Genomic DNA, 288,358 nt, shown 5'->3' with positions numbered 1-288,358 from the left:
TGTCAGCTGGGATAGGCTCCAGCCCCCCCGCGACCCTCAAGAGGATGAAGCGGTTAGAAGATGAATGAATGAATACAGTGTGAATAAAGATTATATGACATAAAAATAACTGCAGTCTTTGTTATTTGATAGCCGCTTACATTAAACAATTTTTATAGGGCAAGTAAAAACTGACTTCGGGCAAGTAGATCTCTGACCAACTTGCCCGACCGGGCAAGTGAAAAAAAACCTTAGCGTTGAACCCTGAACGGTATCACACTGCATTTTAAAATGTAATATGTCAGCACTTTGATGCCACATATTATATCAGCCTCTATTGTGCTGGGGTGAACAAAGAAATGTGAGCTGGATATCTCATAATCTGCTGCACAGATAACACTCAAGGTGAAAATGCATGCTTTTCTGACGCTTTCAAATTTCCCACAGATAATTCTACAAAACTTGCTTCTATGACATCTTGAGATTCCTCAAAAACGTTGATATGATGGGAATTTGCCAAATTAAACCTCCCAATAGGTAAATAAAAGGTGAAAAATGTCCCTACTTAACAGGTGTACATTAACAGTCATGATGAAGATGTCAGTCGGTTTACACCAACACAGTCCTGAGGATTGTTCTGATCAGGTAAATAAGTGACAACTGTGAGGGTGATGAAGGCTGAGTTGGGGATTTAATAAACAAACAACAAAAACAACAAGTTAGACTTTTTTTAAGACTTTTTCAGGCTGAGACACTGGCAAGAGGTTTTCCATGACAGTTCATATTTTTGAACTTAGTTTATAATTTAATTTTCTAATAATTAAAAAAAGAAAAAGAAAAATGTATTATTTCTCAAATGAAAAAAAAGAAAAATACAAACATTGCAGACATGTACTTAGAATGATGGTATTTTTGTACTAAATCACTGCAGTACTGATTCTTCCTCCAAATTATTATTATTATTATTATTATTATTATTATTATTGTTCATTGTTGTCACTTTTTTGTTGTTTTGTATTTTGGGGAAAGTTGTGAAATAGCACAGAGATTTCTACAGGATAACGCTTTTCATTATTACATAACAAAAGAGTAACAGTATAACTAACCTCAGTGGCTGGGTAAATTCTGCAGCACAGTGGTGTGCCCCCTCGTGGCCCAATTGTTGAAAAACTCACGCTAAAGTGCCCTCCTGGTTGGCAAAACACACTAAACTGCCCTCTTGGCTGGTTAAAACATGACAGAACCAGTTTGGATTATCTGGTGCTAATATGGTGTTAAAATGCACTAGAATACAGGAAATGGCATCTACTTAATTGAAAATGTTCTGGGGGAGGACCCCCACACCCCCCCAGGGATTTATTTCCTTCATACATCCATGTCTCTGTGTGTTCTTCACAGTCCAATGTTGAATCTACACAGTTCTTGTGGATGCTGATCCTAACTACAAACTAACTTGAGTAGTCTGTCTATTTAGTCTGTTTTAAGGCTATACAATGTGCCATTTGTATAACATATAAACATGTCTAAAGTGTCCTCGAAAACACGCGGAACTTAGTGCCCTTTTCAGTGGCGAGAACGCACTGTATGTGCCCTTTTTTTTCTTTTCACCCCTGCACTTCAAAAAGTCTGTGCACGCCACTGCTGCAGCATAAACAGGTTGGTGTAAGATACTTTAAAAAGGATTGCAGAAGGTTAAAGGCATTTTGTACAATGCATCTAGGATGCACCACCTTCACCCCAATACTCTTTTGCTGCTCATGAAACCTTAACTATCATAGCACTTGTGTGTGATGTTTTCAAAGAAAGTACTGTATATGTCTAAACGTGTTTGATGTATGTATGTATGTATGTATGTATGTATATCCAATGTTTAAAGTGTTTAAAGTTTAAAGTCATTTCCCTTTGGCAGCACTTCAGATCATCATTAAAATAAAATATATATAGAATAAGCAAAGTTTAAGGCGAATATAAAAAGGAGCTTATGTGGCATGACTCATTTTTAATTTCATTACATGATGCCAAAAAATCTCATCCACTTCTTTCACTTTCACTTTTAACAAAAAACTTGTTGTTGTCTTTGCCCCTTTTTTCAAACCTGCTGCTGCACAACTCAGGAATATCCTCAGTGTTTTTGCCAGACATTTCTGACCACTAACTGCCACACAAATGAACAGGAATTTCCACTGTATCATCCTGTGCCAGTTTGTGTCAGAGCAGAATATAAGTAGAGTCAGATCAGTAGAGTGCTCACTCATAAGATACTCTACAATCTACCAACACTTACTCTAAACTCTGCAGAAACGGCAAAGTGAGTTAAAAGACCTGACAAATATACATTTATATGTGTAGCCTAGTTTTTGGAGGGTTTTTGCATGAATTTCATGTAACTTTTGTTGGTTTGTTTTTCCTTTCAGACATCTGCGACCATGAAGTTGCTTCTCGCAGGAATTGCTCTGATTCTCATTGTGGAAACCAATGCTCAGTGGTACAACTTTCCTCGTGAAGCTGCTCAAGGTGAGAAACATGACCTTATTAACGTCTCCACAAGTTATACATCCAGGATTAGGTGTTTCACATGACAATAGCATGTTTTTCTTCCTGAATAATCTCACTCATTTTACCAACTCTTGTCGTCTATGTTGACATCATCAGGAGCTCATGATATGTGGCGAGCATACAGGGATATGAGGGAGGCCAACTTTAAAAACTCAGATAAATACTTCCATGCCAGAGGAAACTACGATGCTGCTCGGAGAGGAGCAGGGGGCAGATGGGCCGCTAAGGTTATCAGGTGAGTACCATTGTGCAGTAGCCGATCTCAGGGACAATTTTTCAACCCTTTAGTAATTTCTATTCATATGCTACCACTACCTCACATAATTTAAAGGCATTACATATGTTGTTATTTCTGTGAAAATGACAGCCAGATGTGCCTGTCTGCCTTTATGAGACTCAATCTCAAAACCTCCTAAGTAAAATATAGATACATACGATCTGTGTTCTTGCCTAAGACAATATCATCTGTTGAGACCTCGCTGGTTCAGAAAACCACAGTCTGGCTTTAAGTGAAACCGTTTTATATACCAAATTTAATAATTATTTATTTTATTTATCATGCCTCCCTAATCTTAAGGGTTTCTGGCCTTGGGCCTTTTACAGCACTTTAAGTTTTAAAAGTACTTGTTTTGTCGTTTGCTGACATTCACTGCCTGTTTTCCCTTTTCAGTGATGCCAGAGAGTTGATGCCGGGAGCATCGGGTCGTGGTGCTGAGGACTCTGCTGCTGATCAGAGGGCAAACCGGTGGGGACGGGACGGAAATGATCCCAACCATTTCAGGCCAAAAGGACTTCCTAAAAAATATTAGTATGAAAGTTGTCAACTGCCAACAATAAAATGAATGAAAGAAATCCCTAGTATTGTAGTTATAGGCATTACAGCTATAGTTTACACAATATTATGCATGATTTTACCCTGTAACTGTTCTGTTGTGTTTGTTCTTACTGTGCAAATAAAATCATCTGCTATCGCATTTGTTTTGTTGTTCAAATTAGTAATGATCGTCTATATATTTTAGCATACTTGACAACATTGCCAGATCATAAGTTGCTTTTTTCAGTGTCAAGTGAAAACCATTTCTCTGTCTGTGAAATAAAGTTGCCTTGCAAAGGGATTAAGTCTGGTTCTCATAGTTTCATTTATGGATTTGAAGTGTCAGGTCTCAGCCCTGCCCAAGTGTGATCACGCTCTCACTGCTTCATTCAGCTGTAATGTTAAGACATGGCCACAGTGTAGCAGTGATGTCCTCCACCTGTCATCTGAGGCTGAGGCGCTTTATCTTCTTAGTGATTCATACATTTGCTTTAATTTATATAACAATACATGCAAAATTTTCATCTCAGCATGGATGAGGTAATAAAGCACAGAGCTGATCAGTTTAGGTGATGAATGAGATTACAATTAACCTCCAAAATAAACAGAATAGGGTCCATGTCTTTTCACAAACAGGTTGCTGTTACTGTGAATAATCCACACACCTCACAGTGAACGGTATCACACTGCATTTTAAAATGTAATATGTCAGCACTTTGATGCCACATATTATATCAGCCTCTATTGTGCTGGGGTGAACAAAGAAATGTGAGCTGGATATCTCATAATCTGCTGCACAGATAACACTCAAGGTGAAAATGCATGCTTTTCTGAAGCTTTCATATTTCCCACAGATCATTTTATAAAACTTGCTTCTATGACATCTTGAGATTCCTCAAAAACGTAACACGACCCTACACACCCACACAGGTGATGTCAGTTATTCTGACTGATTAGATTTCAGCTCAGTGAGGAGCTATGATGGGAATTTGCCAAATTAAACCTCCCAATAGGTAAATAAAGGTGAAAAATATCCAGGTGTACATTAACAGTCATGATAAAGATGTCAGTCAAGCACAGTCAGTTTACACCAACACAGTCCTGAGGATTGTTCTGATCAGGTACATAAGTGACAACAGCTGTGGGGGTGATGTAAGGCTGAGTTGGCAATTTAATAAAACAAACAACAAAAATAACAGTAAGAATCACATTTTTAATCCATTTTACAAGTTAGATTTATTGTTTTTTCAGGCTGAGACACTGGCAAAAAGTCGTCAATGAAAGTTTACATTTTTGCTCTTGGTATATCAATTAATTTTCTAATGTTTTTTATTATTATTATTACTTTCTTTAATGAAAAATGACATATACAAACATTGCAGACATGTACTTAACATGATGGTACATAAACAAGAATATGAATTTAAATGAATAATTAAAAGCAATAATAAACTTTTGTTGATTTATAATTATTAGTATTAGATACTTTAAAAAGGATTGCAGAAGGTTAAAGGCATTTTGTACAATGCATCTACAATGTCTCCCTAATCTTAAGGGTTTCTGGCCTTGGGCCTTTCACAGCACTTTTGGTTTCAAAATGACTTGCTTTGCCATCTGCTGACATTCACTGTCTGTTTTCCCTTTTCAGTAATGGCAGAGAGTGAATAGGAAAGAATGGGTCATGGTGCTGAGGACTCTGCTGCTGATCAGAGGGCAAACCAGTGGGGACGGGACAGAAAGGATCCCAACCATTTCAGGCCAAAAGGACTTCCAGACAAATATTAGTATGAGAGCCAATGTCTATCACAATAAAACTAATGAAAGAAATTTCTATTGTTGGCATTACTGATTGAATAAAGCTACAGTTTGCAGAGTTTTACATCACACAAATTTACAATAGATGTTTTGTCATACGATTTTACCCTGTAACTGCTTTGTTGTGTATGTTGTCACCATACGAATGAAATCATCTGCTGTTGTTGGTGAGGAGGAGGTTCAGAAGGAGAGGTCTACTATCATGAGCATCGATGAGTATGTCACTGAAACTTTCCTTTAGCACACAAAGACACCTGAGTTTGAATCTGAGAGAAACAAATGCAAAATTAGAACTTGAGTCAAATTAAACAAATGTCCATCTTAATAAGGATAAATAATGCTCAGTTAAACTAATCATACACAGGACAAACTAAAGAGAAATTAATTGCTAACCAGCACTGTCACCCCATGTGGTGATAAAGACAGAATGAGTGAAATGGTGTTCAGGGTTTAAATAAGGGTGAACAGGTGAACTCAACCGGGTTAATGAGTGAACAAAGAGTGAAAGGAACCAATCAGTGCTAAAGAAAGGGGAGGAAAGGAAGTGAGGTAAAGGAAGTGAGGCAAGTGAGGAAAAGAAGTGTCAAAATAAAGAAAAATAGAAATATTTCTTACAACTATTCTATTTGTTTTTAGTTTTATTTAACATGTCTGCAATCAAAATGCCAACATTTTCAAATTATTATTCATGTTCTCGACAAGCATTTGTGGATTTAATATGTCAGGTTTCAGCCCTGTCCATCTTACTATATGACAAAAACTGGGTGTGGGTGTGTCTGTGTCTCTGTTCCACGTTTTTCTCCTGACTGTGAAATTTGGCACAGTGGTAGAGGGTCATGGGAGGATGCGAATGAAGCTATATTACATCAATTGGCCAAAGGGGGGCGCTATAGCAAACCGATTGAAATTGCAAACTTTGAATGGGCATATCTCATGCCCCGTATGTCGTAGAGACATGAAACTTTGCACAGAGATGCCTCTCCTCATGAGGAACACATTTGTCTAAGAACCCATAACTTCTGGTTATATAGATTTTCCGCCATTTTGAATTTTTTGAAAAACACTTAAAATCGATCTCTTCCTAGGAAGTTTGACTGATCTGCATGAAACTGGGTGAACATAATCTAGGGACCAATATCTAAAGTTCCCTCTTGGAAAAAGTTGAAAAACTTACAAAAACTGAGCTTCTATAAGGCAATGAATATTGCGGAGGACGTGGCTCATCACATAAAGGTGTATAACATCTCAAGGGTTTCACCGATCACCACGCAACTTTGTAGGCATATGACCACACATAATCTGAGGGGACCCCTCCATTATTGACCCCATCAAACAAAATGGGGGCGCTAGAGAGCTAATTTCTTATCTAGGCCTAACCGCCATATCGATTTTTACTAAACTTGGTAGATATGTAGAACAGGACGCCTCAAGGTGACTGGAGAAATTTAACTCTAATTGGCAACTGGGTGGCGCTATAATAACAGAAAAATGCTTAAAAATGGCTAAAATGCGACCAATCGCTGTGGCTCCCCCTGTGGCTGAATGTTGTTGTTTTTTTCTAATTTTTGATATGACTAAGTCATGGTATGTATGCTGTACATAATCATGGAAACTGTCAGTGTGTCATTCTGTCAGTCAGTCATTCTGTCTGTCCCACATTTTTCTACTTACTGACGTGGTCAATCTATGTGAAACCGCACATACGCATTAAGGATTGGCGTAGGTAGAAGGTGACAAAGCTACCAATGGGTATGGACTAGTTTATGATAGTTCTCATTGTGCAGGGGTGTCAGACATTTGGCCCAGGGGCCAGAACTGGCCCACCAAAGGGTCCAGTCAGGCCCACTGGATGACTTTATACAACTAGTTAATAATCAGTGTTGGGCAGTAACACCTTACTGGTAACATGTTACAGTAATAATATTACTTTTTCCAGTAACTAATTACTAATGAAATTTCAGTAATTTAATCAAAATTACCCCTAAACCAAACAGTTGTTACAGCTAATCACATAACTACTGACTGCTGCGCACACACGTCATAAAGCAGCAAGGTAGTTGGAAACTCTTACCTTAGTGGCCGTGGACGTTCCCATCACTTTGATTTTGTCAGGAGGAAAGATGACAAAAACACTGTTGCTGCAGGTAGTCGGACTAAAACTCTTTCCACTGCAAAAAACACGTCCTCAAACCCCCGGTCTGAAACACCTCGGCTATACAGTACAGCAAGGTGAAGCTCCAGGAAATACACCCCAACAACCAAAACTGGATTTTAGTTGTGGACAGCTGCAGCTACAAAGAAGTAGGCTAATGCTTGTAGCTGGATATGTGGTGGATGAAATGTTGCTCCACGAGTGACTGTCTGTCTTTTAGGCAGAGTCTTGGGAAAATACCGGTCACAGGTAACTGAAGACCCCCAGGTAAATAAAAGCTACCTTGTCTTAGCTACACTTAGCCTACCAGCAGTTACCCTGCCATTCACAGAGGAACACATCTGAATTTTGGGGAGATACGCAATTACAAATTTCCTGGGGTGTACCGGAAAAGTAGTATAACGTTGGCAGGGAGTAATAAGTAGGCTAAAGTAATATTATTACCTTTGAAAAGAGTAACAAGCTATGAGTAATAAATTACATTTTTAGAATAAAGAGCCCAACACTGCTAATAGTGACGCACTTGTGAATGCTAACAGGTGTCAGGTTTCAGGAGCAAGTTAAACAGTGAGTAGCTTCATGTAAAATGCTCCCTCAGAGATTTTACCACTTTGACCAGAATACTGTTCACTGAAAAAGCAGCACATTCTTATTGTGGTCATATTTTAAAGATATTGAACGTTGTGCAAAATATTGTCAACCAGCAGCTTCAGTACAAACCAGTCTGTGTTATACTAATATCTACAGTTGTGGTGTAACTGGTGTAACCCTATTGCTAAGACACTGACAAAACTTTTGATTTGTAAGGCAGGGGAAGAGTTAACCTGCTTCCTTAATAGTTTCCACTTTAATTTGGTGTGGTGATGCCAGCATGACTACACAGGAGTGGAAATGTTTGGAAAATGCACATGTTATGACAGTGAGTATTTGACTCACTGAATGTGGAAAAACTGAGACGTAGGCCTATTGGTAAAACTAGGTGTAATCATCCAAAGAAATCACAGGCTGTTTTTCATCTGTTTCGTAAATGGATTGGTGTTTTTAAAATGGACGCCAGTAACAGAAAAAATGGTGGTGTTTGCTATTTCTCGGATATTATGTAATGGTTTTACTGGTCCGGCCCACCTGCGACTGCGTGTAGCCCGTGGACCTCTGTCTTAGTGCTTCATTCAGCTGTAATGTTAAGACATGGCCACAGGGTGGCAGTGCTGTCCTCCACCTGACATCTGAGGCTGAGGTGCCGTGCACCCTTGTGATTTTATTTCTAAGTTAGCTTTAATTTATATGACAATGAAAGCAAAATTTCCATATCAGCATGCATAACATAATAAAGCCCTAGGCTGATCCATTGCGGCTGATGTTGCTGAAACAGAGATAATGAATGTGATCATAATTAGCAACTAAAATTAAACAAAACAGTGAAATGTCTTCAGAAATAGGGTTGCTGTTGTTTTAGTTAATTCACAAACCTCAGAGTGGACAGTTTTTACAGATAAAACAAACCCTGTGAAAACTTTTTGTGCTAAGAGACATTGCTATTAGGTCAGGGGTGTCAAACATGTGGCCCGTGGACCAGAATTGGCCTGCCAAAGGGTCCAATCCAGCCTGCTCAATGACTTTGCTAAGTGTAAAAATTGCAGAGAAGTCATTTATTCCACTTCTTCAGTTAAATGCACTGCTATTCCTATTTGTCCAAATAAACCAGTTCCTACTTCTTCACAAAGGTTAATGGGAAGCCAGTGTGCTTGGTGTGCTCAGAGCACCTTTAAGTGCTCAAGGAATCTAATTTTCAGCACCACTGTCAAACTCATTTTGGGGAAAAATACAACACCTTGCAAGGACAACTAAGAACAGAGAAGATAAATGAATTGTTGGCAGGTTTCAGGGTAACATGAGTCTAATTTGAGTTTTACCCGAGAGATCAGCATTGCAGCGGTGAGAGCTAGCTGCTTTATTGCTGACAAAATACCATCAGCATCAAAGCCAGACTCTGAGGGTGAGTTTGCTGAATAACAGACATTGTTGAAATTGCATTTATTCTTCTATCCTCCTTCAGCCTTCATCTCAGGCTGTTCATCATTTGGTTTGAAAATGGACTGTTCATTATTTGTGAATGCTTTCAGAATGTAAGCTACCTGAAACATTCCTTCTTTACAATAAAAGTTGAAGGCTTTGCTATACAGGTTATTATGCAATGGTTTTACTGGTCTGGCCCACTTGAGATCAAACTGTGCTGTATGTGGCCCCTGAACTAAAATGAGTTTGACACCCCTGTATTTGGTTAAAGTGCAGGGGTGTCAAACATATGGCCTGGAGGCAAGAATTGGCCCGCCAAAGGGTCCACTCTGGCCCACTACATGACTTTGCACACTTCGTATTAATACGCCTGTGAAGGCTAAGAGGTGTCAGGTTTAAACAGTGAGTAGATACTTCATGTCAAATACTGCCTTTAGAGGCTTTTCACCCCAACCCAAATACAGCTGTCAGTACTAAAGTATCAGTACCAGACTTCTATCTTAACACAATATGGGTGGAGCCCTGTTCAGTGCCTGATGTTGTGTTCACACTGGGCATGAATAAAACGGTTCTCGCGAGTGAATTACATGTAAAGTGAATGTAAAGATGTGATTAGATGCGAATTTCCACCAGGCGTTGCGATGAACATGGTGCAAATGATGCAAAATACGTTAATTAAACGGCGCAAATGAAGCGAGTAGCGGGATTTCGTGTCATATGCTTAATTACAAGAGTTAAAGAATCTGAACTTCAGCAACCGAGTATCACTGTTACAGTCAATCAGCATTGAGATCCTCCAGGGAAATATGACGTTGAGGATGTACTGGCGGTAGTTTATTCATCGATTCACCGATTTCATGCACCTATGAAGCAAGTCAACACAAAATATTCTAGCATTCAAACTCGCCCAAGTAGCATGGTGTTGGTGTGAACACAACGTTACACTGACAAAGACTGAGCAAAGCATTATTTCAGGCAGGACACGATGTCAAGCTCAGCTCACATCTCAGCTACATCAGCTGATCTCAAACAGCCAATCAACTGATGGAGCAGCTGATTGATGGAAGGGAGTCAGCTGATAGATCACATGATTCCTTTATATGCAATTATTGGCAAATCTCGTTCAGGGCGCCCTAAACTGCTCTGGCCTGCCTACTGTTGCTGCTTCCTCTGCAAGCCGCTTTGCAACCCGCCTCCACCCCAGCTCCTCCTTTTCATGCTGTGTCTGGCTTATCAGTGTCATTTCTGTTTGTCACTGATGCTGCTCTGTTCTGTCGGCGATTCTGTGGGCATCGATGCTGCTGCTCTCCCTGCCTTAGACTTTCCATGTAGGTGCATGGAAGGGCAGGGATGTTTGCTTTCTCTGCCTCAGGCTTTCCTCATTTGCACGTGGAAGGGCAGACAGGTGTGCTCTCTCTGCCTTAGGCTTTCCACGCAGGCACGCAGAAGGGTGGAGAGGTTTGCTCACTCTGCCTTATGCTTTCCATGTAGGCGCGTGGAAGAGGCTTTCTGCGTAGGCCCGAGGAAAAGCGGAGGGCCCCCAGAACAGAGCCACACTGCCAAATATAATACTGCAATTGCAAAAAACCTTTGACTAAGGTCTTGTTTACAGGACAACAATTTCAACCGAAAACGGTAAACTTTAGCTGCGTTTTGGCTGCTCGTTTACAAGACAGCAGCATTTTGGGTGCCTGAAAACTCAACGTTTTGAAAATGGAAATGAATTTTTTTTTTTGGAAACAGCACTGTCTCCATTGTCATGTAAACTTACAAAATGCAGTTCCTCTGAAAACGCAGACTTTCCACACATGCGCATTACGGTTCCAGCCACTAGGCATGCGCGAGACAGTTGACCATCACAACATCAAAAGCAGACTCCCGAGCTCTGTTTGTGCCGCCCACCCTGTTGAATTTATCAGCGCTTCTCCAGCAAAGTGTAGACTGTAGCAACTCCGCCTCATCATCCTCCCAGACAAATGTTTGTGTGGTTGCCATTTTCGTCACCTCTCTGTAGAAGGAAGCACATTTATGCAGGAGCTGTTGTTTCATTACAAAGTCACACCGCCAACTACTGGCCTGGCATGTATACTGCAGCGTTTTTGTGTGCACGGGATTGTTCTCAAAACATTGTCTTCTGAATGCAGAACTTTTTTCAAAATGAAAATGAGAAACGATTTTCGTGTAGGCCTAAATATGGTCTAAAGTGTTCCTCACTGAACTTCCGATTGTAAATGGTTTGCTTCTTTGATAGCTTCCAACTGAGTGGGAAATGATGAAAAAACTCACATGTAATGAGAGTGAGTAGTCGACTGACAGAATGTGGAAAAACTTACTGTTAAATTTGCTCATATTTTTCTGAGGATATCACAGGCTGTTCATCATTTGATTTGTAAATGGATGTTTTCAGAATGAACTTCTTTATGCTAAAAAGGGATAAATTTGAAGGGCTTGTTATTTATTGGATTATGTGATGGTTTTACTGGTCTGGCCCACCTGAGATCTAAGTGGGCTGCATGTGGCCCCTTAACTAAAATGAGTTTGACACCCCTGTGTGAGTTTATAATGTCAAGTGAGTGCAGCAAACAACAAAATGCACAACAGCACTGTTTTAATATCGACTTTGTTTTTTTATTTGTTAATACAGCCGATGGGACTCTGTCATATTTCCCATCACTGTAGTGGCCGAGTAACGGATTACTCTTTGTCTACTAACGGTCGAGCTCGTGCTGCACGGGTGGGGTAGCTGGCTCTCGTGCAGGCGGTGTATTCACCGACCAGACAACTGCAGTGGGCTCGTTTTATCTTATGCTCGTTCCGGGGCGCCGCTGTCAGGCACTGTGCACCGTACGCTTTCTGTCGGTGAGACACACACTGAGTGATGCGCGACCAGCCAGCACCATCCCTCACAAATCCCAAACGGAGGTGACTTGATCAGCATATGACATTCTCCAGGTAAGACGTTATTTAAATGAATAAACATCGATGCTCCGTCAGGGAGGCTGTAGTAGTAATCTTCCTCCAAGGCATCCAGGAGGAGCGGTGGAAGGATGCTGATCTGCCTCAGCCTGTGGATGTGTCCTCAGCATCAGTGTTAACAACAGGGCGGTGAGCTTTCACGGTTCCTTGTTTTAAAAGTCAGGCGTATAATTCAGGGAATATGTATATCTGGGGCGACTCAAGTTTAAATACTGGAGGTGTTTGCGCGTCTGTTCGCACCTAACGCTACAGTTATGGGTGATTCATCCATGCGCAGCCCAGTCTACGCCTAAAATTATCGATTGTAGTTATATTGCTATAGGCCTTTAGTGTCTCATGAGATGCGGAGGGTCATTAATTTTTAGATGTCCTTAATGGTCCAATTCCTTTCCTGCATCATTTTATTAAACGGCACCCCAGGCATGTGCAGGCTACTCTGACTTCTGTTTGTGGAAATGGCAAATCCAACCCTGATATCCGCTCATATTTCTTAATATACACCCAACTACTCCACACTTGTCTTACACTTCAAATGCTCCAGTTCCTCCCATCCTTGGTGCTCAAAGTTGAAAACAGTGTGAGGTAGAGTACACTGCTGCGTCTCCTCCTGCACTCCTGCATCTGATACAAGTTGTTTAAGAGCTAAATGTGAAATGCTTGTCTGTATTTTGGGTGTTTGGTGGAGGACTTGTATATCCTTAAGTGCCTGCTGTGTACCACTCTGTGCCAGTCCTGGCCACAGGGGAGGGCATTGCTGACAGGCGTAGTGTCTGGCTGTTCATTGTTCAGAGGGAGCAGGGGACAGGCTTGCAATGTCTGCTTTGCAATTTTATGTCCTTAGCTTTCTGTCCTCACCCAGGCGTGCAGAATGCATTTCAGCAGCCATCATCCACTTGTGTGATAACTTCGGGCTGTCTGATGTTTACAGGACAAGCCCTGTTGGTTTCTAACACAACAGCAATGTTGTCCCAGGAGTTGAAGGCACAGTGGAATATACCACACAGTACAAGCTGCATTAGGTGCAAGCCTTATAGGTTTTACTTTAAGACTTCCATTCAGTACTTGACTGTATTTCAAATGATTCAATGTGATAAACCTGAAAAAAAAGATTCTATTCCATTAAAATGAAATTGGAGGTGAACATTTGGATAGTAGGTTGCTGAGATTGTGGTGGAGAACCTCTGTGATTAAAAACATTAGAAATCACAAACCATGTAGCTAAGGAAAAAGACACAATTACTCACATCTTATCTTTCATAACTGATTTACTTATCAGAATATGTGTGTAATGACTAGATGCTTCGTGACAACAAGAGGAAAGCTGATAAAATGTGTAAAAAATGTCTGTTAAAGTGATGCAAACAAAGAAGTTAACAGTGGTATGGAATAAAAATGGAAAAAGGGGGTGTGAGGCGTAGAGAACAATGGCTGTGCTGCAGCTAAGGAAGAGGGTGATGACCACTGTTGTAAAGTAGAGTAATGCATGGCTATTAGAAAAAGTGAGGGGCCCCTGGAGAGCCATGGTAGAAACCTACAAGGTCTTGGAGGATGCATGCAGCATATTGACTCGTGATGTTGAAAGTGGGAACGCAAAGTTTTCATTTTCCATCTTTTTCCTCGAGATCTGAGCTCACCGGTTCCCCTGCTTTGTTTCCACATCTCTGTATAGCCTGGGATAGTTGTCTGTGTTGCACCTGCACTGAAGGACAAACAGCCTCCCTGCAGCCTGCTGGGATCGTATTCATGCTGCAGCCAGAGGATACTAAATTGGACTCTGGGGGAGGAGAGAGAATAGGGCAACAGCTTCCAGCCTTGCTGCACAAATTATGAAAGATAATAACTATTTGGAAATGTGTGATGAAGTTATTAGCCAACAAGACAATTAATCTAAAAGCAGTTGTTATGAGGCTCGGCTACATGAAAATATTCCTTTAGCTGCCCCAGCGTCATGGATGGCAGTGCCACAGGGAAATCGGTTATTATTATATAATATGTATAATATCTTCTTAAAAGCTTTGCTCTCTAAGCTATGGATTTCACATACCAAAGATTTACGTTCTCTGCTCTGTTCATAGCATTGATGTGGGTGGAGGTACAGTAACAGTCTATTGTGCCCTTTGGCAAAAACAAAATATTCCATGATAATAAAACCTATAGACAAGGCTACAGGGTGGGTGTTGATTTTTATGTTGCATAAAACTGTTGGAAATCCAAAAAGGCAATTGAAACGATGATTTATGATGAGGCTTTTGTGAGATAAGTGGTGCTGCAGCATTGTTACAGACAACTGTATTGCTGTAGAAAAGCTTTGTGCGAGCAATTTAGCCAGCAAATTCCTGTTGGAGCTTGAAGAGGACGGGCCGTGAACCATACTGCTGCTCTGTGTTAACTAGCAAACAGAGACATGCTGGGGAATTACAGATGAGGGGGATAGGCATAAATAACACCTTAGCGCTTGTTGTAGGTTAATCTGCTGGAAATTAATTTAGGTGAACATAATTTTTAACTGGAACTGACCACATGTTATGCTGTTTTGATTTCTGGGTACTGTAGAGATGCATCTGATGGATGTTTTTCTTATTTTTTACTGTATCAAGTATGAGCAAATTGCTGAAAAAAGCCTATCGTCATTTCTCAGAGCCCAAGACTATTGTTAAAATGCTTTTTAATCACACAAACACTCAAAAATCCAAAGATGTTTAATTACAATCATATAAGAAAGGAAAGAAACAGCAAATCCTCACATTTAAAATGCAGAAACCAGCCATCAGAATTGTTTTCCATCAATTTTCTGTCGCTGAACATCGACTCATTGCTTCAGCACTATTTTAGACTGTAGAGTCGGTATCTACAAACATAACTAACTGTCTCCATTAGGTGGAAATCAGTGCATCAATATTTAAATATATGATGTCATCAGGCAACATTTCTCACTTGGTCTCACGTGCCAGCAGACCCATATACGGTTGTTTTTATGTGAGCGTAGGGTGCATAGCAATAAATCAGAAAATACTCCTCTGTTCCAGTAAGACCACTATGGCTGCTGTCATATTGTCCCATGAGTTGCTCCATTATTCACCGTCTGTGGAGGATTTATCTCCAGATGACATCATCACTACAGTCAGCCTCTCTGCTGCTCAGCTTCACACGCTATGCAGCCTGAGCTGTGCAATATTAGAGAAATCTGATACGTATGAATCACATATATGATTTCTAACTGAGTGGTCATGTGTCTGACTCACTTTCATTTCATGTGCATTTCCTTCTCATACAAAGGTGTCATGTTCCCATACAGGATTCTCCCCCAGACATCTGATCACCCTGTCTTTGTTGGCTCAGATCTAGATCCAGATGCAGATAGAAAGAAATATTAATATTTTCTACTTTTATGATACACAGTTTTAGAGATTGTGCAGCCTTGGGAGCAGCGCAGCATGTGCTGTTTAAGTGCTTTGTCGCTTTATGTTGCAGTCAGCCATGTCAGGCTTAATTCAGAGGCAAAAACTTTGTTACGGCCAGCTGAAGTGGTCAATAGCGAGGAAGAATTAAAAGCTGACAGAAGCATTCCAGCTCTCCATGCGCTGATTGGAAAAATGCTGAACGTTTCTATCCCGACTGGTTGTGTTTCATAAAGTAATCTGAAATAGCACTGTAACCTAATAGATCGACAGAGTGTGTACTTTCGTTCCTCATCATCCCCCCTGCACTGCTTTGCTGGCTTTTCTATTTGCACTATAAGGACTTTAATGTTTTTGGTTTCCAGCTTGGCCAGGAGCTGTTTTGCTTTTACTTTTTCTTCAGGGTTCAGAGACTAATCATGGTTCACTGTTCGTCACGAGAAGGCATAGTTTCCTGGTTCGCACGTGGGCTTGATTACAGCATCAAAACTTAGTCAGAGCTGCAAGGATAACTGACTCACTATCACATTTCAGATGATGATGTTGCTCCTTAGAAATATCCACATTATGTATTCAGCATTCATCCACAAAGTTGACCTTTTATATTCAAATTTGTATCCAGTGATCATGGCACACAGGGATGGGTATCGTTTAAAGTCACGATACCAGTGCTGATACCAGTGCCTTTAGAGTGATACGAACCAGTAGAGCACTTCATTCAATACCCATGATGTGAATTGAATGGCGTGTTTGCTTTAGAGATTTTGCTGAATTTAGGTTGTGACATCTAGTGATTGAAGACATTGAAGCTGCTGGGTGTTAGCTTCGCACAGGGGGGTGGTTGTGAGAGTTCGCCCTGCTACACACACACAGTGACAGGGCTAACTGTTAGCATCACACTGCTTTTCATCTCTGGGTTTAATAACAGAGTCGAGCCATTTTGATGTTGTAGGTTCGTTGGGATTATTTAATGGCATGACGTTGGATGTTAGCTGCTGCTGCTGCAGCTGTGTAGCTCATGCTTACCGGGCAGATGTTGAGCTGACCATCACTGAGAGGTTAGCAACTCTGGAGATGGCTGTAAGAGAAAGTCCGCTGAGCCGGCAAGGAGAGGACGCTCCAGGATCAGACCCTTGGTGCAAAAAGGATCGAATGCAGGTATCGTTTGACTGGAGATGTCTTGATACTACTTGGTACCAAGTTATTTCAGTCGATACCTTCAAGGTATCAAGTACCGATACCCAGCTCTGATGCCACAATATATGAATGTGATGCTGGATTGAATCATATTTCTGTAAGCTTTAGCAATCTGACAAAGATACTGCTTTTTAAAGTTGTGTCTCTAAGTGACATCTAAAGGACTGCCATGTTATAACCACACAAAAGGCCAGACTCTACAATATTTACAGTCAGTTGTCTGTAAATAAAGCATGAAAATCCTAAAGGAGTTGGGTCAGCCCTTGTTGTCCAGCTTTTGACATTGTTCTAGTATCACACACATGAATATGACAGCCATATCAGTGCTACTCAAGTTGTTTTGACAGCGCTGTCTTATCCGATTTCAGTTTTTCCATGAAAGTGTGATCTGTGTTTCTGCCTCTGTCATGCTTTCTTCTGAAACCACACTAGACTGCTTTGATTCTGAGACAGAGCTATCGCCTATAGCTTTCATCCACTGGTTACTATTGATCTGAAGTGGCTTGATCGCTCTTTGAGAGGCTAAGCGTTATTCTTGCTGACCCTTGGTCCAGGGCATATTGTGCTACTATTGCGCTGCACTACCAGGGAAAGGAAACATGCAGGAATCAAGGTCACACTCTGTGTCAGGCATGGTGAAGGAGGCACCGTTTCAACGTTTGTCATTTCATTGTTTGTGACAGTTCTCAGAATGGGAGTCTTTGAACTGATGCTTCAACTGGTGTAAAGAGTGCAAAGTCACTTTTAACATACTTTCTTTTCAAAGAAAAAGGAAAAGATTATCTCCTCTGTGTGGGTGATGAAGCTGCAGGATAACTTCCACAGAAGCTGCCTTCGCTATGCCGTGTTATTTTTCTTTCGATATTCCCCTCTCATTGTCCGTAACGACTCTCCGCCCTGCTCCTCTGGTCCTGCTGTAAAATCTATTAAAGTTTGAGAAGTCAGTCCTAGAATTCATCAAACACTTGTCTTAACTCCCTCGACACTCTCCAACACATCAACGACCTGCACCTTCAAGTAATCAATATCGAAGCAGCGACGAGTTAAGGCATGAAGAGGTCTGGGAGAGATGTTGAGAGATGCAGACCAGCAGGATGTGTCGTTTACACTTTACCGAGTGTTCAAAAAGACACAATGCTGTGATGGCCAAGGTCACATTGCCTCTAGCTAGATGTCCTTAAAACACACAGGTAGTGACCTGGTGAGGCACACAGGGAATTAAGGCATATAAAATATGTTGATTAAGATAAATGCCACTAGCACACATCTTTTAAGTTGTACCTTTTATCCACTTTGCAGCCCCCCCATTTTACCTCTATTATAAACCAGCTACATAATATACTGTTTAAATGTTTGGAATTGCCTGCCACAAAAGCTTGATTGGCTGTAGTCAGATGGCTGAGAGGACCACTCCATGTTATGAAGGGTCTTCCTTGCTTTTAGGATGTAGAAAGACCTTTTTACAAATAAATGTTATTTTGCATGAAGAGTTTTGTACATGGAGCGCAAAACGCTGTACAATGGTTCAACCAGACTGACAGATGAAAGGGCAAAATGAGACAAAGGTACCTGTTAAACAAGAATATATATATGAGTAAGTAGAAGCTCAGCACAGTAATGCCTGTAAAGAGCTGGTAATAACAGGTGTGTTGCGTTGTGTGTTGCGTTAGCAAAGCAATTCTTTGAACTTAACAGCAGAAACAAGTTAGTCAAGGGAAAGCACTATTGAAACTAGATCACAGTGTAAACCTTTTCAATCTGACCACTAGTCTGTAGAGATTCCAAAGAAGAATGGGCTACTAAAATATTTAGAGCCCAACATGCGTGTTTGTGTGTGTATTAAAGAGAGAAGGAGAGCTGATGATGATCAGAGCCGTTAGTCATGCCTCGTTTCCACTTACGTATGTGACTGGTGTCTGTAGATCTGTAAATATACAGATGACACCTCTAATGTCTAACGCAAGGAAGTGCATTGCTTCACAGATGGATAGAAATCTGATAGAAACTACCTGTAGTCATGGGGGAAAGGGGAAATTTTTCAGTTTTTTGCCATCCAGTAGTTTCAAGTATGCACTTGGAAAATTACCATGACAACAACGGGCCAATATTGCAGGGCAACAAAAAAATTAAGATGTCAGCCTGTCAGGCACAAAGCATGTTTTGTGAAATAGTTAATTAAAAAGACATATGAATGGCTGAACGAGCCGTAATTTAGTCAATTTAGTCGCCTGTGTTGATTTTCAAGTAAGTTTGTATGATTAAAAAGAATTAGTTTTAACACATTGTGAATCTGAGTAATGTTATTCCACTAAAATATGATTATATGTACATTATATACATGCAGATTGTCATAACGACTTGTTCAGCTGTCCATACATCTTGCAGGCCAACATCTTTACTTATATGTTGCCATGCAATTTTGGTTCTGTTATTGTCCTGGTAATGTTCTAATTGAATATTCCAAACTACTGTTCGACGAAAAATTGACAAAATTAGCCTTTCCCCCATGGCTACAGGTCATTTCTATCAGGTTTCTATCCATCGGTAAAGGAATGCACTTCCTTGCGTTGGACACTAGAGGCATCATCTGTATATTTAGGGATCTACAGACACCAGTCACATGCATAAGCAGACACAAAGCGTCAGTCTCTCATGTGGATACAAAAAACCTCCAGTTTTCCTCTGGGTATAATACTAACAGTACGTTTACTGGATTAGTATTTCTAGTGCAGACTAGTGAGGGTAGTGACATTTAATCAACTAGTCGACTAATCACAACAATACTGCCCTGACATGCAACACTGACAGAATATTGACTGAATGGAAGATTTAATTATTTAATTCTTCTTCTTTTGGGGCCAAAACTACCATTTTTAAGATAGCTATTACTAAAGGAAAAAAGAAAAACATCAGTATAAAAGGTTATTCCAAACTTTTGAACAGTAGTGTATTTCATTATGTCAGCATGGAAATATGGAGTGGTACTTCACGGTATTACACGAAGAACGTGTTCCTTCATGCTATTCTCTACTTGAATTTATGAATAATGAGTCTGTGAATATTATAGTTTGAACTGCAGATCATTTTTTCCAAGTGCGGTGGTGTCCCCTAGAATCAATGAGGTGATGCGTACACATCATTTCACCTCTCTTTATGGCATTAGCATGTAAATGAGTCGAAATCAGTTTCACACTCTGTGACTAAATCAGGTCACATTGGGAGGAAAGCAAAATGGCTAAGAAAGAAAGAAAGAAAGAAAGTGAGAGAAAGAAAGAGCAAAAGAAGCCCTTCTCCCATAGTGCTTGGTGAAAGAGAAACCCATTCATAGCTGCATTAATCATGGGTAGCACCAAAGAATCGCTCTGAGGCGACACCCAGAGAGAGACGGAGAGAGAGAGAGAAGCATTGAAACAGCATTATTCGTTAACTGATTCTGTCTGAATCAGTCTGCTTTCCCTTCACACTTCTGTCCTCTGTGATCTGGCTCAGTATAATTTAAACATCTGACTGTAGTTAGGTTCAGCTTTGAACATTTGTAGGTAACTAAAGTTATAAATGACTACAGTTCAAATGTTAGGTTGATATCTGTGATGACATTTAGTTGGCTGTGAAAGTACCTACAGTTCCGTAACAAGATGAATAGCATCAGATATGAAATGTTAATTAAATATGCCACTGTCCTCTCTTTAGAGTGGAGTTTATTGTCTGATAACATCATCTGGTTTATTTCCTCAGACTGTAGAAAGCCCCTTCCAGACTAACTGTCTCTACAGGGCAGGACAGAGTAACACTCCTTGTAACAAGTAAACAAATCTGTACATGTAAAAATTGTGGAGTGCCCCTTTTCGAGCAAGAGCAAGAAAAGATAAAAGATTAAATAAAAGAATACTGAGCTTCATAGCTTACCGTATCTTGACTTTTTCATCAGTATGGATCGAGCCCCAAAATGGAGCCCAACCCTAATATTTATCTATGACTTTAGTGCTACAAGACAACAGGGCGCAGGAACATGAAAAATATAAACCATAAAGCTGCAAGCAGCAGTCCAGGGCACCAAGCCAGAATGTATCTACCAAAATAGATCTCATAGATACAGAGAGGACATGCCAGTACTGAGAGGGCAAGCTGCAGGAGGTGTACCAGGTGTTGCTGACATGAACATGACGCCCATAGATGCACACTTTTGCATTTATAGCAACATGTTATAGAGTCTGAAGTACAATCACAGGATCTTAATGTGTTTTTCACATCGGCCTCCTGTCACCCAACAGCCATTTCTGTGCTCACTTACGACCACAAAATTGCTCAGAACAGACCGAGCAGGCTTTAGTCCTTTTAGTGACACGTTTACCCTTGATCCTTACAGTTTAATTTTACAGTCATAGCCATTTTAATCAATGGTGCATGTTGTAGTTTGCCTGTAGAAGTGTTTTCAAAGCTGCACTGTATTTGTGCTGAATTCGATGTGTACTTTGTTAGAGTTCCCAGCATGTATTTTGCAAACTTGTAATGTCAGTGTTCATGAACATATTTGTATCCACTTCACAGGAAGCATAAGGTAGATGTCAACATTTGTCATGTTAGACAAGGTTCAGTCTTCCTCCAGAGTTTACCTTTTTATGTTGTAACATTTTGAGATTTATGCAAACAAAAGAGAAAGATGTAGGTATTTGATATGTATATGATCTCATTAGAAAACCTGGAGTTTCAGAGGAGCTAGCCTTTGCAAACGGTTGGTATGTTAGTTTATAAGGATATGTGTGTACTGTACGTGGGTTACTGCTAGTGTATTCATGCATGACCTTAATATACCCATTTCACCAGCCCTCCTGCTGCGTTGTGAGTCATAACAGGACCCCTCTCCCTCAGTATGCTGTCACTTATGTCATTACTTGAGCCTGAGATGCATTCACCAAGCCTGCTCATTAGCTACCGCATTTGTTTGAGGAGCAGCATGACATTAGCATTTAGATGTACAGAGAGCCTCACCTGCTGCTGTCATTGTTGGGATGCGCAGCCAAATTCACATCTGGTGAATTTCTCCTCTCAACAGTGAGGGATTGCTGCTATTCAAAGAAACAATGTTGTCTATAGGTCCAGAGGTAAATGTATTTCCATATACAATGCAGGGTGCTGTTGTTAATCAAGCATGGCGAATGTAAATCAGGCAGAAACTTGAATTGTTTCGGAGCAGCAGCCTCCGGGCAATTATTTCTATAGCCAGACATGTTTGTTGATTGACAGCACAGATGATTGTTTATCATTTGTGTGATAAAGCTGATGGAGAGCAAGCAGATGGTTGTTTTATTGACAGTGTGAGAGTTGCTCAGGGAGGAGCAGGAAGAGAGGGGAACACACAGATGGAAATATAAAAGGGTATCACGAAGAAAACAGCGGGGCTGCCCCCTGAAAGTTGAAGATTCAAATCATCAGTCAACTGAGATTCTTGAGCACTTTTTATTTTGATTGTCAGTCAGTGTGCAGTGTACCTCTGGGGCTCTTTCGGTCCCTGGATTTAGCTGCAGAGTGACTAACTTGGCTTGTTCATTATATTACCCTGTTCAAACTCTCAAAATCTGTATGGAGAAAAAAGAATGGATAGCTGAATATCTGTATTGAATAGCTAAATCTAATTTGACTGACATAATGCTCATTTGGGCACAGCCCTACAAAAACATTTAATTCAATAACGTTTTCTGTAAACCATAGGGGCTCATATATTTTGATGATTTTCAGCACACTTGATCCTCAGTGATTCTCAGTGAGATCAGCACCACTAGCAACCCAGTCACTTTAAAAAGTGTTGATTGATTTTAATGTTGATATAAAAAATATGGTATATGCTTGATGCTGCGTATGGCCCCAATCACACAGAAGGCGTTTGAGCAGCTGGTGGCGGCTTTTTGTAATTGTTTTAAATGAGAATGAAGCTTTTTGCACAGGTTTTTTGCATTGCGACACGCCTCGTGTTTCTGCGCTCTGGATGCCTGGCATTTTTGCTGGAGCGCTCTAGACTCCTCCAACTGAAAAAACTTCAACTCAAAGCGGAAAAGCGCCCTACGTCATCTCTTTTCCCCTTGTCCAATCGATTTGAGAGGCGGGCCTTCTGTGGTGGTCATGACAACAGGTTTACAGTTGGTAAACAATAGAGGAGAAACTGATGGTAGCCGTTGCTGGACACCCAGAGCTATACGGCCCGACGATAGACAGCAGGTTGTCAAACTGCCCCTGAGTCATCTTAAATATGCCTGGAAACAGCCATCATGGAGGCGAAGCTCCTGGACCAACTGGTGGTTCTCCCCGTGATCCACCCTCTTTATTAGGGTCTCATGTGCCCACACAGATCTCTGTTTCCCTGTGCCCAACAAACTATTTATGTGATGGGGTGGTTGCCTGGAAACCATAAAAAGGTGCAGCAAGAGTTTTTTTTCACTAGTGGCATGCAATTCTTTAAGAAAGGCAGTTTGGTGCACCTCGCATTTTGCAATCTGCAAAACACTTTCTGTGTGATCGAGGCCTAATAGTGCCTTAAACCTAAATCTTGATGAACGATACACATAGATTTTGACCCTGTAGATTACAGTTTCACAGCAAGGATCAGTAAAAATTTGTCGTAGATGCATTCAGCTACAGAAGATCTGTAGCAGTTGTCGACAGTGAAGGGAAAAAAACCCTGGGAGTTGAAGCTGAACATCAGAAGTTATTTGTTTGTTTGTGTTGCAATGCAAAGTTTCAGTTGTGCAGTTTTGATTATAGAAAACAAGTGACGCACACTCTGGCTCCATATGCATATCTTATATTTTGATGACGTTGCGGCCTTTGTGCCTTCTTCAACGTCAACAATTATATTGAGACACAGGTACACTGACCTGTTATACAGGCCACACCTTTGTCACACAGCTGCTAACGATTAGATGATCATGCTTAACCATTAGGCTGAGCAAGTCACACAGTCACATACACACAGTCACACAGCTGACAGTGGTTAGATCATCATGCCACACCATTAGGTAGAGCAAGACCCTCAGCAAATCATGACCTTTAAACCAAACAGTGTCAGAAGCTACAGCCGATCACAAGTCATCAAAACAAGTGACAACAGCCACTGCATGTCCTACCACATTTCAGTTTAACATACATTTTTCATACACATACATATTCAAAAATGTTAAAATGCAGAAGTATTAAGTGAATTACTAATAGAGAGATAGCAAAAGTTAAGTCATCAGCTCTAAATGAACATCATGAACAACTTGAACTATATATCCACTGATATATTTAACCCATGGAGACGGGGTTCTCAGACGGTGGACCAATAGTGTTCTCTCCTGGAAAGTAACACATCCAAATTACATGCTCTTGGTGGGAGGGTTATCTTCTAAATCCTAATATATCTCAGAGAGGAAACAGGGTGATTAAATTCAACAAAATGTGCTGCTACTGGATTATTCATGTTTTAACATCTAATTGTACTTCTATGTTAAGCAATACCAGTTTTCAGTGCTCAACTGGTCTTTCAACATACGACTTACCACAAGGGCAAGTATTCAAGTAAATAACGGATTTAGTGGACCATGTTGTAATTCATTTTATAGGGATCTCTTCACCTGTATGAGGATGTTTGAAACTATTACAATGCTAAGTATAATCACATTGCCGTCACATATAGGTGCTAAAATACCTTGAGCTGGTACTGATTGCGGGGAAGGCAAATATAAGTGAACGAGATGGTCTCTTTAATTTTTTTACCTCTTTAATATACCATGAGTGGTTGTACTTTGAATACACAGCTGAGTTCAGAATCAGATTCAAGTATATGCCAGTGTTTCATTATTCCTTTTATCTGTTCTGCACCGTTAGAATACTCAGTTGTAAATATACCATGGTTATTTGATTTCACTGTAGGTTTACGTTTTAAGAGATCCAACCTGGATCTATCTTTTATTTCAGTAGCAGCATGATGTAGGACAGATTTCCTGTATCCTCTTTGTTGAAATTTTTTTCATTCCCCTCATATTCTTGTCAAAATCATCAATTTTCTGGCAAATATGTTTTAATGCAAAAACTCCACACACAAGATTAGGTGTTACTGAATGAGTATGTTGCGTTTGTTTGAGTTCCAGTTCAGTTTCTTTAAGACAGATTCAAACATTGAACGACTCCACCTGAATGTGACGGTGGGTGGTTGTTGCAGGTTTCATTGCAACACTGACTTGTGCTTTTAAATTATTGTAGAGCAATGGCATTCAAGTTTCATTTGATCTAACTGCTATGACATCTGGGTGCGCCTCCATAACAAATGACTCTCCGAACCTCGGACAGCACATTAGCATAAACCTTCTGACCGGGGGAAAGATGGTAAGGTTGTGTGAGGATATAGCCAGTCAAGCAGAGACTGATGTGCAGCATCCATCTATGCTGCCATGCTGTTATGTGTTCTGGTGAAGGCTGATGAAAAAATGTAACACCCCAGAAACCTCAGTAACACATCAAAGACCAGACTCAGCAGGTACCTTTTTTATTGCACGGCCAAACCTTCCTCTTTGTTCTGTGGTGCTGTTATATAGGCCATCTTTCTATTGCCATTACTCACCTCATGGGTTACAGTATCAGCAGGAAGGATCCTATAACACTTCAGCACTGTCAAAAAGCAGACATTGAGGATGTGCCTTCTATTTGTGGGTCCATTTTGTTGTTTGTTGGTTGGCTATAAGGATACAACGTCAAACATGGATGATGTAACAATATGTGATATTTCAAGGGCAGCGTCAGTGGTGATATATTTTAAGAAATATCTGGGGGTGGAATATTAGGCACTAAAATACTAAGTGCACAGTAGATACACTGGAACTCGCTCAAAAAATCTTTTATATTCCTGTATTTTCCATCAATTTTTTATTAGTCAGTTATTTAATCAATTAATGGAGAGCACCAACTGTATGTATTAATCTTATCTATTACTTTATTGTTGTTAGTAAGTCACTGAAATTTAGTATGTTTCATATGTTGGCACGAAAATCAGTACAGGAGCGACAGGTCTGTGTCTAGGTGGCTGTGGTGATTGTCCGAATGAGTGTCTTTATGTGGACGTCAATATCCAATCATTATTAGAGGCCTTTTATTGAGCTTGTGCATATTAACATACAATGTACACAGTGGCTCTGTGCTTTGAAACCCTGAGGAAATACCCAGGGTTTGCTGACTTCATTGTGGCGAGTCGATTTTCCGTTTGGTGAGTAAATCACAGAGAGCTACCCGCCATACTGGTGGCTAAATGTTTGTACCAAAATAGATATGTAATAAAAAAGGATGATGAGTCTCTACCCCATTTTGGTGTCATTTAGGGACTCACTGCTCTGTGGCTTCTCTGCTGTTGAAGTTTCACAGAAACACACGCACACTACAGATGTGTTTTATGAGTATCTGAATGGTACCACGAGCTGATTGTCTTGAGCACTCCTAGATTTGCGGCACTGTTTACTGTAAGGGACATCAGCTGATCAAGTAAAATATCACTTGCCGCCAATCTGGTGCTCGCTACAGTGATGCTACTGGATAGCAGTGTATTGTGAGTTGCACCCATATTTATGACGGTAACAAAATAATAACAGAGGCTGTGTAGTCTGAACAAAGATGCCAAACAGCTTCACTCTTTTCATTCTTACCTTCCAGAGTAAAAACCATAGGCGTACAATGTGTCAATGCTAACCAGATGTAACTTTTTCACATACTGTATTTGTGAGGAGTTGTTCAATATATTGAAATTGTTTTCTGTCAGATTTCTGTTTGACCTCTTCTCTAAGTTTCTATTGAAGCTAAAACCTTATCATCTCAATGAAATGTATTGAAACAAACGTACATGTGACATGAAAAGGCAATTTATTATTTTAGTTGGTAAAAAATATGCTCAACAGGTGGATTTTTTTCATCTATTAGCCCAATTGGCCAGTGATTCAGACAGTAAATTTTGGACACCGCCTGCCATAGATGGACGTGCACCTCCCCTGAGATGTAGCTACACTTAGCACGTAGCCAGGCAGACCTCCTGTTTATTTTTTAACTGACAACTATTTCCCTGAGTGGAAACGTGTTGTTCTCAGTTCTCTCATGAGAGTAGAGGAGAAGTCCGCTAGCCGCTAAGTTATGCAATGGGAAATGCCATAGGCTCATGCTAATAATGTTAGCATGATGTATAAACGTGTCTTGCAAAACACAGTTGTCTTCTCAGTGAACCTTTTGAGTTACAACTGAGCTGAATTTTGTACCTTTACTTAATGTTGTTGGTATTAAGTCATGTTTTATTTGTGTTTAAGGTGTGTTAGTTTAATCAGTTGAACTTCACTGCATTCCACAGATACTCAACACAATGACATAGAAACCCCACTGCCAACTAGTGTTTTGGTGGTGTAACTGCAGAGTGATCCAGACACACCACCGCTCACAACTGTGTAGGGGCATTTACAGGCTGTGGCGTACAACTATAAATCAGCCTTTAAAATGTGCACACTGTTCTAGAGGGTACGCATCCACACAGGGTCAAAACAATGCTAAATATTGCTTACATCATCAGTAGTGCTGTCTAATGTTAGTCTGTATTTTAAGAGTTGTTAATCAATTTGGGAGTTATAGCAGGCTCCAATCTACTTGTTTGTTGTGGTAGTAGGCATAACCTGCTATTTACATTTTGATCAGGGATTGCACCTTTAGGGCTTAGTCTAAATAGCAGAGAGAATCAAAGTGCCACCTGTTTTGTTGTGTTTTACAACACAAACAAACCTAATTACAATAAATAAGAGGTGCTTAAAGCGATATACACAGTTTACATTGTGTAGTAGTGTGCAAATTCTAATATCTTTTAACCACAGCTAACAACCCAACAGAAAAAGCACAAGTTTTAGGTTTGCCATGTATTCAGACCTTTCTGTGAGGTACTGTGCATCTCTAGACACATTAACACACAACACTGAACATGTAGTACACCGCATAAAACTAACTGCAGAAACACTGCATCAAAGAGTTTCACGTTCCTTCTAATTTGGATCCAGGAGGCATTATTAGGTCAGAATAGAGGTTCCACACCTCAGCAATAAGCTAATAAACAGTCGGTTGATTTGGTCGTACATGCCAAAATTGGAGCCGTCTGTGCTGACCTCTCAGCCTGGGATGGGTTGAAGCTTGCTGAGGAATACTAATGAGAGAATTAATAGAGGTGGGTTTGAATTGAATAGACAACGACTTTGAAAATAACGACATGAGTTCTTGTGTCAGTGCACACAACACTACTTTATCACTCCCCTGTCGTGATGTTCTACACAATATTATGCATCATATCCTTAACTCTAAGAGCATCACTGGAATAATGTTGTGTAGATGTATTCCTCTAAACACTGACTGCTAAACAGCGCTCAGGGTAAAGCTGAAGGTCAGGACATCCTAACTGGACTGTTAGCAGCCAGCGGCCTGTTTATCTCCGCTCTGCCTTAGAGCCCCCTCATTTCATTCTGTGCTCCATCTTTACGTGCCTCAGGTCTGTAATTCAGAAAAGAGAGCTTAGTTATTGCTCTGGGACAGGAGATCACGACAGCATGGCAGTGAGCAACCTTGTAAAAATGTTGACGGGGTGTAAAATACCATGGAACAGCTTATGCAAGGATTTTGAGTGAACAGGGTACTGTAAGCTTTGCCTGCCATGACATTCGAGTGAGGGATGGACATCAGTGTGGATAGATTTCCTGCTGGAGATGGGCTTTGATGAGTTGAGGTGTAGGTGTGCATACAATTGTTTTGTGCATCTGTCAGCTTGTTCTAACTTTATGCCTGTTTGCCCAGTGTGTGGGGAAGTCATCATTGCATTATGTTTTTCCCCTCAGACAAAGTCTATGCTTTTTTCTTTTAGCATGTACTGCAGCTATCCTTAAAAAGTACTTACTGTTGCATGCAGTATGCACACAATTGCGACACACTACTTCCTAACGTTATGCCTTAAATGAAAGTCAACCCTGGGCAGCTCTCATGTTGTTATTTTGCAGGAAGTAATAACTGTACATATTGTAGTTTCTAACAGATCATATTCACGTCATCAAAGTTACATAGGGTATGCACTTCTCTGTCATTATTGTTTAATACTGATACCCTTTTGTTGTCGGTTATACTTCTGATTATTAAATTAAACAATTAATATTCCAATTTATTAATAATTGAATGGTCAACAGTCACCTGAATGCGCTTTCATCCATCATTGCGGCTCCAAACAGCTGTCAGTGAGCTGTCAAGCTGTCGTCTGTTTGCAGCTCAGTCGATGTGATGTATCTTTAGCTGCGCAGATGATTGTGGGTCACGATATCCAGAATATGGCATACTATATAGTATGGCAGTATGGGTATTGGAACGCACTGTATATGTTTAAAAAAAATCTGCTTCGCCCCCTGGTGGCTGGCTGCAGTATAGGTCATGAGCCGATGGGGTATGGGCCAGACTAAAAATCAAAGAACACATCAAATAAGTTTTTCCCAAAGATAGTTGGTGACATTCTAGGTAGGGCTTAACATGCTGAAGTGTTCAAGTGTCCGTTTTCTGATGAGTTTGGTTTTAATTAGTTATTTAATGCTATTTAGAGGTTGTGTGCATCATGGTTGACAGTTGTGTGTGTCAGTTGGCGTACTCACGACTGAGTCAGGCTAATGGTGCTGAGTCGGATGGATACATGGGCTGGCACTCGATTTACTGCTCCACTCCCCGAATGCTACTGCACAGGCTGCTCTCCCTCATTTAGAGATCCATAATCTATGAATATGCAGATGCTTTGGACACAAGATGTCTCCTTCTTCACTCTAAAGTCCATTATCAGTGTTTGTGTCCTGCAGGTTTCAAGTTTGAAAATCACTCTAGTGTAAATTGCAGAGCTCTAAGGTGAGCACAGAGAACCTCCCCCCTTTTGGACATATTCATAGCTCACCCACCACAACATGAAGGATCTGTATCAGCAACAGATGGAGGGTCTTTTTTTTCCTCCTGTTTAGTCCAGTCTCTTTTTTCCATTTCTTGTCAGATAGCATCAAGTACTACTGCTCTGTATTGGCACTGAGTAATATGGCACTCTGCTGGCAGTCTGCTGTTTTTCTGAGTGACAGTGTGAGGCACAAGTTAACTGTTGAAGAGTTTGCACATTTAAAAATGTGGTATGATGATAACCTACATGGTGTTGTCTATATACAGAACATTTTAGTGCAGAGCCTGGGGACAAATACATGGTATGTAACTACTCTGATTTGCCCTGCAAAAATAAAGGATGTCCTTTTTAATTGCAGATTATGCCCATTATCAGCATCTTTTAAGATTGCTGGTGTGGCTTCTTGAGGCTGGTGTGGGGGGAGAGAGTTACACATTTTCTATTTTGTATTCAATCACATGCTCATGTGAACTCTGATTTGCCTGTCTTTTTTTCTGGGTTGAATGCTCACAGCTAATTGTTTGTAGCACAGTACAACCACTCTTGAAGACTAGTCAGGAATGATCTATGACAATGGTAAGGGAATTTAGGAAAACAGACGCAAAGGCAGCTCTAACAGTTAATGGTACAAAAGAGAGGAATTTATGTAGGTTAATAGAGAAGCTGTGATAAAATGGTTTGCCATGTTTGCTTCACATTATCTAAGATAAAACAGTGCTGGGAATGAGGCAGTACAACAACTCAAGATTCCTAGATTGCCTAACTCAAGTATCTCTTCTTTCTAAATGTTGTCTCCCTTTGGGTTGGCCGTAAATGTGATCTGCTGAGTGTTTTGTCTCAAACACTGTTTCGCTGCAGTGTGCTGCAGTGTGAGTTGGGCCTGTGGGACCAATACAAGCCTCAGGGCTGTTGGCAAGTAGGAGGAGGGGAGCCATGGTGAGCTAGAGTGGTGGTTAGATAGGAGAGACATTGTCATTGTGACTACTTTGAACACAAGCTGTGGGTGTTGTGTATTTCCTAATTTGTGGGGACGAAAATTTGCCATCGCTTTGTGGGGACTCACCTAAAATACGGTCCCCAACAATGTTTTAATGTAAGGATTTAGACTTAGTTTTTAGGTTAAGGGCAGAGTTATGCCGAGGATATGGTTAGGACAAGTGTTGCAACTGAGCATGTAGATGTGGTTTGAGTTGGTGCATACCTTCAGGGAAAGTCAAAACAACGTTGTCTTGGATATCGGTTTTGTTTTAGGATGTTTGAGAACAAATGGATGGAGAAGTCAGCATATTCTTCATATACTGTGTATTTACATTCTATGGATAACATTACCACCCTGATTTTCTCTACTATAGTTTTATTATGTTGGTTATTCTCTTCCGTTCTGTTTCTCTTTATCTGAATCAAGGGTCCAAGGACAGAGTATCTCGTATGCTTTACAGATTATAAAGAAGCATAGTTGTAAGTTATGCATGATTAGGGGCATGGCTGCTCTAAGTGACAGGCTGAAAAAAACAAGATGGCGACAGCTGAAATGCAGAGCTTGAGGCTTCAAAACGGGAGTGCGCAAACTAATGGGTGACGTCAGAGAGGCTATGTTAATTATTTATACAGGCTATAAGTGTAAAGCCCCTTGAGGCAAATTTGTGGTACAAGGAAATATGAATATAATTGAATTGGCTTGACTTAAAAACCTATCTTGTTGCTTTCCTTTCAAATGAATTTCTATAGCTGCTTTCTTCTTACACTGATTCTGTGTTCACACTACAACAACACAGCAACGTCCTACAAGTCACTCTGAAGATGCAGTGAGGCGTCAACCAGTCATTAGTGTTTGTTTCTAGCTGTGGTACTGTGTTATTTAGCTTAGTTAACTGACACTATGCTAGCTTTATGTGCATTGCCGTACAAACAAGGATGCAATGGGGCGGCGAGATGTGATGTCAGAATGAGGATCAGATGTTGATCAAAGGCATAGATATTTATTTGACCCAAAAGAAACTTGTTGAAACTCAGTCAAGTTGGTTTGTGGCAAGTAGCAGACACAAACAAGCCCGTCACGATGTAACTGCATTAATGAGCGTTTGAGCAACACGAAGCTGGTCAGGCTGTTGTTGTGTTGCTCGTAGTGTGAACATAGCATAAGGTGTTTGTCATCTCTTCTTGTCCTGTCTACCAAACTTTGTTTTCCCATTCCATGAGTCAGCGGGTGTTGATCACTTGCAGTCCAGAAGGCTATTTTGCTATATTCTCTCTCTGCAGCATTTTACCAGATAAGACAATAAAACTCTGCTTAGGTGCAGCATAAGTTGTTTTGACTACTTGCTTAAAGCCAGCTGTTTTTGAAGAAAATTTTCATCTGTCAAATTGATCATTAGTTACTGCAAAGCTAAGTGGAAATCACTCGATCTCTTGAAATTTTTGATTTTTGTATAATTAGCTAATCATCATGACAGATTAGGTATTTTGCCATCTAGCACATAGCTGCCACCGCTGCTGTCTACATCACATCCTGCACCTACTTCGTTTTTTTAGCCCCCTTTTAACCCCGCCACTTCACTCACCACTACCCCTGCTGGCTGTTGGAAAAGGGCTATCGAGCTGACACCGACAGTGTGTATGCTGCTAGTGTGTTTTCTGGTTAATCTGATCCAACTGCTGAGTGGGGACAGCAACTTGAGGCTGTCACAAGGGGTCTCAGGCTGTGAGGATGAGATATGACACGTGGCCTTGGCTCAGTGGCAGATGGTGAAACCCTGCTGCCAGAGTTTTGGAGAGTGTTGTTGAGCAACAGTAACATAGCCAGTTTCACCAGGTTTACTGTAACCCCTACTCTGAAATTCTGCCGCTGGCCAGTCGCTCTCGTTAGACCACATCTCCATCTCAAACAATTGAGGCATGACAAATTCCTTCCATGAAAAGTCTTGGGTTTGGCACTGGGTTTGGTTTAAAGTAGGATCTGATCACAACTCCTGGAGCACATTTGGCTTCAACTCTGCCAGAAGTTGAAGCTCATTACACTAGATGCAGATAAGAGCAGATCAAATGTCAAATGTTATTTGCTGTTGTTTGCATAAATTCAATTACAATACACTTTTACAAGCGTTGGTTTGATATTTTCTTTCTGAACATTTAGTAGATTTGTATGAAAAACATCACGGCCAATCCAACTTAACTTTCAGCTTCACTTCATATAACATTCTTGTATTACTTTCCTATAACAATATTATAGTTATAATAATAATGTATAATTGTTATGTAGAGAACAGTGTCCATTTGGATCTATGTCAGGAATCTTTGCACAAGATTTGCACAGCCCATTTTCATCCTTAGCATAATGCAGTTGCAACAACTTCTGTTATGAATGTGGGTCTTTGTTGATGCCAGTGACAAACAGCCCACAGCATCACTCTCAGTTTTGTGAACTAAATATGCCCAAATAATCCCATTTCTCATCATCGCCCCTTGTACCTTCTGCACATCTAGGCAAGAGGAAGAGATCAAAACTCAGTCTTCACGTTGAACTGTGTGTCTTTCATGTGGGTTGTCAGTTTGATGCTCAGTTTGACGCTCTCTCCCCTTTTGTGTTTTAGGTCATCGCCTGGAGCAAACAGTAGAGCTGCTCTGCCTACCTACGGATATCAGTGAGTTGGCTTTACTGTGCCTTGGCAGGTTATTACAGTATACTGAAGAGTGTGGGAGGAATTCTTATAGTGCCACATGAGAAGCTGACAAGTTCTCCCAGATTGTGGAGACAGTTCAGACTTTGCAAATGTACCCAACAATAATGATAGATTGACCACTGTCCAATGTTGTGTGTGTCTGTGTACTGGTACACTCAGACCTGTTGCTGGGCACTAAACAGGCAGACACAGCAACCTCTGAGCCCTAGGGAGCTCCTTATCCTGCCTGGCTGTCCACTGAGTCATGCCATTGGGGCGTAGAAACAAAGAAGGGATGAGATGAGCAGATGGAATAATAACTAAAAGGATGGAAGAAATATGGAAGGGAAGGGTCAAGATATTTTTTGTGTGGAGCTTTATTAAGCAAGGTGGCAAGGATACTTTTTAAGGGTGCATTAAAGCTCACATCTGTAATGCTTTTACTTCATATCTCCGTGGTGGAGCATTGCAAAACAGATTTTGTGCTATTTAATAATGCTGGCTTTTAAGACAACTGCCAATAACCTTGGTTCCTGACAGAGCAACTCACACACTTCACACTGTGTTAGTATTTTTACACATTATGGACAAAGCCTATTAATTGATATCACACTTCCCTAACACGCACATTGTAATGCTTTGCAATGGCTGACTGAAAAACATCAAACTACCACACAAACCTTCACAACATCTCTGCAATATTTGTTCACTTTCACATCACTCCATATACCTCTCACTGAGTTACTGAGTTTGGTGGCATAACTAGCATGCACTGGGGCGGTTTGCAGCCGAGCGTGAAGCGATCAGGATGAGAGTCAGTACCTCCTTGTCAGAGACCATGGTTCTCTGCCAGAAACGGTGGATTGCCCCCTCTGGGTTGAGAGAGAGTTGCTTCCCAAAGTGAAAAAGTTCAAGTACTTTGGAGTCTTGTTCATGAGTGAGGGTAAAATGGAGCATGAGATGAATAGGCGGTTTGGCGCAGCATCAGAAGTGATGCAGGCACTTCACCAGACCGTCATGGTGAGGAGGGAGCAGAGCTGGAAGACAAAGCTTTCGATTTACTGGTCCATCTACGTCCCAACCCTCACCTATGGTCATTAGCTTGGGGTAGTGACCGAAAGAATGAGATCGAAGACATAAGCGCACAAAGTGAGTTTCCTTTGTAGGGTGGCTGGGCTCAGCTTAAGCGATAATGTGAGGAGCTTAGACATCCAAAGGAAACTTGCTGCTCCTTCGCATCGAAAGGGGCCAGTTGAGGTAGTTCAGGCATCTGATCATAATGATCAGGCACATTCAACCGGTTGGAGGCCCCAGGGCAGACCCAGAACACGCAGGAGGGATTGTATATATCTCGTCTGGCCTTTGAACACCTGGGATCCCCTAGGAGGAGCTGGAAAGCATCGCTGGGGAGAGGGATGTCTAGAGTTCTTTGTTCAGCCTACTGCCCCTAGACCGAGCCCCGGATAAGCAGATGAACATAGATGGAGGGATGGATGGACGGATTAATGGATAGATGAATGGAGTGGCATATCTATCTTAGTAGAATGGACCTGCTCTGTTATTAGGGTTGGATACTGTTCAGAGTAGATCATTACCGGTACTGGTTGTGGTTGTTGGCATTTGGTACCCAATGGTACCTTTTTTCTGTAAGGTACGTTTTTACGTAGCCAGACCTAGCGCTGTTTTAGCACTAGAGAAAGGTCTGGAATTACCGATTAGCTTTCTACTAATCTTAGAGATAGAGTAAAGAGCTCGGACATCCGGAGGGAGCTCGCACTATAGCTGCTGCTCCTTTGCGTCGAAAGGGGTCAGTTGAGGTGGTTTGGGCATCTGACCAGGATGCCTCCTGGGCCCCTCCTGCTGGGGGTGTTTCGGGCATGTCCCACTGGATGGAGGTCCCTGGGCAGACCCAGAACATGCTGGAGGGATTACATATCTCATCTGGCCTGGGAACGACTTGGGGTCCCCCAGGAGGAGCTGGAAAGTGCTGCTGGGGAGAGGGATGTCTGGTGTGCTTTGCTATGCCCGCTGCCCCTGCAACCCAACCCGACCGAGCGAATGAAAATGGATGGGTGGGTGGATATAAGGTAAAAATGCCCTGGTTTGTGTTGTTACTTTAAAGAAATCAGAGTCACCTTGGGCAGCATTAAGCCCATGATGCAGCAATGTGCTGTTCCAAAATAGTGTCGAGTGAACTTGTTTTGGTGGAAAATTTGCATGTGGGGAGGCAAGCATTGTCATTCAAATGGCCCTACAAAAGAAAACGCCACAAAAAAGGTTAATAGATGGAAGTTGACAGTGCAATTCAACTTTCAGTGATAAAAATGACAAAGATAATTTGAGCTCTAGAGGTGAAGCCTGACTATACCTAAGCTCTGGAGGAACTCACTAGACCTTTAAAACCCCAGACAGTTTGCAGGCTATAAGTGGCTCCAGCAGAACATTATTATGACGGTAACACAGAAGCTTGTTTAAAGTGGAACGCATCGATGCGATGCTGCAGATCAGTGCTGCAGCTGTAATTTTGGCTGGCTGGGAAGCCGACAGAGCAGGTAAGGATGGCGTCCTGGCTTTAATGCACTTCTGCCTCCTCTATGAAGTTGAACCCGGTGGCTCCACAGAGCTCTGTGGCTGGCCGCAGGGCACTTTGTGGCACTTCTGCCTCTTGTCTAAACTCGGTGTTCTCACCCAGATGCACTCTCAGTTACCAACATTTGGCACAGATGGATTGAACGTGAATTAATATTGGGTAGCACTGACGTGATTTTGGCGAGGGCCTTCCTACCTAACCCTATCACACTACATTTCTAATGACAGTTATCTCATTTGTGAATATGTATTAACAGAACTGTCAGTCACATTATTGTAGTACTGTGATAGATACATGTACGCATCACTCAGCTCTTCATAAATACAACAACAGTACAAGGTAAGAAGTCAAAAATAAAATGGAGAGGGAGGAGCACGTGAGGAAAAGGGCAGTTTGTATGCTGATGGAGGAGGAGGAGGGAGCGCATCATGGGAGAACCCGGCTGAGGACATACTGTACCGGGGTGGAGGAAGAGGATGCAAAAACAACAGTTGAGCAATCCAAAGTGTTGTGAGCCTCTCAACACTGCCTCCCCTCATCATTTATTAATATCCTGCTAGAATATTCATCCACCCCTGTACAGCGCCATCCTCCTAGAGAAAGAGAGAGAGAGAGAGAGAGAGAGAGAGAGAGAGAGAGAGAGAGAGAGAAATTAATAGAGCTCTGTATCATCCCGACACTCAACAGTGCATCACAGCCTTTGTTAGTGTTGTCACTTGAATATCATCCATCATCAACCAACGCCTCCCATCCAATCCACTTGTCTGCTTATTTCATGTTTACTGTTAATTTTGACCACATCCTTTTTTTATAAAGGGATTAAAGAGAGACAGGGCAGGGCTGCTCTGGCTTTCAGACTTTGACCCACAATGTGGTCTTTAAGGAGCTGGGACTCCAGAACCAGATCACAGACATAAGCCTCACAGCCATATTCGCACTTGAGTAGGTCCGCAAACAGCTTCAGAATAGGTCGCCATCCATCTGCATGTCACTGATATGGAAAATCCACAGCTGTTTGGATTCATAAAGGGAACTTTAGCGGTCGACTAGTATTGGGGATGGCTGCGTTTGGAATTTGACTGAGCCAGTGCAGTGCAGTGATGTGTGCTCAGTCTGCCAGCTGCTATGCGTCACTTATTCTGATTAAATCCTTTGAAGATGAAGGGAAGGACAAAGAATCAGGCATTCCTGTAACTTATTACAAATCATCAAAAGCCGGAGCAGCTACATTAACGTGTACACTGGTTCTGTGATAGCACACTGTGAATGTAGCGATAAATAACCCTGAAGTCACGGTGGAATTCGATGCCACGCTATGAAGTCGGTCACATCTGTCATCACATATGCTGTTAACTTTGCGAGGAATCATCTGTACTTTCCCTCTCCTCTCCTTTCTTTTGATTTTCTAGGGGATTGCAATTTTATGAAAGCTTAAAAGAATCAACAGTCTTGTGTGTAAGAACTATATGAATGTGCGCCCATTCCTGCATTCTAATATAGCATGAAATTTCTTCCTCTTACTGCTGTTTAGTCAAATTTGCCAACCCACCGGCACGAAATATATGAGGTTGCCATGAATGTATGAGTTCTTCTGAGTAAGCCATGAACAAATTTAATATTTTACACCCAGCCGTTTGTCTCTCCTTCCCCTGCTCAAATGACAGTCGCTGCCTCACTGTGTAGCTCAACTATAGTGCTCTGATGTAAACAGATATAATCCAAGTGATTCCTGTAAACGTCTAGAACCAACCTTGTTATTATGACCTGACACACAAAGACCTCCACAGTCAATATGTGGAACATTTGATAATCAGTTTCTGCACCCCTACGTTCACCTTTGGGGATACCCCACCTATAAAAGGGGGTGTCCCGCCTTGCCTCTCCCCTTTTGCTGTTGTACTCCATGGATGAGGAGCTTGAGTTAAATGGTCATAATTGACGGAGGATTTTCTTTTTACCTCTTGCTGTCAGAGTTGTCAGGAATAAACAGAGCTCTCCTCCAAAGATTTCCACAATGGGCTTCTTCATATCAACACAAAGCAGACAACACTAGAGTCCAGCAGTTACTTAGACTCATACGGAAGTAATCCCATCAATCATCACTTGTAACCCACCTGAAGTGTGTGGCAGTGTATTTTTCTGCAGAGACTCTGCTCTCTGCCTGTATTTTACTGTTTTCTTCTTGTTTTCTGTATTTGGGACATCTATGGGCGTGTACCACCACAGTGCTTAGGTGAGGTTGGGGCTTTATATAAAGGTAACGATCAGGTCCCAGACTGTAAGCAGCAGGCACCCCAGAGACACAATGCCAAAAAAACAACACAAATATAGCGAGGCAAACGCCAAATGAGAGTGAATTTGGCATTGGCTTTTACTTTGACTTTCGCTGGCGAGGGTGTGTACAAACACTAACCGACAATCCTGCACCTTTAACTTAAATTAGAAGTTTTCTGCTGTATTACCAATTTCCTAGAAACTATGTCTGGTTGCAATCACACGTGTTCAGCAAAGACTGCGCAAATCATTCTTAAATGTCTAAAAATCAGGCTATTATTATACAGCTCTTCATCTCAAAGCATTTGTCAAAGTTATTCATAGAGATTTAATCAATATATCTAATCAACAATCAGTAATAACTTGAGGAAATAGAATATTTTGAACTCTGCAATGATGTACTCATAATTCCTTCCGATGGTGTGATGATAATATCACCGCTTCATTCACTCCTGTAGGTCGATAAGAGATGGTCAGAGTGCAGGGTCAAATAGCGAACACTGAATCAGGGCCCATGATGATTCAGTGTCATGCTCAGAGAAACCTCAGCAGGTGAACTTCCAGCTGAAGGGCAACCTTTTTATCCACAAGGCCACAACACTGTCCCTTAATGCTACAGGGACTAAATAGGGGAAATGTCCATGGTTTTAGTTTTAGAGCCGAGTAGAGAGACCAGATACAGAGTGATGTGATGTAAGGGGATTCAAATGTGAGCTACAATAATCCAGATTTCTGTCGTCATAGGATGAGTGCTGCTCTTGGCTCTGTTTGGTCAGCCAGTGCCGCTGAGCCCCATCAGACCCTTCTCTGTCCTTGCTGTCTCTTATGATCCCTGGCTGCATCCCAGGGGACAGTGAAATTAGTACTCAGCACATCACACTGAGATGACTGAGGCAATGTATCTACAAGCTGCCATCTTTGGCATTGATTTATTTCTCCTCAGATCTGACCTTTCATAAAGTAAATACAAGCATGACAGTTCTCTGAGTGAGCCATTTGTACGTAGTGATGGAACATAAACATCATCAGTGAAAATATAATCCTACATTTACATTGAAAGTCGATATTTTTAGATAGCTTTGGGATAAAATTATAGCTTTACTGCAGACATTCATTGCAATTTCAATTTCAACTGTCACTTCAGTGAAATGTCTTTTCAACACAAGTCATTTTTATCTATACGGCCAAAATCACAAGTGAGTGTCAGATGGATTTGCAGTCTATACAACGAACAACACCCTCTATCATTAGACTCTCAGTCAGGATAAGGAAAAACTTTGCACACACACAAATGGTAGAAATGGAGGTGAGAATCATGGACTAACTCACGATACAATACTATCATGATGCTTTGCCCAACATAACACTCATATCACAATACAGTAATTATGATATACTTGATACTTTGCAAAGATAATATGCACATACAGCGAGCATCTGTCATTGACCAGCGCACTTCCAATCCAGTCCAATCCACTTTATTTATGTAGCACATTTTACAAACGGAAGTTTCCAAAGTGTTGCACAGAAACAGAAATAAAATACTAAAAACAGTAATATTATACATATAATATATTAAAAACAATAAATAAAAACAAATAAAATCATTAAGAAAATCAATAAAAGAAATTAAAAGACAACAGAAGACCACACAACTCTCATGCTACTTTAAAAGCCAGAGAATAAAAGTGAGTCTTAAGACGAGACTTAAAAGTTTCAACTGTGGGGGCTATTACAGCAATCAAATTTTAAAATCAATCCTAAAACTACAAGCTGATTGGCTGTAGAAACAGGTGACGTGCTTTTTGTTCTAGAACCAGCTGCAGGTGCGGGTGACACCATCATCCAGCTTGAGTCGAGCTTAGACGGCCATTTTACACCGCTGCAGCTTTTATCTGCAACATTTTAGAATGGTGTCATCTCGTCACCAATCTTTGGACTGAACCGGGCTGTAGGAGCTCTTTAACACACACACAGTGTGTTCATTGAAAGCTGATTTTAAGTTGGGGCAGCCTGAGTGGTTTGCTCCACAACGAGATCAGGATGATGACAAATAAAGTGGTTATGTATGTTTGTTGTGTTGCCAGTGCACCTAATTTTCATGAGACAGTTTTCATACATTGGGTAGTCTTTATCGATTTTGTGTGTCCCATCTGTGTTGTAAAAGCTGAAGTGGGCCCAGACTTTTTGACTTGAAAGACGATGGTGCCCCTCTGATTTGTTTTGCCCTGCTGTCCGCACTGTTCGCCATTCTCCCTCTGAGAGTTTCTTCTTCACTGCAAGTTAGTTAACTTCTGTTCCCTTTACCTTCATTCATCTGATAAACACCACCGCGAGGAGTCATGACTTAGTGACTCTGGTAAGTCAAATTGGCAGGGGAATCTGTTAAGAGTGGCTGCATGTATTAAAAAAAATGACATTTGGCACCAGTGTATCAACAAGAGGAAGTAATACAATGCCTTCCAGTATCGATATTTTGTCCCACCTCTAGGTAGAAACCTTAGGAAGAGCAACAAAGAAGGGATCCAGGCCTTAGAAGGGTGTTGTAAATAGCAGTAGCAGTAATACAGTATGAAAAAATACAAGCTAAATAAAAGGCAGATGTGTTTTCAGACACTGTTGTTTGAACTGCAAACCAAATTATTTTTGTTCAAGTGACAGATGAGGAGCAGAAAAAGAAATGTAGTCTCCAGTCATACCAAGTGTCAACAGTGTTGGTTTGCACTTAGTTTAATTACTCATGACTTTTGCTGCATGTTGTTTCATCCATTTCATAAACTTGAGAGCATAACAACATAAACGCCTCATCGTTACAGCCAAGAAAGCATCAAAGTCAGCAGGCAAATGGACAATGTGTTTTTGTGTGTGTTTTGGCTCCATGACTGTTAGACCCAGCGTTCATCTCCTGAAGCTACAACTGTTGTAGTAGCTGTTTGTATTGTTTTCTGGGATCTGTTTCTCTAACCTGCACAGTCTACTTTTACTACATTAGTTTATATTTTGTTCCCTGTATTTTTACTGATGATCTATTTGCCTGTAATTTTATATTCCACTTCCCTCGGTTTATGCATTTCTTGATTTTGTGTTTTACGAATGCAAAAAACAAATAAATTTTTTAAGAATGCAGTTATTACTGTAGACTAGTGCAACGTATGCTCATGTAACACTTCACATGATATCTAATGAATTAGTGCCCCACAAATTTGACATGTTACTTACATAATGTTAAGTTATATAGGTTAGGCTTAGAAGAAGAAACACAGTGACGATGTACCTTAAAATAATTCAAAATTCACTTTATTCATACAGTCCCGAACACCAGTCCCCTGTGTTTGTTTTACCAATCCACCACCTTTACCTGCCTCTTTACTCCTTCCAGCACATTGTTCTCAGCCTCCCTGATAACATGGGTTATATTTTATTAATTAATTATTGGCTCATGATAATGTGGGTTTGTTGTGGACCAAGCAGTTAAAGCAAATGACTAAAGGTAACAGAATTGGAATTATAGGGCCCTAAAAAGAGGTCAACAAAACATAAAAATAAGGCTAACAAAACAAGACATTATCTCAACAAACAGACCTAACAGAACTAAACAATGGAGCAACATATATACTGGCTGATCAGACCAAATTAAACACAAGGGGGAGAACTTACATCGACAAAAACTAAGACCAACACAAAGAATCTTAAACTAAACAAACTCTTGTTATATATATCTGAAGTGACTGCAAATTAAATGAATTAACTGTGGACGAGTATGGGAATCATTCAACCTTTTGTGTGGCTGTGGGCACGGCCATCACAGGGTTATATATAATTGTGGTGCATTAGTTTTTGTTGGTATACGTAGGAACAGTGCCTGAGAAGAGCCTGGTTAGTGACATGTATGATACATTGATTTCCTTTAATTGGGTGATACTGCTCTAGATTCATTTGCACACACAACAACATAGGCTAATTCAGTAGTCCCCTTTTAATTTCCTGGCATGTTACGGCAGCATTTATTTCTGCCTTGCTGAAATTTTAAAGATTTTTTTTGGCATTTGTGCTAGTGGGCTCCCCTGCCCAGCTAAAATTTTAACAATCTCGGATTCCATCTTTTCATTTGTGATGACTTACTATTTTTTTCTGTCTCATGTAAACGTAAACTGATTATCTTTAGGTTTTGGGCTGTAGGTCAGACAAAACAAGACATTTGAAAGCGTCACCTTGGACTCTTGGAGATTTTAATCGCCCATTTGTCCCAATTTTTGAAATTTTATAAACTAAACAATTAATTGGCTTATCAAGAAAATAATCAACAGACTAAAAAATAATAAACACAATTGTTGCCCCAGCTGAAACACAAGACTGGGGAATGCAAACCAATTCTTTTGATTGTAAAATTACATTAAAATTACATACTTGCACCTGTTTGAGGTTGAGATTGAAAGCAATTTTCACAGCAGGTATATTGACACAATAAACAGCTTTTTAGCCCTGTCAGCAATCAGGTAAAATACAAAAATACAATCAGATCACTATGAAAACTAAAAAAGAAAAAACATTAAACTAGTAATAATTTGACCTTTAGTCTGCCCTCCTAGTCACTGATAAAAAAATAGCCTGGCTGCACCTCAGAACCTCATTGTAGCTCTATTTTATTCTTTGTTCCCTGTTTTAATTTGACTGAGATTCACAGTCATAAACGCTTCATCATCGTAGTATTTCATCTGAATATTTTGTGCCTTTTCAAGTGGTATTAGTGAGTTTTAATCATAAAATAGTGTTCTTAACTGCCTATTTGATTACTGTATTATCCAGTTTATCTTTTGCCTAGTTGTGGATTTACACTGAGATTAAAGAGAAAGACAAAAAAGAGATGTGTCTAAGCAGAGATGATCAGGATGAGAGCTCATCTTGGATTCCTGCTCGTGCTGCCTGGACATTTACTATGTAAACCAGGGCAAATAGCACAGACGCAGTGTAATGACGCCAAATCTGAGCAGATACATGTTCTCCACCTTGTCTAGGTATAACACTGAGACAGCCTCATTACCAAACCCAGGCACCGACTGTGTTCCTGCTTGGCACAGTTTCCACTGAGCAATGTGAGCGAGATTTCCCCAAAGAAATCTAGGTTTAGCAATCCGCAATCTTAAAATAGCTTTGAATCATACATTATTACATAGCAGGCCTGCTCCTCTGTCAAACCGCACTTGCTGCTGTGGTTATTGTCTCCTTGTTTTCTCCAAGCTTCCACATCTGAAAAGATTCCCAAACCTCATTAGCATAGCTTTATAGCTGATATGAAGAGACTCACAGATGGCTTTTCTTCCTCTCAGAAGTAAATGCACTTAAAAAGGGAAAACCCTTTGTAGATTATGCAACGCAGATGAATAGATATTGTCATGTTTTGACTTTTGAATGTATAAAAGAATCGTTGCTGGGGAATACGGAAAACATACAGAGCTGCTTGTGGGACACGAGCATGTTGTGTGTGCACGTGTGTGTGTGTGAGTGTGTGTGTGTGTGTGTGTGTGTGAAAAATAGAGTGGCGTGGAGTGGGCAGATTTCAATCTTCCAGCCTGACTCAGTGTGTTTCCCTTGGGTTCAGTAAAGCATAAAGGATGCTGGGAGGTGTGACACCCCCTCCTGAACCTGCCACTGCTTCAGGAGGATTGATGTGACACTTTCACACATACACATACGCACATACACAAACACACAGGAGAAAATCTTGGCATCAGTTGTTTCTGCAAACCACCAATACGTTACATTTGCACGTTTCTGTAGTGACGTACTATATGAGCTCACTTTGTCATTGGGAGGTGGACGGGATGGTGATTAGCCTGGGTAAAATGCCTGCCAAGCTGCAGACCAATGTTTGAGATAAAAACCAACAAAACTGGTTGTTTTTTAGGCTCAAAATGTGGGTGTTTTGTAGCAATCCATCTGTGTTTTTCCAGCAAATTTTTAGGCTCAAAAACTGGGTGTTTTGTAGCACCTTGTCTGTGTTTTTCCAGCAGCTTTTTAGGCTCAAAATGTGGTTGTTTTGTAATTATCTGTTGGCATTTTTCCAGCTGCTGTTTAGGTTTAAAACATGGGTGTTTTGTAGCAACCCATCTGTGTTTTTCCAGCAGATTTTTAGGCTCAAAACATGGGTGTTTTGTAGCAATCTGTCAGTGTTTTTCCAGCTGCTGTTTAGGCTTAAAACATGGATGTTTTGTAGCAACCTGTCTGTTTTGTCTAGCCACTTTTTAGGCTCAACTCATGGGGGTTTTGTAGCAATCTGTCAGTGTTTTTCAAGCTGCTGTTTAGGCTCAAAACATGAGTGTTTTGTAGCGACCCATCTGTTTTTTCTTGCAGCTTTTTAGGATCAGAATGAAGGTGTTTTGTAGTTAATTGTCTTGTCTTGTTTTCCCAGTGATGATAGTGCTATTAAAAGCACTTAATTTTTTTTTACCGAGACATTGCTGCTTTTCTTGCAGGTATTGTGCCCTCAAACCTCATATTTTTAGCCAAAACATGATCTTTTCCTGACCACACATTAACCACAGGGTTGTTGAAACATAAAGTGTCAACATATCTGCTATAAAATAACATGCAAGTTTGACATATTTGTGGTTTGCAGAGGTGTTTTTCTGGTGATTGTGTTCATACACACAAATGTGCACACCACATATAGGCAGTCAGATGCACCAAAGTAGAGCTAACTGCGTCAACTATTACCACACACTGTTGTAAGGGTCAGAGACACAACTACACACATGCGCACCCACATCGCACACACACGGATGTCCGTTCCACACAGAGACTGGTATGATGACCAGCACGAAGCCTCTTTGTGTCCGTCTCTCTTTTGTTCCTGTCAGGAGTGGTGCTTCTCCTCTGCGTGGCCGAGCAGGCGCTGTCTGCGTGATTAATCCTCAGCTCTGTCAGCTGGCCAGCAGTGATACTGAAACCAAACAAAAACTCACACAAAGCTTAGCAGTGTGCACGGTCCATTTTAGGATGTGCAGACGTGTGCAGGTTGGGATCGCATCACTGCAGAGCAAAGAAGAGTAAAAAAATTCAACCCTGTTGTGTTTTTCAGGTGCAAACATTGACACATGGGGAACATGAGCGCCAAGACTGCTTTACTTTCAGTTAACAGTTAATTATAGTCAACACTTTGTTGTGTTGTTTTCGAGGCATTTCAGTGCATGTAGCCTAAACACGTATAGATGTGGAAAAAAGGAGCCCAGGATTGATTGAGTGTGCACCACAGCGTGTGTGTGTATGTGGGTGTGTGTATTCCTTCTTGTGATGTAGAAGCTGATGAATATTTTCCTCCTGTTTTCCCTGTGGGGTTGTGTGATTGACCGAGCCCAGAAGTTATTTCATGTGCCTGCCACCAAACTGCATTAGCGGGCTGGGCCGTTACCGCTCAGCCTGTCTGTCTCTCAACAAGATAAGAGGATATTTCCCGGCCCAATATTGTTTGCACTGTTCTGTGCTGTCACTGAATACAATGACCATCACCACATTCAATGAATATTATTAGCATTTTTCCTCAGGATTCTGTCAATGTGGAAGACAGCTTTGTGGGAGCAGAAGTACATGCTGTTTTTGCCGTGGTCTGATATCCGAGCTGCCTCTCGGAGAATAGAGTTGATACTGCGGTGCATTGTCCAGTCTGCAAATGTAATTATGAGGCAGCTGTCGAATGTCCATTATCACCAGTCATTAACAAGAAGTTACCTGACTCAGCAGTTTCAAGCTGCTGCCGTTGTTCTGCTTTGAAAGGACTCGACAGAGGTTAAGAGAATGAAATAACTGCTGTTGATTAAAAGTTGACAAAGAATGAGGATTAGAGGCTTGAGAAGGGAGCTGTTTTTGGAGAGGGGTCAGCATGAAGCAGGATCGTGAAAGACCTCTAACTGAGGGATCAGGGGGAGCATTGTGTTGGTCAGGGAGCAATTCTCACCTTCATCTTTCCAGACTTTCAGTAACAATTCAGTAGGAATGACAGGTCAGTGTAGCAGAGCAGTATGGATTAGTGTTATTGTCCATTCCACTCCAAGGCTGTTTGCAGACATCCAGATAGTATATATATATATATTTCTTTATGTGGTTTTACTCATTCAGGGGTTGGAGCTAATGTTAAGTTGAAGCCACAAAATCCTATTCATATTTTAACTGAAGACAAAAAACAGGATATGATGAAGACGTGCCAAAATAGTGACAACAGTTCAAATTATTTTCTGGAGTACTTAACTTTTTCACAATTAGTCAAATTAGTCCTGAGGGTGAAAATGAAGTTTCTTTATTCATACATTTATCATATGATAGGACAGGATATTCACAAATCTTTTGAATTTGATGCATCAGACAGCTGATTTCTGCCATGTCCAAATTGACACCATTTGACCCAAAGGAATTGCTATATTTACAAGAAGGGCTCAGTTAAAATTTACTGGTAATATACTGGTGCCAACACAATGCCAGACTTTCTGGACCAGCTATGATATTGATATATACCCAATATAATAACTAAGCAAGGTGTTTACTGAACAAATTAACCTGTCAAAATAGTTACAGTAGTAACCTGCGTAGATATAAAACTAATGAGTTTAAAGAGTGTTAATTGGGAAAACATTACCACGTGTGGCTGTGACCATCACAGCGGGCATATAAAGTGCAGGAGCCAGACACCAAATTCGGGGTCACTTCAAGAATCCTGTCTTAAGTTGAAGTTCAAAGGCACTTTGGTTAGGATGAAAAAAAGGTCATTTAAAAAATAATGCTGTAATCTTTACAATTGGATGCTGTATTGCAGGATTGCCTCTTTGACAGAAAACAACTTAAATACATTATCAGTGAACATTTGGTTGATACATTCTGTGTCAGCCTTTTTTGTGACTTGACAGGTATGTTAATTAGCAAATTTTACCTTACAGTGTTAGTAAAAAAAAACATAATTTGCCTCGCAATAAGTTCCCTCAAAACATATTTGCTGTTTCAAATTAGTTGTACATCATTTCTAGGGGACAGGGCTGTACTTTTAAGGACTATGCTTTCTACAAAGCAGCATTTTCCATGTATCAAAAAAAAAATCAAAATAAATGTTAATAAGGTGACACAACTGTCAGAATCTGTGTTATCATTGTTTGATGATGTGGTGAAAATGCCTGTTGGTCAGCAGCAGCAACAAAAGCAAGATTAATGACTGTGTTTAACAAATTTCATTGGAGAAATCATGAAATAATCAGACCTGTTGCTCATACTGTCAGCTGTCTAAAAGCCTCCTAACATCGTTAGTTTATGACTGCACATCACGGCAAGAAGTTTGCGATTCCTTCTAGTTACTAATGCTGTAACATTGTTGTGGCTTCTTTAAGAACTCCTACACCAAAGTACCGTCAGCCTACATGATTAGTCACATATTAGTTTTAGATGATAGAATAAGTATAAAAACAAAAGACTGTACACAAATAATACATCTTCTCCCAATTAAAACTTGGATCATAGAAGTGTCATTGACGCTGATTATTTAAATCACCAATGTGAAAGTTTCATTAAAAAGTACTTTTTGCTTTTCAGATAATTTTTCAGTCTCCCTTCTAATTTCCTGAGATTTATGTGCTCTGTGTTATTTTTGTCAGGATACACACAAAAAAATGACTAATCCCCTTTCAAACAAAAATAAAAAGCGGATCTGTTTTTCGTCCTGCATGCTTTCACTCCATATTGTATCAGCAGACTGAATAAACAGCCATAGTTTTTAATTAGCAGCATCTCCATAATCTTTATTATCTCCCTCCTTTTTTATTTGGCTATTAGATTAATACCCATTTATTTTGTTGTCAGATTTCCGCCTGTTTGGGGGAGTGTGGTGTGGGAGGATTTCTCATTAAATTCAAAACAAAAATGTTTTCCCTGCTCCTGGCGTGTGTGCAGTGGTTGCAGTCCCAACAACGAATGGGTGTTTGTGTGATGTCAAGATTGCTTTTACTGTTTTCACCCCGAAGTTAATCATTTTACATATTAAAATAACTTAATTGTTTTTATCTGTCTCGCTCTCTCTAACGTTGCCTCTCATCAGTAACCAAACCCAGTTGACAGCTTCAATTAAACCCTGTGAAATTGCCCCAGTATCTGTCTCCCTCTGGGGCCATTTAGCTGTGTTTAGCTCTCTGCAAGCTGGGCTTGTTGCCAGGCAAACTTTAGAGAGTGTTTCATGTTCCTCCTTTAAAATGTAGGCCAACCTAGCCCCCATGTGCCACCTGGCCAACCTCAGACCCCACAAACTAAAGTATGTGTTCACACTGTGAGTTAAACCTGGTGAAAGTTTGCTCTGGTTGCATTCAGTGGCCACATGCAACAAGTTTTAGAAATGCACAATGTGTATTATACTGGTAATTTTTATTACTATAAATACTTTCTTTCTTGCTGATATGTTTGATGACTTTGTTGACTCAAAAGCCAACTTGTAAAAACCTTGCATTGCCTTGCAAATACTGCAGCCAGCAGCCAATTGGTCAATAAAATACACAAACATTATACACTTAGTTTTGCAGGTATTTGATCATAAACCAAAGTATTGGACAAATTGAAATTCTGCTCTGATGATGGCACAAAAGGAAAGTCAGAGAACCACCAATTTTATAACAGTTTATCTTGAGGGAAATATGAACGTCTTTCACGGCGATCCATCAGGGTAATCCAACCAATAACTGTAAAGATATTTCAATCTGGACCAAAGTGGTGGACTGACTGGATTGCCATCCCTAGATTTCCTGATATCAGACAGGACTCATTACACGTTTCCATCTTCAGTCTGACGTTGCATCCACCTTAATTGACTTTCCCTAACCAATCACTAGCAACTCACATGTCTGCGTGAATCTAGCATCACGTTAAGCCCGATATACACTGTGCGATTTTGTGCTGTCCCAGATGAAAGATGACCAATTTGACAGTAATGTGGCGATATCTTTGGTCGTGGCTCTAAAACGGTGGTCCTACGTAACACAGTGAGGATCAAGGATGGCCGTTGTCACAGTCTTGCGATCAAAGACAGCTTTGGGCTCACCATCCCACGATGACACAGGAAGTTTGGGGTAAGGAGGTAATGGGGTGGCTGCCTGGCAACAATAAAAAGGCGCAGCAAGTGTTTTTTTTACTAGTGGCATTCAGTTTTTTTTAAAAGAGGCAGTGTGGTGCACCTCGCATTCTGCAACCCGCAGAGCGCTTTATGTGTAATTGGGGCCTCAGTTTCGCCCATTGGGCTGATTGGTTGACTGTTAGTACCCCGCGGCTCAAATTGGTTGTTTTTTATTTTAACTGAGAAACAGCTGTTTCATGTCACAATGCCACCCAAATCAGTCAACTCAAACACAGTGGAGTGGATGCATTCAAAGGTATGGACTCAGGCAAATCGCTAGAGCTAGCTTGGCTAAAAACGATGAAAAACAATGTGGGTTTACATTTCTTTCTTTATCATTTTAAGTTTTATTCAGGTTTTAAAGTGCTGTGTTTGCAGTGAAAACGATCAACTTTTCCTTTTTTCCTGGGGAAGGTCTCCCCTTTAGTCTTGTCGTGGACACCATTTTACACTGCTGTGAATGTGTTTGTTGCTTGTGTTCCTGAAGCTAACTGATGCTGGGCCACACAAAAAAGAAAAAAAATGTCCATCTGGTTGTTGTTAGGGGGCAAATTTACTCAAACCAGCTGATACTAAAAGTGTTGCTATTACGTCTGTTACAAAACTGTTTAAAAATATGCTATACTAGTGTGAATAATGTGTGTGTGCTCGTGTGTGTGTTCTCTAAAAGGGGTGATTTGATGATTGGCTTAGACAGTCCTTCTCTGAGAGACTGCACTGAAAAACAAAGAGTTGCCATGGTAACAGTCAAGGGTGAAGGAGGAGGGTGTGTCTGTGGTGTTGTGCTTGAAGTGGCGAGATGGACATTGGCAGGCAGAATGGCGGGGGAGCGAGCGATGCGTTCTGTGGTCCTTTGCCATTCCTGCTGCTCACCAAGTCTCTGCTTTCCTTCCCTTCCTGTCTCCCACTTCGCTCTCTTGTTGTCGTCCTGAGGCGAGTGGGAGGCTGTAAGGAGAACAAACGCTGCATGTCAATGAGACAGCTGAGAGGAAACTCATTTTCTCGCTCTGTCTCTCTCTGATAGTGCCTTTATTCTTTATTTACAAGCTGCATAAGTCAGCATGGTCGGGTTATTACATGATTTATCAACATATGTTTAACGATGTGGAAGTGCTGTAAGGGTAGTTTAATGTTATACAGTTAAATGTTTACAAGATCATGTGGTCAAAGCTGACCCTAATAAAGGTGACGGATGGCAGCTCCACAAAGGGCAGCACAGAGCATTTCATGGACCACAACATTTTCAGTTTAACACTCTTAGTATCGCAGAAATTCAAATTACTCTCCATTATACTTGAATTTACTCTTACTCCTTACGCTTTCCAACAAAATGTAAAACCAACAATTTTAGCTCAGCTGAAAGAAGAGAGAAAAAGAGAATTTAAATATGGTATCTAAGAAGGTGGGTACTTTACAGTTATACTGCAACTAGTAAAAGGGAAGGTAGGATGATTAATGATGACTAATGACTGCATCTACATTTTACAGCACAAAGTTTGTTATGTTTTGTTATGTGCTTGTGAACTGCTTGGGTTATCGTGGCTGCAAACCTTATGTTCCCCAGTGGGATTATAAAGCTGAATTGAACTGAAGTGATTAATACAGTAGTTAACCCACAGTTCATACCTACAGTGCTATATACCTTGGCTGACTCAGTGACCCTCTACCACAGGTTAAAACTCCTTCAAAGATGAATACAGTTGAATAAACTTTACTAAATGTTTTGCCTTGTAATGAGGCTGTATACTGTATCAGCTACTTTTTCTGGGGTCAAGATCATTGACTGAGTCCGATGTGGTGTCACATCTCTAACCATAGATGCCATGAACCAATGAAACAGATATCAGTATGATTAAAAAGGTATTTCACTGGAAAGATTATATGATACTCTTTGAGCCTGTGGTGGCGAGCATACGAAAATGTTGAATACAATCTGTAGTTTGAGCAACAACCATAGAGCTAGCAATAATCTGCTGGATGATGCATTTCATGCTGGATTTTGAGCAGGGAGCTCTGAGAGGTAAAGAGGAGTAGTATAAAAATGTGGTTTACTAACACTGTAAATGCAGTGCCAGTTGGAATCTAAATTTAAAGACAACTGTTGAGTTTAGTGGGGCTTTTTTTTAATAATGGTTCATTTCAGATGTCTGTCTTGTGTTTTGATCTTTTTTGCTTTAATTGAAAATTAAATGTTAAATAATATAAGAGATACTTTTATGCTGACAGCATGGGTTAGAAGCAGGACAGCAGTAATTTCAGTACAACCACAGCTAATGTTTAAGGGCCCTGACACAGAAAGCCAATGGTCAGTTAATGTTGAGCTGTTGGTGAGCATTTGTCACTCTAGTTGGTGTGGTGTGTCCAGCACCATTGGCCCTTGTCGACACTAGTCAACTTTTTTCTGCCACTTCAGCATGTTGAATTGCTGTTGGTGATATTGGAGGGTGTCACTGAATGAAATCACTCTGATTGGCAGTTCAGCCCAGCGCACACGATTAGAAACGGAAGTGAGGAAAGTAAACAAACAACTAAAGTCAAGGGGGTGTAAGACAAAAATGAACTTGTTACATAAGGAAAGATTGTTTTTCTTTAGCCAGTGAGCTCTTTAGCCAAAACATTTCATGATGGTTTGTGTTATTGTTCACAAGCGCATGATAAATTCACTCTGTTCCTTCAACATTGTATTGTATTGTTAAGGTGCTAACTGGCTAACTAGCATCAAGAAGTTCTTCCGGTGTTCCCTTTTGAATGAGCAATACAGAATACATCTGTCTGCTTGTGTGAAGAGTTATTTCTTCCCATGCAGGCACAGAAGGTACGTGCTGGTTGCAAATTTGCAAAACCTAGGATAGTGAAGGAATGACCCATCCTGTGCTCCCTTTGATTGGCTAGTATTTGTTACCTTCGTTGGCTGGATTGGTTAGATTTAGGTAAGAACGTCAGGGTAAGCCAGTCAGAGGCAGAGTAAGGCAGACCATTTCTTTGATATCCAAGGATTCACAGATTTATGTGCTGGTCGGCTGCTGGCTGTAGTCTTTACAGTGTGGTCATGTGCAAATGTTTGGGCTGGTCACAGGTGATGTGAGGCAACGCAGCAATTGGCTTTTGTTGCTGCTAGTTCTCCGAAGTTGGTTTGGTTTGTCTGGACCTTAGATCCTGCCTTTAAAGACTCTATGTTTAGTGACTTAGACCATTCAATGCTAATATAACGTCTACCATGAATTTATATAAGCCCTGAAGAATGGGTAAATTTATTCTGCACCTATTAAATGTGGTTTAACTGAGTTGAGCCGAGAATATCCTCCATTAGATCTCATTACATGTAGGCATTTGTGTGCGTTATCAGACTTTTAATACGATTTTTAAGCTATAAACTGTTCCATCTGACACTCTGTCTATATTTTTCTCTGCAAGTCTTTGTGTCTGTTTGTGCAAAATAGAGAGAGCACCAAGCAGAAAGCACACTTCAATTGAAACAGCAATTTCCTCTGTGCTGAGTAGCAGCAGGTAGCCAGGCCTCCATCTTTAAAAGAAATGACATGGAGAAGATTTTTTCTCTCTTTTCTCACTTTCTCCCCGGAAACTCTGTGAACTCCTCCATATCCCATCCTTGTTTTGTCTCCTTTTAACTCTAAATCCAGCAGATGTTTTTTTCCCTTTCATTGTGAAAAATGAGCCGCAAGCCGAAGTAAGACTTAACCCCAAAGACATCATTTAGACTACAGTATATGCACATTCAGGCTCCCACACAGTGGAGCAGAATGATTTAACAGTTACCTTCTCGTTTTCAGTAGGATTGTATCATCAGCCCAGAATTTAGCATTCAGTTTGTGCGTTTTTAATGCTTGTTACACCAGCTTAAAAGGCTGTAAACAAAAGATCAATTATAATATCATGCAATGCTAGATTAGAGCCAGATGCCCCGCACCTAGCAAATTTGAATTTGCTCTGCACAGGGATCTGGCCCCGACGAGCAGAGCCTGTTGAATCACCATCAGACCAATCAGATCAGTCTGTCTGACAGAGGCGGGCTCTGGGCGGGCGTAACATGATGACGACAGCGCTGCGGCGTAAGAGTCTAAAAGTAAACAGCCAAGGTGGCAGCTGTCGAAGGACTGCGTCCATTCAATTTAGCTTTGGAAGAAACGCTAAACCAACTACATATCTTTTTCCTTGAGACAGGAACAGAAGACTGCTCTAGAAGCCTTCATTTCCAGGAAGGAAGTTTTTGCCGTTTTGCCGACGGGATACGGCAAAAGCATAATATATCAGTTAGCCCCACTGGTCGGCAAACCAATGGGGCTTAGTGCAATGAATACGTCACCTTGTCTTTTGCTCTGATTGGCTGTCATGCTATCCAATTGCGTGCGGCGGCATTTAATATGCCTCAGTTAGTGCCGCCCCTTGGGTAGGAAGGGTGTATCGGTGAGGGCCATACTCAAAATCTTTCTAGATTTTGTTGTAACATTTAAAAAAAAAAAAAGACAGAGAAGTTGTAAGATAACCAGATGACCATTTTATATTTGTGATCAAACATGTAGTCAGTCAAACAGCTGCGAGATGCAACATGTACTATAATAAAGCAGTCCAATCAGGAGAGAGACAGAAGAGTGAAGTAAAGGTAATATTTAATATGAAAGATGAGTGTACAGATATACATATTATTTGTGCTGATTAAGATTTAACATAAGTGATTGAGGGACATTTAAGCGGCAGCAGGATAAATCTCTCTATGGACTTGAGACACTGGTGGTGGTGGTGGTGGTGGCTGATGACTCTGAGGCTGCTGAGGCGAATTAGGCTGATGAATCCGTAAAGACCAGGTGGTGATGAGTAGGTTGAGGCTGTCACAAGGGCAGCAAGAAAGAACTACGGCAGAGAACGAACCATATTTGAGGAGCAGTAAGATGATAGGCTGACAGAGAAGGTGTGTCGCTGTGCTATTGGTTGATAGTGAATCAGCTGATGACTCAATTGACAGACCGAGACAATGACACCTAGAGATAGTCTCTGAGCATGCGTGCAAGGAGTTAATGGCAGAGTGCAAAAGAAAACTTAAAGCCTGAGCATGAAAAGTATCTTTGGCTAGAGTTTCATTTAGCTATGTAGACTGAGGCCTTCAACTTTGCATTGGCTCAGCTAATAATAAAGTGTTCGTTAAAGTAGGTCTGCCACCCAACAAAATGAAAAGAACCCACTTATTGTGAATTGTACGTATTACTACTAATACTACTACTACTAAATAATTCAGGGCCTTGTTTTGTTACATTTTAAACAAAAAATAAGAGGGTTTTTGTGGTTTTAGAAAGAACTGTTTTATACTGACTGTATTATATATGTCAAGAAGTGGATATCACATCCTTACTAATCCTTGTTATTTGGCTAGATCTCAGGAAAAAAAAGATGAAAAAGAAAGTAGAAGCAGAAGAGAGACAACATGAAAGCTTTATGGCTCAGACATGATTCAGTCATATTTTCCAGAATTTGCAAAGAATTTCGTAGCTATGCAGTAAGATCAACAGAGTCAACTGCAGGGTAAACAAATCTTACAAAAAGGTCAAATACAGACAGAGTGAGGCACTCATAATGCTGATGGTGTTTACCACTGTGGTAACTGCTACATGCCATGCAGCTGCCTTTTGCTTGTGAGATCACATCAGTATTGAAATGAACTCAGAACAAACGAGAACACGATGCTCCACCTTCCCAACAAGCCACTGCCTCCACTCCCACTCCTCAGAGCTCACATATAGTATCTGTCCGTGGTTAAATGAGGATCTTTGCAGCTTGTAAACAGCTGAGCCTGCAGCAAACATGTCGAAAAATGAGGTTTGAACAAATGCAGAAAGTAAGAAGCACAAAAATGTCTCCATAATGCAAGAAAACTATATTTTTACTCTGTGAAACATTACTGAATCATGACTGGCAGGTGTGAGAGATTGGTCATTGCTGTGTCATGTTTTCAACTCTCCATGTACCTGAACGTTGGAGACCTCCCAGCTAAATACCTTCGTGATTTTGATCATTACTGTCCCACGCCCTGAAAGGATCTGTCCATTCATCTGCTAATGGAATCAACAGAGATACTTATTTCTGTCTTAATTCATTTAAAGGAGACTTGAATAGCTATGTCACCATTTGGCTGATTATCTTTTGTCACAATAGTTCTTTCACATATTCATCTGTCCCGTCTTGCCTCTTCTTCACTGTTTGAAGCCTAACAGTCTAATTCACTGGAGTGAACAGAGGTCATATCTTAAAATTCAAGGCAGAGAGACATTAGTATTCCCGAGGCCCTCACTCTGACTGAGCCATCTGCTGCTTTCGGACTGCTCCTCTCGCCCTCTGTCCTCTCCCCAGCCCTGCTTTACCTCTGCATACACACGATTCACACAAACACACTCACACAAACACACACATACACAATTTCAAGACATATGTCTGCCAAACAAGACTCTGAGGGTAATTTCAGGCTTTATGTTACTGTAGATGAGGTGCTGTGTGGCAGACATGAATAGGTCTGTCCGTGGAGACCGTCCGGCACAAGTGGTGCCCAGCTGCAGCTCAAAACAGACAACTGGGATACTGCAGGCAGGCAGGCAGGCAGGCAGGCAGGCTGGTATGCTGCTCTTAGTACTGCCAGTGTGTGTGTGTGTCTGAAGCCTTTTTTAGTGATGAAGGTAATAGCTTGAATCAGTGCCTACATTTCAGCTCATTTATGTGGGAGACGGATATTTTGTGTGCGTGTGTGTGTATGCAGGTGGGATGTAGAAAGAAATGTACAGTGATTGAGCCAGCTGGATTCTGATTTCTTTTTGCACCAATCATTGGTTCATTTTCTTTAGCCACTCTATTTCTATTCAGGTTTCCATGGGGCTGGAGCATATCCCTGCATACATTAGCCAGGAAGAAGGCAGAGAAACAACCTGTCCTGGAGAGACTAACTGGGAAACAGTCTTTTAAACTCACATGGGCAAGTTAGAGATCTTGTAGGAGGAAAACAGAATACAAACACATCCGCTTCACAAAGGGCGTCCTGGTGGCCTAAAGTATTAGGTGCTGACCAAGTTATGTCCTGAACTGGAGTTTAACGAATGTTCTGACAAACTCTCAAAACAGCTGGTAAAGAACAAACAAATTAATGTAGCTCCTCAAAAGGAAAGGGTGAGCATTGACGGTTCTCATACCGTGTACATCTGGCTATCTACATCATTAAAAAGGATGCAGCCAGACAGATCATCTCACCTTTATTTTGTTTATTTCCAAATAAATTTTACATGTACTTCCATCAAAAAACTGGTCTTAAGTTTCAATTAAAATAAGGCGTTTGTTCAACCAAAGAAAAAAATCTTTAAAGGACATTGAAATTGATAACATTATAATTTTTTTTTTTTTATACCGTATACCACGAAACCATGATATTTACTGAGAGTTATCCTACCATGAAAATCTCATACTGTTGCAACCCTAGTGGACGGAGACGGGGGAAGAAAAGAAACAACCTTCAGAGAATTTAATTGAGATTTAAGTAACAATCCAAATAAAATTGCCTGCAAATTTTGTCATGAATTTATATCAGAAATTTACTGTTAAGACCCTAAAATTACTGATCTATGACCTGAACAGATGCCAACAGATTTTAGTTAGGTCTGTGCTGTGAGAAATTAGATGACAGGCATGGCCAAAGCCAAAAGACGACTGTGTTGTCTCACCAGTGGACTGCAGATATTGACATACATTCTCAGCCTGCATTAGCGAAAATAACTCACCAGCAGTCTGGATTTACCTCCATATAACACTGCAGCCTGTCCTCTCCTGCAGTGTCTCCTCCTAATCTACTTGCCAAAGAAATTTGGGATAGTTTTGTTGAGCAATAGGCACCATTTAATGAAAATTAATATTCATCATGTAATTACAAATAAGGTGGAACTCTTATGAAAAGCCATAATTAATGCATAAGGAATGCATTGATTGTTTAGGGATCTTTGTGAGCTTCAGTGCCAAAATAAATTCCCAAAATGTCAAAAGAAATGTAGAAGTATTTTGAAGCAGATTTGTGGTCATGCAGTTTTAAAGTGGGGGTTATGGATCAGTTTGTAAACAAAACATTAGATAAACAAATTGAAAGATCATAAATGCAAATACATACTAGCCTCATGACATGTAAACACATCCTGTATGTGTAAGCACAGTTGTACCATGTGTCAATATTCATTATAAATCTTTTCTATTGGTACTAAACAGGCTCGACAGATCCCCTGTGTATCTTGTGATGTACAAATGCATGCAAATTCAAAAAACACAGTCAAATCTAAAGTGCATGCCAGACAAAGCAGATTTGGGAAAAGCCACCTGGCTATAGGGACTTATAGTTTGTTTTCTAAATTTCTACAGCAGCTGTAATGAAACTCAGGAAATTTATATATATATATATATATATATATATATATATATATATATACATAAAAAATCTAAAAAGCAAAAAACATATGAATGACATGATATGAAACACAAATACAGACACATTCACGCAACACCACACAAAAACAGGAGGCCTGTGAGTCTAGGAGGCCAACAAAGAGGAGGTCAAAGGGTATCAGTCCCTTGGGGATGCAGTTACCCATAGTTACCAATCCTTACCCTCAGCTCTGGGGGAGTGAACGCAGTGGGGCTGGGTCTCTACAGGAGGATGCTGGGATATAATGTGCAGGAAGAAAGAGGGTGGAGTCAGGGAGATGCATGCTGTGTATTAGCTTGTGGGGGGAAGGGAGGAGCGAAGAGAGATGGGAGGGTCAGGCGGAGGGAGGATGGGGCCGTTGTTTGAGCAGATCCCATTGCTATTGTATACTACACCCCAGCTCCAGACCTCAGGTAAGAGACACAGTTAGTGCATATGGTTTCCTGTAGATGTTAACAAGCTGAGGTCATTTTTACGTTAATGGCAAAAGTTTGGAGTGAAAACCTTTTTGAGATGTTTTAAATAATGAACAAAGTGCTTCAGTAGATGTCCAGAACATGTTGCTATATTTCATCATTTGTATAGTGTGCACGTGTCTGTGTGCATTAACAGCACAAATATTGTGGATCAGTGACCTCCATGGAAGTGCTCTTATGTATTTATAACATGTCTGTGCCATACAGCAACAAGAGCCAGTCAGCCTAGTACATAAGCTTTGTGTGCACATGTAATCTTTGTCCCCTGACTTGGCTACCTGTGGAACAACCAACTGTGTGCATGTGTTTCTGTGTGTGTGTGTGTGTGTGTGTGTGTGTGTGTGTGTGTGTGTGTGTGTGCTCCTATCTGTATTGTTTGTGTTTTAGAAGGGATGTGTTTGTGCCAGGTTGTGCAGAGCTAATTAACCGGTGTAAGCTCTGGTGATGGAAAATGTAATTATGGTGAAGGGAAAAAGGGGGGAAAGCAGCAACAACACCCCTCTGAGGGCAGTTGTTCATGGCAACTGGATGGCACAACAGTGGGGATGGCGACAAAATGGATGACAGGGTACAAAGGGGCATGCTTGACAGGAGGAAAAAAATACCCTGAACTTTTTTGGTTGGATGTTAAAATGCAGTACAGCTAATGGTAAAGTGCTTTTATGGCTCTCATCCTGGAATCTGTTTGTGTGTGTTGATGCTGGCCTGCATACTTGTGTACTTCTTTTTTATGTCTGTAATAGGATTCATTCATGATTTATAGGATATCCTTTATCTTGTTTGTGTTCCTTTTTTAAAATAAGATCCATTTTTATAATGGGGAAAGAAAGGCTAATACTTTATACCGATCTGTTCTTGTCACCATTGCAGTTGCCTCTTCTTGGTCGCTCTGAATATTAAAATAACTGATGCTAGAATACCGTCTTTATCTACCAATAAATCTTTCTTCATCAAGATGGATTAGCTGTTAAAGGACTGGTGATTGTTTTTAGAGTTTAGTTATCAGGGACACAGTGATTGATCAGCCAGACATCAGTTTCAGCCGATCTTTGTCTTGCTGACTGCCTTTGGCCTATTGGCAAATAAGATGATGTCACTGATAGGCTAGCAGTGTCCCATTTTGTTCTGTTGTGTCGCATCAATTTTGGGCAGGCTAAAAAGCAGGGTCAGAGACTAACCATGTCCCGTTATTCTGGGGACAATAGAGAACATGTTTGGGACAAACAGAGATCTATTGCGGGAGGCCCTCAGGACAAAAGGGCTCGGCAAACCCAATATCGACGCACCAAGGAACATACCTTATTTTTTCCCTGATAATGCTGCATTGTGAACAAATTCATGTTGGAATTGGCAGGAAGAGAGCTAGTTAATGTCAGCTGTTAGCTCCAGCCACTAGCTGCTAGCAGCTAAGGGAGGTTGCACTAAGTTGTTATGATGTGTTCAAGTTCTCTTCAGAAAAAATGAGTGGGTAAATTATAATGTTATCATGATGCGTTCAAATGTCCATTCATCCGTTGCTTATTCGGGGTCAGGTCACGGGGGCAGCAGGCTGAGCAAGGCACCTTGCTGTGTTCAAATGTGATCTATTAGAACTTATTTTTCGTCCAGAAATGTCAACAAATACATGTTTGAAGGAGAAATTTATTGATGTTTTCAAAGCACTATTAACCGCAATAGTAACAGTGAAAAGGCTTTTGAAGCCACAAAAAGGCCAAATTAAAGGTTGTTTCAGAAATTTATATGATTACATTTATGCTCATTCAAATGTGGAGTAATGAAGGCTAAATGACTTTGAAACAGATGTCATTTTTTAATAATAATTATTTTTTATTTCCCTGGCACAAGAGTGGGAATAAATTACAACAAAAACAAAATCAACAAAGATACAACACTGGTATCGGCTATCGGCTATCAGCTATTGGCTATTAGCTATCAGCTATCGGCCAGCAGCTGTCAGCTAGCAGCTATCATCTATCAGCCATTGGCTATTGGCTACTGGCTAGCAGCTATCGGCTATTAGCTATCGGCTATCTGCTGTTGGCTATCAGCTATCAATTGTCGACTATTAGCTATTGGCTAGCAGCTATCGGCTAGCAGCTAGCAGCTATCATTTATCAGCCACCGGCTATCGGCTACTGGCTAGCAGCTAGCAGCTATTGGCTATTAACTATCGGCTATCGGCCAAATTGATATTTTAAACATCTGTATCAGTATCAGCCCAGAATTTCACAATCAATGCATTCCTATTAGTAATTGATGTTTGATGGTAACATGAGGCATTTGTTTCCATAAATTTCATTACAGTAACCACACCAGACTGAAGCAGGTAGAAGTTCAGCTTCATGATGTTTTGCTGAAATGGGAACAAACATGTCCACCTGGATTTTTTGTTTCCTGCAAGCTCTTAGGCTACTTGCTCAACACAGCAAGAAATGTTTTTCTTTCTTTTCACCTGCGCTTTATGCAGAATGAGACTTTATTGTCTCCCGGCGTTGACCATTCTCAGCCAGCAAGCTACTATAGGATCAATACAAGTTGTATGGTATCAGGTCACATGTGCAGCACCTATGTGGAGATGACCTTGATTTAACTATTGATTTCTTCTCTGGAAGGGTCCCGTTAGGTTTGTGTGGAGGCAGAATGCTTAAAACAGCTCTGCTCTTTGTCTCTATTGTTCTGCAGTTGAGCCTGAGTGATATATTGAGCCCAGTGTTGTTGTATTTGAAGCAGAAGTTTTGCTAAATAAGCACAAAGGAGTTCCTCTGAATGTGGGCAAAGTAAACCAGAGACTGTCGTGCTTAATTACAGGAATAGATTGGTTTGTCAGGCGCTGAAAATATGTTGCCGCTGTATGCAAGTGCAGAAAAAGACAAGTGGAGGATGATGCCGTGTGTTTGATAAAGGACTGCTCTACTGTGAGCAGATTTACCATTTTGATGTGAGGTGGTATAAATTTTCTTGTTCTGCTGAAGCATACAAGAAAACAGTTGTATTTGTCTTAAAAGTTCAAAAGTTTACTAGTTTAAGCCTTGAACATTTTTATTTTAATAATTTCTATTAACGCTATGCCCCTGTGTCTCTGTCTGTCTTCTAGGATCAATCCAGTAACAATGCATGGCCTCTAAGCCGTTAGCCATGGCTCATAGGAAGAGGCCGGGGACCAGTGGAGGAAACAGTATGGCTGCTCCAGGCCCCGCCCCCTGTCCCACCCCTCATCCTACAGAGTCATGTGATCTGAAAGCCCTCCCCCCTAGGCAACGCCCAGTCCGCTACCCCAAAGAGCCTCATGATCTGAAACCACTCCCCCGTTCCTGTAAGGCACAATATTCTTCCCGCAAGCCTCAAGACATAAGTCACAGTCATCCAGAAGTGGATGTAGATGCAGAGGTTGAAGTGAAGCGGTACAGCAACCAAGCAGAACCAGAACTGGAGGACCAGCGGCCAGCAACACCCTCCACGCCAGAACATGAGCATGACCAAGATGACCATGACCGGGCAGACTTCCATGGTGGAGCTGACAGCCTGGACGATGACTCCAGCTCTGACTACATTAATAACACCTCTGATGATGAAGAGGACTATGATGATGGTGAGGAGCATGATGTTAATCATGTGGATAATTAATATTTGATCAGTGTCACCCTTCCAGTATCCGTTCTTCCATTATTGACTCTTAACTTTATTCATTTTTGTTTGAGAAAATGTTGAGGGAGACAAAAGCACATATTTATTATATGTCTTTTCATCTCTGTTGAGTAAAAACTAAATTGAACAAAATAAGTAACAGCGTGTAGAGGAGAGCGGAAGAAAACAAACAGAAAGTAACAGTCGGACTCCACTGCATCAACAAAAGTAGTAATTTGCCATTCAGATATTCATACTTCAAAACATGTTGGCACTGTTGCTTGAAACCATGCTTTTGTGTGTGTGAAATCGAGCAAGGGTGCAATTTAGCAAAAAAAAATATCCCCACAAGTTCAAACATCATTTCTTTTGGCAGCATGAGAGGATCCACATAAAAATAAACTCAGAAACTTTGAGTTCCAGTGTGAAGTGACTGTGTACAACCCAGCAAACATTGAGACATTTAATAACTGTTGTTTGAATGTCCAATCAAGACTTCCTCTTGGGGTTAAAAAATAGTTCCAAAATGAAAGTTACCTGGCCTTCAGCTGGACGTTCTTCCTGGGCATCCTAGCAACAACAAAATGTGACATTAACACGACCAATTATAAACTAATGCTGACTCACACGGGACTCCAACTCCCATCTCCTAGGTGAAAATCACCCCTTTATCCACCACAGCTTTCCATCTGTGTGGACTTTGTCACTTTTCACACTACAACACCTGACTTTCTGGCAAAAGCCCTGAAGGCTGCTACTTTCATGTGCAATCAAAGACATCTTGGAAAAAAGACTTTTGGCTCTTATAAACACCACAGGCCTAAAACTATAAAGCCCAGTTCAGACCAAACATCCCAGACGAGATGAAACGTTGCAGAGAAAAATTGCAGCGGTGTGAACCGGCCAGTCCCAGCTCAACTCAAGGCGGCTTATGGTGTCACCTGAAACTCAGCTGGTCCCATTGCCGGCGGCTGGTTTTAGAACGTAAAGCAAGTCACCTGTTTCCGTCCTCACAGTGTGCCGGTGTCAGACGGTGGGTCGCTGCTGCTGCTGCTCGCTGTATGTGCTTATGCCCACCCGCACACTAATGCTCATTGACTGATTAATTGGTGGTGGTTGGCGTATTTATTATAAATACAGTCCATCTGATGCTTGTTTTGTTTAAGTTTTTCACAGTTTCATCACTACTACAAATGCAGCTGTAGCCAGTATCTCACTATCACTATCCTCATTCATATTTTAAGAAGCTACATTATATTCAGCCCCAAAATAAGCCTGAAAAGCTGGAAATAAGAACAGGAGTGCAGAGAGTTGTTGCATAGAGATGATACACTGTCTCATCTAGTTGCATTGGTGTGAACCGGCAGGGTTTTTAGAGCATTGCAGAACGGCGAGTTGCATGTAGCTGCCTGTTTCAACTTGTCTCCGGGCAGACATGTAAGTTACATGTAGACATACAGAAATGGCATAAACATCTTTTTAATATTTAAAAAAATGTGCGTTGAGTAATATTGATCCTTGGACTGGGTGGACGTCACATTGTGGCTGTCTGATCACAACCATTTCACAACCAAACAAATAAATAGTCAATAAAATATTGTATAAAAACAAAGTTAAACACATTTGCTTTTTTCTATAGCAGTCACATGATTAATAGTTACTGAATGGGCCATTATTGGATGTGGAACAACGTCCCTTTCCGTCCATCTGCCTCATAATGGCATTGTAGTTTTTGGCGTCTGATGCTACCATTTTTGGCCAGGGATATGAAATCAACTTCCAACAAATGTTTGCTAGGTAAAATTAATTGATGATGACAAATATAACCTAAATGAATCCCAGGATTCTTTACAAATTTGGCACTGGTTTTAAAAGGGAACTAATTATTGATTCCTGTCCCTAATGAGTCCCTGTTTAGTAGCTCAGTGCTTATTGTGAGTTCAACAAAGAAGCTCCAGGTATCAGGACACGTGTTTGTGATTATTTGACCCCACAGGGCTCGCAGAGGAGGATGAAGGTGTGACTTACTACATCCGCTACTGCCCAGAGGACGACAGTTACCTGGAAGGTATGGATTGCAGCAGCCAGGGAGACTGCAACCACAGCCACAGTCAGGGGAACTGCGCCAACACCGCGCAGCCGGGCGGAGCTCACACCGATGAATGTCAGGAGGCTGTGGAAGGGTGGGCCGAGGAGGGCGAGGGTGAGGGGGAGGTGAGAGAGGAAGAATGGGTGGAAGATGAGGAGGGAGAGGGGGCAGTGAGGGAAGAATGGAGAGAAGAGGAGGAAGAGGTGAGGGAAGAGTGGAGAGAAGAAGAGGAAGAGGTGAGGGAAGAGTGGAGAGAGGAGGAGGAAGAGGTGAGGGAGGAGTGGAGAGAGGAGGGCCAGGTCAGGCAGGAGCAGTGGGCGGGACGTGAGAGGCACAGGGTGGAGGAGTGGGGTGAGGGAGAGGGGGAGGTTCGCTGTGAGGTGGTGGAGCAAGATCCGGATGAACAGATATACAATGGAAGACCAGAACCCATCCTGGACCATCACCATCACCACCATCTCCACCAAACCCCCATGCAAGACACCCTGCACACCCGAGAGGAAGAGGAGGAGGCAAAGAGTGAGGAGTACTGCCCTAATGAGGAAGAAGACGAGGAAGGTGACGAGGAGGAGAGACATGGGAGGGCCTACACTGGTGACTACTATGCCCCGGAGGACAATGGGAACTCAGTGCGAGTCTCTCCGTACCGTAGCCGTAAGGTGCTGGTGGTAGAGGGTGAGACAGGGGAGGAGGCGGAGGAGGACATTGACCAAATTGTTGCAGAGATCAAGATGAGTATGAGCATGGGGAGTCTAAGCAGCGGCACTGACCAAAGCCCAGAGGAGCTGGCGCAGGACCCTGCACCAAGTGACTACCCTCACCCCAAGCCTGACCCAGCCCCCTACCCACCAGTTCACCATCGCCACGACAGCAGGCCCAAGTCCCTGAACCTGCCCTCCATGCACCACAACAACCCTGACCTCCAGAGGGGCATCAAGGCACATGCACGCTCCCCTGAGGACAGACAGAGATGGCAACCGGAGCAGGTAAGCTGTTTTTGAGAGGTTAAAGCTAGGACAGACTGAATCCTGCATGTTCTATTTTAAAACAACAATATGTGTCACAGTTTAACTTCAGGTCTCCCACTAAAGTTTACTTTACCAATACTTGACCAATACCAAGCTACCTGTCTGAAAATGAAGTCAGGTTCCCCATCTTTGCTCTCGTCAAAGTCACAAGAGTTGCTGATCTACTGTCACCTCCATCAGTTAATTAATTTTAGGGCCCTACCGATATGGATTTTTTGGGGCCGATGCCGATTCCGATATTATGGAATAAAAAAATCCGATAACCAATATATCGGCCGATTAATTTTTTATGTTTCTCAGTTTAAAAAACCCCGAAATACCTGCTTTTGATGGCTTAAATATAGTTCAAACACTTGTTACAAAGATATAAATTGAAGGAAGAACATTTCACTATTTTCAAATACTTTTATTATCAGAAATTGTGTGTAACAAGCAGCATATGAACAATTTGAACACAAAACAAATCAAAAATATGATGTGCAAAAAGGCAGTAAACCTCTGGGAAATAAAATAATCATGCAAAGTCTATATGAATTAAGACATTCACATGTATGTTCACAATACCAGAGTTCTTCTTATTATTGCCAATTTTAACAGAGGTAGGTTATAGTGCAAAAAGTAACACAAGGAAATCATTTCTAAGTAAAACACCATATTCCCTGCATTTTATTAGTGATGAAAATATAAGTGTTAACATCGTTGTCAATCGGCCAACTTTTGATTATTTTAGATTATTCTCTAATGGCTATAATCAGCCGATTAAATCGACTGGCCGATAAATCGGTTGGGCCCTAGTTAATGTGTGTTATTTTGTGACTTTGGTGAATCTGAACTAACTCTTTAAAACACTAAAGTCACACAATAATAGAAACAAAATTGACTGAGGCAGCAGTAGACAACCATCTTCTGTTCAGGGATGTTAAATCACTGTTTTCCTGAATGGAGTTTGACTTTGAAGAGAGCGATATAATGGTAGCTAAAATATATGTTGCTCCTGCCTCTATCTACAGCAGTACATGGCTTAGGCTCTGTGGCAGTATTGCTGTCTGCTTCTCTAAACTGAGGGCGTGCCAACCACCACCTATTGTAGGTAACACTGATTATGGATAAGTGCCTCATACAACCCCACTTCACAGGATTCAAACTATCACTTTGAAAAAGCAGCACTGCAGTATAAAAAAACTCAAGTGGGTTTCTATTCATGAGTTGGTCATTGCTCTCCCTTCTCTCAAAAAAGGCTGGATTTGAAGCTAATGGGGGTTTTACACAGCAGGCACTTTTTACTTTTTAACAAAAGAAGAAAACATTGTAGGAAAAGTAGTTTAATAACAGTAATGACAGGCACAATACCAGGACCCTGAAACTGTAGCAGCAAAATGGAGTACAGCAGCTATCATTATTTTTTGTTATTTTCACTTGGGCTTTTGTTTAAATGTCTTAAATGAAAAAGGCCTAAGCTTTGAGTTAAATACTAGGGAAATAAATCACCCCAAATTTCCTCAATTCAAACAGTTTTTTAAAATTCAAGTCTAGCTGAATTCCATCTTGAGGCCAATGTATAACAGAGTTCTCACTTCTGCTGTGTTGAATCAGGAGTACATTTACAGAGAGGGGCACACAGATGAAAAGACAGAACCTACCAACAGCAGCACCAACATAATAATGCTAATCTGGCCTTTGCAGAAAATGCGCTGGATATTCAGGCTGTGACGATGCTCTGTGGCAGAGACTCGTGCCACTGTATGTGACTGAAACAGCTCTGTGGTGAGAAGCTGGGGATGAATTACATGACATGTTGGTCATCACCATCCAGAGAATAGCTGGAGTCTCTCCCCTCCCCCATGTTACCTTGAGATGTCCCCTTCCTCATCTCTCACCCTCTCACAGCCCTGGATGAGTGCACACACACATACCCTGCACAGTCACATCGATAGACTCGAACACATGCAGAGCTCCCCCATCTTCTAAAAAAGTCAGATGGTAAAAGGAGAACAGAGATAGTCTCCTGTGGGCAGCATGCTGATACACACCTGCTCCACAGTGTGCACATGTTACATTTACTATGTAGCTCATTTGTAGCACAGAACTGGGTCAGGCAGTGCAACTAGATTAAATTGGAGGAATGTACAGCACACTGCAGATTCAGATGGCTCCCAAACTCACTGAGATGATTTGGTCGTCTCGTCCGCTGTTATCAAATGAAATGTTCTCTGTGCAGCACTTCAACATGACCTTTGAATGAACCAGGACAACAATGAATTCAATAAAAGCTTTGCAGCGCAGTGTGAAGTCAAAAGATTATGAATAAAAGGAGTTACAGAACAGAGGGAGGTCATCTACACACGCATTCTGTTGGCGTGATGCATTTGAGGAAAGCAAAGTATATTACACACTATTATAATCTCATTTTAAATGGCGCAACATGTTGTAACCATTCTGCAGCCAAAACATTTAAACTGCATTTCCCACAATAATGCATGCCTTCAGTCAAATGTTTGAGTTTTTTTTACTTGCTAACAGTTTGTTTTGGGCTGTAAGGACATTTTCCTGAGCTAGTCCTGAGCAGCTTAGCATTGGGCATCAAAATGTAACGTTAAAGGCTTACACTCTTGACATATTTTCTCGTCTTCCTGCATGGCGTTGGCTATACTTGTTTTGTTACCTCATTGGCTACGAAATTAAAGTGTCCACCACTTTCTCCATGTATTCTTTACACCAGGTTACCCCCAAGAGTGCAGCATTTGCTCCCAGTTTAGACGTATCTTTGCAGCCAGCGAACCACAAACTTTTAAAATCATGGCTTGTTGACAGCCATTAAGTATGTATTTAGACAAATTTGATGTATTTAACAAGGGGGACACATTCTGGTCAAAGGGTGTATAGCGTCTGCCTTCGTCCTCCCTCAGATCGCCCATTGTTTGTAATGTGCAGTGCTAAGAGGTCTCTTTTAATTACTACAGTCCACAACTTCTCTTAAATAGGTTCACTTTTACCCATCTATGTTAGAAGACTGCTATATTGTTTGTAGTATTAGAATGGTCTTAATTAAATAAAATCCTCCATGAACCACAAAATGTCTGTTAAAAACCACTGGCAGTCAGGTAAAAGGCTAGGTGTTCTCATAAATATGATATTGTTATATGTTGAGCCAAAGTTGCTGTTTGAAACACGTCTTTAACAACATAAAATGGTCGTACCCCGAAACTACATAGTTAGGTTTAGGTGACAAAACTATGTGGTTAGGTATAGTAAAAAACGTCATGGTATGGCATTAAAAAACTACTTTTGTCACTAATATAACAGTCACGTCTGTCACGTGACATATTTCACATCAAGTCAAATCAAGTTTATTAATATAGCACATTTAAAAACAACCACAGCTGACAAAAGTGCTGTACAAATTAAAAGAATGACACACAAATATGTAGCAATATAACATGTATGCAAATATAAAACAGAATAACACCAGTAAGAACTATTACATTTGTAAGAAAAAAAAAAAAAAAAAAGGTTAGAAAATATTAAAACCACTACAAACAACCAAGGGCCATTGAAAACCTCCTGGGTGAAAGTCCTGTTTTTGTTTGACCCATCCACCCTTTAGGGACTTCTTTGATGTTTGCATAACTTTGTGTGGACTTTATTACGTCACTCCCCCTCTACACCCTTAATTATTGCTTGGGCCAGTAGAGAGCGTTGCCTTACAATAAATGGAAGTATGGGTTGTAATAAGCTGCGTACACGGTAAACCTATGTGGTTGTTTCTTTCTGTTTTTTTGGCCTAAAAAGTTAAACATACTCATCAGATGGACTTTAGCCTATAAAAATTCATATCTTCAACTCTAAGGCTAAATAAATCTTTCTGAAGGTGACATGAATTGAGTTGCTGTTTGCAGTATTGCTCTTGAAATCTAATGCTTCTCTTTTTTGGTATTTTTCATGTTATTGGTATTTTGTTTTGCATTTCAATAAGATAATCTGTGGAGTTTTGCCCACAGCATAATGAAAAGAATTTATTGCTGAGGACGCCCTCAGTATTAGTACAGTAGTAGCTGTTGTGGATGGATCTGGTGGTTTCATTTAGCCGAAGATACGACATGGAGTAGTAGTAGGAAGTAGGAAACCTCACATAAATGCAGTTAAACTTGGGGCTGATTTGATAAGCAGTAGCAGGAGTGCAATATCACACACTCAATTAAAAAAAATCTGGGTAGATCTGTCCCGTCCACGTTTGCGGAAGCCGGTAGTCTTGTGAATGCTAATTCAGTTAATGGATTTAAAGTGAGGTGGTGCTGATTTATTAATGATCAAGTTCTACATGTAGCCTCGTTTAGATGTCCTGTTACAGATGAAGGCATGTTCGAGCCTGGATACTGTACATGAAGGCAGTTTTGTTGAGCATCACAGTTTAGCAATCCTTCCTACCGAACAACAACACGAGTCTAATTAATTTAATGGCTGTTTGCACAACTGAGTTGGGCAGCATGATGAATACTGATCAGGACTTTATGTTCAGCTCTCGCTTCACAAAGGAGGCCACTTATGTCATGTTTGTGGTAATTAATTTCAATTCCAGATGCAGAACAGCATGAGCTGAATTCCACTTTCTCACCGCCACACCAAGGAGAGGGAGGTTTTACTGGGAGGAGGATTTCATTCCAGCCAGTGTTATGATTGAATGTTAATGAGCAGTTGTGGGCTGCAAGATGGATATCCACAGGAATAAATGTAATCCTCCCTCTGTGTGTGTGATTATATGGATGTACTGTATATGTGATGAGAAGTGAGACAAAAGAGAACGTAACCATGTGCCAGCTTGGAACAGTTTGAACCCAGACTTCCTGTGTTCAAGAATGCTTCACCCTTTAGATGATTTTGTTTATCCTGAATTGTGATGATCTGATTGTCATGCTAGCTTGTTGGAAAGGAGGCGAAATAACACTCCAAAGTTAGGCTAGATTTTGGCAAGGGAAAAACTGGCATAGCCATTTTCAAAGGAGTCCTTTGATCTCTCACCTCAAGATGAATGATAATGGGCTCTGTGGTATGAGTCTCCCCTCTGCAGACTTGCCCCACTATACTCTAATCCCATGCAGTGTTTGGCAGGAACCATGCAGTATAAATGTGCTATTTTTGCCTATTCTACAAATGGTGTATTTAAATATTTATGCATACTTAGGTCAGTAAACAGTATTGTAAGTGTATGAATTGGGCATGACTGGAAACTAATCTCTATTGCCATTGCCATTTCATGGTAGTGGGACCATTTTTTTTTTAAAAAAAAACCTTTATATCACTGTATACAATGGCGTATTTTGACCTCTAGGATAAACACAGCCTTGTGCAACTTTACAGCCACAAACTAGAGGCCTTGAGCATTTAAAGGGTGTATGGATTATATAGGTATATTGACAACAATGGGGTTTTCTAGCAGTTCACAATCCAGTTGCTGAAAAATCTATCTAATCTATTTTTCTATGGTGTCCCTCAAGGTCTTGGTGTCTTAATAATAATAATATCATAATAAACTTTATTTATATAGCCCCTTTCATACAAGAAATGCAGCACAGAATGCTTTACAATAAGGGCAGTATAAGCACGTGTGCTTCACATGAAAATAGAATGGACATAAAGCAGACAAGACAATTCAATATAAAAGGACATTTAAAGCAGTTTAAAACATGGATTAAGTTATTCATAAAATCATAGAGTTATAAAACTATAAATCATAATATCAAGCAAGATTTAAAAAGAGCTGCAGCAGTGTGAAGCATGTAAAGAAAGAATTTTGGACCTGTATCAGGACAGTCAGAGATATTTAAAGGCTAAATTGAACAGATGTGTTTTTAGCTTTCTTTAAAAGAGATTTAGCGAGCTAGCTTCCCTGATATCTATAGGTAGTGTGATCCATAGATTTGGGGCATAATTGACAAAGGCTGCATCCCTGATCTTCTCCCAGCTGTTGCTGTGATCCTCCAGTAAACCAGCAGCAGATGATCGCAGTGTTCTTGGAGGCAAATAGTTAACAAGGGAGTTAGCAATGTAGCTCGGTCCCAGCCCATGTAGGGCTTTGTATACAAGGAGGAGGAGCTTAAAATCAATTCTAAATGTAACAGGAAGTCAGTGCAGAGTAGCTCAGACTGGCCTGATGTGCTCTCTCCTCTTGGTTGTGGTTGATAGTTGAGCTGCAGAGTTTTGAATGAGCTGAAGTCTCCCAGTGGTGTTATGCCTTAATGTGGTATATTGGAGGGATTTTAACTGTTTCTATCAATTCTTGACTGGTCAAAAATGCATTCAGCATCACATCTGTGTAACAAATTGTATTAATTTACAAATTGCAGCAACTTATGAGACATAACTGAGCACGGGGATGGCCATCACATACTTCAAAACACAAAGTTTATTACGTATTTATGACTAGAAAAAGTGGACACACTGCAGGCTCCCAGCTTCAAGATGATGTGTACCACTTCTGTGTGGCATATGCTGCTGACCTGCTATCTCCCCCTAAAAAAGACAAAAATGGGTCTATGTTGGGTCTCTTAGGGTGAATATTACTTGTAGGTCATTTGTTATTTTTAGACACACCTTGTTTGTAGCAGCCCTACCTCCACATTCAAAGCCTCCCACATATGACTCACATGATTTTTCCTCCAACCTGAATCTCAGCAGCCTGTTCCAACCAGCACACAAACAGAAAGGATTTTTTTCCCCCATGTATTTGACTTAGCTTATACAATATTAGTCTCTTGCTATTCAGTTTTATCCCCTTCTAATTCTTATCCACTCGCACCTGTTCTTCTGTGTTGACCTGCCAGGTGAGCAATGGTGCAGAGCAACCCAGAAAACAGCAGCGCTCCGACCTCAACGTTCCCCTGGAGAACAACAATGTACCAGAGGTAAGATGTTCTGTCGCAGTGTTTCCCTCATCAACATTTAGATCTGCTGCGAGGTTGTTCGCAATTCAGATGGAGGATATTCTCTTTTATGCGCGCGTGCCCGTTTGTGTACACGTGTGTGCGACTGTCTGAGTAAATGAGTAATTGTGTAATTACAACCCCAGCTCGTGTCCTCTGCTTACGGCGTGATAGCGTCCTGGTAATTGAGCAGCGTGTCTGCTTGCGGTTTTATGAGAGCCATTTTTCACTGAGATGTCTGCAGTGGATGCTTCCTGTTACAGGCTCCACCCACACTTCCCTGTCCCTGGGCAGAGTAAACTTTCTGAATGTGTAGTGAGCAGGTTAGAGTATCAAATAGATCCGGTGGGATGAGTGTATGAATCTCATGAATAACTTCACATTTCACAGCTCTTTCTCTTTCTCTTTCTCTCTCTCTGTGGCCACCTTTGTCTATAGCTTCCTCCACCCTCCTTTACATCCTCTCTCCTCCACTTCCCACAGCGTGTCGATGTGTGAAGCAGATGAGTAACACTTTGCACTCTCTCCACTTCTGCAGTGCCCTTGAGCAAGGCGCACACACCCATTTTCTGCAGCAGTGAAAGTGCCAAAGTGTAAACAGATGCAACTGTGTGAATGTGGGGCAGGGCATAACACAGTTACTGTAGTAGCAGGGCGACTTCTTAAACTGTTTTCACAACATGTCATGTCACATTTTAAGCCTCCGATCACTCATACTGTTCATTCACACGGGATTTGTTGTCAGGGCAGTTCCCAAAGAAGCAGCAGGGCATCGTGGCTTGCCAATAGGAGGGTCACCTTGCATGTTTGTGGAAGGTCAAAGATGAATCACAATCACAGTCTTGCAATCACAGATGTAAAAAGCAAGTACTTGTCCTTTCTCAATAAAAATCAGAAATGGTTGTAGAGGATTGAATGTTCCTTTACCTTAAAAGCCCCGTTTCCACCAAACACTTTCAGTATGGTACCTTTGGAACCAAAAGTAACTCTTTAGACATGGTACCTAGACCCTAGTGTTTCCACTGCAACCAGTACTCTTAAATGTGGGCGTAGTTGTTGTAGCTCACTGCTCTGTCCAGCACTCGCTGTATTTCCTCCTTTATCAGTCTGCAGCTCACTTACCGTTCACAGAACGAGGCTGCAAGCAGACATTTTCAGAACACAGTAGAACAGGCTGCAGGGACAGTCTCTCTCGATGGGATATATAAAAATAGCAGGTTTGTGCATTTAGTCCTTCTAAGGCAAGCTCTGGGATTTAGTGTTGCCGTAGCCAACAAGAACGACGCTCCGCCATCTTTTCTCCAAGTGAAGATTAGATCCACTCATTACTTAAAGTGTATTTCATCCAAGAGAGACAATAAAAACTAAAGTAATGGTCAAAGTTGTCACATTTAAATTAAGGGTGTGCTGATGGAATCATGCCGTCAACTCATGCATTGAGTAACATAAGAAGTAAACATTCCACCTTAAAAGTTGCCGGTAGTCGGCCCAGTGAGTGAAGTCTACAGCTGCTGCAAGAGGTGGCAAAACATCCTTTCATTTTATAGTTACAGTTTACTAATGTATGTAAAACTCTCCATGGTATGAACAGTGGTTACAAAACCAGCCACAGCTCAGCCCTGAGCAGAGTGACCGTCCACCATAGACCAATCAACAGACTGTAGTGTTCACAGCTCCACCTTTTAGTACCAGATCTGTGTGCTAGGTACCCCAACAGAGGGGGGACCAAAAATGGGGATGGTACAAAATGGTTCCATTGGTACATCCACAACTTTTCACAGTGGAAACAGAAAAAATGCTCACCGAAACAGACCTAAAGATTCTCTTTTTTCCCTTGTTTTCTCAATGGCTTGTATCATATCTAACAAATTAGCACCCTATTAATAATGTTGCGTACTTAATGTAAAGTTACATAGGTTAGGTTTAGAGAGAGGAATGTGGTTGGTTGTCTTCAGGTTTGGGTAAACAAAGTGATGTAGGTTAGTACTTTAAAATAGTTGCACATGGCTCCAAACACTGGTCTCCTGGAGGAAAGTCCAACCTGCCTCTTTACATGGACTTTTGGTCTTTATACTATTTCCTCCTTTACTCCTGTCAGCGCATTTGTCACATGATCACATCCTTCATGATTACATGGGTTATATACAAAATGTGGTGAAGTACTTTTCCCAGGCACACATATTCAGAGTGCATGAAAACAACCAGATTTTCTGTTTTGAAAATGTAATATTGAACTTACTCTGCTCCTTAAAAAGAATCATATAGGATTTGATGGACATGTTTGAATACAGTATTGGACGTAACTAATACCAGCAGATGTTCCCCTAGTGAAACACCTAACAGCATTCACCAGCAGAATGAAACTTGAAGGGTTTGACTGGTTTATTTATTTCTTACGACACTGCAAAACAATTCACAGCCATTTATCTGCCATCTCCTGTTTTTGTCTTCCAGCCAACAAAGAAGGTTGCATCGTTTCCCAGCTTTGTCGATGGTAAGTTAATCTGTCTGCACACCTGTTTGGTGATGAAATCAAAACATTCTAATTGCATGGAACAATTCCAAGTATGACTTCGCCTTCAGTCTGTCATTTCACAGGCCTGATATAACTCTTCCAGCGCTCTTTCCCTGCCTCTGGGCAGATGCTCGGCCTAATAATGTGTGAGGGGCTTAGCTGCTTGTCTGCTCCTTCAGATCACGACAGTGCATTGTGTCCCTGAGTGGGTGTCTGAGAGTCCACATCTACATATCACAGACGCAGATTAATCCCAACCCAGCCTCCCACCAGCACTACACCTCCATTAGCTCACAGCCAGTGGCCATCTCACTGCTGAATCCCACCCAGCCTGTTATCACCATATCTCCATCTCCAGAGCAACAGCGCTTGGCTCAATTTCTCCACACAGCACATTGACTGCAGTGATTACAATACTCTCTCCACTGCACCACCAGATCTTTTCAGTCTATCTGCACTCTGTCCTTCCCCGTGTCTCCTCGTTAATCACCGTCCTCTCTGCTTCTCCATGGCCCAGTCCCAGGACCCTGTGAACCCGAAGACCTGATTGATGGAATTATCTTTGCTGCTAACTATCTGGGCTCCACTCAGCTGCTGTCTGAGAGGAACCCGTCCAAGAACATACGCATGATGCAGGCCCAGGAAGCTGTCAGCAGGGTCAAGGTACTCAAAAACACACTGACAGACACATATACACACACAAACACACACATTTACTTTATTTTTTTACCCCTAAAATATCCATATCCATACTTCTTCTCGTCAGCAGGCCCCATTGTTTCAATCATGCTGTTTCCTCTGGAGGAGCTGCACAGATTTGAATGAGGATCTTCCACCCTTTCTTGACAAAAAGACCCTGAAACAAACCTCAGAAACTACTAGGCAGGAGCTTTCCATGGGAAACAAGAACCTTTTAACAAACTCAAGAACTTTACCTGCATGAACCAGGAGCTAAATTTAGTTTCAGGTGCAAAAGAGTCTCTACTTTGGGGGTAGTGCTTCACAAAGGTTCAGGAACTGTTAGGGTGGAGTTTGCAGGGTTAAATGTTGCTGACTGGTCAAACAGAGATCTTACAGCTGCTTTAACTTGTGAACAGCAAAATAAGGAAGTACTGTGGTGTGTCTCAAATCACATACTTCCATGAGTATACTTCTGTGTAGTATACTGTGTGCACTAATCTACTCATTGGCGTAGTGCGCAAATTTCAACACGGTAGTGTTGTCTCAAACACGGCCGTTGTGCACTCACTGGAAATGACTACCACAAATTAGCTAGTTGGCAAACTAGCATTAGCATTTGCGTTATCATTACGGACTGCTAAATGAACCCAACAGACATACTGCTGGCTTATACCTGACAACAGTATAGTGGTGCTTAGTGCAAAAAAACACGTGTATTTGTACAATGCAGCGACGTTCACGGTCACACAGTCCTTGGCCGCTATTTCCAGTTTGAAAAGTGGTCCCTCCCCTTCCGCTACGTAGCCAAGATGCCGACCATTGAGGGCGAGAAGTGTCCATAGTTCCACACTCAACTTTTTGATCGCTTTGAGTGCACCATCCGGGTACTCATAGTGCACTGCATTTTTCCATACTTCTCAGTGTGGACGCACTTATGCACTCAAAATAGTGGGGTGGACATTTTGTTTATTAACAATTAAAGCAAAGTTGTTTGCTTTCCCACTTCTTCATAAAAAGAGTGAATGTGTCAAGACAGCAGCAGCCAACCCAGAGAGGGAGAGACGTGGTCAAATAAATGAAAGACAGGGAGCGGTGATGAGAAAACAAAGAGAGCAAACAATAAAAACCAAACTTGTTAATTGTTTCATGGCGGTTACTTTTTTAAATAGAAAAACAAACAAACATGTAAACACAGTTTTCCGCATCCTCTTTGTTAATTTAATACACACGATTCGAATGCAGAAGCACAACAGGATGACCCTGTGTTGGTTTTACCAAAATTGAAATGAAAATTACATTTCTAACAGCGCCGTAGATGTTTAATTTGTCACCGGTCTAAATCGCTTAATTTTCACTTCTTCAGATGAGATGGAAATGCAAAGAGGAAAGCACAAATGGGACTTTTAGTTCCTGTTCCTGCTACTAATTGCTCTGTGCAGTCCTGATTGAGTTTGAAGAACCAGTTTTTAATTTACAGTTGCACGACTTTGAGTCAAGTTAGGAAGTCAAGTCCCTACTCTTACTTGGTTTTTAACATCAATAAAAACTGATGTTAAATAGCTGACTCTTTCAGTGGAGCAGAAACTAATTCATGAGTGTTGTTCCTACCTAGAAAGGTTCCTTGGTTCCTTGAGAAAAGTTCCTGCAAGTGAAAAATTTCCTATTTGACTGTCTGTCGCCCTCTAACTTATTCCATGCTCTTAGAGGTAAAGTTGAGATGTGTTTGTTCTCACCCCAGGAGACAGCATCTGATCAGAGCTGTTGGTTTGCCGCCCCGCTCTTAAAAAGCATTTTATATGACAGCAGTTCTCCCTCTTCTCCCTAAAAATGCCGGCGTAATGTTACAGCCATCTTGTTGTTGTTCAGGCTGCATTAGTAACACTGTCAAAATACACAGAAACACCCTGCAGGAAATATGTCCGGCAGCTTTACACGGCTAATAGTGCATGCTTAACCACATTTGTCATACAGTATCTGAATTCATTTCCTACATTACTGTACGAATGTGGAATGGAAAGTGGATCCACAAACATGTGAAACTCTGATGTTTCAGCATATTGTTTAAATGTGTCATCATTTGTACTCAATAGTTATCATGAGTTATTTTTATTTTTCATGTCTGGTCCAGATTGCTGCTGATATTTACATGGACATCAAGGCTGTTTGCGTCTGGAGCAGAACATTATAGTCATATATTAGGCATGAGTGGTCTTTTAGGGCAGCTAAAGAACTTTGCCAGATTGGGCCGCAGGGCTCGTTGTTTGGCACAGCTGGCTGGATAATGGGACTGCTGGCATGTGAACCTAATATTTCCCTTGTTGCCACTTGCTCCCTGCTGTTCACTAATGTTGTTGTGAAGATGATATTTCAGTGCAGGTTGAAAGGAATGCAGTGGATGGTACCAGTGCAGCGTATTATTTTTCATTAGCTTAATTGTTTTGTTCATCGCTGTTAGTAACTTTACAAAAACAGCAAACTCATAGACGTTTCAGCATCTTGAGTGAACAAAGAAAATTGTTTTGCGACGTGATGACATAATGCGGCACTGATGTCTTGGTGCACAGTTCCTGCCCAGACACTAGTCTATTTTCTCTCTTTCTCATGTGAACACAGGCTTGGCTGTATTTTTAAATATTAAATGAGCTGCCCATGTAGTCGTCTACTTTGAGAAAGTTACAAGTTGTAATGAGTGTGTTTGTCCAGGGGGATGTGTCAGGAATTAACAGAGTAGAGAATAAGAGACAGAAACTCACTGTACTGTGTGGCTCCTGGAAATATAAGGTCACATTTCCTGATTGAGGTTCAAGGTGCATGATATCAGCAAATGTCAGAGTTGCATGAAAAGGTAAAGAGCAGTCGCCTACAGTGAACTCCAGTCTGTGCCAATGAATGCCCTTTTATCTCTATTTAAGCCACGTCTAACAGGCTCCTTATACTTGGTAACAGTAAGTAAATAAACATATAGTTTGGATCTTCCATTAGGCAAAGACTCACATTACCGAGGCTCTGTCCTAATAATTCAATAGTCCTAGCACACAGCTCCATCCTTTAATTCTACATGCCTCACTGTAGTGTAATTTGTTCCACCTCTACTTAGGATTGAGGGTTAGTGGTCCTTGTGCTGGCTCAAAAATGAGTCTTAATGTGTATCAAATTGTGGCTGAAGAGGGCCGTAAATAGCTACTGATGCCTGCAAATATAATTATGCAAAAAGTGTCCGTGTAAAATCTGTTGTAATATGGTGTATCTCGGCTGTCTAGTTCAATGCAATACTAGAATTTTGGTACATGTAGCAGAGCAGTACTTGTTTTATTCCATTATTCGAGGAATATAAACATGTTTTTCTGCATAACCACAGATGTCAGACTTTTCAAATATTAAAAGTTGTCGAGCACTTTTTAAAGTTATTAAATCATTAATTTAAATAAGTAAGTATCTGATTGAGGTTAGCAAAACTACAACTCAGACAAGGCATTCAGTGCCGACTGCCGGTCGATACTTGGTCCCGCAGACACTTTCCAATCCATACTAAAAATGTGTTGAGTTTTGATAGTTAGCCATAATCATTATCGTTCATCCTAAACCATGAATGTGGCACAGTCAAAAGTCTGTTATGATTTTTTTGTGAGCCACTACTGGTGACTTAAACAAGTGAAATTACATTTTGTCATCAAAGATTCAACCCCGTATCCCTAAGGGAATACTTCACCCCCCAAATGATCAGTTGTATGTCAACTAGGCACCTCGTGTCATGTTGAATTCCAGAAGAAAACTATTTTACTCGCATGCCTCCGCTGTGGCAAAAAAAAGGCAAACGTTCTTGTTGGATTAGAGTAAAAGGGGACCGAGTTTATTAACAGCAGAGCTATGTCAAAACATCCTTTTATAAGCTCCGACAGTATAATCAGTAGTCTGATTTATCCAGCTGCATGGTCAGTATTTCCCAAACACATGCATTTTCAGTACAACTTGACTATTAAAAACACTTTTGCATAAACACTACTCGTCCGTGTGTGAGACTGTTAATGTCGAAGTGTTTTAAATAGGACGGTTTAAGTGAAAATGCATGTGTTTGGGAAATACTGAGCACACAAGTTTGTAAACGAATGTTTTAATATAGTTTCACTGTTGTTGAGCCCCAATTTTACTTTAATTCTTCAAGAATTTTCCCAGTTTTTGGATATGTTCTCAGTGGACACGTGAAAAAAAACAAAGCTTTCTTCAAGGTAGCACAGGATGACTGACAAACAAATGATCATTTGGGGGGGAAGTACCATAAAACTTCAATTAAAAGCCTAGTCCCAATTAAACGCCCACATGTGTGGCTACACATTTTGGCAAAGGCCTGTCTCAGCTAGACGCCTGGTCTAGTTGCCAAGCAGTTTAATTTAATAGAGGTTCTTTGGATGTATAAAACCAGGTTGTTGGCTACCCACTTACTTAGATCGCACATAGAGATATAAATGTTTAAACTTTTGAGAATATGGAGATGCTACACATCTTTAGCTCTGTTAGATGCTCCACAATTCAATCGTCTAGTTCATTTGACTGAAACCATGAGCACCAGAGAAGAACGTAAGTCAGATTTATTGGCATGATGAAAAAACAGGGTAACGTCCTGCCCCTGAAGCTGTCATAAAGTCAGAATATCTATCCATTCCTTGATTACCCACTAAGTTATTCATATCCCTTTAGTCTGTAAGGGTCCACTGATTAAAAGAATCAAAAGGGTTTTTCATGAAAATCAATCCAGTTGTGAATATTGTTTTAACAGGATCGAGTGGTGTTGTGTTGGTATGTTATTCAAAGCCTAATATAAGCCTGTTGACTTCAGTGATTTGGGCAAATAATAGCCTGGGCTACTAATTAAAGTATTCTCTAATAAGTCCACTCTGAAGGGTCACAGCAGAATCAAAGGGCATTGTGGAGCATGGTGCAGGATCTGAAAGTGGTTTGGCCCACTTGGCTGGTTTCAATCTAAAAGCCCTCTTCACCACAGTGAGGATGTCTACTAGCATCATTTCACATCCACCCAATCTGTGTTCGGTTCTTCTCCCACTCACTCACTCACTCTCTCTGTCATGCACAGTTGCCTTCCCTGCAAAAAGTCTTGTCAGGATGAAACCATGGCAACAGTTAGCTGTCACCTTTTAGCGCTTTCCCCCGCTTGGAACGGGTCCATTGAACAAGAAGTCGTCCATTATCTCCTTGATTCGTCCCTCGTGGACAAATGAAAAGCTGTAGAGCAAACGACATTTAATCTTTGACATTGAGGCGGACACAGCCGGCTGCACACACAAACCCGACCACACATGCAGTAATGTGCAGCCCTGTTTGTATATTTGCTCCGGATCAACCGGAACAAGAGCACGTGTGGTATATACAAGCACAGGGACGCATGCAGAGCCTGTAGTGCTGAACTGAGCAACACAGAAGTATGCCAGGTAAATTGTAGCAAGCGAGGCTGTACAGGTTATTTATGCAGATCTTTTTGGCATGATCACTCTGTTTGATGTAATATTTATGCAGCTTCACCCCCCCCCCCCCCCACTCACTCTTTCCTGCTGTCGATCCCCTCCCTGCTCAGCTCCTCCTCAGCAGAGCAGTAGATGCTGCTGAAAGCCTCAGATGTATGTGTTGCGTGAGAGCTGATCATGGAGGAGGAAACTTTACAAAACGAAAACCCAAAAAAGACTCTTCCCTTTGGGCTGTTTTCTCTGCTCTCTTTTTTTCTTCTTGTTACTAATACTGTCTTCGCAGTTACAGCTCTGCACAGTGACTCGGGCAAACATCCAGTCTCACACACTGAAATGTAATGAAGGTCAAGATAATTTCCTCTGGTCACTGGCAGATGGAGAGCAGGCCAGTCTCTCAGCTTGAACCTCATACAGAAGGGTTGATTTTGAAAGATTACAAAGTGCTAAGAGTACTCCAAAAGATTATCAGTGTAAGTTCGGGCCCCCGCCAAGACCAGAATTTGTGATTAACTAATCAAACGCATTAGCTGTGTAAAACTGCCTCCATGTTGATCTAAGCTGTTTAATTCCAAACATAGTGACTCGACCTTGTCATGTTTTTTTTTTAATGTATGCAGCCCAGAGAACAAAACCCCAGCGCTCAGTTTAAATCTTTGCTCTGGGCTTCATCCCCTCCCCTGCCTGTGTGAGCGGTGATTGTTCTCCAGCATGTCTTTCCTGGTAATAGTGTTTAGACTGTGACATGAACATAGAAGGTGGTAGGAGCTGTCCCCATACACAACCTGAATCATAGACTATTGTTGTCTTTGTTAGTGGTTTTAGTACAGGGAGCCTCACCATCTGTCTTTCTTTTAGTACATTTTCTGACCACAAAACTGACACTTGTAACAGTCAAGGAGCAGAGTGTAGGACTACAGATTGGCACCGGCTGACACTTCTCCCATGTGCCAAACGTGAACTCCCAGTTAGGATTCCTTCAGTGTTCATTGTACAGAAGGTTTTTCACTGGAAGCCAAATTATCCACAGAGGTCTCCTCCTCTCCGAAATAAAGGGAGCAGGCGATAAAGCCTTTTCATGTTACAAATCAGTGTTCGTGCAATGCTGTTCAGCAGGTCGCAGAGGGGCCATCAGCCCAGCGCCTGCTTATGTGAGCTCACCTTTCTTTTCTCATAAGTCAATGTGTTTCTGATCCAGATGTTTAGGAGGTGGTAACTGAGAGCCGAATTATCAGCAGAGGCTTCTTCTTCTCGATAACAAACGGACCCGGTGATTTAAACTGGTAAAAACACAGAAAAAAGCAGTTTACACTTAAAGTCAGTGTTTTTCTGACCTTGTTTGATTTTAGCCGCTACTACAAAGCATTCTCACTCCGACTTTGTCACATATTGACGTTTTTTCGTGGACTTTCAACGTCCACATACGATATGCAAGGTGTCCTGGGTGTGTTGGTTGGGTGCTGTAGCATTTTTCTGACCTCTCATTGTTCCGACCTCTCATTAGTCCGATGTCCCGTTGTTCCGATATGTGATTATACTAGGTTATACTGTATTTGTGTGCCATAGAGGATCAGCAATGCAACAAAAGTAGGCTACTGGTAGAGATACAAGTGTCATAGAGAGAAGAGAGTGAAACACCATAACCTCCTGTTATTAACTCTGGGGTCCGGGTTATGTGGGGAGCTCTCCACGGTGCTGAACGGCTCCCGGCAGGCGTATTTCTGCCTTGATGGTGCGCCGCGACTGGCTCTGGGTCAGCTGGGAAAGGCTTGAGGCGAAGCAGGCTCACAGCTTATGTGTTTGTCTTTTCCTAACCCTAACCAAGTGGTTTTTGTGCCTAAACCTAACCAGATCTTAACCACAGGGCATCATGATGATTTCGGAACAACGGAACTTCGGAACAATGGGATTAATATGGTCGGAACAATGGGATGTCGAACCAATGGGCAGTTCCAAATACATTAACCCTAATATAGATGAAGCAAAGTTTCGTCAGTGTCTGATGCTGTAAGTCACCACCCAAGCGGCAGATTTCGATGACTTCGGACTGAAACCAAATTGGCTGCTAAAATGCAAAAATGCGAATTGCCCTATCTAGAGCCAGTGTTTGGTTTGTCCGTTTTCGGCTGCAGTAGAAACATAGCTGTGCAACATTGTGGACTCTGTGGAAGAGGACCCACTCCCTCTGTAGATATAATTGGCTCAATTGAAGGTTATGAAAACACAGGTTCTTATTTTCAGGTGATTATACGCTAAGAAAACATACTTATTATATTATTATATTCCATTTCTGCCAATATACCCCCCTGTATCCTACACACTGAGCCTTTAACACTGATAACAATAATTAAACAACATCCAAAAAACCCCTCTAGACGCTCCTAATAGAGCTTTAAATGGATGCCAAGATTGCAGGAACAATGTCAGTTCATATCTGCATGCTTTTGATTTGCTGTGTTTAAAGGAGAAAAAGCAATTATTACCCTCTGTAATTGCTGTTTTGATTTGTATCTGATAACCAACACGGCTGTGCGAACGCTATCTCCACAAACACATACATACACAATCACACACACACTTTCTCTCTGTATTTCTCTCTCTGTATTTCTTCCTCTCTGTTTCTGAGAGCAGCGATAGCACACCTGCTGTTTGGTTTAGGGCTTTACTGTCTTACCTTCTTTTATTTACCTTCTTTATTTCCTCCTCCTCTTCCTCCTGTTTTTTGTGCTCCCGTATCCGCTGACCTTGTCTCATCCCAACGCCTGCCTGCCTGCCTGCCAGAGGGTACAGAAGGCTGCCAAAATCAAGAAAAAGGCGGTGTGTAATAAACAGAGCAAAAGGAAGACCCTTTGGCCACTTTCCCTCCACTCTCACCTTTTGTTTTCTCATATCATTTGTGCCTGTCTGTTTGCGTGTCTCGTCCGCCATCTGTGTCTTTGTCACATTTGTTGTGCTCGTTAATTTGGTCGAACAAATCTTTGTCAGATTTTTCCAGAACTAAAGCCAGTGTGTTTTGATTTATGTGAGTGGCTATGCATTTTGGCAGTGAGCATCTTTCATAAGCTTAAAGGTGTGTTGTGAGGCACACGACTGAGAACTGCTAAAAGCCAAATTTAACAACAGCAACCACTGTGACCACACGGTAACAGAAGACATGCCAGCAGGACACAATGGGAGAAGCTCCAGGCTGTATTTCTGCTCTGCTCTTGATACAGTGCCATTACTGTGGATTAACCTGTGCAGTACCCTGTGGGAAAGAGTTATAAGTATGCAATAACTCTAATTGTTTCATGAAATTATAAATGTATGTTTAAGAGTGTAATGACCATAGAAAAAGAATGTAGCCAAGAATGCAAAAAAGCTTAAACATAGACATCTTTTCCCATCAAAATGGCAAGTAACAGTTGATGTTTAGGGGCAGAACAATGCAAATATGCCTCCAGTATTTATTAAACATGCGGAGGGAAATGTTGCCCAGAAGCACCAAAGCTCTTGATTACTGAATGTAGGAGTGAAGGAACAGTGTGTTCACAGCTGGTTAATCAATGGAAGAGACTGTATTAGGCAGGTTTGTAAACTTTTATACATTCTAACACTTCCCATGAAGATATAAAAAAGGTAATCGTAAATGCAGAATGTTGTACATTAATACATAGACATTATAACTTAAATTTACAAATAGAAGTTAGAAGCTTTTATTATCTAAAACAGTGGTTCCTTTTCTTGAGGGACCCACATTTTTACCATTGTAGACTTTGGTGCCCCCCCGTACCTGTTACACACCTATACTTGTGATACACGTAGTAATTTATTTATTTATTTTTCAATAGATAAATAAGCTTTTAACATAACCCTTAAATTTATATGTTTTTCACACATTAAAATTATTACACCCCTTAAAATCAAGAGGGCTTTGCGACCCCCCCGTGGCTCTTTGGTGCCCCCCTAAGGGAGCAACCCAATGATGAAAATTTCATCAAACACACAGACAAAAATTAAATGTACTAAGAGCTTCAGGAAGAAAAACTGACACATGCAACTTTATTTTAAAAATTGAAGTAGTGGGACCCCAGAAATAAACACATGAAGGGATATATAATCAGATCAGTCATTGGTTGGATGGTACTCTATGGGCAGAAAAAAATGGAGTACATATTTTAAAACTGTCATATGATATAAAAGATGATCTTTATTTATATAGCGCTTTTCAAAACAGTTACAAAGTGTTTAACATGCCATTAATCAAAACAGACAAGACATGAAAACAACAACTGATAAAAACACTTTTGTAAAAACTGAGGAAATAAAAGACAGTCTAAATGAACTTAAAACTCAAATAAAATCAGGAAAGGCTCTCCAATTAAAAATATAGAAGGGACTTAAAAGTGATCACAGACTAGGCCGAACTGATTTCCTCAGGCAGATTATTCCAGAGCCTTGGGGCCCTGACAGCAAATGCTCCGTCCCCTTTAGTTTCCAGTTGAGCCTCTTGGACAATCAAAAGACCTCTGCTGCTCAAGGACCTCAAAGTCGACCTGGCACGTATGGTACAAAGAGATCGGAGATATAGCTGGAGAGAGACCATGAAGAGCCCTAAAAGTAATCAGTAAAATCTTAAAATCCATTCTAAAACATACTGGGAGCCAGTGTAAAGAGGCTAAAACTGAAGTGATGTGATCATGTATCTTGGTTCTGGTTAAAAGCCTGAAAGCTGAATTCTGAACAGTCTGGAGTCGATTAATAGATTTTTGATTCAGGCAAGAAAAGAGGCCGTTGCAGTGATCCAAGCATCAAGAGATGAAGACATGTAAATTTGTCTCTCTGTGTCTTTAAAAGTTAAAATGGATCGGAATTTTCAAATATTTCTAAGATGATAAAAACATGATTTCACAAGCTTTGTGACACGCTGCTCAAAATTTAAATTACTGTCAAACCAGACTCCAGATTTCTTGCAACAGGTTTGATATTATCCAATAGGGGACCAGCCAAAGACACGTTGTTGAGTAGCGTGCTGTGGCCCGGTGACAACAGTCTCTGTTTTGTCTGAATTAAGCTGAAGAAAAGTTTTTGACGTCCAGCTTTTAACATCAGTGCGGTAGTCATTGAGTGAACACATCATTCCAGGGTCTGTGGATCTCACAGGCAGGTACATCAATGTATCATCTGCATGTCATTAAGCATGAAAGACGGCGTTTTAAGAATTCTCAGCTCCAGTTATGTCTGTCGTAGAACTGATACCTGCTTTTTCACTCCCTAACCAAGTGCAGCAGTAATCCTCTGGTACTTTGAGTAACATAAGTGCTGTTAATAACATTTAAAGTCAAATCAACGTTCTTTTGTTAAACTGAAGAAGCTTTGGAGGATTTGGTGTTTTAATGATGGAGGATTTTTAGACAGTAGAAATGTCTAACAACTATTTTCCACTAATACCCCAGTGACAAAAATGATAAGAGAAATTGAAATATTTTGTCTAGCTTAGGTATTTTAACATGCTGAATAACCTTTCACCTCAGAGTTCAGGTCACAAACCTCTAATTTAGTGGAGAGAACACTGAGAATCATCTCCTCACCCAGTGCAGAGCTCGTGTCACCGGCTGCAGCTCTAATTAGTGCATGCAAATACTTCTCTCACATTTAGTTCTTACACTGCTGTCACCCTCAAGTAAGTTAAATTATGTATTTGGGAGATTGTGATTCAGTGCATGCCTAATTTTTGTGTGTTTAACACAGTTTTCACCAGCGAGAGCAGAAAAATTACTCGCTGCAATTTACATTTTAAACTTTGGCCAACCTGAGATAGAGCAGAGAGGAGGATCAACAACCTCAGCTATGAGCATGCATTTAAGGCTCAGCGTTATGAAAAACTAAGAAGCACTTAACAGTTCAGCACTGTTTAAAGAGATGGTTATAGAGCGCTGCAGGGATGATGTTTTTCTGTAGGCCCTGGTGCCCTCTACAGAAAAGCCAGTGGGAGTTTTCCATTGGATTTTGGATTACTGCAGAAAATAAGCTCGGTGGCAAACAAACGTTAATGATTCTTACATGTTTTCTTCAACAAGGCAAGCTTCACAAATGAACACCACTCTACACAATATCAGCCCAATTATAGCCCGACGCAGCGTTGCATTGTCTGCTCGGATCGTGAACAACAATGAGTGTTGTACGTGATAAACCGTTGTTTCATCTCGTGTAGTGTGTCATAGTAGACGACAACCGACGCCACATCTGGGATGCCTCACGAAGTCCTGACAAAGTCTAGCATGTTTGATTTTATTTTTGTTGCTCATGACTTCTTCTGTCACAGCCGTCACTTTGACCAATAGGAACACAGAGGAACATAGAGCGATCTGCTGCCGTACACAACTGTCTATCAGTAACACCCCAGCCCTTTTGATGTATCCTCTAGGGATGTTACCACGACAGAATATAAAAGGAAAAACAATGACGTCAAACAGCAGAGATACATTATCAACCTGGTGAGTTCTGCCATTAGCATCAAGCTAGACTTCTTTATAATGGAGACAAATATAAAGTAATAAAATTAAAAGACAGTGGCGGGGCTTTTACTCACCACAACTGCAGAGGCTACCAGCTTGAAACAGACTACATTAGAAATGGGCTGTTATTTATTATTCCCTCTGTAACTGCCTGTTTTTACTTTTAATCCACTCCCGTTTGCCTTGATAAAGTTAATGGATCGCGCCGTCATTTCAAACGCAACACTTCCTGTATCTGTTTCAAATTAAAAGCCCCTTATAATTTTTGTTGCGAGAATCCCTTCATTTTCTAAAAAGGCTTTCATTGTGAAACATTTGCAGGAAATTATCGTGGAGGATTCAGTGACTTGTATGTTTGCGTACAGTACTTCAAATGTAGCTCCTGTCATCTGCTGGCACTTTCATTGTTACTACAATAACATTTCAGCTGGCACAGGAACAGACACAGTGACTGAAATAATAGTAATAATAATAAAAATAGGACAAGAATAATTCAGTGACATCACACACATCGTAAAAGACAATCAGGGATGATTGGTGTGGACCACTGTGTAGTGTGTCATGTCTGCCGGCCAAGTCATGGCACGATTTTATGACTCCACAGTGGCCTAATCTCACGTAGTGACTATGTTCAGCATGATGACAGTCTGTGGTATAATTTAGCCACTTGTTAGCATCCGCCTTTTTTAAGACACATAAAAGCAAGTATTATATGTCATTGAAACAAACATGGAAGTGTCTTAAGCTTGTGTTAACCACAGATCTTATTTCAAGCATTTAAACATAAAATCCCACTGACTTTGAGTAGAGGGAACCAGAAGTGCCAAAATGCAAACTCACTTCCAGGTTTTCAGACTCATTCCCGCCCCTCTTTATTAACAAGATGCTTTACATTCATGGTCCCATTTTGTTTTTGGTTTTATATTCTGTTTTATTTCTTTTATTATTTTTTTTTTGCATAATGACATCACAGTTTAGCTGTAATTGTACACTTTGGTGGTAAACATGAGGTTTTAGTATGAGAACTGCATCCTTCTAGACTTCTTATCCTGCACTGCACCAGTCATACAGGCAGAGGTCATCATAAAAGGCTGGTTCTCATTTCTCCTTCAACAATAGCCTCTGTGGACATGTTGGATTTTTAATCAGAAGTATGGCTGCAATTATAAATGTTCACCAAATGAAAATAGACGGGAAAGTAGTTACACCCAAAAAGGAATTATATTCTTTAATCTTTAATCTTTGGGTAGTTTCCGTGCACTAAAAATGAAAGTGCTAATGAATGTTACAAGCCACAGTCTCCGTGCGTGAAATATTTAATCACAGCTATATGTTTCTGATAAATATTTTCGCCTTATTGCACAAGGCAGTTTTAATTAAGAGAAATCAAATATAATTTTACTGGTTTGCAGTACACTGTGATTAGAGTCAAATGTGTGCAGGCTTGTTCTGTGCCGAAGCTGCATTGCTCTCAAAGGCAAAACAGCCAGCTGGTAAGGGTTTAGTGTTAAGCTGTTTCTAGTTTCCCTGCCAGCTTGCCATCGCCATGCCAGGACAGTTGATGTAAACTAACACCACTGCCAAAAGCTTTCTTTTTCTGCTTTTTCCACCTCACCTTTAGACTCAACAACCTGCCCATCTAACAAGCATTCTCCTAGCTGGATCCTAAACTATACATGCATGCATTGTGGATATCTAAACTTATACTTTCCCAGCATTTAACACACATGCCAGGCAGTTGTACATTACTGTTAACCATTACCAGTCAGGTTTGGTACAAAGATCTACATTTGAGCTGACCAACTCTTTTGTTTGTTTGGGTTTATTTTTGCTGCAGAGTGCAGACGGAGATGCTCAAACCCTCACCGAGGTCGATCTGTTCATCTCCACCCAGAGGATCAAAGTCCTCAACGCGGACTCACAGGTGAGTACCAGCCAGCACACACGCGTGTCTCTGCCCAAAATGTTCTGTATCACCTGTGGGAGTAAAAAGCTGTTTAATCTGACAGCAGCTCGGCCGCACACTGAGCCAGGCCACACATCAGGGGAGAACTGTCGTGTCATAGCTGGCATAACCGGCGGCTTAACTGTCAACATAAACTGCTTCTTATGAAACCCCACAACCGATTGCTATTTGTTTAATCTCATGATGTCACAATTCTTTGACTGAGGATAAGAATAGACTCTGCAAAGCCAAAAAAAAATGCTGCATGAACATCTGTGCATGGAGGGTGACTTAGAGAGCATGTACTGTGCAAGCTGTTTGACTGCAACACACTCTGCCCTGCTTGTTTCTAGCATAAGAGCGCCATGACCACTCCTGCATTCAATTAGTCATTTGTCAAAAGTCTGTCAAAGTTACAAAATGAACTAGGTTTCCCGAATTGTTCAGACAGACAGTCAGAAAGTTAAAATCCAGACTGAAGTTTGACTTTCTGAGTCTTTATAAATGAAAAATCAAAATTTTTCTGTCAGATTTTCTCTGACAGATTTTGCCTCCACTCTTGCGGAGGCTTTGTCAAAAGTTTTCTTGGCTTTTAGCTTCACAAGGAGCCGCCGTGTGAAGCAGCAGTGCAAGTCTTCACAGGAGGAGGAGTCTTTGATAGAAGTAGAAATGCTTCAGAGAGCTTTGCAATACTTGGGATCACGAGTAGAGCTTTGCGCTCGCTGTTAAATGTATATGTGATAGATGATTCATTTGCAGTATTTCAGTCTGAGCTGCTGTCTGGCCGTCTGAGTTTCAGTGTGTGTGTGTGTGTGTGTGTGTGTGTGTGTGTGGTGCGCGTGTGTGGGCAGCCGCCTGGCAGAAACCAACGTGCTGCAATGCAGTTTATATCTTCCTCCCTTTTCCATCTGGTTGCCACTGATCCTGGCACTCTTGAGAGAGAGATTCTGAGTAAAAAAGCCTGTTCTGCAATTAAAAATGCTCGATGCAGCTTGCATGGGGTTTCTGACATTGATTCATAATAAGAACAACTCCGAAGGTGGGCTGGAACAACAACAATAATTAGGCCACTGTAATAAAAACCACCAGACACAGTTAATGAAGTGAACTAGACTGAAATGAAAGTTAACGTTTTATCATAAAACATTAACAAATGTCCCACAGAGTCCCCTTCAGAGTCCAAATCGTCTCTAAACAGCTGTTCCATCTATTTACATATATATATTTTTTACAGTTTAAGATAGCAGGGACAGCGCACATTAATAAACACTTATGTAAATGTGCCTGTGTTTGACCGTAGTCCCTCGGCAGGTGTAATGACAGCTACACAAGACACATGAGCTACATTACAGGAACAGCATACTGTACATATACCAGAGCACATTTAATTTCACGGCTGCATTCAGAGACAGCGTTTCATTATCTACATCATGACACGAGACAATTATTTGGCCGAATGAACAAACATGATTACATGATTCAAATCGCTTAGTTTTCATCAACACAAACACTCTGCTATCCAGAGTGGGGTTTTTTGGAGCACCTGTTCATTATTGTCAGATGAACATGTACTCAAAGATCTAATTCATCGGGGTGTATTGGGCCGTAATCAGATCATACAGTAGTGTTGAATTCACTGAAAAGAAGGTCTGTTGGTTTTCTATGAACAGAACTTTTATCTCACGCTCTTCCCTGAAAGGATCACGCAGCTTTGACAAAGAAAGGAATCCAGCACACCAGTGCTTTAATTTTCAGACATTAGTGATCAGAGGAAACGGGATAATTAAAAGTAACAGCTGGAAAATATTTCTCAAAGCTATGGTAGTATCATTCATTTGAAGGCATTGGAAAATATAAAGGGCTGGATAGAAACCAGAGACTCTGCAAACTCTGTGATGACAATCATATTGTATTTTATTTAAAGGTAAGAATGTAAGCTAAATTTTATTGCCCATATAGTAGTTCATAGTAAAGTTGTTTACTTTTTGTAGTTCAGTGGTTTACTTTACTGAGCCGCTCCTGCATGAAAATAGAAGATATACTTTATTAATTCCGAGGGGAAATTCAATTTTTCACTCTGTTGTGATACACACACAGGCCCCAAGCACGCCAACATGCACAAACATGACCTATATATGCATTAGATGGAGAGATGTCAGAGCTAGGGGGCTGCCAATGGGCGGATATCACGGGCAGTAGGGGGTTTGGTGCCTTCGAGGTGAACTGGCACTTCTCCAGCTACCAGTCCACACTCCATATTTGGTCTGGACAGGGACTTGAACCGACCCTCTGGTTCCCAACCCGAGTCCCTATGGACTGAGCTACCACCGCCCCCAGGGAACCACATTTTCACAATTTAAAAAATGAAACGTGAAAACAATTATTTCCATTGCATTGCTGTTGCAGTGAAGTCGATATTTACGGTCATAAACCCAGCCATCTTCATCACCTGGAAATCAGTGAATAAAGACCTGCATTGATGACATCATCAGCTTTTCAGGAGTTGGTCCAGAGAGACTGAGCCATTAAATCTCTGTGTCATATATTTTTTGTTTCAAGTATCAGGTCTTATAGCTGTGAATCCAAAATGTTTTCATATATAAAATGATTATAGAAGCTCTATATGACATTCAAAGCTCGACTATGATCCAGAGTCTGGACTTGTCTACACACAGTTCTCAACATGGAGGAGGCTGAGTCTGTGGCTAGCAGCTAACAGTGCTAACAACAGCAACAGTGCTGACAGAGCTAACAGTGTCAACCTGGGGCAACAATGCAGGCGAGCCAGTGTGTTGTGACGGCTTTATCACCCGGCCAACATTTGCCTGTGGGGCCCTTGTGGGTAGTAGAGGAGCTGAAAAATGGGCCCTATATGGGATTGTGCATGGGTTCCATGATAACCCCATGCTAGTGATGTTACGCTCGAGCCAGTCTGCTTGACACAGTGTTGATCTTTTGAAGTGGAACAGTTTCGATCCCTGCTTTGACACGCCCACAGTCACGTGAGTACTGAGAGCGAGGCCTCGTTACAGGCAGTCCTGGGGCTTTTTCAGGTCTTCCACTTAGATGCAGTTCTGACATACAGCCAGCAGATGTCACTCTTCTGACTGTATGAAATGCTTTGAAGCAGTGTGTCATTCTTGAAGCAGTTGTGTCAAAGTGGTTCACTGCTTCATGAAGCTTCGATTTCACCATCACTACCCCATGCCAATTGCCCACATGGGTGGTTTTACCTAAGCGGGTCCCTCATGGGTTATGCTCGGGCTACCTGGGTACCAAGTGGGTATGGGCCCAAAATGGATTTATCTTATCTGGCGCCCACTTGGGTGAAAACCACCCATGTGGTCAATCAGCATGGGGCCATTATGGAACCTGTGGACAATCCCATATCGGGCCCATTATTCAGCTCATTTACTACCCTTGTGGGCCCCACAAGAAATGTTGGCTTGGAGGTAGTCAAAATATGAATGCAGTGCAGAGCGTCGGTGACTAGCTAGCCAGTGGGACACACATAAACATGCAACCACTGCTGGACCTGCTTCCACAACAAAAAACAGAGGAGCTCAGATTGAAGCATTAAAGTCTCGCCACTATGTTCTAACAAAGCAAACAGTTTGCTGCTACATTAATGCTCTGAATGTCGTATAAAGCTCCTGTACATTTAAAATGTGAATTAGCATACAGTAGGCACTTCCATACATAATGTCTTGATGTATATGATTGTTGTTGTTGTATCTACAGGAAACGATGATGGACAACGCTCTCCGCACCATATCCTACATTGCCGATATTGGGAACATCGTGGTCTTGATGGCGAGACGCCGGATGCCACGCACAGCCTCCCAGGACTGTATTGAAACTACACCCGGGGCACCCGAGGCAAAGAAGCAGTACAAGATGATATGCCATGTCTTTGAGTCGGAAGATGTAAGTGCTTAACGTATTTTCAAATCATAAACCTGCTGTTAATGTGTTAATGAGAGAAAGTGAGAGCTCTACATCACTCTGGCTGCAAGCAGGTGAGAGGTCACACAAATGACGGGTGCTAAAGGAAATCACACGGTTATTGTTCTGTCATTATGTAAGGAGACTCATTTGGAAGATGAATCCTCCAACATCTAAAGATAGGAAAGAGATGACACTTGTTATTGCTTTGTAAGTGTTACTGAATTGTTGGATATTATTTCTGCGTCCCAGTTATCACAGATATGATTTGTTTTTATTGTCTTTTCCTCCGTTTGGCTCCAAGACATCATTTTATTTCTTCATACGCTCATTTGTCGCAAATGTTGCCATCAATATGATATATAGAAATTCTAAAGAAAAAAAAAAAAGAGAGAGAGAGAAAAAAGTAGTTTGAACTTTAATACCTCGGACATTAAATGGCGTAAATTGGCTGGGCATTTTTATTTTATTTTATTTTTTTTACCACACAGAGCTGCTGCTTGTCTTGTTGAAGCAGATTCAGCAAGACTTGGCAACGTGAGCAATGTTACACAGAGGAGCCAGCAAACTGAGTGTCTGTGCCAGTCAGTATAAAAGCTGGACTCCAATCTGTCCCCTCTTCGTCTAATTTTTGCTGCCAGGTTTTAAAGGCCGGCCAGAGTTATAATAGAACCATTCAGCCGCTCATCCATCAACTTATAAACTGCTTCTGTTATTGTAGCTCCGCTGGCTGCGTGCAGTGTTTGCCTATTTTTGACTTTTTTATTGTTCTGCAAAACTAATTCACAGTGTATTGATTTTGAGTGTTTGGGGCCGTTAATGTCTGCAAATTCTGCAAGAGATTTATATGCACGTATGGAATTCAATTAAAGGGGAAAATAGGGAGAATATAACTTGTGAAATGACGTACGCCCTTTTCTCTCTTGATCTGTCTTATCTCTCACAGCCAAGATAAGTTTTATTTGTTACTTCTACACAGTGTGCTGTGTAAACTTTTGACTTACTTGGCAGCAAATATCTTTGAGTGAAGATGGTGGGCGCTTTAAAGCAGCGGTTCCCAATTATTTTTGCACTCTAACAGATGAGCTCAGATCCCCTTTAAAGGTCCAGTGTGCAGGATTAAGGGGGATGTGCTGGCAGAAATGGAATATAATATAATAAGTATGTTACCTTTAGTGTAAAATTGCCTGAAAATAACTATCATTGCGTTTTCGTTACCTTGGAATGAGCCGCTTATAGGTGCATAGGGAGTGGGTCCTCATCCATGGAGATAGCCATATTGCATCGCCATGTTTCTCCAGTAGCCCAGATTGGACAAATCAAATACTGGCTCTAGATAGGGCCATTTACGTTTTTGTCATTTTTGCCATGGTAGCTTGCAGACCCTCTGCGATGAGAGCATCAGAAAAACAGCCTTTTTTTTTCCCGTGAAACTCCTTTACTCAGTTTCCCTGGAAATCCAGAGTTCTCGTGAGAGCACAATTTGAATTTGCTCAGCGAGTCACTCTGGCAATCAGTAATGATGCTCATTACCCATGCCCTTGTAGCTGAGCTGCACCAGTCACATCGGTGTATCTGATATAGGCGGGCCAGAGGCGAGCTAAACAAATGATGACAGCGCTGTGACAACGAAATCCGGAATCAGTCAGTAAACATTGCAAGATGGCTACGGATGAACACCAGTTGTTTGAAATGGCTTTGGCCGCTACAATGAACGAGTTAGACTTGGCTTTTTCTCTAAAAGAGGAACAGAAGACGGTGCTTCCTTTGCAAGAAGGACGTTTTTGCTGTTTTGCCGACCAGATACGGCAAGAGTCTAATCTACCAGTTAGCTCGGCTGGTAGCTAAGCTCTGGATACGTCACCCCGTGTATTGTTCTGATTGGTCGTAGTGTTATCCAATTGCGTGCAGTGATATTTTCAAATGCATGCTTGGTGCTGCCCCTCGAGTTGGGCCATTTTCATTACTCATAGCCAGACCCTAAATCTTTCTAGATTTGGGTCTGGATTTCCAGGCTATTACTCAGTGTGTTTACTGGTGTAAATCACCGGGTCCATTTGTTTTGGAGAGGAAGAGACCTCTGCAGGTAATTCAGCTCCCGCTTAAAATCTCCTGAATGTCTGGATTGGAAATTATCAGAGTAAAAAGATGAGCACAGATTAGCAGGTGCTAGAAAAGAGGCCTGTGTCTGTTATACCAAACAGCGTCGAAGAAACACTAATGTGTAACGTTACACTGCTTTAATAACTGCTTTTACTGGTTTTATTATCTGATCCGTTTATTTTGGAAAGGAAGACTCCTTTGCAGACAATTCAGCTCCTGGTAAAAACCTACTGAACAATGAACATTGAAGGAATTCTAACTGAGTAAAACCCAGACATTAGATAACAATAGCACTGATTTTTAATCTTTCTGTGTGTGTATTTTTTCCTTTAAGCACATCTGTGGATCAACTTCAATCAATCACAGTTTCTTTAAGTTTTTTTTGTCTTCAGTAACCTTCACTCCTTCTCACTGAAACTAGTGCAGTAAAGTGCACCTGTGTTTCTTCTTCTCTGTTCTCCTCTCTCAATCAGAACAAATACCTCATGACAGTGAAAATCAATTGATATTATGCCTTAACATATTCTTGGCAGCCTCAGTGCAGCTATTGTTTGATGCCACCGGATGCCCGTTCCTCCCACTGTATTGTTATTTATATACAACTCAGTGAAGATAAGCTTGGATCTAACAAAACAAGACCACAAACACGTTTCGGTCATGATTCCTGAGTTTTCTGTCCGCAGGCCCAGCTTATCGCTCAGTCCATCGGCCAGGCGTTCAGCGTAGCTTACCAGGAGTTCCTGAGAGCCAATGGCATTAACCCTGAGGACCTGAGCCAGAAGGAGTACAGCGACATCATCAACACCCAGGAGATGTACAATGATGACCTCATTCACTTCTCCAACTCTGAAAACTGCAAAGAGGTTGGTTTGAATTAAGCGTCCAGCGCAATCATAGATTTTTTTCTGCAGATGTTTGTTGGTTTGTGTTGATGCAGGAAAAAAACAAGAGCATAAACAGTGTGAGACTTTACATGTGTGCTGCAGGGCCATTAGAGAAACACACAAGTATACGATAGCTGTTCTAATTAGACAGATTAAGAGGCAGATGGTACAGTAAAATCTACTCAGAGCATGTCAACTCTAGCTTTTTTTTTGCTTCAGCATTTCCTCTTTAGCTAACACTGTGCCCTGAAAGCATTACTGGAGGCTTTGGGGAATTAGAAACCGTGAAACAGTTTCTGCTGTATGAGCAGAGAGGCTGCACGGGCACCACCACCACGCAGCTGCTATATTAGAGGCACATGACTCATTTTTAGTGATGGGGGACACTGGGCTATCTTTAAGCACTAACCCTTGTGTCTCAACTGTGTTGAGAATAAAATTGCTTCTCAATGCTTCATGTGTACAATAGTCACATCTGCTGGTTCAGAGAATCTTAGCAGGGAAACGTTTTCTACATCAGGACAGTGGGCCTCATTCACCAACCAGTTGTTCTTAGATAAAAACAGAATCGACACACACTCATGAGTAGTCTTAAGCCCCATTTCCACCAAACACTTTCAGTATGGTACCCTTGAACCCAGAAGTAACCCTTTAGAAATGGCGCCAAGACCCTAGCGTTTCCACTGTTGTCATTCACTGCTCCGTCCAGCACTCACTGTATTTCCCCATAACTGGTGACACAGATGGAAGTCTGCACCTCGTTTATTGTCCATAGAACGAGGCTGCACGCAGACATTTTCAGAATGAAATAAAACGGGCTGCAGTGAGAGCCTCTCTCCATGGGACGTTTAAAAATAGCGGGTTTGTGCTTTTAGTCCCTCTTAGGCAAGCGCAGGGGTTTAGTGTTGTCGTAGCCCACAAGAACGACACTCTGCAACGCATTTTTTTTCTCAGAGTGAGGATTAGAATATACGGCATTCACATAACCAGGTCAGGTCCAGATTAATAAAAGTGTATGTTGTATCGTATGTCGTACAAGTTCCACCTTAAAAGTTGCCAGCAGACGGCCCAGTGAATTAAATTATTTTTTCTCTGTCTTTAGCTGCTGCAAAAGGCAGCAAATCATTTTATTTTGTAGTGACAGTTTACTAATAAAACTCTCCACGGTGTGAACAGTGGTTACATGAACCTCAAAACCAGCCACAACTCAGCCCTGAGCAGAGCAGCTCCACCTTTTAGTAGCAGATCTGTGTGCTAGCTACCCCAACAGAGGGGGGACCAAAAATGGGGACGGTACGGGATGGTTCCATTGGTACCATCCACAACTTTTCACAGTGGAAATGTGAGCGTCTCATACCTTTGTATGGGGAGTTGCAGGATGTTAACCTATGTTAACTGGGATTAATTTGCACCCGCTGTCAATTTACGATGATAATTATGATAAAAACACAGGTGTCGTGAATCTGATGTAGACTTTTCTTAGGAATTTTCTAAAGAACAAATACAACCAAACGCAACCGTGCATATAAAAGCGACAGGTTTACAGTCTCACCTTGCTGCACACATCATGATATTTCTCGGCCCTACCCTCTGAGCTCCAGGGCTGCCGTTATATACCACAGATTTCATTTTTCTCATGTGACTGAAAAGTGAGTTTTCTACCACATATCAAAAAAGAATGATAGAGAATTCCCTACATTCTCCAGCAATTTGTAGCTGAAGCACGTGTTTCTCTGATCAGCTACAGCAAATTGTTGAGGGGAGGAAGATTTTCAGTCTGTCTTTGCACAGTTATAAGTTCGAATCAATCATCAGTCATATTGTTTTAATCATGTTCAGTTTCTCTACATTATAAAACATGAAAATGACCAACAAACTGTGTCATTTTCGCTCTCCATCTTCCTCCCTCCTCCTCCACAGCTGCAACTGGAGAAGAGTAAAGGGGAGATCCTGGGTGTGGTGATAGTGGAGTCCGGCTGGGGCTCCATTCTGCCCACAGTTATCTTAGCCAACATGATGAACGGCGGGCCAGCGGCTCGTTCTGGCAAGCTCAGCATCGGAGACCAGATCATGTCCATCAACAACACCAGCCTAGTGGGGCTGCCACTCGCCACATGTCAGGGAATCATTAAGGTACAGAGCCAAATGATAATGAAACATTGTTCTAAGCCGCGTGATTTCCATGACACTGGACGGGATTTTAATGTCTGTGTGTTTCTGTGTGTTAAAGGGCTTGAAGAACCAGGTTCAGGTGAAAATGAACATTGTCAGTTGCCCTCCTGTTACCACCGTCCTCATTAAGAGACCAGATCTAAAGTATCAGCTGGGTTTCAGTGTCCAGAACGGCATCGTAAGTATCAGTCTGGAGTCTTTCCGTCAACCAGGACTGTGCTGAATGCTTACTTTGATATTCTTAATATTAACAAAAGGTAACATTTTAAAACATAACTTAAATGTACTGCTTTGCTTTGTTTTCCTCGTGGGTGAATTGTTGACTTTGATGTTTACTGCGGTGTATTTTGTACCTGCGCTGTACAGCATGTAAATGTTTCCCCCTCCTGTCTCAGTTTAGATTAATCTGCTCATTATTTTATTTTCTCTGTGTCGGACACTGAAGAAAACTCTGTGTCAGTTGCTGCGTTGTGATAAATTGCTATTTGGCCTTGAACAGTATTTACACACCAAGTGCAATCCTTGCTAAAAAAAAAAATCCCATTATCTTTAGCAAGGATGTAATGTGCCGTTTATCAGTGTATCATCGTCCTTTAAATGTAAACTCTCTCTCCTAACCTCACAGCCACAATTCCAGATGCCATCACTGTATCACTGCAGATACTTTGCTCTTCCAGCCACATTCATTTTGTACATTACTCTGTATTTTTCCAAAAGGCCTATATGATGAGGGTTTTTCCTTGTGTGTCTTTTGTCAGATATGCAGTCTGATGCGAGGAGGCATCGCTGAGCGAGGTGGGGTCCGCGTGGGTCACAGGATCATAGAGATCAATGGGCAGAGCGTGGTGGCCACAGCACATGAGAAGATCGTCCAGGCCCTCTCGAACTCTGTTGGCGAGGTTAAACTGATGCACACAGACACACTCACACACACACACACACACACACACTAACACACATGTACACATTTGCAAAAATGTAGCACATATCAATGATTGTCTACTTATGGCCCTGACACAGCAAACTGACATCAAAGAACAAGTAGCGATGAAGACCGATTGTTGCGTCGCCTCACGTTACCTGTGTCCCAGTCAAAAAATTGCACCTGAACACACCACATAGACTACAGCTAATGCCCTTCTAGCAGGTACATTATGCGCCTGCCTGAAAGGAAATAACTCTCCACACCAGCAGGTGGCAGTAGTCTATTCGTCTGTATTTGAAACTGGAAGACCGACAGAGCAGATTCATGATGCTAGTTAACCAGTTAGCACATTAACCTTTTCTGGTTAATAGCTCAAAAAACAATCTTACCTAATATATCTCACGGCTTCTTGACTGTAGCCGTTTGTTTGCTTTCCTCACTTCTGTTTCTCATCTCGTTCACTGAGATGAATTGCCAATCAGAGTGATTACATTCACCGACGGGATCCGACATTTCAGACGCTGATTCAACATGCTGAATCAGCCAGGGGAAAAAAAAGCCAACAAGGGCCGATTAGTGCCAACAATGTGAGACACACTGCCAAAACCAGGGCCTCAGACGCTCACCGACAGCCCAACATTGACCAACAGCCGACTGTCGGCCCTGTTGTTTACAGTCTTGTGTGGCTCTAGAGACACTTTATAGAGTAAAGGCTGCTGAGTTTGAAAGATGTTGGCATTTACCAGGCAATGAAAGTCAAACAGAAGATACAGCTCAGTGGTGTTATAGGAATTGTAGGATCCAGCATGTTCAGACCTGAAAAACCCGACTGTGTATAAAAGTTTCTGTTGTTGTGGAAGGTCGGCTGGCTTCAACCGATTGAAGCTTTTGAATGGAAGTATTTGTCCGGTCATTTTCTGTGTTTGAGTCTGAGGCTGTGTTCAGAATAATTTACTACCCTCACTACTCACTGCACAGCGAACTCTGTGTGGAGGACTGTATAGTGTATAAGATTGCAAAATCAAAATGTCTGCTGAGGTCATTCCTCTCACCCAGCTGCCATATAAATTTACCCTTTTTTTGCTGTCTGCCCGCTGCATGTTGGTCGATATATCTTGTTTGGTGGCCATCGATTTTACACTACTTTTTTTTTATGTTGCACTGTGGGACAATATAGGTCTGCTGTATAAAAACCAGAACATCAACCAGGATTTACAAACAGAGAAGAGTCAAATCAAAAAAAGGACAAAGGCAGTGTTGCTTTTTGTAGCCTTTACTTTTTAACCACCATCCAGAGTCAGGACAGAAACCAGTGGTTATCAGCCCGACTCTATTGATTCACTTACTGATTCCTGATCAGTTTTCGGTGTGGAAAAAAAGAACGCCTACACAGGCTTTCAGCATCGACGCAGTTGCTTTATTATGTTGATGAAATGAGAGAATATTTGTACAGCATTTGTTTTCATTTAGATTTTCTTAGTCAAAGATAAACTCTGCTAAGCCTACCTGCGTGGTGCTAATGGTATTACAACGTAGGATATTTACCCTCGGTAATGAAAGTGCTGCTCGGATGGTGTCAAATAAATTGCATTTCTGGAATTTGAGCCCATGTCGTGTAGATAGATGTTTCAGCACATCGCTGGTGTTTTCACCCTTTCTAGAAATTATCGTTTTACAGACATTACAGTTGCACTGTTGTCCTCTTTCTTTGTGAAATAAAGCCACATTTTGGATTGTTTCTTCCTCTCCGCCATGACTCCTTCTGCTGCTGTAGCCCATCTGCCTCAAGGTTCAACTCTTTTTCAGACCATCCTCTGTAAACCCTAGAGATCGTTGTGCGTGATAATCCCAGTAGATGAGCAGTTTCTGAAATACTCAGACCAGCCTGTCTGGAACCAACAACCATGCCATGTTCAAAGTCACTTAAATCACCTTTCTCCCCCATTCTGATGCTTGGTTTGAACTTCAGCAGGTCGTCTTGACCATGTCTACATGCCTAGATAAATTGAGTTGCTGCCATGTGATTGGCTGATTAGCTATTTGCGTTAACGAGTTGAGCAGGTGTACCTAATAAGGTGGCCGGTGACACATGTCAAGACCTGGAAGAAGAAGCTGGAGTAACTAAACTCTTATCTACGGCATAGCACGTGACTTATAGGAGGATATAATTATTTTCATAAGACAATCAAGTGACAACACTGTATTGTGGACTATACAGTGACTGGCGAGCGACTTCAGACAGTGATAATGTTGAATTTTCTGAGGTTTAAAGTTACCTTTTGAAAATGTGTAGGGAAACCTCAACCAGAATAAACAATCAATCATCTACAGCATGAAATATCTATGAGTCTCATAGAAATACATGAAATGAACATGAGCTCTTTAACAACACATTATGTGGTGGTGTTAAAATTCTGTGCTGGCAGCACAAAAAACACCAATACAAAGTCAGTGAGCGTCTTTTTGTGATCACCACCACGTAACACACTCTGTAGATACAGTGTCCATGTCATGAATTTGTCAGGCTGTGTTGAAACACTCTAAATGTTTGAACTTTTAATCGAGATTGTTGTGTATTTTTTTGCCAGATTCACATGAAGACGATGCCGGCAGCCATGTTCAGACTTCTAACAGGACAGGAGACTCCTATGTACATATAAACGATGGCCAGGGACCGTTCCACAGGACAGGCCATCAGCTGTGATTGGTTATCATACGGGGCAAACCAAGCTGACATCAGTGACGGGGCAGAGGATCACTTCTCCCTGTCCTCTTTTTTTCTTCCTCTTTTCTTTGAGCTGATGACTTCAAGTCTTCATCATCTCTCCTTTGTCTGTGCTTAACATGCAATGGCCATTTTATTGACATGAGATGCTTTTTCCATCTGACCAGCTGAAGAGACAGCGTGTGTGTGCGTGTGTGTGCGTGTGTGTACGTGTGTGTGTGTGTTATTTATTTGTCTTGTCTGTGCTTTTCAGTGTCACATCAGTAAGAACATGTGGACGGACTTATCGAGTGAATGCGTCACAATTTATTTTTTTATATCCATGTAATGCAATATGATACTTCTACTATACTCCTTGTATAGTTTCATTTTCTTCTCTGTTTATTTATTTCTCATGTAAATACATATTTTGCTAATATTGCGAGTGAAGGCGGTTGAGGGGGAGGAGCCACAGCTGCATTGTAAATATTTATTGAATCTCACTATTGAATTGAAAGCGGTCCGCCATGATGGCAACGACACAATTAAATGCCGGATGTCGTAGTAGTTGCCAGTGAAAAGGGGAATGAGTTAAGTGTTTGGGTTTAAATATGCTACGTTGATATGATGTACATGTAAATCAAACCAATGCTCGCAGCAGGGGTTTATGGGAGAAACGCCATATCCTTTTAATTTCCTTCATTTAACGGCAATACACGAGTTCAACCTTCGGAGTCTTTTCTAAATCTCATGTACAAACACTCACAAACATTTAAACAACAAGCAGCCGAGTAAAACTATTAACATGCATCAGTTATGCTTTTGATATCAAAGTCACATGTATGAAAAATGAAGTTTTCTTTTGTGTGCTACTCTACTGTATGTTCATCTCTAGTGTTCCTGACTGAAACTCATGCCTACTATGAGTGGATTGTGAATGTAACTGTGTTGTGTGAGCTGTCCCATTGCCATAAGCAGTATTAGAATGTCTGTACATAAAGAGAAACGTGTCTAGTATTGTGCTCATGTTAAAACAAAAAGGAAACACACAGGTTTAGTCACTGCAAACATCTTCCCACCTGTATGTTGGCTTTCAGTCTCGAGAGGGAAAGAACAGAACTGTGAATCACACACACTGTGACAGAAACGAGCCTTACCGCCAGGTAACGCTTTTACAATGCATTGTAGTAAATTTTAACCATATGAACATTATCTGTGTGCATGCCTCGTATAGCAGTTTCATGTCATTGTGGCAAGATAATAAAATCTGAGCTAAACCTGGCTGGTTTTTGTTGGACTGGAGCTAAGTGGAAACTGGTTTTAAAGAAGGTTGGATTTGCTGTATGAGCGTGGGGTCAGACTGGAAGTCTCTCTCTCTCCTGTTAAAAATTACCTTCATGATTAGTCTGTTTTGTATGGGAGCCCTGGTAAAAGAAAACAAATAAGAATAGATGAAAAACAGTCATGGTAAAGCAAAATTTTTGAAAATTTATTGTCTTAAAATTGGCGTCATGGTGATGCAGTGGTTAGCATCGTCGCCTCACAGCAAGATGGTACCCGGTTCGAATCCGGGATTGGGGGTTGGAAACCTGGGGTGGGGGCGTGTCCCCCAAGGGCACCCGGCCTCCCCCCACCATCCACAGACATGCAGGTTAGGTTAACTGGTGACTCTAAATTGCTAGTAGGTGTGAATGTGAACGTACAGTACAGGCCAAAAGTTTGGACACACCTTCTCATTCAATGCGTTTTCTTTATTTTCATGACTATTTACATTGTAGATTCTCACTGAAGGCATCAAAACTATGAATGAACACATGTGGAGTTATGTACTTAACAAAAAAAGGTGAAATAACTGAAAACATGTTTTATATTCTAGTTTCTTCAAAATAGCCACCCTTTGCTCTGATTACTGCTTTGCACACTCTTGGCATTCTCTCCATGAGCTTCAAGAGGTAGTCACCTGAAATGGATTTCCAACAGTCTTGAAGGAATTCCTAGAGGTGTTTAGCACTTGTTGGCCCCTTTGCCTTCACTCTGCGGTCCAGCTCACCCCAAACCATCTGGATTGGGTTCAGGTCCGGTGACTGTGGAGGCCAGGTCATCTGCCGCAGCACTCCATCACTCTCCTTCTTGGTCAAATAGCCCTTACACAGCCTGGAGGTGTGTTTGGGGTCATTGTCCTGTTGAAAAATAAATGATCGTCCAACTAAACGCAAACCGGATGGGATGGCATGTCGCTGCAGGATGCTGTGGTAGCCATGCTGGTTCAGTGTGCCTTCAATTTTGAATAAATCCCCAACAGTGTCACCAGCAAAACACCCCCACACCATCACACCTCCTCCTCCATGCTTCACAGTGGGAACCAGGCATGTAGAATCCATCCGTTCACCTTTTCTGCGTCTCACAAAGACACGGCGGTTGGAACCAAAGATCTCAAATTTGGACTCATCAGACCAAAGCACAGATTTCCACTGGTCTAATGTCTCTTGTGTTTTTTGGCCCAAACAAATCTCTTCTGCTTGTTGCCTCTCCTTAGCAGTGGTTTCCTAGCAGCTATTTGACCATGAAGGCCTGATTGGCGCAGTCTCCTCTTAACAGTTGTTCTAGAGATGGGTCTGCTGCTAGAACTCTGTGTGGCATTCATCTGGTCTCTGATCTGAGCTGCTGTTAACTTGCGATTTCTGAGGCTGGTGACTCGGATGAACTTATCCTCAGAAGCAGAGGTGACTCTTGGTCTTCCTTTCCTGGGTCGGTCCTCATGTGTGCCAGTTTGGTTGTAGCGCTTGATGGTTTTTGCGACTCCACTTGGGGACACATTTAAAGTTTTTGCAATTTTCCGGACTGACTGACCTTCATTTCTTAAAGTAATGATGGCCACTCGTTTTTCTTTAGTTAGCTGATTGGTTCTTGCCATAATATGAATTTTAACAGTTGTCCAATAGGGCTGTCGGCTGTGTATTAACCTGACTTCTGCACAACACAACTTATGGTCCCAACCCCATTGATAAAGCAAGAAATTCCACTAATTAACCCTGATAAGGCACATCTGTGAAGTGGAAACCATTTCAGGTGACTACCTCTTGAAGCTCATGGAGAGAATGCCAAGAGTGTGCAAAGCAGTAATCAGAGCAAAGGGTGGCTATTTTGAAGAAACTAGAATATAAAACATGTTTTCAGTTATTTCACCTTTTTTTGTTAAGTACATAACTCCACATGTGTTCATTCATAGTTTTGATGCCTTCAGTGAGAATCTACAATGTAAATAGTCATGAAAATAAAGAAAACGCATTGAATGAGAAGGTGTGTCCAAACTTTTGGCCTGTACTGTATCTCTATGTGTCAGCCCTGTGATAGTCTGGTGACCTGTCCAGGGTGTGCCCCGCCTCTCGCCCAGTGTCAGCTGGGATAGGCTCCAGCCCCCCCGTGACCCCCAACAGGATAAGCGGTTACGGAAAATGAATGAATGTCTTACAATTTCAATCTAGTAAGATAAAGGTTGGGTCTATTAACGTTCTGTGCTTTCTGTTTGAAACACCCTCTCACCCGTTATCAGTTGATCAATTTGGCTCTGAAAGTCACCCAATAACCCAAACAAACTAACCAATCAGAGGCAGTAACCAGTAACTCTTTGTGTTGTGTGAAGTAAAATAACAGTTTCTGTCAAAGGAGTTTTGTGACTGTGGACAAGAGCAGCAGCAAAATGTTTCTTTTAGCCTCTTAAAAAAAGAGCCACCAGGCTTTGCTCAGCCTGCTGCCCCCCGCGACCCGGCCTCAGATAAGTGGATGAAAATGTATGGATGGACTTTACCTTGATGTCAAATAGCCCTTTTTGACGACAGGGAACTGAAGACATCATCTATGCTCTCTTGAAAGCTGCCAGACTCCTTTGAGGGAAACAGGAATTTTAACTCAGAGCACATGGAAGTTGCTGGTTACCTCCTGCCACAGTCATGTAGTTTGCTATTGTGTGACTTTCAGGGCCAAACTAACATGGTGTCCAAAGCAGTATGGTGGGTTTACATGTAGCAATGACATCATGGAGAAACCTACGTTAAGTCAAATGGAGAAATTGTTTATAGACAGGCTTGACAAAACAGCATTTGAGGCTAAAACAAACATAGTTTGACCAAAATTTGAATTTTTGCCACATGTGAATACATCAGGAACACTACAGGAAAACTACAGGATGATGTGAAAACTTAAATAAACTAAAAAATAATGGAGCATATCACATAATTTTGATTTACTGCCCACAAGTCAAACCTATGACAGTAAATTGCTTCATTCATATTTTTTTCCTTAGTAAAAATTTTACTTTCAGTAAAACTGAGAATTCCATCTGATACTCGTTAAAGGAGTTACTGTCTCAATTTCACGCTTCATACCAAATATAATTAAAAGAAGCAGGTTTTGAATATTTGGATTTAGAGGAGTTACCCACAGATGAAAAAAAAGAAAAGCAAATTCCAAAAGGTGAGCCAATTTCAGAGACAAAGTTAAATATTTAACAGAAAGTGTTTTAACTTTGGTGAAGTTTCCAAAGTGCATTTCCAAGTGATCGATGTCTGTCGTTGCATCATTTCTTTTAAGTACAAAACTCTACAGTATATTTACTTCTTTTCTAATAACTGCAAAACAGCACACCACAAAGAGCAGTATTTTCGATACCCGATACCATAATGCATGATAATTCTATGCAGGTTATGAATATGTTGTGCTCATGGTGGAAAAGTAGAGAAGTACATATAAAGGTGTCAGTAAACACATTAGATTTTTGAGTGTTCTGTTAAAGTACTGTCCAAATATTTTCCCACAATGCTCACAGCTGAAAAATAAATCAGTAAATTAATAATTGCAGTTGGTAAGACTCCAGAAAAACCTTGGAGAACATACAAAGTTAAATCTTTGGAGGAGCACTCTATTTCTTTCTGTGAAGTTTAATTGGCACTGGCATTTTGAAGACAGTTTGTAGTCTTGTAAGCATAAAATGATAAAGTATGTTGATTTCTTGTGTTATAATTGCAAAAAAAAGATTCATATATTGTAGTATATTATGGACTGCAACTGGGAGACACAGCTATACATTACCACTTTGAGTCTCTAGTTCCCCCTAATGCCGACAATCAGATGGTGCAGGTTCTGTGAAAATAAAATATAATAAAGAAATACCCAACATTTTATGTTCATTTTATTATTTAAGAATTTATTCTTTTTTTTTATTACAGCAGCCATGTGTAAAATGATCATAAATCTAATACAGAACAAATTATATACAATCATAAACCCCTTAAAATGTTCATTACAGAACAAAGTTGAGGAACTGTAAAATGTACTCGTACCGTTTGATTTTAGTAACATCTCTAACCAGCAGGCGACACAGCAGTTAACTCACAGTGCTATTTATTATTAGTGCATCTCTTTGAACCGGCTCTGTTATCTTTCTTAGGGTCAATGTCCAGTGTGTGTTTATGTCATGCTGAGTCACTCTCAGGCAGGTCGGCTTTGTTTCACTGCAGCAGGTCAGATCAGGCCTTCTGGTCGTTCTTGTCACACTTTAACATGACCTTTATCCCGATACCCTGACGCGTGGTCTCAAAGGCCTGGACTGCCTGCTCCAGGGGGAAACGGTGGGTGACAAGGGGCTTCACGTTCACTTTACCCGACGCCAACATGGCTATGGCCATCGGCCAGCTGCAACACAGCGACACAAGCATCTTACCTTAGAGATCAATCTCTGCTGTATGATTACTCAATGAGTCAAGCTTGATCTTATTATTACCCTAAAGTGGAAATGCCTCCAGCTTTGCTTTAAACATCTTCTTACAGAACAAAAAGGGCAATTGATGTCTATTTTCTTACGTGTTACAGTAACGGAAAATTCCTCTTATGTCCACCTCTTTTAGGGCCGCGTTGACCAGAGGAACAGTTACCATCTCAGGGGCAACACCCACCAGTGCAACCACACCTCCTGGACGTGTTGCCTGACAGGAAAAAACAATTATAACTGATTATTTTATGAGTCTGTGGATACTGAGACTCTTTGGCATTCATTCTTCACAGTGTACTAGGTATAGCATAAATAACAAACAGTGGAGGAGAGAGTATTCAGCAAGTAAAAACAGCAATACCACACTGTAAAAATACTGCATGAGAAGTTAAAATCTTGGCTTCAAAATGTACTTGAAGTATCAAAACTAAAAGTGCCACTGTGAATGTGAATGAATCACAGATGTATTGACATGTAGGTAGCATTTTAGTGTTGTAGCTGGTTAGGGTGGAGCTAATCTTAACTACACACTGCTGAGTTGTTTTATCGACAACAACGTGCATTAAAATCTTGCTCTGTGAAGTAACGACTAGCCAAAGCTGTCAGACAAACTGTAAAGCGCAAGTACCTCAAAATTGTAAATTCAGTACCTGAGCGGTTGTACTGTTGTCTATAGTTGTTCCGAGTTACTTCATAGTTCTGAATACAACTTTAAACAGAGTGGTCACATACATAGATGGCGGTTTGAATGCAGCTCTCCACACCGGTGCATTCAAGAGTAATGTGAGGCTGAGCGCCCAGCTTGTCCTGCACGGCCTTAGCCAGCTGCTGAGGTTTGTCTCCTCTCGTCACCGTCACCTGGAAGTCTGCACCAAGCTCTTTGGCCATTTTCAGACGCTCCGGGAACAGATCTGAACACAGCGAAGGTGGATAAGAGACGAAAAGAAAAGACTGAACAGAAGATGAAACCAGAATCTGCTGTTGGTGTGTCACTTCAGTTGAGACAGATGTTTATAAAATGTGTGTACATTACCGGTGATGATGACCTGTGAGGCCCCCATCGTCTTGGCCACAAGCAAACAGACCAACCCGATGGGTCCTGCGGAAAGAGAAGAAATGATCAAGATGCCTATTGTAGAGACTGCAGATTGCGAACAGCTGAAACTTCTCCCATGTGCCAAGCATGAACTCCAGGTAAGGAATCCTTAAGTGTTCATTGTTCAGAGGACACAATTTCACCTGGTAATGCATAACACAGGTGTCTCACACGTGCATTAGCTTGTTTTTGCAACACAAAGGATTAGTTAAATATTAAGTCTCTTACAAGATGTGCTATGGTTCAGTAGTTTTTCACTCACTTAAGTTTTGTTGAGTCAGGATGATTCTCACACCCACTGATGCATTTTAGATTCCTCACTTGCAGGGGCATGTTAAACAAATACTGCGCAATAACCGCCTTCTCGATAAGTCTGCAGCATGTTCTGAGACGCAGCCTGCAGAACTTTGCTTTGACTTCTTTTATTGCATGAGCTTAGAGGTGCTTAATTTATACCTGCACCACAGATGAGAACGGTGCTGCCGAGGGTTACACCGGCTCTGCGACAGGCGTGGATCCCCACGGACAGAGGTTCAATTAGAGCTCCCTCCTCAAATGTCACATTATCAGGCAACCTGGACAGTTAGAGACAGACACAGACAGAGAAAAGAAGAAGAAAGGAAAGGATACATGCAAAGGTTGAGCAAGAGAGTCAGTCAGGAGATCATGCAATTGTGAGGTAACCTCTGATGCAAAGCCATGCAATTCTAAAAAAAAATGTTACTTGTAACAGAAGTTGGCACTGTGCTTGTAGTATCGGCACAAATTTCCATCGTCGGGTGGTGTGGCACAGAAGAAGATGGTAGGAGACAAGTTGTATTTTCCGTTTTTGAAGAATTCGTCTATTTCACGGGGCACGCCAGGCTCAATTGCAACTCTGTCACCTAGAAAATACAAGGTGAAGTTTATAGCAAGGACTAAAAATTAACCATCACACTACAATGAATGCATAATGTTAAATGCATTTATGCAGGAACAGTTTGTAAAATAACCAAAGTTACAAGCAGCTAATATAACCTTTTTGTTTGAAAGCCATCTCTTTTTACGCACAGCTTTATTTTCCAGCTCTGACACACACACACACACACACATACACTACTCACCCACTTTCAGGTGCTTAACTGCCGATCCGACCTTTACCACTCGCCCTGACGCCTCGTGTCCCAACACCATGGGTTCCTTGACCACAAAGTCTCCACATCGGCCACTCTGCCAGTAGTGAACATCTGATCCACAGATTCCAACAGAGTGCATCTGCAGCAAGACATCTGGGTGCAGAACATGACACATATCATAAGGACAGTCAAGTACCGACTTATAGGAGCGTATACACTTTGCCACCTTGTCATTGAAAGACACTACAGACAAGCCTGACTGGAGACCTTGAAATCATTGCCTGCATCTTAACTTGTTTGATTTGTTTAGCAACTCAAATACAATAGAATAAAGTGAAAGAAAATAAAAATCTTTGGGCAAACTACAAACTGGTGCAAACATCTGTGCCTTGTTGGTTGACTTGCAAGTTACAGTTTTGCAGAAATAATAATAAAAAAAAACAAAGCCAAAATGTAGCCTACTTCTGACTAAAAAACAGTAAATCCATGTCCAATTTCTCTGCAGTTCAGTTTAAATTATATTTTATAGGAAAATAAATGGAGCTGAAGCAGAGCAGCCAGGCAGCTGTTGTGCATTTTACCATGCAGCAGTATTGAAACTAAAACTTAATATTTTTTGATTGATGCATAAAGTTTAATAAATACATTTGAATTACTTGATGAAGTGATCTATAAAATGTAAACTGCAGCACAAAAGTATATTTTCTTTAAAAAACATTTAAAAAGCTTCATCAGTTGAATAAATCATACCATTAGGTCCTGGCTCCGGTACAGGACGATGTTCCTGTGAGAAATAAATAAAATGCAAAATAATATTTATTTTTATCTTCATGCAATAAAAGTTGCAGTGTGATTTTAAGCACCTGTCACACGCAAATAGCCCATGCATGAGGTCGGTGTCTTACCAGGCGGAGGTCTCCCTGCGCGTGCAGCACCACAGACAGATTTTCCTCCGCCATGACAGACGCAACACTGAGCTGACAGCAGGGTGAAAATAAACCGGACAGATGAACTGAGTCCAAAGGAAGACTTCTAAGGGGTAAAGTGCAGAGAACAGGCAAGCAGCAGACTGCTCCTTCCTGATAGCGGGGCGGTACCACAACAAAGCACGTGATTGGCCAAAGCCCGGCGGAACAGTCCACTTGGTAGGGGTGTCCGCTACCACGCAAAGAAATTAAACTCTATTTACTAACATTACTAAAACTTTTACTATGGCTCTAAATAACTTTGACACATTTTCACATTACGTTGATATTAATTTTAAGTTACTATTGAGCCGTTATCTTCGTTATGCCGTGATTTCATTAGCGTCAAAACCCCTTAACATCCGTCATACTACACTCAGTCCAACACGACTGTTCAAACCATGGTTCAAACATGTTCTATTGAATAAACTGCATTATGATAAGTAATGTGATTAAATAAACTCTTTATCAAGGTTCTTAAGATATGGCAATATATTTATGTCATTATAAAGATGTCCCTCTTTTGGTGGCATCTACACTGCAGAAAAAAACTTTGTCTGCAAACATCTTTGCATAAAAACAAAGGGAAATTTACTATGTTGATCTGTTCTGTACCACATCTATTGCTCATCTGTCCGTCCTGGAGGAGAGATCCCTCCTCAGTTGCTCTTCCTGGGGTTTCTGCCATTTTTTTGCCTGTTAAAGGGTTTTTTGGGGAGTTTTTCCTTATCTGCTGTGAGGGTACAAGGACAGAGGGATGTCACATGCTGTTAAGCCCTGTGAGGCAAATTGTGATTTGTGATGTTGGGCTTTATAAATAAAATTGAATTGAATTTACTACAAGACCAGTGTGTTTCAGCTTGTCAAAAGAAAATAAAAAGCCTCCATCAGACCATGATGAAGGCCACAAGCTGAAATGCATTGGTCTTGCAATAAAGTTGTTCTAAATACTACAAGTGTTGCTGGAGTTTCTGTGCCTTTTTATTTATCTCCCGTGGGAGTAGGCGAAGATGCTCCAGAGGCCCTCACCCTGCTTCTACATGTCTCTTGTTACAATAGCCATCATTCTGTGATCTGTGGTTTTGAGACTGGAAATCAACAAGAGATAATCGGCCGTTTCCACCTGGATACACTTCATTAGTCCTGAACAAAATGCAAAGACTGTAGGTTGATGTTTTCCTGCATGTTTGTGTAATTGCAATTAACACTACACGACTGCCAGCTGTTGAGCTGAACCTAGTCTGTTAATACATGGCGTGAAGGATGGGAAGACGACTTGGATAGAGCAGAACACCTTGTGCTGTTCTTCTTACACTAAGGAAAGTACGATTCAGTAAAGTATGACTGCAGACTAAATTAAAGCATGTTGGTGCACGTTTAAATCCTTTGATACCTCTATGGGAGTGAGTCTATCCTCAGTATGCTGTCATACCAGAAACTGAACAGAAACTCACACTCTGTAACACACATTAGAACAAATTACGTAATTACAACTGTGGACTCTTTGTACTGTTTGCTTTTCTCAGAGAAGTTTCATTTCATTGGGCAGCAAAAAAATGAGGGATAATGAAATAATGTAGACAAATTACAAAATGAGATCAGCATTAGTCGTGTTATGCTGATTTATTTCATATGAGTGTATAGATCTACTCTGCATGCACAAGTGCAGATAGGCAATGCAAACATAATACACAAATATAATAACTAATTTAACAGTAAATTATCTGCAGTTTGCAACTGTGAATAGCACAGCTGCTACTTGTTCTTTAAAAGGCTTTTCTCTCATTGAATGCTTGCTCATGTGTGCGTCATGTTGCAGTGGGCTTCACAGTTGGAGCATCGGAAACATCTGGGATGGAAATCACACAGATCGCCTGTATATTTCTGCAGGTTGTCCATGCTGATGTACCCTTTAGTGATAAGTGAACAGGACAGAAAAAGGTGTCACGTTAACATACTCAACACAGAAACTTCTGCCAACAGAGTGTCTCATAATCTAAATAAGGATTCCACCAGACTTTCATTACAGATCAATAATATCTATAATTATCTTATTAGAAAAACAAGTGCAGTTATTTTCTCCAAGAACACACTGTCAATAATAAATGTTTCACCTGTGAGCGTGTTACTAGTTGGATGATGGACACACAGAGCAGCTTCACTCTCTGATGAGTTTGTGTCAGATGATTCAGAGCTGCCCAAAAGAGTAACAGGGACTTAATTAGTTTACTGGACAGTTTACCATTTAATGAGTTTCAAATCTACAGTAACAATTTGACATACTGGCTTCTGCTGACCTCACTGCACTCATCTTGGAAACCCTGTATAACAAAAGGCATCCCAACTGAATGATTTGCATGATCAGCCCTGATGTAAATTATAATGACTTATATATGTATATACCTGTGCCTCTGACTGCTCATTCTCACACTCCCAAATCAGCCTCCCAGTAACACGTCTTACCTCTTAAACGATAAAAAGAGAAACACCGTGCAAGTTATAATTTATAAAATTGGAATGCTTTGAAATGAATCAATCATTCAAGTGGTTCCTACTGTTTCTGACTCAAGTATTGACTATTTCCAACCTTCATTACAAGCTGATTATGTCTGAGATGCAAGAGATCAAATCCAGTATTTAACAGTAAAAAAGCAATGTAAAGAAAAAATGTTCCTTGTTCCCTATTGGGAAGCACTGATTTAGTATGGTTTACATGTTGATAGACACTTTAGTCCTCACCATCCTGTACTGAGGCTGGAGGCAGCACATAATGACCAATCCACACAGACTTCACACTCTGCCGCTTCTCACAGGCAGACAGGAATGAGCTGTGAAAAACTGTCACCTTGTCCCAAAGATAGTCCTTGCTCTCAAATATCCTGAATAACAGAAACAAAATTCTAGCTTGCAGGGGATTGTAGGAAAAGGATCTAATGGACAATAAATGTGCAGATTTCGAGTTCTTCATCATGCTCACCTAAGAGTATCAGGACATGTAGCATCCTCACTGAAAAGGTAATCAGCTGTTTTCCAACCAACAATGGTCCCACCCTCCGATACTACAAGACAAATATGTTATTACCGAAAAGACAGCTCAATCTACCAAAGCAATGTAGGGTTGCCTGCAAATACCAACTGTGTTTGTTACCAATTCATGTGTAGATTATTTTCTTAATTAATCATTTGGTCTACAAAACCACAAGCCTGTCAGAATATCCTGGAGCATAAAGTGACATCATCAAATGTATTGTTTTGTCCAACAAACCCTAAAATATTAGTATAGTATATTATAACGTTCAACTAAGGAAAGCAGCAGATCCTCATGTTCTGACACTTTTGGCATTTTTGCTTGAAAAATGACTCAAACGACTAAGTGAGCAGTGTGTAACATTTAGGGGATTTAGTGTAATGTAGCAGTGAGGACTGAAGATTTCAACCTGCTCAAACATCTCCTGGTTAGATTTCCTTTAGTATTCATTGTTGAGGGGGTTATTACGGGGACCCAAATAATCCACAGAGGTCTCTTTTCTGCAAAACACGTGTACCCAGTGAATAAAGCCGCTTCACATTACAAGAGAGCACATCTTAAATCTTAAAAATAGTAGTGTTCCCTGATTCAGTCATTCTGTGTTCATTGCATGTATGGCATAAAGAATAAAGGACTTCCTATATATGTTCCGACTGGCTTTAGGGACCCTAAATCGACGGCCAGACAGGAGCAGCTCAAACTGTGAGTGTAATGAATGTGAGGCACTGGCAATCATCTGTTTAGCCTTCCTGTGTACAGAATTGTCAAATATATTGCTGAGTTGTTTCTGTGACTTGCCAATCACCTTCCCTGTAATGTTGACAATCTTAGAGAGCTTGTTTTTGCTCCTTGCACTCAGGTTGCCGTACCATGCTGCAATGTTAAATGATAAAATGCTTTTAAGCATTTAAAGCAGTGTCCCTTTAAAAGAAAAAAAAAATCAGTGTTTTTCCAATGCTGCTGGTCGTGGAGGGGCTGCTAAGTATGGTGGTTGACGCTAAAATGTGAATGGTCCTATGTTGAGCTAGTGTTTAGTTTGTCCATTTCGGGATACTGTAGAAATATGGCAATGCATCATGGCAGACTCACTAGATCAAAGATGGTGGATAAACCAAGACGGTCCACTGCGAGTCAGTTTCCTGTATCAGTGTCACGTGGGGTTCGCGACCACCGCCCCTTTAGGAGACTAACAGCAGGTCCTGAGTCCATTGACTTAAGTGGGAGAAATGAACGTCATTACACATTATGGCCGATTCTTTTGCCCCATAGTCACGGAAGCAAATATTGGACTCATTTATCACAAGCCACATATCTTCAGAACATTCTGACCCCAAAATGGCAAATGTCAGACGGACAAATCAGGAGAAAATTTACTTTGTTCAAGACCTGTCTCTGTCTCAACAACACACTCTTGCGAGATCTGGCAACAGATATCTCCTCTCTGGTGCTGAAATCAGTGCAGTTTCACCAAAGATACTGGATTAAAAAAATATTTTTTCCAGCGGATACTTAGTTACAACATCATTGAGCTAGCAAAGCAGTTTTGTGTTGCTATGTGTGGTATTTATTCAGTTTTGGGAAATCACGGTGTCTAGGACGTCAGGACGTCATCTGTTAAAAGCCTCCGGATAACTACTCCAGTTAGCTCAATCATGTTGTAACTAAGACATCCGCTGGAAAAAATATTTTTTTCACAGACCGTTTATTTATTTAGCTTACGGCCAGTATGGGTACACACATGTTGACAGAAGCAAGGTTGGGGATACTCGTCTTTGATTGGTGGTTCTCCATCGTCTTTGATTGGGGTATGGGGGACAACACCACTTAGGAGACCGGAAATGTATACCATTTCATACACTGGGGGTATATTGTTGGTGGGCCATCTTGTAGTAATCCAGTATCTTTGCTTACGGCCAGTAAGGATACACACATGTTGACAGAAGCGAGGTTGGGGATACTCGTCTTTGATTGGGGTACGGGGGACAACGCCTACTTAGGAGACCGGAAATGTATACCGTTTCATACACTGGGGGTATATTGTAGGTGGGCCATCTTGTAGTAATCCAGTATCTTTGACTAGATGAGGACCTGCTCTCTATGTAAATATAAATGTCTCATTCTATGGTAAAGAAAACATGATGATTCTTATTGTCAGGTGATTATACACTAAAGATAGATTATACTCCATTTCTGCCAGTATATTCCCCCAAATCCTACACACTGGGTCTTTGAATACTTAACAAAACAACTGCAGATTACATTTTGGCCAATTGAAAAATATGTTAATTGACTGGTTGCAGCTCTAATACACAGTGATTTGAAATGCCAATGTAGGTCTAACTTAAAGTATAGCTACAGATCCCTTAACTAGGCTATATGTGTAATGTTTATGTTAATGTTGTAACTACTTCCCTCCTTTCAAAGGTGTTTAATTATGCCTAGAGGCAAATGTTAACATTATGACAGTGGCAACATTTTTCTAAGATTGTGTCGTTAACTTTTTTCATGACGTCACCCATTAAATTATGCTACTTTGACAGACATAGTTAGAAACCTTAGGTCCACTACCTGCTGCCTTGACACTATGCCTACAAGTTTTTTTAAAGATGTTTTTAACTGCATAGCATCAGATATACTACAGATAGTCAACTGTTCTCTTCAGTCAGGCCTTTTTCCAATGGCCCTGAAAACTGCAGTCATTAAACCTCTCTTAAAAAAGCCTAGTCTGGATGCCTCAGTAATAAATAACTACAGGCCCATATCAAACCTACCATTTTTAGGAAAGATCATTGAAAATGTTGTTTTCAGCAACTTAACACCTTCTTGGAGCAAAACAATTCCTTTGATGTCTTTCAGTCTGGATTTCGAGCACATCACAGCACAGAGATTGCACTTGTAAAAGTTTTAAATGACATTCATCTGAGCAGTGATGCATCAAAGATTTCGGTTCTGGTATTACTGGACCTCAGTGCTGCATTCGACACAGTTGACCATAACATACTGCTCGACAGACTAGAAAAGTTTGTGGGACTTTCTGGCACTGTGCTAAATTGGTTTAAATCTGATTTACAAGACAGGGATTTCTTTGTGTCACTTGGCAATTATGAATCTGTGCGAACAAAAATTACATGTGGAGTTCCTCAAGGGTCCATTCTTGGGCCTCTTCTGTTCAACATCTATATGCTCCCTCTTGCTCAGATTATGGAATATCATAACATCTCCTACCATACTTATGCAGATGACACACAACTTTACATAACAGTGTCACCAGATGACTACAGTCCCCTATATCTACTAAATAAGTGCATTGACGAAATCAATACGTGGATGTGCCAGAATTTTCTACAACTAAACACAGAAAAAACTGAGATAGTTGTTTTTGGCCCCAAAGAACAAAGATCAATAGTCAGTGCTCACCTTGACGCCATGACACTAAAACCTACAAATCAAGCCAGAAATCTTGGTGTAGTTCTGTACTCAGACCTAAATTTCAATAGTCACATTAAGACAATTACTAAATCAGCCTACTACCACCTTAAAAACATAGCAAGAATAAAAGAATTTCTGTCTAAACAAGATACAGAAAAACTTGTTCATGCTTTCATTTACAGCAGGCTGGACTACTGTAACTGTGTCTTTACAGGCATGAGTAAAAAATCAATCAGACAACTGCAGCTTGTCCAGAACGCTGCTGCCAGAGTCCTCACCAACACCAAGAGAGTGGAGCACATTACACCAGTGCTTAAATCACTGCACTGGCTTCCTGTGTGTCAAAGGATAGACTTTAAAATCTTGTTACTTGTCTATAAAGCACTAAATGGTCTCGGGCCTAAATACATCTCTGATATACTTGTACGTTATGAAGCATCCAGACCCCTCAGATCATCTGGAACAGGTTTACTCAGTGTTCCCAGGATCAAAACCAAACAAGGTGAAGCAGCCTTTAGTTTCTATGCTCCCCGCCTGTGGAACAAACTTCCAGAATATCTGAGGTCAGCTGAAACTGTCAACTCATTTAAATCAGGGCTTAAAACGTTACTATTTACTGCAGCTTACCAGTGAACTAGATATGTAACTTATTGTTAGGATAATCTGTAGCTATTGTTTTTATATTTGTCTGCTGTTGCTTTATGTTTGCTTTTTAAATGCATTTTCTGCACTGTTTTTCTTGCTTTTAGTTTTTGTTTTTAATGATCTATTGTTCCTTTAATGTTTTATCTTAACGTATTTCTCTTGTAAAGCACATTGAATTGCCTTGTGTATGAATGGTGCTATATAAATAAAATTGCCTTGCCTTGCCTTACGTTACTGACTAGCCAAAGTTAAATAAATATGGTTAGCATTATTTAGCAGGTGGCTAATTTAACTAGTAGGTTAACGTTAGCTTAAATTAACACATAAACACTGACATGATAATGACTTACTTACTCCAAAAGTCGTGGCATGTGTGTGGCACACTGCTTGAAAACCAGGCAGACTTGTTCCTGAACATAGTTACAGTCCACTCTTGTGAAAAGCTACTAGCTTTTAAGCTATTAACCATGCTACTAGCTCTCTTGCTAGCTTTCTATCGTTATGTTTTTCTGTTTTCTGATTTGGCGCTCAAACGGCTCTGCTGCGTTTAAGTGCTCTTAAAAACTGTCGGAAATATTTGTGACGGGCCGCCATGTTTGAAAAAGAACCGAGCACCACCTGTTGATCAAACAGTTGTAAATATCGAAGTATTTCACTTCCGGCGTTTCTTTGGGATAATTTCTCCAACACGAGCAAGGTAAGGAGTTTATCACTATAACTTCTCTCTGGTAGGCATGTGGTGCTAGAATAAATACTGCGTTTGACTTGCTGAAATCTAATGTTTTAGCTAGCAGCAAGCATTTTATCTATCTATAGATAGATAGATAGATATATACTTTATTTGTCCCGAGGGCACCCATTTACACAACACATACAAAAACACAGATAGACACAGGGGTAGAGCATTTAAGTGTGAGAATAAAAACACACAGCAGTGAAATGACAGTCTAGTCCCAGGACTACTACAGAGAGTTGTTACTACAATAGATAACTGTTATATGCTTATAATGGTAGTGCACATTTAGGTGGTGGACAGTGCAGGTATTGCAGTGTAAGGTGATGAAACTAAAGTGTAAGAGCAGTGCAGGAGTAATAAATACTTGCTATAGATAATATGCATACATTTTTTTCTAGAAGGTGCTTCAAAGCCAGGACTGTGTTACATAAGGAATAAGGAATGCTGGAAAATATAAAATGCACAGAAGGTTAAATATGATAAAGCTAAGAGAGGGTGAATATCTATATAAATAGAAATGCAAAGAGAGTGTAAATATCCAAAAGAGAATGAAGTGAAGAAGTGAAGCTAAAATATCCCAGATACAGCTGCTGCAGTCTTGCTCTAGTGACGTCATTCGGAACCAGCAGCGATCTCTGTGGTATCAAATTCCCCACCCATACACCTGTCCGACCAATTGCGAGCAGCACCACTGAACGCAAGCCCATTGATTGAGTTGTGTGGCTCACACAGTTGTCAATCAAATTGTATAATCTCTTTATATTTAAAAGTTGTTATATGTTGTTATATGTTATATTTATAACATTAAATAACTAATTAAAACCAAACTTATCAGAAAAATGAACAAAATTTATCCGATGTATCCACCTTATTTTTCACGGAAACAAAACGCAGCCAGCTTCCGTTTTTTTTTGTGCGACACTTCCGGTCCAGCACTCTTACCACTGTCTAAATGGGAATCCCCTTGTTGTTTACCTTGCTGAGTTTAGCTATATATATGTCTATATCATATTTTTCACGTCACTATATCACCGTTTAGACTAATCTGATGTTTGTAAAGTCTATAAACACAATGACTGAACAAACATTAGTATTTTCTCTGTGTGTAATTAATAACATGGTTATCGTAGATTAGCTGGGCTAACCGTTAGCTGTTAGCCATTAGCCGTGTCTGTAATAACTCACTAAACTCACAAAGTGGCCCGTGAAAAAAATATTTTCTCCGGCGGATGTCTTAGTTACAACATGATTGAGCTAATTGGAGTAGTTTCATGTCGTATCCGACAACGGGAGGCTTTTAACATCTGACGATCCTGATGTTAGCTTTGCTGCTAGTGTTAACGTTAGCTGTCCCCGTCAGCTGCAGCCACTGATGCTTTCTAGACATCGTGATTTCCCAAAACTGAATAAATACCACACATAGCAACACAAAACTGCTTTGCTAGCTCAATCATGTTGTAACGGCTGGATGGTTGATGCGTATACGCTGATTCGGGTGCTATCAGAGCCGATCCGCGCATCACTATGGCTTAACGATCAACTCAGTCAATTAAAACAACCCGTCCTGTGTTAGGAGTGCATGTCGCTGACAGAAAGAAAGAAAGAAAAGGGGAAAAAAAGAAAGAAAAGCAGCATACACCTCACATATTTATTTCTCACAGTTGCGCACACGTGTGGCTGGTATGCAGAAGCACCGTCTGTGTGTCGAGGGTGCGAGTCGCAACCTCAGCTGCTCAGGTAGAGAGGCTGTGTAGCCCGGTGTGTTTTTTCGCTGATTCGGTTCTGCAGGTTCTCTGCTGGTACACTGGAGACGGGGATCAAGCAGTTTGTCTCACTCGGGATAGACTGTGCTTTTTTGGTTCATAGTTTATGATTGACGTGCGATTTATTCGCGTTTAGAGGGAATAAATTTCCGTTATAACGGAAACGTGGGCACAGTTATCTAACGTTATACAAAATGCACAGACTAACTAACTAACTAACTAACTAACTAACTAACTGATTGACTAACATAAACAACTGAAAATTGAAAAAAAATTAGCTTGCACCGTTAGCTCCGGTAAGGGAAAGCATGAGGGAAAGCGGCTGACCGGAAGTCACGCACAAAAAAACGGAAGTTGATCACTATTTACTTCCGTGTTTGAAAATAAGGTGGATACTATGAGTTTTTCATTTGGCCCATGTCCCATCCACTAACATAGAGAGGACGGGCCTCCTGTACTGCAGCCAGCCACTAGGGGGAGATTAAGACGTTTTGGCTTCACTTTTGGGGAGCTGTCATGTCTTCCATCTTTATTGCAGTCTCTGGGATATACTGACAGTTTCAGAAAATATGACAAAAAGCTACTTTTGTTACCAATGACAGATTAAAGTCAAACTGGGTCACGAATTGTGGTATGTATCCTGCTTAACTCTTTTATTTATACCACATATAATGCTATGAGTAAAAAATATTCATTGTTCAATATGTCTCTGCAACATGACCTTCTCAGACATGTCCCCCATGGATGGATGGATGGAGAGGGGCAAAGAGGATCCAACTGATGGCAAACAGCAGAGGATTGTGAGTGGACCTGCTGCTGAAATGTCACACACAGACGTCTCTGAATGAACTGGGTGTCCAAAAGCCTAGGTATTTATTATCTGATGTAAGGTGTGTTTTCCTCTGAAAGGTCACACAGTTAAATCCAGAGAGAAAGATTAGCCAGAGCATCTTTAAGATTGTCCTTCTTTACCCCTGCCACCTGTTGAAACGAGACTTTTAACCTATAACTGACATACACCTAAAGTAGTGATAACTTTAAAAGCCGTTAGATGTTTATCAGTGTGTTTTGTAAAATTTACATTACGTCTGATGTTTCTAAAAGCACAGAGCGTTAAATACGAGAGGCCTAATGCCTCTCTGTAACTACAGTATAATCTATTATTCCTCCTCCTGACAGCATACTGTGTTGTGTGCCTGTCCTGTCTTTAGATCGATGTTGCAAAAGGCGTTCCTCAGGGATCCATTGTGGGCCCTGCTCTGTTTGCCATTTATAGAAATTGTTTTTTACATTTCAGAGATATTAATCTCTACTACGACTGCTACAATGCAGTGAGGATGGACCAAAACGCAGACACTGAAAGGCGAGGAGACAGGGTGTACTGGGAATGTATTTATTAGGGCAGGGGAAAAGCAAATGCCGGCCTGGGGAAGCTTGGGCAATAGCTTGGAAACTAGGACAGGGGCTGTATGGCTGAGAGCGAGGCTGCTGGAGCATGGGCTGAGGCTGGGGCTTGGACTGACAAGATGAGGGACAGGAGACAGGGACAAGAACCACAGCAGATGGAACAACAGGAAACAGGAGACAGGGTTAGTCAGGGGAAAACAAGAAACAAGTAAACAGGGTAAATGCAGGTGAAGTGGCTTGAAGCTTAGTATGCCGACACGTAGCACAGACTGCGGCCTGAGGATGAGTGGATGGCGAACTGTGGAGTTGATGAGTTGATGAAGGCGGAATACCTTGGCATCTTGCTTTCTGAAAAAAAATATAGAGACAAACGTGCAAGATTATCATGGGGAAATATTAAAGACAACCTCTCATTTAGTGTTTTGATCATGGTGGAGAGTGCAGTCTGACACGTTGGTTAAAAAATCTCCCATAGGTGTTCAGTTAGGTTGAGATCTGGTGACTGTGAAGGCTATAGTAAATGATCCACATCGTTTTTACTCTAATCAAACCATTTGTCACATGTGGGAGCATCTGTTACGTCTCTCCATTTATTTATTGCTGTGACCCCCCCTTAGCAGTATTTGCAGTACTTCATTTCACCACCAGATGGTAGTATTTTGTAACATATACATTAAAGAGTCATGCCTATCATACTATACTATACTATAGGGCTTATAACAGTTCAGTTTAATATTATATTTGAGGTAAAATCCTGTATTGATCAAGCTGGTAGGACTTTTTTTCCATTTCATTTGTGCAGCTGCTATTGAGTAACTCGCCGTATCTTCTAAATGTAACTACCTTTGAAATGGAAAGCTATGTTGAGTGTGATATTGAGCTGGTGACTGAGGATTGAATAGTACTGCATGCTTCAGTTGATGAAACTGCACACGGTTGGTGATGTGCCCAAGCTTTTGATTTATCCACTTCTAGTGAAGATAATTGGATTATTTTTCGATATTAGTGAGCAATATTCCAATCTAGTACTGTTTTAATTAATGCTCAGAAATCAGAAATGTTTGTTGGAGGTACATTCAGTGTCTTACAGAATAAGAAAGATGATAAAACATTTAATTTCAGCCGTTCTGTTATCGATTCTCACTTGTCCACAGTAACATCCAGTTCAGTTCAGTTCATTTTTATCAATAAAACCCAATATCACAAATCACAATTTGCCTCAGAGGGCTGTACAACATACAACATCCCTCTGTCCTCTGACTCTCACAGCAGATAAGAAAAAACTCGTTAATGGGGGGGAAAATGGTAGAAACCTCAGGAAGAGCAACTGCTGAGGGATCACCCCTCCAGATCAGACGGATGTGCAATATATGTGTCGTGTGTACAGAACAGATTGACAAAATAAAATTACAGTAATCCATATATCAACATGATCCAGGTCTGTGTGCTGGCTTGTAGATTCACTCACATATTGGACAGCAGATTTTGGCAGCATGTAGTGATCAGCGCCTCTGCTTTATGTTCTTTTTGTGTTCCAGCATCCGCGCTGGGGTTGTCTGCAGGTCAGGCGCTCACTGCTACCACACAGACACCGAACCCATTGACTCCTGTTTGCAGAGCCCATAATGCCATGCAACCTTGTGTTTTATAACAGAGGCAGCCTATTAAGGGGGGTATTGCTGTACAGCAGAATTGCAGGCATAACTAATGGGGCTATGCTTGTTTGAACTCTGAGAAACCGGAGTGTCCATCACTCTGTCACCAAAGGGAATGAATCTCAGGCTATTACAGCTCTCAGGAAAAGGGTGCATGCACAAAGGCAGAGACTCCATGTAGCATGCATGCAATGTTATATTTTGGTTTTCCTGCACATATACCATCACTGGATGGAGACTGAGTTCCCCCACTCCATACAGTAACTGGTTGAGGGGGTTCACTCTGTTGCCATGACAACAGCAAAGCCACACCCTGTTTCTTATACCCAACCCCCCAACATGCTCCGCTCAGAACAAAGCACTGAAGAGAGGGGCTGCTGATCGTACAGGCACTTAGGTTTAACATGAGCAGCAGGGCAGGAGGCAAAATTAATCATCTATCTGTTGTTGACTGACCTCAGCAGTCAACAACACCTCTGTAGAAAAATCTGAATGCCTACACATTCATTTTCCTTGCACAGAAAACTGTACGATATTACTGAAATATGGATTTTGTTGTGTGTGGAAATTATTCCAATAACCAAAACAAGATTTTCATCTAAGGATAAATAAAATACTGTAAATATTAAAGGTCCAGTGTGTAGGATTTATGAGGATATATTGGCAGAAATGGAATATAATATAATAAGTATATTTTCTTTAGTGTATAATCACCTGAAAATAAGGATTGTCATGTGTTGTTACCTTAAAATGAGCTGTTTATATCTACAAATGGAGGTGGCTCACTTCCACGGAGACCACTATGTTGTGCTGCCATGTTCCTACAATAGCCTGAATGCACAAGCAACACACTGACTCTAGATAGGGACGTTTGCCTTTTTGCATTTTCATGTAGTCAGCAGCCCCTCTGTGAGTTGGAAAACACTGATTTTTTTTTAAACATGGAACTGCTTTATTCAGTGTTTTTTTTAATTTATTTTTTTATTCACCTGGTCTGTTTTGGAGAGGAGAAGACCTCTGTGGCTAATTTAGTTCTTTATAAATACCTCCTGATCAATCAACAAGTTTAACTTGGTTGCAATCTGCAATCCTCATTACTAGATGCCTCTAAATCCCCCCAAATCACTCTGTTTCTTTCAATGTCGTGCTGAAAAAAACAGTGAATTAATTAGTGGCTTGACACACAATTTATCCACAACAATACTGATAATCGGTTAAGGTCATTTATATAACTAAAATCTCAAGATTCAGTTTTTCGGCCGTGAGGATTTGATGCTTTTATCAGTTTTATATCACCGTAAACTAGAAATCTTTGGGTTAAGATCTCACTTTGGACTCTGGGAAATTCTAATGCACATTTATTTTTTAAATCATCATCAATAATTCTTTTTTGCAAGCCTAATTAAATGGAGCGCTGAAACAGCTAGTTGATTAATTGATTAGTGGATCAACAGAAAATTATTCATCCATCGGAGATAATAAATGAAATACCTTTGGGTTGTGGATTGTTGGTTGTCACTTTAGGCTCTGTGAAACCATTTTTTTTCTGACATTAAATACACTTAACAATTAATCCATTTTTAAAAATCCTCTGATTTCCATAAAGAAAATCATTTTTAGCTTCAGCCCTAATTAAATGTTCATGTTGCTACAGAGGATGTTATTATCAGAGCGCATTCATGCTCCAACTGTTACATTTTACATGTCTCTTGCTCTTTTCTTTGACTCTGGCCCATTGTGTGTTGGTGTGTCCTCTGATGTCCAGGAATAATTCACATAATCTGAATTATGTAAAAATGACAGGATCTGTCCTCTTCCTCCCCTTTGTTTTCCGTTGTGCTGATTTTGTCCTTTCAGCTTCCCTTCTGCTGGACAGAGTAAATGGCCTGCGGTGGCAGAGCTGGCTGCCCCGGGCTCATCCATCTCCCCTCTGTCCCTTGTGATACTGTTCCATTGTGTGGCTGTAGCCTAGATTATTGTATTGCCATTGTTGTTGTACTATTGCTGTGGGTGGTAGTATGTTTTAGGGATACAGCTAACAATGATTTTTGTCTATTCATCTGATGATTCGTTTTTAGATGAACTGAATGATTGTTTGGTCTGTAAAATATCAGAAAATATCAGAAAACGCCCATCACATTTTCCTAGGGTCCAAAAGTGGCATCTTTGTCCAAACAACAATCCATAACCCCAAATGTACAAAATGTAGTATCAAGACTAACCAGCAAAAGTACACATTTGAGAGTCTGAAACCAGTTAATTTTGGCATTTATGCTTAAAAATGGCTTAAATGACAAATTCAGAGCAAACAAATAGGTCCTGTTATTGTTTTTTCAGTCTTTAATACAGAGTATTATGCAGTAAGGACGGTACAGGTGTCACTCTGTTCAGCTTAAAGCTGGACTGGCTGGACTGCAACATATAAAAGATTCTTACTGTGCATCCACACCAAAAGCGTCATGAGCGCCAGCGGTCGCTCAGGTCGCTGGCATCACACTGCCTGGCAGCTCTGGCAGGGCTTGCAGAAGGCTGCCAAGGGGCGGGGCTTTCAAGCTGCGCTGCAGATGTGTTGTGTGCATTCTAGTTAACCCACCTGTTCACCCAGCTTACATTTTATGTGCTTTGCATTTGTTTACATGGATTGACATGAGCCTATTTTACTTACCAGACAAACCAACAGTTTCAGATACCTTTTTCCAGGCATCTGACTTCTTCTGGATGTCTCTGTAAATAAACAGAGACACGTCATACAGCTCCGGGAAACCGGAGACCGCCACAATCAACTTCTCCTCCATTTTCGTCTTCTCTTTCTTTTTCTTTCACTGTCCTGCCTAGAATATTCATGGTCTGCAATTGGCTGCTGCTTGCTGCTGCTTTGGTGGCGGCACTGCTCATTTGCATAAAGTTGAGCTTCTCTCAACTTCACAGTGACGCTCCGGTCGCTGACATTGCGCTGCTTGCTGCCGCCGATGCTCCAGACGCCCTTCGTAGCAAGCGTACATTGAAAATGAATGGCTGCCGGCCGCTCATGATGCTCATGACGCTTTTGGTGTGAATGCACACTTAGGCAAATGCTTTAGTCAAGATTTTAAGCAGCATTTACTCAATCAAACCAACCCCATCTCAATCTCAATTCGATGCTGATGCTTGGTCAAGGGCCCATTGGTGTCAGACACTGACACACAGAGGCACCTTTTAGCAGCAGTATGAGACTACCAGGGCGGTGGCATTGTTGATGGTCTGGACAAGTATAAACAGCAAGTCTTCACAGGGCGGGTGAGAGTGGAGGTGGATGAGTCAAACAAGCTCCGGACTTTCCCCCATGAGCCTGCTGTTCATGTCCCGTGTGAAACCAAAAATAAATCGAGTTGTTTCAATAACTATATAGCGTGCTAGTATGTTTAGCAAATTATGCTGGTGATGTATGTCATGTACGTTACTAACAAAAGTACTTATTTTAAGCCAAACCACAATGTTCTTTAGTTGCCTAAACTTAAAGGGATAGTGCACCCCAAAAATGAAAATTCAGCCATTATCTACTCACCCATATGCCAAGGGAGGCTCTGGTGAAGTTTTAGAGTCCTCACAACACTTGCGGAGATCCGAGGGGAGAGTGGGTCCACATCAGTACGGATGAGCAGGATGGAGATATTTTGTGGTTTCAATTATGTGTTTTTTGGATGTTTTAATCTGGGGCGTCGTCAGCCATTAGGTGTGCTAGCCGCTCCCCCTGCCTATCTCTGCAAGGGATGTGAGGACTCTAAAACTTCACCTGAGCCTCCCTCGGCATACGGGTGAGTAGATAATGGTAGAATTTTCATTTTTGGGTGCACTATCCCTTTAAGGAAATAAATCTAAAAACTAAGTTCTTACCTTATTTTCTAAGTTTGTAAAAAAGACTGTATGCATTAAATGAGCAGACAATGTACATTTCCTTTAGAAAGGGAAGTTTATTTTGAAAAGAGACGATGCATGTAACAAGCATAAATGGACATGCTGTACCTGAACGTCCAAAAGTGATGCAGGAGGGGTATCTAGTGTGTCATATTTGATGTGACTGGCCACTGACCAAGCGTTGGTATATGACGAATTGGGAATGAGAATGTGTTGATGGAACAAACTGAGGAACTATTAAATCAGAGTATGGCTTCTAAGTATTCTCAGTGTGTCTGGGTCAAACAATGAATGTAATAGGAATGATCAGCTGTAATCCTGATATAGAGATGAGGTGTGGAACTTCCTGTTTAGCATGGTTTCAGTTTGTCTTTGGCATTTTCTTTACTCCAAGCTGTGGCAGTGTTTCAAATGGAGTAATGCTGTAAGAGGAGTTGTGCTACATATGTTTTAATTGGATGGTTTTAGTGAAGCAAAAGCTACACTCACAGGGGACTTCAAGCCGACTCATCTACATGTATGTAGTCTTTAATGTAACATGTTCACTTAAAAGCATAAATAATGAGCAGCATGATTAAACATTTCACAGAAACAACAGCTCAAAAGCAAAAAAAAAAACCAACAACACACTTTTAATGATTTCCCTGAGGACTGTGGAGACATTTGTGTGCTGTGGGAGATGATCCAGTACAGGGAGGTCTGGATCAAGGAGAAATGTGTATAAAATAATGTCCAGCACTCCCAGACAAGCTCAATGACAACTAGTGTCTTTATGAATTGCTGCTGGCTTTGAATTTTATATATTTATGGCGTCCAGACATCACCAGATGGCCAGTCAGCATTCTAGTACAGTACTTTGTCAGAGAGATGGAGCAGTAAACCATACTGGAGTGATATCATCGAAGAGTTATAGAAGAGTTGATTTGCAGTCCACACCAGTCTGTCATCCTTAACTTGCATTCACTTTAGTTATGTGGTAAATGAGCAGTCTATTATCTCGCCATCTCGCTCTTTCTGTGTCTCCCTATCAAGTCTCTGTCTCTCCAGCTGAACCAACAACATCAAAGGAGTGTGCTTCAAATCGCAGGTGTTGAAGGATTAAGGCCACCGCAGGATGGGGTTTTATTCTCAGCCTCATCTTTGATGTAGTGTCTCTTTCACTCACTTGTGTCTCTAACCGGTAACATGGATCGGTAGCCCAGAGCGTCCATTGCTAAACTGAAAACATGGAGTGTCTTTAGTCTCATGCAGATACATTAAGTAAGAGGCTGCTCTCGGGAACTGAAAAAGATGTCTTAAAATGATTAATACCTTGGTAAATATCCCTTTATCAGGTCATCATTGGCAGTATTGATTTTTAGCCATGCTAGTGGCTGTATGGATGGCAGCATTGGTCGAGTTGGTTGGTCCACCACCTTGGTCCATAGTGAAATACGTCAGTAAGTGTAACTCTCAGATTTTGTACAAACATTCATTGGCACCAAAATAATGAATCTTGCTGACTTTGGTGATCCGCTTAGTTTGTCTACAGCACCACCCCTAGGTTGACATTTGTGTTATTGAGTAATACATCTTGACAACTACTGCATGGGTTGTTCAACATGTTCTCATCCCAAGTCATCACATGTTAACGCTTTGTCAGTGGCCTTTCACTTCTACATATTACGCACTAGGTATCCTTCTGCCTCTGCTGCAAATGTGCCAGGATGTGCTGATGCTTGGAACAAAAACATGTGGTTAGGTTTAGGCAACAAAACCACATAGTTAGGTTTAGAAATAGCTTCTTGGTTTGGCATTCAGGAAGCAAACACCAGGCTCCCGGGTGAAAGTCTGGTATTTTTAATGACTAAACACAGCCACAAATCTTTGATCCATGTCATTCATAACTGGATTTGGAATAGTATTAACTTTGTTAATAGAACAACAGACAAAAAGAAACCATTCCAACCATACAAAGCACAAACACCATTGAAAAATGACCAAATCAACAAATTCTGCAAGCCTGCAAAATCGGGGAAGGAAAATAATCCGCTTCTGAAACTGTGGTATGACACTGTGCGGCAGACAGAACAAAACTGGGTCGCAGTTGGGCCCAGTGCAATGGTTCCTCCCAGTGCCCTTACAGTTTACAAAGAGAACAAAAATAGGGACTAATTCATCTCGTAACGTGCCTGACTTCAGTGGATCATAACATATTGGGATGGAACTAATCTGCAGATGCTCCAGTCCAAAATGAGACCAAAGTTTTCTTTGGATGTCAGTTTTTGAGCCATGATGGAGGCTAAAATGTGGCCCTGCAACAGACGATAAGGCGTGGTGTTAGAGATGTTGATTTCCAGAAAACTCTCAATGTGAGATTCAACGCTAAACGAAGATAATGAAACATAATACATGTTTAACATCAGCAAATTTCCACCAATGTGATCAAGTACATTAGCTAAAAATATGGCACTCAACTCCATTGGTTTTATACAAAATTGCTCAAAATATCAAATACATCATATGAGTATTATAATATAACATTACATTCTGTATGCTGTGATATAGGATTTCATCAGTGCACGCCATCCATAGTTGGGACCCATCAGACATTCATGTTCTTTGTTTTACTTTTATGGTGCCCATAATCTGTGTTTGTCATTAGATGTAACCTCTATTTGACTGTTGACAGAATCACAACCACCTGCTTATTTTTCACTGTTGTGTTTTATAGCCACGTCTGAGCCGATTTACACACAACCAAACAGGCAGCTGTAACAATGATGTGATAATTAATGTAATGCTGCTGTTGCCCTCTTTATGTTGTGTTTAAACAGAAAACAGGATGTAGGAAGGCAGCTGCGGCACATTGTTAGCGACTGACAGGTGTTTTCTCTGTCTGTCAGACCTGCAGAGAGAGCGTGATACAGATTCAGGCCAAAGCTCTTGAAACAGTCTCTGCGAGCCAAGTGCAATTGACTTTGAATTTCAAGCTGCTTCAAATTCAAACTCATTTTGACCTCATTGAAAACCTTTTTAATACAAGTATAGCACATTACAGCAGAGAAATTAACACATCAGCCAAAATGCTCCATTGAAATAATTCAGTTTAAATGTTACAGCACACACAACAGCCACTGTGGTGTTTAAAATTACACAGAGAAAAATTCACTCTACTCATCTTACTGGGGAAATCTCTACAAGTGAAGGTCAACATGATATTTTGGCAAAACTATGCATCCATCTTATCCTCACCTTCCTCACCTACTTAATCACATGAAGAGCTAAAAACAAATTGAATGTGAAAATGTCTAAAAAATGCAAAATATCACAGGGAAATATTTGCACACAGCTCTGTGAACTCACGCTTCTCATCTCGGTTAAAGTGAAGCAGAGGAGACAAGGAAAGTTTTCCAGAGTGACCGCTCTGGTGTTAGCTGTAGGCTCTTTGCTGACCTTTAACCCTGGTCGGGTCACCGGGGTGTGTTGGTGTGCTGAGGAGGGACAGGAGGGTACATTGCTCCCCAGACCGTTAAGAAGCCATATAGGGAAACAGCTGAGCAGCGCCTGACAGCAGGGTGAGAGGAAACGTCGCAGGCTCCACAGGCTCACCTTTAGGGGAACAGACTCACTCTTAGGCAAGCATATACTGTAGACTCATAGATGCATCACATTCACGTGCACATGCATGCACGTGTTTATACATTCGCACGGCTGCACAGAGGTATCGGTTGGGCAACACACAGAGTGAAAGATGTGTTTGAACAGAGGACACCTGCGAGACAGAAACTGCCAACAGAATCAAAGTTTTGACTGACTGCAGCAAAGTTTGTGTCTCACCAAGGACTGTCGTGCTGCTAAGCCAGACCATGTGTGAATGTTATTTGCCCTCTTAGTTACTTGGGTCCACGATGAGTCATCTTTTGGAGTTTGGAGGATGGCATCGGTAAGAAATGGCCGCACCCTGGGGTTAACACCCCGCTGAGCACCAGCCATCAGGATTAATGACCTGACTTCTTTTCTTTTTTCCCTTTCCTCCCATCATCTTCTCTAACTGTCGTCCCTAACTTTGCCCTTTGAGTTTATGAAACTACATTTCATACAGCTTTCTACGTTTTCTCCCAGGTGGACAGCAGTGGGTGACGCATTTATGGTCTTTAATAAAAGTCCAGACGAAATGACATTTTGAGAGTATCTAGCTTCTTTTAGATTTGACCTCATGGGCAGGCGCCCTGTGTACAAAGGTTTTGTCCTTGCCGCAGCGGCCGCAAGTTCCATTCCAACATATGGCCCTGCTGCATGTCTTTCCCCTCTTTTTCCCCCTTTCTATGCTAACAACTATCCCGTCAGTCAAAGGCAAAAAAGCCCTAAAAAATATCTTTTAAAAAAAGGACTCATCTCATGTCAGTTTGTGACATATCTCTGAGTGAAACAGGATAGGCAGCCGTTGGGAGGAATTTAATTTGGTTGTTAAAAAGAGGCCCTGATGGTGTACACTGACGGGATGGCAGTATCTGTCACAGCCAGAGAGAGAGGTAAAGCCTATCGTATGCTTGTTAAGCAGTCCAGTGTAAAATGGTGGATGCAAGAAACTGAAAAAGTGTTTTGCCTAGTCTCGCCCTGCTGTGCTGTGATTGGCTTGTACTCACTCTAACCATGACCTCTTTGCCCTTGCCTTAACCACGTCTGACCTTGTGACAAGTACCTCAGTAGTCAGTCAAAGCACTGTAGAGCCGGACTAGGCGAAATACTCGCTAAGTTTACATTCTACCTGCTTCTTAAAAAACAGACCCATGCAGGACTTTACCAGGGATGTGATTGGAAGATGTGAAGTGTGAAAGAGGCATTTTTCATGTCATCAAACACAAGTGATGTTTATATTGAGTGTTTCTCAACAAATTGCACTGTGTGTATTGTTGGGGCCTAAAAAACATGGTAAATGCATTTCCTTCCTCACAAACATTTGCAGAACACTTTAAAGGCTGCATTGTTTGCATACATGTTTACTTGCTGCCAGTCTTCTTCCCTGCTTTTGATGGCACGTTACCAGTACCTGTTGTTCAGTGGAAGCGAGTGAAACCATTGGCTGGAATGTATATCGCACCGCCTGCCTGCGCCTGAGTGCAGCATGTGTATCTTTGTGTGTGTGCTGCACTAGACAAACAAAACAGTGACCCACTCATGAAGAAACTGCTACGAGGGGTCAAAAACTCAGAGTACTGTTCAAAGGTATACTAAGCAGGATTGTCGGTTACTGTTTCTAAACCTGCTCGCCAGCGGAAGTAAAAGTAAAAGAAAAAATATGCAAAAATAATGAAAGCAAAATAAACATACTAGAGTAAAAGGCACAATATTTTCCTCAGAAAAATAATGGAGTATAAGTCAATCAGTCAATCATTTATTTGTTAAATGGTATTATACAAGGTACAACACCATTTAAATTTGATCCCATCAGCTCCTTTAACTTGTGCACTGTAATTTAGTCCTTTTTTTACATCTTACATCATTGGCTGCTGTTTCATAATTGTCCATGTTTCTGGATGGTTCTGGTCATCCATGGTTTGTGATTGTGGAATGATCTAACTGTCCACACATCCCGACCCCAACAAGACGGCTGCATGGTCGCTCCTCCCTGAGCACAGTCAGCCGCCTCTGTACAGTGTATAGCAGTGATTCACAGCAGGAACAGGACAGGACCTCATAATACCACCGACACACCATAGTCCTCTGACCTGTCAGATCGGCGTATAGAAGAAGAGTCACATGGCTGAATGGTGCTGTTTTGGTGAACCAAAGGATATTACAGTTCCTGATATCCTGTTGGAAACTGATGTGGCACAGAGGTCATCCAGTTTATTTTCCAGTGCCTGGAGCTACAGTGGTTAGCAGGATGCTAGTTCCTCTGGTGTCCATTCTTCTTCATCTTTCCGAGATGTTTACTGATATTTACATTTGAAAACTTTGACCTGATTAGCTAGCAGCTAGCGAGCTAGAAGTCCGCAGTGTACAGACTGGTGATTTTCTTATTCGATGAGTGACTCTCAGCCACACACCACCTCTGTCCAACACCAACTACAAAAAGCACCACCAAGACTTGCAAAATAGACCTAAGTTTAGCAAACATTTAGCAGAGCTGACAGAGACTCAACTGGGAACGTCTGCGCCCATGTCATAAGCATAAAGTAGTATAGGAGTTTTCAAGTGAAGAGCGTACTATCCACGGCTGCCCAGGGAACCAGAGAGGTATGGCTGTGTTTAATTCAGTGTACATCCAAATTTTATATATAATCAGTCACCTTGGTTTCTCTGATGGACCTGTAATCGTATCTGTCTGGATATTTGCCATGATCCTGCAGCTATTACAGTACTAATGATTAATATCCACTTAAGTGTTCTTCTTATGTTAACAAAGGTTACATACAACATCACTTAAACACAAACTGACTGGAGCGTCAGTTTTTTTCCATTTATCATGAAGTGATGTAAACAGAGAATATTATGGGATGTCTGTCTTATTTCTTAATCTGTGGGATGCTCTGGTCTGGAGACCTGTTCCCTCCTGCTTTACCAGCACAGGATGCCCCTGTCTAAACACAGGCCTGTCCTCTTCTTTTAACACACACACACACAGTCTGTGTTTTGGCAGCATCTCTCAAACTTTTATCTGTTTTCTGTTCCCTGCTGTCACAGGAAGCGAGGGACGAATCTAAACTGTATCTCTTCACTAATAGGCCATGTCATTTAATTAAGTTGTCCCCTTTGTCTTAAACTGGTACAAACATTCGGTAGGGCAAAACAAGATAATTTCCAATAGCTACAGTAGCAACAGTGTTATGAAAAAGGAATGCCCAAAGCTTACATTAAAACCAGTAGTTTAAAAATACGCTCTGGTTTGTATAAGGCTGCACATTTTATGAGTTTTCTCTTGCTTGCCAAGGCAGAATAGCAGGAAGGCTGAAGCTATCATTATTGTGGCAAATTCTAAACTGTTGAGACTAATCTGCCAGTTTGTGTTACTGTTGTAGATCTCCGCTAAAAGGCAACGAGAGCAGGGGAAAAGCTGACTGGAGTTTTACAGAGAAGTGCGCCATTTGGTGAAAGTATTTCTGACTGTTGCTGTGCGTGACTCTGTAGGGCAGGAACATGCAACGTGAGTCACTCCGCATTCAAAATCCCTGACTGAAATGGCTAATTTACCTGAGGTCATTTATGATTTCAGCAGTAACCTGTCACTCCAAAAATTTTTACTGATAAAGGTCATCAGTAAAAATTTTTGGAGTGACAGGTTACTGATGATAGAGAAGCAGATAACCTCCAGTAAGGACAACTGTTTGTTGGCATTTTACTCTTCAGCCAAAAACAGAGGGAAGGGCTCCAAGTATTTACATTATGGATTAATGTCTGGATTATTTTTGTTGATTGAAGGAACAGTCGGACATTTCTGGAAGAGAGAGTTTATTCACTTTCTTGGCGAGGGTTAGATGAGAAAATCTAAACCATTCTCATGTCTGTATGATGAATACAAGGCTAACAGCCAGCAGCTTGTGGAAACAGCAGTCTTCTTGTCACTGTGAGTTTGCCAGACGCCAAGTGGAGACTCCAGGAGAGGACCGGCCCACCCAAGAAATAGTCCAGCACTATGTAAAACCCATTGACCCATGATGTCACCCATTGGTTTGTAGACTACCGTTTTGAAGCCTCGAATTTGGCATTTTGGCTGCCGCTATCTTAGTTTTTTGGAGTCAGAAAGTGACCATATTTGGATGATGAGTGGATGTTCAAGCGTGTATGTATATTAATTTCGACTGGGTAATGTGAACTGCATATATTATAATCCTCACTTGGAGAAAAAAAAAGCGTGGCAGAGCATCGTTCCTGTGGGCTATGGCAACACTAAACCCCAGAGCTTGGAAGGGCTAAATACACAAACCTGCTATTTTTAAATAACCCATGGAGAGAGACTCTCACTCTTGGCTGTTTTATTTTGTTCTGAAAATTTCGGTGTGCAGCCCCATTCTGTCGACGATAAATGAGGCGCAGACGTTCTTCTGTCACCAGTGTAGAGCCAGGAAAAATACAGTGAGTGCTGGACGGAGCAGTGAGTGACAACAACTCCGTCCACATTTAAGGGTACTGTTTGCTGTGGAAACGCTAAGCAGACCTAAAGTCTAGGTATCATATCTGAGGGGTTACTTTTGGTTCCAAAGGTGCCATGGTGAAAGTTATGGCGGAAACAGGGCTTTAAGTGAACTTCTTCTCGATTGCGTGGGTTATTTCCCAAATGTCCATAATCATTTGTTTTCTCTAGGGTTGAGTGAAACATGTTGGTCAGAATAGAGAAAATTTGATGTGTCCCCAGTTGCTTTTTGTGTTTGACTTACAGTGTAAAACCTCTCATTTTTAATGTCCAGGGCTATAAAATTAACAGCAAATCATTCAATCTGAGACATTGGAACCAGCAAATGTGATTTGTGTGATGAACGACTTAAAGGTCCAGTGTAGGTTGGAGATTTAGTCAACAGTTGGAGACCCCTCAGTCAACTAAGATTGCTTTGATTCGAGCAGTCCCTTTTTTTATATATATAATATTATCGTCTCTCTTCTTCATGGAAGTGGTGAATTTACAGCTCATACATGTAGATACAATACACTCTCTGGTTTTTGTTTGATATATAGTGTTGGCAAAAAATGTTCTTGCACACTTGCGACCCTTTTCTAATCCTTTTCAGGTGATTATAAACTAGCTGTGAATATTAAATGCCATTCCTGCCAGTAGATGCCCCTAGATCACACACTGGACCTTTAAATGATTCATCGATAGCAATAATTGTTTCCTGTAGACTGACTGATCAGTTAATCAATTAAATGAGGTTGTTAGTTGATTTAATTCTAGTTTGTCTTCTTTGCTAGTTCGAGTGGATTAGTGACACGTTGAGGAATTTTGTAATCTAGTCTACATGAGTTTTATGGATTTAGAGAGCACATACGGAGCTGTTTTCCATGACAGCTTGTAGGAGATACTGCTCAAGTCATCCATATCTGTTCACACAGAATGACAGCTATGTTTGCTTTCTTAGCATGAAGTCAGACACATCCAGGATAGGCAGGGGAGTCTTGACAAGGGGACTCAATTGACATGTGGAGATAAGAGACATTACGGTGGCATCTCTGCTATTTGTGGATGATGTTATTCTGGCTTTACTGTAATCTCCAGTATGTGCTGGGGTTGTTTGCAGCTGAGTGCAATGCTGTCAGAAGACGACACAGCACCTCTGAGTCTGAGGCCTTGGAAATTTGACTAGTTTGATCCAGCAGCTACCCTGAGAACAGACTTCCAGGTATCTAAGGAGCTTATATGTGAGTGAGAAAAAGAGTTGGGACAGCCGGGTCCTGTGTGTCAAGGTTGTCAGGAAGTCCATCAGTGTGATGGCTGACACCTGTATTGGCAGATGCCTCAGTTATTCACTGTCTCTCTTCTTTCCTCCACTGAAACACTTTGGTTTTCTCTTGGATTGGGCTTATGCTGTGTTTATGTCGTATCAGAGTTAATTACCAGTTGAAAGTGTTCACATCAACTTCCAAGTTATAATTACTAGGACTAGGACTCTCAGACTTTTTTTTTAAAAAAAAGATCTGATATGTTCGACTTAATGACACAAAAGTTCCTTAAAACCAAACAAACAATGCTTGCCTCAGGTCAAAGTCTAAGATAAAGGTTAGGGTTAATATAATGGATGTATAGTAATTCATCCAACTCTGCAGTCATAGCACAGTCGTCAGTTTTCTGACGGTGCCATCAACACCATCACGCAAGTTGTAAACACAGGAATCTTTATCATCTCTACTGTCTGTCCCATTTGATGAGAATGTGGCATTATACTTAAGTTTGCACATCTGTCACTCATCTGTGAACTTAACATGCTATTAGTGTTACACATTTGTCTGACACACATATTTGACATTGTTTAACTTTAATTTAGTTCAATAAAATCTGTTATTGTCAAGAAGGATCGTGAGGATATGTGGATCATCTGACGCTCCTCAGCAGGATGACTGGTCTCACTGGGTCTGATAGAGTCGGTGTTCAGTGATTCAGTGGAAGCTTGTTGTTGATGCTTCTCCACATTGAGAGGGAAAGGTGATGTGGTTTGGCCATCTGCTAGTAGACTCTTGGGTGAAGTGATTATACCCTTAAGCTTTTCTGGGAGGACGTAATAACCCCCAGAAGATAAAATTCATCTGGGCTGAACCTGATCTGCATGTGCAGCTAGAGAATAAAGCAGAAGATGGATAGATCTTATCCAACTGATGGATAGAAACAGATTTATAGATGGTGTTTGTGGGAATGCAACGTGGAAATAGAAATATGGACAGACCAGCTTTAGCTGACTTCTGCTACTGTTACGTGTTTTTGGTTACAGTTATGGTTACTGTTTTCTGCTTAGTGGTTGAGATTTATTACAATTCGAGGTCTAAATCTGACTTATTTAACTTTGATGTAGTTTGGTACCTCACTAGCATCAGGCAAACTGTCATCCCCCTTTCTATCGCCAACTCTCTAAATATCAGTCAGCTCATCATATCAAGAAAGCATGGAGCAAGCATGCTTATCAAGATCAAATCCACCTTTGTAGACAGTTTGAGAGCAGCACTATATGAGAGTTATTTCTGAACTGGCAAACACAGCTGAAAATGTTTTTTTTCTGATTTCACACACTTTCTGTCCCTCATTTTACTCCACCGAAATATTTGTTAGAACCAGTCAGAATAAGTAAATTGCATGTACCTATAGCACCAGGAAGGCACTCTGAATAGAGGGGTACTGAAATAGAAAAGGGGGCGGGGACTTAACTGGCAGGAATGACATTGTAAGTGCACATATGTACGCTTAAAGGTCCAGGGTCCAGGGTGCAGGATTTTGGGGGGTATACTGGTAGAAAAGGAATATTATATAATAAGTATGTTTTCTTTAGTTTATAATCACTTGAAAATAAGAATTGTCATGTTTTTGTTACTTTAGAATACGCTGTTCTCATCCACAGAGTCCACCATGTTTCTACAGTAGCCCAAAATGGACAAACTGAACACTGGCTTGAGATAGGCCATTTGCATTTTCCCTCTGGCCACTGTAGTTAGCTGCCCTTTTGCAATGCATCGGGAAAACACTGATTTTTTGACACAAAACTGCTTTATTCTGTGTTTTTACTGGTTTAAATCACCTGGTCCATTTGTTTTAGAGAAGAGGACACCTCTACATATAATGTGGCTCCCAGTAAAAACTTCCTGAACGTCTGGATGTTAGGTTGTCTGAGAAGACAAAGTGAGCACACATTAGCAGGTACAGCCTATCTCCAACATGCCAAACAGTGTAGGAAACACTGACTTGTAACGTGAAACTGCTTTATTCAGTGTTTTTACCGATTATAATCACCTGATCGATTTGTTTTGGAGAGGAGGAGACCTCTGCGGATAATTCAGCTCCCATTAAAAACCTCCTAAACAATGAACACTGAAGGAATCCTAACTGAGAGAGGTTTCAGTCTTCACTGCTATACGCCACTAAATCCCCCTAAATCTTACACACTAGATGTTTAAGTAAACACGTTGATATACTGGTGCAGCTTGTATGCTGTCTGTGATACTGAACACCATGGCAGCAGCAAACAATGTGTCACAGCGACTCTTTCTTATTATCCATATAAGTTTTTCCTCTCAGCCTAAATTTGTCTCTTTGGCTCTTCTCTGTAAAGACTTTTTCATAAGATATGTACAAACAAAAGAACACTGTCTTGCCGCGTACATCACAGCAGCCTGTTGCACCAGCTGTGTGTATGCCCAGAGTTAACCTAGTTACTGCATACCGTAAGTTTTTACTAAAGTGTGATTCATGTATTACTTAAACTCACAATGTAGCTTTTCTTTCTAGGGTTATTTATTTTTGGGTCCTGTGTCGCAAACAGCTCCCCTGCTTCCCGCCGTGATGTCTATACCCTCTTTCAAGGTTTTACCTGATAGATGAGAACTATTTAGTGGCAGCAGTGAGTTTGGAATACATGAATATTTTACTGCGTATGATGCATCACTTTGAAAGGTGCTACCACTTTGTACATAGACGAGGAACTTAAAGTTGTCTAACTATATTGTATTTGTGTGGCCTGAATTGAAAAACGTGATAAAGATGTTTTGATTATGACTATTTCATGTCTCACTTAATTGACAATTGATTAATTGTAATTGACAAAGGCATCATTTTGCAGTGTCAACCACTAATATCATCAGTATGTGGAAAGATTCAACATCTACAGAAGGATCTTAATTGAAAAAAGTGAAGCATCACCCTTCCTACAATAAACTGTGGACAGGTTTAAGACAACATAAAATGTCTCTCGCGAGCATGAAACCTGCATATGTTTTCACAGATCTTCGTTCACACCGGCACAAGGGCAAGCATTTATTATTTCACACCCAGGCTGGGCTCTCTTGCAGTTGTTGGTTCAGGTTACTTCTGCCTCTGGCAGGAAGTAAGCCTGCTGTGACCTTGACCTTGGCCCAACAAATCTGCTCAGTGCAGCAGAATCTCTCTCTCACACGCATACACATACACACACATGTACTCCACCCACTCATCCTCCCCTATATACACTTTATCATTTTGTGTTCAATATTTTTGCACATTATAGCACTTTTTTAGCATTATGATGCAGTTAAACAGTATGGGGTTTAACCACCTGCACAGGTTTTCCTCATACATTTGATGCAGGCCGCTGTTAATGTAAGACCAGACCTCAGCAGACAGTGAAGCCCACGCTATCACACAGTCCAACAGTGGTGAAAATGACGAATTGCTTTCTGCATCTTGGAGCCAATGTCAGTATTTATCAGAGATGCAAGTGTAAATAGTTTGGAGACATTACAGCAATATGACTTTGAACAGTAACGTCTCCTCGACTGCAGAGTCCAGGAGACACTAAAGTTAGCTACACACATACCCATCCACACTGATTACACACTGACTGGTCTAATGAGGGTGCTGCATTGATCAGAATGTTGACATGTGTAACTTGATAGTGGTATACAGTATTTCAGACACCACTAATGTGATATAAACAAAAATAGCATTTGTGATATCTGTGGTTGAACAGGGCAGACTGTATTATAGGTGCAGGGAGAGCATGCTTCACTTGATTTCGGATTTTTCAAGCAAGATTTAGGCCCTGTCTACATGTGTACAGATATTTTTAATAACAGATATTTTCCCCCTTTTAAAAAAAATGTTATGCTAATGCTAATGTTACCTTGATGGCTCATCACCTATGTTGATTCCCCTTCAATATAGGGAATACGAATGATCAAGACATTCTCACTCTGACCTCGTCACATACCTAGTTTGGTCATGGACTTTCCATGTTGAGATATGACATTCAAGGTACTAGGGATGTTCCTGGCAACTAATTTCCCTGTCGACTAAATTAAAATTTTAATTAAGACTAGTCGACTAGTCTAAAAAAGGGAAACACTCAGAAAACAGTCAAAATTTAGCACAGTTTATTGTTAAGCATTTGAAACATTGTCCCAAAAAATACTGCGTGCCTTAAGAGCCCTTTTTAAATGCTGCTGAAGTACAAGACACTTTGCGCCATGCGGAGTGAATGTGACCATGAACATTCAGGCTCAAGATATTTCAATAACTTCCTGAAGCCTTTACCTTCTACAAAGTTAAGTGGGAGCATATCTTGCGAGATCATTGTTGTGATGAGCTGTGTTATCTTCTCAGACCAGCCGGGATCATGTGATTGGGTTTGGGTGCCATTAAACAATAACACTGACCGGCTGCATATCATGCTGACGTGAAAGGACGGCTTCATTTGTCAGTGTCAGAAGTCACTGACCAAGCTCTGGTTTTCGATGACTTCGGAGTTAGACCAGGTTGGAATGGTGCTGTGGTCATGGGAAAGTTTTCCTTCAACTCCTCATCGTCAATAGTCCAACAGTTGTCCCACACTCTGCTGGTTTGACAAGGCCTGATCCAGAACCATCATTTCTAACAAACCAAATAACATTTGGTGCAGTGGACATCTCTTTTCGTCCATGGAGTGGTATAGGCTTGTTAGTAGACATTGGAACGCGTGCTGCCTTGTTGCACATCATGGCTTTGGAAGACGCAGTCCCAGAGGAGTGTGTTGCTCTCTAAAGCCCATCAGCTGTGTATATAGGAGTTTTAAACTTTATGTCTTGTTATGTAAGACATGCATCACACAGTTCAGCTATAGCAGTAAAAGACAAAGGACTCTAAGATGCACGCACATACAGTGGAGACACACAGGCGCTCAGGCTTGCACACTCCTGTCTAGTGGACTTTCACAGGACTATCTGATCTCTCCCTTCTCATGTTGCATTTGTGACATGCAAACCGACTGGCCTGACTGCGGTTTGGTTTTTCTCTTCACTGTTAATTGGCTGCCGAACCACAGGCTATTATTACTTGAAAATATCGAGTACAACTTGAGTTTGTTGTGTCAAGCTTGGTTTTTTTTTTGCACTCCACCATAAAGAGAAAGATAAATAATATATAGAGCTTCTGTTCTTCGAGTTATTTTGCTTTACATGGCAATTTCAGGGAGCTGTTACAGCAAAGGTTGATACAAGAGAGTACAGGGTAGATGCAGTTAAGAAAAAAATAATCTTTATTTTGTAGATTAAACAGTTAATCACTGACCAGAAGAGACACATTAACAGAGGTCAAAATGTCACATTATTATTCATGCCCCAGTTCCATTTTAAAAGCCAGTATTTATTCTGCTACGGAGAAGCTGTGTCTAAAACCTCTGCTTAATAGTTACCTGCAGCTGGTTGTGACAATGACCCAATCATTAATAGACAGTAAATGGAGTGTGCAGAAATAAACAACTCAGACTTTAAAGTTTTGACAGGAGAGAGCTTCCTTTAGGGCAGACACCCCAGGTGAATAGGGAAAGAAATGTAACATATATCACTATGGAACTTCCCCAGTTCATTACTCACAGTAAGGTGATTAATATTTGTATTACAAGATTTTGGATTTTGGATTTTGGATATCTCTTTATCACTCCATAAATCAGAAAATACAGTCAACAGCTATGAGAAAATCCATTTGCACTATATTTTCAGGAATGAAATGTTGTTTAAATCAGGCTATGAATGATCTAAGAAGAAATCCCTCTGTGTAAACCTTCAGAATGTTGTTCAGAATAAAACTGGAATGCTGGGTGTATATAAGCTCTACTGAAGTGGAGATTTCTGGCTCAGAATATGAGAAAAAAAATCATTTTGAGAAAATGAACATTGAAAATTTGTATTGAAAAAATCCTTACATTTTTAGACAAAAAAAGGACCCTCCATGTAAAAGGATAAATATTCAACTAATAGATGTCACCATGAAACTTCCCCAGTTGATTACTTACGTTAAGACAATTATTATTTTTTTTATATTACAAGTTTTTTTTTTTAATTTTATGTTTGAATATGCAAATGACGCACTGTCTAACTAAATATGCACTTTTCGCAAAAAAATTCAGAATAGAAATCTGACTAAAATAAACCATAATGTGTAATCTGGATTTTTCTTTCCACTTGTCTGAAAGAAAACATGTTATGGAAGCAAAATAGCTGAAAATCTCTGCATGAAAGAACTGTCTTTATGTGTGTTGTTTTGCCTTAAGCAATGCAGCAGTGCAATGATATAACTATGAACCTGTTTTTTAGCTTTTGGTACTTACAGCAAGTACCCATTACACCACTGTTGTAATATAAGCTTCATTTCTTTAACTACTACTACTCTAATCTTTGTCTATAACAGCATTGTATACGTTCTACTTTCTTTGACCAGCAGCCTAAAAGTACTGGAATGTAATATTTTATCATATTTTTTACCATCTTAATTTTGTTTTATATCCACAAAAGATTAGCTTTCAGTCAAAGACCTTCTTAAACACAAATCTGAGAATGTGGTTGTTTTGTCCTTTATTTTTTAACATGTAATCTCAGCACCAGCACCACTGGTGCTAAACCAAAGTTTATTGGGTGAGAATTTATCTTTATTACTTTATTTCAAATCCACACAATAAGAAAAGAGCAACAAGCAGCAGGCTACAGCACATTTACAGCAGCAGATTGGCACTCTGTTCGCCTTGTTTACATAAATGTAGGCATACACAGATGGTGTAATATTCTATTTTCACTCTTCGCTGAGATTACTGTGATAAGATGCACAGCGACAGCGTACACAGAACACACATGTAAGACAGCATGGCAGCACCTACAGCACTGTACTGTATACAAACAGCGGACTATATGCATGAAAAGTACAGAAGAAATGGCATGTCACATGTTGGGGATTTAAAGGGACAGTTAACCATACAAATCAAAAATACATATTTTTCCTCTTACCTGTTGTACTATTTATCAGTCTAGATTGTTTTGGTCTGAGTTGGAGAGATGTCTGCCTCCTAAATGGCTCTCAGTTTGTGGTGCTTAAAGTGCCAAAAAATACTTTTTTAAAGTCGTCTCTTTCCAGAAATCATGACCCAGTTACTCAAGATAATCAACAGACCTTGTTGTGAGCAGTTTCATGTTGGAACTATTTTGCTTCTGCCTACAATTGCCAACCCTATCACTGCGCAGAAGGAAGAGTGCATCTACTGCTAGCTCACCTAGCACCACTGAGGTAGCTAATGTTACAGCTCAGCTGAAGACGACGCCATTATTGTTTACATCTCGTGCTGTCAAGAACACGAGCCTCTCATCCATGAGTAGATGCTTCCTTTTGCATGATGATACAGTTGGCAGGTGTAGTTTGGTAGAAAAAAAATAGTTCCTACATGAAACTGCTCGCAACAAGATGTGTGGGTTATTTTGAGTAACCAGGTCATGATTTCTGGAAAGAGACGTTGCTGTTGAGTTGTTTTTCAAATGTACTATTTTGGTTCTTTGAGCACCACAAGCCGAGTGCCATCTAGTTCCATTATATTGGTGAGAAGACAGACATCTTTACAGCTGATATCTCCAACACTCGACATCTCACATCAAAACAATCTGCGTTAATAAACAGCACTACAGGTAAGACGAAAAGATGTATTTTTGATTTTGGGGTGAACTGTCCCTTTATGTTAATTCATTTACAACTGTGCACTACAGAAAAGAAGCAAAGTGAGTTAAACAGAGATTCTGAAATGCAGACTGTGTCTCTGATATTTCCCTTTCAGCATTTAAAAAAATCTTTACCTGAAGCTTCAATGTGTGTGTCTGTGCAGCTGTGGGAATGTTAAGCAAAGCATCACTTACAAAAAAGCAACTATGCTCTGTCAACCTTCTCTAAGTAATAAAAATCCTTGGATTGCCATCCATTGATTTTGCCGAGTCATTCAGCAGATGCCTGAGACCCCAGGAGTGCTGTTTGAAGGTTGATCCAAGGGGGTTTGGACTAAAGACCAGAGAGCTTATCCCATAACTAGTCTATTACTTACTCTCTATTCCTTATCCTTTTTTCTCATTCTCTCTGGATCCTCTATACCTCCCAGGAGCGGCTTATTGATTTTTAAATAAGTAGCTCTCACGACTTCATGGGGTGACTTTTATTGTACTTTATCTTTAAGAGTCTAACTGAAGTTGTTAACTGGCGGTAGCTAAACTGAATGTGCAGCACGTTCTCTGTGTCTGTCCAAGCCTTTTCTAACCTTAAACCACACACTGTTTGATTTGTGGTTCACGAGCACTATGTAAAATTTATTAAAGGATTCATGCTGTCATTCTGGTAATTTTCAAAATAAATGCCCTGTCTGAAAAATGATAAAGGCATAATGTATGGCAGGGTGTACAACTGAGAACTTGAAGATATAGTTCCACATTGTGGGATATATGCCAAGTCACCTTTTTCTTGTTGAGAGCTAGGTAGAGAGGTTGAGAAAATTAATATTACTCTCCATGAAATATGAAGCTGCAGCCAGGAGTTAGTCACCTTAGCTTAGCATAAAGATGGGAAACAGACAGTCTGACTCTGTCCAAAGGTAACTAATCTGCCTACCAACACCTCTAAAGCGCATTAATGAACAGGTCATGTCTTGTTAAATCGTTAAATCCATGCAAAGAAATAGTTTTATGGAATACTATGTGCTCGACTATTTCTTGCCCAGGAGCAGTGACTTCCTGGAGTCTTCCAGTCTCCATATTACAGACAAGACTGTGTATCCATACATTTAAAGCAGTCTCGCAGTCAAACAGTTTAATAAATACTTGAAAGCTTTATGTTGAAATCCATCTCAAGGGCCATCTAATCAAAAGAAGTCCATTTGTGTTTATTTAGCTGGACAAGCTTCAGAAGAGGTTTTGTTTAAGTGCAAATTTTATCGTGTTCTCACATTTTTAAACCTTTAGTTTTAACATCTAAATGTGCAGGATGTCATCATTATCCCTACTTGTCATATCTTGCCACTTGGGCAGAAGGCTCCGGCATTACAATAGTGACACCGTGGGCTGCCTTAGTGTTGTATCTTGACATAGAAGGGGTCGGCAGTTAGGTTTAGGCAACAAGACTACTTGGTCATGGAAACTACTTGGTCATGGAAAGATGCTGTACAAAACACCTGGCTTTGAGTTGCACAAATGTGGGGTCGGCGGTTAGGTTTAGGCAAAGAAACTACTTGGCTATAGTTAGGAATAGAATAGAAAGCTTTAATGTCATTATATATTTAATATAATGAGATTACAGGAGCCAATCCATTTGTGCTTTTAAAAACGGATAAAACAAGACAACCAGCTAAACATGACATAAACATAAACACAGCTGTATAGCCATAATAACAAATGATAAAATTATAAAAACATTAAAAGACAGCAGTTAAAAATATTGCACAGTGTAGATGTTGCACATGATTATTGTTTGTTTAGTGTTCTAACAGCCCAGGGAAAGAAACTGTGTGTTAGTCTGGAGGTGCAGGCTTTCAATGACCTGTAGTGCTTGCCTGAGAGCATCAGGTCAAACAGATGATTTGCTGGGTGGGAGGAGTCATTTAGGATCTTCTGGACCTTCTGAGGCAGCAAGAGCTGGAGATCTCTTCCAAGGAGGGCAGAGGGCAGCCAATAATCAGAAGATCAAGAGAGTGTGGTTGACATTAGGCACTTGAGGCGACTCACTTAAGAGGTCGGCAGTTAGGTTTAGGCAACAAAACTACTTGGTTATGGTTAGGAAAAGATTGAGCACGTCCCTACAAAACACTCGGTTTTGAGTGGCACACATGCTGCAACCAAGGCTGTCATCTGTTGGTCTTGAACACTGGGCTCCAGGGTCAAAGCTCCCACCCACCTTGAGTGGACGTTCACGCTTGTTAAACTGCGTCTGTTGCTCTGAGCGTCTCATAATGACGCATTGGAGTTTGTGGAAAGCCAGGTGTGTCTCACATAGACGCTGAATGGAGCACTGCCAAGCGGTGTATGACGCCCTGGGTGTAAAACCAGGCTGGAGATGTATTAAGAGATAAAGTTGTTTTTATGGGGTAACTGAGGATTTGCGTTTTGGTGGATTTGGTGACACCATGTGATGACTTGTTGTCACATCAGTTGTGTTCTGAAGCATCATGCTTATACCATGCAAATTTTGTCACCGTATGTGCTTTTTTAGCAAATAAAGTAACGTTTGACTGATCGACTAGAAGGCAGCCATGTTGTATCATCGCAGTTACAGATGTCAGCTACAGAGCAGACCACCCAACACTTAGGTACTTAGTATTGTACTGTGGTAAACAGTGTATATTGTTGCTCTGTGTTACCTGTAAACACTGCTTTTTAAGAGGCAGGAGAGCCTCTCCCTCCCACAGGCTCTTTGTGCCTCAGCTCATCACTTACCTCAGCAAATGTGCGGCTACAGTGGGACACTTAGGAGAGAAAGTCTCCACCTGGCAGACTGTTAATAAAGGTGACAGTGGGAGGGCAGGTTGGGAGGAGGCTGCTGGTGTCAAACCCTGCCGACTGGAGACACAGGAGCACAAAGCTTCACTGTCAGGAAACACCGCGTATGAACACATACCTGTACACAGACTCACACACAAAGTTACCTTGAAAATTCATTTTTCTCTTCAGTTGTCGGGCACAATATCTGTTTACATGTATTTCCCCCTTCATGTGGAACAGTCCTTGTTTTCCTTCCCTACACCCCCCACACCCGTGAAGCTGCGCCATAAATCACTGTCCGTGCAGCAGCAACAGCAGTCAGTTAGTATCCACGGCTCCTGGCATTCACCTCCAGTCTCTCCCTCTGTTTGTCTTCCACTCAACCTCCAACACCTCACCACCTCCATGCTTTACCCTAAATCTGCGTGCTGCTGAGTGTATTTTAAAGAGTCTGTATCCACCTGTTACTTAGCAACAGATGGAGGGACTTTGGAGCCAACATGGCTGCCACTGAAAATTTTTTTTATCCTTGTTGCTACCCTCCTCCTCTGTAGCTTTGACCTGAGACAGAGCCCAGGCATTCACAGTATAGCGTGTGTTTTCACTGAGTGCCTTTCACATGCAATTTTGTAAGAACAACAGCAGGCACATTCACTTCAACAACTGCTCTCATTTGCATATTGCATTACCCTTGGTTGGATTCATATGCTTTATGCATCCTCTGCAGCTTCCATGTCTAGTGGTCCACGTGTGCCTTCTTATCACATCACTGCTCCCTGGCAAGTCTTATACTGTACACGTCACAGGCGGGTTTTTATCACGCAGATACAGCCATTAGCTCTACTTCACTGTACATTACAGAGTAGACCTGCACTTAATTTTTGCCATTCTAGCATCAATAATGTGTCTTTACATTTTCCCTTATCCTAAACCAGGGACAGGTGTTGCAAATAAGCCTCAGGTAGACCCCCTACACATATTACATCTGTTGCTTTTCTTCATGTAGCTGTTTTTATCTATATGGTGTCTGTTAAATAAACAAATAAAAACCACAGCACCTGCTATAAAAAGCTCTGCATCACACTACAGCATTACTCCACTCTTGTATTATACCATTATTAGATAGTCATGCATCCCAAATCAGTTTGGAAATGGACCCAGTGCCATCTTAGATCTAATTTTAGCTCACCATTTACAATCCAAATTAAAATAGGATGTTCTCCATAGTGACATTCTGTCACTGCTTATATTATTTAATTCAATGTCCCATTTTAGCAACACTTTACATGTACATGGAATAATTTTACGCCTTCTAAGTTAGTCTAAATTAAAGACAAGCCTGATAAGGTTACACATGATTCATATTTAACCTATAACCACAGCCATATACTGTATTTCATTATATTATAATGTTTAATGTTTTGCTTTCACTGGGAGGGACAGTAATTCCAGTAGCAAGAGGAAAATACGAGGGTTGGACCTGCACTCGTGTAGCGCCCTTATAGTCTTCCGACTACTCAAGTCACATTCACCCATTCACACACACATTCGCACAACGTTGGCCAAGGCTACTGTACAAGGTACCACCTGCTACACAGCTTTAACACACTCATACAGCGATGGAACAGCCATCGCGAGCAATATGGGGTTCAGTATCTTGCTCAAGGATACTTCGACATGGAGAGTGGAGGAGCTGGGGATTGATGACTCACCCTACCTCCGAGCCACAGCCCCCAGGTTGGATTGATAATCCTAAATTTAAATTAATAATCATGTTTGTGCTTATAGATTTTGTTTACCCCCGTTATATCAAGAATATATGATAGTAAGGCAGCAATTGAAAAATATTTTCATTACCAGTTCATCTAGCGATTATCTTCTTGATTATTCCATTACGCTTATATGTTAGAAAACATCAGGAAATAGTGAAAAATGTCCAAAATACTTCGCTATGGTGATATTTTCACTTTTTTTAAAGATCCAGTGTGTAGGATCTAGGGCTTTTTTGTGATCCGAACACAAGTGGACAGCCAAGACACATCACCGTTCACATCTGTGTCTATCATGCGTCTCCAGCTGACCACTTGTGTTCAGATTTTGTTACTATCTACGTCACTTACACTAGAAGGTCAAAAGCCCCTGCACAAACTTAGTGATACTCTTGCTAACTGCTGGCTAGTTATGTTAGCGATAAAGTCAGTACAGGTGGAGACATCCCTGGTGGCAAAATTCAACATGCTTTTTTTTTCATAGGGCAAAATGATGGATGGTAATGCAACACTTTTTCCAACCCGTCGTAATATTGTAAAGCAAAGAGCGGCAGCGTGCTGTCACCAAAACAACCATCACGTCCTGCACTGATGATGTAGTCCTTGTCGCGGAGGCATCAGGATGCAATAGCATTTACACCACAAAAGATATGTGATCAAATGCATCCCAGGCCACCTCAGCAAGTGGTTAGGCTCACAATGCGTCTTGGTGGTCGTTTACACTTGTATTCAGCGCTGTCCACTTGTGATCGGCTCACCCAAGATGCATGTTAATACCAGGTGTAAACAGCACCTAAGAATCGTTGCGTTTTGCCTCCAAATGAGCCGTTTATATCTACATTCGAAGTGGAACATCTTCCACGGAGTCCACCATGGGTTTTCTACAGTAGCCCGGAATGGACAAACCAAATACTGGCTCTGTATAGGGCCATTTGTGTTTTTGCATTGGCCACCTTAGCTCTCCTACGTGCTTGGCACACAGGAGAAGGTTCACTTGGTTGTAATCTGCAACCTCACTGCTAGATGCCACTAAATCCTACACACTGGACCTTTAGGTAAGAGTCCAGCACCCAGAAATATTCAGTTGACTATGATGTAAGACAAGGAAAAATGAAACTATTCACATTCATCAAGCTTAAACCATCAAATTGTTTGGAATTAATGCTTGAAAATGGACTTAAACACTTAATTGTTTATCACAATAGTTGCCAATCAATAGCTTAAACTGTGTATGATATACATTTTTGTCATACCTGTTCTACTTGCATCATTTTGCTTTTGAATATGAAAGCATATCATGTGTCAGGGCCACCTTAGCCAAGCCCAGAGCCAGTGTTGCCGTGGCGATGCAGGTCTGGCATTGAGAAATTAAAGCTCTGCAGTGGAGTGTTGAGTTACAGGATGCATACAGCGTCCACGGTGCACTGAGATGGAGAGCTGAAGCGTACAGGCAGCGTTCAGGACGGTTATAATAACCGTACAAGTAGTAACAGATAACAGGTGGATGACAACACACACGGGCGACACGGCGACTAATTTTTAGAATGACACATTTCTAGTTGTAATCTATGTAGGCCTATGTGTGTGATCCTATATGCTCAGCTGATCAGGCTGTGTGCTTGTTGATTATTTGTACGCCTCGTGCTTGACAGGGAGGCAGAGAGAGAGTGAGACAGGAGAACAGTCCAAGGCTACAGATTTAATCTGGCTGCTCTGGTCATGTGATTAATCGTGGCCAGGGGCCAGGGGATAGTGTAATTTATGGTGAGGGGGGGATCAACACATTTGGATGGTTGCTGCTCCTGAGGGAAATCTCACTCTTAAACCAATCCAGTATTCTTCTCCATAACCCACCACAATATCACGTGTGACAGCTGGGTTTTAGGTATGTTAGCCATTTATATCTGTGATTATAAAGATGGTGAAGCAGACTCCTGGTGTTGTTTTGCAAAGCAGATGTGTGAAGTGTAACGTTGCATTTGCTCACAGCCATCAAGTGAATATCTGAATGACATTTAAGTGAACCATTAAGCTAATTCTTATGTTGGAGGCAAGAAAAATTAGCACAGAAGAAGCAGGCAGCTGCTACATACTGAGCACTTTAACAGTGATATGTTACTTTAAAGACATAGGGAATCACTGCTGAGTGTCTGGGCTGATGGCGTCCATTTGCAAGTCACCAAGTAGCAGTACATTTTATTTATTACCAGAGATTAGAGCGAATATTGACGGTCTGCTGAGATCTGTGCGTCATTCACAGTCTCCACTGTCCTTCTGGCTTCAGACCATATCACTGCTGTGGTGACCTCACCATCCTCAGTCTCCTTCAGGCCACTGGTGTGCCTGTGTGTGTGTGTGTGTGTGTGTGTGTTTACTTAATCCTCTTTCCAACTCCAAGAACTGTAAATAAACATCAGAGGAGTCGGAGGCTGTGTTGACATTTTTTTGGTGGATTTTCTGTTGTTTTCAGAGCTGCCAATATCAAGCAGTGCTGATAGCAGCAGTTTCATACTGACCTTCCCCACCAGCTGCTCACCAGCTTGCCCCATCCAATAGCAGTTACCTGCCTCTACACTGGCTGTTCTGCTTGGCAATTTTATTGTGGTGGTATTCATTCCTGATAGAGTTTATATCTAGATTTACTTTTTCCGGTGCATGGCCCATCTCAAAAGGACTGTAGTTTATACACCACAGCTCTCCCTTCCTTCGTTCTGTTTGTTAGTCCGAACAAATATGTAAATACACTGACAGTGATGTGCTGTCTCACCTCACGGTGCAGTTTCATTGTCAAAAAACGTGGGACACTAACTCTCCATCTTCCTTGCCAACTTGTTTAAAGGTTAATGGTCCTGCCCAAAGGGGTTTACACAGAAGGAGTCTGCGAACGGTCTTTATGGTTACATCATCTCCTAATCACTCTAGTCTTAAAGAAAACACTATGCGGCCTCTTAGACAGAGGCCACGCTGACATAAACATACCAGCACACAGGAAGTCACTGAGATCTTTTGCACATGCATTCCTCTGATGTCCCCCTCGTCCTTGAGGACTCACTAAAGACTAATGTTTACTGGGCCTTTAAATTTGACACCGAATCAATCACTGAATTGATTAGCATCTTCAGAGACTCGGTAAACTATCAGCCCCTAAAAGGTCAGTAAGAGTAACCTGAACCTTGCATTACTCTGTGGGTTGGCAGGAAGAGATAGTATACATAAAAAACAGCAGTTAATTTATCTCTCAATCAATTTCATAATGTTGTTCAGTCTCATTATTGAAAGCTAGCGGACATGTTATGTATTTTTACATAATTATTAAGCACAGCATAAATAGATAAATGAATAAAATAAACGCGCTAAATTAATTGGATTGTTTTTACTGTTACCTTTGTCCTTTTGGCGCAGATTCTTAATGAGCTTTGCTTGGCTCAGTTTCACTGAGCCGCCGATGAGATCATGTTGACTCGCCTCCTCGTTCAGTCAAACCTGCAGAGCGGGGCTGTGTGGCTACTTAAGGAGAATGAGATTTAAGCAACAAGGTCAGTAGTTTGAGAGATGAAAACAACTCTGTTGTCCTCACAGTAGGTACGATAAATCTGTATTTATCCCAATGGAAATGTTTGTGCCAAGATGCTTGACACAGTAAGTAGAATCAATATCTCTACAGCCTGACCAATATTAGATTTTTAAGGCTGATACCAAAATAGATATTTGAGAGGTCAAAAAATAGATAATAGTATATAAGTAGATAGTGATTTTAGGGTCCATTAAATTTTATTTTCAAATAATTGTGACCAAGATACATACTGAGAGGGAGATCCTATGACAAGGTAAGATAAGATAAGATAAGACAAGATAAACAAGCCTTTATTAATCCCACAGCGGGGAAATTCAAACATTACAGCAGTTCAAGAGTCAGAAGCAATAGAGGAAAAAAATAAAATAAAACAAAAATACAAATAGGATAAAATAAAAACAATATAACATTTATATACATGTTTCACTTATACAGATACTGTATGTCTAGAATGTATAGCTGCACAGGGTAACTGTAATACACGCATAGTGTGTAGAATTTTTACTCTAAAAATATAGAAATATATATTTGTTAATTTGTTATTGCACAGTAAGAGGTAAGATATATTTACTTTCATATAATTAAATAAAAATTTTACAATTGAAAAAATAAACCTGTCAGTGCCGTCTGGTGGACAAACTATGCAACGGCTGGGGCGTCGGTGGCTTAGCGGTAGAGCAGGCGTCCCATGTACAAGGCTGTTGCCGCAGCGACCCGGGATTGACTCCAGCCTGTGGCCCTTTGCTGAATGTCACTCCCTCTCTCTCTCCCCCCTTCACGCTCATCTGTCCTGTCGATTAAAGGCTTAAAAAATGCCCTAAAAAATATCTTTAAAAAAAAACCCAAAAAACTATGCAACAGCTAATTTACTCGATTTAGCTCTTAAACATCGTACAAATACATTATACGAGAAAATATACATACATAATAAGTAAAGGTGAATAATACTAGAAGCTGAAAAAAGAACAAATGATGGTGCAACACATTAATAAACAGTATGAGATTTTCATGGTATGATAACCATCTCCAAAAATGTCACGGTACCACGGTAGTGTTATACGTACATTATTATTATTAGTAGGCTAGTAGTAGTAGTAGGGCTGAGCAATATGCCCTGAAAACTATATCACGGTATTTTTAGGTGATACACAATATATATATTGATACTTTTAAATCTCCTCAAAAGCGCTTTATCAGTGCTAGGACTGAAAGACAAAATTGAACATAACAATATTTCTGACCACCTACCATCTGATGCGACAAAGTTGTGAGGATGACTTTTTGTTTTTCATAAAATATTAACACAATTTTATTTTTTTTATCAATAATCATCAATAATGTGACTATAACAACTAAGTAGGTCAATCCAAGGAATAAAACAAATAGAAAAATCTGGTAGGTTGATACATTTACATCACTTTGCTGTAATGCAGCCTTTTAAACAAGTGGGGAAAAAAAAATCACCATTTATGCCACATCACGATACAACGATATCCAAAATGTAAGACGATATATAGTCGCGCATCTCAATAAGGATATAATATCTTTATATTGCCCAGCCTTAAGTAGTAGTAGTAGTAGTAGTAGTATCATCAGTTACAAAGACCTTTAAGGAATGACAACACAAGTGTTTTTTTGGTTGAACAAACATTTTATTACAATTAAAACTTGCATCCATTTTTTTTTAAATGGAGGTATGCAAGGAGATGCACATGCACACAGGTAAAATGCTCCATTCAATTGCATTGTTTTCTTCAATACAATAGATAAGCAAATGTACATAGTAGGATAATGATCAATTTTGATAGCACAGCACCTCTGCAATCGGAATAACGAGCAGTCAATAAAAAAGGAATCACACATGTAAAAAACAGTAGGATAAAGGAAATACTTTTTCTGTGTAATAGATTGTCTTGTTTATGTTCTTCAGACTTCTGCACAGTCTAATCCTTAAGTGTGTCTAAACCTGAGAATTAGTATTGAACTGTTGTTGTTTTGCTTCATCCTGGACTGTTAAAGGCTGCTTTGGTTTTACTGCTCCTCTCTGAGCTCCACTTTAATCACCTAAGTGTTTCCTGACAGCCCAAACCGTGATGCGTTAACTGCGCCTCGTGGACCAATCCTGAGCAAAATAACATCCAAAACGCTTCCTCCAATACAATACTGAGAAATTACTCAGCAGTAGTAGGTTTCCCCCCTCTTAAGCCATTACATCGCTGCCTCTCTTCCTCCTCCTCCTCCTCCTCCTCCTCCTCCTCTGTCACTCCCCTCTCCTCTGTCACTCCCCCCCATCCCTCTCTCTGTCTCTCTGCTTGAACACAGGCGCTCTCTCTTTCCTACCTCGCAGACGTTTGGGTGCCACCGCCGCTGCATTATATCTCTGACTCTGTTTGTCTCTTTCTCCTGACTCTTTTTACTCCACAGAGACAAAAAAACAATACAAATTTAAAAAAAGAAAAAGGAGAGATAGAGAGAGGAAAAAGTGGCCGCCACGGGGCGAACCACAACAATGACCCGGTCCTGACTAAAATTGAATGGATTAGCCAATCTATTCTGAGCTCTAATGAGATTAGAGACATGGGTCGCGGCGGCGTGGTACCTTTCGTTGAGCTCCTCGGGGAACATTTTCCCTGTCAACAGTCCTCCAGACGTGGAAATGGCGTTTTTGATCCAGAAGATGCCGCGGGTGCCAGGGGACAATAACAGACCTTTGAATGCACGCTCACCTGTGCCGCTTCTGTGGCGCGCGGATTCCTAGAAGTAGAAGTAGTAGAGGAAGTAGTAGTAGTGATAGTGGTAGTAGTAAAGGACAAAATGAAGTACCAGAAATATATCACGGTGATGCAGATGGCCATGGGAGTGACAGCCTCCAACAAAGACTGCCTCCCCGCTAAGAGACAGCTGTGGTGAGTAGAGAGGAGGAGGAGGAGGAGGAGGAGGAGGAGGAGGTGCGCGTGTGGATGGGAGCGTGTGTGAGAAGAGTGGCAAAGGTGCTGTGTTTTCATGTGGGGGTGAAAATAGCTTTGAAATTAGCCTCTTAGCTTTGTTGTCATGCCCTTCCCCTGTGTCTCGTGTGAAGTTGAAGCCGAGCAGCTGTTGGCGGAAGTCGGCTGCCTCCATCTCTCTGCGCCTTCAACAACTGTTTCATATGCGCTCCGGTGATACCCACACACACACACAGCAGGCGTTTAGCCAGGCTCTCTGTGCAGCCGTGCATGGTGCTCTGTGCGTGCGTGCGTGCGTGCTGTCCCCCTGTGTTTGTCTGCGCTTCGCACGGTGGATTGTTTGTTGTGATCCGGCTGAGTTTCACATGCAGCGGGCGGAGGAGAAGCGCACAATACAGAGCAGGTGTATTCACAACAACAATGCTGAGCGCCGGCCGATACAGTTCACTCGCACCTGCTCGCGCTCCTTGTTTCCCTCCCCGCGAGCGTGCATCTGACGCTCCTCAGTGCACATTTGGTGATTTCAGTTTCCCCAGCAAGTATCTGTTCTCAGATCTATTTCTGTGAGCTGATGTAGTAAGGAAAAAAAATGTCGGCTGGCTTCTCCACTCTCATCACTTATTCAGTAGCTTCATGCCGCCTGCATTTAGATCACCATGTGTACCAGTGATGCTAAGTGGTTTACCACCACTGGCTGCTGATGTGTCTGTGTTGTCGTATAAATGTTTCCACCTAGTTGAATTCATATCAAAGTCTGTTATCATTTATTCAGCTGCATCCACCAAACTTACCAGAGACTCCCACTCACTTTTGAGCTTTTCATCTGTTATCATCAATTTCCATGTTCATTGGTTGTACTACATTGTAGGGCTGCAACCACGTATTGTTTTCATCGTCAATTAAACAGCTGATTATTTAAACTACCAGGCTGGCACCGGAAGTGAAGTTGAACTCTTATGGACAGACATTAAATTCTGGTTGGAATGAAAATTGTCTTGACAATGTTTTAAATGTATAATGACGATCAGTGTTGCCCCCGACTAAGAATTTTCCTAGTCGACCAATAGCTGTCATTTAGGGCCATTAGTACATTAGTTGCCCGCATGTTTATGATATTATTTTAATTATTAAATTATATATTTTGGGCGGGGCAACGTAATGGTTTGAGTTGGAGGTGTGAGAAAGAATAGTATCAGTAACATTGTTAACACTGTGCTACATTATAGAGAAATACAAAACTGTACTAATGAACCTTCATTAATATAGGCCTATATTTTATCTACAAGTGCACGTCACACACTGAGCGAGCCGCCTGTTAATGACGCTGTTGGTTAAGCAGTAATGATTGTGCTAAGTGGCTAATGGGCATGTAGCTACTTCCATGCTTCAGATGATACGTCATGTTTGTAGTCAACCAAATGTTTGCCTGTCATTCACGATCCTACACTTTGGATTTCCTGCCCCACATATTATTAACTAGCCTGTGTAACAACTGCAGGTCCTAGCCCTGTAGATTAGGGGTCGTACACATGCCGCGTCTTTAAACGCCTGGAAAACTCGAGGCTCTGGGCGCTACTCTTGCGCCTTTTTTTCGTGCCAGTTTTCACTAAGCAGCCAATGAAATCTTGCCGACTAATGACCTTTCTGATCGACTAATGTTTGGTAGACCATTAGGGGGCAGCCCGAATGACGATAGAATTTCACGTTGTGTGGATGTTGACGTTATGACATTTTGCAGATGTTGGATTTTGTTCCCCATATCTCATCTCATCAACTAAATGTTGTTCAAGATGGCGTTTGCCTGAGACGTTTGGAAGATGTCGGACTTTGGTTACCCAACAACACAACTTAAAACCAACAAAATATCAACATCATTTGTCGTCAGTATTCTACGTTAAATTGATGTTGGCGTTAAACGTTGTCCCGACAATGAATTATGGTTTCCCGACATCACAACCTACCAGATATCAGTGTCTAACATTGGTGGTCAGCTGGGTAAGTGACAAATGATTTGGTCCATAATATATCAAAAATAGTTAGGAAAAAAAAGGCATCACCCAATACTCTGGTGGGGATTATGGTACCCACCATGAACCGCAATGTCTACTGTTCAGGTTTTGACCAGAGATGCTTGTTGCATGTCATTTCCCATCTCTCGATGCCCTCATTTTCTGCCACCTAATGAAGCATAAAATGCCCCCAAATACTTAAAAATAGCCATCACAAGTGCCAGGAATTCAAGGTGACATCTTCAAAATGTCTGATCTGTACAACCAGCAGTCTACAATCCAAAACAGTGGTGTAGTGAAGAGTATACCCACCTCCGCCAAAAAGCCATTGTAATATATGGAGGAGTATACCCACTTCCTCCTCAGTAACCTACCCATCTACCTAGCAGTGCACCACCTTATCAACCACTACTCCAAAAGATATTCACTTTACAGCAATATAGACCTTATAACCAGTGAGGTTTTTTTTACTGTGCACATGACAATACACTTCTTGAATCTTCAATCTGATAAGTGAGTTGTTGATAGAAAATTAATTGGCAACTGCTTTGATGATTTGGGTTTAGCTTTTCTAGCGTGAGGATTTTCTGCTTATCTTTGTCGTATTTGGGCTGATGGTTGTACTGTTTGTCACACAAAACAAGACATTTGATGGACATTTTTCACCATTTTCTAACATTTTCTACACCCAACTAGTTGATTTATGAAGATATAACTGTTTAGATGAATCAATAATAAAAATAGTTTTTAGTTGAAGACCCTACAATGATATAAACAGAGAAAGAAAAAACCCCACTTATATTTGAGAAGCTAGAAACAAAGAGTTTGGGAAGTATTGCATTGTAAGTGTCTTAAAAGATTATCTGTATTTTAAAATGCCATTATTCTCATTCATAACTTTTATGGCAGTCTACTAACAGATTATTTGACCTATCGTTTTGTAAATTTTGTAAGTAGTTGGTTGAGATTGGGAGAACAAGAGGCTGATTTTAATGCCTATAACCATATTTGGCTTGTCAACATGACAGAGGCCGTAACACCAGATGTACACTGTGGGTCATATTGTGGTAAACTCTAAGTCTCTTGCTCTTGACATTTGGAGCCTCATTAATTTAAAAAAAAGGAAAACCCAAAACATTACACAGCAGAGTAGTTTTCAGTCTAATTATAGGCTCTCATTATTCGTACAATGGGCACATTCAGTTCTTCTTCTTCTGTAATCCACATAGATAACATTAAGCTGGAGGTATAATCCTCCCAGATTGGCATTACTTTACTGTAACAAGAAAAACAGTTTATTGTAATGAACGTCCAATCTGAGTTCATCCTATATATAGGAACAAGCCCGTAGTAAGACACCTGACGGACTCAGAAGTCATCACACGAGGGGAATGGATTGGTTTTCTGCTCTTAGCTCGTGACTGCTGTCAAATGTGTTGCGAGGGACACAGTGGTGACTTGGTTTTGACACTTCTCCCTTAAGAGAGGCGCGGCAGTTTGTCTGGGGCCATCACATCATGGTGGGGGAAGGGGCACGGCCATTAAAACAGGATTACTGTATCGCCTCCGACAGCCACTTTAACGAAGGGAAGCTGAGCCAGCGTGTGCCTGCAGTGTGTGTTTCATGGAGTCACCCCATGCATTCACTTGCATGCCATGTCTGTCTTTATTCAGGGTGAAGTCAGCGGCTAGAATCAGTAGGCTTGCATGCAACACACCCAGACTGAGGTAATACTCAGCAGTGTCACATGATTTAAAACGGGAAGACTTAGCTTATACCCAAGTTTACATGAAGTGTTTGATAGTCAAGTTTATATCAAGATGTTCGGTAACATTTGAGCTAATAGTAGTAGCCCTTATCCATTTATCCACCCATCTATCTACATATCTTGCAGGCCATTTTCTTTTGAAATGCACTGCTTTGCATCAGGTTTACTCTCTAACCTTTGTGGCACATTCACAAAATGAAAACATTAAAAGAAACCAGGCTGAGCAGTTAATTTAAGCATTAAGCCACGAGAGGATGTGGTTTACATTGATTTTAGAACAGCTGAGGGGCGTTGCTAGGCACGATGCCTGAAATCCCCCAAGCTGTTGACCCTCAGGTGTGTTTGGACAGTGCAGATTTTCTGAAAGACTTCCTCCGTTCATGTTTGGTCCTGGGTGTTTTATTGTGTCCTTCTCTGTGAAGTTTTAGCCCACCCAGGAAATTAAAATTCACAACAAAATCTGATATTTTGGCTTCAAATGTGACTAAACCCATCATAATCAAGAATCGTCACTATCTGTTTTATAATCTTTTTAAATGATGAGATGACAGTGTTACATCAGATATTGTTGAGTAAATGCTCTAGTTACACATTTAAAAGTTGAATTAGTTTGTTCTCAAAAGCTGTTGAATCGCATTGGGGCAAATTTGGGAAACAACTATCAACATTTTTCATTGGTGACTAATCTGTTGATCATTTTCTCAATTAACTGATCAGTTGTTTGGTTTATAAAATGTCAGAAATTGGTGAAAAATTTCCCAAAGCCCAAGATGACATCCTCAAATGCCTTGTTTGTCCACAACCTAAAGATATTCAGGTTACTGTCATAGAGGAGTAAAGAAACCAGAAAACGTTTAAGGATCTGGAATCAGATCAGTTAGGGTTAAGCTAATCGATTAATGGTTGCAGCTCTAGTGCCAGTATACCCTCTGCAACTGGTGGTCCTTTAATCCAGAGTTGATAGTTGTGATGACGGAGATGATGCAGTGTTTTGACACAGCGTGAGCTTTGTCTGTGTCAAGAGCTACAGCAAAGAATACCAGAGCAAGAGGATTTAAACTGGCTCAGGTACACTCAGGTAATGTTTTTATAGCAACAAAAACACAAAGGAAGATGGTGTTGTTGTTCCAAAAACTAAACAAGGAGACAGAATGGAGACATCACTTATTATAGATGAGAGGGAGGGTTATGCACCAGATGGTTTCATGATCTTCCAAAACACTCGACCCCCTTGATTACAAATCTACTCCCATCCATCCATCATGTTTAAAGAGCAGCTCAATGCACAAAGCAATTAACACTTCACTGCATGAGAAATGCATTTGAAATTTACATGTTTGTGTATTTAGCTGCATTTTATATAAGGGCAAAGATTCATGTCCGATGATAGTTAGCGGTTTCTATACATATAAGTGATTACTGTACCATCAGTGTCAGTCTCCAGAAGAAAATGTTGGTATTGAACATTTCTGTAAACCATGAATATGTCAGATTTGCACATTTCATACGTATCATATCAATGCTAGTCACGTAATATATAAACTAACTTTGTCATCTGGAGGTGGAGCGGATAGGACAGTGGATGGTGTGTCACCTAGGAGAGACGCCTGCCAGCCATTCATCGGGACAAACAAACAACAAAATGGTTGTTTTTATTAGCAACCTGTCACAGTGTTTCCTGCGGCTTTTTAGCCCTGTAACATGGGTGTTTTTAGCAACCTGTGGCTCATTTTTCTGGTGCTTTTTAGCCACCAAATGTGGGTGTTTTTCAGTGACCTTTGACTGTTTTTCCAGCGGGGATAGTGCCTCAAAAAGTGGTTGTTTTATACTAAGACATTGCTGGTTTTGCAGAGGCTATTGTGCCCCCAAAACCAGGTATTTTGAGCCAAAACATGATGTTTTCCTAACCTAACCATATGTTAAACACAGGTTGTTAATACCAAAAGTTTCAACATATGTGCCACTTAATATGCAAAGCTGTGGTGTGCAGAAACTAAAAATGCCAATGTTTATTCTGGTTGAATTAGTCAGTGCATGCACCATACAGGTACTGTTGTGGATCATCTGCAGTAACATCAAACTGTGTTTACCTTTTGCATTGCCCTAATGTTCCAGAGGCAATAAGAGTTAACCTTAAATCCTGTGGAAAACAACAACAAAAACGATCTTGGTAGATCTTGGTGTATATAGAGACCGTATTCAGAGGGAGGCTTTCTCACTAAGTCACCTTGAATTTATTCATCTCTTTATCATAACTGGTCCATCTTGTCAAGGTGGAAATTATATTATTAAAATATAATTTATAATTATTTATAAAATAATACATGTAAATTGAAAGTGAAAACATGTGCCAAGAGGTTGAGATTTTGTTAGCCATTGTATTTGTAGAAGTTTGTGCAGACTGCCGCGATCAGTCAGCGAGTGTGAGATCAGAAATCTGCCACATTATGAGTAATAATTAACCGATTTCTACTTGCATTCGCTCGATCTGATCACACCCTTAATGCCAGATTACGTGGTTAAGTTGTTTAGCTGTAATGATATGAGTATTGTTTTATTTTGGCTATAGTGAAATGAATAGAGTTCAGATGAAGGTGCTGAGTAACAATAAACAGAAGGCTCTAAAGTTAACGACTCCATTACCCTGTATAAAACACATTGCTATTATACAAAACACACAGTGGTCTGTAATAATCTCAGCACTGTAATTAGTTTGAGATGATCCATAAATAATAATTAGCCCGATGACGTGTGTTTAAACCGGTCGCAGCTCTTCCTAACATGTGGGTGTATCATCCTGGATTGTGTGCCAGATGTCTACTCTGCTCCCAGTGACAGTCCACAGCGACAGCTCCGCCTGGTGCTCTCAGTCCACCTGCTTAATGATGCATAAAGTCAGCGTCCCTTCTTCCCCCCAACACACCACACACACACACACACACACACACACACACACACACATGCAGCAGCCCCCTCTGCCCTCTGATTTGCCTGTCCACACGTCCTCCCTCCCAGCTCTTCAGAGGCGCACACACATTCAACAACTCCTGTCCTACCCCCTCCACTCTTCCAGTTCCACTCATGGAGGCCATGATGCGTAATCTCACACAAACTGACAATGCCGCGCATTAGTTACCTCAGCAGGAGCCCAAGTCCAGGGTGGGCCTGTCATGATAATCAGTACTTTTCTGAAAAACATGCAGAAATACTGTCTTTTTTCCCTCCTCTACTCTCAGTATCTCTCTGTCTCGCCCTCCCTGAAGTCAAAAAAGCCTTTTTTCATTAAAGTCATGAAGTCTGATGTTAAAAGCACGAGTCCTGACTTCATGACAGTCTTTGGACACACTGCTCTTACTCTCCACAGTTCTTTATAGAGTATTTGCGAAGGTGCACACACGTGTTTGTGTGTGTTTTTGTATTCAGTGTTTCTGTCCATTAGGAACTCGCATGTTCTTACTTTGGCAGAACGGTTGTAATCTCCTCTCAGATGGTTTATGCCACTAAAGGGAACAGATTACACAGGGTTTATTGACTCGTGGCTCACCCCCTCTCAGAGCATCCTGTGGGTGTGTGTGTTTACGTGTTTGTTGGTGTGGGTGAGTGTGGATTTTTGGGTGTCTGTGCCAGTGTGAGTTTGTCTGTGTGTTTGTTTGTCTATGGGTTAGGGCCTTTAGTGATAACTTTTCAGGTCCAGTTTAGATTCTGATAACGGGAGAAAAAACAAACTTTTCCCAGAATGTTTTGCTTTTTTAATGGCTTCAGTTTAATGCCAAAATTTTATCCTGTGCAACCAGACGAAGAATATAGTTTTATGGTTTTCCTTTTACAACTTCTGTATACAGCGTTATGCTGTCTGCCTTGCACTGTTTTTATGTTATTATGACTGGGCATTCTTTTGTGATCAAATAATTGTGACCAAATATCTATCACTGCATATGTGACATATAGCTTTCCAAAGTTATAGCCAGTTCCACGCAGTGCTAGCATCTGCAGATAGCACTTTAAGCGACTGCTGGCATTCTACACTGGTATCTTCTTGCTTATTTCTCATCATATTTTCTCTTTGTTGCTGTTTGCTCTCTGTTTGTTCTATGTTAAGTGTAATCGTTCAGTTAGAGGCATGATTTTTGGTCATATTTGTTGGGCTGTTTTTGACACCTTGAAGGCTAAGGAGACAGATAAGTTGGATTAAAGCTGTCAAAAAGATGTACATCTGCCATATTCATCCAATCTTACACTAAAGCACAGTATCTTTGTTAAAATGTAGTCAAAACTTGTAATCAGTGAGTAATCTACAAGAATAAAATATCAGCATTGCTCAGACATATTTTGACAGACTGGTGCATGACGTCGCAAAAGAGTTAGCATGTCTTGTTTTTTTTATTGGCAACCTTTCCCATCTCCCAACTATGCTAGCTACCATGTATGTTGATGTTGATGATGTAGTAAACACAAACTGCTGAACCTGTTTGGGTTCAAATTGCACTTTTCCATACATGTTCTGCATTTGCTAAGGTACATATACTCTACTTCTACTGTATCGATTGTGGTACTGAACCTTAATACTTTTTTATTACTAAAGTATTGAAACCTGTGAAGCTTTAAAGGGACATTGTGTAACATTTTCAGTTGTTTATTGGCAAAAATTGATGTCTGCATTCATAAATATGTCATCACTGGTGTACTATTACCTCCACCAATAATCTGACTTATTCTCGTAAAAGGAGAATTTCGGATTTGTTTGTACATTGTGCGGGTAAGTCGTCTGTGGGGTTCCATTACGTTTCGCCATCTTGAGAATACACCCGCCAGCAAGGGACATACAGCACCGCCTTCGGCGTTTTCGTTGAGAGCCAGGCCAGCACTGCGTGACTGAGGAGACAAAGGAGAGCAGCAAGAGGCGCTTCGCTATTACCCTGGCAAATTTGAAACAAAGTCCCACTCTTTGAGCATAATGCAGGATCATGCATATGCAGCATCATAGGAGACGGAATCCTTGTCGCCAAGAAAGTGCAAAAGGGAATAGAAAAGGCAGCGTGACCGGCGAATTAAAAAAACGAAGGCCCACATCGGGGTAGCCTTTCCCAGGTAGAGAGAGCTGCTGAGGGAGAATGGTAATGCAATCACAGGCCAGCGCTGCTGTTGGCTGTTAGCCGCTGTTAGCGGCCAGTCGCTAACACCCTCATCCCTCTCCTCGCATCACTGCGCCGCTGTTAGCTGTTAGCCGCTGTTAGCGCTGGCCTGTGATTGTATTACCTTTCTCCTTCAGCAGCTCTCTCCACCTGGGAAAGGCAACCCCAATGCTGACCCTTGTTTTTTTAATTCCCCGGTCACGCTGCCTTTTTGATTCCCTTTTGCACTTTCTTGGCGACGAGGATTCCGTCTCCCGTGATGCTGCATAATACATGATCCTGCATTATGCTCAAAGAGTGGGACTTTGTTATGCGGCAGTAGTGCCGCTGGCCACTAACAGCTGTTAGCAGCGCAGTAATGCGAGGAGAGGGATGAGGTGTGTGAGGTTGAGCCACTTGTCAGTTGTCAAAGGACAAGACGTGATTGGTTTGTTTCAATTTACATCTGTCCCAACAGTCCTACGTTGTAAACACAGCCAGCATGGTGAGGAGGGGGTTTGTCAACTCACGCGTCGCGTGTGTCTGTGTAGGAGTACCATGTAGTATCGGATGACATGGTTTCATCAGTGTTATCATAGCTTTTTGGTACACAGCGGCTACAGTTGTTGCAATACATGTTTGAAACAGCGAGGCGCTAGAGTGCGCCATCTGTTTGAATACAATATATGATTTCAACGTTAGATGGGAGAAATTCCTACACACTGTGGCTTTAAAAGTTGGCAACAAAAGCTTGGTAAGATTCTTAAGCCACAGACATACCAAACCAACAGCAAAGAACTAGTGGTAATGAAGATTGTTGCGTTCCCTATTTCTAGTTAAAAAAGTTGCACTTGAACACACCACAAACACTACAGCCAACGGTTAACTAGCACATACGCTCTGCGCCTGCGTGAGAGGAAATATCTTGCCATACTAGCAGGCGGCAGTAGTCTGTATTGGTCTTCATAAAGGGAAACTGGAAGACCGACAGGATGGATTCAAGATGCTAGTTAGCCAGTTAGTGAATTAACACCACAACTTGGTGCTGAAAGAACAAACGATAATTATTGTGCACCAGTGAACAATGACACAAATAATTACGAACTGTTTGTGCAAAAGACATCAATGTCTATATATAGAATAAATTTACTTAACATAACAAGTTTGTTGTGATGGAATGCTCTTTCAACTTTAGCCATTTGCTTTCTTCACTTCCTTTTCCTTCTCAAGCACTGAGTTGAACTGCCAATCAGAGTGACTTCACTCACAGATGAGCTCTGCCATCTTCGATGCCAATTTGACACGCTGAATCTGCAAAAAAACCCCCAACAACCTAAAAACAGATAAATAAAATAAAAGCTATCAAGGACCAACTAGTGCCAACAGTGCAGGACACACCACAAAAACCAGGGCGACAGACGCTCACTGACAATGAGACATTGACCAATGGTCAACCATCCATTTGGTGTATCAGGGTCTCTTGTCTTTTTGATTTATTCCTTCCTCAAAATTACAATTTTGCCAAATTTAGATTGTGTTATTCAAGCATGTTGGAAAAAAATTATATAAGTTTGTCACTGTTTCCAAAACTTAAGTAGTTTAGTTTTGTATTTGCACTTATAGTAAAATATTTCAAATAATACCAGGCCATATTTGATTCATATGGTGCGTATCTGTACCTTTCTGTTACGGCTTGGTGCAAATATGACTTTGCAGCTGTATCCTCCTTGAATCTGACTGCAAGTCTTCCACAGCGCGGGTCTGGATTCATGTAATGGTGAGCCTGGCTAAGGGTCTGGTAATGGCTGCCTAAAGAGCCTTTTGGCGGCAGCGATGGTAACAGAGGCCTATCAGAGACTCATCGTCTCCAGTCAGAGTCAGATGCCGAGCAGCAATGACTTTTAGAATCTGTGAGTCACACGTTCTCGGCCTCTGGTGACTCCCGACTGTCACGATGGCTCACAGGGGGCTGACAAGATGGAATCCATCACTGCCGTCCCACAAATAGAGAAGGACACAGCAGAGGGGATCCACTTTTGTCTGACAGAGATCTCAATTTATTCTCTTCCTTCTTTTCCTTCAGATTTATATCCATCTGTCAACATTAATATTTTCTAATGTTACATAATTGAGGCATTTCATTTTTCTTAATATGATGTAATAGCATTATTCTGCAGTGTAGTGGAGAGTGTCTGGGACTCAAAAAATGACTGATGCTGTGACTGAAATAGGTTGATGTGTGCCTGTCCCTTTTTTTAATTTATTATGTCCACATTCCAACAAGATTGAAATCGACTACAATAACTTAACGTTTAAGCCCCATTAACTACAAATCATATATTTTTGCTGAACATGATTTAATATGCCATCTGTATTAAAGGTCTATTGTGTTAGATTTAGGGGGATATAGTGGCGGAAATGTACATTACAAACTGAACACTGGCTCTAGACAAGGCCATTCGCATTTTCGCATCGGTAGCTGTCGGCATTGGCAGCCCTGTTTTTACCAATTTAAATCATCAGGTCTGTTTGTTTTGAAGAGGAAGAGACCTCTGCAGATCATTTGGCTCACAGTAAAAACCTCCTGAATGTTTGGCTCTTAAGTTATCATAGAAAAAGGTGAGCGTACATTAGCAGGTGCTGGGCTTGCGGCCTGTCTGTGACATGCCGAACAGCATCAGAGAAATGCTGATTTGTAAAATGAAACTGCTTTATTCAGTGTTTTTATCAGTTCAAATCACATGGTCCGTTTGTTTTAGAGAGATAGAGACCTCTGCGGATAATTTGGCTCCTGGTAAACACCTCCCGAACAATGACCACTTAAGGAATTCTAACTGGGAGTTCACATTTGGCACATGGGAAAAGTTTCAGCTGGTTGCAATCTGCAGTCCTCACCACTAGATGTCACTAAATCCTACACACTGCTCCTTTAAGACTGGTTTTCCATCTTCCATTTAGGATTCAAGAGTTTGCGACCAAACTGTTGTTGTTGTAAAGTCAAACCTCCAAACAATACTAAGCAAACATGGATATTAACAGGATCAACTAAATGTGGTAGTTTCGTGGTTCAAAAAGTTGCTGCTGTTCTTCAAGTACGTAGATGTGCCGGCAAGAAAGAGTTTTCAACGACCATTTTCAAGAAATAAATGGAGCCGCACTAACAGCTAATTAAGTTTGTTACCTTTTCCAGTGTTTGTTTATGTTTCTTTTAGGACTTAACCTTGTGGTAATGGACAGTTATCTGAAAAACACAGCCTCAAGTGAAATGTATAAAACATAATTATGGTTGTTGGGATGGTGTATGTGGTATACAGTCGGTAAGGTAGCATCTGAGGCTACTGTCCACTTTTAGCCCAACTCGTCTTCACAGCAAACCTCTGCTCATACTCTGAGTTTTAATGTGCCCTAAAGTTGAGTTTGTGTTTTTGTTGATGTCTGTTATGCACACATGCTTTTTGAGACCAGCCAGTGACCTGCGTGGTACTCCACAGGGGTCAGACAGCACTCGGACATGAGCGTTGTCCCGCCTTGTTTGATACATGTCTATATGCCTAATCTGGTCTGCCCATCTGTCAAGCCTGTCTGACCTAATCAGAGTCTTGATCTGACTACAGATTTGCAGTCACATCCTCGTCTGCCCAGGTGGCTTTCAAAGAGCTCACAGACTCAAACTAGTAAATAAAAAGCTTCCTTGTTTTCTTTTCTTTCTCAGACATTTTCAAGGATGCAATTAGCCAGCGAACGTATTAGTCATTTGTCTCATTCTTCTGTAAGGGAGGGTCAGTGAGGTTATCTTGATAAAGTAATGATGTGTCATGCACCTCTTGTCACCACTTGTCCCCTGAGGTACGAGGGGGGCCCGTGAGCAGAATGATGCATGTTCATCGTCTGCCATCACTTTCAGCTGAACAGTCAGGCATTACGAAGCAGTCAGGACGACCTCTGAGCCATACGCTGACAGTGTCCCTCTGTCCTTTGTCCCTTTGCATTATAGTCTTTCTCCTTTTGTCTTTGGGACCTTTTTCTTCCACCTCTGCCTCTCAGCAACATGCTCCTTCATGCTCCGTTCACCTGTCTCCTCTAGTTTCTGCTTCTTTGTCTTTTTGCTCCAACTTTTCTTTTCCCCACCTGTGCAGTAGTGGCCCTTTAGTTGTTGAGTGAGTTTATATGGAAAGTAAAACATGCCGGCAGGGTAAAAGCCTCTTTGAAAAGGTCTGAGAATATAAATGGAAAGGGGAAAAAGTCAACGGAGCTATTTCGAATGCACCACTGTCGCTCGATGAACTGGAAGATATGAACAAAGACAAATCCCAGGATCAAAAGGCATCCCGTCAGAGCTCTGTTTAACATTTTGGTCAGAGCACAGTCCATTGTTATTAGACCTGATATAAGACCAGCTGAAGAAAAAACATAGTATGGCGCTCTTCTCTAGTTTGAGCCACCTGGGCAGAGGAGGACAGGAAATCAGTGGTGGGATTGTGTCTCTGGTGTGTATATGTGTGTGTGACAGGGAGCACTGCTGCTTAGGTAGAAGTGTCAGGATGGTGATGAGATACACCTGCTTTTGTCCCTGTAGTCGTCGCTGAGCGGAGCCAATTGTTCTGAAAGGTGCTTTCCATCTGAAGAGCTGTCATAACATAAAACCTCTGAGGTAACAGCCCCCCAACACCTTTAACACCCAGCGAGCAGGCTAGTGAAGCTGTCGACAAGCTTACAAAAAGTATGTCACTGCTTTAGATTTAGATATGGAATGGACCACTTGTATATTAGGGGTGGCAGATATATCGATTATATTCCTTGTGTCACAGCTTGTTCCACGTAGGATGTATAAAATGACGTTATAGCGAACATTGAGTTATAAATTGTAGCGTTAATTTTTTAACAGGCCACAGTCACAATCATGATACACACTCCTCAGTCGGTCCAGACCTCTCTCTGGGCGATAGTGCGTGAGGTGAGCTGTTTGTTTGAATCTGCAGGGCTCCAGACCATGACCATGTAGTCACATTTTGTTACCATAGAGCACCAGTGCATCTTGCAAATATTAATGATACATTAATTGGGGATCTGTTAGTTTGTTTCCTGCTCATAGTGAATTAATCCTAAGATTTAACGGTGCTGCTGTAAGTGTATAACTTTCTGCTAACTGCTAACAGCTAACTGTACCAGGAGCTTTAAGTTCACAGTAAAGACAGCAACACTATGGCCCGAGATGAGGTGGGTGCTTCACAATAAAAGCATGAGTGGTTCCACTTTGTTTATTTCAATACTTTATAACAAAACTTCATTATAACAATAAGTTATTTAAGATCTTTTTTTTTAACAGTGGAAACTTTATTGTAACAGTACTTTAATTTTTTTAATAACAATACTTTATTTAACTTTATTATGACAGTATTTGATTGACCTTTATTGTAACAGTATTCTATCTAACTTTATTATAACATTACAAAACGTTATTGTAACAGTACTTTAACTTTTTTATAACTAGGGATGCACATTTTTTTTGCCAATATCTGATATGCCAATATATAACATCTTATTTGGCCAATAACCAATATCAATATTGATGTATCCACTTTTTTCCCCGCCTAATTTTAGTGATCGTCAGGTCTCCTCTATAGTGGAATTAACATCATATTATGCATACAGTATACTCTTATCGTGATGGCCGACCAGCAGATGGAGACACGAAATAGAATGCTTTGTAGTGGATGTGATATTTATTCATTGTGCAAAACAAGAAAACGCATGTGGCAGGTTCTTATAGTTCATTTTAAAGCTGATATTGGCCGATACCAATGACATGCAGATATTATTGTGTATCTCTATTTATAACAGTACTTAATTTACCTTTATTGTAACCGTAGTTTATTTAGTAGTTTAGTATATTAGTAGTCTAGTTTAGAGGAGATTTCAAAAATATCGAGATATATATTGTGTATTGTGATATTCAGTAATCCAGTCATTATTTGTACCTGCCTATCCTGGTACAGGGTCACAGGGGATTGGAGCCTATCCCAGCTGACATTGGGTGAAAGGTGGGGTACACCCTGGACAGGTAACCAGACTATCACAGGGCTGACACATAGAGACAAACAACCATTCATGCTCGCATTCTCATTCTCACCTATGGTCAGTTTACAGTCACCATTTAGCCTAACCTGCATGTCTTTGGACTGTGGGAGGAAGGAACAGGGATTCAGTCTGTTATGATATAGTTCTTTAAGGTGGTGGTATTATGATATAATATATTTCTATATTTTATTTCGTATTTTTAAAATATCTTACCACACCTCGCCACATTATCATCTAATCATACACAGCATATTCTTTTGTTTTTTTATTTTCTACAAAGGAAATCACTTTGCACATCTATTAAAACAAGACAGGTGCGTTGGAGAGAGAAGACCAAAAAAACTGCAAAAGGACTCCCGCACACTGTCTAACTTGCAATATAAAATTTATGAAGGTCTAGTACCGAAACGTCGCAAATAAATTTTATATTGCAAGTTAGACAGTGTGCGGGAGTCCTTTTGCAGTTTTTTTTTCTGAAATTTAAAATTCTGCACATCTATGGGCAGCTGCTGATGAAGTTCATGTGATATGATTGAAACCTCCAATCTCTACTAAATGGATGAGATCGTTGATGTTCTTGAAGTGTGATGTTGGTTTGTAGTGCTGCAACAAATGCCTATTTTTATTCATTATTATTTTTTAGATAACTGTGTTTATTTTTTAATTGTGCTTTTTATATCAAATTATTTTTAGAACGGAAGAACATACTGTTCTGCTGATACATTCATCAGTTGCCTAACTAAAGATTTTTCCACAATTAGGCACTAACATTTACACATTGCTGCGATGAGGTAATCCGTAAAGCCTTTGCTAATGACCTCTTAAATCCAGGGCAGGAGGAGATTCTCTATTTTGGGCTGAAGTCTCATGTAATATTCATAAACTTCACTTCTCACTGCAGTCAATGCCTAATGTTTCTTGTTATTTCTTTATTTTTGGGCCGTAAGATGCCGACGTTGTCTGTTGTTTGCACTGAGGAGGTCACTTTGGGAACGCATTGTGAGTGCACTCCAGCCTGTTTGTGAGTTTCTCCATATTTCTCCAGAGGCGGTGAAAAGTGAAACGAACTTCTGTCTGCACAGGCAGCCAGACTGTGTCTAATTCACTGGCTTGCATGGCTCAATATATCTTCCTAAAATCCTGCAGCATCACTGACGATAAATCATTCATAGGCCAGCAGCAAGTGAGCAGTCATACTTCTGCTGCTTCTGATGTTTTGTATAGTTTTAATATTTTTTATCCCAATGTTTATACTGCTCACGGACCAGACTTTACATCAGTAAAACTCAGTTTTTCTGTCTTCCCATTTTCATACATGGCTCAAGCTGTATTTTAAGTCTATACTGCATCTCATGCAGTGAACAAATTGAGAACGACAATGGCTAGTAAATAAAAAATTACCACTTTAACGAATCAAAATTAGGTCTATGGACATCTTTCAAATGTAAATACACCTGTTTACATGGCAGCTTTGCTTCACTCAAACTGATTTTATATCAGCTAGGCTACTCTTTGTTGTGCTCTTAACAGACTGATCCAATTTGATTAAAATGTCACATGATTCTTGAAAATTCTTGTTGCAAGTTATGTTATAAAGTGTACTTCAAATTAAATCACATTTTACGTACATTTTAATTCATGATCAGGAACTTTCATAGCAATGAACTGATTGATACAGTACTTTGTTTCTTTTTCTCTGTTGTCCTGTTTCTCCTTAATGATGTTATTTATTAGAAGAGGATTAGCAGTGAGTGAGCTACAGGTTGTAAAGTGCTCTCCTTAAGTCACACAGATACAGTTCAGTTTTAAAACCCACAGAGCTTTGTAAGCTGCTGCTGAACGTGTGAATGGAATCCTCTTGTAAAAGCAACAGTGGGATTACAGTAAGGGACTGTTTGTTAGTTGTGAGGGGGGAGGGGTGGCGCAAAACGAGGGAGCCATGTCAAATCATTTTTTAATAAGTACTGGGGAGGGACATGTTTTTTTTTATTTCAGCTTTAAATGGTTATATTTATTCTAAAAACCCCTCTGAGCCCCAAAACCTGCAGTAGGTTTGAAGGGCAAAATCACATAATTTCAAAAACAGTAGAAACGGAAATTATTGTCAGATTTTCAAATTTCCCATGATCCTTGGACACGTCATAGGCAACACATGCGACTGTCAGAAAACATGACCAAATCTAAGCTTAAAATAATTATATTTCATCACAATAATTTTGTTTTACATGTCTCATTTAAGATTTTGCAAAAAATAAACCATTGGCAATAACCTAATGCTGAAAAAAGATTAAATTCTGCACCACTATAACTCAAGTATTTGTTTTCAGCTTTTATTTTTCGATCATCAAAGGTAGGAGTGCACAGTAATATTGGCACATCATCTGTATCGGCCATTATCACACTGCTCAACAAATCAGTATTACTTATATTGAAATGTATTGAATTTCATGTCTCCATCTGCTAGCGGGCCATCACGATAACAGTATGCATGCATGATATGATGTTAATTCCACTACAGAAGAGACTTGATGATCACCAAAATAAGGTGGGGAAAAACATGGATATATTGATATAGGTATCAGTTATCGGCCAAATAGGTTGTCACAGATCAGCATATCGGGTATCAGTGGAAAAATCCAGTATCGTGCATCCCTAATTAAAAGGTACATTTTTAAAATCTAATGACACTCATTGTGCCAAGTTACTGATAATATTCTGCCACTTTTGTGTAAAGTTAATGAAAGAAAACAGTCATTAAGCCGATGTATGCATTGCTATTGCTGGTTGTGTGCGTGCTGTGATATGGTGCCATCACGTATTCTGCTGAAGTGTAAACAAAGCTTGTGTACTGATGTACTGATGCGATTTGTACGCAGGATTTGCATCTTGCTGAAGAAATCCACTGTTTGTTTTGGTGATAACATACTCACATACTGTTTGCTCATTGTTTTGGCTCCAACACCTACATTTAGTGTGGATATAAAAAATAGGTTTTTTATGGAGAGGGTCATGCATCTCCCCAGTCACTCAGGGAGGCTTAAGGAAAAATATTTGTAGTTGCGGAGAGGGTCAAGATAAAAAGAAAATAGATAAGTCACACACCAGCCACCCTCCTCTGATAAGTAAAGAGCAGTCCCTAAAAGAGATTTACACACACATATGGACATTGTGCTCAGGTCACAGTAGAGGACAGGGATTGGCCAAATCTATTTTATCATGGGCCTGTATCCAGTCTTCTCCATGCCCAAAGACACCAACAAAATGTCAGTAGGTTTATATTTGCAAAAAATCTTTTCTATCAGCAGCTTTATGCTGTGAAGTATAAGCGCACTGCAGAGCTGAGCTGCCCACAGGGCTGCAACTAATTATTATTTTCATTAATCTCCAGATTATTTTCTTGATTGAATGATTAAGTATTTTCTCTACAGGGTGTCTGCAGGCCCTTAAAAAGTCTTAAATTCAATTTCTATAAATATTATGCCCTAAATCATTAAATAGTCTTTAATGTGAATATGTGAGGTCTTTATTGCCAAAAATATTTAATCTAATTCCATTTATCTGTCTTTAAATTTATTCGTGACAAAATGAGTCGTGCCCTTCTGCCTTAAACTCCACATTTCTGATGTTACAAATCTGTATACCACTGAACCTTACACTGTCTTTTTACTGTATACTTGCACTTACCTGTTGGCAAACGCTAAATTACCCAAACTCACACTAATAACCATATTTCTACAAAAACCTATCTCTGCATGGGGCAACATACATACGACTAACCTTTATACTTACCTGCAATGATTGAATAAGAAAAAGATGATTTGTCCAAAAATTTGTCTTGAAATGCATACATTCAAATGTCTGATACCTGTAGACACCCAGTGTTAAATGTCAGTACATTGTAAATAATGCCTCTTACAATTTTGCAGCACCAACACTTCAAGAGAACAAATATATTTCATTTATAATAATTTAAAAGAGAAGAAAGCATAGAATACTTAAATTTAACACCCGCAATAATAGATTATTAATATAGATTCAGAATAATTTTTCTGCCAATCCACTGATGTAGTTATTGACTGATCATTCAGCTCTAGCTGGCCACATTGAGATTGTTGGAGAAGGTGATTATGCATACACTTAACATACAGTACATGACAGTTTTTGTCTGCTAGCCCTGCTAGTTTTTAGACCATACATAGGTAGGGTTTTACCAACGTATCATCATGCAATGGTTCATATGATATTCTAAGAATTAGTGCACCACATATGCTATTATGTCTTTAACATAAAGTTACATAATTAATGTAAGATTATGGAGGTTAGGAAAAGAAACATGCTGAGGACGTACCTCAAAATTACTTACAGTTCAATCAAAGCACACACAATTCAGAACACTGGTCTCCAGGGGGAAAAGTCCTGTGTTTTGTGACCAGGGTTGGAAATGAACTTTTTGCCCACCTGCCACTGTGGCTAATGGATTCCAATGCGATTCCAATATCTGCCAGGATTACCATTGTTTTTTGTCTGATGAGTAAAGCAAATCTAACAGTCACTTGCATATTTTCCCAGCATTTGGCTGGTGGCTGGTGCTGATTTCCAAACCTGTTTGTGACCCAAGCATTTCCCCAACCTACATCATAAGTGGACCGCTTGCAACCGCTTCCTTCTTTATTTTTGTCAGTGCATTTGTCGCATGATTGCAGCTTTCCAAAATGTGTGTGTTATGCACTAATTGCTCGTCATAATGTGGGATATGTACGAATTTTGGTGCATTACTTTTTTGTTGATAAACATACAAACATTGTGTGAGAACAGCCTGGGTTATACACTTCCATCTCAAAACATTTCCCTTATTTAAGGAACTTTGACATACCTTGGTCTGTTCAGTTTTTTGTGTTATTTTAGCTTTTTAAAGCAGGAGGGTGAAAATTTATCAGAATTACAGTGAGTGGTTTTTCCTCAGCGATTCACCTCATCTTACCTCGGAAATCCCCTCCCTTTGCAGCCATGTATGAAAGAAGCAAAGCAGCTTCAATGTGGCTTAATAATAGAAGACAAGTGGATGCTCCATACCTAGTCTCCATCTGCAGGCTACCCGCTGACATTCAGCCCAATTATTCACACATGCTGGAATGCAAGTACAGCCAACAGGAGAGGATGTCCTTTAAAAAGTAAAGACAGCAAGAGGAAAGTTATGTCACTAAGATCCTTCAGGCATCTTTATGTTTTCCCTCAGATACGCAGCAGTGCCTGCTGGCAGTGTGGATTGTTCTTCAGAGAAAACGTGGTCATTGTGAATCATGTGGTATTTAATGGATGTGGTTATGTCAAGTTGTTGAGCCCACAAGCTATACAACATCAGAGACATACAAACAGTTGAAGACATACACAGATGTCTCAGATGTCTTTGTAGTTTCAATTAAAGCTTTGAATGAAATGTAACAGGTGACACACGGTACATTCACATACACTTAAACCTTTTTGGCCATTTTGGGGACGATATTAAGCTGTAAACACAACCTTGTAAACAAAACCTTAATGAAAAACATCACAACCAGTTATCTATTAAAACATCCAGTTGACACAGAGCAACATTAACATTCATTTGAAGTCAGACCACATGGCCTATTAACTCAGTTTTGGTCACCCCCAACTCCTTAGGGAAATATCAGGCTCTTTGGCAGCTAATCACTCACTTTGTTTCAGTCGCTGCTTGAAACAACACTAATGCTGCTTCAAATACTTTGATTATTATGGACTTTCTGCACCAACATGATTTCAGCAAGGGATCGGGTAAAGAGTTTAGAAAGAGACCTGAAGTCAAGTCATGGTCAAGAAATCTGGTTTCATGACCATGAAAATGTTTTTTACAAGAGCAGATGTGTTAGGCTTCAGACAGGGAAAGCATAGCAGTGGCAGAATATTAAAAAAAAAAGATGTTCGACGTTGCCATCACTGAGAATCTTGTATTATTCTGTTTTGCCGATCAAAAGTTGTGTGCCTGCGTCATTTGCAATATCATCGTTTCCTCTGTCTGTTGTGTTGCAGGGTGACCCCGCCAGATGGAGAAACATCCCCCTCAGGTGCTCCCGGGTGTGCAGATGGGCTTACAGGTGCTATCGGTGGTGCCGGTGCTATGGCAATGCCTGCCACCTCCACCCTCTCGTTGCCCATGAGCCAGGGTAAACCTTCCCTGCGTCGCATCAAAGGCCGCATTCACCGCAGCAAAAGCCTGGACAGTATGGATCTGCTCGACTCCAATGTAAGGCTTGAACACACCAACTGAGCATGTACACACACACAGGAGGAGTGCAGAAGGCTGCAACTAAAGATTATTGATTACTCTGCTGACCTTGATTATTCGATTAATCCTCTAAATGTGAGAAGCTGTAACCAGTAAATGTTTGGCATTTGCATGAGTGGTTATTTAATTATCAAAAAAATGATTTTTTCCTTCTAGTTTGTCTCTTAATAGAAACATGTTGAAATAGGTGTAGGCAATATGGTCAAAATCCTCTTTCACGATATATGTAACTTTAGAAATTGTTTAAAAAAAACTGTACCATACTTCATCAAATCTGATCTTTTTTTCTCAAAACAATTTTTAGACTCAAAACACTTAAACTAGAATTCTTTCAAAATATAAGTTTTAAGCTTGGGGACCCCAGAAATTTTTCAAAGGGGCAGCCATGTGGAGCCACTGAATATCTTGGGGTGACACACCAAATCCAAATCCAAAACCAAAAGCCATGACCGAATTTCAGGAAATCAGTTATGTTTTAATGTGTTAAGTATGTAGGTTGTTCTTCAGATAGGCTGGTGGTCCTTTTCCTTAAAAAGACAAATATACAGCTTTAATTTGAAGAAGTACATTGATAGTTAAGAACAAAAGAGCCTTCTCAAGTTTAGGGGAAGTTATGTGGGTCTCCATAGAGCCCATTTTCATTCAGATATTTTGAGGTGAGAGTTCAAGGGACCCCTTTGACAAAGGCCATGTCAGTGGTTCCATTGCAAAAAATTTAGCCAAATTTTGGAGCGTAATTTAGCCCCATTCCCAACAAGCTACGCCAACATGGTTGTTACCAGTGGATGCTTTAGGTTGTCAAGTTTCACAAGATACCCTCACTCTTTTGTTATCTTAAAAAGGAGCATGCCACAGCATCTTAAAGACAGTAATGTTCACCTGCAATTATTTTACCAGGGGAGGCAGCAAATGAATCAGGGGAGCCGTGGCCTCCCTTGGCCCCCTTGGAGGCGCCACTGTTCCTGAGATCAGTCATTTCAAGTGTTGCAGGTTTCTGTATTTACAACTTCGTTCTCCTCCACCATGTCTGTTTAAATCATGTTACCTTGCGAGGCAGCTGAATTTGAAAGATCACAAAATCTCCAGATCATGCCAGAATCCAGCCCAGATTAGCTCCCACCTTTGAAACCGTATTGCCAAATACTGCCCACTACTTTGGACCTATTTTTACAGTTGCGCAGTACATACCATCACATCGCCCAGTGTTCTGTTGCAGGAACACAATTTTTAATTTACTGGACCCTCTTATTTAAAAATACTAACCATCAGGACTTGTACCGCCTCAGATGGGGGTGCTAGAAAAAATCCTTGTCTGAAAATATCTGGGTTTTGTTTTGTTTTTTAATTTGTTTTTGTTTCGTATTCCTGCAGCTATAATATTTTATAGTCCTGCATTAAATATAAGCTGTGATTACATTCACTTAATTACAGTTATGGTGATTTCATGGGAAAATAAATGTCTGAGAAATCCAAACACATTTTTCCCCTCCTAATGGTTTCATTCAGATTTATCATTTACACAAGCTACAGCACTACAGCATTACAGCACTACGCTCACACACACACACACACACACACACAGAAACACACACCAAAACACACACCAAAACACACACACACACAGCTTGACCTTTGGTTATGCAATATTTCTTTGATTTTCAGATGAGCACAGTTTAACACATTCCATATGTCTCTCTCTATGACTGGTTTATTCTCATGAAAAGTATTAATCTGATAAATGATTGGGTAAGCTGCTTGGACCTAAAAACCCTTACTAACTCTGGGATTGTCCATCGAGCTGAGAACTGCGTTTGGCCCACTCTCTCTACCAGTCAACTCATGCGCACTTGTGCCCTTGTGCTTGTGTGCGTACCTGTGTTTGTGTGTGTGTGTGTGTGTGTGTGTGTGTGTGTGTGTGTTTATGAGTGATGTGGCTTTTGGGAAAGCGACCAACGGTTTATGATGTAAAAGCATGCCAACCTGCTACTAATGCATGCTTGGTAAGGCTGTTTTTTTTGTGGCATGGGACCACAGTGGACACACAGATACAGATAAATCTCTCTCCTGCACAACACTACTGAATGTCTCTTTCTCCCCCCCACTACTTTCTTTATGTCTTGACCCTCTGTAGATGTCTCCTTTAATAAATGTTCACAGTGTGATGTTTCCTCTTCTGGCCCGTCCTTCCTCTCCATGTTGACAGTCTGCAGTGTGTGTGTGTGTGAGAGAGAGCTCAACGGGTGTTCAGTATTTTGGCTGGCCTTAATTGAGAGAGCAGCCTGGTGTGCCTATGTAAAGAGTCATTATTCTTCCCCTCCACAGCAGCCGGCGTGTCGTCAGAGCGGGACTGGGACACGTTATGATAACAGTTCACACAAGTTAACCCAGTATTGATGCGGAGGAGGGTTGGAGGTGGACAGGGTTGGGTTGACAGTCAGGGATGACACAGCACAGCCTGAGTGATGCGACACACACACACTCTCTCACACACACACACACACACACACACACACACACACGTACACATCTGTTTGGCCGAGTTTGTCAGTTTGATTGACTGCTGGCATGAAGTTTCCTGTCAGTGTCTAATTTTGAGACAGAGGCGAAAATATCTCATAGATTTTTAAAACAACCTTGAGTGCTCTGCTCCATAATCCTTGGCAGCGAGCTGTCTGGCCCGAATCAAAGTTTTATTTTCTTACCTTTGCAGACATGGGTGAAGTAAGAGCAGAGGTGGGTTTCAGTGGAGCTGCAGAGGCAGATGGTGAATGGAAGTTAAATGAGATTTCGCTGTTATGTCATCCACAAAAACTTGAAGCAGTCGGGGTGCACTTTGGAGTGAGTGGAAGATGCTTTGTACAACTATAGCAACCCTGTTACTGGGGGTAAAAGGATAGTTAGAACAGTTATGGATATGTCAGAATATAATGACAGCGGTGGGCTTTTGTTGCCAGTACTGTCGATCAACCCACACAGTTCTGATGAAGGAGATTCACTCAGTTTTTGAGTGTTTAAAGTCCAGCGGTAATTTAGTAACATTTAGTCGTACCTTTTTTGTTGTCAAAAAATTCTATCAACATGTTTTAAATGTACTATTTATAGTTTTTTTTTTATAATTAAAAGGAGGTAGAAAAGTTCTTTTGGTAAAAATTAGAAGTGATCCTACAGGGGCGTGTCAATGTCAGTGTTTCAGTGTCAGTGTTAAGGCCCAAAACCACCAAACCAATGTCAGAGAACTAGCAGTGACGAGGGCCCCCTGTTGTGTCACCTCTTGTTGCTGTGTCTCAGCCAAAAAGTTGCACATGAACACACCGAACCAATGGCCAACAAGCGTGCATGTTCTGCACCTGCATGAGAGGATATACCCCTCCATACCAGCAGGCGGTGTCATCTGTAATCGTCATTCAAAAAGGGAAAGAGGAAGACTGTTTAGACTCTAGTTAGCCAGTTTGCACATCGACAACACAATCCAATGCTGAAAGCATGTTTATCGTGCGCCAGTAAAAAAATAACCCAAACGATCGCAAAATGTCTCTGTGAAAGAGCCCAGTGCCTTAAGAAAAACAATCTTAACTTATGTAACATGTTTGTTTTGGTCTCACTCCACTAACTTTAGTTCTTTGTTTACATTCCTCATTTCTGTTTCTCTTCTTGTGCGATGAGCTGAACTGCCAATCAAAGTGATTTAATTCGCTATGCCAATGCTGATTCAACGTGTGGAATCAGTGGAAAAAAGGCCAACTAGCTCTAATGGTGCCGGACACATGGCACCAACGAAAGCGGTTGATGCTCACCAACGCCCCAGCTTTGACCGATGGCCAACCGTCGGCTTGGTGTGTCGGGGCCTTTACACTCTCGGGAGTGAGAGACAAAGTAAACAAATGTGCTATAGCCCACATGTCATAGGCAGAACGCATGATGTTAGTGGAAATGAAGAGGAGGGACCCAACAGGGCTCGACAGTGCGAGCGCTTCACTCACATTTGCGACTAAAAAAAGGTGTGTGCGAACTGTAAAAAATATTTAGGGGCACATGTGTGCATAAAAAAAAAACAGCCGAAGCAGTCTATATTTTTGTCAATAAAAAAATATGATAATCTAACCGCAAATGTTGGAGGAACTCCAGCCGCCTTCCCTCTTCCCTCTTTCCTCTTCCCCGTGTGACAGGGTTATGGGCAGTTTTCCAAGCCACTGTCGGCACAATGAATATAAGTCCCACTGTCAGCATTGTGGAAATAAGTCAAAGTGTGGAGGAGACGGACCGGGTTAAGCGGCGGACCTCTGGGGAAGCCTGCTCCGTTCTCCCCGCAGTTAGGGACCGTTCGCCACGGCCAGGCTGTCAGCTCGGTTGGAATAAGTCAAAGTGTGGCAGAGAAGAGGGACCGGGAAAAGCGGCGGCCCTCCGGGGAAGCCTGCTCCATTCTCCCCGCAGTTAGGGACTGTTCGCCATGGTACCGCTGCTGGGCAGGGTGGAAATAAGTCCTGCAGAGTTTCAGCGGACCTGGAGAATGTTTTAGGATAGTAATTACATTATATAAGATAATCATATTGCAAAGATAATATATATAAGATAATAACATTAAAGACAAAATTAAATTGCAATACTTTTTCAAAACTTGATGATTTTACCTTTCTGTACATTTTGTATACAAATTCATTAAATAATTTTGCTTGTAAATGTCTATTTGCTTCACGTTTATTACGGAAAACACATTATTTGATCAATTTACATTGTAAACCTAAATTTCTTTGTGCGCTCTTTACTTTTTCAACTTAGGAGCACATGTGCTCCTTGGGAAAAAAGTTAGCGTCAAGCCCTGCCCAACTAGCAAGTAACTAGACAGAGGTGACATTTGCAGGTATGTTTAGGTCAACATGCTGTTTACTGTGCTGCAGCAGCTAACTAGCTATCTTGTCTACAAACTAAAGTTAACTGTGTACTTTTGTAGCTGTGTGGCTACACAGACTGAAGGGTTCAGCTCCACTTTGGAGCTTTTAGGAGGAAATGTCAGCTCAAAACAATTTTACGATGTGCTTAGAAGTTTTCTTCAGTCATTTACAGTATAACTAACAAGCTACCCGTTTGCTACCTCTCTTGACGTGAGGTTGGGCTGCAGCGACGATTATTTTCATTGTTATAAAATCTGTCAGTTATTTTCTCAATTAATCAATTAGTTTGTTCTATTTACTGTCATAGAGGAGAAACTAGAGAAGCTGGAATCTGAGAATTTTGACTTTTTCTCTTAAAAAATTACTCAAACCAATTAATCAACTGTCAGATAAGTCGGTGATTAATTGAATAGTTGACAACAAATCAATCAGTTGATTAGCCAGTGCAGCTCTAACATAAGGTGACTGTTTATCGACAGAAGGACTCACCACTCTGTTTTTTAACAGTAAAACAATACAGCCTGTTTAGCAATTTATTCAAACATAAATGTTGAACAGAGTGGGGTTTCTTTCTTAATAGAATCGTAAAGCAACTTATGGCACTGTGACACATCACAGTAGGAGAGGCAGATGTGTGAATAATAAAATTAACAATGGCTGAATTCCATTTAAGGGTCCTGTTATAGTGCATGCTGACTCACTGTCACACTGCCACACTGGCATGGCTTACTGGGACCATTGAACAGAGCCATCGTTAACATTATTAGTGACATCTGTGCTTTCCTTAATAATTACAACTCATAATGCCTCCAGTGAAAAAACTCATTAACCAACCAACAGCCAAGACAACATCTGTCTTTATGGACTGTGAAATCAGTGGTCTCCAACTAACACTCTCACCACCTACAACTACCTGTTGATTAGTTCGGAATAAAATCTTAGCTGTTGCACTATTACATAGACCGTGCATTACAATTAACTGTGTTGCCATAGGTAAAAATAAGATGTGGTTTTGGCATGTCAGACTGTCATTTGTTCTGCATGTTTCCTGATGTGTGTATATATAAAAGACACTGATGTGGATACAGCTGAAAGTATCCCAGGCATCACTGTAGATGAGCCAGATGTGGAGAATCAGTCATAGTGATGCATTACAGGTTCATCTTAAACACCATCCATCAGTAAGGGTGGTCCTCAAACGCAGCCTCAAGAGAATTCCTCCAGAAGTAAACCTCCCCTCTCACAGTGTTATCCATCTTCCCTCTCCCAACTGAAACATTATATACCAACAATAAACCTCAACCTCATATACAACATGTTTTATCCTATACATTATTCAGCTGAGGTCAGAGTTTGCGTGTGACTTTCAAGCCGCCTACGCCTCTCCTTTACCATCAAGAATATCGATGACGTGACTAAAAAAGGGCCCCAGTATCCATTTCGTCTCGCTGAGCTCTCACTCTATATGCAACAGTATTGAATGCTTGAAGCATGTTACACAAATACATTATCTCCCTTTCTCTTACACTGCCGTGGACCATCACAAGATGTGCATGAGTGTAAGTCTGAAGCATGAATAATAGATGGAAGAAATTATCTGCTTCATAATGCAGTGTTTTCTTTCTTTCACTTGCAGCTATTCTCGCGCGATGAAAAAAAAAACAACAGTGTGAAGGCTGTGGAGAAGAGAATCTGAAATCTATGGTTTAACTGGGTGAACTCACCTGGGATATAAGCTATTATTTATTCAATACAGACTGATGGCTCCTCTATTTGTCTTCTAATGCAAAGTAGCTGCCAATGTGTATTTCACCATGGAGGATTGATTCCTTACAACAATGTCATTGGGTAGATGGGTGTGTGTATGTGTGGGTGTGTTGCTGTAAAGTGTGACCTGATATTCTGAGTCCTTGAGCTGAAAGTACATACTGTTTTTGGTGGGATCCATGAGGCACAGCTCTGGTTTGAATCCTGCCAGATCCTGCTGCTCTGTGGCTTCTTTCATCTGTTCACATAGGAAGCAAATGCATAAAAAGTTTTCAAGTGAGGGTTAGGAGTAGTGAATGACAATTTTTCAGGAAACAAACAAACACATATAAGTATGCTATGTTTTACTATGTATTTGGGGGACTTTGAAAGGGTTCATATTTATCCACTAAGGGATCATTAAGAATTTATCGATACTACTCTTGTCGATACTCCTCATCGGTTCAGGACTATATCAGTACTCTTATAGGTTCTTTTTCATTAGGTAATGGCTTTTCAGAAAATATATTCATTAAAAAAGAATGCATTCAGAACAGGATTAGTGAATATTTTAAATAAATGTTAATGTTGTTTTAATTTAAGTTTTTCAACAACAATGTCACTTTATATATTTTATTCCTCACATCGCAATACTGAGTGAAGTTATGTTTTCATCAGTTACTGAAAGTCTTTCCTACTGTCCTCTGTACTGTTCCTCTCTGCTGATGTGATTCACTGCATGCAGGTAACGTAGAGAGAGGAGAGGCTGTTTGTCTCAGCCAGAAGCTACGTTTAAAAGAATTTTCCCAGTTTTAAGATAAGTGGCAATTTAAGTTAAACAGTTAGACTACATACTAACAGCTGTCATTTAAGCTTGTTTGAGACAATTCGCTAGTAGTTGAGCTAGCGTACTGCGCTTGTGTAAAACATACCATTAGCAGCGGTAAATGAGAGACTGTCGACAGAGCAGACTGAAATATTGCTCTCTAAATGTTCATATGTTTATGCTTGCTGAACATGTGTATTAATAGCCTGAAGTATTGATGTTCCACTGGCGAAGGTTTAATTGCACTTATAGTAATGAGTGTACTTGCCGTCAACTTGGGTAATTATCGAGTTATCTTCACTTTGTCTCCTTTGTGGCCTTTCTGCTGTTCATTGACTTTGCTATGTGTCTTGTTGGTGTGTGTGTGAAGGTGTGTGTGTATGTGGAGGAGGTCAGTCCTAGCACAAAGCACAAGTGAGAGGCTGCAGGATGATAATATGTTAAACCAAAACAGTACAAAGTACCAATAGAAGTCGGAGGTTGACAATTCTATGCTCTTTGATCATTTACCCATCCACAGACACAGACTTATATATACCTACAGTACAGTTATACATGTACCCAAGAACCAATAGCACTCTACACATGTACTTACATACATATCCTCTACATCTACTATTTGTATACTGTCTGTGGGGAAACAAACCCAGACATAGTCCTTTAGCGTGCACACATTCAGACATACCTACTTTACATATGGATTGATGTGCGCATGAACAACAAAAAGCCCCTGTATAAACATAAGTCTGCAGTGTCTACATACAATACAACGTGTTACACATTATTCCCAACACATTTACCCAAATATAGGTGTGAGTGCACAAACACCTGAAGACCCTAGAAGAAGGGAAAATATACATACATGTTATTCCAACACGTTCTCATTCGAAGTCGTTAGATATGTCTACATATTACGCGATAGGTATCCTCCTGTGTCTGCTGTGGACGTTTTGGGACGCCACTACCAATGCCGGGACGTCAACAAAAGCACATGGTTAGGGGGCGCTGGTGGCTTAGTGGCAGAGCAGGCGCCCCATGTACAAGGCTGTTGCTGCAGCGGCCCGGGTTCGACTCCACCCTGTGGCCTTTTGCTGCATGTCACTCCCTCTCTCTCTTCTTGTCTGTCCTATCCATTAAAGGCTAAAAAGCCCCAAAAAATATCTTAAAAAAAAAAAAAAGCACATGGTTAGGTTTAGAAGAAAACATCATGGTTTGGCTCTACATTCATACAGGAAGTGAACACCAAGCTCCCGGGTGAAAGTCCAGGCTTTGTTAGACCAATCTACCACCCTTTCCGCCCACCCCACAGGGACATCGTTACAGGCAGTGTTTAAACCTGATGTTGTCCTGTGGCACATCATACCATTGCGACAGGTGCTGTCCGGCTGTGTTATGAACTGACTCCTCCCATCCACATATCATACTGCCGCGACAGGTGGCTTTTAGCGTCAGGTGAAATCACTGGCAAAGCAGCAGTAATCAACAAATTCGGAATGAGAATGGGCTGGTTATTCCTATGGTCTAAGACAATCCAAAAATAGTAGTAAACATAGAGAACTCTCTCCCAAATCAAAAGCTAGAGTGCCAAAACTCAAACTTGTGATGTCATGGGGTATATAGTCTGGACCTGCTCCATGACAATGAATGGTGACAGATGTTATACATGACACTGGGAGCACCCAGGGGAATGATCTGAGTGTATGGTACATTTTCTGTATCAGAGCTGAGGAAACTACAATAGAATAAAGCTTATTTAGGTATAAAAAAAAAGGAAACAAACATTCTGTCTGTCCACAAATCAGGCTCTCATTCGTTGTCTGTAAAGAAGCTCCAGAGTTTTTTGCCTTTAACATCACTAATTTGAGACTTACGTCTCTTGTTTCTGGCTTCGAGAGAGAGTTGCTCATGTTTACAAATCACATTTTTTCTAATCTGACCACAACTGGGTGTGAACTCAGAATAAAAAGCCTCTTAAAGAATTGACCTCAGTAAAATCTATACTGTTTAGTGTTAAGTGTAAGCACTGAGATTTCTACTGCCAAGAGTCCACTGGAACAAATTAATTCATTTAATTAATAATTAATAATAATAATAATAATAATAATAATTAATTCATTAGGATGAACACAGGCATAGAAATGTTCTTGATCGTTAAATAAAGGAGAAAAAAATCCAAGTGTAGTAGATAGCACAAAAAGAACACCCTTGGTATTTTGGGGCCAAATAGATTTTTTTGTCATGTAAAATACCAAATGTGGAAAAAACTGACAAAGAGTAACAGCAGCTTGTGTTATTTTTGGATAGATGGATAGCATTTACTGGACGGAGCCTCCAGACTTTTTCAGTGTAGTGTTACACACTTCATCACATGCCCGTGGTGAGGCAGACCTCTCAGGACTCCGCTGGGGTGATGGGTGCAGACTGAAGATGGCAAACACTCAACCACTGACTGTCAGAGAGAGCAGAAAAGAGGGATTACAAAACGGAGTGATAGATGTGAGGGACGAGTGGAGGTTATGACATAGATGGCCATATGAGAGATGAGAGAATGGTTTGACAGCAGGGTGCAGGATGTTCCGATTATATGAATATATTTTCCCTGGATAGACGGAAGGCTCCGCAGACACCTTATAACTCATTCTCTTCATCCCTTGTTCTCAAGGCACAACGACACCAAAATTGCATTCCACATACAAGTCGTTTATCTTACCTGAGCTGAAACAGGCCACTGAAAATAGTTCATGGTTACGTATGTGTGCCTGTTTTGTGCCTGCATCCTCACGTGTGTGTTTGTGTGTGTCTGGGACAGGATGTGGTAACAAATTATTAAATCTACAGTAGAGTTAAGCCTCTAGGATCATCAGTGTGGGAAATTAACACCAGACATCAGCCAACAGCTGCTGAATTTGTAGGATAAATTTGTCCAGCAGCTTCTCTGGAGGGTAACAAAGCTTTCAGTATATAGAAAAGTAAGTCTTGAAGTTCAACAGATGTCATGGATGCAGGATGAAGATGTTTGTTGTCCTATTAAATACAATTTAAAGGAATACTTCACCTGCAAAATTACAATTTGTATATCAGTTACTCACCGAGTGTTGCCTTGAATTTGTGAGGAAACTTTGTTTTTCCCACATGCCTTAAGGGTGAACGGAGAATCCAGTAAGGGCAAATGTTCTTCAGGAATTGAAGTGAATGGGGGCCGTGCTTAACAGCAGCAAAACTATATCAAAACATCCTTTTATTCACACTCACACAACTCGTGCAGCATAATCCTCGTTTGCAGCATAAAGTCTCGTTTATCCAGTCGTAAGCTCAGAACTTCCCAAACACATGCATTCTCGTGAAAAATCTTTTTCTAAAACACATTTTATGGCAGTAATACAGAGGTGGTAATACAGTAACAGAAATGCAAGCATTAGGAAGAGTGCTTGCATTCCCCTCCCCCCAATCCTCCTATGAGCCACCCACCAGTCCGCACAGTGCAACAATGTATGGCTTGCTTTCTCAGATACAGAGCCTATACATGTATTTATACACCCCATTGATCAGATGCACACTTACGTATGAAAGTACATCAATCATAAAAGAAAAGAAATAACAACTGAAATAAATGATCCACATGAGAAAAGGAAAAATATCAAAAGATACTAAGCGCTATTCAACCTTTAAGTGATTATTAGGCTTGATGGTATTCACCAGCTAGTCAGGGGAAAGACGGGAACGATTCTTAAAGTAGGAAATAAGGATAAGGGGCTGCCAATGAAAACATACATACATAATATGTAAAAAACATCGCAGGAATTGTGTGAGAGTTTTGCTGTTGTTAAACACAGCCCCAGTTTATGAATATGCCTGTGTGTGTGTGTGTGTGTGTGTGTGTGTGTGTGTGTGTGTGTGTGTGTGTGTGTGAACTTCCAAAGCAGTCTGGTGCCGTGGCTGCAGGGTATTATTACTGTTCTGCACACAACACACACATACATACACACACAAAGTGAGGTTGTGGATATAACTTCTGTGGATATATGATGCAATAAAGAGAAAGCTGCGGACAATATCTGACTGAGACCACAGCTCTGCTCCGTCTTCACCTGCCTCCAGGGACAGCACTAATACATTTATTACTGATAGACAAATCAAAAGACAGGCATGTTGTATGTGATATGTATGTATGTTTCCAGTGTTGATTTAATAGTCACGTCAGTTCCAGTGTTGGGGGAAAAAAATTAAAGTCAGAAAAAGGAGCAAACTGTCAGTAGGAATGATGTGTGTGTGTGTGATGGTGAGTGTGTGTGTGAAGGTAGTGGGGGTTTATTCTGCATGTATACTATCGATTATGTTATAATGGGGTCATTTTGATTTTCTCAGCATGATTTATCAGAGGAATATGCCACATTTGAAAGACATATTGTCAGTAAACTGGGAGGAGCATGTATATCACATGTACTGTATGAATTGTATGGGCTGCTACCACCATATAACAAATACTAGGGAGATTAATTACTTAGTTTCACAGAGTCTTGTTACTTTCGGTTACAGTTTTGCTGCAAAACAAAATGCTGTCATGTCAGATTTCGAGCTGTGTGTGTCTGTTACTGCCATAACTGCTTTTGGAAAGTAACTAAATGTTAGGGCTGGGCAGTGAGTCAAAAATTAATTGAAACCGACATTCAGAACCTCTAATTTATCTTGCCTACGTTGACTAAGCAATCTCATGTGCTGTCCCCTTAAAAACGTACTACTGTGTGTGTAGTCACGTGACTGCACCTCGTCTAGTCCACGACCTGGAGGCAACATGGAGGAGAACTCAAACACCGAGCCAACTGAGCAACTTGAGCAGCTTGTACCAAATAGAAATGCTGTGTCAGTCATTTGGACACTTTTGGCTTTTGTGAAGACAACACAGAACAGAAAGAAATCAAATTTAAACATTGTGGAAAAACAAAGTGACCAAAGGTAATACTACCAATCTGTTTCAGAGCTTGGAGCACAGTCAAGTTACCGAATATGTACAGTGCATGGCTCAAAAAAAGAAAAGAGACAAGCACCCAGTAACAAAGATAAGATATGCATTCTTTCATGAGGAAAAATATGCCAGCATATCTACAGTACAAACCTTGTCAGTGAACTATGAAGCCAAAAACAAAATAACCGCTCATCACTCGTAATCGAAGTAAAATGCTCAGTTAATCATGATATTGATTTGAGGTCATATCGCCCAGCCCTACTAAGTGTGTTTATGTAAGTACTGTGCTTCAGTACAGTTTTAAAGCACTTGTTCTTTACTTGAATACTTCCATACAACTTTATATTCCAGATTGCATTTTTACTCCACTAAAACAAATACGAAGAAGAAGATGGCGGAAAATACAAATGCCAGAGGAGCCCACTTTGTATGGACTGACGACGAGGTAGAGCTGCTACTTAGGGTCACACTTGATTACAAAACTACAAAACTGAATATTAGAATGTTGACTAGCGCATGCGGGTTAAGGGAGAGGTAGGGTTATGGCGTCATCCTTTCAGAAAAAAAGGCGTACTGTGTTGTAAATACGGAAACGCGAAGGTGGGGTCTTCAGATTTTTTCACTCTGGGACCCGGTTTCAAAAGTTGGCGTATTTGGGCTCCTAAAACGCTGGTTCCGTGTTTACAAAAGGTCTATACGATAAAAAAAACCTTTGCGGATACACCTAATCTCGTTTCTGTGTGGACATGGCCATAAACTAAAATCTCACAGGATAAGGGCACAGTGAGCACCTGTCTCATCCTGCATTAGAAAAGTACACATTTAAAACAACCCAAGGGCTAATAAAGCAATGGCCAAGCAACAGGAAGAGGAAAAAATCATCAAAAATTAAGCCTATAAAGTATGCATGATGGTCAAGAATGAAATAAAAATGCATAGAACAGACAGAGAAACATATAAAAAGTTATAAAAACTATGAGGGAAATTAATCTCTGATGCAGTCTGCTCAAAATTCATCCAAATTGCTTGTTTTACACAAACTTCCAGCAGTTATTGTGTTTACTGTTTGGGTTAATTTTGCAGTTCATCAGTTGTTCTGTACTTTAATTGATATGCATTGAATATAATATGAAATACCCATAAAATAAGTTGCTTAAGTCAGTCTTTTATTCAATGATAGAAAAGGGGTCCCTTAAGAAAAAAGGTTGGGAACCACTGGGCTGCTACCGTAACGATGATCATAATAGGAAAAGTAATGAATAAAAAAACACACATTTACAGAGTTACATTAAAGTAAAGAAAGGTAAAATAAAGGTCACGGTTTACATCCCTGTTTACGCTCTTCCCTCGTCAGTACAGGTTACTTTTCCAGTTTACAGTGACCGATCACTTCTACAAGTTCATGCCTGCCATCCATAACAGCAGATGAAGCCACTCATTAATTGCATTCCCCATTAACCAGCAGCAAATCTATAGGCTGTAGCTATCAGGTTCCCTATGGCTTTGATTTTGATCGCAGTGATTCATTAGCTGTTTAAAGACATGCAGGCCCCTACCCCCCCCCCCCCCCCCCCCCCCCCCCCCCGGCCAACCCTGCATAATGACATGCTCCCTGCCCCTCATGTTAGCTCATCCCGCGGCACTATGCATCCGGAATGTCAGGCAGGAAGGGCAGGCTGGATCAATGTTGGCTCTATAGATAGATGGAGCAATGATCTATGACATCCACAGCGGCAGCAGCCTGTAAGTGAGAAAGCCTCATTTTACACAGGGTCATATGGAACAGTTCACATGAGATTAAATTAAATTAATCAATCACTTTTGATTTGGAGGGATTGTACATGTATGTGTGTGTGTGTGTGTGTGTGTGTATGAGAGAGAGAGAGATCTAAGTCGAAGGGATGCCTGGCTGCATACATTGCAGGAAGTGTGTCTTCATATTAGTATGTCCGGCGGTCTGCTGTCCTCTGTGTGATATTGATTGGTCCCATTAGAGAGTCTGCAGGTCAGCATTTCTCAAACAGCGACAGAAGAAGAGCGGGATAGAGGAGGGCAGCGAGGAGGCATGGAGGAATTAGTGGAGGGTGCTGCGAGCACGTATAGGATGAGAACGGATGGAAAATTAAGAGAGAGCAGCATGATGGGAGGATGGCCTAAAGAAAATTAGCAGTGCTGGTGTTGTTTTGCTCACATGGCCACGAGCTTGGCCCCGCCCCTCCTCCTCCTCTGTAGTAATGTGCTACAGCTGGTTGAAGATGACCTATTGTTCTCCCCTTCGTGCTCTTTGTTTACGTGTTTGTTTACAGTATATTAATACTCATCTTTGCTCACCACCACGCAGTTAGCTGTCAATATTGAATAAATAACATTGAGCACCACACTCGCCCTGCAATGTTTACTTAACGAAGCGATGGAATTAATTTTATTGATCACATCAGACCAGCTGACCTGACAGTGGCTCATACTGTAGCCCTGTATTGCTTTTCCATTCCAGTGTTGTGCTTCAGATCAGCCCACTGTTTAAGATGCTCGTGCCAGCTCTAGTTAAGTCATAGCTTGTAATTCTCTTTTAAGTCGTCATTTCAGCCTCAGTGAGTGACAGTGTTTCCTCAGTGACTCTCTCTGCTGTTTTGATGTAATTTTAGCTTTGCTGTTCTGGCTTCAGCTCCATTTTTAGCGCAGGTCTCAGTGCTGAAATGTTTTGCTCTGAATAATTTATTACACTTAAAAGCAATTACAACACCTTGTAGTGTGGAGTGTTTTTTTATTTATTTATTTTTTGGCCGTGGTTTGTGCACTGTGATGGAAACCCTGTTGTGTCAGTGTTGAACGTTCCCCCTGTCGGCTCGTGCATTAAATGTGCCGGATTATAAAAAGAGAAGATTGGTTTAATTTATGACTCCAGCATTCATCTTGCACCTCCTGGCAGCAGTGGCAGCAGCCTTCGCCTAACGAGATGGGATGGATTCTCAGCAACACAGAATTTAGGCCCTCTCCTCTGTTTCCATGGCAACCCAATTACTTTGCCCTGGGTGTGGGAGGTTAGGGTGATAATACACATAGGTTAAAGTGGTGTGAGTGGGCAGTATCTATGTGTAGAGAGTGTGGATTAAGACGGGCAGTAGTGTGTGGTTATGTCAAAAGGTTTTTTTATTTTATTTTATCGAAGCTGTTGGTGAAGTCTTAATTTTATTGTAACTAGAAGAGAGCTCATATGTAATATTTACTATCTGTGTCTCAGCCACACTATTATGGTCTTATATTACTATTAAATGGAAACTTCTCCCATGCTTCTGTATCCAAAGCCCCATTCACACGGTGTTAGTATTACCAGGGGAGCTCATGTGGTTTAGAAATTTACACCTTAGTAGGGATGCACGGATATGGATTTTTCTCAACCGATTCGATAACCGATAATTACTTTGCTTCTTATGGCCCATGTCCGATATGATAACCGATCATTTTTTTGTATTTTAAAAAGAAATGTATAACCTGTAGTTCATGTGTAGTTGAAGGTAAGAAAGGCTAAGATGTAGTGAGAAAATATGGATGATTTGACTTTCCATAGCCCTGATCTAACCAAATCAACCTGACATACTATTGTTAACACAACAAAAATAAACAACAGTTCTGACTCCTCCATACCTGCCAACATTAGGCTGTGAAACAGGGGGAGATATTGTCAAATGGCCTACCCTCAACACCCCTGCCCACATATGACCCTCCACTACAGAACATAATACGCATAATATATGAACATAATAAATACAAGGATGTTAAAGTAAAATGACTTTTAATCAGTCTTGAATTTAAAGTTAACGGTAAGAGAGACGGAAATTATGAGGCCCCATGTAACTGTGTAATTCTCTGGTGTATCAGTAAAGTGTATAAACTACACTGCAGAGTTGAGTCTCGGCTAACAGCAACAAACAGTGACAGCTGACTCATATGAACATCTGCAGGTCTGTGTTACACCTGATGTATGTAATGTTTATATTGTCTTGCTGCATTTTTATAAACACACCCAGATGCTGTCACCCCGTCCCACAACAGACTAGCCTACATCTACCGAGTAGAGTAGCGATACTATGGAGCTTTATCCCTATCTTTATTCAAGAGAGTGGTCTATCAGTTTGAGGGCATTATTTATTGATTTCACATTCAAAAACCCTGCCCTCACACTCAAATAGCCTCTGCTTGTGCTTGGATCTACTCTGTTTCTGCTCAAACTGTGTGCTCGCACTCAGATACCATGTTGCTCACACTCAGATAAAATGTTGCTTGCACAGATTTCCTGCTCGAGCTTCGGCTTTTCTCCTTGCGCTCAAACTGTTTCTGTGCGCTTGCGGAATTTCTGCTCTCAGATTTCTGCCCTGCGCTTGGATTTTTTTGTGCAACAACCCTGTCAAAATCCCCCAACCAATAGAATGCCAGATTTACTGTTGACCAATGAAATGATCCCTGCCTCCTTGCGGGTGCACTCGCTTTAGTATTAGAGTGTCCCGTCCGGGCAGGTACTCCTTAACCGGGTTCATCCACTCCCACCCTCTTCCCCTGTTGGGAGTTATTTTTCAACAGTCACCAGCTCACTATACATTATCCCTTATGTATATATATATGTATATATATATATATATATATATACATATATATACAGTACAGGCCAAAAGTTTGGACACACCTTCTCATTCAATACGTTTTCTTTATTTTCATGACTATTTACATTGTAGATTCTCACTGAAGGCATCAAAACTATGAATGAACACATGTGGAGTTATGTACTTAACAAAAAAAGGTGAAATAACTGAAAACATGTTTTATATTCTAGTTTCTTCAAAATAGCCACCTTTTGCTCTGATTACTGCTTTGCACACTCTTGGCATTCTCTCGATGAGCTTCAAGAGGTAGTCACCTGAAATGGTTTTCCAACAGTCTTGAAGGAGTTCCCAGAGGTGTTTAGCACTTGTTGGCCCCTTTGCCTTCACTCTGCGGTCCAGCTCACCCCAAACCATCTCGATTGGGTTCAGGTCCGGTGACTGTGGAGGCCAGGTCATCTGCCGCAGCACTCCATCACTCTCCTTCTTGGTCAAATAGCCCTTACACAGCCTGGAGGTGTGTTTGGGGTCATTGTCCTGTTGAAAAATAAATGATGGTCCAACTAAACGCAAACTGGATGGGATGGCATGTCGCTGCAGGATGCTGTGGTAGCCATGCTGGTTCAGTGTGCCTTCAATTTTGAATAAATCCCCAACAGTGTCACCAGCAAAACACCCCCACACCATCACACCTCCTCCTCCATGCTTCACAGTGGGAACCAGGCATGTGGAATCCATCCGTTCACCTTTTCTGCGTCTCACAAAGACACGGCGGTTGGAACCAAAGATCTCAAGTTTGGACTCATCAGACCAAAGCACAGATTTCCACTGGTCTAATGTCCATTCCTTGTGTTTCTTGGCCCAAACAAATCTCTTCTGCTTGTTGCCTCTCCTTAGCAGTGGTTTCCTAGCAGCTATTTGACCATGAAGGCCTGATTGGCGCAGTCTCCTCTTAACAGTTGTTCTAGAGATGGGTCTGCTGCTAGAACTCTGTGTGGCATTCATCTGGTCTCTGATCTGAGCTGCTGTTAACTTGCGATTTCTGAGGCTGGTGACTTGGATGAACTTATCCTCAGAAGCAGAGGTGACTCTTGGTCTTCCTTTCCTGGGTCGGTCCTCATGTGTGCCAGTTTCATTGTAGCGCTTGATGGTTTTTGCGACTCCACTTGGGGACACATTTAAAGTTTTTGCAATTTTCCGGACTGACTGACCTTCATTTGGCCACTCGTTTTTCTTTAGTTAGCTGATTGGTTCTTGCCATAATATGAATTTTAACAGTTGTCCAATAGGGCTGTCGGCTGTGTATTAACCTGACTTCTGCACAACACAACTGATGGTCCCAACCCCATTGATAAAGCAAGAAATTCCACTAATTAACCCTGATAAGGCACTCCTGTGAAGTGGAAACCATTTCAGGTGACTACCTCTTGAAGCTCATGGAGAGAATGCCAAGAGTGTGCAAAGCAGTAATCAGAGCAAAGGGTGGCTATTTTGAAGAAACTAGAATATAAAACATGTTTTCAGTTATTTCACCTTTTTTTGTTAAGTACATAACTCCACATGTGTTCATTCATAGTTTTGATGCCTTCAGTGAGAATCTACAATGTAAATAGTCATGAAAATAAAGAAAATGCATTGAATGAGAAGGTGTGTCCAAACTTTTGGCCTGTACTGTATATATATATGCAGCCTCGTGCCTACGACCGAATCACAGCCGTGACAATATACAGTACAACATCACGACCTTGAGTGTGATATTGTTTTATACAACAGTTCAACAACAGCTTAAACAGCAATGCTGAGTAAGGAAATGTTAACAAAAGGCGATGAAATAAATTATTTAAGTATGTTATGTAGCTCTGCGAAAAAAAAAACAGTTCCCGCGGTCTGTTGCCAGGCAATGCAGCACACACGCCAGGAACTCACAAGCGACTTTGTATTTACATTGATCTGCAGCTGTGTAACTTTGTCCAGTTCGGCTGATGAAACATTGGCAAACCTGGATGTTGGCACGGATTCAAACACACCTGGAGGTCTGCACAGAAGAGTCCTGGCTTTCCTTTTCCTCGTCCTCTCCTGACGACCACTCATAATTTAATTCAAATGTAATTTTGGGGAAAATATCCATCTTCTTGTTGTAACACTATAGTGTCGGTTTGCGTCAATGTAGCGAGTGTGACAGCTGGTTAATTAACGGTTGTATTTACATTTGTAACACCTGTGAACAGAGTGATTTTACGGTTACATGTCCCAGTGATGTTATACTCAGCACTCACGGAATGCCTGTCGTCCAATCAAATTACTCGGTCGAAACTAACTGTTGTATAATATATGTATATATATATATATATATATATATATATATATATAGCGCACAGAAACAGTTTGAGCGCAAGGAGAAAAGCCAAAGCTCGAGCAGGAAATCTGTGCAAGCAACATTTTATCTGAGTGCGAGCACACAGTTTGAGCAGAAACAGAGTAGATCCAAGCACAAGCAGAGGCTATTTGAATGCGAGGGCAAGGTTTTTGAACATGAAATTAATAAATAATGCTCTCAAACTGATAGACCACTCTCTTGAATAAAGATAGGGATAAAGCTCAATACGATACGCTATTAATTCAGCTCAACTCAGACATACAGTCGTCTCGCAGACATGCAGCCAGAGAGGTAACGAAACAAATAATCATTAGCTGTAGCATCACATGGCTAGCGGTCGTTATAATAAGTTTAACAACAGTGTCAAGCCTTTTAAAAGCTTGATGTTGGATGTTAGCCGCTGCAGCTAATTAGCTCGGGCTAACACTCTGGAGACGGTCCTTCAGCGCTCTGTCTAACCTGTGTCAGGTGGTCGAGGATCAGACGCTCGGCACAATCCTGCTATCTTATTCTGAAACTGTGAAAGACGTCCACACCGCAACATGTGTTACCCTCCTGACAGCGAGCTGCAGTTGTTGTTTTTCTTCTCTGTGTTTATTAGTAGCTTGCAAACAAAGCATACATGTACCGCCACTCACTGTGTCAGCCGTGTAGATGCTGCCCTTTTTAAGTCAATCTGCAATATTTATTGACTATGATTTTAATTATTTGAATAATGCATAATTATAAAAATGTCCCATTATTGGCAGATAATTCATTGGCTTGATATGTATCGTGCATTCCTACTCCTTATTTCCTGTGTCTCATGTGGCACATTTGCACAGGATAAGCAAAGTCTGTATTTTACTCAACTATCCCCCGTTACCAAAGAGAATCAATGTAAGTTCTTCGCAGTTAATATCCCCAGTAGTAAAGGAAATAAGAGCCCTGTTGCTCTGAGGAAAAGAGAAAGCGATCTGGCTATCTTTCCAACACTAGTGCCAACAAGAATACCTTTTGGAAATGCTAGGGGGGGTGTGTTTCCACTTTAAGTGGAATATAACTCCTACTCTCCTGATGTCTCTTTCATATCACTGGTAGTGCGGACTAAAGTGTCACCTCTGACTCTGTGTGTGTTACCCTCTTTCAACAATCTCAGTCTCCTCAGTGCTGCAGGTGTACAGAAAGATCCCTCTCTCTCTAACCTTTCCCTCTGTGCAGCCACCTCCAGGGGCTCTCATTTCAGGTTTGACTTTTATTTTCCCTCTCAACTAAATTGACCACCAGAAATGTGAAACTTTGTAAAGTGAGACGCCCCCGGGGGAAGTCACGATGCCAACCTGCAACCTGGCTTTGTAGCGTCTGTCTGCGGAGAGGAGTAAAGCAAATGATGAAAGTTTAAAAAAAAAAAAAAATGAGGGGGAAAAGTACTAAGAGGAAATGGGTTAATCAGAGCCGACGGGTGCATGCAGACGTGTGTGTGTCTTTCTGTCTGTCACTGCATGTGTGTGTCTGTGTCTGTCTTTGTGTGCGCGTGCCTTGGGAGGACTGCTTGCTCGGGGACAGGGGGGCTCTCAGGATGGATTCATCAGAAGCCAGGGGCAATGCTGTGCACCATTAGGATCAAGGTTGCTATTTCAGGATGCTACCTGCTGAGGGATGTACTCTGCTCACAGTTTTGATGGCCCCTCCACCCAAGTCCATTAAGCAAAGCAGAGTTGGTCTGTGCTGCTGCTGCTCCTGCTGCTGCTGAGTAACAAGGATGGGACCCATTTTCAAGAAACTGACCAGTTGTAATATTTCAGTGATGTGCATGTTTATGACATCTATAGCTTTGTTTTTACATTTTTAGGAAAAATGTAAACTTTAACAGTGATCTCCAACAGGCCTGATTGACAGTGCATCTGATAGAGTTTTATCCCGAAGACCTCGACTGAGATGTCTTAATTCTAGATGGGACAAAAAAGGCAGCACAGAAAGTGAAACTACAATCTGTTGTGTTGATACTGATCTACCGAAATCATAAAATCATTATAAAAATCATAAATTATCATTGAAAACAATTTAACAGGAGACTTCTGACATCCTGGTCAAAGACTTTATTTTGGCAATTGTTGCCTCACACAGTATTTAAATGAGTACATGTGTGTGTGTGTGTGTGTGTGTGTGTGAGGAGTACAGTGAGTCAGCATTCTTTGCTGCCTGACTTTCACAGCACAGAGACACAGAGTGACCTCTGCAGTTTTTGGGGTTAAAGGTCTCATCATGCAGTGAACTGTAGCTGCAGATTTATGAAACATGTGAAACTGTTTAAATCATTGCGCAGCATTATTCACATTTTTTCTCACAGAATATGTTTGCATTTAAGTTAAATAAATGAAATGAATAAATATAATATATGGTAACACTTCAAGTTCCCCTACTAAGCATTTCTTAACAGTGTATAAACCTTTAAATGAGCTCTGTAACAGATATTCAGAGCATTAAAGGTCTAGCGCAACGATACTCACCTTGCTTTGACCGGGGGCTACTTTTGTGAAATGACACTAGGCCAAGGGCCAGTTAATTAACAAACATTGATATTTAAAATATAAATAATCAGCCCTGACCTCTGTTGGTGAGTCTGGGGGGATCCTTTTTTAAAATATTTTTTTATAACAAGCTTTATTGTCATGCTTTTATGCAATCTAGCTGAAAAAAATCTCAATGTGAATCAGTTTCATTGTGAAATAGAAAATGGTCAGTGGGCTACCTGCCACCCTGTCGCAGGCTGTTTTGGCCCACGGGACACAAGTTGAGTATCACTGGTCTGGTGTGTAGCATTTAGTGGCAGCTAGTTGCGAGGTTGCAGATTGCAACCAATTGATACTTCTCCTGTGTGCCAAGCATGTAGGAGAACAACATTTGGCAAAAGAAAAACATGATAGGCTCTTTATAGAGCCAGTGTTTGGTTAAAGACAACTCGCTCTGTATGTTGATAGAAAGAGCTTATTTTAAACTAATGCAAACACAAGGATTCGTAGTTTCATCTTACACACAGGACCTTTTATAGAGCAGCCATTGAGTATTTGCTATGTAAAAATATAGTGGAGTAATGGCGTCCTGAGCAGAAGTTATATTACCTCTGTGTGTGTGTTGTAATCAGAGCTTCTCTGTTGTTTTTTGTGGTAGGACAGTCTGGCTGCGTGTGCTTGTAAGTGCATGTGATATCCATGTGTGTATCCCACTGGCTAGCTCATATGGCAGTTACCACTGATATTGGGATGATGATGGCGTGGAAGTGTAACACCCAGCCTCCAGCCCCCCCAGTGCCCCTGGTCAGCCCTTTTGCAGTTGTTAGCACTGTTTATGGAGTTTGCAACGTATGTTGTAGCCGCCAGCTCAGTCTCCTCCATGTTGAGAACCTTGTGGAGCCATCTCATACCTTCTGAATATCACTTAAAGACTTTACTGATTTGTAATATTTATCAACAATTAAAGGTAAAAAAAAAGAAGTAAAAGCCAATCTAGATTTGGTCTCGTTCGGCGTTTCATCTCATTATATTTGTGTTTTTTCGGCACAGTGTCTCTTAGATGCCTGCTGCTTACCATCCGGCATCTGGTTGCAACCTTTATATAAAACCCCAACCTCACCTGAGCACTGTGCGGGCACACAGCTATATACGTCCCAAACATAGAACATAAGACAAAAAGGAGAAAATCCAGGCAGAGGGCAGAGTCCCTGCAGAAAAATACACCGCCACACACTCCTAGATGGGTCGTAAGTGATAACTGAGAGGGATTACATCTGTATGAGTCTATACATTGTTTTAAGGAAAATCCTACATAGTATATCTCTAAAGCATCTCTTATGAAAACATATTTTATCAGTAGTACTGTATTTTACTGTGTCTTCATTTATTATCCATTCATAGTCTCCGGGTGCCCACAGGATGAGATATAGCCTAGTTGACAAATACATGAATAAACAATTATATCTGCTTACATCTGCATTGTGTGTGCTTTAAACCATTTATGCTCATAAATGCTGAATAGAGATTTAAAGTAAAGTGTTTCCTAATATGTGTATAAAATATAGATACTTATTATGCAAGATAGCACGCACAAGAGGCATAGCTGATCAGACTAATACAACTGGCATCCAGGGACTATGATTTTTTTTTTGTTCATTGAAATACAGAAATGATACAATGACCTTTGCCATGTTCCTAGTTCATTACAAACCATTATAAAGCTATTTCTTTTGAAATATGTAACATAAAGGTACATTTTGTGCTTTTTAGCATCTTGAATGTGTTATAATCACATTCACTTCATAAGTCAAACAACAAACTTAAAGCCTTGGAAAACACCATCTGCAAATTATGCCCCTTCTTTCTGTAACTACCATACATAGGCTGTCACACAAACTATTTACTCTTCCTTTAACACCTCTGTGCAGTACACCTGTGTGGCCGCTATCAGTGCTTTTGCTACACAGAAAGGATTAAGGGAGCACTAAAACTCATCTCCAGTCAACCTGTGTGGGAAAAACAGCTCAATGAGAGCTTTTATCCTGCAGATGGCAGAGTTTCACCACGAACCATCTTAACATGCTGCCGACGAGCGGACCACTGACCTCCTCAGCTCTGGTCTCCATTTTAACTGTCTGAGTGAGAGGATGCTTTTGCTGTTCATATATCACACACCTGTCTTTACACTCTTACACACTTTTAATGCCTCTTACATTGGAATCCTTTCCAAGCAGTTTGTGTGCTGATGTTCAGATGTGGAGAGAGATAAAGAGAGTGGATGATAAAGAAGAGTCAGAGGTATAAAAGCAGACTTTTTGTCAGCTGAGCTTCCTTAAATTATTCGTCAAAAGATTGCGAATCTCTTCCTTTTTATGGACATTTAAACATTCATACAAGAAGCCTGTGATCTGATTGTGTGCAGTCGATGAATTTATATTATTGTAATATTTCATGTCAGAATCCAGTTTTCAAATAAAAAGGAATTTGCCTTGGTATATTGGTGTGTAACAGCAAACATAGTCAAATGAAATAAGAGCAGCTATCACAGAAACGTGGGCTGAATAATTATATTTCACTTACAGTAAAACTTGTGACAGATCTTCGGCAGATGCCTGTACTATTGTGGCTCCCTCTGTGACTTCATGGGCAAAGCAGATGCCAGAAAATGTAATTAACTGAAATCGACATTCCAGAAAGGCCCACTGGGGATCTCGCTGCCAAGCGGAGTGGCAGATCTGTGTAGCATCAGAGTGGGAAAAACAGAGAGATGGGCACAGATTCATCTGCACTTTAGTGCTATCTGCCAATATTTGCAAATATAACAATTTTAACATCATGCACTTGCTGATAAGAAGTCAGTTTTAGCATTAAAATAAACAGCCGAGGTTGGTTTATTTCTGAATGTTGTTGTCAGAGCCAAACATCAGCATGACCCCTTGAAACGACAGCATGAAGAGATGTTTGCGTAGGGAGCTGCCGCAGAAGACTTCATGGACGAGTACAAAATGTTCTGATGTTTTGTTCTTGTTGATGAAACAGAAAAGGGAGATATGAACTCCCCGGCGTCTGTGCTCATATTTATGAGGTGGTGTCGAGTCTTAGCTGGAGATATTTCATTAAGAATAAGAGCGGGGGCAGAGAGGAGAGCAGCGGGGGATGACTGATCAGTCAGGTGATAGGGATTTTGTCATCCATGGGTCAGCGCCTTTTCTTGGAGCCTGCCAGAAAGCTGTAAGACTCAGACAAAAACAATGCAGTACTCCTTTCTGACCTGTGTTACTCCCTCCTATTGTACTGTAGCCTTTCTGTTGCCTCTCTTAAACAAACTGAATGTAGTCTGCCTGGTGCAATTCGTATTAAGCCGGCAGTTCACTGGAGCTGCAAAGAATAAAGGTGGTGTCTTATGTATTTTTTTTTGTAGCGTTGACCATCATAGAGGAGTCCTGTTAAGTCAGGCATTGTCAGACAATATATATATATATATATATATATATATATGTATCCCTGGCTTGTTTTCAGTGGAAGCTCCCTCAGAGCCTCACTGACGCTGCCAGCAGATTAGCCGTCCTCATATTCCTGCTTCCCCGGTTATTTCTCCTGCTTGTTTTCTTTTAATAAAGCTGGCTGGCCTCCTTAGTCCTGAAGCCGGCTGGCAGACACACAGGCAGACAAGGAGCCAAGCAGGTGGGCAGTAATATCAGGTAGAGATGAGAGGGTAGGAGACAAACTGGCCAGAGAGGGAGACGTGTCGAGTGGGTGCTGGAAAAGGTCGTAGGAGAGGTCGCAGCACTACAAACCCCCCGCTCTGTGGTGCAGTCACAGCGAACGTGACAGCTCTGTGACGTTGTCGCTTTTGATTGTCTCCTCTCTGTGTGAGGAGCTGCATTCTTGTCAGTGAGACTGGCAGCCAGACACACATTCATGCAAGCGAGCACACACACAAACACACTTTCTGAGAGTGGAAAGGGGAAACATCACCTGCCTTTGACTTCCTCACTATCAAATCACAAATAAACACTTTTAGACTATGACTATGACACTTAATTTTTATGTACTGTGAATTTCCGGCACAAAGCTTTTACCTTGAAGTGCCATTTCCTGCTGTAAAGTGAGTGACTAACGGACAGCTACTTAACAGAGACAGCAAACTAGCTTGACGACATGGCCAAACTCAAGTATGACGCCAAATATATTAAACTGTGTGGACCTTGACCTAATGATGCTAAGGAAGAATCTGGACCCCATGGCTGGACCAGTTGGGAACCACTGCTCTATACTTTATTCAGAGTGTTTCTGTTATTCAGAGGTTGTCTGCATGTGGCTCTCAACATGGCGGTCAGTCAGTGAGTCGCAGCTAACAGTGCTAATAGCGTGACCAGTGCTAACAATGCCAACAGTGTTGACAGAGCTGATATGTTAGCCTGGGCACCCTACTCTCACTCCCCAACTGTTCAAGTACTGGTGTCGGTCCATGGCCCTTGCCATCAGATACCGATGCACTGATGTACGCTTTAATGGCGGTATAAGATGCACCAGGCAGTGCTGCCAGCAACTGTCGTAGTATAAAGAGCAAGAAAGTCTGCATAGGACGAGTCTGAGGGGAGCTGAATAGGTCAAACAAACCCTGGACTTTCACTCTGGAGAGCTCTTGAAACCAGAAGGCAATCCAGTTATTAGAATAACAACGTAGTATGCTAGTATGTTTGTCACCTGACGTTACATTTCGTTGGTAACAAATGTATGTATATTAAGGCAAACCATGTTTCTTCCAAACCTAACTATGTGCTTTTGTTGCCTAAACCAAAGGAAACACACCTAAAATCTTTGTTTTTTATACCTACGTTTAAAGTTTATTTTGAAAAGACTGCATGCATGTAACGAAGACACTGTGCATTTCCCATGAAAACAGAAGTTTATTTTAAAAAGACACAATGCTTGTAAAAGGCGTAAATTGACCAGGCCCCCAGTGTGCCAGGCTTTGAGGCCCGTTTTTGTGGTGGCCAAACAGTGTAATTACATCTATCAAATGATGCCATTGGGCCCAAAAAGACTTTCCCATTGACTTACACTGTGAAAGAGATGTCTGTAAATCAGTGGATACCTTTTTTGAGCGTCACAACCCTTGCAAAATGAATCGTTTCACTATCAGAATTTGATCTGCTCGGTCGGATAACATTTGGAAAGTCTAGATAAGCTTAACTGCAAGTAGCCGGCGGCTGCTGGAAATCACGTGTGCACCTGCTCTACTGACCACACAGTGTGGAAGCACTGCCGATCATCTGGGTAATGTTACACACCACAGCTGTGTCAGGCGCCACTGAGCAACCTTCCTAGAAGTGAACGGGGTCCCGTCTCCAGCGCTGTGTCCGGTTCTCTTTATACATCCATGAAATTGGACAGCTTAGACAGTGGAAGGGTACCTAGAGCGTCATAGTTTGATGTGTAGGGCCACTGACCAGCAAGCTTTAATGTCATTGCTCATGTGATTCTCAAAGAAGGCAGCTGGATGTCTTGGTGACACCCCTCCTGCCCTCCGAGCTCCACCTCTCTGTAACAGCAACTCAGTCATCATAGCTGCTGATGGTTTATCCCTAATGCTGACCCATAAATAAAGCAGCAACCAATGGAGAGAATTGATTTCCAGAGGCTTGGAGGAGTGCTGGAGATTTATGCTCTGAGTCGTACTCCACTGCAGTGCCGTATATCACTCTTTCTGATATGTTTTGCCCTTCATCTTTTTTTCCAGCCCATCACTCTGCCTCTGACTCTAACGCCCAGAACAGAGTGTTCCCTGTCCTTTTTCTTTTTTTGTGAGATTATAACGTTTGCCAAATGGTCTTTCTTTTTCCCTTTGATCTTCTGGTGGTTTATCTTCTCATTTTATTCGCTCATGTGCTCTGCTCACCTGGCCTTTCGCAGCTTTGTTTTTCTCTCTGCTCTGTCTCTCTTTCTCACACACACACACCGTTTATGCCTACCATACACTAGAGGACTTTGAAAAGACTTTGTAAAGACGAAAGGCAATGTGAGTTTTTTAGTCACACCATAAGATTTTGCAAAGACTGGGGACCTTGCAGGGTCACTATTTGCAAGACTACAAGTAGATTCCTTTTGAGATTATTTCCCATCCTGCTCCAGTTGGAAAATATTAAGGCAAACTCCCTTTGAGAAATATGACATATTAACAACTCCTTAACTGCCCACAAAAACACAAAGCTCTAGAAACACAAGATAAAAGGCATTGCAGTTGACAGTATTCTTGTCAATTTGGCATCAAAATAATCCATAGAGATAAACTGTATTCCCGTACCAACTCAACAAACTGTTCACTCCACAACCCCACCAGTTCCTCCTCCTTTCCCACAGTACAAGAGAATTGAGACTTCATGCTCATGTTCATGTTCTTGCCTCCCTGGAGTCCCCTCCATGTTTACTGTCTACCTGGCTTGCTGCTTCTTCTTTGGTGCTGCAGAGAGCGCACCTGTTCTTCCCTATTTGTATGAGCCAACACTAAAAATGTATGATAATATTAAACATGATTGATTTTGTCGGAATGGCAAAACAAGAAAAAGACTGACTAAAGAGCTCAGGCTGAGTTTTATAACCTCCTTACACCAAACAAGTGAGATCACAGGAGCGCACACCAAGTGAGGTAAAACTCCTGTTGTCCAAAGGGAAATTGACCACACTCGAGCAGACCAGCGTATACCTTTATGGAATTTGCTCATTTTGCTGATTTTCAGTTTGAGCGGCTTTGGCTATACATCAGAGCAGTCTTTGAGTAGAGCTTCCAGCTTCTGGTTATACATGTAGAATTGTGGAAACAGTACTGTACACTGTAGAAAGACCATATATCACAGAAAAAGAGTCAAACATTCTCATGAAACTCTAGATTTTCTTTCTCTGTCTTGCCCGTTCTTCGATATTTTATTGCTGTGATCCGAAGCAGCGCATCCGTCTGATTGTGTCTGAACTGCATTTTCAAAAGATCCCATCATTCCCCGTAATCCAGCCCTCTGATTCACTTACATACTTAATCCAACTACAAAGCTACATATGGATGGGCCTGCTCCAGATTTGCACATTGTGCGGCAGATGTTCCCCCTGCTCATCTGTGTGAGTGCGTACGTGCCGGTCCATCCTGCAGTGGGCATCCAGGTGCTTCAAGCACCAGGAGCCATAACAGACCTGGGTTTATTAATGTTGTTCATTTCCTTTCGTCTGTTCGCCTCCAGCCGCCTGGCTGCACAGCTCTCCAGTCCAACATTCCACACACTCCACTGGAATTAAGGGAGAGGCCTGCGGCAAGGCAGGGAAGGAGCTCAGGAATGTCTCTGTTATCACAGAGAGAGAGGATGGAGGGAGGAAGGGGACGGGAGGTCAGCCCAGAGGGCCCCTGCGTTGTTAGGTTGACTTTCGTCAGGACCGCTGGAGTTGTAGGGGGTTCCATCGAAGCTTTGATCACTACTCACAGCTCTGCTTGTAGGCTCATATTACCACAGAGGTGCATGCCTCCAGCTCAATCAGAACACATAGGAGTCTAATTTTAGAGCTGCCGCTTTTTAAATCAATATCTCCACTCCTATCAGTGGCAGTGTCATGTAGATTATCTCACGGCCTTCACAGATGTCACACCAGGTTGGCTCTGCTCTCAGTCCACAGTGTGAGCTGCTGAGGATCACCCCACATTCACTCACTTGCATGCTGCTCGTGCATGCGGAGGGACACATACACGGACGAAAGCATCCCTCTGGGTCAACGGTAGCTGGAGTCAGACCGTGTGCAGGCATATGCACGCATGTGTGGTGAGTGAGCGAGAGCGACAGTTTGATGATATGATGAGCACAGAGCTAATCAAATTTTTTTGGAAGGCTATCGTTAAGCAGAGTGGTTTAATGCTGCCAGCTTTATTTATTACAGTATTTGTTAGTGTTTGGTGTTCATGTGTTTAATTCCTGCCGGTCATGTCTAAATGTTTGGTCTTCTGGAGAGGGATGAAAGGAGATGTTTTCTGAAGTTAGACATCTATTGCAACACCAAAGGGTATTTCTTAGTTGTTGATCATTCTCTGCTCTGAACAAGTATTACAAAAGGGCAACTGTCAGTGTCTCTATGGTTTGAACTATAACTTTAATTCAGTGTGTTGATGTTTGGGTGGTAATTTGTGTGCGGACTGATTTGCATCATCTTACAGTCATCGAATCTGTGTTGTGGGATTTGTTGATGGCAGTAAATTAGATATGGAGAAAGTGTAGATCTTATTAACGCTAATGAATCCAATAGAAGTGAGGACAGATTTCTCCATGGGGGTCGTAGAGTATAGAAAGTAAAATTTAACTGCCAATAATTTAATTCATTTGGACATTTGCCACTGGAATATGAACACTTGATCTTTCTTTCCTTACTTAGCATAGATATAATGCATAAAGTCATTTTATTTCTCACAGGCAGTTCTATAAAGCTTTTATATAATGCCTTCAGTTCAGTAATTCAGTGTGAACTCTCAGTGATGGGATTTCAGTGTGAAATCCATTTAATCTTGTCCATGTTGTGCCGCCTATATATAAATACAAAGGGGATTATATTCATCCATTTACTATTCTTTTTGTAGATTCGAGACAAGGCTTACCATGTGAGTATTTTTAAGACACCTGAATATTATCTGCAGCAATCACTTTCTTCAAAGTGGATTATTACCATACATTGTGCAAAATGTGGGAGAATTTACGGCAACACAATAAAGTGTAGGTGAAGATTAATGATTGAAGTTACATAAAACCATAACGATAGCTAGGTTAGGTTTCTATCTCAGAGTCCAGGGTTAACTGCTGTGATTCAGATACATTCTGGTATAAAATGCTGTCATCCTGGCCTGCAGAGTCCTAGTGTGTCATACAGGCTGACCTTGCCGCGGGACTGCTGCTCTTGCACATTACACACTGACTAACAGCATGACAACAGAGCTAATCACAGCCTTGTAGCTGTGGTCTGCATAGTGTTCTCTCTGATATGCTGTGTGATTAAAGATATGCATGTTCCAGTTGTTGCATACAGGGTGTGGACAACGAAGAATTCATATGCTTACGTAGGTAATATTTAATATTTGTTGTAATATTTTTTTTGCAAAATAATAAAGACCATAGCAGCCTTAAAATTGCAATGGAAAGGTCAAGCTGTATGTTCATGTTGTTTGCACTTGGAGGTCAAAAATAGGTCATTTTTCCTAGGAAGAATTACATTTTGGATTACTAAAATGACAATAGTGGACAGGAATAATGTCACTGTGGATATCTGAAATGTTCTTTTTGACTAGGAAGAATTAAATTACAGATATCTGTAATATTTATCCAGTCTAGCTTTTAAATCTTAAATGGTCACTTGTACTTTTTAAGGATTTTAAAATATCTTAAATTTAGTTTTGACTGATACAACCACAATTGTGTATATCATGAAATACAGTTTCTCCTTGTAAGAAGGTATCTTTAGTTACCCTCCAACTGGTGAGACTACAGTTTTGACCAGGAGAAATGCTAATATAGTAGATATCTAAAACATAATTACAGATCAGAATGTTCATTCATTCACTCATTTTCTCTAACCGCCTATCCTGTGATGGAGCCTATCCCAGCTGACATTGGGCAACCCTGGACAATTTGCAGATTATCACAGGGCTGACACAGTAGCCCTTTTTAAATAGGAATTGTGCTAATTTGCAGGAAAGCCCAATCAGTCTTTTTTCAGCATTGGCTGTATAAAAACAAAATCGGGGAGTGCAGCAAAATGCCGCCTGCCTACTTTTGTTCATACAGAATGCGCCTTTTTCGGGGCAATGGGGGGCGTGAGCAAGTAACAAAACACGTAGCTCAGCATGTGACGTAAACATTGACGTGGGAGGGAAGCCACAGCTGGTCAGTCCTTCGGTGATTCTCTCATAAGTCGTCCTTCACCGTCCCCATCATTTGATGGTTAATGGCTTCTTCATTTGCGAGGGCAAGGAGGGCGCACAATTCTTTGTGTCCCCAGTTGCTCATCTTTACAGTGTCTGTCAGGTTTGCGTTTCCCTCTTGCTACTAGTACTAGCTGCTCATTCCTGCTATCAGCTGTTTCCTGTTTATCCACCGCCAGTGGGTCGCACGTGCAGCGTTATCATCAGCTCCTCCCACAAGTCTTCAACAGCCCCTCCCGTTGCAGAAGGGCGCCTTGTTCTTTTTAAACCAAAAAGGTTCCACCAATATGTCTACCCTACGAGGTGGAAAATTGGGCACCTTGGATCAACTTGCCAATCCAGCTCTGTGTGTCTAAACGCTCGCAGCTTGCCGGCAGAACGGCCCAACATTCGCCGAAAATCTGGCCGTGTAAAAGGGGCTATAGAGACAGATAACCATTCACGCTCACTTTCACACCTACGCCCAAAGTTAGAGTCACTAATTAACCTAACCTGCAAGTCTTTAGACTGACAGAAGGGCTCCCCCAACCTGGGTTCAAGCCCCCCACCCTGGGGTTTGAACCATGAACCCTCTTGCTGTGAGGCAGCAATGCTAACCACTGCACCACCGTGCAAATGCTCATGATTTGCCATAGCTTGAAAACTGACAGAATGTTCTTTTAAACAGGCATGACGGTGTTGCAGTGGTTAGCATTGTAGCCTCACAGCTGGAGGGTTCGAACCTGCCTCTTGCCCAGTGTCAGCTGGGATAGGCTCCAGCCCGCAACCCCTAACAGGATAGGTGGTTACGGAAAATGAATGAATGAATATTCTTTTAAACATATGTCAACTGATTCATTACTCTCAGTTAAACATAAACAACAAATTAAAAGTTATTTTCACCTGTCAACATTTTGCATCCATTTATCTCTACATACCTAGCAGCTACTTGCTAGCTACTGTGTGCACTCGGCTGCAGTAAACCAGCTTCTCTGCATGGTTTTAACGTCACTTCGATACCTGTAATCATATCTGAATGAGCCGAGCTTCATCAGCTTTGTCCTGTGTGGTTGACTTTGGCTTGGCTTAGCCGTGAATAAAACCTATAATATACCTGACAGCAGGACTCCACCGCCTTGACTGCTTGGTGTAGTACAACAGTAGTGCAGTGTTTTTTTTACTGTGTGTACCCTGGTGGTGTTGTCCCAGCAATGTTGCTTCCATATGCTGTTTGCTGTACATGTCACATGGTTAGGCCAGTGGCACTAGTTCAACTCAGGGGGCCCCAGGTGATACAAGAGCTGTAGGCAAACAGAGGCAGATAACATCTCTACACAAAGCTCGGCTCCCTGTTGGTTGTGCAGCAAAGGCTGTTATTATGCAGATAGCTATAAATACTAACAAGAACAAGAGAAAAGCAGATGACATATAACTAACATTACAGCTGAATCTGAGCCCAGGATGTCCAAGTTGCTTGGTTTGTGCATCCTGTTGGCAGTCATATGTGATGTTACCATTATATGGTAATACCAACAGTAAAAACAAAATGAAGCAGCTGCAGTTGATAGTTATTCATTATCTAGTTTTCAGTTCATGCCATCACATCTTTCTAAACAGTAGGCACAGATTGAACTCGTCCTTTCATGCCCTTACATTTCAGAAAATTGAAAATATCCATCCTTATGTTCTGCCTTTTAAACATAAGTAACAAACAAATGTAACCAACGATGATAAAGATAAAATAACAGTTTTAAAGTAAGCAATTTGGATTTACTTATCAGAGCTACAGTACAGGCCAAAAGTTTGGACACACCTTCTCATTCAATGCGTTTTCTTTATTTTCATGACTATTTACATTGTAGATTCTCACTGAAGGCATCAAAACTATGAATGAACACATGTGGAGTTATGTACTTAACAAAAAAAGGTGAAATAACTGAAAACATGTTTTATATTCTAGTTTCTTCAAAATAGCCACCCTTTGCTCTGATTACTGCTTTGCACACTCTTGGCATTCTCTCCATGAGCTTCAAGAGGTAGTCACCTGAAATGGTTTTCCAACAGTCTTGAAGGAATTCCCAGAGGTGTTTAGCACTTGTTGGCCCCTTTGCCTTCACTCTGCGGTCCAGCTCACCCCAAACCATCTCGATTGGGTTCAGGTCCGGTGACTGTGGAGGCCAGGTCATCTGCCGCAGCACTCCATCACTCTCCTTCTTGGTCAAATAGCCCTTACACAGCCTGGAGGTGTGTTTGGGGTCATTGTCCTGTTGAAAAATAAACGATCGTCCAACTAAACGCAAACCGGATGGGATGGCATGTCGCTGCAGGATGCTGTGGTAGCCATGCTGGTTCAGTGTGCCTTCAATTTTGAATAAATCCCCAACAGTGTCACCAGCAAAACACCCCCACACCATCACATCTCCTCCTCCATGCTTCACAGTGGGAACCAGGCATGTGGAATCCATCCGTTCACCTTTTCTGCGTCTCACAAAGACACGGCGGTTGGAACCAAAGATCTCAAGTTTGGACTCATCAGACCAAAGCACAGATTTCCACTGGTCTAATGTCCATTCCTTGTGTTTCTTGGCCCAAACAAATCTCTTCTGCTTGTTGCCTCTCCTTAGCAGTGGTTTCCTAGCAGCTATTTGACCATGAAGGCCTGATTCGCGCAGCCTCCTCTTAACAGTTGTTCTAGAGATGGGTCTGCTGCTAGAACTCTGTGTGGCATTCATCTGGTCTCTGATCTGAGCTGCTGTTAACTTGTGATTTCTGAGGTTGGTGACTCGGATGAACTTAACCTCAGAAGCAGAGGTGACTCTTGGTCTTCCTTTCCTGGGTCGGTCCTCATGTGTGCCAGTTTCGTTGTAGCGCTTGATGGTTTTTGCGACTCCACTTGGGGACACATTTAAAGTTTTTGCAATTTTCCGGACTGACTGACCTTCATTTCTTAAAGTAATGATGGCCACTCGTTTTTCTTTAGTTAGCTGATTGGTTCTTGCCATAATATGAATTTTAACAGTTGTCCAATAGGGCTGTCGGCTGTGTATTAACCTGACTTCTGCACAACACAACTGATGGTCCCAACCCCATTGATAAAGCAAGAAATTCCACTAATTAACCCTGATAAGGCACACCTGTGAAGTGGAAACCATTTCAGGTGACTACCTCTTGAAGCTCATCGAGAGAATGCCAAGAGTGTGCAAAGCAGTAATCAGAGCAAAGGGTGGCTATTTTGAAGAAACTAGAATATAAAACATGTTTTCAGTTATTTCACCTTTTTTTTGTTAAGTACATAACTCCACATGTGTTCATTCATAGTTTTGATGCCTTCAGTGAGAATCTACAATGTAAATAGTCATGAAAATAAAGAAAACGCATTGAATGAGAAGGTGTGTCCAAACTTTTGGCCTGTACTGTACATCAGAGCAGTGAATAAAAATTGAGATAAAAGCTATGTCACCGTTACATAGTCTGTCCACCAGAGAGCACTGAGAAGTTTATTTTTCAACTGTAAAATGTTCTGCTCAGTACAAACCCTGATTAAAGCTGATTAAAAGACAAATTCAAGGGATCCCAATCAATTTTTTGCTGATTTTATGTGTTTATTAAAAAAGAAAGAGAGATAATATCAGCAGCAATGTTGTTATTTGTTTTTTCTTAATGTCAAATATCGATTTCAGTATCGTCCTCAAAAATACGATATTGGTCAGGCTGTGATACTTGTCTGAAAGTGGTTGTAAGCATGGAGTGCCATTGATTTACATTGTCTTTTTTAATTACAAACCTCTCCGTGCTGTCACAGTGCATAACTGTGTTGTCCAAGTGTGGGTCATTGGAGGGGGTAAGTCATTATATCTTGTGCCATTTTTTGGCACTTTGATATAGCACCCTGTGCTTTTATTTTTTCATCTATTTTGAGATTTTTTTTTTTTTTAAAGATATTTTTTTGGGCATTTTGCCTTTAATGGACAGGACAGGTAAGTGTGAAAGGGGGAGAGAGAGAAGGGGGGATGACATGCAGCAAAGGGCCACAGGCTGGATTCGAACCCGGGCCGCTGCGGCAACAGCCCTGTACATGGGGCACCTGCTCTACCACTAAAGGCCCGTTTCCACTGAAGAAGTTCCTGGTACTATTTGGGGGGCAGGAACTACTACAGGAACGTCCTCTCGCTCGGCCCTCTCAACCGCCGTGTCTCCACTGAGAGCGGAGTACGAGGAAGGTTCCTGTAAAGTTACGGGCTCTGGATGTGATGTAATCGTTGCGCGACCATTTACCGGGGTAACGTAGGCAGTTAGCTGTTAGCCCTTAGCGGTGTCTTTAATAACTCACTAAATGGCCCATGAAAAAAAAATATTGTTTCCAGCGGATGTCTTAGTTACAACATTATTGAGCTAACTGGAGTAGTTTCATGTCGTATCCAACAACGGGAGGCTTTTAACAGATGACGTCCTGATGTTAGCTTTGCTGCTGCTGTTAGCTGTCCCTGTCAGCTGCAGCCACTGATGCTTTCTAGACATTGTGATTTCCCAAAACTGAATACATACCACACATATCAACACAAAACTGCTTTGCTAGCTCAATCATGTTGTAACTAAGATATCCGCTGGAAAAAATATTTTTTTCACGGGCCATTTAGTGAGTTTTTTTACATGGCGGCGGAAGCTATATGAACGAGCTAATCCTCGTCTGCTGAGTTTTAAAAATGCCGGCTATTTTGTTGCTTTCTGTTGACATCACATCCCTCCTTGAGTATATCCAATCAGCACCAAATAAATCCCAAGCCCCAGCCAGGAGTCTTTTGGGGCCGTTCTGAGTACCTACTCCGAGGCAGGGACTTGTTTAGCCCCCGTAAAAGTTCCGGAACTCTGTCCTTCGGGGGTGGTTCCTGCGGTGGAGACACGCACCAACGGCCCCGGCCGCGTAAAATTACCCCGAAGTTCCTGCGGTGGAAACGGGCCTTAAGCCACCAACGCCCCATCTATTTTGAGATTTGAAAAAGATAGTATCCTCTATACAATTCTTAGGGCTAAAATGATTAGCTAATCAACTGAAAATACATATGCAACTTCTTTGATTGTCAGTTCATTGTTTTAGTCCATTTTCAAGCCAAAGTTTCACGCAATGTCTGGTTCCAGCTTCTCAGTTGTAAGGATCTTAGGGAAGGGAATCGAGAACCGGTTCTACTTGACAACCAGTTCCAAACTGTCTGATCCATCGAACTCATATCCTCCAAGCTTATAAATTCCTTTTATCGATGCTGGCATATTTTTCTGACAGTTGGGCATTGCAATGAAGTCAAACTTGTGTTTACACTGCTGGACACTGGCAACAAGAAGGAGTCATGGTGGGGATGAAGAAATGGTCCAAAGACAGATGTCAACATGCTGCTTGTGTCATTTGAAGTACCAGCAAAGTGCTAAAACACCTTTCTACACAGCAAAGGCTTAAATTCCAAGAATGGCCTGTGTGTGACACCATGCACAAGTGCCACTGCTTCCCAGCTGAGCAGCATGTCCGTTACTGAGGGTAAATATCCTATGTTACAATAACATGAGCCGCGCACAGGCAGGCTTAGCAGGTTTTTCCCTTTGACTAAGAAAACCTAAATGAAAACTAATACTGTACAAATATTCTCTCATTCCATCCAGTTTAGATGACAGACTGGCACTACAGCTAGCTCTCAGGCTGCAGCCAACTTGACTGGCCCATCAGCTTCCCCCCTTCACACTTATTACTGCACAGGGAAGTAAAATGAGTAAAGAAAGGGTGTAGGCCCTTGTTTCTTTCGCAAAGAAATCTGATAAGGAAACAGTAAGGGATTTGATAAAGAATCAGACCAATAAAATGTTATCAGTTTCCTTCCCTAAAGGATCTCAAGCCTTTTCTCTTGTGTTTTGTGACAGAAAACAAAATTCCTTTGGGTGTTAAGATTGTAATTCTGGGGTCTTTCTTGTATTATTTTAAAGTATTTTCTGAGATTTCACCATTATTTTCGCCTTCTTGACATTTCTGTATGCATCCTTGTGTCCCTACACACTTTAAAATCAAAGCCACACCATTGCATCTCTCTGCCCGGCATGCTGCAAAGGTCAGGATGTGCACATTCAGTGTCCCCTCACGTATGAGCTCATAGGAACTGTCTATATGCTGCAGAATAGGGCACTGTAAATCCCTGCCCACCGCCCAGCTCAGCCCTGACCCGGCTCAGGCCCCACAGTACCCACACTGAGAGAGGTGGCTTAGACTGGCTTTTAGGTCCGCTCCCTTTCTGCTGAGTTCATCAGGCTGGTCCTTTGAGCAGGGAGCCAACCCACTGCCTTGTGGTGCTTTCTTTCTTTTCAGGCGACAAATGTGCTAAAACAGCACTCGGTAATCACTTGGCATTAGGGGCCGTTGTGTTGGGCATTAGTGGTCAGAATTGACCAGTGGGACGTTATAAAAATGAGTCTGACAAGAGAACACCAAAGCTGATGAGTCTGGATCCTGGCACTGGACGGCTAGAGGATTAGTCAGCTAACACACTGGCTGGGGCTTCTGCAGGGTCGGGTCCCATCGCATCTCATCACCACCAGGCTTGAAGCGGCCCCTGTGGCTGCCGTGTCTCCATCCGCCTCTCTGGCTGGCTGGCTGACTGGCTGGCTCTGGGTTCCCATCCTCCACCGCTTCTCCTTGCTCTGTTCTAACCACAAAAAAACACGACATCACCTCCTCTTGTAGGGTTGTGTTTTCATGGGAGGAGCGTGTGATGTCATGCACTTAGTCAGGACAGGGTGGGTTAAGTTGCAGAGGAGGGGAGGAGAGGTGTTCATACAGTGAAGCTTAGTCAAATGTTTTTTTGTAACACAGAAAAAGATAATGTGTGTTAATGTGTGATTCATTAAAGGGTGTTACAGGTCAAAAGGCCGATCAAACACATGCACGTATCTTCATATTTTCAACACAAGTCCAGCTGCTTAGACTTTGTCTGACAGCTGAAACTCACTCTGTGTGGTGTTGTGGTTTGATAAGTCAACTCTATCAAATTTAACACTGCAAAAACTGAATACAGAGAGAGCACAAGGGTGGTTTTCACTTGATCTCATACCAGAAATCAACATATCTTACTATCGCTGAACCATTAAAGCACCTTTCCTGCACAGAAACTAATCTCTGCTTGTGCGTTTGGCTTTAATTTAATCAATTTCCTGCAGAATTAACTGACAAACACTTTCCAGCCTGAACTGTTCAACCTGCCTGTGCCTCTTTCCCTGGAAGCGCCTGCTGTTTCCACTCCTTTGCCCAGTGAGAGCAGCTGCATACTGTTGGAATTTAGCAGTAACAGGCAGTACCATGGGAAGACTCACTGACGGGGGGGGGGGGGGGGGGGGGCGATGCGTGTCCTTTTATTCAGGCTAACGCCGAGTTCACTGGACTCGAAACAACTTCTTGACACAATATACTGCAGTTTAGCTCATTCCCTCTTTCTGTTCTCTCTTTGTTGACCTCTCTCATCTTCTGTCTTTTCATATTCACCTTTTTTTACTTCCCTCTCCGTCACCTTGTCCTTAACTTTGCCCTCATTCTCTCTGCTCTCTTCTTCTGTCTTCTTATCAACTCCCACATTTTTAAATTACTCTATTCTTCTCCCAAAGTGGCACCTCTATTCTCCTCTCTTTCCCTTTCTTCCTCCTGTAATCCCTTTACCCCACGTCTCTCTTCCTCTCCTCCGCTCTCTTCACTTCGCCTCTGTTCCACTTTTTTTTGCCTCTTCTTGTTTTTTTCATCCGTTCTAATCTCTCTTCTTTCTTGTAGCGTCTCCTCTGCTCTCCTCGTCACATCATTGTGCTGTGGAGGATGCTTCTGACCTCTGGGCTGTTATTTTGTTGCTATTCTGAATTTGATATCTATATATTTGGTTTTTAGACCTGTCCCTAAACACATCAGTCTGCAAAATACGGAAATCTGATTAATACTATATTTTTGTATCTATTTTATTGAGGTCTGAGAAGACGTTATGTTTAAAACCCTGCAGTCCAATGTGGGATCTGTAAGAAGCCAGGGAGGCCATTTTCAGTTATGTCAACCAGAATTCCACACTCTACTATCTGCTATCTCCAGTACGTTACATACTGTATCTTCACTTGTGATTACCAGTGACAATAACAAAATGCACTCTAACCTGTGTGTTCCTTTTTGGATAATGGGGGCAGTTTGAAATACTGTTTGCCCTTATTATCTTAAATGTATCTTGTTTTTAAATAGTTTTGTTGATCAAAATCAACCTCATCTCACAATATACATTTTACCATTTAAAGAGCTTGTTTTCTGTTACCTCCAGTGGTTTAACCTCTCACCTTGCCACTGTGATGTAGAAGTGTACTCTGGGGTGTGTAAGTACACTGTGAAATCACTGTTGGGTGTGGTCACAGGTGGAAAAAAGTCACTCCTGACCACGCCCTTAAGTGATGCTGGTCGTGGTCAGAGATGAAACAAACTTTGAATCAGAGAGGGCAGGGAATCTCTGCTTTTCAGAATAGTGTTCAGTTACTATTTAACAGGCAGCATGGTGGTGCAGTGGTAAGCATTGCCTTAGAATCACCTCACAGCACGAGGGTTCCTGGTTTGAAGTCTGGTTGGGGGGTTCCAGCTCCAGTCCAGTTCCAGTCCTGTCCGTACAGAGTTTGCATGTTCTTCCTGTGTTAGTGTACTATGGGTACTCCAGCTTCCTCCCACAGTCCAAAGACATGCAGGTTAATTGGTGACTCTAAATTGGCTGTAGGTGTGAATGTGAGCATGAATGGTTGTCTGTCTCTATGTGTCAGCCCTGTGATAGTCTGGCAACCTGTCCAGGGTGTATGCCGCCTCTCGTCCAGTGTCAGCTGAGATAAGCTCCAGCCCCCCTGCGGCCGCAACAGGATAAGCGGTTACGGAAAATGAGTGAATTAATACTCTTCAAATTAAAGGGATAGTTTGGACATTTTGAAGTGGGGCTGCATGAGGTACGTATCCATAGTCAGTGTATTACATACACTAGATGTCTGTCAGCACGCCCCCAGTTTGGAGAAACAGGCTGGAGTCTGACACGGAAGCTAAGCAGTGTACTGTTGTGGAGGGGGCAGCAGCAAAATGTAAATATTTTAGCCAACTAAAAAAAGTCCCAACTAAAAAGAACTCATGATCAGTTTAAGTGTACGCTATATTTAGAGTATTTTTACCACATTCCTTTACCGTCAGACCGAGATTTCCGACGGGTAACTGAAGCCGTTATATTGCTCTCTTCAAAGCTAGACTCCATTGAGAAAAACAGTTATTAAACATTGTTAAAAACAGACACTGCTTGTCTACTGCTGCCTCGATCAGTTATTTTTTGTAAGTTTTTGTGTAACTTTGCTGTTTGAAACAGTAAGTTTAGATTCACCAAAGTCACATAGTAACACTAGTTGACTAACTGATCAAGGCCGCAGTAGACCGGTAGCTCCTGTTTTTCTCAATGGAGTTTGGTGGCATTGTCGGGAGCAGAGATGGGGAATGGAAGTGTGTTCTGTCTGATGGAAAGGTAAAGTGGTGAAAATACTCTAAATATAGCATACATTTAAAATGTGAATTTCTTTAGGTGGGTGGCTAAAATGTGTTTTGCACAGCAGTCCATTGCTTAATTTCCATGTTGGCACTCCTGCTGCCTCTCCAAACTCTGCACCTGCTCGCAGACATGAGTAAGAACCCCATACAACCCAACTCTAGAAAAATTAGCCCTTAAACAACATTTAAAGAACAATAAATAACTTTTTTTATTATTATTTGGGCAGGACATTTTTAAGGGCCAGCCTAAAGAGATCAGTTCAACTAAAACCTGTTCAGAACTGAGGTGCGTTTTGAGTTTTAGGTTGAGATATGTTGCTGCGCTGCCGGACAGCTGCAGAATAAATCTCCACAGAAGTTAATTCTCTTCCCAGCGCATGGCAGCCTGAAATCTGCAGTTGCTGCCTGTATTAGACTTGTAAATCTCAACTCTTCCTTGAAAATCAATTACATGCCACTTACAGTACGTGTCAAGTGGCATTTTAGTGCCTGCTGCTTGCTGTCGACACTTTAACTTGAGCTGCAGCTGTTGGATTTACTGAGACATAATTCTGTCTCTCAATTTTGAGTGGGGGCAGCTTTGGAGCCCTTGTGTCTATTGCCTATTTATTAAGCTGGAGATTCACACCATGCTCAGGCGTTCACACATGTTGGCCCAGACACAGACACATTAGCACTTACACACGCAGAAAATTGATGTCCCTTAGAGAATAAGTGCGTCCATAATCCCTTCTCTGGTTTAATCTGAGCTCTTTAACATGCAGCACAATTAGAAAGTATCAGGACAGTGGTGTGTTTTTCATTACTTTGGTTGTACAAAGTTAAAGAGGTGAGTTTCAGCTTTCAGTGTCTACATTCGTACTGGCTGAACAGTGTAGGACTCGCCGCCAATTTTAGGAAATGTATCAGGACAATAATCTTTAATATACATGAGTTTCTGAAACACACTACAAATAAAGATGGCTTCAACAGAGAGCTGGCAGAGAGTCACCAGATAAGCCACCAAGTGTGTGCTGATGCCTGTTGGCTGCAGACTCAATCCAGTCATTGTATGCAAATGACTGTTAACTAACTGTTAAACACAATGGCTTTATTGGGGTAATTTGTAGTGTTAATTTTAATTTCCTTCCCCTAAAGTTGTAAGACTTGGGCCATGAATAAAAAGGGCTAAAATTCCTCCTGTTCATCTGATGTTGATGTAAAACCATCAAAGCTGAGAGTCACGACTTTAAACCCCAATATTCTTTGTTTTATTTCCAACTTTACTTGCTGGAGTTAAACTGAAACAATAAAAACATCTCGCTGTCCTCCTTTCTGACTGCATTTTATTTCTGTTTACATATACATCCATAGATTACAGAGTGAGGCTATGATTCAGAAGTTTTATGCTTTAGAAGATAAGCGTTAAGGTTTCATCAGCGAGCGTGTATAGATTGTGTCCCTGCACTGTTATTATGCCTGAAGGTGGACATTTACTGTAAGCGCTGCCAGACACTTTGACTGCTGCTTTTATTACACCGTCTCTGACTCTGTCTGAGGTGCAGTATAAACCTGTGAGAAGTAACGATGTAGTGTAATTGCTGTATATTTCTATGTGGCTTCCTAATATGTGACTAATAACGTGTCTCTGCCACCGTGTTGGTGTTTTGTTTTGTTTTGTAGTTTTTTCTGAGTTGTACCAGGTGAGGCCTTAAGGGTAGATTTTCTGCTTGAGGTGTTACAGTACCTCTGTACAGTGTCTCCTAAGATAGAGAACAGCTGATTATGTATGTGAGCAACATGTGCATCATATGCTGCAATGCCACACTGTTGGTTTGCATGCACACACACGTCACCCAGCATTAGATGCTCTCCTTGATCTGTTTTCTTTTTAATTCTCCTGGCTGTTTCTACATAGTCACAAAACTTTGTCCAATACCTCAGAGTGTAAAATAAAAGTCACTGAAATAACTTTGAATGCTATTTTCATGTGAGTTTTTACACATCTTTTTCCCTTTTTTGCACTTTTTCATCACAGCTCCACTGTAATCCATTACCACAGGCAATTTCTCATCTCATGACTTGCTGCACAGTTTTGACCACTTGAGCTCACGTTTTTTTAAAAAAGCAACTGCCTATTGCTCATCTGATTGCAGGGAGCTGTAAACAACTGTGTCCAATCATCGGTTTTTCATGAAAACACTACAGCAGCATTGTTTATGCTCAGTGCTTTTGAATTGAAGTCAACTTTTCTAAACCCTGGGGCGACCTGTAGCTCACCTGGTACAGTGTGCGCCCCCTATAGGCTGAGTCCTTTGTGGTGGTATGGGTTTTGCTGCGTGTCATCCCCCTTTCTTTCCAACCTTTACTGTCAGTGTACTGCTGTCCTATCAATAAAGACGCCCAAAACTGATCTTAAAAAAAGAATTCTGAACCCTATGTTGGTTTTTAAAAGAACACTGAGAAATCCCCTTAGATCACACACTAAATGTCAGCACTTTTCCCACATTGCTGGACTGCTTACATGTGCAGTAAGGTAACCAGCATTTTGAAAAATCCTACAGCAAGCCAGAACTTATTTCTATGCACCCACCTGTCACTTATTTGCGCCTTGGTGCAATCTGATGATAAAAATCACATGTAAGTGCAGCATGGGTGCAAGTTATTTAACACCTCCTTGTAATAACAACAGATATTTTTCATTTCTTTACAACAGAAAATCCCTTATTTATTCATTTCATGGCACAGTATTTTCTTTTGCAGTGATAATTGTTTTCTTTCTGATGTTATTTTGTTATCATTCTGAGAAAGTGGACCATTATCATAAGAAAAATACGTGATTATGCACAGAGTGTGAACATTCAGAGAACAGTCTGTACTGGCACAGCACAAACACACTGTAATACGTTTATCTTTATGAACAAATAAGACCGGGCAGTAACAAAATGTTGCTTAAAGCAACATTTGTATTGTGTGCTTTGCTATCACAACAATGAAGGGAAAAGGTAGAATTGTTTTTCATGAAGTATTTACTGGCACAACACACACACACACACACACACTGGATTGAGCTAAGTGCCTTGTGAATTGCACCTTGGGATTTGCGATATTTTTAATTTACAGCCTCATTCTGCAGCAAACAATGGGGCGGTCACGTGGATGGAAAGCATGACGTAATGGCTGGTTTCTCCTCAGCAGATTTACACAGTATATTGACTGTTAAAGGGTGTGGGTCTCACACTACACACAAAAAAATAGAGATTCGACATTCAGTATTCAGGTTGGGTCAATAGAGGAATAATGAGAAATAATCACAGACGTAGGAAAGTGGTGGAATTTCAAGTAGACCTGCCATGGTGCTCTCTGCAACTTGGGCCATTCCTTGTTAGGCTACTTGAGATACCGCTGAGAAGCAGAGTGGAGTCAACCAGGTTCACTGCAGTCTCTTTTCTCCGGCTATAAAAGGCTCAGCAATGCTTGTCTGTGGAGAAGAGAGAGCAGGAGAGAGGCAGAGAAAAAGGAAAATGAGAGATTTGTTTGGTTGGTTGATCACAGGCTGCCTCTTGGAGTAAATGTTTTCTGAAGATTAAAAGTGACCTGGTTCACTATCTGTGACCGAAGACCCTCCATGGTAAATTTAGTACTGAGCTTTTTTTCTTCGTCACGAGAACTAAGTGGAACCAAGTCTCTCTCCAAATAACAGCAAATTAGACTATTCTTACACAGACTATTTTTTCTCCTGTGGTTGTACATAAATTAGGGAAGAACAAAACTGACAATAGCAGGATTGTGAACTCCAGTAATGATAAAATACTTTTTAACTGTGTGAAAATCTCTATATTTGTATGCAACTTCTTGCAAAGTGCTTCCAACTTCTTGCAAAGTGCGAAATGTTTTTGGATATAGGACTACTTGACATTACTTGGCAGCTTCTCTCTGATAGCAAAATCTCTAATTACATTTATCTTTTTAGGTCATGAAGTCATGGCAGTGTGTGTAGATTCTGCAAAACACGATAAAAGCGAAGAGGAGTTCGGCAATACTATACTCAGACTGGACAATTTGGTAAAAGCTAGACTGAAATATCTTAACAGCTGTTTGATAGGTTTCCATGAATATTTGGTTCCCAAAGGATCAGTCCCACTGACTTTTGCAATCCCTGACTTTACCTCTAGTGCCACCATGAGGTTCACATTTGTGGTTCTGAAATGCCTCAACAACTTTTTGACGGACAGAGTGAATTTTAATGATGGCCTTACCTTTCTTCAAGCACCATCATCAAGTCCAAATACTTAACTGTGTTGCACTGGTGGTTTTTCCCATAGGCAACATTGGTGCCACCCTAGACCAGTGGTTCCCAACTGGTGGGTCATGGGTTCATTCTGAATGGACCACAAGTGACTCAGAAACGTGTCAAGTTTGTAAAAAACACACTTTATTTTTAAGTACAGTGAATTTCCGACACAGAGTTTTTATTTGGAAGTGCTGTTTCCTGCTGTACAATGAGTGAATAATGAACAGCTACTTAACATAGACAGCAAACTAGCTTGGTGACATGGCCAAACGCAAGTAGGACATTCAGTGTATGAAACTGTGTTGACCTTTTACCTAATGACTAAGGAGGAATCTGGACCCGTGGCTGGACCAGTTGGGAACTACTGCCCTAGACGGCTGTATGATGAGTACCCTATGAGTACCCTATGGTACTTCTAGCATGGCTGCAGACTTTTAAACCCTTTTAAAATAGAAATTGTGCAAATTTGCAGGAAAGCCCAATCAGTCTTTTTCCAGCATTGGTAGTATAAAAACAAAATCAGGGAGTGCAGCAAAATGCCGCCTGCCTACAGAATGTGCCTTTATCGGGGCAATGGGGGGTGTGAGCAAGTAACAAAATGTGTAACTCAGCGTGTGACATAAACAGTGACATACTTAGAGGGAAGCTGCGGCTGATCAGTCCTTCGGTGATTCTCTCGTAAGTCAGCCCGTTATTCACCGTTCCTGTCATTTGATGGTTAATGGCTTCTTCGTTTATGAGGATAAGGAGGGCACGCAGTTCCTTGTCTCCCCAGTTGCCCATCTTTATAGTGTCTGTCAGGTTTGCGTTTCCCTCTTGCTACTAGCTGCTCATTCCCGCTATCAGCTGTTTCCTGTTTATCCACCGCCAGTGGCTCGCACAGCTCCTCGCACAAGTCATCAACAGCCCCTCCTGTGGCGGAAGGCTGCCTCGGTCTGTTTAAACTAAAAAGGTTCCGCCAACATGACTACCCTACGAGGCGGAAAATTGGGCACCTCGGATCAACTCGCCGATCCGGCTCTGTGTATCTAAACACTCGTAGCTTGCTGGCAAAACGGCCCAACATTCGCCAAAAATCTGGCAGTGTAAAAGGGGCTTTAGTCTTGGTCTTTCTAAGCCTCCTATTTAAAATTCATCAATATGTTGACGATTCTGCAGTTCTCGGATCAGGAAAAAAAGTTCACCTGCACAGTGCTACTTGTGTGCGTCCTGTACAGTTTAGGAAGGTGTGATTAATGAATCGCCTGTGCTCTTACTGAATATTGAAGAGTAGGACTGCTTAATTAGAAACAGTCGACAGGTTTAGTGGAAGATCAGGTTTAGAGGCTCTCTCCGAGGATGGAGACCTGAGTTATTATTATAAGGATATACAGTATGTGTACACTTTGTGCGTCATGTGAAACCCTTTCTAGGGAGTTTGTTTGTACAGCTGATATTTAAGCTGATATGGGGAAGGTAAGATGTGGGTAGAAAGCTTGGGACAGTTTTTTTAGCCTCTCTATTTAAAGTTTATTTGGAATATAAGTTTCATGTTGTTTTTAATTTATAGTTTTACTTTAAAGGTATTTATTTTCTTCTGTAATCAAGATATCATATTTCCCTGATTTCATGGATGAATAAATTAACCATGGACCACATCGGGGGCTTAACACATTCAAAACCAGATTTGTGTTTACTGTTTAAGTCGGCACAAAAGCCTTAACAATATTGACCTGGAAGGTAGGGGGTGAATTTGAGAGATGCCTGCTAATCCCATCATATGATACTAATCTGGCCGCAAACAGTTGGCCTCTTAAGCAGAGATGTGACATTTGTGCTCTCATCATTTGCGGGTTACACCACAGCTCTTCCCTTTTACTGAATGGATTAATTTCCTGCAAGTGAAAGTTTTGCTAAATGAAATCCAGGTGAAAATGATATTGAAAGTATAAGGCTGGAATTATTCTATATTTTTCCTGGTGTATACAAATCCCATGACAAGACTAAAATGAAAAATCCATTGATCCTGACAACAAGTATTGTCTGAGTAATAATAATAATCTTTATTTATAAAGCACTTTTCAAAACAGAGTTACAAAGTGCTTTACATGTCAATAATTAGAACAGACAAGACATGAAAACAACAACTTTTAAAAGAACTGATAAAAACACGCATATGTATAAAAACAGAGGAAATAAAAGACATTTTAAATGAACTTAAAACTCAAGTAATATCAGAAAAGGCTGTCCTATAAAAGTATGTTTTAAGAAGGGAGATCACTGAATCGGCCAACCTGATTTCCTTGGGTGGACCGTTTCAGAGCCTTGGAGCCCTGACAGCAAACGCTCTGTCCCCTTTAGTTTTCAGCTGGGCCTCTGGAACTGACAAAAGACCTCTGCCCGGGGACCTCAAAATATGTCCTGGCATGTACGGCACGGTTCTTCTGTGCCACAGAGCTACCTTGTTGTCCAAAGACTCATTTAAACTGGTTATTTTACTACAAAAATCTACTTTGAAGGCCCAGTGTGTAGGATGTAAGGGCATTCATTCGCTGAAATTGAATATAATAAGTATGTTTTCTTTACTGTATAATCACCTAGAAATAAGTATCATTGTGTTTTCATTACCTTAGAATGAGCCATGTTGGACCTCCATGTTCCTACAATAGCCCGAACCCAACAAACCAAACACTGGCTCTGGATGGGGCCATTGGTGTTTTTGCATCGCATCAGCAACTGTAGTTAGTAGCCCCTCTGCGACAAGCCAAACAGTGTCAGAAAAACACTTATTTTTAACATGAAACTGCTTTATTTAGTGTTTTTACTCGTTTATATTTCTGGGTTCATTTATCTGTGAGAGGAGGAGACCTCTGCTGATAATTCAGCGCTCTGTAAAAACCTCCTGAACAATGAAAACTGAAAGAATTCTAACCAGGAGTTCACACTTGGCACATGGGAGAAGTTTCAGCTGGTTGTAATTTGTAATTTTCACCACTAGATGCCACTAAATTCCACACAATGCTCCTTTAAAGTGTTGTTTACCACCTACAAATACCAACTACAAAAAAATTGAATACCACCAGATGAATGGGTTCATAGTGTTTCCATGGTTTAGATGGTCTACAACAAAGTGACAAGGATTGATTGAGAATTCCAAGTCTTCAGAAGGTTTTTATTAGTGTGTAGACACAAAGAGGCTCCGCTGGACATGCAGGGCAGCTCTGAGTCAACAGGGCACCAGAGGTATCCCACAGCTTCTCACAGACACCTAATTCAGGACAGATGAAATTAGGGTAACAACATCTGCTGAACAACTTTTACCAATGCAAAACAAATGGTTCTCCTCAAATGTTTGACATTCTTCTTTCTCTCTCTCATCATCATGTAATCATGTCTTGCTTACATAAACGCCTTCATGCGCATCAACAGCCAGCTTTACATTTTTCGGGTGTGCACATTATGCTGTTTCACTCTACATTAGCCTTTTCGCTGCAGAGGAGCTGGGTTGAGTGAACCTTGTGATGCGCTCCAACCAAATGTGGGCCTGCACGTTCGCCTTTGTTTTCCATGTGCCTGCTCTTCCATGAGCGCACCTGAGCTTTGAAGCTGCCCGTTGTGCGAAAAGAGCTGTGTGTCTATGCTTGTATAGATGTGTGTGTGTGTGTGTGTGTGTATGTGTGTGTGAAAGAGAGGGAGAGAGAGGGGGCAGGGATGGAGCAGAGAGGACAAAGATAGCTTTGATCACATTGGAGTGTCACTAATGTCTTGCTCCTATCTGATAGAACATCTGAGGTTCCATCACAGGTGTGGATGAGAGTGAGAGGCAAGTAGCAGAGGAAAAGCTCCTGCTTGTTGTAATTTTTAAAGGCAGTTATCTCAAGTTTGGTTATTTTGATTGTAAATTATTGATAGTTGACACCCAAGTCATCATGTTGAACATCCTGCTGTCTGCACTGATCGATCCTGACAGGCGTCTGAGGAGCTTCAGAAGGAGCGAGCGACTTGCATCAATACTAGTATGTATCATCCTTGGGGCACAGTCTGTTTTGTATATGCACTTTTTTTGTGGTTTTGATTTTGAACCCTTCAAGCATACTTTAGAAATGAGTATGTGTTTCCTGGCTGAAGTATGGCTGCAGGTTTTAAACTTGTACATCAGTTTTGATCCTCTTTTCGGCATGACCTGGCCTTTCTGGAGGTCATTCCCCGCTTGCAACCTTCAGACATGTCTGCTACTCCTGACTGGCGGTATTTTATCCTTGTAGGATTATGTCTGGTGGGAATTAACCCCTTAGACCACCTACACTGCCGCAACGCCCTCCTCCACAGTTGAGCGAGAAAGATAAAGGAAGGGATCATTAGAGGAGCTAGATTGCGGGAATGTGATTACTCAGTTTGTTTAGAAAGGATAGGGTGTGTCTCTGTTTTTTTTAATGCCCACAATCACATGTAGTGTAACCTTGGATACTGAAAACTTTCATGTCACGCTGCTTCAGGATTTTGTGTTTTCTCCTGCGGCCCACTTTTAATATTGTTTTGCTGGAAACAAGAAGTAAACTCTGAAACAATGCAAGCTGAGATTGTTGCATCCTGTGGGTGGGGACTGGCTGAGGAAGTCATAGGAACTTAACTGAATGGCTTTTGTGGTTTCCTGTGAGGTGACTTATCAACCACAAACAGTTTCTCTGTGCTTAGAAATGCTTTCAAATAAGGACTCTGTGTTTACTTTATTGACCTATTTTGTAATCAAAGCCACTGGCACAAACACAGGAGGGAAGTAGTTTCGGTCATTAGTTATGCAGCTAACTTTTTTTAATATTCTGCTTTTTTTAAATCAAAGGGCAGGCTTCATGTGGTCTGTTTTACATCGATTTTCCAAGGTTTTTTGAACAGGATACAGGATGTGGTTTTTCCCCACATAGTTGAGATTATGAAACTACAGTGGTTTTTGTGTAACAACACAACATTCACCATCATCCCACAGTGAAAGTGAGCATCCAGCATCAGCAGGGACAGCGGCGTCGCTTCTCCTTATTGTATCCCGGACTGTTTATTCTACGGGATAACAGGGGTGCTCACTTTTTTAAACAGCGATAAAAAATAAACGATAAGGAGAAAATAGACATAATGATGAGGTAATAATATGTTGTTAAGGTTTTTCAACAAAAATATTTGTATTAGAGGAGACTTTAAGCGGTAGATGGACATTGCCCCCGTTTTCCCAGAGTCTTGCGCCCCTCTGTGCATACAATTTTCGCTCCGCCCAGACACGACACGGCCGTTGCTCACAGAGCCGAGAGCAGGGAGAGGTTTACTCAGCCTGCCATTGCTGCACACCGTCCGAGTGATGCCTACTCTTCCCAACTTTTCATCCAGAGGTTAGCGACGAGACGTCAAAGCTAGGCGGTCTTATTTCCTCTTTTTTCCCAACTCGAGTTTCTTCCATGACTCGATACCCGACTGGACTATCGTTAGCGTTTCAGGCGACGAAGATAAGATAATGAACTTTGGACTTTCCACACGGCTTTTCGTGACATGTTCCCCGTCGTCCTGGATAAAATAAAATAACAGCGTAGCCCGGCGTGGCGGCAGCTGGGCGAAAATTCAACTGGAAGGGAAATACCGCTCTCACCCCAAGTGATTACCAAAACAAAGACACCGACAACTTTTTAACCTGCCACTTTTGAAGCGGAATAGGGCTGTAAAATGTCCTCTAAACCTTCAAATAAGGTGGGTAACCTGCCCGGATAAAGTGTTTTGTTCCAACGTTATGCTGCTGGCTGTTGTAGCTAATGTGATGAACTGAAAAGCTAACACTGACTGAACAGGAAAAGCGGTCAGTTGTGTTGTTGCTGGGCCATATAACTTTGTTGTTAGTAGTAATATAGTATGCCTAATGGTGGTGGTGTTTGTATGTGTGTGAGAGAGGCAGTGTGTCTGGGTGTTTTTGTCTCAGGGGTTATTTTGAAATCTACACCTAGTAACATAGCCTACAACCAGCCATGCTGTTTGTCCAGTCCTAGGTTCAAAATAATCTGACTTTAACTGACTGTTACTGTTGATAAGCAGTCACTGATAAAGTCACACAGCAGTGTTCATGGGAGGTCTCAGCTCAGCTACCTGTTGATACCCAGAGTCCCAGTCCTGATAGTTTATTTTTTGAAAATGAGGCAGGAAATCCTCATGGATCTGAAAACTAACTGAGCCTCTGAGGCATAACTTCTGCAAAGGGATTCCCTTTTTACATGTCAGAGATCCCCAAATATAGCAGCCCACAAACTACATTTCTTAGACTTTGCCTTCTGGAAGCACATTTTTAAAATATTTTTGTTTTTTGTATGCTGTGTTTTATATTAAATGATGATAACAGTCAGGGAGAAAGAAACACCTGTTACTCAAAGTGTGATCTTCACGAACAGTCTTATTATAATGACCTTAAGTAAAAGAACTAACACTAATATAGTCTAATTTATATAGTATAAAACTTAGAAACTATTCACCATTTTGGGTGCCCCTTCACTCACTTGTCAAGACTTAGTTGAGGTCCCTGAAGCCTAATTTGGAGAACCACTAGCTTACTACAGTTTGTGTTGTTTTCACCTGCAGCACTGTACCAGCTCTGTGTTACTGCTGTCCATTCATGAATGAATGGATATCTGTCAATCCTTACTTATTTTCTAGAGTTCTTTTATGTATCTTTAAGTCATCAATGAAGCATTGCTGCAGAATTAGTTGAAATCTGGGTCAGGTCAGGTGCTGATCAGCGGCCGAACAATCTTGAACATTAACTGTAAGCTTTTATCAATTACCTCTATGTAAGTTTACACACATGCACCATGCGATTAAGATGTCTTTAAAAGTTTAGTTTAGACATAGAGAATAGTTGTGGTAAATGAATTTTTCAACTGTTTTAATCTTCAAATTAGTTTAAAAAAATTAGTGTATTAAATAGTCATTTACTATTAAGGGATTTCTTTTTTTCAGTTTGACAAGTGAGGAATGTGCTGTGTTTGCCTACCAGAGGTGGTGATATTCAGGTTTGGTCGGTTGTTCCAGTCAGACGAAACCAGCTCCGCCATGTCAGCGGGTGACGTCATGCTGTACTGTAACTGATGGCCTTGGTCACACCTCGACATAAACCTTACTACTATACTACGCTTGCACTTGGTAATGAGCCAGGAGTGTTTCCTGAGCTCATTTCTAATTCTAGTGTTTCCTCTTCAATTCACTATTATTCTCTCTTTTGAGTGTTTTATTTCAACAAGTAGGGCCAGAACTTTTGAACATTGTCATGGCTTTAAATTGAAAGTGAAATAGTTGTGAATGTATTCCTTCAGGGCAACATAAGCAATGATGGTCAGAGGCTGAAGAGGTAGGCCACGAAGAAGTGCTGAAGCAGCAAGAAGAGTCAGATTTGCATTATAGGAGATAAACAGAGGCTCCAGTAACACGATAAAGAGAACAGATCAGGCTGCTATTAGTTGGATGAAACAGGAATGTAGGAGTGGAAGATGAAAATGTTGCCTGATTGTTTACGGGCAGTCTTGGCAGCTTTGTTGCGATTATTGGCCAGCTTGCTTACCAGGTTTCAGCCATACTGTTCAGGTGAGGGATTGATGTCTCTTTCATATAGGTCAGAGTTTTCTTATGATAGGAAAGCTATATGTCAGTTCAAGCCAACTTTACATACATGTGTTTTAAAGATGAAAAACAGAAGTCCTGTCCTTTGTCCAAGCGAACCTCTTGGCTATTTCACTCAGTGTATATGTTCAATAAGGTTTTCTCTCATTGTTTTATTTTTCCTGAAAAGCAGAAATATGATGTAAGGATTCTTGGCTGTAGTCCAAGCTAACTTATTATTGTTGGGGCTGGGCAGTATTATCTGCTAGTGAGATCATAACGTAATATTACAATTTTATTATGTTATAGTTTATAAAATGTTGCCAAAATTAATGGTTTTCGAGGACATTTTATCAAAACAACAACAAAATATGAAATTGCTACAATAATTTAAAGGAATTTAATAAGATATATCTGTAAATATTTTGTTAACCTTCAACAACCACAGCATCAGTGAGGTACATAAACAAATATCCTGAATATCTCAATATTGGAAGAAGGAGGAAGTAAAGCTGTGTGTCCTTTAACACTCAAGACCTAGTGACTTATGTTCAGGGGTCACTGTACTGGTCAGCAAACATTGCAGGGACAGTAGACACATTAAGCTTCCAAAGCTGGTCCTAGTGAGACAGACCCACCGTAACAAATTTGTGTTTTCTGAGAAATAATCTGTGACACAAATATGACTTGCCTTCCATTGTGTTAGCCTCCCAATCACCCATTGTCCAGCTCCCACCTGATGAGTTGTGGTCAACTCATACAATACCAGTATGAGTCACACATACCATGTAAAGCTACAGTTAATGATTAACTGTAATAAAATGTTGTGGCGCTGTTTTTTCAGGAATAGAGTAACATCTGTAGGTGTGTTGACTTTATGTCTCAGAGGTCAGTAATGCTATTATTGCACAATAGTGTGTCATTAGGTTAGTGTTATGTGTCATTTAGCATTCACTCCACTGTGACACCTTTGGCAAAAACAAATACGGTGAACAGAAAGAATGCAGAATGCCATTAGTTTCATGTCATGACAGACCGACAATAACAGTTTATGTTAATTGCTGTTTAGGGGAGGATGTGTTTCTGTGAAGACGGAGAGTGAAATATCTTTCTGTTTGTGGTGCCAGAGTTCCTGCTCTGGCTCCAAGGAGAGAGGAAAGGACAGTTTTATCAAAGCTAGGAGAAAGAGACACAGTGACGACAGTCTGGCTGTGTTGGTAGGATGATATGATGACAGGAAGACACATATGCAGTGCAATAACAAAAAGTCTATTTGATTTTATCACCATTTGAAGACAGAATAATAAAATTGACCTACTTAGCAATGTTAATAATAATTGTATGACATTTTTACCAATCAGATTTTTATTAGCGTTATTCAAATCTGAATATGATTTATCGTCTTACATACATTATTTTTCAAATGAGTCAGTCATTTAACTGATATATAACTAATTGAAAACCACATTTATCCAGTGAAGAGCTGACGTAAACTCTTCTTCACCACAGTAAATGCTGGCCTCATTCTTCTTTGTCTCTGGCCTTCAGCCATTCCTGTTTACTTTTGTGAATGCAACACAAAAAAAGAAACATAATTTAGAGCATCAGCAGTCCCCCCAGCCTTTAGACTTGCATTTTGAGGAGACAGACCGAAATAAGTGGAAAATGCATTTGATGAAGGAGGTTGTATTAATTAGAGTTGCACAGCGGGCCAAGAACAGCCTCTATTTTGCTTTGATGATTACACATCCCCATTTACATCAATGAGGGAGGGAAATGTAATTAGAGGACCAAGTGCTGGGGAGAGGAAGAGTCCTGGTGGTGTTTTTGTTCTGTGTCTTAGGCTCCCCGTCCTTTTGGAGAATCATGGCTGATGTGGCGAGTGATAAACAGAGGATAAAACAGCTAATGTCTGGTGTCTGTGACAAGGAGTTACACCATTAGATTATAAGGCATTTATGCAATCTTTTGTTGATAGACTTCCCGAAGTGCCTACATTTTAATATGTTAAATGTAACTTTTAAATCTCATAAATTCGGTTTACAAGATGGTCATGCGTGCAATGGGCAGGATAAGAATGGTTATTGATATTAAATGTCAGAGGGAAGCTGTGTTGAAAATGTCAAGGTGAATCCTCTAAGGCACAATCAAGGTCATTTTGAGAACAGCACATGGCAAAGGGTGAACAGTGCAGTACGGGTCAGTGTAGATCGCAGCTACTGCCCAAAAGTTTGAAGATTGAAAATTTGAGAACCCCACCGTGACCAATCACAGTTTCAGTGTAAAAATATGAGATGTAAAATTCTGTACTACATGTAGCACACTTACTCATTGTTGCTTACACTAACAGGCAAGTCTTTGATATAGGCCCTTGATCTAAACAACTCCCGGCCCTTGAGGAGAGCAGGTGTGGGCTGTCTCTGTGTGTAAAATGAAAGGGCTTCCAGTTGATCATACTGAAGACAGCAGCCGGGAGTCTGTTGGTTCAGATGGGCTCCAGTTTTTGGCTGGTTTTCCTGCCACTGTGACCTTTCTGGATCGAAACACAAGTATGCCGTTTATTTTTTCAAAAACAAATGTTTAGGCATACGCCCACTGACCACGAGAGACTAACTCACACAACACAAACAGAGCGAGCTTAATTGAAGTATGATTATATCCAGATGCCCAGATTGAATCTTCCTTGCCGACCAGTTTAGAAAAAGAGAAGATGGTGGACTGTAATAATCCAAATTAGCTCCTTGTTACTCAGGTATCACCTTCTGTCGGAGTCTAGATAAAGACATTGAGAGAAAGCAGCTGTTTTGTGTTGTTCCAATGCCAGGAGACTCTGGAGTGCAGCAGTTATCAAGGACATCTGACCTGCTTATCCTTTCATCCCTGGAGGGAAATTCGGGGCAGATACACACAGCAGGAGGCAGGTGGATAGCTGAGGGAGAAAAAGAGGGAAAACAGAAAATGCCTTTCGAGGGAGGAGGTGATGTGAGGAGGGGTTATCGGAGGGGTGAAATGGAGAAAGGAAGGAGAGGGAGGGCGAGATGCACCGGCTATAATCTGAATCACATGGCAGATCTTAAAAAGGCTGCTTCTTTCTCTTATAATCACAGCATTACAGCTCCTGGACTTTTTCATGTTATAAAGCATGTTAATAACTATTTCTATTTTGTTCAAATGCAGCAACTAAATAGGGTGGAGCACATTTCCTTGCCCAGTGTGGGTCAAGGATGCTTGTGGAAAAGAGTAGCTGTAGTCTTGCAAAACAATCCACAACATTTTATTTTGCTCATTGTGGTTTGGCAACGCCATGCACAGAACATTTTAAGGGGGATGATGTTCAGAGTAAGCAATTCAATAGATGACTGACAGTTATCTGCTTCACTAAGAAATCAACATGAACCCGTCCTACACTTTATTGGATGAGCACACCACTTCGGCTATCACTGGTCTCTGGCTGTGATTTTTGTGGAATAACATGGGCGTGGTTCTGAATTTCTTCTTAACTTTCCATCAAAATCAGTTTCTGAAAAAGATGACACAGGAAGTGGGCCGTGTAGTCAATTAATATCCATCAGTCATATTTCAGTTTAATCTTCAATGCCTAATTTTAGTAGTTCACAGCAAGGTTTGGAGGCAGAAATTCATGCTTACATTTAAATGTTTTTTTGTGGTTGGTTAGTTTTATCCGACTGTGCTGAATCAGTTTTCAAGTGGATGTTTCTAGACTTAGGGGGCTTTCACATCAGGGACCCAGGCCTGGATCTGACCTGGACCGGTGCAACAGGGTGTTGCAGGCAGAACCAAACACACCTTAGACAGGACTCAGCACCGGTCTGCCCAGGAAGTCCACAACACACTTTTCTATTGTCTGAGTGTCTAAGGTCTAATATTGATTTGACTGAGTCTAAATATTCAATCATGGATTTACCCTCAGGAACACCAGCCTGGCATTAAATATTACCCACACTTTTGTTTGCAGAAACATGTGGGCTTCTGGAATAAGATGATCCACCACCTTTCACTCGCCTGCTGATGTTTATGATTGAGGTGGATGTAAATGTCACATAACCCTGAGTCTTGGTTAGTCCCTTGTTCCTTATCAAACAGCCAGCCTATCAAAGCTAGGACACTCCAAGCCAGCCCTGCATCCTCTCTGACAGGGCAGGGCAGGTCTCTGCAGGGATTTATCACTCCCACTGCAGGCATAGGGGATTTGACACAGGGTGTTTTGTGTGTCTGAGACAGAGAGAGCGAGAGAGACGGTGAGAGACAGAGGGAGAGATAGAGAGGGGAGGGACAAGAGCGGATGCATGTGGCAGCCGTGGCTCAGCTGGTTAGGGAAGAGAGAAAGAGGCTGGAACAGATTCATCCCAAGGCTCTTTGTCCTACATGCCTTTACTTACACACACACACACACACACACACACACACACACACACACACACACACACACACACTGCTGTGTGTTCATTTGCTTATCTTTGGCAGTGTTGGGAGTACAGCAATGTCTTTTCTGTCTGGGAAACAGTCATCAGCCTGTGGGAGACATTGTCCGCTGCCTTAGATGATTTAAGGCATAATCATCACTAGCAGTAACTGTGTGTAAATTTCCCAGATCTTAGGCTTCTGTCAAGGGAATTTGCTTCTCTTAGAGACCCCTTTTTACAGTTTAATTCATACGCCATCATCCTGTCTGACAATCGAAGTGTTTTTCTTGCTAAATATAAATCTTGTCCACATGCATATTATTTTGAAAGCTGTTTCCCCCCATCTTAGACAAAACAGCACATCTTGTGATTGTGTTTTCTATAAACAACCCTGAGGTCATCCTTATCTCCTGTCTTTTTTAGTTTAACGGCTTCCTCTTTATATGTTTTTCTCCACATTTTGGTCTCCGTCTCTGTCTCCAATGTATCAGATCGAATGTGCCCTCAACACCCCCCCTGTATCATGAAACATAATCACCTGAGTAGGGCTGTAATCAACCAAATAAAAGACTGAAATTATACCTACTCCTGAACCACTCAATTGGTTGATTGGGGGGGTGGGGGCATTTTTTCCTATCACAGAGCTCAAAATTAACTCTTTGATTGGGCAAGTGGACTGAGTGAAGTGAAAAATAAATGTGATGTTCACTGTAATGTTATCTTAAAAACAAACTGTGCACTGTATCTCTGAGAGCGACCAGCTGAGCTGTGTGCATGAGTCCATCTCGCCACTAAGCGTTGAACAGGACTGATTAGAAAAATCTGACACACTGAATACTATAGAAACTCTGAGGTTGACGACATAATTTACAACGTAACGTTACTAAAGTTAAATATCTCCATAACACTACATGCAATGTCTTCTGTGATTATTTATCCATTCTTCCAATTAAAAATGAGCGTTGAAAAATGTTTAACTTTGGGTAAAGCACTGGGGCAGGACAAATACCACATAGACAAACTGTCACAGAAGTTGCAAGTTTTCAGCAAGGAAAAGAAATGCTTTGGTGGCCAAACAGCCATATTTAAATAACACCAGTGACTGTCTCAGTAAGTGAAGTAAGTATGTAGCAGTGGGTGCCCAAGCCTCCTGGGGTGCACTGAGGACACGTCAGGGGTGCTAACAATTTCTTCATTCATTCATTATTCTTCATTTACTGTGGGTTTTTAATTGTGTTTCAACACCACATTAAAATAGCTGTAACTATGTTTTAAGTAACAATATTCAAACATACCAAAACATAAGAAAAAGCAGTAATTATCAAACATATTGAAAAAGTATTACGAACTGTTAAAAATGCAGGTGTGCCACAGCTAATAACATGATAACTCACGGTTGCCTGTTGTCATAGTAACACACTTCCCAGCTTAGGACTTCTTAAGAGCTCAGTGGTCAGAAAAATGGTGACCTATGAAGAGATTTGTCACACTAAACAGAGCTCAGAGAAATGGTGAAACATCTCAGCCCTCAACACAGTCTCACACAGCTGAATCTGAGCCAAACAACCAAACTTAAAATCAGAATGAACACTGGTATTTAGGCCTGTCACGATAAATTCATTAACGACTTATGGCACTTGTACCCGTGGTACCTATGGTGCTTGCATATAGATATATGGACATGACTTTGACCTCAATATTGCCTGCTGCATTTAGACTACATGTGTGTTTGTTTACCTAAGAATGTCACCAACATTTTAGCCAACGTGATGCCTGTTTTCCCAATCATATTAATACTTGGGCGCAGTTATCGTGACAGGCCTAGTGGTATCGTCTGTTTCCAACCTCATGTATGTGTGATCTGGCTCTCTCATTCCTGGTTTACATGAAAACAAGACCAAAAACCGCAGGTCAGCTGAGTCAGTTCTGCAGGTTACGCTCTCTCTCTCGGTCCCCACGTCAACAGCAGGCTCACATGTCCCTTTAAAATGCCTGCAACCTTTTTTTGTTGTTTCTGTTTTGTTTGTCCTTGTACACATAAATTAAAGCACATTTTAAGGTGCATCTGTGTAGCTACACTGCATGTATGTTATTGTGACGATTGGTTGGCTCAGGGTCCCATTTAAAAAAACTTTAAGAAGTTTTCGGAGCCACTGGCACAGGGAATCAAACGTGAGTGGTTCTGTCACTGATTAAAAACAAATCACTCAGATAGATCTACACTGTCACTCCTTTCACTCCTCCTCTCCTGTCTGAAGCAGGATCAGGTAGGTAAAAACACAAATAAACTGGCAACAGCCAGCAGTTTCAGGTAATAGTATGACAGGGAGGGCTAGTGAGTGATGTAAGGACAGACACATTGTTATGCATCTATTTCAGCGCCAATTTGCAGATGCTTCGCACCTCTGAAGTGTTTCTGTTGTGACTGAAAAAACTTTTCTCTTCACACATATCAACAAAGGAAAGCTTTGATGCAGGTTGTATTTTCTTAATACAGATCTGTTCAGCTGTCAGTCCTGTTTAAATTTCTTAACGTGGGTGATAACAACTGAGCGCTGCGCAGCTGTAGTCACAACAAATCTCTGACTTGGTATCCACAGATACTGTAAAGGATGTGTTCTCCTCCTCCTCCTCCTCCTCGCTAACCTTTAGTTACCAACCCTCTGAAAACAGCATAATGATGTTCACTCACTTACAGTATGTACACTAAGATGATCAGGCTTCATTACAGATTTGTCCTTTGCACATTGTAATTAGTTCATTAGGTGCATTAGGGGCTGTGAGCATCCTCTCTAGTAGGGGTGCTGAGCTCTTTTTTTTAGATGTCATTAGAAGTCATTCATGTATTATCTCTCTGTGCTTGTGCATCTTGTTAAAGAATGCATGCACCCCCTCCCTGTCTCTCATCTCTTGGGGGATTGGTAATTATGTCGCCAGTTAAGTGCTGGGAAAATGGCCGCTCCAACAGTAACTCATTAATTCACTATAGATTCTGTCCCACAACATGCCTATTGTAGCACAGTCCTCAGAAGGCTTGGGAATGCCATTGAGTGGGCTTGGCCCCTTGTTTTATTGCACCATGTGATTGTGAGGAATATGAGTTGTGGTTCAGAGTTGCGTAGTTTAAAAGATGTTGAGCAACTTGAAATTTGAAAGTCATAATGTTTTTATTTCTGTGTGTAATATTCCAACCGCCTGCTGCTCCAAGTTTGTGTTTGAAAAGTCAAATGCTGCTCCTGTCACCACGGTCACGTGAAGGCTTTGTAGTTACATTGTGGCACATGAGACGCTCGACTGTTTGTCCTTGCTAGTAGTACCGTAGTTTATTTTGGTCATCCTGTGTGTACTGTGGACACAGGCAAACATGAGCAGACTGAGAGACTCCTTGCTGAATCAGCCCTCTGTTTAACCTGCATGTGTGTGTGTGTGTGTGTTGGCTTACTCATTTTGTACAGAGGGGCCACATTCACACTAATATGTTTTCATTTCAAAACCAAATTTAAAACAAAAGCAATCTCCGCACATACAAGTGTTTTAGCATTGTAACAGAAATAATCACCGTCTATACTAACACACCTGAAAACACATATTTCATGACCATTCATGTACGCTGGGCATGCAGATGTTAACAGGAAGCAGATTGCCTACTCTGTGTTTGGTTGCTTAGTTAGAAAATACTAGGGAGATGTCAAAAAGTTGAACCAGAGACTTTTTTGCTTGGACAGACAACATAGTGGAACTGTAGCTGAAAGTAAATCGTGAGTAAAAGGGTTGCAAAGTACCAAAGTGGTTTGGATGCTAAGCATGAACCTAGCAATAGTTCTGTGTTTAAAACTAAAAAGTATTGGTGTGGATGTAGCCTAAGTGTCACCACTGTCAAACCCAGCCATATTGTGAAGTGGAAAGCATCCTTTACAAACCCTAACAATACCAATATTTCACTTTCACAATGCTCACAATACGGGCACTCCTTTTACCCTTTGAAACCTGTGCCGCTTGTCTTTTGTTCTTTAACAGCTTTTTATACTACTTTGTGTTGTATGTTGCAAAGAAATGTTTGCATTGGCAGCTCCATGTGGATACTAGCTGTAAGTAACTGTGCTCTTATTGTCATTTGGAGCCAACCATGGTGGCTACGGCTTTATTTGGACAATATGACCTAAATATGAATGTTAAGTGATGCACAAGACTGTGGGTTAATTGCTTGGTTCAGCTTTTGGTAAGGTGTCAATAGTTGTTGTAGCTAATCAGTTTAATTTTATGGGATTCGATTAGAGTAACTTTAGGTCAGTAAGGGATTTATAGTGATTGTAATTAGATAAGTTTTGTTTGTTGTCCAGCCCTGACTGCAACCCCTAAGGTACCTAATAAAACCCGTCTCTTATGACAAAATGTATCACATCATATGGCTTCTGTTAATCGACAGTTGAACACTGTGGTGAAATTTCTATTAAACTTTATCAGCCACATGATAGTAATCACTATACTTATCATTGCCAGACCATGAATCTTTTTACCTCGCCTTTACAGTCACTGATACTTGTCACTGATACAGTTACTGATACTTGATTATTTCAGTTTTCTGATAATAAATTGACTCAGTCACATGTAATTCAGTTGTGTTGTTCTCTGGTGTTCAATGTCAGTGAGACAGAAAAGGGGAAAGGGAGTCGACATGAACCAGAGAGAGAGGTTGAGGCAAAAAGATCCAGAGAGTGAGGCGAGGAAAAGGTGAGGGAAACCGTTTGGAATGAGAAACAGGCAGAGTGAGAGAGTTGGGCCTTGCCTCCTTATCTGCACATTCCTGTAGAGTGTATGTGTGAGATGGGAGGGGTAGGGTGGGAATACTGATAGTTGTGTGTGTGGTGATTGGCTGAATCCAAAGGTTCCAGTGCTGGATGTGGTTATCTTTCTCAATGCCTTGGCTTACAGTTTGTTTCCACAGACTCAAAAACAAAGTGTTGTGTTATGTTTTGTATGAATGTCTTAAACTTATTTTAGTTTAAATTTTAGTCTTTAGTTGAAAATGCTTTTTTGTGTTAGTCACCATTTAGTCATTTTTCAATCCAATGCAATCCACTTTATTTATATAGCACGATTTTAACAAACACAAGGTTTCCAAAGTGCTGCACAGCAAGATAAAAACACAATATCCTTTTTATCCTTAATAGCTTTAGTTTAGTTTTAGTTGACGACAGCTCAAATGTTTTAGTCCAGACTTTCAGTCTTTACTTTTAATGAAACTGTTTTCTCTCTTTAAACGAATTCATTTAGGCTAATGCAGGTATTGGTTATTGGAATCAAGGTAACATGGATCAAGTGTTAGAATTTAATTTAGGCATATTTTTTTTTTACAACTACAGGTAATTTCTACACATTTACAACCTTGCATTTCTCCAACAGAGTTGCTAACATTACTTAATTATTTTTTTCATGCCTGTGTGTCCCTGTGTATCAGTCTGTGTCCCATCTCTAAATTTGGAGGTTTTTGTGGGTCTGTGAATGCAGCACAGGCTGAACTCTTCATGGGTTCTTCTGCTCCTCAGCAGCAGGTTTTGGAGTATGAGTTGCTGGGTGGATTATTGATAAGTCAATCTGCAGGGGTCAACAGATGTGATCAGATCAGATCGATGGATGAGAGGTGCAGCTGTTTGTGAGTGAAAGGAAACTTTTAGACCTTATAGACCATAAAGTTTCCCTTTCACTACACCTGATGTTCTGCTGCTCCATGCACTCTGTGCTCTGAGAATGTGGGAGAATAGATAACTGAACAGTATATATTCCAACAGTGCTTCTTATGAATGGTCCAACTCCAAAACTAGAAAATCAAAAATCAAAACGTGGTGGCAGATGTTATAATCGTGGCGGGCCACCACATATAAGTTAATGTGTGGGAAACCCTGGAGCTTTGGTAGTGCTCAACAGCCTGACAAAGCTGTGAAACAGAAGTGTGGAAACAGCATACTAGCTCCAACAAATTTAAGGTTTGAGATTTATGTTTAAAAGATTCAGTGTTGCTGTTAGACAGGTTAGACGCAACGCCTGGAGGACTGTCTTCAGAGCTGCTCTGCCCAGTTGGCACGAGCTAACACAGCAGCGGCAGCAAACATCCAACACTTATTCTGTTGTTATATCCGTTAATTACCATTAGGTTACATTAGCTGTGTGATGCATACAGGTAGCCCTGTCACTGTGTGTGTGCAGGTGGAGTCCCCACTTGTACCTGGAACTGAGCAGAGCTCTCATGATAAACAGAGACTTCTTTCTAAATCTGCAGCATGTTAGTCTGAAGATTTAAACTCCTGTCCTCTCACAGAGTCTGTGATTAAAACTGGGCTTTCAGCTCTGTCAGAGAAAACTCAGCTGGGTTCAGACTGTTTACATACAACACAGCCACACTCACAGGTGACTGAGCCTCCACCTGCCTGTCAAACAGCAATCAAGCCATAAACCTTCTCTGCGGATCAGAGTTGAGTCCGGACAATATTTGTCATAGTTTTCATTAAATAAATTAACACTGGCACATGTCTCGATGCATTCCACCAGGAACAACAATGAAAAACAAAAGTGTTTAAGCATTCAGTGATTTAACCCCCTCATGTGCACACCTTCATATCAGCCCACAAAAAAAGTAAGAGTGTGATAAGCCTGTAAATGCTGATAACAGTGGCCGTTAGTTGTATCAGTCAGGCTGCACTCATGAAGCAATTTCCTCCCACAACTTTCTAATCGACCCAGACATCAACCAAATGTGACCCCTTTTACATTATTGAATTTGATTATCATTGTAAGTAGGCAGATAACTATAGTTTTACAACGTGAGAGATCACAGTAAGTACAGCCATATGCGTGCATTAGATTTATGTTTTTGGGTGTCTCCAGACTCGGACCTTTACCACCTGCACACCCAAAAGGAGAAAAAAGGAAACTGTTCCCTTTAGCAAAATATCTTCCAGCCCTTAAATACACTCATAACTCTAGCGAGGGTGGGCCCTCAGATCCCAAGAGTGAGCAGCGCTGCCAGAGAGGCTATTTGAAACTTTGAAGTTTGTGATAAATCCACAGCGTGAACTAAACCAAGGGAACGGATTGTGGAAAAATGGAAAGTCAGACTCCCACCAGAAGTTACCACTATGTGACCTCGACACTGCCTGTCTCTCTAGGCAGAGAACAATTAGTGTGGTTGAGCTTGGGACGACTTTGCTGCTGGGTAAGCTGCACATGAGATGCCAGCCTAGCCTAACTGTGTGTGTCTGGGTCAGTGGATAGCAGAGAACAGCCTGCTGCACATCAGCTCTGTGGAGCTACACTGAAAATAATCAGAGCCTGCACCTGACCCAGAGGCTCCAATGAGGCACTCACATTATTCAAACGGAAATACATTACCTTTATGAGATACATGTGATTTATGTGATCATCATACAAGTTGAAATAAACATTAAACATTATATTAAAACTATACAATTAACAGTAGTGTAATCAAGTAAAATGTAGAGTGTGTGCACCCTAAAAGGCAGCTATCATACATTAAATCAGCAGGCTCCTGAGTCAACCCTGTTAAAAACATAACTCAGCAGAGCCGAGCTGTATATAGTTCCACGTGTCTGGGGAACAAAATAACTTTTTCCTGGAGTTTTATGAATATTAAGCATAACACAAGTACTTTTAATTAATTAATCTCCTTATGAACAACTTCTATGAACCAAAGATGCCCTTTTCTTTCCCATTTTTTACTGTAGTAGCTAAACTGATGAAGTGATTTGGATCAATAATTCTTCAAAGTTTGGATTAATTGATTGATGGAGCCCATTTTATGCAAAGGCGATAATTTTCTAACAAAATCTTAAAGGCATCTGTGCTAATCTTGGGAAATGGGATGAAGTATTTGCATCATGTGGAACAGCCATCAGCTGATTTTGCATAATCATATACCTCAGAGATAATTGGCAGGCTTTGTTTTAAACTGGGTTTGGAATTTTGGCACCAGTTTGACTCTGCAAAAAGGTGATGGGTGGTGATTTAAGCAAGGCGTCGTCAATGGCAGATTTGACCACAATTGCATGTTATTAAAGATTCAATGAAACATAGACAGATTTATCATAAGCTAAATTGGCAGGCAGCTGCAACAGTAAGACAGAGGCATGTGTAACCATGCTGTGAGAAACATGCTCCCTGACATCACTAGAGTTGTAACCAACATAAGGAAGTCTTGGTTGATTAAAATTCTACCCTTTCTTCAACCAATCAATTGGGAATGGGGAAAGAAAGTCTGCACGTTATCTGTAGATTAACTAAATTGGTCACAGTAGCCCTTTTTAGATAGGAATTGTGCAAATTTGCAGGAAAGCCCAATCAGTCTTTTTTCAGCATTGGCAGTATAAAAACAAAATCGGGGAGTGCAGCAAAATGCCGCCTGCCTACTTTTGTTGATACAGAATGTGCCTTTTTCGGAGCAATGGGGGGCATGAGCAAGTAACAAAACGTGTAGCTCAGCATGTGACGTAAACAGTGATGTAGCACTGTTTGGCACCTCGGATCAACTCGCCAATCCAGCTCTGTATGTCTAAACGCTTGCAGCTTGCCGGCAAAACAGCCCAACATTCGCGGAAAATCTGGCAGTGTAAAAGGGGCTAGTGTCACTTTACCCCGCTGTCCAATCACTGTGAAGGTAGGGCAGGACAAGTGCTAAACAACAACAACAACAATGGGAAGAAATCAAGACTGTTGGCCACACAGCCCGGCAGGTCCATCCTTTCTCCCTATGTGCTTCAGCTGTCCCTTCATCCAAAGCAAAGGCCAGAGCAAGTGCTCAGCCTTCGGCCAACATTTTTACTTATGTGGATATTCTGTATCATAGCAACCACAAGCAATCAAAGCATCTTTGATGAAAAAAATCTCAGATGAAAAAAATGCTTTGCCTCCACAGCACTCGACTGCTCCGAGCTGGGCTTTTCAAAACAGCGTCTGGGAAAAAAAATAGGCATTGCTGGACAGACGGCCTTATGAAAATAACAAGAGTCCGACCAATGAGAGTTTAGTCAGACAAGAGCATATTGACCAATAAATCAACCATACGACTAGAAGGTGTCAGTCCCAAGCATTCAACTGCTCTCAGTTCTCCATCCATCCGTCCGCCTGTCCGTCTATCCATTTCACTCTGTCTGATTTCATGAGACAGCAGCAGTCGACTTCAGAGGGAAGCATGGCTCAGATTAACGTTTTAATCCAAAAGCCTGGATTATAGGTTTTGTATTTTATTCCTACCCTCACTATACTAGCAGTGACTCTGTGTCAGATAGTTTTCAGTCAGAAGTGTGTGTGTGTGTGTGTGTGTGTGTGTGTGTGTGTGTGTGAGTGCATCCTGTATATTATGTTGAGGAGAGTCCTGGTGGAGGGGTTTTCAGGGAGCTGTGTGGCAGAATAGAGCTGCTGTTTGAGACTAATTAACTCAAGCATATTTGAGCATGTCAGCACAACAGTACATCATTGCTGACTGAGGCTCTGCATCATCATCATCGTCATCTGCCTATTGGCTACTTGCCCTCATCTGCACACCCATGTGTGTGCACACACTTGCAGCCCTCTCTCGTCCCATCTCAGTCCCAACTAGAGGTCGACTGATGGTGGATTTTTAAAGGCTGAGACAATAACGATAGTTTGGAAGAGGAAACGGCCGATAGCTGATTAATCAACCAAAATCCAACCTCTCAGAAATGAACGAATGAATGGCGACTACTGAATGCATCTGCTTAATGCCGCAGGTGATGACTGATACTTTGCTGGGTTTATATTGTGCACTTCACAGGACAGCACAACACACTAATCTGAAATACAGAATGTAAAGCTTACATTAGAGGCTTTAATGCATTTGCATGTGTTTGCTGATGAGTGCCTGCCCTCTAGAAAGAGCATGTGCGTGTGTCTCTAATTATGTGTTGTTTGAGTGTACTGCTGCCCCACTGTTTCCTTTGGGTCCGGTGAGAAGAGAGATACGGTTACCATGGATACAATTGCCCCAGTGATGAGGAGAGCTTTGGTACAGGGTGGTGGCTCTACAAGATGCCAGTCTAAATGTTCATTCTTAAATGTTAGTCTCAACTTTTCTCTCGTCCTCTTCTCTATTACGTGCATCCAGGTTTTGCTGTAGTGTTTTGACCTTTATGGTGTTTTACAGTACACCATAATGACATGTTAACTGTTTTTATTTGTGCGATAAAGAGCTGAATTTCTACCTTTTATGGATGTTTGTGGTTGAAGTTGTGCATGTGTGCTTACAGTAGTGCCTAGTAGCAATGTAGAAAAAAAAGGAACCCTGTATTAGAATAAGAACACAGTGAGGCAGATCGACCACTTGCACTCAAGACTCTCTTTAGGTTGAAAGTTGTAGGATGAGGTGAGTATACTGGGAGGAATTTTCAATAGTGTGCACAGGGATTTCTCTGGACGCTAAAGCTATTTCCTGCAAACAGGAAGTGAGTGTTTTCCTGTGGGTGATGTGGCCGCTCTTGCTTACATCCTGCCTCGAGCTATCGGAGAAGAGCAGGCACACTGACCTAAAGCTTTGTCAGGATTTTACCTCACCCATGCCATCGTCAAGACACTCGCTCCTGTTAGCCCCATTGCTCAGTATTTCTGTCTTTACCTAAGAATAACCGGGTGTGAATAATACATTGTTCTCGCTTAATGGCACACATGTAAGCCCTCACCCATTCTTTCATCTTTTTTCTTTACTTCTCCCACATTTTCAACCTTTGTTTTTGTCAAAAACAGCATCTTAGACTTTGTGTTTGATACGCCCACTGTGCAAGGCATTCCTGTGGTTAAGATGAAGGGGAGTTAGATGAAGGGAGGTGGTGAGTAATGGGCTCCTGGAAAACCATTTCACTGGCAAAGCACTGATAAAGAGCTTGTATTGTGCCTCCTCTCAGCTTGTGACATTACTCTTAAGATGACCTCATTGTCATCTGCTGCTTTGTCAGTTTCCTTTTTAAAATTATGAAATAAATTCTATAGGATAAGAAAAACAAGATAGGGATGTGTATGACTGCACACCTCTCTGTGCTTTTATTGTGTACTCATTGCCACCAACTTGGTTGTGTGAGCCAGGTCCACATGTTTGTGGCAGTTTCTGGCTGAATGCTTCTTTTTACCAGAACTGAAGTGATGCTCATCAGCTGACTTTTTATATGGTTGCAGACTGGATGGGCGTACAGTGAGCACATTGATGACTGTAGAGACTGAGAGGCATGTGTGAAGACTCTCATGCTCGACTTGACCCTATTTATCATAGCTTTCTGCAGCAGGTTATTATTGTCCGTTTCATCACTCATTTTTTCAGTCCCTTCATCAGTACGCCCCAAAGAACTGGATTAGTCTCTGCCTTTGAAGAGCCTGAGTGAGCTGTTATCTTCTGTACTGGACTCTGTTATGGTGGGCCAGGCAGGGCCAAGCCAGGCTGGCTGTAGCTTGAACAAAGAAACCCTGTAGTGTTAGATCATGGCTGGGGTGTGTGTGTGTGTGTGTTTGTGTCTGTGTGCATGCATATGTCTGTGTCTATGTTTGTGTGCATGAACAAGTACACGTGTGTGATTGGTGGCTGCTCTTTGTTTCCCAGCCCTGGGCCTTGCTGGCCAGAGCTCAAGCCTGACTAATATGGATGTATAAATACACTAGGCTGCCGTCACTTTGTGCAACATCAAGCGCACCATTGTTTCACACAACTCTGTGACTTCAGAGATAAACCGCATCCTTTGTTCCCGTCAGTATTTTGTATTATTTCTTTACTCCAAAAAGAAAACAAGACACACTTGTGTTTATGTCTATTTCGGCCCAACGTTTTCTTTGCCTCTGATCTTTGCTTTTGCACGATCTAAAATGTTTCCATTACAAAATACATGAGATAACCAAATTACCATTTGACACTGAGCTGCAGCTTTTCTGCACAGAAAATTCCTCATTGTGGATTTTGTTTCATGAAAGATGAGACCACATCGCATATGAATTAGCAGTTAGAATTCACCCGGTTAAAGTAAATTGTTTGTTTTCCTTTCACGTCTCAGTAACGCTAAGCTAACACGTGATTTGTGCTCTGTTACTGTCTGCTCTGTACCCTGCTTATACCTCACACTCAATCAGCCAGCCTGTTAATCATCACTTCACATTGCAGTGATTAATTACTGTAATAATCTCATCTGAGACACTGAGCCGTAGTCCCAGTGGAGTAAATATTCTAAGCAGCCTGGTTCCCTCCTTAACCGTCTTGGCTTTCACCAGTTTACTGTGCATCTGTCGTAAACACTGCAGACTGTATTATTCTTTTAAGAGGCTCTTCTTTTGTCACAGATCCCCTGCAGATGTGTTCAACAGTAGAGAATCTGCTTTTTTAGATAAAAATATCCTGTGAGAATCAATATCCTACCTCAGTCCTAACTCACCTGCCAACTTGATTGTTCTGTATTTGTTTTATTTGAACTGCATAAAGAGAAGCCATGCAAAACTCCATTTAACCTGTGTGTAATGACACTAAAGATCATTCTGATTCTGACATCTGTCAAGGGCAGGGCTCTTTCCACTCGCAAACTGAACATCATGACACTGTGAATATGCTCTCTGCTGTCAGCATTGGATTGTGTTGTCAATGTGCTAACTGGCCAACTAGTGTCATGACAGTCTTTCAGTATCCCTTTTTGAATGATGAATACAGACTACCGTCGCCTGCTGCTAAGGAGAGTTATTTCCTCTCACGCAGGCGCAGAATATATGTGCTAGTTGGCCATCAGCTGTATTCTTTTCTGTGTGTTCATGTGCAGCTTTTTGGCCAAGACACAGACGATGTGAGGAAACGCAACATTCGGGATTTGGTGCCGCTAGTTCTCTGATGTCAGTTTGGTGTGTCAGGGCCTTTATGACTCATACACCTGATCTATGACCTCTTACTGGTACAAGAGTGTCTACGCCTTAATGGCTCATACTCATGTACCGTAAGCCCTCCCTTGCAAGGCTATTGGCAGACTGTGGGGGTGTGGATGTCTAGGACTCCAGTGTTTTCAGAGGGTTTAGATTTGGTGGAGCAAAATATGTTTAACACAAAAGGTTTACCTCCTCTTCATTGCCCTAGCTTGCTTTGGAATAGGGATTTAGTTTAATGGTTAGCAAGCAATGTGTGAGAAATGGGAAGAGACAAGGGAGCCGAGAATAAAAAGGAACGTGTCATTCAACATGTCATCCTCTACAGTTTTATGGGCCCTGCCCATTGGTATTGTGTATGTATGCTGTATAAGCAGCCCACAGCCTTGCTCTTGCTCTCCTCCTCCCTCTCCCTGCCTATCAGTGCAACCCACAGTTCAAGGACAAGGCCACCTGCCCGCCTGACCGCCTGGTCACATGACCCCAGCATGCTGTTGTTTCTCATGGTGTAGCCCCCCTAGGTCTGCTTGGACTGTTGGATGAATGAATGGATGAACGGATGGATGAATATATCACAAAACACTTTAGAGGAATGGATGTGTTTGGGGGGGGGGGGGGGGGGGGGGGGGGGGGCTGTGGTTAAATGGGTCAGGTCCCTTCACACAATAGTGGCGTTACTGTGGGAGTCGTAGGGGCAGACAAGGGAGGGGAAGGAGAGAAAGAGAGGGGGAACACCCGAACCCTTTGCGCCAATTATGGACATAAATAACATCCACACAGAGCTGCCATGGAAATTAGGGTCAAAGGGTTAACTGTGTATTCTCGAGGTTCAGGCCAACTGAACTGAACAGAATGAATGGAAAAGATTGAAGCACAAACACAGGATAGGAGACCTACAGTAACTACAGCATACACTACTGCCTACAGGACCAGAGGCCTATATGAAGGTGTTCAGCCTTGTGTTAAAACAGTGCAGGGCGCTACCTTGGTGGTTTTGTGCTGTTTAGGTACCAGTAAGACAATGAAATATGATCCAGGATGTCCAGTTAAGTAACATATTGATGCATCGAAATAGTCAACCAGTCAACCAGGGATATGTGCTTTTATGTAGGCCTGTGTGATTGGCAGTGCAGTAGAGCTTTAGCCATCATGCCACTACTTGTCAAGTATTAGATTAACCACCAACTAATTTGATAATTGATTAATTGGTTTGAGTATTTTTTAAGAGTTTTCTCTCATTCCAGCTTCTTAAATGTGAATATTTTCTGGTTTATTTACTCTGCCATGACAGTTAACTGAATATCTTTGGGTTGTGGACAAGACAAGACATTTGAGGGGGTCATCTCGGGCTTTGGGAAATACTGATGGACATTTTTCACCATTTTCTGACAATTTATCGACTAGTTGCAGCCCTGCAAGTTCCCGAGGACAAAGATGACATATTGCTTGTTTTGTTCTGTCTGCAGTTCAAAACCTGAAGATAAAAAATGACTCCAATTAATCGACTATTCAAAACATCCGTTTGATTTACTTTTGATTGAATCATCTCTCAATGGGTAATTTAAAAAGTTCCTTGTTAACTTTTACATATGTTTTGAGCAGAGTCGTGTCTTCTTCCCAACAAACCTACAGTATTATGTGCCTGGCCGTTTCTAAAAACAACAGACGCTCCCATCAGCTGGCTCTTTGTCTGTGTCCTCATCATATGCAGTTGGCAACATTGCAGTGTGAACCTGCTGTGTGAACTGTGTAGTTAGGTTAAGGGGAGGTGATGACAGTAATGATCATGATGATGATGGGTGAGATGGTTTGGGGATTAGGTGATGATGAAGGGGTGCAGGAGTGAAATTATCACGATGATAGGGTGGGCAGGTGACACGGTGTGTTATTTTAAAAAGCTGATAATAGAAGCAGTGGTAAATAAGCACCCTGCCACGTGTGGTGGTGTTTATGTTTTTTACTTTGCCTGCCACATTGGACTGTGCTCAGCACTCTGCCACGGACAGCTGTACCATCACTCCCTGCAGGCACACAGGCACACAGGCACAGACAGACACACAGACAGACAGGACAGCAGTGTTGCTTCATCAGCTGGAGGGATGCACAGTAAAGATGTAATTTAAAGCTGAGGATATAGCACGCAGGGAGTTTTAAAAAGCTGCTTTAAGACACAAATTGAAGAGTGTCTGTTTGACCTAATAGTAGTAACATATTCTTGTAGTTTCATGTTAGGATTTTTCTAGCATTTTCTGTGCTTAATGTGGAGTAAATATAATTGAAAAAAAGCCTATGCTAAAAGACAAATCATGCATAAAGAGAAACCTTTGTGATGTAACTGAATTAGAGAATGAGTGAAAGGAAAAGATGCCTGCCTAGCATCAGTTTAATCCAGTGTGGCAGGTCAGAGGAGCAGCTAAATACCGTCTTTGCTCCAGCTCTCTCGGATGACCCAGCCAGGAATAATACACGACTGTTCACTCAGTCTCCTGAACCTCAGTCAGTCTCTGCCGGCTGTTTACTCATGCTGCTGTCATTCATAATCTTTTCACATGTAGACTTTTAGGACTCCGGGACTTAGTCGTGCAAATAAGCAATAGAGTCTACCTTGCTGGTAGCCAAACAACAACTCTGCCTGCTGAAACTGAACAGGATATGGGAGCACTAAGCATGCATGTAGTTTTTAGACTGTCACTCTTATCTAAAGCTACATATAAACAGTGGTTCATTTCCAGAATTTTATGAGTCAGTGACATTTTGTGTGTGTTACATAAGTATGTCTTGCACGCCTGTTAAACGTGCCCTCGTTGAGTTACTACTGCTCTTCCTTATAGTAACAGAAAGATTTCACAATAAATAACATGAGTATGCCACCTTACATATAGTTACAGCTAAAAGTTATCATCAAGTTGTCTCAAAGTCTACAAGAATGGAGCATCATAAGCTTCACAAAGAGAGTGTGTGTTGCAGGATTATTGTGACATTATACATTTGTGTATGTACTTTATTAACTGGCCTCAAAATACTGATCCTTTCCCTCTTGTTTCTTGCTTTGCAGAGTGCAGCGATGGAGGAAACGGTCATATGGGAACAGCACACAGTGACCCTTCACAGGGTAAGTGGTTACAACTCTTAAATCCATTCTCCCCTTCTCTTTTGTCTTTTCCCCCCTCTCTGCCTGTCTCTGGCATCTTAATCCTGCAGTATGTCTTGTGTGTTCTTCACTTTTTCCTCCCTGTCTCTTCATGCCCATCCATCTCTCTGCACTCTGTGTACTGAGAGGGCCAGCTGTAGCAGCAGGATGTGTGGTACTGAAACAATAGTCAAGGAACCCAGATGGCAGGAAACAAGGCTAAGGAAGACAGAAATCAGCATCCACATCCTTACTACTTCATTTCGCTTCCTTCCTGTTGGCAACACACTCCTCTCCTTAACACAGCTCCAGGGAAAGAGGTGGATGATGGCTTCAGTCCATGTGCTTTTTATCCTGTGTTAAGTCACACGTAATTATGATAGATTGCACCGGTGCATCTAATTGATGGCCCCCCCTGGCAACATCATCAGATTAACTGTTAAACTATTCAAAGCCATATTCTCCCAGCTGTAGCTGGTACATTAATATATTCATTGTCTTGTAATGCTCAATTTCTTGAATGTACTTTGTTGTGAGATACTAAACTGTACTGTTAGTTGATGCTGTTGTGCAGTGGGATTGTGTAGAGCACCTGTCTAGACTGGCCTGCTTGCTGTAATCTAATTAGTAGCGGCTTTATTGAGGCTGAAGGAGCGGCCCAGTGTGGCCTGCGGTTCTTTGCCTTGTGGTTCTCCTGTGTTGTTGTGGTTGTAAGATTAGCCATTTACATCACATGGCTTTCTCCCTTGGTGCTGGTTTTTGCTCAGGCAAAAAACACAGCAGTCCTCAAAACCTCCATGGAAACCTCTTGGAAAAGTAGGAAAACAACTTGCAAATGCATAGCTTTGCTGTAGACTACAGTAAAAGTATATTATATAAGTATATATTTTTTATGAAATTGCACATTCAATGATAATTAGCCTACAGAGAGCCTGTTAGTCTGTTTTTGTTTACAGCAAAGCCTGCTATAAGTTTAATGTATCTGCCATTTATGCTGTATCAGTCAGTGTGTATGTATTTCTGTGTGTGTAGGCCCCAGGTTTTGGGTTTGGTATTGCCATCTCAGGTGGGCGAGACAACCCTCATTTCCAAAGTGGGGAGACGTCCATTGTGATATCTGATGTGCTGAAAGGAGGACCTGCAGAGGGACTGCTACAGTAAGTCTTTCACCATCGCCATCAATTTTTTGGGGGTTGTAGGAGCACTTATAGTTTGACCTCGGAGTCAGATAAAGTAAGCTCCTATTTATTATATTATATACCATCCTTGTATTAAGAGCATTGACTGACAGAGATCTCCGCAGCTTTATAGACATTGTTAATGGATTTTGTTTGTTTGTTTCAGAGAAAATGATCGAGTGGTGATGGTTAATGCAGTCTCTATGGACAATGTAGAGCATGCATACGCTGTGCAGCAGCTCAGAAAGAGTGGCAAAAATGCAAAGATAGTAAGTTTGACACTGCAGATATTAAAATTGTGTGACATTGTGTGAATTTCTGTGACCCCTGAGGGAAAACCGCAATACTTGTCTCTCTAACACTCAACACTTCCTGTCTATTCCAAGACTATTCGTCGGAAAAGGAAAGTGCAGATCCCTGTTTCCCGGCCAGGGGACAGGGAGACGATGTCGGAGCATGAGGAAGAGGACAGTGATGAGGAGGATGGATATGACCACCATAGTGGTCGTGGTGGCCAAAGTGCCTATGGAGGAGCAAGCGGAGGCACTGGCAGGCGTCCTGATCGTGAGCGTAGCAACAGCGGCAGGCGGGATAATAGTGCCTCGCGGGAAAGGAGCATCTCACCGCGCTCTGATCGCCGATCACAAGCCTCCTCTGCGCCACCCAGGCCTTCCAAGGTCACCCTTGTAAAGTCCCGCAAAAATGAAGGTGAGTAACAAAATGTCCAAGCACATGAGGAGTTGACTGAGTGTCTCAGAGTAAAGGTCAATCAGAGCTTTAATCTCATTTGCATAGAACTAAATGATGCGTCAAATTGATGTTCGCTGTTAATATTACTTTATTTTTATTAACTCTGAAAGTAGAGTATGGACTGAGGTTGGCTAGCCACATCTTTGTGAAGGACATCTCTCCCGAGAGCCTTGCAGCCAGGGATGGAAACATCCAGGAGGGAGATGTCGTCCTTAAGGTGAGAGTGTTTGGGGGAGACGTGGGTTTTAAAAGTGGATAAAACACAGTCAGTGAGGACATTGACATAAAAAATAGAATGAGTGAGGTGGGGTGAAAGAGGAGGAAGCATCCGGTTTTACTGAAAACTTAAACCAGTCTGCAGTGGCGATCTGTGAGCAGCTGAAAGTGGCTTGCAGAGTGAGGTCACAGTTCATTAGTATGCAGACTCACCAGCAGGAATACCACACATTCCACCATTCCTTTGAATTTTTATCCACTCTATCTCTGAGGAGGGAAAAATCCTCCTTCACGTTACAGAGATGCATTCAGAGTCTAATTTACTGTATCAATTGATCTGAGGAGAGGCTGAGACATTTTCCAGTTGAAATGTGGTTGCTGGATAAAGACCAGTGGGAAAAATGTGTAAATAAAGATGATTAAGTTTGGCTTTATACAAAATATATGATGGGGGGAAAAATTACGGACTCTCTGTTTCTCTGACAGAAGTTGTAATCCTAATTATATTAATTTTTAAACTTGTTTGTAGCCTCATAGACATCATTATTTGTCTATCAGTTACCCTCAGTTACCTTGAATTGGTGGAGAAAACGTTATTTTTCTTGCATACCTCCTCAGTGAACAAAGAATCCAGACACAGCCAACATTATTGATGAATTGCAGTAACGGGGGGCTGTGTTTGACAACAGCAAAACTAAATCAAAACATCTGCTTACAAACTTTCACACAACTCCTGCAGTATAATCTAAGTCTAATTTATCTGGTCGTATGATCTGTACTTTCCAAACACGTGGCATTTTTTGCTAAAACCTTACCCTTCAGCATAAAGAGTCTCATGCTCTGATGGGTAGCTGCCTGAACCACGTGCATTCGAACTCTGCTTATGAGTAGCGTTCAAATCCACACTAAGATGCATGTCTATGGAGAACAGTTTACAATTTTTCTTTTCTTTTTGGTGATCCTGTAGTTTTCAGAAGCACGTTGTGGGGTCTACAGACAAGCTGTGTAGTGGTGATGACTTGTGCATTCAGTTCTCATGCTGACCCTCTCCTCTACCTCGGGCAGATCAATGGCACTGTTACAGAGAACCTATCGCTAATAGATGCCAAGAAGCTGATTGAGAGGTCAAAGGGCAAGTTGAAGATGGTTGTGCAGAGAGATGAGCGAGCCACGCTGCTCAACATTCCCGACCTTGATGACAGCATCCCATCAGCCAATAACTCCGATAGAGATGGTGAGTCATTTGATTACACAAAGACCATGTTTTAAAAAAAGACAATTCTTTAATTTTTTGTAGCACCAAGAAAGAAGTTAGAATTATATTTGTCTTGTTATTTTAACTTATTTCACTTACTTAATTTACTTATTGATTAAATGCTAATGCATGTAAAATTTCCATTTCACAGACATTTCAGAAATACATTCACTGACATCAGACCATTCCAATCGATCCCACGGGCGAGGTAGTCGATCACGTTCACCTGACAGGCCCGAGCCATCTGACCTTCTCCGTCACTCACCTCGGCAGATCAGCAATGGCAGGTAAGTGACGCACACAAGCACACTCACACATCTGACTGCAAATCTGTTGATGAGACACAGCTGTCACACATGCCACAGTCATACATTCATACTCCCACCACTCCAACTTCATACATCATGTTCCCACCCACGGGTTAGTGGGTGCTGAGTAAGTACCTTGCACCACTAATGCATAAATCAATGGGTAAAGACATTGCATGCATAAACCATCACACTCCCCATGGAGCCATCACTGGGTTCCAATAAGGCCTTGCTCTGGGAGAGGAGTGGTGAGGAGAGAAAGGATTGATCCACGTCCTCCTGCTGGACTAACGTCTTGCTTTGAAGTGTGCTAGATATTTTTAACCATTTTCTGTACATGGAATCACCTTCAAACCGTATAAGGTTGTCTCAGCCGTATATCGTCTCTCACTTTAAGTCTCGCAAAGCTAGGTTTGATTTATATTCAACACAGCTTTTACTGTTGTTGCCATTACTCATGCCAATGACCTGAACATTAGTGCTTGAAATAAAGTCTATATTTTATAATGCACATTCGATTAATGCATAATTAAACCATAATTCACAGCTATTTTCTGCATATACTCTGTACAGATTAAGTGCTGTTGTAATGACTCATGTTTCTTTGTCCCCTTTTCTTACTGCCAGTTGGAACCTCCAGTAAGTTATCTGTCTTGTAGTTTAGAGGCTGCATAGTTTCCTGTAGCTGATAAACACATAGATGGCAAAGGAGAGCTAGAGAAAGACATGCAAGTGACTGAAGTTTCTCTCAGATGGTGTGGAGCTTGGGTATTGTATACTAACTAGGCAAGAACAAGATACTGAGCTTGGTTGAATGGGACAAGATGACTAACTCCAGTTAATGAAACAGGACTGGGGAGTCAAACAGGCTTGGCAGATTTTGGAGCAGTCCCATGTTAATCCTGTCATCGGCTGTGTGTGATACTTTGAGATAGGAGTGGGTATTGAATCAGGCGCCCCAAACCTTGTGACCTTTAACACTTGTTCTGGATTGAACTGTCAGCATTTCGTATAACCAGACCTCCTTTACATCATATTTGTATAGGACTTGGGTCACAGACACAGGATGCTGTCATACTTAAACAAGGGCTGTCCCAAACAACAGTTTTGGGGCATCGAAGCTTCAGTGAGAAACATCTGCAATTCATCAAAGCTTTTAATTAATGTTGCTACTTGTTAGCATGCAGGTCGCACATTAGCTATAAAAGCTAGAAATAAGAATACTTGGCAAGATGGCTAAGCTGTTCGTTGTAGATTTGTGATATGCCAGTGTCCTTTGGCATATCTGGGACTCCACGTTTTGGGAGTCGTCTTTGCAAATTTTGAAATTATTCCAAACACTTGACCTTTTCGACATCTTGCAAGCTGGTCACTTGCTGGTGACTGACGTTACATAAGAGTGAGCTGAAGTGACAAAACTATCACTAAGTGTAAATGTCCTTGTCTGAGAAAAACTAAAGGTAATAATTTTGATGCATAATAAATAATGTTGATAACTCTTCCTTAATTTATGGGCTGTTTTGGATTTTCTTTGGATAATGCATACAGTATCTTTACAAAAAAAACCTGCTGCATTTGAATACTTATTTGGACATTGCTTACTTAAACTATGAAGCATTTGGGTCAGCCCTGCTCAAAGCCCCAAAAAAAACTCTGCTACAGAGAACATGTTGAGATAGAAAACTATCCAGAGGTGCTATTTCATTTTCAGTTTCATTGCCAATCAAGTAGTGGCATTTTTCTCCAGACTTTTGTGATGTTGATGACATCAAGGTCTGATTATGTGAGATACAGGTGCCCAACATGCTGTTTATAATAAACTCTCTTCCTGAAGGGAGAAATGCCTCACAGGATCAGGTATACAAAACCCAACTTAAGCTTAAAAAACAGTCGTCTTTTAAGATATTTCTTGCCTGAATTGTTTTGTACAAACCCACACACTGAGTGTTGTAGCTGCAGGATGGTAGTTCAGTGTGCTGCTGTTAGTTTAGCTCTCTGGCTTACTAGTTGCTTGTCAGTGTTATCATATAACTAGATTAACCCCCAGTGATGTCGTTTCATTAGATAGTACGTTGTGTCAGAATGTGGAGTAACCTAACTTGTTTCAATGCAGGATGAGAGCAGGGTCACTGTTGCACAGATTGCTTCCAATGTAAGTGAACGAATCCCTCTGATAACAGGCCAGTGTGTTTTTGTTTGAACGTTTATCACTGTTATACTTTTGTTGCTCTTTTCCTGATTCCTCCTTTATCTCTGTGCACCAAACTTATGCCTGTCCAGCAGTAAGAAAACAAAATGTTCAGTCATTTTACTTGTGTGTATTATTGCACATTTAGCACGACTGGTTAACTGGTAAACACGTGAACTGTCATAAGAGGAGTTACACCTGCTTCTCATGTGTTTGTGGTTGAAGAAGTAACTAAGGAAACAACAGTCTGACTGTGAAGAGCCTGTGATGTAAGGCAATGTTTCTACTATCTCCCAGTTTAGGAGGGGGAAAATAAAGGAATTTGACATACTTCCCACAGTGCTTTGCCCCAAGCCAGATGGTTCGCTTAACCTGATTGGCTGTAGGGCTTAGAGGCATGCTATTCCCCAGGGCATGGTGCTGTCGCATGTTTTTGAATCAGACATATCATCAGAAACGCCCTTCATGCAGAGTCTCTCTTAGTGAGCATGAGTGTACTTTGCACATAGGCTCTCTTCAAGGAATTTAATTCGTCTTGATAAGCATCATGGTTCAACTTACAGATACATTTGTGTGAGTAATATTTGTTTCATTTCTAGTTCTTGATGTGCTAATCTTAGCGTTAGATTGTTTGTTTACAGGGGTGAACTTTTGCTCTCGCACATTTTGTTTGTTCTGCAAGAGTTGTCACTAAATTGAGTCAGTTTTGTTCTTTAAATATTTTGGAGCTTGTGGATGAATGTGAAATTATAGAGACCGGGACTGTAATGCAGTGTAGAGATTCTGGTGTGGCCGTACCATATTTTTTGCATTGTTTTTGATGTCTGTGCAGCCACATCTCTCCTGCTCCTTCACTTTTTCCGACTCTCGCTCCCCTTGCTCCCTCTCGTCTGTACCCATACTGTAAGAATGTGTAAGCAAGGGGATTGAACAAAGGCTTCTGTCAAATGGTGTTTGTCAGCATGAAGCCGTTTTTAGCACCATTCTGCAGCAAGGAACAGCAGATTTAGGCCACAACACTCTCCCTCACTCCTCTCTGTCTTTCTGTCCCTTGCTCTGTTTGTTTGTCCCTCTCTTTCTCATTCATCCATTACAAACACACAGACACAAACACACACTCTTGTCTCTCTCTCTCTCTGCCGCTACAATTCTGTTATTTATCCTCAGGCTGCAGCTCTCAAACAAATCCCATACACATCTCTCTAATGCTGAAACTGCTGACATATAAAATTGCACAGATCAGATTCATGTGTAAAGCTGAGTTGTAGTGAGAGATGCTGACACAGTCAATGCTGGGGATTCATGACTACGGCCAAAGTTATAATCGCAATTCTTTTTTTAAATATTGAGATCACAATTATTTATCTCGCTGATTCATCGATTTTAGGGACAAAATATTTTTATTGCACTGCTTTCACTTCCATGTGACACTACGTTCCTGCTAACATACAAATCTTTGCATTAAAATAAGATTTAGAAATAAGGTTCTTCTTTACCTGAATTCAGTCCATCTCCTAGACGCAAAATATGAACAAAATTGTAACAAAAATAGAGGCTAGCTAAAAATAAATATGGCTTTCACAGTGTTACGTTATGGTGACGAGCTGTTTTGGATGTCTGAGGTGACACTAGAGAAGGACTGGGATCCAGTGAGACAACATTAGTGACGTCATTCTTCTTGGTCTTCATGCATTCATTGTACTGCATATTATGGTGTTTTTTTAGGTGGCTAAGAAGTTAGTTGTGTTGCTTTGAGGAGCAGTCACATCTCATGCACTCTTTGCATATGATTTGTTCTCATAAATCCAAAATTCTTCCAAACAGTGGATGATGAGGGTCGATGACGGATTTTCATTTTGCCTGTTTACAGTCACAACATTCAGAAAAGTTTTTTTACAGGCTGCTGCTGCAGTGTGTGCACGTATTGCCTTGACAGCTCTTCAAAAGTGGAGGCTGACTTTCGGAAGTGCTTGATTTGATATGCAGCAGAGGTTTCTATTAGCAAAGCTCTGATTTTAAACGTTAATATTTCATTCAAGAGTGTTCATTTAGGTGTCGGAAGTCAAAATAGTGATCATGATAAACATTAGGTTGATTGTGTAGGCTTGTTCAAGGCCCTAGAAAAGGCCGGCCATGCTGCGGTGAGAAGAAACTGTAAATAAAGTCAGCAGCTGTGCAGCTAACAGGTTTAACCCTAAGGGTCAGTCACTGCGTGTAAATGAATGTACTTGTGAATGGATTTGCATTGATGTTTTGCCATGTTTTATTTATGGCTGGCTACACTGTTCTGTACACTTTGCCTACACTGTATATTTTCATACCGCATGAGCAAAAATAAGAGAATGGGAGAAGTTTCCTAGTCTGAGCTGGTGGCACAGCCTGCACCTTCACATTCTTCTAGAAGAGCTTCTGAATGCAGCTCAAGTACTGTGCCAGCAGGCAGTCATGTGACCAGATTGGAATTCAACCATTGTTTTAAGCAGCAGAGGCCTTTCTACTCTGTTAGACATGGCCTACAAGACTCCCTCTCACATGCACACACTCTCACACACACACCGTTTCCTCTTGTTTATTCTATCCAGGTTAAACAGGAACTTGAACTGAAAAGTATCCTAACTCAAGAGTTTATGTTGGGAGACTTGGTTTGATTTTTCTTTCTCTGCCTGTGTGCTTTTATTGGAACGGTTATTAAAATGTGAGTTTACATTAGTTTTCCAGAAAGAAATTAATTTGGAAATATAAAATATATGAACAATGTCTGCTTCAGTTTAATATAACAACAGTTTCTGGTTGGGAATGTAGTTTTGACACAATGCATGTATGACACCATTAAACTTAGGACTGGTGACAAATTTGCAGGGCTTTTTCTTTTATTAGCTTCCTGTCTCCTCATGAAATTTTCTGTCCATGTGCTGCATGGTTCATGCTATTTCCTTTCAGGACAAAATTATATAAACACATCCAAGGTCATTCTTACACCCACTGAAACCAGCAAAAATGTTGCAGTCATTTAAGGATTCCATTAATGGAAACTGTCTTTGTTTACAGCCTTGACAGTCCACTTGTACTGAATTGCCATGTTATTTTTGTCTGTTTCAGCCATCGAAGTCGAGATGAAGAACGCGTATCCAAACCAGGGGCCATGTCCACTCCGGTCAAAAGCTCTGACGATGGTGTGTTGTCTCAGGCCAGCGACCAGGCCAGCTCCAGAGATGACAAACAGTTACCTCCGCTGCCTGGTACGGAAACCTCTGCCTGTCAGCCATCAGCTCTAGGGATTAGTGTGGTTTCTCATGTTTGTCTCAGCTTTCACCACCTTTTATACTTCCTCATCTCATTGTCATTAGCACAGTAGGGTTTCAGTAAGGTCATAAAGAGATTTTCACTAAGGCTCAGTCTGCATGTTGCTGTGGTTTAATTAACTCTACAAGTATTTTTTTTTTCCCTGTAGAGCTGTGTATAAAGAAAAATTATTAAGAGAAGGAGTGTGTCAGGTGTCAGATGCACCTTTACAATAAACTCCACTGTGGCTGTATAAAGCACCTAAAAGAACACAATCTAAACTGTTGTTTATTGTGTGATATCATGGTTTTACATGTTTTGCTATGTTTGTTTTTGTGGCAGAACCAAAGCCAGTTTATGCACAGCCTGGTCAGCCTGACGTGGACCTTCCTGTCAGCCCCTCTGATGCCCCAGTACCCAGCGCTGCTCATGATGACAGCATCCTCAGGTAAATGTCCTCAATGCTCACGTCCAAAGCACCTTTAGCCAGATTAATACTTTTCATCTGCTCATGTCCACAAGGGGCTGCATGGACCCTTATGTTGATGTCTGCACACAGCCCAAAATTCGTGACCATGCAGATTGTAGATATAGCAAGCGCACCGCACATGCATGCTCCAGTTACAGGTGGTGCTTCTCATCGATGCTTCTCATGTCTTGCATTAGTGTGCTGCATTCCCTGTACCTGGTCCTGCTCTCATTAAGCGGTCACACAATATATTTTCTCCTTTTACATGCTTCTTGTTGTTTTTTGCTGTTGTGAGGTCGTCATTTTCTTTCCTGATGTGCGTGCTTTCTCTTCTTATTTGTCTGGTTCTTGATTTTTATCGTGGTTTGCAAATAGTGTTATGGTGCATTACCGCTACCAACTTAAATGAAGTGCGGATTGAGAAATGTGCATGCCTTGAACGCTTGACCGACGTGGAGCCTGGGGATTGAAGTATGAATGGAACCAAATGCACGCAACCAGTATAGGTCCGCAGCTGTTAGGTGCAAGCCTTTACAGTATCGAGTGTATATATTCACTTTATTATTCACTTGAAAAATAAGCTTACCTGTCATATACTTGAAATTAGTTCAGATATTCTGGTTGTTCTGGCTCTGACGTTAACACCACACTCTGCTTGCATGAATAGCTGGCTGTGTTCTGTGTCTCTTGCAATGATTGTTTTTAAATCCACGATTTGCTGACCTTTTTGCCTAATGCTATCTGTCTACCTGTGTTCTCCTGCAGGCCGAGTATGAAGCTGGTCAAGTTCAAGAAGGGAGAGAGTGTCGGTCTGCGGCTAGCAGGAGGGAACGACGTGGGAATTTTTGTGGCAGGTGTTTTGGAGGACAGTCCTGCTGCCAAGGAGGGGCTGGAGGAGGGAGACCAGATTCTCAGGGTACGCTACACTCCATTACTTACGCAACACGGCGACTGCTTGCCTTCTGCAGTAACATGTAAACGTGAAATGTAGTTATTGAAATAGTGGTGAGGGATTAAGAGAATCCCACTTTTACACATTTCTGCTGGAGGACCCTGATTTGACCGTATATATTTTACCGTTTTTGTCTACATGTACATGAGAGATATTTTAGAAAGGGAGAATATTGCCAAGGCAGCAGTTCAGTGGGTTGAAAGGACAGATCATTTGGCAAAAAGTTTAAATAAGTATATCTAATTCGTGTATCACAGCTGAAGTGGACTATTTTTTTTTGATTCTCTGTAAAAGATGTCCTTTCATTGCACCGTCTGTCAGAGCGCTCCAAGAAAAAACTCCTCAGGCTACACTGTCATTATCAAACATGCCAGCCTCAGTTGAAAAATTGGACTGCGGTAGGGAGGAAATCTGTCGCTTGTAAACACAAGTTTTACAGTAATCGGGTGTGTAAGTGTATTCTCTCTCCGTCCAGATTCTTCCCAGTAACTTGTTGGTTTTGTAGCCATGTAAACACAGTGTGTGTGTTACTTCTCTGAGTCACAGGTAGATGTTGCTGACGTCGATCTTTTCGTTAAATGCTTTGTATTTGCAGTGTGTTGTTTTCGTATTATGTAGATTGTAACATGATTTTAAGGTATTGTTTTTGTTCATAGTTCATTCAGGCTTTCTTGTTTAGAAAGTATTAACTGTGCCTATTTTTTTCCATGTCACATGTATGAAAGTGGGAAGAACATCTGGTGTTATTGTCAAAATAGTGGCTACCCACACTACCTAATCAGTGGTGAAACTATGTGATTCCATGGCCACAATAGTTCTATTTCTGTGTTAAGAGATCTTGGGAATACATTACAATATATCTGTCAGTGTGTGAGTCATTGCGAGTTCTGCCTCGTGTCAAAACTCCCCTTGTTTCCAATGTGAAGACACAATAGAGGTCGTTCTTGCACTCTGACCTCGGAACAGTTGACTTTCTGTCTCACTGAACACTAGAGTAACAGTGTTGATGGGATGATGAAAACCCTCTTGATGTCAGTGTTGGATCCATTCTGACATGTTTATACAGCAGCCAAGCATTACATCTGCTTTGTTTAATGCTTTAACTGTGAAGCTGTATAATCGTGCTCTGCGCAGACAGTTCTTTATCCCCCATGACATAAACATTTATAGACTGCTTTTATCTCATAGACAAATCTGTCCATTACCGAATCTCCTTCCCTTAATGAATATACTATGTCTTGTGTTCCTCCCACTCCAGTGTGTGTTCTCTCCACTGTGCAAACACTCCTCAAAGACTTTCAGGACATTGTTTTCCATCTTTAGATGGTTTCCCTTTGGTCATGGTGTGCTAGTGGAGATAAAGACGTCAAGCCCTCTCCTGTTTCTGGGAAGGATAAAGGTGTCTTTCTGAGGTTCAGTGATTCAGACCATGTGTTTCTGGTTCCCCTGCTGCCCCTCAAGCAGAGTCAATAAACAGCAGTTATTGTGTTTGGGATGTAGGCTGCAGATGAGGAGGAGGCTGCATGGTTGAGGGGGGAATACACTGCCCTGCTTCTGTTGAGGAAGTTTTTCTTTCCCTATGTTACTTCTGAGAATAAGAAGAACATATGCTAGAGTTATTTGGAAAAAGTAAAGATTTTAAAAGTTGAAAAATTAGTACACTTTCAACAATTGTTAAGCATTAAACAGTGATTAGTGAAAAGTGTATGAGGATTAAGGAGGCCTTCTGTAACATGGCTTAAGAGTTTATAGGTTACTGTTTTGTATGGTACTCTACTAATCCTTCAGTGGACTTTAAGTTGATTGTTAATTGCTCCGTCTTCTGTTCTGCATCCGTAGGTGAACAATGTGGACTTTGCAAACATCATCCGGGAGGAGGCTGTGTTGTTTCTGCTGGATCTCCCAAGAGGGGAAGAAGTTACTATTTTGGCCCAGAAGAAGAAGGATGGTGAATGATGCCAGTATAAAGCACTGTGCCAGTTGTGTAAACGCATCAGGCATTAAAACGAGCACATTTAAAAGGTTTCTGTCATCATCTCTGTTATTTTCTGCTTTTTCCTTAGTGTACCGGAGGATAGTGGAATCAGACGTAGGTGACTCCTTCTACATTCGCACACATTTTGAATATGAGAAAGAGTCACCGTACGGGCTGAGCTTTAACAAGGGTGAGGTGTTTCGTGTTGTAGACACGCTCTACAACGGCAAGCTAGGCTCCTGGCTCGCTATCCGTATTGGCAAGAACCATCAGGAAGTGGAAAGGGGCATCATCCCCAACAAGAACAGGTAAAAGAAGTTTTAGGTCACACCTTTAATACCTGTACGGCTTGTTGTGGCACTTTATGAATGGGCAGGGGCGGAGGCAAAGGAATGTAAGCATTGTGGTTAATCTGAGAGTTTCATGAAAACATTTGAGAGCACGTTTATTCAATCTTCTCTGTTTTTTAAAGGGTATTATTTGTATTTCTGTAACTGTATTTAAGAAAGTAATTCTATGTTATAGTCCGCATATACTGGAATTTCTTTAAAAGTAGGGCATTTTTAGTTTTTAAGGATTATTGCGTGAGGTTTGTGAGGACTCTGTGAGGCCCATGTGTCTGAGGATATGTACTGTGGCTCATGATCCAGCATCGTTTTATCTAGGCCTGCCTCTACAGCCTTCAACAGCCCCTGGCAATGTTTACACAGAGATTCCTCACTGTCCTGCTGACAGAGCAGACATCGCTTTCCACATGCTGCATGCGTTTCTATCGCTTACATTTAGGCATTGTGAAATATGTCTCCGCTTCTCTGCCAAGATAAACTTGCCTCCCTGGATATTCTTTCAAAATATAAATCCCTAAAATCTCACTCAGCATTCAATAATATTATTTTATTTAAAAACATGCATCAAAGGAAGAACATTGTTATTAAAAGCCAAAAGGAACGAGTTCTTCCCCGGTAGGCCCACTGCATTACTAACCTTACTGCCTACCACTGTTTGTGTTGTTTTCCAGTTCACTTGTCTGTGTAAAGAATGTATTGACCCATCTGCAGTGATCTTAATATGTAAACTGTAGGGAACAGACTAAAAATGTTCCCACTGACTGTGTTTACGTGCACAAAATATTCCAGTTTCTGCCCTTATTCCAAAAAATATTCCTACTAAGTTTACATGGGTAATGAAAAGGAATATTCCACTGATATTCCCATTTACATGCAGCCATTCACACTCTGATTTACATGCCCTGACATGTCATGCATCATTTCAAAATATGGAAAATTGGAGTGGTTGAAGCTGCTTGCCATATTGCTTTTTTGCATGATGACAGGATTTTTTCAAAGTTTCCCCCCAGACTTGTTTGACTGTGCAAATACAGCCTCCCTCTTTCATTCCTTCAGCCGCTTTCTTGAAAATGTCAGCGTTGCAATATTTGCGCATACCCAAAAAGTTGATATCCAAGTCTTTCATAATGTTTTAAAGTAGGTGTATTTTTCCTTCCAGACAGAAATGTGGGCTTCTGTTTTGAGCATGCTTCTCTACCCCAGCCTTGCAAACTGTTGGTTAGTTAGTTAGTGTACAGTGCATCCATGACAAAGCAGAGAACTGGCTGTAAACTGGGAAGAGGCCATGTGTTGCAAACTGTGGCAAAAACTGCAATAGAGAAGCATATTCTGAATGTGCTCTATACATGTCCAAAGAATGCTCCTAATACCTGAATATCTGCATATGCATAGAATATGCTGTTTACATGACCCATATCATATTCAGAGTATTGTCATATTCAGAATAATAGTGGAACATTTGTATCCATGTAAACGTAGTCACGGTTTTATAAATAAGGCTTGCCATTTTACTGCAAAATCTTACCTTCGTTTCTGTTACACATACACTGTATGTGACCTGTGTCATTACGTTGGGAAACGACAATGTAAAACAGTGAGATTATGAATATCAAAGCGCTGACTCTGTTATTCTACTGCCAAGAGTTCACTGAAAAATCATTGGGTTATGTGATGTTTTAGCTTCTCATAATGTGAACACTGGGCTATAAATTAGGTTGTATTAGCCCCTAAGGCAACGTATCAATTAGCCCAAATATAAAGCAGCTTTTAAGCATTTCGTCAGCATTTCTTCGGTCATTAATGGCAACTACTCCGTAATGAGTTTGACAACCATTTACAGCTCAGTATTGTACAGTGGTGTTACAGTTACACTGCCAGTATATCGCCATGGCTGTTCCCTCCAAACATTAGTGAGCTGTCAGATAAATACCTGAACAATCTCAAAGTGCACTTGATTGCAGTTTTGACTGAAGTACTGGCATCTGACCTTACTCCTGCTTCTCTGTCCAGAGCTGAGCAGCTATCCAGTGTGCAGTACACCCTTCCCAAAACACCAGGAGGCGACAGAGCAGACTTTTGGAGATTCAGAGGATTGCGAAGCTCCAAGAGGAATTTGCGGAAAAGCAGGGAGGACCTGTCGGCCCAGCCAGTCCAGACCAAGTTCCCTGCCTATGAGAGGGTGGTGCTGAGGGAAGGTAAGAGTGTGTTGGCAAAGGCAGTAACAGCAATGAACTCCCGCATATCTTTATACTTTGATTTAGGAAGAACTTACAACGCTGTGGACAGATTTCAACCTTGTAGCCTAAGGTCTTTCACAACACTGAGTTCTAGCTAGCTGACATCTATAGTTTTAACGTTTCTATGCTTCTAAACATTGTAAAGTTATTGATTTGTAAAATGTTTGTAAGTGTTATATGATGCTAAGCATTTGCACTCTCAATGACATGGTCTTGTTCTTGCACAGCTGGGTTCCTGAGGCCTGTGGTTCTCTTTGGGCCGATAGCAGATGTGGCCAGAGAGAAACTGGCCAGGGAGGAGCCAGACATTTTTGAACTAGCAAGTAAGTGATGAAATACTAATCACCCTCTGTTCTAATGTTCACGTTCTGTGTGGTGTCCTATTGTGGGTCTTGTGGGGATGCACCGATTTATTGGCTGATATTCACCTTGTTGACTGCCATCAGCCTTTCAGCAAATAAGATGACATTCACTGACAACAGTGGCCGATGTTTGTCTGTTGCGTCATTTCAGTTTTGCGCAGGCTCAAAAGCAGGGCTCGAGACTAACAATAGAAAACGTGTTTAGGACAAACTGAGATCTTCTTCTGGACTCCTTCGAGACGAAAGGATGCAGTAGACTTATAATTGGCACGACATATTATTTCAGTTTCGCCTGATAATGCTACACTGTGAACAACAAATCCATGTTGAAATCAACAGGATGAGAGCTAGTTAATGTTAGCACCTGCTTACGTAGATTACGTTGAGTTACATGATCTATTCAGTACAAATGAGTATTGGCGAAGAAAGTTATAATGCTATCATGATGTGTTCAAATGTATGATATTGTAGAGGGTATTTTGAGATGTTTTTCATGTGAAACAAGGTTATATTATACAGTAGGTTGTTTCAAACATTTGAATAAAGGAATTTTCGTTCAGTCAAAGATATGTAATGAAGGGCTGAAAGTCTGTAAAACAGTTATTTTACATACTGAAGATTTCTTTGTTTCCCTGGCACGAAAGGGGGGATAAATAACAACAAAAACAAAATAAACATCAACAGAAAACATCCGTATTATCCCAGAATATCACAGTCTGTGCATCCCTTGTGTCTTGCATGAGCAGGAGACCACACTCTTAATTCACACACTAAGTCTGAGGACTGTCAAAGTTCTCAGGATCTATCAAATATTTACAGTAGTGGTCAGTATCTAATAGATGTTGAACTCACTGCTGGGTCAGAACCTCTACTGCGTACCTGTCATTTTTAAAATCCAAATGGTAGCTCTACACTCTTAGCTCTTGAATTTCCATCAATAAAGTTTATCTTATCTTATCTTACACACTGGTTTAGCAAAATTTATTCTACTGACTTTAACGTCTCTGAACAAATTTTGAGAATTCTTCTGTTGGCGATTTGTAACAGTAAGTCTCATGGCAGTCAATACCGCATGTGACTCTCTTTTCTCCTCCTCGGCATTACATTTTGGTAGCATATTCTTTGTAGAAATACACCACTGCTGTTGGCTGCTTCAATTTTTAGCTAAAACTGAAGCAAATGGTCATTCACCGGATGCCCATTTCTTAAAAAAAAGATGGCATACTGCTTTATTGGAGAATATTACTACTACTCCAAATTCCCAATTTATTTTAGTGGGTCAGTTTGTCAGGTTAGTCAAGTTGTGTCTGTTAGTTCCTGTGTTTATTTATAGCTTCTCTATCTCTCTATCTTTGTTTTTCCTTTCACTGTTGTGCGCTCCAAGCAGAGCTGCATACTCTTATTCATTTCAGTCCTCACCCGCTGCCTCTTACTTTGTGAAACTGCAACCTTCTTTAATGCGTGGTTTTATTTTAACACTCAGTATTGAATTTCAATTACTTTAAGTGCACACCCACGCATGCCAGTGCAACCATACACACACACACACACACACACACACATATTGAGCACACAATCACATTAAATATTTCCATTCCTTGATGTTTATTTGCGTAACTCCAGTGATGTTTGTGTAACTGTATTTTCTTTTCAGAAACACAGCAACAACAAGGAGGGGAAAGTATGTCACTTAGTGCATCAACTTTTGTTTCATTTGATTCAGTGAATGGCAGATAAACTGTAAACTGGTGTTTGGTGGCTAGCTGGCCTATAGATGTGTCAACAGTGTGTGTTGGGGAATAGCACTTGATTTGTGAATTAACGTTTGTTATTACAATTGGCAATAACAATTCTTTTAGACTATATCAGGATGATTGTTAAAACAAATCACAGAAGAGCTGAAACAGAAGAAATGCAATTTCACACTAAGACACAGCTACTTTTAATTTTCCTGTAATTTTTTCAGTGGAAAGAAAATCTACTTTTGATACTGTACTTTTTGATTTATTGACTGAAATTGCACTTGACTATGGTAAACAAAAAACACAGCTATCATTGAAATTATATCTATTTAATATTTTCAAAAGCTCCACTGCATTAGCACGGATCACATTTTGGACATCTAAATATGCTAGTGTTTTCCACTCAACACATTTATGCCCAAATTTAAGTCTCTAAGGAGCTGTGTGTCATTGTGATATTGCGTGTTGATCATGGAAGAGATTAGTGAATGCAGATTAATGTACAGCAGTATATACTGTAGTAATTTCACAGTTAAATTTAGTGGTATTCCCCTCTTAATGGCATCATGTAGAGAGACAACAAGGCAGCATGTAGAGCTGTGCAGTTAATATGCCATGAAAACTGAGATGTGTGAAGTTGCTTTTCAACAAAATCATCAGGAAATGATCAAATAATGCAGAATTCACTGCGAATGTTAAAGTTGACATTCATTTTTATGCTTTTTGTACTAATTTTTCCATACTTTCCCATAAAATACCACATCTAAAAAAATGCAACAAATCAACACGGCATTAATCACCCAACTGGAGGATTTGCACAGATTTTCTTTTAAAAAAAATGCCCATAATATTACATAGATGAAATAAACCATCTCAGCAATCAGCTGAAAAATGAACCATCTATTTATGTGCTTATATCAATGACTGTTAGGGGTGTAACAGTTCACTAAATTCACAGTTCACCTTGATTTTTAAAATTTTAAATGTATGAAAAACTAACATAATTTGGGCTGTTTTTTGTGTACAGACCAACCAAACTGAAAGCCTTGTGCAGAACGAATGCAGTACGAATATGTGTATTGTTACACCCCTAATGACTGTATATAAAGATGGACAACACTTCTCCACTTCCTCCCACTGTACAAAAATGAAGCCAGAATATCCCAGATATGGCTGCTGCCATCTTGGGCTGCTGATGCCATTTGGAGTCAGAGTCTACGCTGTAGCGATCTCTGTAGTATTGAATTCCAGTTGGCACACACAGCTGTCACTTAAGACGTCAAACCCCTTTTTTATAGCATCAAATAACTAATTAAAACCAAACTTACCCAAAAAAAACAACACTAGAAATAAACCAGCTTTGTACTTTGATTTTTTTAGTTTGGCCCATGTCCCATCTGCTAACATGGAGGGGGCAGGGTTTATGACCTCTACTGTAGCCGGTCACCAGCCTGCGATCAAAATGGCTTGGCGTTTTTTTTGGAAGCTGTCATGTCATCCATCTTTATATACAGTCTATGGTTCACATCCTAAAATAAGTCTCATGACACTGTGAGCATTCAGACACAGTGTCCACACAGCAAAATTGTCACCAAATATTTGGATATCAGGTTCAAGCACGTGCTGCACCAAAAGTGTATCAGTATGTAATTTGATCAGAGTGGGTCATTTAATGGCTTACATAGTCAAACCACTGCTGTGACGCTACTCTACAAAAGCATAAAGTGTATATTAGACAAAGCTGACAGTGGTGTGTGTGTGCGTGTTTTTCTGCCTTATTTTTATAATGCAGTGATGGTATAAAGCCCCTAAGTTTTAATGGAAAGACTTCCTTATGTCAGAATTGGTCTTTTAAATATTATATTGACACAGACATTACTAAATCCCAACATTACATTTTTAGCATTGCTGCATACGCTTAAATCTTGACTTGCTGCATGGCTATCTGCTCTCCCTGAAATGTTTTTGGGTTACATGTAAGAGCGGTGCTTCCAGATCATAGATCCTATTAGAAATATTAGAAATCAAGCCTCGTCCTGTGATGTGTTTGAGTTGTTACTATACTATATCCTGGTGAGGTGGCTGCCCTCCTTTGAACCTTGTGTGTCAAGGCAGGAAACCATTGCTTATCTTCATGTGAATCATAAACCCCTCTACACATCCTTGCTTAAATCCCTGAGGCTTACAATGACACTGTATTCTGGTTAATCCCAAAAATGACCCTCATGCTCTTGTATGTGCATATTTCATGTCAGTGTTTCTCACATTAACACATTTCCTGCACCATAATTTACACTGTTACATGCAGTTGCACACACAAATGTATTAAACACTGAATTTAATTTCCCTAAACCTACCCAAAATACCTAATGAATAATTGCATGAATTGGCTGCTGTCCTCATTTTGTCTTTATTATCGAGTTCGTGTTCTCACGAACGTACACTTGTCTTCTCCTGTACGGAGATTATTATTCTGTATTTAACAGCTCTATTTATGGGAGTCGACAACTGCACGCTACAAGGATGTCTAATTGGGGCACAGCCTGCTTTTATTGTTGTTTGTCTCTTGTGTTGATGTGATGCAGCAACTCTGTCCATTTGTCTTCCACAGAGAGTGAACCCAGGGATGCAGGAACTGACCAGAAAAGCTCCGGCATCATTCGCCTGCACACCATCAAACAGATCATTGACCGGGTGAGAAGCTAGATGTGCACACACATTTATTTATTCAGACAAAATGTAGACATATGAACATCTTTTGACAGATTTGATATGGTAATGAAAAGATGGCCGTGAGCCACGATGGTATGTACAGTTCACTGCTGCCCTCTGCTGTACAGCACCCTGGTGTACACAACACTATATGTAAAAAAAAAAAAAAAAAAAAAAAATCATCCTTAGCTTGAATGTTAACCCTGGAAATGCTCACAATATGGAAATAAACACACTGACAATATGTTAATGTTTTTGTTTTTATTTGATTTCTGTGTATGAAGGACAAGCATGCAGTGCTGGACATCACCCCTAATGCAGTGGACCGTCTGAACTACGCCCAGTGGTATCCAATCGTGGTGTTTCTCAACCCAGACACAAAGCAGGGTGTCAAGAACATGAGGACCCGCCTCTGCCCCGAGTCCAGGAAGAGTGCCAGGAAGCTCTATGAGCGAGCCCTTAAATTAAGGAAGAACAACCACCACCTCTTCACCAGTGAGTCCAGTGGGAGGAAGGGAAGACGGGGTAGATGGGTGGGGATGGTAGAGATTTTACAGGCAGCACAGACACATTTCAAAGGCAGTTGACAATTGAGTGCCGCAGTGTTGGAGGCTGCACTTGTTGTGCCTGGCCCTGTTCTGTCAGACTCCTTACAAACGCTTGTTCAGCACTGACCGTCACACAAGAGCACCCACAGGGCCCCTTTCTCAGCATGCACTCTTTCTGTCAAGTGGTGTGACCATGTTTTAGGAGCATCTGTTGTCGATAAAGATATTAGAGAAGTCCTAGAAAGTATTCTTCTTGGCTCTTTGCAGCACACACATTTCTTTACATAATGTGTCCAAATAACTACTACACACCGAGCTGCATCTGTACCTCTACGCCTTTATCTACTGGATTTCATTTGAAAGTTATCCTCAAAATCAAGCCTCATAATCACGTCCCACTGCAATTACTGTATGTAAAACTTGGAAACGGATAAAAGTGGGATATTTTTATATTTAGAATCTGGCACATGGGACTAGGCAATGTGGGAAGGTACCTCCAAGCTGCCTGTTTATCTCCTTGAGACTGAGGTAGAGCAGTTCCTTAACTTTGCATTTTAAGTATCTCTTTCTAGTATGTTGTTATTGGTTTGCACATTTTATTCAAAACAAGGTACTTGCTTCTCCACTGTGATTGTGACTGCCTTTATAAGATCGTGTGTGTGTATGTGTGTGTGTGTGTGTGTGTGAGAGACTGTGTGTATCTGTCTGTCTGCAGCTACTCTCACGAACTACTGGACCAATCAGTCAAATATTTTGTGTATGGCTGTATGCTCAAGGATCTCTTGTGGTTGCAGCGATTCAAAATTGTTGAAAAACTTGTTTTTTTATTGACTGTTTTTTACCATCACTAACTGACTCCTCATTTCTCTTAATCCGCCGGTACGGGCTGCATGTTTTCTGGACATCTGCTCGGCTAAAATCAAGAACCCTTACTTAGTATGTTGCAAGCCACATTTTGGCCTTCGCCATGGCTCAGTACCTGACATCCATAGAAAAGTTTGGTCATTTTGAACAGGCCTATCTGCAGATTAATTCCATACCTGATATGTTGGTTACGAGATGACTTGGTCCCCGTTTTTTGTTATCTTAGCTGCCCCATGACTGTAAGGAAGCCAGGTGAGACATTTTCTCCAGCTGTAGCTCTTCGCATTCCACCTGTGACTCGGTTTTGCCTGTCAACTACATGGGGTCATACCACACTGGGGGGCATTTTAGAAGTGGAGTGCTTTGCCTGCCTAATTTTGTGGACTTAAGGTTTTGTTGATTTGGTCATTTTTCTTTGATATTAGTGTTTTGACTGTAAGCAAGTAGGCAGGTTACGTAGTTAAATGGTTTCTGTCGTTGTCTGTTGTAATTGTGTTTATTGTATTTCCTCCATCGTTGTCCTGTAGCCTACAGATAACATTGATACCGTTAGAAGTCCAGTTATGAATGACAGATCAAAGATATGTGGCTGTATTTAAGTTACAAATACATTCGTGAACTAAGTCCTAACAGGAGTCCTTTTCAGACATGATGCTAATCATGTAAAAGTGGCAAAGCATTTGCAAATCTAATTTGGATTAGAGTGCACGTCTAAAAGGGACTTTAGATTTCATGGTTGTACTTAATTGGTATTTGAAAAGTTTTTGGCACTCAGTTGATTGGAGAGATGTGTTTTTTTCTTTTCTTTCTGCTCTTTCCTCTCTGTGTATTTAGCGACAATTAACTTGAACAGCATGAACGATGGTTGGTTTGGAGCGCTGAAAGAGATAATCCAGCAGCAGCAGAACCAGCTGGTGTGGGTTTCAGAGGGCAAAGTAAGTAAGACGCACACACAAACACAAATGTGTAGACTAGAAATGCTCTTTTCTCACTCCCTCTCCCACTTTGCCTTTTGTTCCCCAGGCTGATGGCGCAGCTGAGGATGACTTGGACATCCACGATGACCGCCTGTCCTACCTATCGGCGCCAGGCAGTGAGTATTCCATGTACAGCACTGACAGCCGCCACACCTCCGACTACGAGGACACGGACACAGAGGGTGGAGCCTACACCGACCAGGAGCTGGACGAAACGCTGAATGACGACGTGGGTCCACCCACGGAGCCTGCCATCACCCGCTCCTCTGAGCCTGTCCGTGAGGACCCACCTGTCATCCAGGAGCCCCCTGGCTACGCTAGCTACACTCACACAGTGCAGCTGGACCCCCTGAACCGCATCGACCCGGCTGGATTCAAGGCACCAGTGCCGCAGCAGGTAGCGTTTCTGAGAGCTGCACGTCTTCCCTGTTGTCTGGAGGACGTGGTTTGCGTTAGAAGGGTTTTCTGGAGGCGCTATTGAAGGCACTTTTTTATTTTTACAGTTAATCTGTCTATCTGCTGTTACCAAACAATATCAGTGGGAAAGTGAAAACTTCTGTGGTCAGGTATTTATCGCAATATATAAATATTATATATAATATATATATATATATATATATATCTATATTTATGATATTATTTAATTTATCTATTTGCCTTTATGTATTTGTTGATTGATGTTTGTGAGCGTGTTTTTTATTTTTGAAAAGGAGAAGAACTTCTACAGAAGTTTTACTGTTACTCTTGTACTCTGTATTACCACAAGCTGTCTTATTGGTGTGACTGTTGCTGATGTCACTGGGAAAAGAAACTTATGATTGATGTCTAAGTGTCTGTACCAGTACTCACCTATGTGCACTTCCTACCTTTGTTCTACCTGTGATCGAGACTGTGACAATACGACACAAGAAAGTATTATGTGCATGTTGGAAATGCCAGTGTTAAACCAGTGTACCTTTGAAATGTATTTATCAACACCCAATTGGCCATTGTGACACCTAAATCTAAACCTTTGTCGTCTCGTGATGTGTTAATGAACATAAAAGGGGAAAAAAGAAACTACTGTATTGTAACCGTAGAATTAAAATCAAATTAGTATACTCTAACAATGAAAACTTGTCCCTTTGCTAATTCCTAACTCTCGCATGACATTGGTTGATCTACAGCTACTGTTAAATGTGGAGGCGGGTGATTGGCTGTTTGACTCCGTGTAATCTGTAGGCACAAGTGAGGAGCAGACCGTTGTAGAGGGGCTGCGGAGGTAGTAGCACTTGTTAGTACTGCACCGTAGTGTCAGCGCGTGTTATTAAACATTTCTGAACCACTTCACAGAAAGCAGAGGCCGCTGCCGTCCCTAGCACCCCCCAGCAGCCTGAGCCCCTGGCTGAGACAGTGCCCCCTGCTGTCGACGTTACTGTAAAAACTGTAGGGGGTCTGAGCCCTGACGAGGCTCCTGCAGCTCCTCACAGCCAGCCAAGCCCCATCCCGGAGGCTGGCTCACTTAGGAGGCCCACCCCTGAGCTAACCCCCCAGAGCGTCACACCAGAACCTCTACAGTCTGGACTGGCCAGTTCAGAACCAAAGGTATCCATCTGACCGTCACTGGACGCTCCGTGATCCGGCTCAGCTCAGCTCGGTCTGACCCGGCTGACCTCCTGTGCTGCTGCTGCTGCCTGTCTACCTACCTACCTCCTGCTGCCACGCTTGTCTCTCTCTCCTTCCGCCCTGCATGTCTGCTGACCACAGTGCTGCCCAGAAGAGACAGAGATGTGTGTGTGTGTATGTGTGTGTGAGTGGGTGTTCTTGTGCAAGAGCGTGGGTGTGTGTGCACGTGCCAGAGTGCGAGCAAATGCTGGTAAACAACAGTGGGCTTGGAGGTGATGGCTGTGCTGATAATGCCTACATATAGAGGAGCAGCGGAAAACCTGCGGCTCTCACTGTTGCTTATCCTCTTTGCATGGCTGCAACATGTTTGCCTCGTTCTCTGTTAACCACTAGAAGTAGATTTCTTTGTGACGCATTTATCAGTGCAGACTGAATGGACCGTTTATTTGTAAAAGTAGCCATTAATTTTCCAACCATTTTATATTTTATTTTTGAAATATAGCCATGGCCGAATAACCTAGAGAACCTCAATAGATGTGTCCTGCAGATTTGGATGGATAATTAATGGTTACTTCTCAGTTATCAGAATTTTAAATATGTTTTTGTACAATGGTTATGTGCTTGTAATGTTAAATGTTATTGTGGATGTTTAAGTTGCCATTATCTTTGCAACAAGACAGTAGGTGGCATTTTCACTTGTGAATGCAGGAGGGCAGAAACCCCAAATTACTAGCCAAATTATTGACATTACATTTCTGTATTCCGTTTTCACATTCTGCCACTTCGGACAAGAAAAATGCATCCCATTGTTTTGATGTATTTTTTTAACAACTTTGTTATTTTGTTAATTTAATTTCAGTGTTTAATTTGGAGCTGCAGTGGTGCAATGTGATGTTTTCAAGCTGCAATAAGTGTTTGGCTGTGCTGCGATTTCTATTTAATCTACTATATTATCTGACCAGTAACCCCTCCCTCTCAGTTTCTCTATTTCAGGTCTTTCCCTTCTTGTTTCTTCTGCAATTAATTTTACGGACTTGTTTTAATATTCTCCTTTTCTCAACCTTTCACTGATTAAAATCAGTCCAGTTTTTCATATCACACATTTTACATCTGTGTAGTATGTCAGTGCAGTTGCTAACCCTCTTCTTTGTTGTGTATTTGTTTGGTAGATGTTTCAGAAGGATCCATACAGCACAGACAACACAGGGAGAATCGGTCACAGCATGAAGCCTGTGGCTTACAACCCTCAGCAGGGATATCACCCTGACCAGCAGCCATACAGAGATTACGACCACCCACCCAGTCGGTATGATGTCAGCAGCAGTGGAGTCAGCAGCGGAGGTGGTTACCCAGAACCAAAGTACCGAAACTATGACTCTAACCCGCCCTATGAGAACAGCGTGCCTCACTATGACCAGCAACAGTGGAACCCCTACAGCCAACCACTCTCTACTGCCAACTCCCAGGGATATGATCCCCGTTTGCCATACGGTGACGGCCCTGACTCCCAGTACACCCCCCCTCTCCGCTATGACGAGCCCCCACCTCAGCAGGGATTCGACGGACGGCCTCGCTACGGTAAGCCGACCGCTCCGGCTCCTGTCCGTTATGATGACCCTCCACCTCCTGCTCCAGGGCCTGACATGCACTACGACCAGGATCCTCACCTGAGCACGTACCACCCAGCGGCCCACTCCCCAGACCCTGCTGCCCAGCGGCCTGCCTATAACCAGGGACCAACACCGCAACAAAAGAGCTACAAACCTCAGCAGTATGACCCTGCTCATGTGAACTCTGAAACCAGCCCCACACCTCCTCCCAAAGCAGAGGCGCCCTCACCTGCCCCTGCAGATGCTCCAAAACCTTTCCCTGCCAGAGAGGAGCAACAGGAGGACCCAGCCATGCGGCCACAGTCAGTCCTGACAAGGGTCAAGATGTTTGAGAACAAACGCTCTGTATCTGTGGATAGAGCCAGAGATGCAGGGGATTCATCTGGGAGCAAGGTAAACTTAGCTTTGCAGTTATATTACATAATGCAGCTTATGCAGCTTATGCAGTAAGAGTAGTTATTCGAGTGCTTAAACGGTAACTGAGGTATTTTTCAAATTGGACCCTGTTTTCTCAAATTTTTGTGTCAAAGTGACTGATGGCAACAACAAGTTTGGAAAGTGGTCTAGTATTGAGCATGCCGACACTGGTAAAGCGGGCTGCAGTGCAACCAATCGAGGCATTTGGCACCATCAATTTACGTCCACTTAAAGTGCTTGTTTTTGCCACTGACAGGCTCAGTGTCAGATAACTTATGGTGCAGATCCCTACAGAGACAGACCTTTTTGTTAAAGACTAAGATCCTTTTTGTTTAATCAGAAACAGCCCCAAATTTGCTGTTGCCAAACCCATCGAACTCCATTTAAATAAACAGTAATTTTAGCATTCATAGAGGCAGCATCTTTTCACATTTAACTGGGTGAATTAAGGGTTTATTCAACCAAATCAGAGTTAGTTATAGTTTAACAGTAGAGAGACGAACCAAGACTGCTTTTGTTAGTTTGTTTCTGTCAGTTGTGAATGAATTGGGATTTATGATGATAAATTACTGTTTATTGCCTTTATTGGTGTCTGGTGGGTTCATGTTTTTGTGTCCAAGTGACTAATCAGAGCAACAATATTTTGAAATGGTCCAGTAATAAGAGAGTAGCAATTTCAGGGCTGTTTCTGGATAAACAAAAAGGATCTTACTCCTTAACAGAAAGGTCTGTCTCTGTAGGGATCCTCTCCATAAGTTTTCAGATACTTATCATAACAATCTGAGCCTGTCAGTGGCTAAAACAAGCACTTTGAGTTTGCATAAACTGACAGTGCCAAATACGCGATGTGGTTATAGTGCAGCCTCTTTCATGGCTTCTAGCTGTGCCATACTCTCTTATTACTGAACCACTTTCAAAATATTGTTGCTCTGATTAGTCACTTAGACACAAAAACATGTAAAAATAGGGTCCAGGTTGAAAAATACCGAAGTTACCCTTTAACTTGTACCTTTGCTTTTCAACTTCTTGAGAAATAAGCACGTTGTTGTTGTTGTTGTGTGTGTGTGTGGTTTTTTTTGTCCTGCTGATAAGGTTTATTGCTTTTGCTATTACAGGCAGCTGATTTACCTTTGAAAGCAGGTGGAGTCATCCCTAAAGCAAATTCTCTGAGCAACTTGGATCAAGAGAAGACGTTTAGGTAAGCCTTTGCTTTTGCTCCTGTAACTGCATTTTTGGTCACCCTGAGTAATATCACAGTGAAATTGTGTAGTTAGTCACTTTGACCAGTCATTGACCAGTTTGCTAAAGCACCTTCATTGTGTCATGGTAAACTCTTCGTCTGCTGTTTCAGAGCCCCAGGTCCTCAGCAGCCTCAGTCCAAGGCAGCTGATGACATCGTGCGCTCCAACCATTACGACCCTGATGAGGACGAGGACTACTACAGGAAGCAGCTTTCTTACTTTGACAGGCTCCAGGCCGGTCCCAACAAACCCCAGCCACAAGCACAAACAACTAACAACTACCCCAGGTGATGCTCAGTCACATACACATTCCCAGACATGCCGAGTATAATATCCTCATCAAACATATTTGTTTTTTCCTCTTAGATGATCTGGAGATTTAATGTGTCTTTTCCAGCTGTCCTTCCAACTATCTTTAGCAGCCTTTGTGGTTTTATGATCAGTTTCTTGGTCATTTTAATGCGAATCTTCAGTTGGTTGTTTTGGTCTTTTGATGTAGGACGGAGTCAGTGGAGAAACCAAGTCCAGTGGAGAAAAAATATGAACCAGTTCCCCAGGTGACGCCATCTCTGCCACCAGCCACGCTCCCCAAACCCGCAACTGAAGGTAAGATTTACTGTGTTATATCCAAGGGGGGAAAATGTAGTCAGGATTTTATGTTACACAAGACTGTAATCACGTGAAGATGCACCTGTGTACTGTCTCACACTGTACTTTGTCTCTTCCACAGCCAAGCCTCCCGGCCGAGACGACACTGTCCAGACCAACTTCCTGCCTCACAAGAGTTTCCCTGAGAAGTCCCCAGTTAACGGCACAAGTGAACATCCTCCAAAAACAGCTCCACCAGCAACCAGCTACAACCGCTACACGCCCAAGCCCTACACAACGTCTGCCAAGCCTTTTGCTCGCATGTTCGACAGTCCTAAATTCAACCACAACCTTCTGCCCAACGACAAGCCGGATACTGCTCCAAAGGTAAACAGCAGTCGCAAGTGAACTTAAATTTAAATCAAGTAAATAGATGACATCATTTAACTGTAGCTCTCAGATTTGGTACCAAGTCAAAAATATATAAGCTACGCTTTTCTGTAATTCTCCATATATTTGATCTCATACTGACCTCACTGTTCACCTAACTCACTTTTTTACAATTGGTTTAAGGCATTTCTCTCTGTTGATTTCGCTATCTAAAAAACTTTTCTGTGGCTATAACTTTGTCACAGTTGGTAATTCCCCATTACTAAGTACAGATTGGTCTGAAATATATGTTACTGGAGTTCCCTGAGGTTCTTAAACAGTCTTAAAAGACACTGAATTCATTTATCTAGAAGTAATTAAATTAAAATGTCTGAAATCAATCTTTAAAAAGTCACGAGTCATGATCGTGATGGTTGCCACAGGGACTTAAAACCATCCTAAGCAAAGCAGAGTGTGGTTTTCCCTTGCTCCCTTTCCTCCTCTGACATCACTTGATTAAGACCTCAAGATTCGTGCAAATATCCAGCTCCCAGCTCTTATGCTATGCCTCACTGCTGCTGTCTTCCCCTACAGTTTAACACTTTCCCCTCCTGTGTTTGAAACAGGGCCGGAGCTCCAGCCCAGTGAAGCCTCAGATTCCCCCGCAGCCCCAGAACACAGACCATGACAGTGGCCTGGACACTTTCACACGCACTATGGACCACCGCTCCAAACACCAGCACAACAACATCAATGCTGTGCCCAAGGCCATCCCTGTGAGGTAACAAACTCCGTCTGACTACATACTAAATGTAAACTACTCTGCTGAATGTGAGTGTGAGAAAGTAAAGGTGTCTCTCCCCTCAGCCCCAGTGCCCTGGATGATGATGAGGATGAAGATGAGGGCCACACAGTGGTTGCAACAGCTCGAGGTATCTTCAATAGCAACGGCGGCGTCCTGAGCTCCATCGAGACAGGTGTCAGCATAATTATCCCGCAGGGTGCCATCCCTGAAGGTGTGGAGCAGGAGATCTACTTTAAGGTCTGCAGAGACAACAGCATCCTGCCGCCACTCGACAAGGAGAAAGGTAACTTATATCATTATCAGTCACATCTAAATTCAGGGTTCACAAAAGGTGCTTTAAGTGATTGAATTCATTTATGTTTAAGTCCCTAAATATAAAAGGGTGTGCTTGAATAAAGACTTGAATGTGTTTGAATTGTATTTCTTAATGTCTGTATGAACCCTGTAAATTATTCAATGCTTTATGAAACCAGTCTTTTAGAGTATAATTGTACATGTTGTCCTTTTGGGAGATGTGCTGGATCTAAAGTAGGATTGTTTCCACCATATTCCCAGGCGTACAAAGCCTACCAGCACCGTCGGGTATAAAATGCATTTAGGACCAGCCTGTGTGTGTGTTTATTTATAATCGTCCTGAATTCTGTGTTTACAGGAGAGACTCTGCTCAGCCCTCTGGTGATGTGTGGACCTCACGGCCTCAAGTTTTTGAAGCCTGTGGAGCTGCGCTTACCTCACTGTGCGTCTATGACCCCTGATGGTTGGTCTTTTGCTCTAAAATCCTCCGACTCCTCGTCGGGTATGCTGTGCTCTCTCTGTTCTTTCGGGGTCGTTTGGGCTGGCTGTGTGACAATTTGAGGGTTGTGGGTCACTGTTTTATAATTATTATTGTTTGTAGTGTTACCCCTATTTTTGATTCTCTTCATTAGAAATCAATTGAGGAAAAAAATAACAAGATAATTTGGTCAGTCACCATATCTGAGAATCAATCTACGGGTAAACCCTCTTTAAATTTATATATATATAATTTATGGCTTTGGTTGATTCATTCTCATCATTTAGTTAACTCACCCACTCAATCTCTCATTCACTGTATCACTGATTTCCTGTATTTGGTGTTCAGATCAAAGTCTCTGCTCATGCTGAAATTGCAGTTTTTCTCTCTCAGTTTTCACCTCGAGTCATTTTAACAAGCTTCTCTTCTTTCATTTAACATCCATGCATCAATCACTTGGCTGTATAACAATTTAATTTCATCAGGTAGACGTATAATGCATGCTGCTCTGCCCTGAGTGATTTGTCTCACATAGCCACCCAAATCCTGACCTGAAGAACAGTTTGTAAAGATCTCTGCAGAAATTGGGACACATTCATAACCAGTACTGCCTGTATCTACCTTTATCCTGCAGAAAACAAAGACGTCTCGTTACCATGTCGAAATATAGCTCTCTAAATTTAGCTTCTGTCTCATTTCGAGGTAGCTTTCAGGTGGCAAGAAAATGAATTTTCCTGTTAATTTGTTTTCCAGACTGGCTTCAGTTTGTTTACTAAAAAGAGAGGTTGTGAAATTGGATCTTGGGTAAAAACAGGGAAATAGAAGTAATCAAACAGATAAATAATTCACAGCTCTCAGAGGTTGCTGGAGATGATTCAGGCAAATCCCTTCAGATAATTGAAACTCCTTCTCAGTAAACGGTTACTTCACGGACCAAACTCGTAACACTCTGAGATAACTCAATTCTAATATCTGTTTTTGAGGCGTAACCGGGCCTGATTAACCACCTAATAAAGACGTTCCTGTGAAAGTCAAATTAAAACCACGAAACAGATTACTGTTTGAGAAGTGAATATTCATGTTTAGCATTGAAACTGATCAGCAATGTAGAATTTAGAGCAAAAAATGAGATAGAGGGAGGACGTTGCACAGATCATGTTAATGGAAATCAAAAGCAATATAGGCCATCAGTTAGTCTGTCATGTAACTGAGCAAACAAACGTTCTCGTGGGGAGGTTGAGCTTCAGCTGAGAACGTTTTAAAAGAAAACAGAAGAAAGTATCTAATTCCTGCTTTCCCTTTTCTCAACACTGTCCCTCTCACATCTCACGTCTTCAAAAACAGTGGTAATTTTGGCAGTGGTCAGGATTAGCTGTTAATTAGCCTCATTTTAAGGATGAGACTTGAAGGGCTGAATGAGATGTGAGCTCACTCCGTTGTCCTGCTGAATTGTGGGAGGATTATCGGGCTGCCTCGTAATCCTCTTATTGTAAAGCAAGGCCACTCTCTGGCCTCCTGTCCCTGCTCTGGTTTTCTTCTCACTTTGCTTCCCTGCTTCTCCTTTTTCCTGCCTATACAACTCTGTATCTTACTGCTGCTTTTCTATGTATATACTGTTATTTTGCAGATCATTGTGTTAACTTAAAGGCTGAAACCAGAACCGCTGTGATACAGTTAAACTCTATAAAAGAAACGACTTCTCTTAATGTCGAACAGAGTGAAACGAAAGCGCTGACATCAGATGATGCAACATCTCATCTTACTTGCATTCTTCAGGGCTTGACCACTGATGATATTTGTAGTTTAATAATACTATTCAAGCTACGACACTGTTGAGAAGGCAGATTGACGAAACATCAATCTTAAAAACTTGAAATAAATTGTCTGAGTTTTGGGGCTTTCCCCCCTCTGCCTGTCATTTTGCGTACCTGAAAAGAAGATGCTCCTCAGGTTATATTTATCCCCTCCATGTCACCCAGAATTGAGCGTAAGATTGACAGTTGAGGGACCGACGGTCGATGTCAATGAGGAGGCTGTATTTATAGTGAGTGTATACTGTATCGATGGACCTCTGCCGAGCTGGCTCTGTTTACTCTGATTGATTACTGGAACTTTCCTCTTGGCACAGACCTGTATGTTTATAATTGCAATTACACTCAGACCTCACAGCAACTGAGGTTTAATTTGCAGCCGGCCGGAGGCTGGGGGACGTTCAATAAAAATATTAAATTGCTTTAGCTCGCTTTTATAGGCCACAAAACCATGTGATATTACTTAACGTGGCTCAAAGACAATACATACGATCATGCTCTGCTGCAGTCAGTGCTGTTTTAAAACGAGACCAGTAGTTCATGAGTTCGTTGTTCGATAGATTTTGTGGTGTGAAGAGGAGTCAGCAAGAGTATGGTGCTTATCAGATGCCTCAGGCCCTGTATCTACACGTATTCAGATATTTCTGAAAACTGAAAGCCCTCCATTTTAAAGGTCCAGTGTGTAGGATTTAGGGGGATTATACTGGCAGAAATGGAATATAATGTAATATAAAAAGTATGCTCTCTTGAGTGTAACCACCATGAGAATCGTTGTGTTTTTGTTACCTGAGAATGAGATATTTATATCTACGTAGGGAGCAGGTCCTCGTCCACATATTCCGCCATGTTGCACCACCATGTTTCTACAGTAGCTCAGAACGGACAAATCAAACTCAAGATAGTCATTCACGTTTTTCACGTCAGCCACCGTAGTTAGCAGCCATTCCATGACAAGTGGAAAATCAGATTTTTAAATGCAAAACTCCTTCATTCAGTGTTTTTATCAGTTTAAATCACCTGGTTGATACGTTTGGAGAGGAAGAGAACTCTGCGGGTAATTCAGCTCCCAGTAAAAACCTCCTGAACTATGAACACTTGAGGAACTGTCAACAGGAGAAGTTTTGGCTGGTTGCAATCTGTAGCCGTCATCACTAGATGCCGCTAAATCCCCCTAAAGCTTACGTACTGCTTCTAAAAAAAAGAAATTCTGTCCACACGACATTGGTCATTCAAATTATCTCTATCCACACTAGAACACAAAAACCATCCCAATTGCTCGCCAGTGTTGGCTGTCTACTGTCCTGTTGATCCCACTTCGTTATAAGGATGAAGGAGCTCACTCAGAGTTTTCCTTCCTCTCCTCATCGACAACAATCCAACTCTCGAAAATGTCCGGCCATCCGCTGGTTCAGTCGGACCTGATTCAAAGCCATCATTTCTGGTGACCTTTAACCTGTGGACGTTGAGGTAGACCAAATGACATTAGGCGCAGCGGACGCCTCTGTGTTCGTCCGTGAAGTGGTGCAGCATCACTGAGTTTAAGTGTAAGGTAGACCAAGCAGTGCCAACATGATGTAAATAAAGTAACGTTAATGGCGTAGTCTGCCGTTGTTTTCGTTGTGTCTGAAGTAAGTTCATTACACAAAGCAACTGTAGATCTGTGTGAATCGAGGAAATGATGTCATTGTTTCCCAAACACTCTGTTTGAGGGCCCATACACAACAGATTGACATCAAAGAACTAAAGGCCGAGTGTTGTATCGGTTCTTGACGCCCGTGTCTCAGCCAAGACTTTGCACCTGAACACACCCCAAAGACTACAGCTAACAGCCAACTAGCACGTATGTTCTGCGCCTGTGCCAGAGGACACAATTTCCATACCAGCAGGCGGCAGTGGTCTGTATTTGTTATTAAAAAAGCATTCAAGACGCTAGTTAGCCAGTGAGCACTTTAACAACACGACCTGGTGCTGAAACAACAGAGGATATTTACAGTGTGCTAGCGAACTCTTTCTGCTAAAGATGCTAAAATAATCTTAATGTCCTAATGTGAGATGTTTGCACGGAGCTAAACTGCCAATCAGAGTGATTTCATTCACCGATGAGCTCCGCTGTCTCCAAAATTAACTCAACGTGTTGAACAGCTGGAAAAGAAAACAGAAAACAAGGGCGGACTAGTGCCAACAGCGCGGGACACACCGCTAAAACTAGGGCGGCAGACACGTGCTGATTGCCTGACTTTGACCAACAGTCGACCGTCACCTTTTTGTGTCAGGAGACTAACAGACACAGATAAACAGTAACTTTAGTGACCTAAAAGTCAGTTTGTAGACGAGAGGCCGAAATGTAGATGAAAATATCCGTTTACATAAACATCTGTATACGTGTAGACAGGCTCTTGCAGTTTGAGTTTCACATGAAAAAAAAAAGCAGCTGTTATGACTCACTATCCCCCATCTGTCTCTCCGCAGGTGACCCAAAAAGCTGGCAGAACAAGTCTCTCCCCGGGGACCCCAACTACCTGGTGGGAGCCAACTGTGTGTCTGTGCTCATTGACCACTTTTAAGGACGGACCCGCAGGTGTGATGTTACTGAATGTGGAACCGTGGGGGATCAAATGAAGAAGATGGACACACACACACTGACAGATGCACTCCAGAAAGAGACACACACACACACACACACACACACACAACATAATGGAGTATGAAGGATATCCAGTCAGTGCTGTTTACTGCACCCATGGATGAAGGCGAGACACTGATGATCGTTACAAGCTCTTCTTTAAACTTTTCTCCCCGATTTGAAGTTGTGATGTGAAATGAAACCATGGATGCATGCCCCATGCCACTGAGGATCGATCCTTTTTATAAGGCAATGTTTAATGTAATTATTGACATGAGTATAGATGGATGGATGGCTTCTGAGGCAGCGTACATGCTTCAGAAATCTGTGTTGGTATATTTATGCTATATATGCAGACAGTATATATAGTAGCATAGAGAAAATCTACTAAAATCCTACTCGTGAATTAAATTACAAGTCAACAAATAGTTATTTTTCAGTTCAGATGACTGAATACAAACATGTATCTCCACATTTTCTCCACACTGAGGGGATTTTAATGAAGGTTTGAGACAGACAGAGGCAAGAGTGAGCCAGTGAAGGTGATCTGTTGAAGGAGTCGGCGAAACACGAGCTGGATCTGAACCCAAGCAGCACACACTTTTCAGAGACGTTCTTCCTTCCTTTATTCTTCCTTTTTTTCCTACAGCGATATCTTGTAGCTTAATTTCTTACAGAGTACCACGTCTCTCCTTCCAGCCTGAGGGAGATCTATGCATGTTCTTTACTCAGGTCCAGTAGCCTCCTCAGTTCCTTCCTCACATCTATTTCTCCTCTTCCTCCTCCTCTCTCTTCCTCTCTCTGTGCACTCTTGCACTCACACACAAATAAGCAGTGATGCCTTATCTGCAGATTATTCACTTTTCATTAAGAGAAACAAAATAAGTTATGATAAATTATGGTATAATGTCATTTGTTTTGCCATTTTTTGTGAACCCACTGTATAAATGAACTTGGGTTTAGCACACAGTAACAGTTTATAAAGGATAACAAAGGTATGCTCTTCTTTTATCTGCTATGCATTACTTAAAGAAGAAAAGAAAAACCAGAAAAGAAGTGGCTGTAAATAAATCTAGCATATTGCCTTGTTTCTTTTGTTTGTAAATGAACTTTTTGTATGTCTTTCTTTTTTGTATAAAACCTAGAGAAAACATGTTTTAAAAAGTGGAAGAAAGTGAACGTGGTTATCTTTGTATTCTGGATATACCCTCGAGCCTTGGAACTTGTAACCTAATGATAATACATCACATCTTTTCTACCAGTATATTCACACTATGTTACGGTCACACTGAAAAAAGAAAACAAAAAAAAACAGTCTTTTCGTGGCTCTCTAAGGATCAGGAAAGTGCTTGGGCTAAAATACATTTAAAACATGTTTCTTTAAAAAGGGTGTGCTCTCAAAGTGTCCCCCTCACTGATTTGTGATACTGGATGCTGTATCGTGTGCCCTTAAATGTATTTTTGTACTAATAGACGATATATGATGTATGGCACACCAGTACCATTTTATTTTTAGATATAACACGGCTTTAATTGGATATTAGCTCTTCACGTGTGGCTGACTTTTTTTCTCCTCTGCAACACAATTTTAAGTATACCACTGTATTAATAAATAAAATCATTTTTAAAATAAACAGTGTGGGGGAGGTTTTTTTGCCCCATACAGAGTGAACTATGTTTGTCTTATCTATCTATCTATCTATCTATCTATCTATCTATCTATCTATCTAATTGATTTTATTATCAGGTAATGTGAAATTTTATTTTCTTGGCTAAACCAATTTATCCTTTCATCAAGAAAACTGTGAAAAGGACAGATCACAACCACCTTCAAATTGCTTGTTTTGCCCCAAAATACACAGATATTTAGTTTAATACGGGGTTCCTATTGGTCCTTGAAATCCTTGAAAGTTTGTCAGTTTGAGGGGAAAAAATAAAGGCCTTGACAGTTTTTGAACAAAGACATTGGTCACTGAAAGTGCTTGAATTTATGGAGTGTTTTTGTTGTTTTTTTTGCAAATCACAGATAACACTCCTTCGATATACATATTTTAGACGATTGTTTTTATGTGGTATGGAATGGACTTTTCTCTGTCCTTAATAAAGTCCTTATTATCATTATCATTATTATTATTAGTAGTAGTAGTAGTAGTGGTGGTAGTATTTAAAAATAGTACTTGTTGTCTGTGAGCGTCTGTAAAGCCGGCTAGTTTTTATAAAAATTCTCAGTGTTGCAACTTACTAACCCTGATCCATGTCCCAAACTGTGCCATGCTGTGTCCTTGAATTTGAGGCGCATGAGCTTGGAGAGTCCTTGAAGTAGCCTTGAATTTCTTTTGTTTCAGAAGGTGTGGGAACCCTAACAAGGAAAAACAGCTGATTCTCATCATGAGGATCTTAATGTCTTAAGTAAATGACTACTATGAAAATGAATGCTGATTCATTTTTGTCATTAAACTGATCAACTGATCAATTAATTGTTTATTTCAGCTCTATGAAATGGGCAGATTATGAGATAAGGGGCCCTTGAGCACAGATATGCAAAACGTCCCACCACCTCTCGTACATAAGAGCAAGACACATTTTGTCTCTTTGTAGTCAATGTGCTTCTTTTACCTTTTTTTTTAGTTTATTAAATCAATCAATCAATAAATTAATTTTATTTATAAAGCCCAATATCACAAATCACAATTTGCCTCACAGGGCTTTACAGCATACGACATCCCTCTGTCCTTAGGACCCTCGCAGCGGATAAAGAAAAACTCCCCCAAAAAAACCCTTTAACGGGGGAAAAAAACGGTAGAAAGAAGGGACAGTGCAAATTAATAAATACACATGGTATAAAAATGCCAGGGTATTTTTTTTAACTGTAGTACCTTAGCCAAGGTGTTACATGAGGCTACCTTAAATACAACAAAGAAGAGACCAAAAAAACTGAAAAAGGACATACAATTTCTAAAAGCACTTGAGGCAGTTTATGTTGTTTTGTGGTCATTTTGTTTCTTTGTTGGTGATTAAGTGTCTCTTTTGTCATTTTGTGTTTGTTTTTTGTTTGTGTTGTACGTCATTTTGTGTCTAGGTTTTTTATGTCTTGTGGTTGTTATGAGTTTGTGTTTTGTATACATATATACAGTACAGGCCAAAAGTTTGGACACACCTTCTCATTCAATGCGTTTTCTTTATTTTCATGACTATTTACATTGTAGATTCTCACTGAAGGCATCAAAAGTATGAATGAACACATGTGGAGTTATGTACTTAACAAAAAATGGTGAAATAACTGAAAACATGTTTTATATTCTAGTTTCTTCAAAATAGCCACCCTTTGCTCTGATTACTGCTTTGCACACTCTTGGCATTCTCTCCATGAGCTTCAAGAGGTAGTCACCTGAAATGGTTTCCACTTCACAGGTGTGCCTTATCAGGGTTAATTAGTGGAATTTCTTGCTTTATCAATGGGGTTGGGACCATCAGTTGTGTTGTGCAGAAGTCAGGTTAATACACAGCCGACAGCCCTTTTGGACAACTGTTAAAATTCATATTATGGCAA

The 288,358-nt window shown here is 41.2% G+C and overlaps 5 protein-coding genes across 22 annotated transcripts in view; 3 read left to right on the top strand and 2 right to left on the bottom strand.

The window, feature by feature from the left end:
* Positions 1–3,650, top strand: part of LOC144467015 (serum amyloid A-5 protein-like) — a 7,092-nt gene extending 3,442 nt beyond the window's left edge. The window contains exons 1-4 of one of the 2 annotated variants that reach the window (XM_078175255.1): positions 2,221–2,287; positions 2,394–2,493; positions 2,632–2,770; positions 3,206–3,650. In XM_078175255.1, coding sequence (XP_078031381.1) covers positions 2,406–2,493; positions 2,632–2,770; positions 3,206–3,344 — 366 coding nt within the window. In that variant the 5' untranslated portion in view covers positions 2,221–2,287; positions 2,394–2,405 and the 3' untranslated portion in view covers positions 3,345–3,650. Of the gene's footprint in view, positions 1–2,220; positions 2,288–2,393; positions 2,494–2,631; positions 2,771–3,205 lie in introns of those variants that run through there. The other variant, XM_078175253.1, reaches the window with a different exon arrangement.
* An 8,480-nt stretch (positions 3,651–12,130) lies between these two features.
* On the top strand, positions 12,131–103,220 carry apba2b (amyloid beta (A4) precursor protein-binding, family A, member 2b). 3 transcript variants are annotated; one of them, XM_078175262.1, is made up of 15 exons: positions 12,131–12,284; positions 33,443–33,493; positions 61,535–62,029; positions 64,061–65,139; positions 72,000–72,080; positions 74,553–74,592; positions 75,131–75,276; positions 83,550–83,585; positions 89,103–89,189; positions 92,952–93,137; positions 95,942–96,121; positions 98,063–98,275; positions 98,373–98,492; positions 99,073–99,213; positions 101,828–103,220. In XM_078175262.1, exons 3-15 carry the CDS (start codon positions 61,555–61,557, stop codon positions 101,897–101,899), a joined length of 2,856 nt encoding a protein of 951 aa, XP_078031388.1. In that variant the 5' UTR covers positions 12,131–12,284; positions 33,443–33,493; positions 61,535–61,554; the 3' UTR covers positions 101,900–103,220. The 3 variants fall into 3 exon arrangements, with proteins under 3 accessions (XP_078031388.1, XP_078031392.1, XP_078031390.1); XM_078175266.1 differs by lacking the exon at positions 83,550–83,585; XM_078175264.1 differs by lacking the exon at positions 33,443–33,493 and having other exon boundaries at positions 12,134–12,284.
* Positions 103,221–107,118: 3,898 nt separating this feature from the next.
* Positions 107,119–110,983, bottom strand: sord (sorbitol dehydrogenase). The gene is made up of 9 exons (XM_033650401.2): positions 110,827–110,983; positions 110,672–110,705; positions 109,910–110,074; positions 109,531–109,690; positions 109,263–109,381; positions 108,744–108,809; positions 108,443–108,621; positions 107,803–107,924; positions 107,119–107,634 (listed from the first exon to the last, which is right to left on the bottom strand). The coding sequence occupies exons 1-9, from the start codon at positions 110,878–110,880 to the stop codon at positions 107,469–107,471; spliced, it is 1,065 nt and encodes a 354-aa protein (XP_033506292.1). The 5' UTR covers positions 110,881–110,983; the 3' UTR covers positions 107,119–107,468.
* A 1,521-nt stretch (positions 110,984–112,504) lies between these two features.
* On the bottom strand, positions 112,505–118,480 carry terb2 (telomere repeat binding bouquet formation protein 2). Its single transcript, XM_078162773.1, has 6 exons — positions 118,343–118,480; positions 113,864–113,945; positions 113,626–113,765; positions 113,290–113,351; positions 113,189–113,207; positions 112,505–112,796 (listed from the first exon to the last, which is right to left on the bottom strand). The coding sequence occupies exons 1-6, from the start codon at positions 118,455–118,457 to the stop codon at positions 112,684–112,686; spliced, it is 531 nt and encodes a 176-aa protein (XP_078018899.1). The 5' UTR covers positions 118,458–118,480; the 3' UTR covers positions 112,505–112,683.
* Positions 118,481–155,028: 36,548 nt separating this feature from the next.
* Positions 155,029–286,442, top strand: tjp1a (tight junction protein 1a). Of its 15 annotated transcripts, none has more exons than XM_078175221.1 (31): positions 155,029–155,591; positions 176,646–176,859; positions 250,531–250,587; positions 251,638–251,762; positions 251,950–252,052; positions 252,170–252,491; positions 252,644–252,750; positions 253,815–253,983; positions 254,156–254,291; positions 259,600–259,739; positions 260,125–260,230; positions 261,017–261,167; positions 263,043–263,151; positions 263,267–263,486; positions 265,536–265,720; positions 265,990–266,085; positions 267,779–267,805; positions 270,478–270,560; positions 270,863–271,073; positions 272,825–272,925; positions 273,014–273,364; positions 274,300–274,551; positions 275,742–276,575; positions 277,715–277,797; positions 277,951–278,127; positions 278,340–278,446; positions 278,571–278,815; positions 279,424–279,578; positions 279,665–279,885; positions 280,255–280,359; positions 284,655–286,442. In XM_078175221.1, the coding sequence occupies exons 1-31, from the start codon at positions 155,500–155,502 to the stop codon at positions 284,747–284,749; spliced, it is 5,379 nt and encodes a 1,792-aa protein (XP_078031347.1). In that variant the 5' UTR covers positions 155,029–155,499; the 3' UTR covers positions 284,750–286,442. The 15 variants fall into 15 exon arrangements, with proteins under 15 accessions (XP_078031347.1, XP_078031350.1, XP_033484532.2 ...); XM_078175224.1 differs by having other exon boundaries at positions 280,255–280,338; positions 284,655–285,830; XM_033628641.2 differs by having other exon boundaries at positions 252,647–252,750; positions 280,255–280,398; positions 284,655–284,890.
* The last annotated feature ends 1,916 nt before the right edge of the window (positions 286,443–288,358 follow it).

This window comes from Epinephelus lanceolatus, chromosome 2 (assembly GCF_041903045.1).
Source record: "Epinephelus lanceolatus isolate andai-2023 chromosome 2, ASM4190304v1, whole genome shotgun sequence".
Classification (NCBI taxonomy): Eukaryota; Metazoa; Chordata; class Actinopteri; order Perciformes; family Serranidae; genus Epinephelus; species Epinephelus lanceolatus.
The sequence above is the reverse complement of the archived record's forward strand: the minus strand, read 5'-3'. Positions and strand labels throughout refer to the sequence as shown.

Excerpts from the sequence above, each read along its gene's own strand:
- tjp1a (XM_033628632.2), top strand. The coding sequence starts at position 155,500 with ATGAAGTACCAGAAATATATCACGGTGATGCAGATGGCCATGGGAGTG. Across the intron at positions 251,763-251,949 it reads CCTGCAGAGGGACTGCTACA|AGAAAATGATCGAGTGGTGA; the intron begins GTAAGTCTTTCA and ends TGTTTGTTTCAG. Across the intron at positions 265,721-265,989 it reads GAGGGTGGTGCTGAGGGAAG|CTGGGTTCCTGAGGCCTGTG; the intron begins GTAAGAGTGTGT and ends GTTCTTGCACAG.
- terb2 (XM_078162773.1), bottom strand. The coding sequence starts at position 118,457 with ATGGTTAATAGCTTAAAAGCTAGTAGCTTTTCACAAGAGTGGACTGTA. Across the intron at positions 113,946-118,342 it reads CACATGCCACGACTTTTGGA|TATCGGAGGGTGGGACCATT; the intron begins GTAAGTAAGTCA and ends TTTGTCTTGTAG. Across the intron at positions 113,352-113,625 it reads TCCAGCCTCAGTACAGGATG|AGGTAAGACGTGTTACTGGG; the intron begins GTGAGGACTAAA and ends TTATCGTTTAAG.
- apba2b (XM_078175262.1), top strand. The coding sequence starts at position 61,555 with ATGGCCTCTAAGCCGTTAGCCATGGCTCATAGGAAGAGGCCGGGGACC. Across the intron at positions 72,081-74,552 it reads AGAACAACAATGTACCAGAG|CCAACAAAGAAGGTTGCATC; the intron begins GTAAGATGTTCT and ends TTTGTCTTCCAG. Across the intron at positions 99,214-101,827 it reads TCTCGAACTCTGTTGGCGAG|ATTCACATGAAGACGATGCC; the intron begins GTTAAACTGATG and ends TTTTTTTGCCAG.
- sord (XM_033650401.2), bottom strand. The coding sequence starts at position 110,880 with ATGGCGGAGGAAAATCTGTCTGTGGTGCTGCACGCGCAGGGAGACCTC. Across the intron at positions 110,075-110,671 it reads ACCGGAGCCAGGACCTAATG|ATGTCTTGCTGCAGATGCAC; the intron begins GTATGATTTATT and ends TTCTGCACCCAG. Across the intron at positions 108,810-109,262 it reads CGTTCTCATCTGTGGTGCAG|GACCCATCGGGTTGGTCTGT; the intron begins GTATAAATTAAG and ends CTCTTTCCGCAG.